Source organism: Hemiscyllium ocellatum, chromosome 25 (genome assembly GCF_020745735.1).
Source record: "Hemiscyllium ocellatum isolate sHemOce1 chromosome 25, sHemOce1.pat.X.cur, whole genome shotgun sequence".
In the NCBI taxonomy this organism is placed as follows: domain Eukaryota; kingdom Metazoa; phylum Chordata; class Chondrichthyes; order Orectolobiformes; family Hemiscylliidae; genus Hemiscyllium; species Hemiscyllium ocellatum.
In genome coordinates, this window is record NC_083425.1 from 20,079,938 (window position 1) to 20,368,295 (window position 288,358).

Here is a 288,358-nt window from a genome sequence, read left to right on the forward strand (position 1 = left end):
TGCTACATATTGTACATTACAAAAGTAACCACATTTCAATCTAGACTTAATTGGTTGTAAAATGCTTTGAAATGTTAGGTAGATATCAGAGTGCTCTATAAATGCAACACTTTTTCTTTGTCACATCCATTATCTTTCAGCAAGATCATCACGTGCAATGAAAATTGGAGTTTCACGACATGACTCTGTGACTCAATGACATGGACAGCTTTGGCAATTTTGACAACAAAGCAAATGTATCAGGTTCACTCCACAAAGACCAAAGCTACAGAACTGACAGAAATTAATGCATGGGACTCAATTATCTTCCTTAGCATGGCACTATTAATCCAAATATTAAATTGGAATAGAAGCAGGAAGAAAATTATAAGGGGGGAGAGGTTTATACTGATCAAAGATCTTTTCCCACCATTCAGGGTCTGTTTTTAATACCTGTGAGAAAACAGGGGGAATGAGTGTAGCTGCATTGGATTATTTAATATTAAATAAGCTGTTAATGAAGTTTAGAAACCAACTATCAATCTGATTTTGGAAAAAAAAAACTGAGAATTTGTCTTTGTTCTTTCCCTAAAGGATATCAGTGAATCAAATGGGCTTTTCCACAACAAACAGCAATGGGTTCTCAGCTACTATTAGACTTTTAGTTGGATTTGAACGCAGTTCCCCAGAATGTTACTCAGGTCTCTGGATTAATAGTCCTGCTATAACATCACCTCCGCTTTCCTCAAAAGCTTTGGAGAAAACGTCAATCATGATCTAGAGCTCAGTTTCTGAAGGATTGTGGTTAGGTTTGAAGGCAGTGCAATGCAGCTAATATTTTCCTGCCTACTTCTGTAAATTCTCATCAGGCCTCTGAGTAATTTGTTGGAAATGAGCCCCAGTATAATAGCCAGGAAGAAGATAATTGTCTTGGTACGATACCTCAGCATCTTAGTTTCTTCACAAGAGATGGGGACAACGGTGGTGAGGATCATAACTTGCTGGTAGGAGGATGGTGGCAAATTTCTGTGGTCAGCCAAACTAGGGAAGGATAACCCAAAATCAACGGAGGTTGACAGGTCTAAGAGGTATTAGAGTAAAAAATGAGGTCTGCAGATGCTGGAGATCACAGCTGCAAATGTGTTGCTGGTCAAAGCACAGCAGGCCAGGCAGCATCTCAGGAATAGAGCTAAGAGGTATTAGCCCTAAACTGACGCTCTCTTTATGCAAGTTCTCGATCTGAAATAGACTGTAGACAGACAATTGCAAACCGTAAACGGGTGAAGATGAGGTTGAGAAATGTTTGATGGAACTAGTTGCCAAACAAGTGAACTACATCTCCCAGAAGGCTGAGGGGGAGCTGCTGTAGAGCTCCACCGGCGGCGATATAACAAAGTAGCCACAAGAAGTTACAACTGAGACACCGACTACACGGAGAAACACAACGCTTCGGGTAAGCAGATCTGCTTCTGGGTGCAGTGTTTTGAGTTGATTTCTGCTACACAACAATATAAAACAGTGACTCTTAGATGGGAAGGGTTTATTTTGGCCTCTTTCAGGAACTTCGAAGCGCGCTCTCTCTCTCGTTATCGGGACGTGTGCTTCATTTGTTTCCGAGCGATCCGGTTACCTGGATCCTATCGCCCAGGGTAGTCCGAGGACACAAAGGTCGCTTGGGAAACCCAGTCAAGACTTTGAGGGGGGAGGTTCCAGTTTCCCCACTATCAAATCTAATCCTGTATTGTCAAATTGTTACATTCATCCTTCTGGGGCAGACAACATTGAGCTGGAACCGCCTGCAAATAACCCTTAATGTTTGGAGACTCGGCAGCGTTAACTGAGCAGTACAACTCTGTTTATTGTCGACTGGTGTGCTTTGTGCTAGTGCATGTGTGGAAACGAGTTTCAACAAGGAGTTGGTTTCTGTAGAGTAACAATATTAGTTTTCACGTGCGGCAGGGAACAATAAATGCTTGGATTTTAAATGCAGAATATTAATGGACAGAAGGCGACCGCTCGGCCTGTCACCGTGGTGATACAATTTGACCTTGTCGCCCAATAGTAGTTAAAGAAAGCAATGAATGTGTTTCCTTCAGAGAATTTATTCCCATTAGGGGGGTGGGTGGTCTTCAGGCTTCACACAGATATTGTGACTGTGTGGTTATCATAAAACTCTTGTTAAAATAGACTCTGGGATAAGTAAAATTTTTATATGGTTTCGCGCCCTAATTAGAAACATTGCATGGAAAACGCTCTCCGTGCAATTTACACTTCATTGTAACGTGAGGGAACCAGACACTCTATTGGAAAGTTTGCTGCGCTGCGTCAAGTTGAAGATACAGCAATTAAGGTATCTCAACAGGAAGGATGGTTTTTTAAAAATGGATTGCCCTCGAACAGCCGCATTCTTACCCACCTGAAAAAGCTGCCCTATTTAGCTTGTCTGTTTTTTAATTTGTTCTGAGCCTCTTACCTTTGAATACAGTTGAGTGAAAATCCAGAATAATTGGACGTTTTTTTAAAAAATAAACAAATGCTTGGCTGTCCGCTTTCATTGACATTTCCCCCAAATTCAGGTAGAAGCCATAAGTGCTTGATCTGCTCAGATATTTATTTACTCTTTAGCCAAATACTTAAACAGAAATGATATTTGGCCACAACTATAAGTTATGATGATTACAATTGCTATCAGAGAATAGAGACTTGGTTCACGTGGCCTGTTGAATATTAAAGCAAGTTTGGCACTTGTCATGTTTATCGTAGTGGGTGACATTTTAAAAATGCACACTGACATAAAAGTGTTTTCAATTCATTCATGAAGCGATTTCCATCTAGAAGAATCGTGCTCTGTCAAATCGGTCAGCTGACCAGTCCTAAACGTCATTGTAAATGTGGGTTGGCCAGTGAATGTGCTTGAACAGAACCAGCCAAAATAAAGAGAATTTGTCTTCTTTACAGTTTCACGTTGCATGACTGTACTTGTCTTGAACGCACATCACATTATACACTTTAATGAGTTCAGAGCATATATTGTTTTATCACACAAACCCATCCGGAAACCCATTACTGAATAGAGTAAGAAACACTTCTTTAAAAGTGTGAGTAATTTTTAACAAGTTTTGTGATTTAGATATAACTAATATTTTTATTTCTAATGGTTTTTGTAAAGCAAGTTGGTTGACTGTTTTAATATTGTTTAAAGCCGTGCTGCTGATCCCTGGTAAACCTTGAAATATGTGAGTTTGGCATGGATTTGGATAAATGAATGTCCACTTTGTCAGGTCAAATGTTCACTGTCCCACAGGAATCATTTGGATGCATGAATGAAGTTGTTTTATGACCCTGTGACAACACTAGCAGCCTGCGCATGCTGTGTGTTATAGAATGGAGTTTACTCCCTAATATAATTGAAGTGGACTTTTGACCAAAGACCCGAGTGGAGATTGTGTCAGGTCTCAGCTACATGCAATTTAATCAAAAAGGACACTTTAGCCAAAGCTTGGATCTGCTTTCTGGGGAGTAGGGGTGGGAAGAAGGAAGTGATGGAGTGGGGGTGGGGGGGGGGGGGGAGTGCAAAATTGTCAGTTCTGGCAAATGGGTTTGGTAATGAGGCCTCAGCAAAACATATTTGAGCACAGTTCTTGGCAGGTCTGATCATGCGTAACTGACAAGATGCTCACATAAAATCAATAACTTGCTTTATCACTTTCACAACACTTAAGCATTTGGGTCTATGTACATTATGAATGACAACTTCTTCTGTTTTCACTTAATAAAGAACCAATATGGAAACATAGAATCCCTACAGTGTAGTCTGACTGTGGCAGTCAAGGTACAGTTTGTGATGTTACAATGACAATGCTCAGAGGAAGGTACACATTGTTTGCAGTATTGAAAACAACACATTATGCTCATCAGTACATTGCATTTATGTATGCAGTTGGTTTCTACAATTATGATGACAATCACAGAGTATCTAACATTTTGTCTATCTGTATTGTTTTCTCCCTCAGCAAATTTCTCCATTTTGTTTTCACTCCAAAAGGTGCAAAGTTTGAGTAATCTAAGATAGTGATAATAGCTTCGTTATGGCCACTTTTGGAATATTGCGTGCATTTCTATCGGAAGGATGTTGTGAAACTTGAAATGGTTCAGAAAAGATTTACAAGGATGTTGCCAGGGTTGGAGGGTTAGGGCTTCAGGGAGAGACTGAATAGGCTGGGGCTGTTTTCCCTGGAACGTCGGAGGCTGATGGGTGACCTTATAGAAGTTTATAAAATCATGAGGGGCATGGATAGGGTTAATAGGCAAGGTCATTTCTCTGGGGTGGGGAGTCCAGAACAAAAAGGTATAGGTTTAGGGTGAGAGGGGAAAGATATTAAAGAGACGTAAGGGGCAACTTTTTAATGCAGAGGGTGGTACGTGTATGGAATGAGCTGCCAGAGGAAGTGGTGGAGGTTGGTATAATAACAGCATTTAAAAGGCATTTGGATGTGTATATGAATAGGAAGGGTTTAGAGAGATATGGGCCAATTGCTGGCAAATGGGGCTAGATTAGGTTAGGGTATCTCATTGGCATGGGCGAGTTGGACTGAAGGGTCTGTTTCCGTGCTGTACATCTCTAGGACTAAATATTCTGCGTGTGAGCCTTTTCTAAGTATCAATAGAGACACCTGACCACTTCCGCCACAGAGACCTTAAATCTGACATACATGCATTGTTTTTAGCAAATTTGTAATGATAACTGGTCCCAAATGACAATAGTGATTACACTTCAAAGATACTTAAGAGCCTTAAGTGCTTGCAAAAAATGCAAGACAAATGCATCTTTTTTTCCCCTCCAGCCTCGCTTATTTTTCAGAGAATACTGAGGGAAATGGTCGAGACTCCTCACTGCACCAACTGAGATTATCTAACTCAATGGGACCTGAGACTGAATTGAGAATCCTTTTTTATCGATATAAAAATTTGATAATAGACTCCGAATTTATGCACGACCCACCCATTAAGAAAATATTTTTTAATAACAAAAAACCCCACAGAACTTAAAATGAAATGTTAGAACTGCTTTGTAGTTTGTCAGCAATATTTTCTGCATGGATCCTATGATCCATTAGAGGAATCAAGTTGAAGGTTTTAATAATGCTTTGAATTTTGACTACTGCTCTGGTTTGGTAATATTGATTTACAACAATCATTTATTAAAATTAAAAAGTATGAACTTTTAATGGCCCTTTTCTGGATATCCAACAAATTTGTAAAAGGCATAACTGGTTAGTATTCACACAGGCAAAATGAGATCATAACTGTGTTCCTAGTTATGAACTTATTACTGTTCTCCTTTCAAAGCTAGGTCATTGCTTATTAGCTGTTGTTGTGACACCTTAGTTTGTGATCGATACAAACTTCAATCATTTGTATTTCAAGTAGTTGTAACATCCAAATTATTAACTTGTTAAATTGCTCATCTCATATGTTAAAATGGTGCAGTTTATGAATTGTATGCTATTGGTGCTTTCAACCTTTGAAACTATTTTTGAAACTTTGATGTCTGATCGCTTTCTGAAATTATAGAAGCAGGAAACAGTACCCACAGTTCAGTTGGGCTTTGGATTAACTCGTCTGAATGTGGCCTAATTTTTCGGGTCTTGGTTACGTGGAAATAGACGTGAATTCAATAAGACTGAATCAGCTCAATTATTCACAGTCCAATGGAGTTCTGTTCACAATCACTTGTTGTAGAGTAAAAACCACAATTGTAAATCTCTTTGAGAAGAAATGTTTGTCATTTTTATGCTCAACTGACTTGTGCACTGTTAGGTGTCATTCAAGCCAACACTTGCTGCGATAAAAAAATTGAAGTTTCGGTTTTGACATTTAACAAACATAATTCCCTTATGCAGCAGGCTGTTACATGTTTTCCTTCGATCCCACTTTTGAAGCGATTGTGAAGAGGTGCATGAGGAGAACCTGATATTTCTGGAACATAGGAGCGTGAATTTGGCCCCTTGAGCCCACCCCCACTATGTTAAATTAAGGTTAATTATTTACCTCAATTCTATTTTTCTGTGCTATTCCTTGTGATTGTTAGCATCTACTGTCTTGAACTTACTCAAGAACTGAGCTTCCACAGCCACAACTACTGCGATGCGAAATGAAGAAATTTATCCTCTTCTCAGTCCTAAACAGCTTTTTCCTTACTTTTGCGACTCCCTGGTTCTAGGCACCTTCCCACACGCCTCCATAAAACTTGGGGAAACATCTTTCCTCCATCTACCCAGTCATGCCCTTTTTAAGAACTTTGTATGTTTAAATGAAATCACCTCTCATTCTTCTAAACTCATGAGAACACACTCGTTTTAATCTTTCCTAATAGAAAAGTTTCACCATCCCAGGAATTAGTCTGATATACCTCCATGACACAAAGGCCAGTGCAGACGCATCAATGTTCTTTCCAACTGCAACAAGACTTCTTTATTGCAAGAGGATTGGATTATAGGAGAGAATGCCAACAAGCTGTTTGCCTTCCTAATTGCTCAGTACACCTGCATGATAGCTTTCAGTGCCTTATAAACAAGTAAATCCAAGTCCTTTTCAACATCAACTTTTCCTGTTCTCTTGCTGTTTTAAAAGAAAAATCTACAGCTCTGGTTCTCTTACCAAAATGGGTAACTTCACACTGAGTCACATTATACTGCATCTGCCACGTTCTTTTCCACTCTCACATCCTGTCTGAATCTCCTTGAAACTTCTTCACACCAACAATGCAATGAAGGTTGTGACCTAGTATCATCTGCAACTTTGGAAATATTATCTTTGGTTCCTATATTGAAATAATTGTGACAGATTGTGATGATTGGGGTGCAAGCTTTGATCTTTGATATCCTACAAGTCACAGGCTGCTGATTGGAGAACATCGAATCAGAGAGGGTGTCACAGCTATAGAAGTTACCATTGTCGAGGGGGGTCTGCCTACTGAGACAGTATGGGTGGGAATTAGGAACAGTAAGGGAGCAGTCATTGGGGGTTTACTACAGGTCCCCCAATAGCAGCAGGGAGATTGAAGAAAGCATAGGTCGGCAGATTTTGGAAAAGTGTGAATGTAGTAGGGGTTGTTGTAATGGGTGACTTTAACTTTCCCAATATTGATTGAAACCTCCTTCGAGCTGATGGTTTGGAAGGAGCTGTTTTTGTAAGGTGTGTTCAGGAGGGTTTCCTAACTCAGTACGTTGACAGGCTGATGAGGGGAGGAGGCCATTTTGGATTTAGTGCTCGGCAATGAGCCGGGACAGGTGTCAGATCTTGTGGTGGGAGAGCATTTTGGTGATAGTGACCACAACTGCCTCACATTCTACATAGCTATGGAGGAAGAGAGAAGCAGGCACAATGGGAGGATATTTAATTGGGGTAGAGGAAACTATGATGCTATCAGACGTGAGTTGGGAAGCATGGACTGGGAGAAGTTGTTCCATGGAAAGGGCATTATAGACATGTGGAGACTGTTTAAGGAATAGTTGTTGCGAGTGATGCATAACTGTGTTCCTCTGAGACAGGCAAGAAGGGGTAAGATAAAGGAATCTTGGATGATGAGAGCGGAGGAGCTTCTCGTCAAAAGAAAGAAGGCAGCTTACATAAGGTGGAGGAAGCAAGGGTCTTGCTCAGCTCTAGAGGATTACAGGTAGGCGAGGAAGGAGCCCAAAAATGATCTGTGGAGAGCCAGGAGGGGCACAAAAAAGGCTTGGCAGGAAGGATTACAGAGAATCCAAAGGCATTTTACACGTATGTGAGGAATAAGGGAATGATCAAAGAAAGAGTAGGGCTGATCAGGCATAGCATAGGGAACTTGTGTATAGAGTCTGAGGAAGTAGGGGAAGCCCTAAATGGGTTTTTTGCTCCTGTCTTTACTAAAGAAAAGGACCTCGTAGTGAATGAAACCATTGAGGAGCAGGTAAGCATGCTGGAACGGATAGAAATTGAGGAATCTGATGTGCTGAAAATATTTGACAAACATTAAGGTTGACAAGTCACCAGGGCCAGACCAGATTTTTCCCGCTGCTTTGGGAAGCGAGAAATGTGATTGTTTCGCTACTTGTGTAGATCTCTGCATCTTCGCTCTCCACCGGAGTTGTGCCTGAGAACTGGAGTCAGGCAAATGTAATTCCTCTCTTCAAAAAAGGAAATAGGGAAATCCCCCACAATTACAGACCAGTCAGTCTCACGTTTGTCGTTTGCAAAGTGTTAGAAAGGACTCTGAGAGATAGGATTTATGACCATCTGGAAGAGCATGGCTTGATTAAATGCAGTCAGCACGGCTTTGTGAGGGACAGGTCATGCCTCACAAACCTTATTGAGTTCTTTGAGGATGTTACTAGACAAGTGGATAAGGGTCAAGCAGTGGACGTGGTGTATATGGACTTCAGCAAGGCATTTGATAAGGTTCCCCATGGTAGACTCGTTCAGAAGGTCAGGAGAAATGGGATACAGGGAAATTTAGCTGGCTGGATACAAAATTGGCTGGTCGACAGAATACAGTGAGTGGTAGTGGAAGGAAAGTATTCTGCCTGGAAGTCAATGGTGAGTGGTGTTCCACATGGCTCTGTTCTTGGGCCTCTACTGTTTGTAATTTTTATTAATGACTTGGATGAGGAGATTGAAGGATGGGTTAGCAAGTTTGCAGAGGACACAAAGGTTGGAGGTGTCATTGACAGTATAGAGGACTGTTGTAGGCTGCAACATGACATTGACAGGATGCAGAGATGGGCTGAGAGGTGGCAGATGGAATTCAACCTGGATAAATGTGAAGTGATGCATTTTGGAATGTCAAACTTAGACAAGGTTCTTGGCAGTGTGGAGGAATAGAGGGATCTTGGTGTGCAGGTACATAGGTCCCTTTAAAATTGCCACCCAAGTGGACAGAGTTGTTAAGAAAGCCTATGGTGTTTTGGCTTTCATTAACAGGGACATTGAGTTTAAGAGCCGTGAGATTGTGTTGCAGCTCTATAAAACTTTGTTTAGACCGCACTTGGAATACTGTGTCTAGTTCTGGTTGCCGTATTATAGGAAAGATGTGGATGCTTTGGAGAGGGTTCAGAGGAGGTTTACCAGGATGCTGCCTGGAATGGAGGGCTTATCTTACAAAGAGAGGTTGACAGAGCTTGGACTTTTTTTATTGGGAAAAAGAAGGAAGAGAGGGGACCTAATTGAAGTGTACAAGATAATGAGAGGCATAGATCGAGTTGATAGCCAGAGACTTTTTCCCAGGGCAGAAATTGTTAACACAAGGGGTCATAGTTTTAAGCTGTTTGGCGGAAAGTACAGAGGGGATGTCAGAGACGGGTTCTTTGTGCAGAGAGTTGTGGGAGCATGGAATGCATTGCCAGCAGCAGTTGTGGTCATTGGGGATATTTAAGAGACTGCTAGACATGCATATGGTCACAGAAATTTGAGAGTTCATACATTAGGTTTACCTTACATGAGAATCAGTGGTTGGCACAACATCGTGGGTGAAGGGCCTGTTCTGTGCTGTACTGTTCTATGTTCTATGGTCTATCTAATTTCTTCCTACTCTGCTTCCTCTCTGTAAATTCCTCAGTCCATGCCAATATATTTTAGAGGTAGACAAGCAGGTGTTCTTCTAGCCCCCCTCCTTGTCTACCTTTGATTCCAGCATCTGCAGTTTTTTTTATCTTCAATATGACTTTGGAGAGCAAAACCTGTTATCCTTACCTGGCCTGGCCTACACATGACTCAAATGTGTTTGACATTTAACTGTGCTCTGAAATGGCCTCAAGCAACTCAGTTATATCAAAACTGCTACAAAGTCTCAAGAATTGAATGAAATTTGACAGGCCACCAGTCACTGCAAATGACGATGACAAATAGAGTCCTGTCAACACTGCAGTGTTTTCCTCACCAACATCTGGAGGTTTGTGCCAAAACTGGGAGAGCTGTCTCAAAAGCTGGTTGAACAACAGCTGCGCACATTCATACACTCAGAATCATACCCTGTAGATGATATCTCAGACACCATCACCACCACCTCTGGTTATCTTCTGTCCCACCACAGGACATACTCAGAAGAGATGGTGGCACAGCAGTGTACAGGCAGGAGGGAGTTCTCCTGAGAGTTCTCAACATTGGCTTTGGGCCCCATGATGTCTCATGCCACCTGGTCAAATTTGAGGAAAGACACCTCCTGCTGATTTCCATGCACTGCACCTCCTCAGCTGATGAATCAATATTCCTCCATGTTTGCCACGAGGAAGAAATACTGAGGGTGGCAAGGACTACCCAGTTTAATTGAAAGTAAGTTTACCACTTCGTACTTTTTGGTTAATGGAACAATGGTTTTTTTTGGATTTCATTCCATTTTCTTTTGCCGTTGTTTCTTGTAATAACCCTCTTTTTTTTTTCTAAACTCCAGCACATTGGCCCATTTTACTCAACATTTCTCAGGAGGCAACACTCTTGTCCTAGGAGTCCACCTTAGTTGTAAAATCCACAAAATGTAAAATGGATCAAAGGGTGAACATTTCATAATGGCTATACTTGATCAAGACAAAAAATATGGTGTGCAAGGCTTTCTGCTGTTGGTAACATCACACTTGATATTGCGAGGAATTCTTGTTAGAACAAAAAAAACTTCTGATTAACATTGTGCGCTGACAGCCCATCTACAGTCTCTGCAAGATCCTGTTTGAAACACATGAAATCGAATAAAGACTGGTTATAGCTCCAACACACAGTGTACAATTCAGAATGCTGTTCACGGTGTGAAGAACTGAAAACATTCCATTATACTGCAGCATTGAGAAAATATTATTATGCAGTGACTATGAGCCCTGTACTGGGGAAAATAGACAAGGTGAAGCTGCAGCATTGGGCCAAAGGGAAGACTGTTTTAAATTCTTTTAGCCTTTAGCTGTTTGCTATTTGCAGCAAGATGTGGGGCTAACCAGTCTCACTTCAGCAAAAAGAATTCTCACTTACTCACCATAATCTGGACGTGGCCATAGAGATGTACAGCATGGAAATAGACCCTGTGGTCCAACTCGTCCATGCCGACCGCATATCCCAACCTAATCTAGTCCCACTTGCTAGCACTTGGACCCTATCCTTCTAAATCCTTCCTATTTATATACCCAATCAGATGCCTTTTAACTGTTGCAATTCTACTAGCTTCCACCACTTCCTCTGGCAGCTTATTTCACACGCACCACCCTCAGCATGAAAAAGTTGCCCCTTAGGTCTCTTTTATATCTTTTCCTTTTCACCCTAAGCTTAAGCCCTCTAGTTCTGGACTCACTAGGGAAGAGACTTTGTCTATTTATCCTCTCGATGTACCTCATAATTTTCTAAACCTCTATAAGTTCACCCCTCAGCCTCTGACACTCCAGAAAAAACGACCCCAGCCTACTCAGCCTCTCCCTATAGCTCAAATCCTCCAACCCTGGCAACATCCTTGTAAATCTTTTCTGAACCTTTTCAAGTTTGACAACATCCTTCCGATAGGAAGAGACCAGAATTGCATGCAATATGCCAAAAGTGTCCTGTCCAGCTGCAACATGACCTCTCAACTCTTACACTCAATATTCTGACCAATAAATGACAAGAACGCTGTGTTGTGTTTTTTTGAAACTTATTTCCTAAGAATAAGTCTGTGTTCATCTGAGATTAAAGTCCTGTGTAAACAATCATTTGCTGGTCATTTTAAAACAAAACTCTGCTTTTATCTTGTGTCTGCACAATATGGTTTATTTCTGATTCAAATAACGTTCTTCATCTGAGTTTTATCATGCATTTATACTTTGTGTGCTCCACATTTTAAATTGTTCAAAAATAGCTTTTGATTTATTAGGTTTTTATTGCACTAGCATGTTTACTAATTGCAGCAGTAACGCTTTTTTAAAATTTAATTCCTGGAACGTGGGCCTTGCTGACTAGACCAGCGTTTATTGTCCTTTTGTAATTGCTGCTTAATCTGAGTGGTTTGCTGGAGCCACTTCAAAGGACAGTTGAGAGTTAGCCACATTGCTGTGGTTTTGTAATCACATGTAGGCCAGATTAGGGGTATGGATGTCAGGTTTTGTTCACCCCCACCCTCTCACCTTGGGTTGTGGGGTGGGGGTAGGGGTGGGGCGGCGCTGACTGCAGGGGGGAATGTGGCACATTGAGACATGACATGTTGTCGTCTGCTCAGGGCAAGTAGGGTTATGTGAATGTGTTATCTGAACATTGCTGATATGCATTGCAAATGAAAAAAGAGAGTCAAGTTTTAAAAATGCTGACATACTGTCGTTGTTAAGTCTGTGTTGTAAAGTTGTTCACAGAATAACTAACCTCAGCTACCATTGAATTTATATAAATTATAATGCTACCCCTTTTCCATCCATACAACTAAACATTACACTGAGTCAGTGCAATATATTTATTAAAGCTGCTATGTGCAATTATTTGGTAAATCTCACAGAGGCACCTCTTGACGGTTGAGAGAATGTGGTAGAAGGTACCGAGAGAATAGTGCTAAATCTTTTTTGTATGATTGCTTAACTCATCTCTGCATACTTCGACACGGTCCTGTCCAACCTCAGAGTCCCACAACCCCGCACCGCCCGTTTCTACCTCCTGCCCAAAATCCACAAACCTGACTGCCCCGGCCGACCCATTGTCTCAGCCTGCTCCTGCCCCACCGAACTCATCTCTGCATACCTCGATACGGTCCTGTCCCCCTTAGTCCAAGAACTCCCCACCTACATTCAGGACACCACCCACGCCCTCCACCTCCTCCATGATTTTCGCTTCCCCGGTCCCCAACGCCTTATCTTCACCATGGACATCCAGTTCCTGTACACCTCCACCCCCACTCTGGCCTATCACCCTCACCTTGACCTCCTTCCACCTATCGCATTTCCAACGCCCCTCCCCCAAGTCTCTCCTCCCTACCTTTTATCTTAGCCTGCTGGACACACTCTCCTCATTTCTGAAGAAGGGCTCATGCCCGAAACGTCGATTCTTCTGCTCCTTGGATGCTGCCTGACCTGCTGCGCTTTTCCAGCAACACATTTTCAGCTCTGATCTCCAGCATCTGCAGTCCTCACTTTCTCCCCTAATTACAAAGACAGCAAAGCTGCAACTTAAATTCAAGTTATCTTTGCAAATGCTAACTCCTCTTGTTTTGTTTAATATTGCCTTCTCAGGAAAGATTCCAAGCGTCATGTTGTAAAAAGCAGTGGATTTTTTAGGGATGTTGCTGTGATGGTCTCTCACTTCACTTGCATGGCATTTGTGTCATTAATGCTATTTCAGAGGGAGCTGCTCTGTGGGTTTCCAAGTGTCCTGTACTCCGAAATGAAGAGTTTCTTTCTGTCAATCTCGTAGCTAATGTCTATGACTAATAAATGACTTTGCAGACATTTCCTCTTAAATTTGGTTTTGAACAGGAATTATCTTGCCCAGGGTTTGGCCTGAAGAAGTCTCTGCATTCTTTACACATCAATCAAATCAAGAAGTGTGAGCAAAATGAAAGGTGGTGATCATGTTACTAAAAGTCGACGCATGGCAACATTCTAGTCTGTGAGTCAGAAGGATGTCAGTTAAAGACTGCTGTGGGAATCGGAGTGTGTGCCTTGGCTATTACTTCAATGTGGTATCTAAAAGTGTTGTAGTACTTTCAGTAATGTTCATGTGTCAACTGACTCTACAAGGCCAGATTGCCTGGTCAATCAACTCATTACTCCTTACAGGTAACTGTACTTCAATCACATTTGATCACATTTCAAGAATAGGAAATTGGTTATGTAGCTGGATTGCACTGCAGCAACTGACCATGGCTTCTTTGACAGCACCTCCCAACCTTGCAACCTCTGACACTGAAAAAGACCAGCGTAATGACTCATGGTGGGGGAGTTACGGATATTTTCAAGTCACACATTATTCTGGCTTGATACTGTATCCCTGTCCCTTTGTCATTGCTGGATCTTAATCTCAGAGCTCCCCATCTAATAGTGCTCTGTACGTCCTTAGGACTAACAGGGTTCAACAAAGTCCATTCACTACGACCTTCCTGAAAATAGTTTAGGATGTGCAGCCACTCTTCACTTTGATAGTGCTACTCACATTCTTTGGCCAATTTTAGAAAATTCTGCTAATAATTGAGATTATCAGGGAAATCGTAAAGTTAAGTGTAATTGGTGCACTATTTTCTAACATTAGGAAGGAAACATAAATCCAAGCGATTGTTTACCAGCTAACTTTCTGTACTTATAATTTGGGGAGTTTAAAACATGCCTTGAGCATAGTTAATGTATTTCTTGAACCTGCATTCCACCCTAAATCAGAAATCTCTCTCCGGCTGCATGCATAACCATAGGAAATGAGCTTCTACTGAAACAGGACATTTGGAGTTGTGCAGCAGTTGTACAAGAAAACAGGGGAGTGAAAGCACAGTGATGTGGCAGCAAATCCAGGTTGCACTCAATAAAGAAGTAGTTGTTAGTGAAAAAGGTAATTATTCCCCAGTTTTGTTATCCATCTTCCATGCAGGTAGTACATGACATCAGGGTACTGACACTTTATGATTTGAGCCTGTGATTTGTTTTTCCCCCTTCTTTTGTGGCAGATGGTTGTCGCTGACTGGGCCTTTTTTTAAATTGGATAGTGTTAAAGGACTTCGACCCAATGACACTGAAAGAATGCTAACACATTTCTAAGTCAGGATGTCACTTGGAAGGGGATTTGCATGTGGTGGTGCTCCCATGCATCTGCTGTCCTTGTCCCCCCTAGATGGTAGTGGTTGTGGATTTGGAAGGTATTGTCTAAGGACCTTTGGCGAATTTCTGCAATGCATTTTGTAGACAGTGCATATTGCTGCTGCTGGGCATTACTGTTGAACGGAGGGAATGCTTGTGGATGTGCTGCCAATATGTGTGGGCCTTTTTTTTCTTAAATGGCATCAAGCTGTTGATTTTCTCTGGAGTGGCAGTCATCCAGGCAATTGCAAGGAATTCTATCACATTTCTGACTTGGTTAGAATTTGGTTAGATTTGGTTAGGGGTTGTCAGGAGATGAGTCACTTGCCTCTGACCTGCTTTTGCAGCCACAGTATTTAGATGGCTAAAGAAAACAGAAAAAAGTGCTGGAGAAACTCAGCAGGTCTGGTAGCATTGGAGAAAGTGAGGACTGCAGATGCTGGAGACCAGAATTGAAAAGTGTGGTGCTGGAAAAGCGCAGCAGGCCAGGCAGCATCTGAGGAGCAGGAGAATCGACATTTTGGGCATAAGCCCTTCTTCAGGAAGGTAGCATCTGTGGAACAGTTAACGTTTCGAGTCAAGTATGTGACTTTTGTTCAGAATTGAAATGGATTAGAAAATCGTAGTATCAGGCCTGGAGACAGAAGTAAGGGAGAGATTGTGAGGATGCTCACAATCAAAGACAAAGGGGTTGCTAATTGTGGTGAAAGAGAGACCTAAGGCATGACAGCTGACGGTTGTCTAATTGGGAAAGCAGCTTTGTCAATTTTTCCATAAGCCCCCCCCCCCAACTGTTCTTTAGAATCATAGAATCCCTACAGTGCAGAAGAAGGCCATTTGGCCCATCAAGTCTGCATCTATCCTCTGAACAGCTTCCCACTCACAGCCCTACCCTGTCCCTCTGAGCAATCATTGCGATGGCAATGAGCTGATTCAGAAGAAAATCTTTACGGCATTTCACTTATCGGGGGTTGATTTTCTGTGATGCTGTGATGCAAAACGTGTGATAATTAATCAGCAGCATTGAGGGGAGAAATGAAACCAGCTGCTAATTGTGGTAATCTAAACTCCATTTGATCGACAGCAGCTGAGTTTTTAGTTTCATATCCATCATAGCTAATTCTGATTTATTTTGATAACACTCATATTTCCACACATTGTGTGAGAATCAACTGGGGAAATGTTGACTTACTGTTTCCCTTTATTCAAGGGGAGCTGAAGCTGATTGCCATCCCAATACTGTTGTACTATCTGAGATCTAGCAACTTGGCACTGGCCAGTAACAAACATTGAATTAATACGTTGGTGTATTTTATTGAAAGAGATGGGAATGGGCAAATATTTCCTCAGCCTTAAAGTTAATAAAATTGCCGAGAGTGTGATGCTGGAAAAGCACAGCAGATTAGGCAGCATCCGAAGAGCAGGAGAATCGACGTTTTGGGATGATGAAGGGCTTTTGTCCAAAATGTCGATTTTCCTGCTCCTCAGACCTGCTGTGCTTTTCCAGCACCACACTAAACTTGACTCTAATCTCCAGCTTTCACCACATCAATGGGATTAAGAGTTCACTGCATTTTTATGAGTATGTGTGTGTATCTGAATGGCAGATTTCCTTCTATAAAGGACATTTGGTTCTAGGTCCTCCTCTTTTTGTCATTTACACAAATGATTTGGATGTGAGCATAAGAGGTATAGTTAGTAAGTTTGCAGATGAAACCAAAATTGGAGGTGTAGTGGAAGGCGAAGAAGGTTATCTCAGAATACAACAGGATCTGGACCAGATGGGCCCACAGGCTGAGAAGTGGCAGGTGGAGTTTAATTCAGATAAATGCAGGTGCTGCATTTTGGGAAAGTAAATCTTAGCAGGATTTTACTCTTAATGGTAAGGCCCTGGGGAGTGTTGCTGAACAAAGGGACCTTGATGTGCAGGTTCACAGCTCCTTGAAAATGGAGTCGTAGGTAGATAGGATAGTGAAGAAAGTGTTTGGTATGCTTTCTTTTATTGGCGAGAGTATTAAGTATAGGAGTTGGGAGGTCATGTTGCGACTGTACAGGACATTGGTTAGGCCACTGTTGGAATATTGCGTGCAATTCTGGTCTCCTTCCTGAAACTTGAAAGGGTTCAGAAAAGATTTACAAGGATGTTGCCAGAGTTGGAGAATTTGAGCTATGGAGAGAGGGTGAACAGGCTAGGGCTGTTTTCCCTGGAATGTTGGAGGCTGAGAGCTGACCTTATAGAGGTTTACAAAATTATGAGGGGCATGGATAGGGTAAATAGACATAGTCTTTTCCCTGGGGTTGGGGAGCCCAGAACTAGAGGGCATAGGTTTAGGGTGAGAGGAGAAAGATATAAAAGAGACCTAAGGGGCAACTTTTTCACACAGAGGGTGGTACGTATATGGAATGAGCTGCTAGAGGAAGCGATGGAGGCTGGTACAATTACAACATTTAAAAGGCATCTGGATGGGTAGATGAATAGGAAGGGTTTGGAGGAATATGGGACAGGTGCTGGCAGGTGGGAGTAGATTGGGTTGGGATATCTGGTTGGCATGAACGGGTTTGACTGAAGGGTTTGTTCCGTCTCTATCACACTCTTGTTTTTATGACAATTAATGATATTTGGCAAGGACACCACTACAGGAAGTATATTTTCTTTTCCAGATTGAATATATGAATTTAAATTCCACTAGCTTTCATGGTGGAATTTGAACTCCTGTCTCTGGCCTTTGATTTGGGCTCTGGATTACTGGTCCAGTAATGCTGAAGCTTACCACCATCTCCCTGTGTGCCAAGGGAGGAAGGCTCTAGTTTTACTGCAAAACATTTCAGAATAATCATTGTACCACACACAGTGCAATTCACAAGAGCTATCTATTTTCACACTTTCCAGAATTGCTCACACCTCCTTATGCACCTCAGGCCCAGCCCAGTAGCCTGTATCTCAGTATTCTCCTCAACCACATTGTCTTTTCCCAGCGTGAGTATTGACGAAAAATATTCATTTAGCTATCTTAAGCTATTCATTATCTTTTTTTCTGGTCTTTAAATATATTGGCTTTCTGATTCAGTATGTGGATGTACCTACTAGAGAAGGTGCAAAACTTGACGTACTCTTGGGAAATAAGGCAGGGCAGGTGACTGAGGTGTCAGTGGAGGAACATTTTGGGGCCAGCGACCATAATTCTATTAGATTTAAAACAGTGATGGAAAAGGGTAGACCAGATCTAAAAATTGAAGTTCTTAATTGGAGAAAGGCCAATTTTGACGGTATTCGGCAAGAACATTCTAAAGCTGATTGGGGTAAAGGGATGGCTTGAAAATGGGAAGCCTTCAGAAATGAGATAACGAGAATCCAGAGAAAGTATATTCCCGTTAGGGCAAAAGGAAAGGCTTGGAGGTATAGGGAATGTTGGATGACTAAAGAAATTGAGGGTTTGGTTAAGAAAAAGAAGGAAACATATGTCAGGTATAGACAGGATAGATCAAGTGAATCCTTAGAAGAGTATAGAGGCAGTAGGAGTATACTTAAGAGGGAAATCAAGAGGGCAAAAAAGGGACATGAGATAGCTTTGGCAAATAGAATTATGGAGAATCCAAACAGTTTTTTTTCAAATATATTAAGGACAAAAGGGTAACTAGGGAGAGAATAGGGCCCCTCATAGATCAGCAAGACGGCCTTTGTATGGAGCCGCAGAAAATTGGAGAGATACTAAACGAGGATTTTGCATCAGTATTTACTGTGGAAAAGGACTTGGGAGGTATAAAATGTAGGGAAATAGGTGGTGACATCTTGAAAAATGTTCCATTTTACAGAGGAGGAAGTGCTGGATGTCTATTGGAATATTGCGTTTACTTCTGGTCTCCATCGTATTGGAAAGATGGTGTGAAACCTGAAAGGGTTCAGAAAAGATTTGCAAGGATGTTGCTAGGATTGGAGGATTTGAGTTATAGGGAGAGGCTGAACAGGCTGGGGCTGTTTTCCCTGGAGCGTCGGAGGCTGAGGGGTGACCTTATAGAGGTTTGCAAAATTATGAGGGTCATGGATAGGATAAATAGACAAAGTCTTTTCCCTGGGGTGCGAGAGTCCAGAACTAGAGGGCATAGGTTTAGGGTGAGAGGAGAAAGATATAAAAGAGAGCAAAAAAGGGCAACGTTTTCACACAGAGGGTGGTGCATGTATGGATTGACCTGCCAGAGGAAGTGGTGGAGGTTGGTACAATTGCAACACTTAAAAGGCATTTGGATGGGTATATGAATAGGAAGGGTTTGGAGGGATATGGCCGGGTGCTGGCAGGTGGGACTAGATTGGGTTGGGATAACTGATCAGCATGGACAGGTTGGACTGAGATGTTTCCGTCCTGTACATCTCTATGATTCTATCACCCTCCTTCTCGTTGAAGAAAGAAAATGTTAAGGCTTGCAGTCGGGCATCTCGGCTGGCTCATCCTGAAAGTAAAACTGCTATCCAAACCGACCTTGCCACTCTCTGTGAGGCATACCGCCTTGCAGAGGGGTTGCTGAGAGAACAAGTCAGAGGATACAACTTCTGTGTGAAAGGAAACACTTGCTTGTGGGTCCATAGGGTTGGCTTTTGCCCTTTGGAATAGGTTTTGGATGCACTGCCAGAACTTCCCAGTTGTATAAAAAGGCTTGTAACATATCACCTGTAGCTCAGCTGTATTTAGTACACTCCAAATATTAATGTTTATGCCTGGCCCATAACTCTGTGAAAGAAGTTAAGGAAGACCTCTGTTGTGACCTTGATGAAATCTCACTGTGATCCTAATTTCCGGCAACTTTAATGCCAGAGCTAGATGTGACTCTGATGCCTGGAGAGGAACTTTTTTTTGTGAGAAAAAGCAGGATGGTAAAAGCTGATGCAAATGGCATCCTCCTGCTGACAGTGTGCTCAGCCTAGCTTCATTCTAAAATCCTCCTCTTCCATCAGAAAGGCAAATATTGTAAAGACTGTATCTTTAATTTTTCTGCAGTTTTGCTTACAGTCTGAAATGGGAAAAGGACTATTTTAAAAACTCTGCATGTGAAATTAATTGCTACACTTTTTTAAAGCAAGTCACCAAAACTCATTGTAAGTAGTGTTTACACTGTTTCTTTTCGACCAGTCAGGGAGGCTAGTTGCCGATGGGTGGCACTGGGTGTGAGTACGCAATGAGATTTGGCTGGCAACTAGGAGCTGATTGGTTTGTGGATTTTCAACAGCTTTGGATGACAAAGACCGCCTGCTTGCCAACCATTATGTGATTGGCTCCTGGGTCGCGGAACTGCTTGTGGTTATGAATGATATTGCCAGAGGCATTTGGACCTCCAGAAGAAGAAGTGATGTCTTTTTCTCTCTGCAGTTTAAAAAAAAAACCTAAAGCCTAAAGAAAGCCACTTTATTTTTCCTCGCCAGTTGCTGTGGCTTTTAAAGAATGACTGGGACACTTTGCAATTTTTGTGGTTCTGTTCGCCGAGCTGGGAGTTTGTCTTGCAAACATTTTGTCCCCTTTCTAGGTGACATCTTCAGTGCTTGGGAGCCTCCTGTGAAGCGCTTCTGTGCTGATTCCTCCGGCATTTATACTGGTTTGAATCTGCCGCTTCTGGTTGTCAGTTGCTGTCCGTTGCAGTGGCCGGTATATAGGGTCTAGGTCGATGTGTCTGTTGATAGAATTCGTGGATGAGTGCCATGCTTCTAGGAATTCCCTGGCTGTTCTCTGTTTGGCCTGCCCTATAATAGTGGTGTTGTCCCAATCGAATTCATGTTGTTTGTCATCTGAGTGTATGGCTACTAGGGATAGCTGGTCGTGTCGTTTCGTGGCTAGTTGATGTTCGTGGATGCGGGTTGTTAGCTGTCTTCCTGTTTGTCCTATGTAGTGTTTTGTGCAGTCTGCACAATTTGCAATTAATGAACCAGTCACTTCTGCATACTAGTAAAGAAAGAATCTGAAGAAATAAATTGATGAACAGCAAGCCATGCGAGCAAAGCGATAATCTCAGCAAACCCTTCGGACCACTGAATAGCTTTCCTGTATTTCTTTCCCTCCACCCTAACAACCAAGGTTTCTTTTCATTGTGTCTGCCTGCCTATCTGTCTGTGCGTATAGGGAGTTTTAGAAAGGGCTAGATTTTTAACTTGTGGTGGTAAGTGTCCTCAGTTATAGTTGATTACATGGCTAGAATCTTTTTATTTATTTATAATAATTCTTGTTAAGTGGAGAAATCTGATCCATACTCATGGTTTGCCTGGGTCTAAACAGAGGAATATTGCTGGACTTTTGCAAACTTTGAAAAAAATCTTTTGTGACGACTCTGGGAATAGCTGGGCTTAATTTCCAATGAGTTGTGACAATATGAAACCACTTAGAGCCAATCTAGAAAAATAGCCAGCATCGGTACTTCCTGGAGTCTATCACTGCTCGCATCAAAGATCTAAGTGATATCTGTTTCACTAGTTCAATGTGGGCAACTGGTGAATGTTGGACACAATGCCTTTGTGCTAAGTGGAAGTAAAAGACCCAAAAGGATCAAAAATAAGAATAAAATGATCAATATTATCTTCATTGCTCAGTGCACTGAGTATAGAAGTTGGAACATCATGTTGCAGCTTTATAGGACATTGGTGAGGACACTTTTAGAATATTGTATTTATTTCTGGTTTCTCTGCTATAGATGTTGTTAAACCTGAAAGTGTTCAGTTAAGGTTTATGAGGATGTTGCCAGCGTTGCAGGGTTTGAACTATAGGGAGAGTCTGAATAGGCTGGGGCTGTTTTCCCTGGAGTGTCAGAGACTGAGGGGTGACCTTAGAAGTTTATAAAATCATGCAGGGGCATGGATAGGATAAACAGACAAGGTCTTTTTCCCAGGGTAGGGGAGTCCAAAGCGAGAGGGCAGAGGTTTAACGTGGGAGGGGGAAGATATAAATGTGACCAGAGGGCAACTTTCTCATGCAGAGGGTGGTATATGTATGGAATGAGCTGTCAGAGGAAGTGGTGGAGGCTGGTACAGTTACAACATTTAAGATCCATCACGATGTGTATATGAATAAGACAGGTTTAGAGGGACATGACCCAAATGCTGGCAAAAGGGACTCGATTCCTTTAGGAAATCTGGTTAATGCAGATGAGTTGGACTGAAGCAATTGTTTCTGTGCTGTGTAACCCTACGACTCTATTTCTGCTCTAAAGCAGCCCTAGTGAAGAGAGGAATTCCAAGTGCAGCAATTACCAATCTGGAAAACTCTCCCATTCAACGCAGATCCTGAACAGGGATATTAAGTAACTGCAGCTCTACTAGACTCCTTTGATCAGTGCAAGCAATGTTGTCAGATAGGTAAATTGGAGGATTTTTGCAAATTTTGATAAAATCCTTTGTGACTGGTTTAATGAAAATGCTGAACTGAGGGACTTCCTGGAACGTAAACAAGCAGCCTTTATGGCCTAATAGAACAATCTAAGGTGACGAGTCAAGAAGGCAACATTCCAAGAGCTGAAGTCTAACACCCAAAAGAAATCTGGAAGGTAAAGGTCACATGGTGGGAAGTAAAAGCACATGAGGGTGGCACAATAGCTCAGTAGTTTGCACACAGCACCAGGGACCCGGGTTCAATTCCAGCCTTGAATGACTTCACATTCCCCCTGCGTCTGCGTGGGTTCCCTTCAGGTGCTCCGTTTCCTCCCACAGGTCCAAAGATATGCAGGTTAGGTAGATTGACCATGGGAAATTGGCCATAATGTCCAGGAATGTGCAGGTTGAACTGATTAGCCATGGGAAGTGCAAGGTTCAGGGGATGGGAAGCTGGATCTGGGTACATGCTCCTTTGGCAAGTCAGTGCAGGTTTGATGGGCTGAATGCCCTCTTTCTGTGCCATGGGGATACTATGATTCTGAGATCTGACAATATGTTCACCAACATAAACAAACATATCTGAAGTGGTCAAGGATCAGGCAAAGGCCAAGTCAAATGGGCAAAAGGTAAAAGAATTCCATGCTGGCTTCGGGAAAGTAGCAAATGTAATTATCCGCAAAGAAAGGCAAAGAAATCATGTGGAATTATCAAGGAATTTTCTCCATAGCCATAGCATGGAATATTATGACATACATTCTGCCAAACTGTCTACTTCCTGCAACTGAGGAAATTTAGTGAAGCTTTGTTTTCTTCAGCATTCCTTGTATTTTGCTTCGGGGTGTGACAACACTATTTCCAAATTACTCAGAAGTGTGGCTGACTGATAATGAATGACAGAAAGCTATGAGGCACAGTGACAGAGGTGAAGCAGACATGTTGCTACGATATTGGGTAACAGCAGGAGTGCTCTTCCTGTGTTTATCAGACTGCGTCAGCTTGTTAACGTGGGCGTGCCGATGCAAGTTTTCTGAACAATTCTTGACTTTAAGATATTTGTGGTTTTGTGTGTGGCTTTAAAATGTTTACTGTTCATCATCGATTTTAAAAGTCTAGCCTGTAAAACTGGGCTAACAAGAGTTTAGAGAGACAGCAATGAAATGTGAAACAGAGCTGATCAAAAAAAGTGACAGAGTTGTTACATTTTCACATCAGTGGCTCAGTGGTACTGTAGTATCTAATCAGATCAGTTTGCAAACAAATCCAAGATAAGTAAGCTGAGAGTGATTTTTTAAATCTCCAAATATTGGCTGACTTTGACCAGCCAGTGGAAGATGAAGATATTCCTTCTCACTTGAGACCAAGAAAAGGTTGGGCGTTGATGATAATAAAATTTTCATCACGTTGTCTAATGTTTTTAAGGAAGTGATCATCTCCCATGTGTTTTTCTCTAGCTCAAGCTTCTTAGGTTTAATTCGTGGTGAGCTGTAATTATTTTTCTGCCAAGAAGATCCACCCACACAGGCTGTATGACAGTTCCTGTTTCTTGTTTCTCTGTGTCCTTTAGCCTGGTTTCAGTGTTTCTGCAGTTTTTTTATTTGTGCTATCATTTTTATATGCCTGGGATTGTTTGTCATTTGTCTGCTATTATCCACTCTGTCTTGCCTTATTGATGTGTGTCTAGCAATTAGTCTCTCAAAGAGCTCAATTAGTCACTACTCAAGCACAATTATGGCTGGGTGATAAATACTGGCCTTGTCATTCATGCTTGTATGTCATGAAAGAAATTTTAAAATGCACTTGTAAAGAAGGCTTTTCCAAGCTTTATGACATCTGAAACATGCATTTCCATAGCTGAATATTCCTGCCACAGGTCATTAGCATGTTGCTAGAACTTGTAGCTTAGAAGACACCTCTCCATGTCATGTGGAGTCAGGAGATCCTTGTGTCCTCATTACCTGCCATAACAGTCATAACATGGTGATAGAGGTTGACTGTGTTTTCCATGGCCATCCCATCCTGGAGTGGGACTTGAACCTGGCACTCTTGGCTCCAAGACTGAGACACTAGCCACTGCACCACGAGGCCTCTGCTTGATGTCAATCCTCTCGATTCTGAATAAGTTGGTCTGGGAAGTTCCCAATTCATAATGTGCTTGGAACTATTCAGGAAATGTGACCATGATTGTCACTGATTTAGCACTCTTAATAACCGATTTGGAAAATATACGTCATCTGGTGAAGTACTTTCAGATGTCACTCAGGCACATTGTCAAGTGTTTTCTGTGAGAGGCACATTATACTTTCTCAGTTCTTTCCTGTATTTTAACTACTTGGTGGTGTAGCATTAAAAATAAGAAAATTGTCAAACTTCACACTGAGAAGACCTCACCTTGATGAAATAATTTTGAGTAGTTAGTTTAGCCCCTAGTCTTACTCAATTGAAATGCAAATTCTCTTTAAGACACTGTTTATTAATTGCTACAACTAGTTCACAGTCTTGATGCAGTTTTTCCCCTGTGCATACTTAATACCAAAGGAAACCATAAATTTAAGACAGTTGCAGTGATAATCACATTGTCAGTCTGTCTGCATAGTGAAGTGGTAGCACTGTCCCTCCAAGAAAGAACAAAAACAGACAAAAGCTGTAACCTCAAACTTGATGTTTTGGCAAGTTTCAATAAAACTAAATAGGAAACACATTTTTCTTCTCAATTCTCTTGGGCTGTTCCTTTTCTCTAGATTTCTGTTCACTAATGGCTACTAGCCCCATTTCTTCACATTGGGAAGCTTTTCTTTTCACTCAAACACTTTGTACTTGTTCAGGTAATTAGCAAGGAGCGTGGTTATAGATTTCTTTGTTTCTCTTTATTCAGGATAAATTTATATGCAAACAGATGGTTGTACAATATCACATGCAATTATGGAACAGGGCTTGTGATCCAGAGGCAGCTAAAAATTGACAGACAAGTTCAAATTCAATAATGGCCAGCAGGGACGTAAAAGTCAATTCGCTAAGAAGTTGGACGTCAGCATTTAGCTAGATTGTTTTAAAGATCCCTAAATGACTTTTCTGGACAAAATGGAAAGGAAATAGTTGTCCTTACCCAATCCATTCTGTGTTTGATTCCTGATCCTTGGTATAGTAGTTCACTCTTAACTGCCTTATTCAATGATCTTGCAAACTATTAGTTCTGTTGCAGTGTGCCTTATATTTGCTGAAGGCAGTGGTTCTAAGGCTATATAAGAAATGTTGGCCTTACTGTAGATAACAGTGACTATCTTGTGGAATCCTGACTCCATGTCGGTCAGTGTCAATGACCTTTTCTCTGATGAAATCTCTGTTATAAGGTCATTGACCTGAAACTTTAACTGTGTGTCTCCACAGTTACTCCCTGAGGTCCTCAAGTTTTTCCAGCTGTTTTTTGTTTTATCTTAGATTTCTAGTATCCACTGTACTTTGCTTATGTTCAGAGTTGAACTTTTAAACTGGATGATTTTGCTGTGAATAATGGAAGTTTTCTGAAGCTAAGGTACAGCCAACCTTGTATTCGATGTGTTCAGAAATTGTTAAATTAAGATAACAAAGTAAATTATGGCAATCTTTGTCCTTCAGTTCTTTTAAACTTTGACATTATGTTTGATCTGAAATGTTCCAATTGCTGCAGTAAGTTAAATTCTCATTACTTTAAGATCCAGAATTCATTTCCTCAAGTAAGCCTTTTGGTGTAGGTCACATTACAGTGTTTGCAATTACACAGAATAGAAAAGTAATGTCGAGACATAGAGTCATAGAGATGTACAGCATGGAAACAGACACTTCGGTCCAATTTGTCCATGCTGACCATATATCCCAATCCAATCTAGTCCCACCTGCCCGTACCTGGTCCCTATCCTTTCCTATTCATATACCCATCCAGATGCCTTTAAAATGTTGCAATTGTACTAGCTTCCACCACTTCCTCTGGCATTCCATCACGTACCACCCTCTGAGTGAAAATGTTGCCCCTTAGATCTCTTTTATATCTTTCCCCTCTCACCCTAAACCTCTGCCCACTAGTTCTGGACTCCCCCACCCCAGGGAAAAGACTTTGTCTATTTATCCTATCCATGTCCCTCATGATTTTATAAACCTCTATAAGGTCTCCCCTCAACCTCCGATGCTCCGGGGAAACAGCCTGAGCCTATTCAACCTCTCCCTGTAGCTCAAATCCTCCAATCCTGGCAACATCCTTGTAAATTTTTTGTGAACCCTTTCAAGTTTCACAACATCTTTCCAATAGGAAGGAGACCAGAATTGCACGCAATATTCCAACAGTGGCCTAACCAATGTCTGTACAGCCACGATATGACCTCCTATGCTCAATACTCTGACCAATAAAGGAAAGCATACCAAACACTGCCTTCACTATCCTATATACCTGCGACTCCACTTTCAAGGAGCTATGAACCTGTACTCCAGGGTCTCTCTGTTTAGCAACACTCCCTAGGACCTCATCATTAAGTGTAAAACCTGTGCCCACACCTCCTCCCTCACCTTTATCCAAGGCCCGAAAGGAGCCTTCCACATCCATCAAAGTTTTACCTGCACATCCACTAATATCATTTATTGTATCCATTGCTCCCAATGTGGTCTCCTCTACATTGGGGAGACTGGGCGCCTCCTAGCAGAGCGCTTTAGGGAACATCTCCAAGACACCCGTACCAATCAACCACACCGCCCCGTGGCCCAACATTTCAACTCCCCCTCCCACTCTGCCGAGGACATGGAGGTCCTGGGCCTCCTTCACCGCCGCTCCCTCACCACCAGACGCCTGGAGGAAGAATGCCTCATCTTCTGCCTAGGAACACTTCAACCCCAGGGCATCAATGTGGACTTCAACAGTTTCCTCATTTCTCCTTCCCCCACCTCATCCTAGTTTCAAACTTCCAGTTCAGCACTGTCCCCATGACTTGTCCGGACTTGTCCTAATTGCCTATCTCCTTTTCCACCTATCCCTTCCACCCTCTCCTCCCTGACCTATCACCTTCATCTCCTCCCTCACTCACCCATTGTACTCTATGCTACTCTTTTCCCACCCCCACCCTACCCTAGCTTATCTCTCCACGCTTCAGGCTCACTGCCTTTATTCCTGATGAAGGGCTTTTGCCCGTAACGTTGATTTCGCTGCTCGTTGGATGCTGCCTGAACTGCTGATCCAGCACCACTGATCCAGAATTAAGTGTATAAGTCCTGCTAAGATTTGCTTTCCCAAAATGCAACACCTCATATTTATCTGAATTAAACTCCATCAGCCACTTCTGAGCTCATTGGCCCATCTGATCAAGATCCTGTTGTAATCTGAGGTAACCTCCTTCGCTGTCCACTACACCTCAATTTTGGTGTCATCACCAAACTTTCTAAATATACCTCTCATGCTCAATCCAAATCATTTATATAAATGATGAAAATAGTGGACCCTGCACTGATCCCTGTGGCACTCCACTGTCACAGGCCTCCTGTCTGAAAAACAACCCTCCACCACCACCCACTGTCTTCTCCCTTTCAGCCAGTTCTGTATTCAACTGGCTAGTTCTCCCTGTGTTCGGTGAGATCTAACCTTGCTCACCAGTCTCCCAAGGGGAACCTTGTCGAACGCCTTACTGAAGTCCATATATATCACATCTACCGCTCTTCCCCCCTCAATCCTCTATGTTACTTCTTCAAAAAAACTCAATCACGTTTGTGAGACTTGATTTCCCACGCATAAAGCCATATTGACTATCCCTAATCAGTCCTTGCCTTTCCAAATACATGTACATCCTGTCCCTCAGGATTCCCCCCAACAACTTGCCCACCACTGATGTCAAGCTGGAAGTTAAAATGACACTATTCTACCTTCAGAGCAGATGACAAGGTGGCCTTACCAACAGCGAGGGCCAACCTGACCCGGGCCATCACAGAGGCAAAGTGAGCACACGCACAGAGATTACACAGCCATTTTCAGGACAGGGGCAATATGTGGAGTGTGTGGAAAGGCATCCAGGACATCATCAATCACAGAACAGCATTGCCTACTTGAGTTGGTGATGCCTCTCTCCCAGATGAGCTGAACAACTTTTTATGCACTGTTTGAGGCAAGAAATAATGTGGCAGCAAGGAGGTACACTCCCCCTTCCAAGACCAAATGTTGTGTCTTACCACGACCAATGTGAGGAAAACCCGGTGCAGAGTCAACCCATGTAAGGGGTCTCTGCTGGGCCAGGTAACATCCTGAGCAGAATGCTCAGGGGATGTTCTGACATACTGCTGTATGTTCTCGCTTTCATCTCCAACATCTCACTGAGCTGTGCCATAGTCCCAACGTGCTTTAAGTCAGCTACTATCGCCTCCATGCTGAAGAAGTCTTCAATGTCCTGTCTCAACGACTACTGCCCTGTTGCTCTAACACGCGTCATCACAAAGTGTTTTGAGAGGCGCATGATGAGTCATATTAAGACCCTGCTGCCCCCCTCGCTGGACACCCTGCAGTTCATGTGTCGACCCAACCGCTCAACTGATGATGCCATTTTGCCACCCTTCATCTGGCCCTCACCAGATGAAAAAGAACAACTACAACAGATTACCATCCACAGGCTTCAGTTCTGCACTTAACACTGTCATTCCTCTGCACCTGTTTGGAAAGCTGGGTCTGCTGGGCCTAAATATCTCCCCTTGCAACTGAATCCTGGAGTTCCTGACTGGGAGAACTCAGTTTGTCCGGATTGGGAACAACATCTCCAACACCCCAGGGCTGTGTGCTCAGTTCACTGCTGTTCATCCTGCTGACACACAACTGTGCAACGATGCTAATGCTTTAGTTGGAGTGGGTCTCATCAGCATGAGTGACGAATCAGCACACAGAGTGGAGGGGCAGCGGCTAACGGACTGGTGCAGAGCCAACAACCTGATTCTGAATGTGGTAAAGACAAAAGAGATAAGCAACCACTCTCTGCTGGACATTGGCTCCCCCATGGAGATCGTGAAGAGCACCAAATTTCTTGGCGTTCACCTGGACCCTCAACACCAGCTCCATTGCAAGCAAGCCCAGCAGCGTGTTGAATTTTCTGCGTAGGCTGAGGAAAGCCCAACTTCCACTCCCCATCCTCACCACATTCTACATGGGGTTCATTGAGAATACCCTGAGCTGCTGTATCACTGCTTGGTTCGGGAACTGCACCATCTTGGATCGTAAGACCCTTCAACGGATATTGAGAAAGGCTTGTAAGAACATTGGGGCCTCTCTTTCCTTCATTACAGATATTTACACCATACGCTGCATCCGAAAGGTGAAGCACATTGTGGAAGACCGCACACACCCCTCACTCAAACTCTTCTCCCTCCTACCATCTGGCAGAAGGTACCAGAGCATTCAGTCTCTCACGGCCAGACTGTGCAATAGTTTCTTCCCCCAAGCCATCTGGCTCCTTAACACTGTATGATCAGAGTCTTTCACATCTGAAATTCTTTGCACAACTTTGAATTGCTGCTAGAAAAATATCCATTATTTATCATTCTTCTGTTACACTGTAACTTGTGTGTTTTGTACTTTGTAGGCTCTTTATGCCGTGTATGATTGTGTAGTTTGTGCTGTCCATGTAGCACCCTCTGTCCTGGGGGAATGCTGTCTCATTTTTACTGTAACAGTTGTATATGGTAGAAATGACAAATAAGAAGCTACTATGAAAAAGCTACTCAACATAGAATACCAGAATGTTCAGCATAGATACAGTGCATTGCCCTCTTGAAATAACTCTATCAGCACAACCTCCTTGTTCTTTTCTCCTTTCTGTGTTGATCGAACTTTGCATAAATGCATCTGTGCTATTTGCGTCACCCACTCCATTGTGGTTGCAAGTTCCACATTCTACTTGTGTTCTGGGTACATTAATTCCTCTGAATTTCCTGTTGGAATAATTGGTTACTCGCTTGTCTTTGTGGTCACTGGTTTTTGGATTCCCTAATATAGCTGAGAGTTGACGTCCATCAAGTCAATACTAAGATTCAACTGTTGCTGACTGCCCAGATACTTTTAAAACATAAGAACTAGATGCAGGGGGAGCTAATTCAGCTCTGCCATTTGGTACCATCATGGCTGATCTCATTGGCCTCAACTCCACTTTCCTCCTAGCCCACCATAACCCTTCAAACCATTTAAAAGTCTATCTCCTCCTTAAATTGACTCAATGTCCCAGCAGCCACTAAACTCTGGGATAGTGAATTTCATAGATTTGTGACATTTTGAGAGAAGTAACTTCTCCTCCTCTCTGTTTTAAATCTGCTCTTGTAACTGTGACCTCTGGTTCTAGCAATTTGTTTTCCCCAAATCTTGTATTCAGTTGGGCTGGAGAAATGAGAAGATCGATGTGGGAATAGTGGCGATGTGAGATTACATTTGAGGTTGTGTGCACAAAAATGGGGTGTTCGGACACATGATCACACAATCTTTGTGGTGGTGAAAGAGACCTGTTGAATCTGCAATGGCTCTCCTAATGCTTCACATAGAACATTACAACGCAGTACATTACAGGCCCTTTGCCCCTCGATGTTGTGCTGACCTGTGAAACTAATCTGAAGCCCATCTAATCTACACTATTCCATTCTTGTCCATATGCCTATCCAATGACTATTTAAATGCCCTTAAATTTGGCGAGTCTACTACTGTTGCAGGCTGTGCATTCCATGCCCCTACTACTCTCTGAGTGAAAAATTGCTCTATGGTTTCCTTGATATCCAGAAAAATTTATAAGGTGGAAGGAGTTACAGGTAAATTTATTTATAACCTGGATGGCGTATTTGGAGCCATTGATGACAGTGTAAAAATTTATCTATCTATTGTCTTATATAGGAATATGCTGGGAAGACCCTAGAAAAGTTTGGTTGATTGAAGATTGAACTGGGTTAGCAACAATTACTACTTCTTTCAGTTGAATCTGTTGTCTTCAGCGATGTTATATGCACAGTCCAGAAATTACTGTTTTTTGTGTTTATACTTTGTTGCCTGTTTTGAGGGTAGTCATTAACTATGGGTTAGATCAAGATCCAACGTAGTCTGAATTGTGCTCACGTTTCAAATGTGACCCCTGTTTAAAAACTCTGACTGAAATGGCAGCTATTTTCATTTTTCCCTTGTTTTAAAAACATTTTCATAGAATATAAAACAATGTACAGTAGATCCTGGATATCTGAAATTAAGACAGAATCCCGCTGGAAATTCTCAGCAGGTTGACACTACATATTGAGAGGAAAATTCATGCCAGCTCAGAGATCTCCGATGGATGAACCAAATCAGCCTTTCTACTTCTGTAATCACAACTCACTAAAATGAATACCTTCAAGGGGCCTCAAAATTGACCCCCATTGGTTTCTAATCAGACTTGTGAATAATTAAAACCAGATTCTGCCAATAATCAATTCAGGTATCAGTCTGTGTCTTTAAGAAAAAGACTTAAGCAATTTATTAACAATATAATAACTTTAGAGTAACATTAATCAACCGAGTCTAAAATCTAATTGATCGATGTTTTAAACCCAAATGCCTTTGTTTTCCACCTCATCTCACAGAAGACAGACAAACGCAGTAAAAGATGCATAAAAGCAAGTAACAAAACTGACCAGATTATTAAGTGGTTTTCTTGTTGGCTTGTTCCACAGGAGTAAATGATGGTTTCTCTGTTGATTTTTCTGACGATGCTGATCAGGGTCACTTTTGCAGTTCACTCCAATAAAGGCAGTAATAATTATAACTTAGTTTTCTCTTTTCTGATCTTCGAAGAACTGTTCATGAGAGGTTAGACAGGGAGCTCTCAAGTCTTCATGCTGTAATATCAGCAGTCAGATTCATTCTCACAGAAAATACAGTCTAAAACCCAATTCCAACTCTAACCTGTCTCTGACTGACTGACCATCTCCTCCATGAGGTCCCAGTTCCCATTCAAAATTTGCCATATGCTTGAGAATAAGGTCTTTTCCAGACTTGCTGGAACTAATCCAGGTACTGGCCTCATTAATAGCCAACTTTTGCTGTCTGTTTAAACGTTATGCTCTTCTGTGGTGATGAAGCACCTTTAGAAACCTTTGATCAAGAACCAGTGTGCAGTTTACTTCCAGGCCTAGCTTCGCGAATAAATAAAAACTTGTTTGTCTTTTTGATTGCCAGTAACAGCTTGTGTTAAAAGTCATCTTTATCTCACAGTTCCCAGTTCATAGCTCCGAACCAAAATTGATGAAAAGAATAAAACAAAACTCATCAAAAGCTTTGGCATCTGAAACCTGAACTTTATTTTTAATTTATTTCTTTTGCAGCATAGACCCTTTGGGTAACAAATATAACCCTTTTGTTTTAAGGCTAGGTTGCAGATCTATTAACTAAGGTGATTCCCTTGCATTCACACCTTCCAGCAATTCCCTAGGCCCTAAACCTAAGCACTTTTCGTTTTCTTGCGGTTACCCGCCAATGACGATGAGAGCATGCTACAGATCCTGAACAAGTCTGCACTCCCCACAAGTATGCCTAGGCTAGACCTGTTACAGCTGAAAGCAGGGTGGCAAAACTTGTTGGATCACTGTCTTGAGATCTGAGCTTGTAAGGTCTGGAAATGTTATTGTATTAAACCTGTTTAGTTTAGTTCCCTGTTGTTGAGTATCTCTACTCATGGTTTCGGCCAGCAGCTGTTGTGCAAGAAATACTGAGAAACGGGAGGACACCTGTGAGCAGATGACATGAGTGGGGGGGGAAGGTGTGGGGAAGCTCTGATATCACCAGTAAATAATAATGAATCATTGACTTTGTTCTGATACTAAATGACACAGGTAACACTCACTTTTCGCTTGTGAGCTATTAAGGACACAATATTTGTGTATTGCGCCACCATCCTTCCTGCCACTTGTAGAAATCATATGATTCACTGATAGTCATTCTGTAAGCCGAGGCATTGGGAGGGTCAGTTAGGACGGTTGGCTCAAGAATAGTGCAAAATGATGCTAACGACAGTTCCTGAAAGTGGAATAGTGGTGTCAACTGTTTGTATGACATTAATCCTGTAAGATATTAATCCTGTCAAAGAGACTAAAAGCAGGCTGTATTGTATGACACATTGTATATGAATTGGTGCAGGTCTATGCTTTTTTGAAAAAGAAAATTGACGACGTTAATGAAAATGCTTATCTTTCAGTGTCAACACAATTTATTGCATCAAAAGCATGGGGGTTTTGGATAAGAAATTGATTAAAATGAACCAACTAAAACTGTGACATGCTGTTTTATTGGAAAACGCACACAATTACCTGCAGACTAACTCCTTGGATTTTAAATGTCACCGTCTGAGTTGAACTGTGATGTTAGTGTTAAGCCAAGTATTTTATAGTGCCCAGAGGCTGAACATGTAAATGCCAGTTGCTAGTTTGATGTTTCAGCTTGCTTTCTACTGAAAGATTATTTATTAGGCAATCAATTGTGAATATTTGGCATGCTAATTGAACATGTTTGGCTCTTATAAGAAACTAATCAAATATTGTGTTTGTCCATGTGACAGACAGCAAGCTTTTAATGAGAAGTGAAACTCCTTCTTTTAAGTAAGGAAAGTCAGGCTTATTTAATTCTTTATCTTTTTAGCCTAATATATATTGAGAATGTACGTTTCCAGGAGAAAGTGAGGTCTGCAGATGCTGGAGTATCAGAGCTGAAAATGTGTTGCTGGAAAAGCACAGCAGGTCAGGCAGCATCCAAGGAACAGGAAATTCGATGTTTCGGGCATAAGCTCTTCATCAGGAATGAGGAAAGTGTGTCCAGCAGGCTAAGATATCTTAGCCTGCTGGACACACTTTCCTCATTCCTGATGAAGGGCTTATGCCCGAAACGTCGAATTTCCTGTTCCTTGGATGCTGCCTGACCTGCTGCGCTTTTCCAGCAATACATTTTCAGCTAATGTACGCTTCCGTGCAAGGAAACAATGTAAGAAAACTGTTTCTTTGCAAAAGTCATCTGCATGAAAGATGAGTGTTTCTGCCACAACAAAATGGTTCAGAATAGCACCCTTTACAAAACCTACTGAAGGAATATATATGTTGCAGTAACTATCTACCAACACAGATAATGATCACTGACTCATAACTGACATCTCATTGACAAAGTAAGCCTCCCTCCATTATTGCAACCTATGTTTAGAAAGTTATTTTAAGTATAGTGTTTTGTTCTGAAATTTTCCATTTGAACAGTTTGGACTTAACGGCAGTTTTTCTTTTGTCCTCTAATAGATTTGAAATCTAAATGAGAAAAGTTGGGTAAAATTATTTAGATTATTCCACTCTGGGGATGTATGTACATTGAGTTCTTCCACCCTCTTGCAGCTGCTGTTTTAATACAAACCAGCTGTTAAAACTGATGTAAAGGAGGCAGTTTAATTCTGTACAATTACTTATGGTGCTTGCAGCAAACTAAATGTGTTTAAAATAACTAATAGCATATTTTAGTCATTTGGTTCAATATTTGTTTTAATGTAGAGCAAGGTCTATAACATAATTTGGAGATTTGGGCTCTTAAAGCACAAACACATGGATTTGTAGTTTGAATTCTGTGAATGTGGCTTTACAAAAAGGTCCAAGTCATCTTTAATAGTTAAAAATAACATTTCCAGGAAATATGTGACTTAAGCAGACTGACTATGCAATCAACCTGCTGAAGTGTTTACTAAGTTGGCTTTTTATGACCTCTGAGAGAAAGAGGCCGAGTCAGAAACAGGTTCAGGTTAGAGGGAGAAAGGGCTCCATTCCAATTGAAGGCCTCTTTAGTTTCAACAGTCTCTGGGTCATCAGATTTGGAAAGAAGTCCCATGTTATTTTAACAGTCCATGGAATTTCTGTTGTGACCTGTTCAAAAATATTCCGGTGTGATTTGAGGTTGGTGATTTAAAACAGTCAACATGGGAAACACAAAGATCTAATATACTCTGGCTTAAATGTGTACAGAACGTGGGTAGCACAGTGGCACAGTGCCTCACAGCACCAGAGACCCGGGTTCAATTCCTGCCTCCGGCAACTGTCTGTGTGGAGTTTGAACATTCTCCCTGTGTCTGCGCGGGTTTCCTCCGGTTTCTTCCCACACTCCAAAAATGTGCAGGTTAGGTGAATTGGCCATGCTAAATTGCCATAGTGTTAGGTGAAGGGGTAAATGTAAGGGAATGGGTCTGGGTGGGTTACGCTTCGGCGGGTCGGTGTGGACTTGTTGGGCCGAAGGGCCTATTTCCACACTGTAAGTAATCTAATCTAAAACTTGATAATTTCATTGTTTCTCATTATGCACTGGTAAAAATTCCAGTTCAAGCTTCATGTTTGCTGTTATTTTTCTCTCTAAAAATGACTGTGTCAAGCAGACTTGGAATTCATCCACCACCCTGGCCGCTGTATCTCTGAACTTTTATTGATTCTTCCGTGATTTTGCAGAAGTGTGACTTCTTCAGTGTTAACAGAGTTCCAATTGAAGACTTGTGTACCAGACTAAGACAAAGGCATATAGCATTGAATGATGGAATTGCACGCTGAATTACAAATATTGGAAATATTTTGTTTTTTCTGAGCTTTTCTAAACTCCAATGTTAACTGTGGCTCAGTTGGTATCATCTTTGCCTTAAGACACACAACTCCCAGGTACAAACGCTACCCTGGGGCATGAGCACAAAACTGACGCTGCTGTTCTGCACTTGCTCTGATGTGTCATCCTGCAGCCCCATCTATCCCATAGAACCATTATGGAATCCTAACAGTGTGGAAGCAGACCGTTCAGCTTATGAGTCCACACCGACCATCCAAAGAACATCCAACCCTATCCTTGTAACCCTGCACTTCCCATGGCTAATCCACCTAGTCTGCACATCCCTGAACAATAAATGGGGCAATTTAGCAGAGCCATTCTACCTGCACATCTTTGGACTATGGAAGGAGACCCCCCCCACCAGACATGGGGAGAACGTGCAAACGCCACACAGACAGTCACCTGAGGCTGGAATGGAACCCAGGCCCCATGCCGCTGTGGGGCAACAGTGCTAACCACTGAGCCACCATCCTGCCCCTGTTCTGCCCTATCTGTTCAGCTGGATGTGGAAGACTCTATGGCAGGGTAGTGTAGGGGAGATACTTCACTATTCTGTCCAATATTTAGCCCTCAATTAATATCATAAATGCCGACTACCTGTTCATTGTGCTGTCCGTGGACTTTGCTCTGTTCAAATTGACTGCTGTGTTTTATGTTACTACAATGACGATAATTTTGTCAAGTGATTCATTGCATAAATCATATCAGAGATATTTGTTGGTTGTAACAAAAGGTGATGTCAATACAAATTTGTTGGCCTTTCCCTTTTTCAAATCATGGGCTTCAGAAAGCCCAGCACAGATTTTGTTTCTACTTTAGGTAAGTGTGCTGCAGTGTGACTGGCTTTGAAGCACATAAATCAATAAAACTGTATGAGTGGCATATTAAAGAGCAATATAATTCTGCCTGTTGCATCAACAAATTCACAGTTTCTGTCGTCATAAAGTCTGCTATCACTTGAATTTCTTGTTTTTTTACTTGGGAAGACTTAGAGTTTGGAGAGTTATTGAAATATTAACAGAAATGCTTGATTTATTTCAGCTGTGCACCAGGAGGTGCAGCAAGTCAGACAGTATTCCAGAAACTAAATAGGTGAAACTCTTTGTATTGTGAACCCTGGAGTTGACCGGCTCATTAATCATTCAGCCTAGACCTTAGAAAAACATTAGTGAGAGAGGCCTTAAGGTTGATCTCTGTGGAAAATGGAAATACAGCATTAGGGAGGCATGATGGTTCAGTGGTTAGCATTTCTGCCTCATAGCATGAGAGACCTGGGTTTGATTTCCCCCATCTCTCACCCCCAAAAATTGGGCTACTATCTATGTGGAGTTTACACATTCTCTCCATGTCCATGTGGGCTTCCTGTGGGTGCTCCAGTTTCCTCCCACAGTCCAAAGATGTGCAGGTTAGGTGGATTGGCCATGCTGCATTGCTCCATAGTGTCTGGGAATGTGTAGGTTAGGTGGGTTAGCCATGTGGAGTGCAAGGTTTTGGGAATGGGGTGAGGGGCTGAATCTGGATTGGGATGCTTTATGGAAGGTTGGTGCGGACTTGATGGGCCAAATGGCCTCTTTCTACCCTGTAGAGATTCTATGATTCAATATGCTCTTTGTTTTTATTTGGATTGGAATATAATTGTGGAGGAGGGAGGACTGACTGCATCATGGCTCTTGTAAGCTACTAGAGCAGCATTGCTGCATGAGGATGCCCTGATGTCAATGCACCAAACATGATGTAATGGAGAAAGAAGGGGGAAAAAGAACAAAGATAAAACTGAACAGAATTAGAAGTGATGATGAAAAGGCATGGATGAGCAAAAGGATAAATTTAATTCTTTCCAACATCTTCAGCCAAGCCATGCAAAAAGGTAAAAACAATTGAGTGTGCTTTCATTTCTGCATTAATATTTGCAAGTAAACAGGGATATGGAGGGGGTTCATTACTTCAAGTTTGAACAGGATGTCAGGCAGCTGTAAAATTCAATTCTTCTATTCTAATGGAGAAAATAATAACATCATTGTCATCCAGGCCGATTTTGAAAGTTTTACTTTTTGAATGTTTGATTTGAATACTCTGTCTCTTTGTCATCACTTCTGCACTTTGTGCTGCCCTGCGTCCTGTAAAACCACATAGAAACTAGGGTGAATGTGTTAATAAAAGGAGTGTCAGGTAGGTCATGAAAGCTTAATTATTAATGCCCTATCTGTCATGGCACGTCATTATCGTTTTAAATGTGTCTCATGTTGCAATCCATAGATTTGTTAGGTTATTTGGAGTGAACAAGTCATGCTGAATATTAAAACTGCAAAGCAAAACAAGTGTTGGATGAAACCAGTCGATCACATAGTGCCTGTGGAATGAGAAACCAATCTACTATTTTGCCTTATTAGCACTTTATTAAAAACATCCCATTTCAATTGAATTCACACTTGTTTCTAGCTGGAACAATGCAGTACATATAACACTTAGAAACTGTATCTCAGGAATTACAAAAAAGTAACTTTTGTTTCCTATTTCAGCAGGAAATCTTAGCTTACTGTGTCAGCACCCACTGCAGCTGTAAACTAACCAATGCAGAGGATGGATTTTAAAATCATAAACAGTCAGCCTGATGTATACTGAGAAGTATGTGCTGACTCATCACAACTCCCTGTTCAAGAAGCACGATGATGCATCCTAAAACAGCATATTGACAAACACAGGATTGGAAATAGACTATACTCTGACATACCCAGACATCAGAGGAAGGAAGACATTTACTGAAAACAAAGAATTTATTTAAACTGCAGTATTGTTTTAAGTCCAAGTGCTTCATAAGTTTATTGTATCCAAGAATGTAAAAATACAAAATTCCTGAGCCGCCATTTTTTTTTATTTGAGTAAACAAAAGCTTGCATTTATCCAGCACCTTTTAACATCACCACATATTCTAACGTGCCTCTACAGGAACATGATCAAACACTAATTGAAACTGAGGAACGGAAGCAGCTTTTTGGACTGATGTCAAAGATTAGCTTTTAAGTAGCATCTTGAATGAAGAAAGACTGGCAGAGAGGTTTACAAGAGAGAAATCCTGAGCTTAGGGCCTGGGCAACTGAAGGAATAATGCTACTACTAGTAGAGCAATGAAGTAAGAAAAACTACAATAGAATTGGTTAGCATTGATCTTCAAAAAGGTATCTTTGCATTTTAAAAATTAAATGTTATTCAAATGTTATTTAAAATATACAGTTAAAAATCACACAACAGCAGGTTATGGTCCAGCAGGTTTACTGTATTTGGAAGCAGGTAAACTAGTAAGGTGGGGGGTTGGGACACAGGGAGATAGTGAGGAAAGAGATCAACCTGAGATTGGTACAGTTGAGAACAAAAGTGAATCAAACAGTCAGGGACAAGGTAGGACTAATAAGTTAAACTGCATTTATTTCAATGCAAGGGACCTAACAGGAAAGGCAGATGACCTTAGGGCATAGTTAGGAACATGGGACTGGGATGTCATTAACAATTACAGAAACATGGCTCAGGGGTGGAGAGGACTGGCAGCTTAATGTTCCAAGATACAAATGCCACAGCAAGGATAGAAAGGGAGGCAAGAGAAGTGTTGGGAGGGAGGGGGTGGCATTTTTGATAAGGGATAGCATTACAGCTGTGCTGAGGGAGGATATTTCTGGAAATACATCCAGGGAAGTTATTTGGGTGGAACTGAGAAATAAGAAAGGGATGATCACCTTATTGGGATTATATAATAGACCTCCTAAAAGTCAGAGGGAAATTGAGAACAAATTTGTGAGGAGATTTCAGTTATCTGTAAGAATAATAGGGTGGTTATGATGGGGGATTTTAACTTTCCAAACATAGACTGAGACTGCCATAGTAGTTTAGGTGGAGAGGAATTTGTTAAGTGTGTACAAGACAATTTTCTGATTCAGTATGTGGATGTACCTACTAGAGAAGGTTCAAAACTTGACCTACTCTTGGGAAATAAGGCAGGGCAGGTGACTGAGTTATCAGTAGGAGAACACTTTGGGGCCAGCGACCATAATTCTATTAGATTTTAAATAGTTATGGAAAAGGATAGACCAGACCTAAAAGTTGAACTTCTAAATTGGAGAAGGGCCAATTTTGATGATATTAGGCAAGAACTTTCTAAAGCTAATTGGGGGCAGATGATCGCAGGTAAAGGGATGGCTTAAAAATGGGAAGCCTTAGAAATGAGATAACGAGAATCCAGAGAAAGTATATTCCTGTTAGGGCGAAAGGAAAGGCTTGTAGGTATAGGGAATGTTGGATGACTAAAGAACTTGAGGGCTTGGTTAAGAAAAAGAAGGAAGCATATGTCAGGTATAGACAGGATAGATCAAGTGAATCCTTAGAAGAGTATAAAGGCAGTGGGAGTATACTTAAGAGGGAAATCAGGAGGGCAAAACGGGGTCATGAGATAGCTTTGGCAAAAAGAATTAAGGAGAATCCAAAGAGTTTTTACAAATACATTAAGGACAAAAGAGTAAGAAGGGAGAGAATTGGGCCCTCAAAGATCAGCAAGGCGGCCTTTTTGTGGAGCTGCAGAAAATGGGAGATACTAAATGGGTATTTTGCTGTATTTACTGTGGAAAAGAATATGAAAGATATAGAATGTAGGGACATAGATGGTGAAAATGTCCATATTGCAAAGGAGGAAGTGCTGGATGTCTTGAAATGCATGAAGGTGGATAAATCCCGAGGACCAGATCAGGTGAATCCTAGAACTCTGTGGGAAGATAGAGAAATGATTGCTCGGCTTCTTACTAGATATTTTTATCATTGATAGGCGCAGGTGAGGTGTTGGAAGACTGGAAATTGGCTAATGTGATGTAAGGACAAGCGAGGGAACTTTAGATCAGTGAGCCTGAGCTCGGTAGTGGGCAAGTTGTTGGAGGGAATCCTGAGGGGCAAGATGTACATGTATTTGGAAAGGCAAGGACTGATTAGGGATCCACATGGGAGACTGGTGAGCAAGGGTGGATCTCATGGAATACAAGGAGAACTCGCCATTTGGATACAGAACTGGCTCAAAGCTAGAAGACTGAGGATGGTGGTGGACGGTTGTTTTTCAGACTGGAGGTCTGTGACTAGTGGAGTACAGCAAGGATCAGTGCTGGGGCCACTACTTTTCGTCATTATATAAATGATTTGGATCTGAGCATCAAAGGTATAGTTAGTAAGTTTGCAGCTGACACCAAAATTGGATGTTTAGTGGACAACGAAGAAGGTTACTTCAGATTACAACAGGATCTGGGCCAGATGGGCCAATGGGCTGAGAAGTGGCAGATGGAGTTTAATTCAGATAAATGCGAGGTACTGCATTTTGGGAAAGCAAATCCTAGCAGGACTTATATGCTTAATGTTAAGGTCCTGGGGAGTGTTGCTGAACAAAGAGACCTTGGAGCACAGGTTCATAGCTCATTGAAAGTGGAATTGCAGGTAGATAGGATAGTGAAGAAGGCGTTTGGATTGCTTTCCTTTATTGGTGAGAGTATTGAGTACAGGAGTTGGGAGGTCATGTTGCGGCTGTACAGGTAATTGGTTAGGTCACTGTTGGATTATTGCATGCAGTTCTGGTCTCCTTCCTATCAGAAAGATGTGGTGAAACTTGAAAGGGTTCAGAAAAGATTTACAAGGGTGTTGCCGGGGTTGGAGAATTTGAGCCATAGCGAGAGACTGAACAGGCTGGGGCTGTTTTCCTTGGAGTGTCGGAGGCTGAGGGGTGACCTTTATAGAGGTTTACAAAATTATGAGGGGCATGGATAGCGTAAATAGACAAAGTCTTTTCCCTGGGATAAGGGAGTCCAGAACTAGAGAGCAGAGGTTTAGGGTGAGAGGGGAAAGATATAAAAGAGACCTAAGGGGCAACTTTTGCATGCAGAGGATGGTACGTGTATGGAATGAGCTGCCAGAGGAAGTGGTGGAGGCTGGTACAATTGCAACATTTAAAAGTCATTTGGATGGGTATATGAATAGGAAAAGTTTGGAGGGATATGGGCCAGGTGCTGGCAGGTGGGACTAGATTGGGTTGGGATATCTGTTCGCATGGGCGGGTTGGATAGAAGGGTTTGTTTCCGTGCTGTAGTTCTCTATGATTTTATGACTAGCTTTCGGAGCACTGCTTCTTCATCAGGAACCCCAGTTTTTTTTAATATTTAAGGATTTACTGTAAAGGTTCTTCATGCCTTGAGCTGCAGCCCATTTTTAAGTGTGCAAAGTTCTCAAGCACTCATGCTGTACACTCTTGTATGGACAATAGATGCTATTTTTAAGATATCCACATGTTTATCTGTAGATCTGGTGCAGTTGATTCTAATTCACTGGTGCACTTGAATTCATCAAAGTTGTTTGGAAAATGATGCTGATGTTGAAATAATTGTTAGTCTGACATTTCTCATCTCCATAAGACATTCTATGAATTGATTTTATCCATAACACGTAAGTTATGTGAAAACCAATTAAAAACCAACCTTCCGGAACATTGTTAAAGCTTTGTTACGGAAGGACATAACTATATTCAGAAAAGTTTGTTTTAATATGGGGTTGCAATGAGCTAGTGGCATTATAGCTAGATTAGTAACCTGGAGAGCCAGGCGATGTTCTAGGTACTTGTGTTTGAATTCTGCCATGGCAGATGGTGGAATTTGAATTCAGTAAAAATCTGGAATAAAGTGTCTATTGATGACCATGAACTATTGTCAACTGTTGGGGGGAAAAACCCCAACTGATTCGCTAATGTCCTTTGGGGAAGGAAACTGCCATACATGTGACTCCAGACTCACAGGATATGATTGACTCTTAACTGGGGCATTCATGGCCATGATACAACATCCTGTGAATGAATATAAAACCAAAGTTTTGGTTATTAATTTTTCTATTGGTAATTCCAACATAACAAAATGTTGCACATAATCTTTCGACAGCTTAGTTCTTTGTTCTTCCTATACTCTTTGTCACAAGATGCAATTTTGGTGTCATGAACCCCAGGAAGCAATGGTGGAACTCGGACTGAGTGCTAACATTTGTGCTGTTCCTTTTGGAATCGTGGGTGTGGTTGAATGGGAAGATCTTTTAAAGCTGATTCCTGTTACGATTAAAGCCCTTGAAAAGGCAGCTCCCACCAGTCAACCCCTGGAGTTCTTAAATTGCTCTCATGCCTCCCCACCCTTTGTGTTCTTGAATGGCACCTTTTGTGCCCTTGTGTCATCAAACATCGAATAGTACAGCATAGGAGCAGGTCCTTCAGCCCACAATGTTGTGCCGAATCTGATGCCAAATTAAACTAATCCCTTCTGCCTACCCAGTTGGGAAGTCCTTGCTTCAAATGTGATAACTGCTAGCAAGTGACTTTTTTTTGAAGGTGGGAACAATAAAGCTGGTTTTGATTTTATCAAAATTGGTTTGCATTGTGGATGAAGTTTTATCTCTTAACATTACCTTCCCTATGGAAGACAAAGTTCTACTTTGTTGAATGAGCTTTAGCTGGGCTTTTAATAGTGTATTAAGTTTGCAAATTACTGCTGAACACCATCACCTTGGAAAAGAGTGTTTCAAATTTCCTACATGTCAAGTTCCTCCAATCTGATAAGTTATGCTTCTAAAGCAAATTTTACTTTTGTTTTGTTATTTCAAATCTGTCATTTGTTAATTTCATTTACATGTTCAACTCATTATTCTGTCATAAAAATAATGTTAAAATTCTAAATGTGGGGATTCAGGGGCTTCTATTTCCTGACAAGCTACCTATAAGAATACTTAAATGTGATTGGCTGCTCAAGTCTGCTTGCTAACATCACTGTTGCTACATCCCTGTTACGTTCCCTTAAATTGTTGGTTGAAATAAACTGACAACAAGGAAACCAAAGTTTCCTCTTAGAACTTGCAAATTTGTTGTGGACAGTTTTCTTCAAAGTCGGTGGCTTTGTCCCGACCACAAAAACCAGCCCAATCTTTTGGCTCTAACCTATTCCAAAGGATTTGAACGAACACATTTGTCAAGTACATCTACACGGAGCATTTTCAAGTTTTAGCTGTGTTTTTTTTATTTTGTACATCGCCATTTCTCTATTTCAGAAGGAATATTTTCAGTTAAATGAGAGGAAAGATCTGAAACTGAAGTAATGAAGATAGAGAAAAATGCTGGAAATGGGAGGGTTAACAAAAAATATAAGAAAACATTATGAAAATAGCAATGGAAGGCCAGTTAATACGAACAGAAGTGATACAAAGTGAAAATGCTGTTTTTCTTCTTTAAATGCAGTGAACAAACATCTGAATTAGGCCGTTCAGTCTCTGTAGTGTACTGTACGATTCAGTAAGATAATAGCTGATCTGATTGTCACTACAACTGCATGTTCTGACCAACTCAGCTATACAAGAATGCAGAAGGGTTTGGCAACTTCACATAAAATTAAAATTCAGCTGATTCCACATTTTTAAGCATTGATGCTAGACAGTTTTAATAAAAAGAAATACGTGAAGCTCATCATGGAAATCGTTCCCACAGAAGTATAATTAATGCAGAAATTAAATTGGTTAGTTATCTTTTGAAAGTGTTTGTATTTTTATTTGAATGATTCAGTCATTTTCTCCAATGAGAAGTCAGTGTGGACCAGGCATGTGGATAAATGGTAATAGGGCACTCCTAGGTTAGGGAAGGGGAAATCAGCATCAAGGCTACTATTCCTCAAATTATCAATTATTTGTTATGTTTTCTGCTTTACTATCAACACTACTTCATCTGATCCTGCATTCAAATCATTGGTATGTAGTGAAGACAAGGGGGTCTCAGTTCAGGATCTTGTAGGAACCCTTAACCACATCCAACCACTCAGAAAAGTTAAACTACTATTCTATTTGCTGATCAGTTTTTAAACCAATGAGTTATCCTTTCTCTGTTTCCATATTCCTTATCATCTTCTGTGTTATGCTTTGACTCAAAGATTTGCTGAAGTCCATGTACACAACATCCACTGCATTTCTTCCATCTGTTCAAACCGCCGCCTGCCTGAAGACGATACTCGATTGCAACCTTCCTTCCTGTTTACTCAGCGATTTTGTATATAGCTGTGAAAAATGTTCTCTTAAGTAGCCTGTAATTACCCATATCCCACATCAGGTAGAACAGTGGCTCAGTGGCTAGCACTGCAGCCTCAAAGCGCCAGGGACCCAGGTTCGATTCCTGCCTTGGGTGACTGTCTATGTGGAGTTTGCATATTCTCCCAATGTCTGTGTGGGTTTCCTCCGGGTGCTCCAGTTTCCTCCCACAGTCCAAAGATATGCGGGTCAGTGGATTGGCCATGCTAAATTACCTGTAGTGTTAGGTGCATTAATCAGAGGGAAGTTGGTTACTCTTAGGAGGGTCGGTGTGGACTTGTTGAGTCGAAGGGCCTGTTTCCACACTGTTGGGAATCTAATCTAAAGCTCTTTTTGAAATAAGTAACCTTTGGTCACTCTCCAGTTCTCAGGCATGCATGCACTCTCTCGAACCCTGAGAGAGAGCTTTTGTGGCATTTATTACTCTTTCATTTACTTCAGGATCATTATATATAACTTGTTGGGTTCTAGTGTTTTCTTCTTTTTCTTAATACTGTAAGGTTATAAAGTCATTGAGTTTTTACAAATAGAAAGAGGTCCTTCTGACCATCATGTCCATGTTGGTCATCAAACATTCGCCTGTTCTAAGTTTACGACACTTGGCTCATAGCCTTGTATGCTATGGTATTTCAAGTGTATATCTAAAAGGTGTTCAATGTCTCAGAAGTTCCTGCCTCTACCATCCTTTTAAGCAGTGTGTTCTGGATAGTCACAATCCTCTGCTTGAGTTTTACTCCCCCAAAATCTCCTCTTAAACCTCCTGTTCCTTACCTGTCATCGCTGGTTATTGATCCCTCTACAAAAGGGAAACAATTCTCCCTATCTGTGCTGTCAAGGCCCTTCAGAACTTTGTAACCTTCTTTGCTCTGAGGAAAGCTGTCCAAAGGCATCTAATCTCTCTTCTTAGTTGGATTGCTGCCGCCCACACAATATCCCAGTGAACCTCCTCTGCACCTTCTCTAATGCAATCGCATCCTTCTTACCATGAGGAGGTTTGCCACACAATGTTTCATTACTTTTGTAAAAATTCTTGCTGTGCTCCTATTTCACACAATGGTTTCGGTATATCTAGGTCACACATTGCACAGATGATCAAAGTATCTTTGATTTTGATCTAACTGTGTAAGTCCAGACCAAATCTCAGGAAAAGCTCCTTGCTAGCAGGATATTTTAATTTCTCACTGCCGTCATCCATGTAGTTTCTATTTTGAAACTAGCTGAGATTGCACAAACCTATTTTACGTCAAACTTTGGCTGCCAACAGAGACTCTAGACATGTGAAAAGACAGAGGGTTAATCCACTGGCATCAAGTGCTCAGGTACTTACTTGTATTTACTATGTGATAGGTTTCACTTTTAAAGGTGAGTTTGAAAATGGCCATGTGGAAACTATAAAATTAGTGGCTGTACTAGTTGCTAGCTGTTAAAAAGTCTGAAATTCATTCCTTTGTAGGGTGTCTCGATCAGACTGGTTTTCAGCTTGCCTGGAATTGTGGCTAATTATTTTATAATAAATTGCCTCAAGTTTGCTTGCAGTTGCACAAAGTGATTATTTTTGGCAGAATGGTCTTGTTCAGTCTGATTTTAAACCCCAGCTAGTATTAAGAAGGTTTACTAAGCAAATGCAAATCATTATAATTTATCCTCCTCATGATGTATGGGGAGAGTAGAGAGTTTCCCATTTTTAGTCACTGTGAAAGATAAAAGTTGCACTTTATACAGGCTGCAGTTTTATGGTTTGTTTCATATAAATATATTTTAAAGTCCAGCTTTTTCAATGATTTGGGGTCATCATTCTTACCAAAAACCAGTTCAAGGCGCACATTTTTCTCCAGTTCCTAGTTAGATATTGCACGTGTGAGAGATGTCAGAGTAGTAATCTGTTTTAGTGCATCACCTAGTGGTGTATATATTATTCACATTCTTTGTGTCTTTTATGGACAGGCAAAATGAATTGGGTTTAAAAGTTAAACTGTTGTCCAATTTTACACCTTAGAATTTCGCCATGTTCACTTTGCTGATCAGATATGTGTCCCATTTGAGTGCAGCAGTTTAGACATTTCCTGATTTTTTTTTTAAAAATGGGAATTATATATGTAAATAGCACAGTATGGGTGTAACTTTCATTGTATGGGTCTGTTCTCATGAGAGCATTGAAGTAAATCACTATTGTTGGTTTCAAAGAACCCTATAGATATTGTAATGAAATAAGAAAATACATTTTCCTAATTATGAGCCCAATTCAATTTACAAGTTCTGTATCATTTTGCAGCCTGTCTGGAAAATGCCACCATAGTGTGTCAGCAGGGTAAAGAGCAAATCCAATCCCTCACAGTGAATTTTAACCACACTGTGATAGGGAAATGGGGAAAATTAAATTGCCTTGGGTTATGTCTACAGGGCTATTGTGCTGCTTCTGGAATTGTTAACTTGGGATCAGCTGTTTAGGCAGACGTTTGGGCAGAGGCCAACTGAAGTGGAGACATCAGCTCACAACATCTGAACGGGTGTCTGAGAAAATGGACAAAAGCCAATTATTGAATCAACTAATCTGTTCAAGTTACCAAATGAATTCCTTTGTTTGATCACCAATAAACTGTTCTGTAGGTCTGATCTTTGTTTTTTTTTAGAATCCCAATGTATAATCTATGAATTGCGCAGCATTTAAATTTAGAGATGATTGGTACATTTACCAGACAATATGTAAGAACGTGAGAAAAGCTGCAAGACTTGTAGGTATCATTACACTCAAAAAGAGGTAGCAGATCAGCTAACAGCAGGAAGTTGCACAGTTGGTTACTTTTCCTGCTGTAACTTTAAGACAGTTGTTTTGGTTTCTGCTGCTCTGATATTTCACTCTATCAAATACTGAAAGCAATTAAATGTTTGGTCATTTCTAGCAATTTTTATGTTATTTGCTTCAATTGAGTGAGGCCATAATGTTGGTGTGTAAGTAATCTTCAAGCTAATTGTTTTGTGTTTTATATTTGCAACCTGTTGGTTAGTGAAAGAAGTTTAATGATTACTTTGTTACTTCCTCATTTACTTGACACTAAATATAATTTAAAATAGCATAGTATAGCTTTAAAATGTTTAATTTAAACAATAATTATAAATAACTATGACAATTGAAAATACAAATCATATCGAAAATTCCAGATTTATTTTTGGTTGCTAGAGTAGAGATTATTTTTGTAGGACTACACACACTCTGGGAAATGACTTGGAAGTATTTGAAAAAGAACGAGATACAGATTCAGTATGTTTGTTTGCCTGGAATCAAAATAGCAGCAGTCAAGGAAATTGGCTGTTTAGTGCTAATTGGTCATTATTGAGTGTAGTTTTCATACTTGACTGTAAAATTAGAATTGGAGAGTCAAAATGGCACAGCGTCTCTGCAGAAGGTTGTGACATGTGAACAAAGCAATCTGTATTCTTCTCCTTGGCCAGTCTCGGGGGTGGGGGGCGGTGTTACAGACTCATTGGTGACAACACAGTCTGAACCAGGATGTGCTGGGGAGAATCTTTCAATTCAACATTAAATCAGAAAATGAAGTGAGGAGGGGGATGAAAGATGGCATTAAGAGAGAGGGAGATTTTTGTAAATCTCCAATTTTTAAAATCTGAACAATTGAAAGTCTTCCTTTTTGTCGAAGTGAATTTTCAGTGGTAGAGAGATTGGCTGGTATTATCAGAGAATTATTAAATAATTTACTTTCATTTAAGCAAGTGGTGACTGTGGCTAATTTATTAAATATCTGTTGTGTGAGGATCCCAATTTCATGTTCCACATATTTCAATGCAGAATATTAATGAGAATATGGTATAATGCAATTTCAGGAGGAGTTGAAGAAATAATTTGGCATTCACCTGCTTCCCAGTTTTAATTCCACGTGCAGTCACCACAGTTGGCTGTAATGGACATTTTATGAATTGAATTTCTGATAACCTCACTTTATTTCTATTGCAAAATGTGACCGTTAGCTCTGTAAAACTGTTGAATGTCTCATTCTCAAGTAATATTACTTTGAGAAAATGAGTAAAATAGCTCTACATTCATGAAAGCTTCACAAATATTTTCACATTTTTCATGATCTCTTGTATTTACTGAGTATATGTTATATAAGGACAAGACATATATTCCGTCATTGATGTCGCATTGTGTTTTGTTTTCAGTGTGTCCAAAAAAGGTACAAAAGTATTCAATTAGTTATTGAACATGTTTATTTAAAAAATTTCATCAATATCCTGATGTGAATGTAGTGCTTTCATGCAATGTACATGCTACTAGGGGTCAGTTAGCTCTGTTGGCGGACAGCTGGTTTATGATGCAGAGTGATGTCAATAGCGTGGGTTCAATTCTGCACAGGCTGAGATCACCATGAAGAACTCTCCTCCTCAACCACTCCCCTCACTTAATGTGTGGTGATTCTCCAGTTAAACAACACGAGTTGTCTCTCTAATGAGAGAGCAACCCTGTGGTTTGGTCAGACCATGGTAACTTTACATGCTGCTGAGGCGCAATATTACCAATTATTTACTAAAATATTTTTGGCGTATCATAATGAGAGTAGAACAGTCAACAGTGAGCATGATGATTTTGACAGTTTGTAAATGCCATGTCACTTTCTTTAATTCAGGGTCCATTTTATTTCCCTTTTGAAGTATTGTGGGATTTTGTCCTTTTGAAATGGGTGACACAACGGTTAGCACTGCTGCTTCACTGCACCCGGGAGCAAGGTTCGATTGTAACATTGGGTGACTGTTCACGTGGAGTTTGCACATTCACCTGGTTGTCTGAGTGGGTTTCCTCCTGGTGCTTTGGTTTCTTTCCACAATCCAAAGATGTGCAGTTTAGGTGGATTGGCCATGCTAAATTGTCCCATAGTGTCCAGGGATGTGTAGAATGGGTGGATTCACCATGGTAAATGTGGGGATACAAGTTTAGCTGAGTGGGTCTGGTAGCGATGGTCTTTCGAGGATCAGTACAGGCACAATGGGCTGAATCGCCTCTACCTGCACTGAAGCGATTCTATGATTAAGCACACTGTATAAAAGTGAGTCGTAATTCAATTTATTTTTGTGCAGCAGAAGAGGTATAATCTGAATTGACTTTTTCAGGCTGCTGGTATGTAGTAAAAATGTTTGCTTTGATCTGCAGAAGTATATTAAGCCATCTTTTTAATCCTTTTTCTTCCATTAGGCGACAGAACAATTATGAAGTGGTTCACTGAAAGAGGTGACAGAAGGTGATTGATTAACTGTTAATATTGTCCAAACTGAGAACCCTTAGAGGTTCACTTGAACACCATGGCTTATAGTGTGGACTTACATATAGATGCTGCTGATGCTATCCCAGTGTTTAGGTGAGTAATTTTATTTTTGTGGAGAGTTACTTACTGCTTCTGTGAAAAATTGTATTTGCTGCTCCTCCCTTTTTTTAAATGCTCCATTCTAGATACTCCAACGATTTCAAGTAGGATTATCATTCCAGATCAGTGTCCAACTATAAATAATGGTATGGATCAAACTACACTCCTCAAAGAGATCATTATTAATCTCATAGGCCAGACATTATAGACAGAATGCTTTGTGGCCTGGATTTATTCAAGATGGCAGCATGTCACTGCAAGCAGATATTCTATGGAGAAAAGTGATGTAATATTGCAACGGTTGTTTTAACTCTGTAGTGAAGTTTTATGTATTTTTGGTAAGAACTAGGGTGAATGTTTCTCTTTAAGGTATCTGGTGAACTGAAGGTCTTTAATAAACATTCCCTGAAATGTTGCACATTTTGTTTCTTGCGTCTTTCCCCTTACCCCCATCACTGGGTTGGGCAATACATCCAGACTTAAGCTGTGAATGAAGTACTCTATTAAAGAATGAGAAATCTTGTCCATGTTTTATTTCCAACCTCAAATTCCTTCCTTGTACTAATATGTGTGCTCTCATTTTATTGATATTATTGTCGTCAGTTTTCACAGAATGAATGCAATTTGTCTTTTTCAATTCCTCCCTTTTTGATTTGGTATTTAGTTTTAGTAATGGTGCAATGACTTCTCAGCTTTTTGCAGGTCCTATTTGTCCCTAGCTAATGCTTGAATGAAAAGGGAAGTGAACCACCGAGGTAATTTTCAAAAAGATGTTGGGATATTTTGGCCAATCATGGATTTTGGCTTCATTTGGCTTAAAAGTGGATTATCTTAAGGAAGTCACCAAATGGACTGAGGAGTGGCAGATGGAGTTTAATTTAGATAAATGCGAGGTGCTGCATTTTGGAAAAGCAAATCAGGGCAGGACATATACACTTAATGGTAAGGTCCTGGGGAGTGTTGCTGAACAAAGGGACCTGGGAGTGCAGGTTCACAGTTCCTTGAAAGTAGAGTTGCAGGTTGATAGGATAGTGAAGAAGATGTTTGGTATGCTTTCCTTTATTGTTCAGAATATTGAATATAGTAGTTGGGATGTCATGTTGAGGCTGTATAGGATGTTGTCTAGGAATATTGCGTGCACTTCTGGTCTCCTTCTTATCGGACGGGTGTTGTGAAACTTGAAAGGGTTCAGAAAAGATTTACAAGGATGTTGCCAGGGTAGGAGGATTTGAGCTATAGGGAGAGGCTGAACAGGCTGGGGCTGTTTTCCCTGGAGCATCGGAGACTGAGGCATGACCTTATAGAGGTTTATAAAATTATGAGGGACATGGATAGGATAAATAGACAAGGTCTTTTTCCTGGGGTCGGGGAGTGCAGAACTAGAGGGCATAGGTTTAGGGTGAGAGGGGAAAGATATAAAGGAGACCTAAGGAGCAACCTTTTCACGCAGAGGTTGGTGCGTGTGTGGAATGGGTTGCAACAGGAAGTGGTGGAGTGTAGTACAATTACAACACTTAAAAGGCATCTGGATGAGTAGATGAATAGGAAGGGTTTAGAGGAATATGGGCCAAGTGCTGGCAAGTGGGACGAGATTGGGTTGGGATATCTGGTCGGCATGGACGAGTTGAACCGAAGGGTCTGTTTCCGTACTGTACTATGACTCAAGATTACTTCTGCAACTGTGTACTGAGAAAACAACTCTGATTTTTTTCATCTCTGCCTGAAGTACATAAGGATCCAGTCAGCCAATCCAGGACAATTGATGATAAGTGGTGAAATTACTTGTTGTGGTTCTGCTCGCCGAGCTGGAAGTTTTTGCTGCAAACGTCTGACTACTGCGACCCTTAGGACTCATAACAGCACACAAGCCAACATCCACGCTCAGACAACAACTCACTAGAACAAAGGACCCAATACCCAGCATGAGCCAAACTAACGTAGTTTACAAAATACCATGCAAGGACTGCACAAAACACTATATAGGACAAACAGGAAGACAGCTAACAATCCGCATCCATGAACATCAGCTAGCCACAAAATGACACGACCAGCTATCTCTAGTAGCCATACACTCAGACAACCAGCAACATGAATTTGACTGGGAAAACACCACTATCATAGGACAAGCCAGACAGAGAACAGCCAGAGAATTCCTAGAAGCATGGCATTCATCCCCAAACTCCATCAACAGACACATTGACCTGGACACCATATACAAACCACTACAGCTGAAACTGACACCCGGAAACGGCAAGAACATCCATCAACAGACACATCGACCTGGACCCCACATACAAATCACTGCAGCTGAAACTGACACCCGGAAGCGGCAAGAACAAACCAATATAAATACCGTAAGAAACATCAAAGCAGCGCTTCACACGAGGCTCCAACAGCACTGATGATGTTCCCTAGCCAGGGAACGAAACGTTTGCAGCAAAAACTTCCAGCTCGGCGAGCAGAACCACAACAACGGATACCCGAGCTACAAATCTTCAATCAGATTTTAAACACTTACGGGTGAAATTACAGATGTAATTAATGTGCACCAGCAGGGTGTAAATCAGATTTAAATCAGAGGCCATAACTCAATCAAGTCTAGCTAAGCACCAGAGGTGATAGTCTTCATCCTTTCTGTCGTAATGTTGCAAACTTCCTGTCTGCTGTTTTGGCTGAATTATCTCTACCTGACAGACTGACCTTTTGAAGGTAAGTCTTTATTTCAGAAGACTTCATGGACAGAAAAATTACTAGAGAAACAAGATTTTGGCACACCAGTGAAAAATGTGTTTATCTATCCTGCTGCCAGAAGCAGCTACATGTCAAAATTCCTTGGAACAACATCATTTTATTTCTGTATAATTAACCAATATTCCAACACCCCCCACTCCAAACCAAGAAAAAATCTATACGTGTTTGTGCAATATTTTCCTAAAAATAAGGTCTGCAAGGAACTGCATTTATAGGAGTTCGTTGATTCATATATTGTTGTCTTCTTTGGCCTAGCCAATATCCAATGTCTTATTTCTAGGGTGGGGGAGTCAAAAACTAGAGGCCATAGGTTCTAGCTGAGAGGAGAAAGGGACCCAGGAGGCAAATTTTTCATGCAAAGGGTGGTGTGTGTATGGTCTGAGCTGCCACAGGAAGTGGTAGAAGCTGTACCATTACAACGTTTATAAGGCATGAGTATAGAAAAGGTTTAGAAGGATTTGGGCCAAATGCCGGCAAATGGGACTAGATCACTTTAGGATATCTGATGAGCACGGACAAGTTGGACCGAACAGTCTGCTTCTGTGCTTATAACTCTATCGCTTCAACATCTCGCACTTAAAATTTATGAATATGTGTTGGCAAATTCATCCATTATGAGTATGTCTGGTTTACTCAATATTTATTTTATGAAACCACATGAGGCACAACAGAACCCCACAGCATAAATCATGCGTCAATAAATGCGTCTAGCATTCATCCAAGTCATAATATTCTAGATTACTTTGTAATTAGATCTCACTTCGATTTGAGTTGGCAATTGATTTTAGCTTCAGCCACAAGAAATCAGCTGCTTCTCGAGAAGAAATCATGAAACATTTTATTATTTTGAGAATGTAATAGGAGTGGTACTTCCAATGAAAAATTTCTGTGTTTTTAATTCCAGTGACGATGATCTTGCTTCTCCTGATTCTTGTTTTGACGAAGAGTTGGTCCACAATTCCTTTGCCAATCTCATCTCTGAGCAGAGTGCCCTGGAATCTGAGCCATCAGTAATGATTGAGATGGCAGGTCTGCCTGGTGCAGGGATAGGTAATAAAGTTTAGAGAATTTCACTGTTGTTCATGTGTTATAAGTCAATAATTTCCTCTTTCTTGTTCATGTTTACACCCTAATTATTATAATTGGAATTACATTTGATAGAATTAATTAATAATGCTTGTTGTCTTTCTATTTTTTTCTCCGTTAAGAACTTGAATTTACATAGCATCTTCAGTCACAGTGTAAAGTGTATGCATCAGAGAGGAATAATCATACCAAGTTAATTGCTGAGCCAAATAACAAGGATGAATTAGGGACATATTACTAAACTCCTGGTTAAGGATGTAGGATTTTAAGGAAGGTGTTAAAGGATGGGATGTAGGATGGAGAGGCAGACAGGGCTCCGCAAGTAATTCCAAAAACAAAAGCTCAAAAGGCTGATGTCGTGGTTGACCTGGGGGCAACAGAAGGACATACAAAATGGCAGAGTCTGAGGAACTATGAGGACTTGAAGAGCTGGAGGCTAGGGCGGCACAGTGGCTCAGTGGTTAGCACTGCTGCCTCACAGCACCACGGTCCCAGGTTCAATTCCAGCCTCTGGCAACTGTCTGTGTGGAATTTGTACATTCTCCCTGTGTCTGCATGGGTTTCCTATGGGTGCTCCGGTTTCCTCCCACAGTCACAAAGATGTGCAGGTCGGGTGAATTGATCATGGAAAATTGCCCGTAGTGTTAGGTGCATTAGTCAGAGGGAATATAGGCCTGAGTGTGTTACTTTTCGGCGGGTCGGTGTGGACTGGTTGGGCCGTTGGGCTGAAGGGCCTGTTTCCACACTGTAGGGGATCTAATCTAGAGCAGGGTTCAGAGTTAGGAAAAAGACCAGATTGTGAAGAGATTGAACCTGAGGATGAAAATGATACATCTGAGATATTTGGGGCTGAAAGAGAATGCAAGCCAGCTATGGCAAAAGTGAAGGGTGAGCCTGATAGATTGCCAGTCGAAGAGTTTTGAATGATTTTGAAGTAAACGGAGGAAAGAAACCCCAACCAGCAGAGTATTGAAATAGGTAAGGTTGGAACTAAGAATGGCTTTCAGCTGTAGATAGACTATGGAAATGTATATTCGGAGCAACTGGGTAAAGAAAGGGTAGGTCTCCACAAGGACAAAAGAGAGTGTGTGTGGGTGTATGTGTGCACGTGCACGCATAGCCAGAGAAGATGGGTGAAGTTCTTAATGAATACTTTGCTTTGGTATTTACTAAGGAGAACAATATGGATGATGGTAAGGTTAGGGACGGTTACTTTGATATTCTAGGGCATGTCAATATTTAAAAGGAGGTGGTGTTCAATGTGTTGACAAATATGAAGGTGAGTCAATCTTCAGGGTCTGATGGGATCTATTCCAGGATACAGAAAGAGACATGGGAGGAGATTGCCTGGGCCTTGACAGAGATCTTAGTATCCTCTTTAGCCACAGATAAGGTCCTGAAGACTGGAGAATAGCCAGTGTTGGTGCTTTATTCAAAAAGGGAAACAGAGATGCTCCTAAGATAATACGTCAGTGAGCCTTACATCAGTGGTCGGCGCATTATTTCAGAAGACTTTAGGGCCAGGATTTACTCAAATTTGAAAAATAAGGACTTATTAGGTATAGTTGGCATGGCTTTGTGCGGGAGAGGACTTGCCTCTCAAATTTAAATGAGTTTTTTTGAGGAATTAATGAAGATGATTGATGAGGGTTAGGCAATGGAGGGACTTTTCTAAAACATTTGACAAGGTCTCTCATGGTAGGCTTCTGCTCGAAACATCGACTCTCCAGCACTTCGGATGATTTCAATGAAATGTCGCTGCTCTGATCAATAAGTTTGCAGACAACATGAAAATTTGTGAAGTTGTGGCCAATGAGAAAAGTTATCAAGGGATACAGCAGGATATAAATATGTTGGAAAGTGAGGTGGTGAAATGACAGTTGGTGTTTAATCAGGGCAAGTGTGAGGTGATGCAATTTGGGAGGTGAATGCAAAAGGAAAGCATACTTTAAATGGAGAGCCCTTAGGAGTATTGATATACAGAGGGATCAAAGGGTGCAAGTCTATAGTTCCCTGAAAGTGGCAATACAAGTGAATAATATAGTATAGAAGGTATACAGCTTGTTTACCTTCATTGGTTGGGGCTTTGAGTATAAAAGTTGGCATGTCATGTGTAGATGTTCAGTCAGTTCATATTTGGAGTATTGAGTGCAGTCTGGTCACCACAGTATAGGAAGGTTGTGGAGGCTTTGGAGAGAATGGTTTAATAGGATATTGGTTGGATTGGAGTGTATTAGTAATAAGAAGAGATTGGACAAACTTGGATTATTTTCACTAGAGCTTTGGAGGCTGTGGGACAATCTGCTAGAAGTATATAAAAACGGGAGATGTAGTTAGGTTGATTAGTCCATCTTTTTTCCAAGGTGGAAATGTCAGATACTAAGGACATAGGTGAGAGGTGAAAAGTATAAAGGAGATTTGTGAGAAAAGTTTTCTTTTTTGGGTGATCGGTGCCCTGGAATGGAATGCTGGGGAGGTGGTAAAAGCAGTTACAATAGCAACATTTAAGAGGCATTTGGGCAGAAACTTGAATAGATGAGGAATAGAGGAATATGAACCATGTGCGGGCAGACAGGTTTTCGTTAGACTGACATCATGGTGGGCTGAAGGGCCATGACATGGGTGAAGGTGGGAAGTGAAAGTGAATGAAGGCAATATTTGTGATGGAGGGCATTATGGGGTTGAAAGTTACAAAATAAAATGAAATGAATTTTGGTTATGTTGGTTGTCACAAATGGTTGTATGTTCTGATTTTGTTCAGAAAATGTAGGTTATATCAGATCACCCCCTCGTGCACAATGCAAGTTCAATGATGACTGCTATGATCCTGCTACGTTGAAAGTGCTCTCCTTCATGCCCAGCAGAACTATAGGTGATTTAAAATTTCTTTTCATTATACTAGTTTATTTGCATGAATTGTATTTTGTATCACTTCACATAAATATCCTCAACTCTCTAAGTAGTACAGGAGGATAATAAAATATGAAGCAAAGTTTTACACAATATACAATAGTTTGACCAATGCATCACTGATGTAAATAAAACCAGACTACCATATTCTCTTATCAGGTTACTTTATTAGAAGTGTTTTTGTTTTCTACTTTTGTAGTAATGATACTTCATAAGCTTGATTTCTAGAACTAGGTTGTCATATTGGGCTTGGGGACTGCAAGTAGAGCCATTTTATACCTTCATACGTGAGGTCTGTTGCCTCTGCCCATATCCGCCATTTTCTGTTTCCTGGAGAAGTAGCTTGTGCAGGGTTGGCTTTCCCACCTCTGAGTAGAGATGATGTGGGAAGTTGAGAAATGGTACCAATATACAGGACGAAGTGGCTTTTCTGAGGATAATATATAGTTAAAACAGGGCTTGGAAGGCAATATTCACAAACCCACTGGGCACTTGCTCAGATTGAGTAATGAATTCGCTAAACTGAAAAGTCATGACCGAGAGAGAGAAAGGCAAGATATATATGCTACAGAATTTATTCATGCCCCCATTTTATGAACATGAGGCCAGTAGCAACATGGTAATGTCACTGGATTACCAATCTAGAAACTCAGGCTAATATTCTGGGACACCCTGGTGTGGCAGATGGAGAAATTCACATTCAGTAAAAATTTGGAATTATAAAGATAGTCTCTTTGGATCATATAATTGCTGTCAGTTTTCATAAAAACCCATCTGGTTCATCAATATCTTTCAGGGAAGGAAAACTGCCATCCTTAACTTGTCTGACCTACATGGAACACCAGACCCACCGTGATGTGCTTATCTCTTAACTGTCTTATGGGCAATTGGAGATGGTCAATAAAAGTTGACCTAGCCAGTGATGTCTACATCCCATGAATAAATTAAGAGTGTAACAACTCTGTTTCTGGAGGCATAGGGTTATGTTACTAGGAAATATTCAGGTGTCACGTGTTTGAATCCAGGGCTTGAATTAATTTAAGGGTCTCTGTGGTATTGTCCCTGCCCCTGGACCAGGAAGCCTGGGTTCTGTCTGTTAAAGAGTTGTAGAACAACATCTCTGTACAGGTTGATTAGAAAAAAATCCCAGAATTATTCTTTCCCTTCACAACAAGAGTATGTGAACCAGAAGTCATGAGAGAATTAATATACATGTGATTTTCAACACTAATGTTTCTATTTCTCAAAATCATTGAAATCACCAAGACAGTGCGAGCAACTAGATTTCCTGTCCCTTTTCAGGTCGTTCTCGAGGGGCAATTATCTCGGAGTACTACAATCGCACTTTAAGGTTACGGCGGCAAAGGGCTCGGCCTGCTCTGAAAGATATGTCTCGATCGATGAGACCAAGCATACGGGATGTAGCTGCATTGGATGAGAATTGTGAAGAAGAATTAGGCAAGTATAAGAACAGGAATTGTATTGAATTTATTGTCATGTATACCAAGGCACAGTGAAAAGCTTTGTCTTGCGAGCAATACAGGCAGATCACAGAGTTAAGTAGCATAGATAATAGGTAAAACAGCGGCAAAAACAAAAACACAGGTACAGGCAAATGTTAAGAGTTTCTGAATCCATTCAGTATTCTAACAACAGTAGGTTGTTTCGAAATGAAGTTAAATGGAGATTAGAGAAGAAATATTAACTTGAGTCATACAATATGTTAGTTCTATTATTCTGGTTTTTGATGTAAATTGTGCCTCAATGTGAAACCATAACTTGACAAACTTTAAGAACATGATCACCAGGAGTAGGCCACTCAACCCCTCGATCCTGTTCTGTCATTGAAACAGATGATAGCTACTCTGACCTTGGCCTCAACTTCACTATCCTATCTATTTTCCATAAAACTTGATTTGATTAGGTTATTTTAGATTACTTAGATTAGATTAGATTACTTACAGTGTGAAAAAGTCCACACCGACCCTCCAAAGAGCAACCCACCCAGATCCATTCTCCCACATTTACCCCTTCACCTTACGCTACGGGCAATTTAGCCTGGCCATTCATTCACCTGCACATTTTTGGACTGTGGGAGGAAACCGGAGCACCCAGAGGAAACCCACACAGACATGGGGAGAATGTGCAAGCTCCACACAGACAGTTGCCTGAGGCCATATAATTTGAAAATCTGTCTATGTGAGCCTTAAATGTATTCAGTGACGTATTCGCCAAAGCTCTTGAGGGTTAGAGAATCCCAAAGATTCATTAGTTTCTGGGAGTAGTAACTCTTCCTCATCTCTGCCCTAAAAAGGTAACCCTTGTTCTGAAGTTATACTCCCATGAAGATAATCACTGCTCATTATCATCGACACTGTCAACCCACTCTTGAATCTTGTTTAAAAGGCACACTTTTAATTCTGTTAAACAGAGTACAAGTCAGACCTGCTCAACCTTATCTAATAGGACAACACCTCCATTCCAGGAATTTGATCATTCTCTGAACTGCTTCCAATGTGAGTGTTATCTCTGCTTGAATGTGGAGACCTCAAAGTATGCAGGTGTGGGCTCATCAAAGCCCCATGCAGTTTTAGCATGACTTGTCTTGTTTGTACTCTAACTTCTTTACAATAAAAATCATCATTCAGTTTCCTTTTGATTACTTGCAGAACCTGCATTCTACTCTTTCTGATTCATGTGTGAGGACCCCAAATCCTTCTGGTTACCACAGCATTTTGTAGTTTCGTATTTTGCTTTTCATACAAACTGAGTAACCTCACAGTTGCCTGCGTTATACTTCATCTGTCATTTTTTTTTGCCATATATTTTTTGCATTCTTCTCAAAATTTCTTTTCCACCTATTGTATTGTCAGCAAATTTATACGTAATACTGTCAGTCTCTTCATCCCTGCGCTAAATATAGATTGCAAATAGTTGAGACGCAGCACTAATCCCCACAAGTTCAAGTTTGTCAAACTGATTATGACCCTTTTGTTACAACTTTTATAGCAATTGCTTAAGTTCCTTACTCACCTGATTACTGATCCTTTTGAAATATTTTTAGTATTTTCTACCATGAAGACAGGTAAAACGTTTGTTAGATGTTTCTTGTTTCCCTTTTTCCTCAGTCTTATTTTAGACATACTTATTGAAGCAATTGCTCCTTGTTTTTATAATATTTCATCCTCGTTTACACTTGTTTCTTGATAGCCACTCTATCATTCGCGCAACACAAATACAGACATGCCCATACAAACACACACACGTGCGCACAAGGCAAAGGGTTTGTGTATAACAATCTCTTATGTAACACTTTATTGAATGTCTTCTGGAAATCCAAATTAGGGACATTGATACCCCCTCCCCCAACCACCTTACCAAACCTTGACATTGTGCTCTCAAAATGTTGTAATAAAGTTATCAAATGCTATTTCACTTCCACAAACTTCATTGGTTTTGCTTGATTATGTTCTAATTTTCTGAAAGCCCTTCAACAACTTCTTAGTCATAGGATCTCTGCAGAATGGAAGCAGGCTATTTAGCCCATCAATTCCACACCGACCCTCCAAAGAGCATCCCACCCTCTTAACTCTATCGCTGTAACCCTGCATTTCCCATGGCTAATCCACCTAATCTGCACATCTTTGTGACTGTGGGAAGAAACCGGAGTCCCTGGAGGAAACCCACACAGACACAAGGAGAACGTACATATTCTACACAGTCTCCGAGACTGGAATCAAACCTGGGTCCCTGTGAGGCAGTAGTGCTAACACTGAGCCACTGTGCAACTACTTCTTACTTAATGGATTTCTGAAAATTCCCATTGGCAGATGTCTGGTCAACTGGCCGACAATTTCCTGCTTTTTGTTTTCCTCCTTTTGAATAGGCATTTAATTTTTGAATTTCAAACATTCGTGTTTCCAATTTCTTGAGATCTTTAAAGAATCTAAGGAATTTTGAAAATTACAACCAATGCATCCTGTTCCTCTGTAACTACTGCCTTCAAGACCCAGGAATATAGACTGTTAGCTCCAGGGGTCATGTTAGTCGTTAGTCTCATTAGTTTGCCTATTTTTCTGTCATGATGATATTTGTTTTAACTTCCTCCCATTCTGTACGTTTCTTCCCCACCTGATTACAGATCCTTTTGAAATGTTTTGAGTGTTTTCTACCATGAAAACAGATCAATTATCTGTTCAATGGTTTTTTTTGGTTCCACTAAGTTCCTCAGTCTTACTTTTTTATCTCAAACCGAGCAGTCTGAAGGAAAAGAAAGTGCCTCAATTTGCTATGATGTTCTCTTAAGAGCCACTCAGTGCAAAGTGTATGCAAGAAAAGGGAGTGGATGGAAAAGTAGACATTGTCAGGAAAATGTAGGTGCTCCGGGTAATTTCTTTGGATTAATTTCCCTTTAAACAATAACTTTCTGGGCTAATATTAGATCTGTTCATTGTGAAAGATTAAAGCAATCATATGATCTTTGAACTGTTACTCCGCTACACTTGCTGTCTGGTGGGGCTCCTTATTTAAGAAAAACATGAGGGAATTCCATTGCAGCTTTAACAAAGTAATCCTTTCAGGATGTAGGTTTGCTCGCTGAGCTGGAAGGTTCGTTTTCAGACATTTTGTCACCATATTAGTGAGCCTCCAGATGAAGCACTGTGGTATGGCCCGGTTTTTATATAAAATGTGGGCCATACTGCCAGTGCTTCATCCAGAGGCTCACTGATGATGTTACCTAGTATGATGACGAAACATCTGAAAATGAACCTTCCAGCTCAGCGAGCAAACCTACATCCAGAACCTCAACCTGAGCTATAAATCTTCTCAAAACTTGGTAATCCTTTCAATGTCACTTACGTCCATTTACCAAGCCAGATCCAAAGCTCTGACTTTGCCAAATATCTGGAAAAGTTGAAAAATTCTGCCTCATCCGCACTTACCTCCTGCTTTGGATTGAAATATTTTATTCAGGATTTGTACCTGTACACTATTTTTGTTTTTTTCCAAACCACAGAAATTTCCTACTGTGTACTGTTGCCGTTGGCAGCTGTGACAATTGAGTGAAGAAGTGTTCAGGGATTGTTTATGTTTCTTGTTCTCTTGGTGGAAAAAAATCAAAAGGAGTCAGAGAATTTGCAGATTTCCCCTGCCTTCCAAATGGTGAAAAACAAATCAAAATTTCTTGCTTCCAAATCATTAGTGTTCGGTCAAAGCTTTAGACAGGCACTACTTTTAATTTCTAATTGCATTTTGTTGAAAATTGAAAACATCTGAACTCAACTCTACAGTTAGGAATCAAATTCAGATCGGCTATGTTCTGAAGTTTCATGGCTACCTATTGCACTGGAGTAATCTTGTGAAGCAGAAACCTCATTTAAAATACATGTTGTCTCAAAAGGTTGTCACATGCTGTAAGGCACAGCCATTGTACTATCTGCTGAAGGCCTTTTCCTCCACAAGGTTTTGAACATGATTAAGGATTTAGAAACTCATGTTCAGTCATCATGTCTGAGAAAAGTTGTGCTCTTTTCCCTAGGGTGAGGGATCTCGAGACTAGGTAGGGGGTATATTTTTAAGGTGCGAGGAGAGAGATTTTAAAACGGACTTGAGAGACAAATTGTTAACACAGACGGTGGTTCACATGTGGAATGAACTTCATGAGCAAGTGATGGTTGCGGACGTAGTTACAATGTTTAAAAGACACTTAGATAATTACATGAATAGAAAAGATTTGGAAGGATGTGGGCCAGGAGCAGGCAGGTGGGAATGGCTCGGTTTGGGATTATCTTTAGCACGATCTGGTTTGACTGAAAGGTGTCTTTCCATGCTGTATGGCTCTATATCTTTTAAACATGGAAAATTACTTGGTTCATATGAGGTTCCTGACCTTCCTGGTTTGGATTTGTGTACTTTGGTTGCTGTTTTGTTACAAAAGGACGGAGGAATGGATATCTTATGTTTGCTTCTATATTTCAGAAAAGAAGAAGCTGTTGGCTGAATTGCAGCAATTGTCTGGGAGTGACTGCACCAGGATGTTACGGACCATGCCACTGAACCTTTCTGTGAAAAGGGAACTAAGGTCAGACATGCAATGTGGATAATTTGATGAGCAGTTGCAAACTTACATATTTTCCATGCTCCTCTTCTACTTGTGCTGCTACACAGGCTAATTGCAACTCTGTAGTGATTAGAGTGACAAAGGGGTTACCATCAGTGCTATCAAGTGGCACTCTTGTAGAGCTGTAACCTACTCACTGATGCTCTGTCAATGCCACCCAGCTCCTGACCTCATTGCAGCCTTCATCCAAATATAGACAAACAAGCTGAATTTGAGGTGAAGAGAAAGTGTCCTTGACATTAAGGCAGTATTTGACCGAGTTTGACATCAAGCAGAGCTGGTGAACCTGGACTGAGCAGGATTTGGTGGGGGTGGGGGGAGCATTCTCCATTCATTAATGTCATACCTAGCAACAAGGCAGCTGGTTGTGGTTGTTGAAAGTAATTCTTCTCCATCCTGGGAAATCCCTGCAGTGGTTCCTCAGGTTGGTGTCCTTGGCCCAGCCACATTTAGCTATTTCATCAATGTCTTTTCCTCCACTGTGCAGTCAGACATGATCAGGGCAGCAGGAGCAAGGGAGCAACTTCACTTGCAAGACAGTCTCCAAGGCACACCCCACACTGATTTGTGCTGCACATTGCTGTTTCCCCACTGTTGCTTTGTAAAAGTCTTAGAACCAAGAACATTATGGATGTAACTACACCCCATAGATTACGAGAGACGTCCAGTGATGTTTCTTATAGGCCGTGTCTTTGATAGTTTTTCTACGTGTTACATTTGTATGTTGGTACAAGTCACCCCCTTGTGCAATGTTATTACATTGTTTGGGATGTCATCGCATCATAGAGATGTACAGCATGGAAACAGACCCTTCGGTCCAACTTGTCCATGCTGACCAGATATCCCAATCCGATCTAGAACCACCTGCCGGCACCCGGCCCATATCCCTCCAAACCCTTCCTATTCATATACCCATCCAAATGCCTCTTAAATGTTGCAATTGTACCAGCCTACACCACTTCCTCTGGCAGCTCATTCCATTCCCGTACTGCTCTCTGTGTGAAAACATTGCCCCGTATATCTTTCCTCTCTCACCCTAAACCTATGCCCTCTAGTTCTGGACTCCCCGATCCTAGGGAAAAGACTTTGTCTATTTACCCTATCCATGCCCCTTATAATCCAATGAACACAGTCCACCGATTTCTCAGCTACAAACCTGAACAAGCAGACAAAACACATCCAGAAACCCGAGCCACTCTCCCCTACATCAAAGACCTCTCGGAAATGACTGCCACCTTGGCATCATTGTAGCCCACAAACCCACCAACACACTAAAACAGCAGCTGATGAACTTGAAAGACCCTATACAGACAACAAACAAAACTAATGTCATTTACAAAATACCGTGCAAGAACTGTTACAAATACTACATTGGACAAACAGGCAGAAAACTAGACACCAGGATACATGAACATCAACTAGCCACAAAACGACATGACCCTCTTTCACTAATATCTTTACATACAGATAAGGAAGGACATCACTTTGACTGGGACAACTCTTCCATCCTAGGACAAGCCAAACAGGGACACGCACGAGAATTCCGAGAAGCATGACATTCCAACCGGAACTCTATGAACAAACACATTGAGTTAGACCCCCATCTACCACCCCCTGAGAGAAAGAAAAAAACACAGGAAATGACATCACCACAGGAAATGACATAATCAACCCAAAGAAACCCAAACATATAAATAGAAACCAGGAATTATCAGCAGTGCTTCGCCTGGAGGCCTACTGAAGATGTTACGCAGTAGGGTGATGAAATGTTTGGAAATGAACCTTCCAGCTCAGTGAGTAAACCTACATCCAGAACCTCAAACTGAGCTACAAACCACCTCAAAACTCACTTGATCATTGATAGAAATGTGATTTGTTAAAATGAACCTAAATTTGAATCACATTTTTTTCTAAACAGTAATGAATATACAGAGCAACAATAGTGCCCAATCTCATTTCAAGCAATCTTGACACATCAGTATAAAACAAGGAATAAATTGCATCTACCCATTAGTCATTTTGTGTGACTTAAAAGAGAACTGTCCTGCATTCCATACATCTAAATAATTGATTAAATCTCTCTCTCCTACTGGGCTGTTCTTGTTTTGAGCTCATTTTCTCAAAATCAGACAGCATGGCCGAGACCAGATGGCTGTTACTGCATACTTAGGTCTGGGGATCTTTGAGTCCATTAACAAAAGGCCTAAATTCTTCCAAATGGTGAAGACAATGGATGAATTTCAGGAGCTTTAAATAAAATTACCAGCAAAGATTTGCTGTTTCTTCTGAGTACATTTCTGAGGAAATAGTTAAAAGCCAGTGTAAGGCTAGGTGCTGTGAAATCTAAGGGGATTTCCACCAATTTTATGTCAGATATTATGTTTATTACATCTGTGACCCAGTAAGAAAATGCTGTGTTCTGGTATCACGCCTTAAAGTCACAGAATCTTTGATTTTTGCAGAGTTGGCTGTGCAGAGGCAGAGCCAAAACAGTGTCTCTCAGTTTCATTTTGCCTAGTCTAGATTTTGTCAGCCAGTAAAAACATTCCTGAGATGCACTGAGGTTCGTTCTTGGTTAGAATATGGTTGACCAAAATACCAAGCTTCCTCTCAAAAGGAAATGGCCTCTTAGTTTTGAAAGTTTGCCCATCATCGCCTGTACACCTTAGGAAGATGGTACAAGAAAAATCAAGGAAGCAAACATTGTACGAAACAGTTGATATGTTTCGGTCAGATAAGATAGGATTTGAGTTTTTCTTTCTCTTCTGTTCTGTGCACTTGTTCTTTTATTAGCCATTCAATAAAAATGTGATTTTACATTGCGCACCCAAAAATGTAACTTCTCCAACGTTTATTTGTATGGACAAAACAGGCTAATTTTACAGAAGCTGCAAACACAAATCATGAGCTTAAATGTAAGAAAAATGAAAAGAATTAACATTAAAATTTAACAATGTGACTTGTGCACAAATCAGAGTTTACTTTACGAACTGCAGTACATCTTCTGATTTCACAAAAGAGACATCCTACTGGAAATCAAGTGTCTGCTTTGTGATAATTCCATAATGAACGTTACATAGTCACTGATGTGTTGTAACCCGTTCTAACAAAAACTCCTCTTGATTTAAAACACTGATCTACATTTTTTTTTGCCTGACCTGCTGAGTTTTCTTTCAGTTGTATTTGTTTCTGTTATTACATCACCACTGTTATCCTGAGCTTGTTAGGAAACTTACAAGTATTTAAATGATGTCTTTTGTACTGTAGTTTTCTCCGTTAGATAAGTCATGTGCTTCATGGGCAGTTTGAAAGCGCACATCGGCAAACTGTCCAGAAGTTCCCAGGTAAAAGATTGTCATGAGGAAATTTGAGGTGAGTTTAGAGAAGTTATAGTAGAGCTGTCACTCTTTCCAAAGCCCTCATGCTTTTAAAATACTCTTTTCTAACACACAACTGCAATGACTTGTCATCAATTTCCTGTAAATACTGTCTGCAATTGATTTGGCACGTCTTCTGTATTGATAGTCCCCTGTGTACCCCAAGTGACAGAAGCCATACTTGGACTTGCTCTTGTTGAGCAATGTGGCCATTTTGAAATTGCTATCTTTGTTTTACTGCCCTTCACCTATTCTATTCACAACACCCCCACCTCCCAAACCACTATCACTTCCTGTGAGATATCTGTACTGTTCCAATCTTGGCCAGTTGAGCATGCATGTTTTAACCACTCTACCATTGATGACCTTGTTTTCACCTGCTTGGGCCCTGAGCTTTGGAAAATGCCTTCCTCCTTTTCTTTTATTCCTTTAAGAGACATGTTTTTCACCATCTGATCTTTATAGCTTATTATCAAATTTGTTTCGATAGTGCTCCCTGATGCATTATAGAATCGCTACAGAGTGGAAATAGGCCATTCACCAAACAAGTCCACACCAATGCTCCGAAGACTAACCCACTTAGACCCATTCCCCCACCCTACATTTATCCCTGACTATTGCACCTAATCTACACACCCCTGAACATAATGGGCAATTTAGCATGGCCAATTCACCTAACCTGCACATCTTCCCTATGAAGCATGTTTGGATGCTTTACTATGATCAAGGGTCAACAAGTTTGCATTACTTGGCAATCTATCTGCTATGTGATTATCCATAATGTGTACTGTCAAGAGTCCTTTCTCCTCCGGAGATTCTGAACCGATTTAGAATAGACTTTCATTTATCAGATGAATTTTCACTGCAGTGCAATTCACCCAGTTATGTATTTTAGAAGAACAGCTCAGCAGTTCTTCTACCTCAGAACTGCATATTACATTAAGGGTTTTCTTTGGTAAGCAAATAGGCTTCACGTGGGCTTTTAAGAACTGAATTTTTAATACTTTTACAGAATGAAAAAATAAATCAATACCTTTTATGTCTCCATAGTAGCCTTAACTTTAACATGCTTTTAAAACTAGTTCAGCTAGTTAATGTTGAAGTTTAAATGATTTTGATCTGATCTATAATGTCTGTGGACCTACAATGAAAAAGTTGCAAATTATAATTTATAGAGATTCTTTCAGAAATCACACATTTCATGTGCAAGATCATAGTGGGTACTATATTCAGTACTATATAATTAGTGCTGACATGATGAAGAGCTTATGCCCGAAATGTTGACTTTCCTGCTCCTCGGATGCTGTGCTTTTCCAGCGCCACACATTTTGACTCTGGCAACATTGATGGTTCATCAGGAGTGTTTACACATGAGAGCACATTTCGGGAATGGAGTAAAGGTGGCATTGCTATGCAGCTAAGAGCAACTGGTGTGAATTCTGATGATAGAATTTCCCATTTTGTAGACAGAGAGAACAAATGTACAAAGTGTTAAATGGGGTGCCAGTGGAGAAGGCGGCTTTGTCCTGTGTAACGGTGAGCTTCTGATGATGTTGGAGCGACAAATAAATCGAGGATACTCAAAGGCTTGGTATGGTAATTGAAGATAGAAAGGCAGGTGGGTGGTAACAGCCAATAAATTGGCATAGGGCTAGGAAGGGCCACAGTGGAATGAGTAGAGAGAATTAGGTTGCATGGCTTCATGGGTTGGGTGGGGTGGGGCAGTGGTGGTGAGGGACTCATGAGGGCTGGTGCAGTGATTTTGGAGAGATAAGGTACATCTTTTGGATCTTGTTCTGGGACAACTTAAAGGAAAAACACCTTTTGGGATTGTGAAAAGACTTCGCTGCTCCTCGGATGCTGCCTGAACTGCTGTACTCTTCCAGCCCCACTTACCCAGAATCTGGTTTCCAGCATCTGCAGTCATTGTTTTTACCTTGTTTATTTGTAATGCATACACAAGCCTATTGGAACTGTTAAAGTTGTCAAAGATTTGTCCAAAACAAAAATGGAGCTAAATAAACAATCCTACATTTTTCAGTGTACCTGTTTGTGTCAAACTATGATACTGTAGGATTTGTGCTGCAAACTATCAATCTTGCAGTGGTGTGCCTATTGATGGACAATTCCAGCTGTGTGTTGAATTGAAGTGTTTATTGACATAAGGTATTCAGAACTTGAGTCTCATGTTTGTTTATATAAAAGATTAATTGTAGCAATTTCAATATATTTTGGGTTTTTGTAACAAAATAAACAATGTGCTTTTTCAGTAGTAACCGTATAATAGAATGATAGCTTAATTTCTTTTTGTCAGAATGTCTCTTAGATTAATGCCCATGGTAGATAATAATAGGTGAATTGCTATGGAAGACGAGGGACAAAGGGTTTTCAGCAGAGGATGGGAGATAGCATCGGAACAATATGAGGGACCTTGAGAGATGGGTACATTTAAATGGGGTATGAGGGTAGCATGCAAATTGGTTAATGGGGATATGCAGGCCAAAGGGATTGTGTACGGGGAATTAGGTTGGTATAAGTGTAGCATTGTTGGGTAAAGTTGTTTCCTTTACATTATCCTGCAGCTATTTTAAGCACATGACCTCCACTTTCCAAAAGTAAAATTGCAGAATACATCAGGTCCAAGTGTAACTTGAAAGTATCCCACATTTAAACATAGAAATCAAAATATATTGTTGAAACAGGAAGTTGCTTGTGGTGGACTGGTTTCTTGTAACTTGATTGAGCTTTCAGTGGTGGGAAGTAACCCAAAGAACTGTAGAAATTGATCGATTTAACTTCTTTAGAGGAGCTTTAACTCCTCTAATAATTCTGTGTTCTTACAGACGTATGACATCGAACTGTAAAGATCATAGCAGTGTCCCGCTTGATGAGAACTTATCATGTTGGAGTCAAACAAAGTACACTCTAATCATTGTAAGTATCTCAAGATTAATTTAACGAAAGAAACTAAAATTGAACAAACATTATTTACTCCTTTTAAATTATATATTCTTCTGAAATAATTTATCCGATGGGCAGTCATAGACTATTTCTATCCAATCTTTCTTGCTTCTCTTACGAAAGTTTAGATTTTGTATTCACTCCAAGTAATATTTGCATTTTTTTTCAAAGTTACAATGAAATTAGAATGTAGCACATTTGAAACTGCAGCTGTAGAAATATTACTTCCTCAAAGGTTTCCTAAATGTGGTTTCTAAAAAATATGCATGCAATATATTTCATTATTGCTGAGAGCTCTGCCAATATTATCTTCACAACTACCTTGTAAATCAAAGAAATGTCTTTACAGCAGTGAAATGGCTTGTTCTCCGTATACAGAGTGTTTAACCCCATTTCTCTGTTTTGTTATTAGGCTGTCAGGCAATGCTGGTATGGATTTCTTTCCCTTCTGCATGCGTTTCACTTAAGGCAGATTGCCCTGAAACAGATCAGCGGCCGCTTTGGAACAGGGGTGCTTTCATATTTCATCTTCCTCAAGATGCTGCTGATATTCAATGTTTTCCACCTTCTCATGAATGTGTTCTTCATTGTCATTCCCCAAGCTACTCATCCCCCTAAAATCCCAGAAAGACAATTCTTTGGACTGGAGCTGCTGACTGGCATTGTAAGTGAAATTTAAACAGCGATTCTTAGCTGTTTTTGAGGCCCTGCTGCAATGCCATAAAACTATGTCGGGGATCATTGTTTCCTCACATCCTCCCCAAGACACACACAACCCTATGAATCAGCTTTTTTCCCCCCCTGGGGAAAGCTTGCATATTCATTACTACATTGTAACATTTCCACTCCATAGACCTGGAACACACTGGGTATATAGAACATTTTCTCAGCTGAGCAGCAGTAAGCTGTACCTCCTCTGGGCATAATGGTTGGTATGGAGAGGGTGTGCCCCAGTCCAGAAGCTCTGTCTGGGGATCCCTGTGCCAATGAATCATGTCTGCTTAGAGTACAGGACATTTGTTCGGCCACCTTTGGAATATTGCATGCAGTTCTGGTCTCCTTCCTATCAGAAGGATGTTGTGAAACTTGAAAGGGTTCAGAAAAGATTTACAAGGATGTTGCCAGGGTTGGAGGGTTTGAGCTATGGGGGAGTTAGAATATGCTGGGGCTGTTTTCCCTGGAGCGTCGGAGGATGAAGGGTGACCTAATGAAGATTTATAAATCATGAGGGACATGCAAAGGATAAATAGGCAAAGTCTTTTCCCTGGGATGGGGGAGTCCAGAACTAGAGGGCATAGGTTTAGGGTGAGAGAGGAAGATAAAAAAAGAGACCTAAGGGGCAACTTTTTCATGCAGAGTGTGGTATGGAATGAGCTGCCAGCATGGATGAGTTGGACGGTATTGGTCTGTTTCCGTGCTGTCGCTGTATGACTCTGTGAATGCAAGAGTGAATGTTGTAACCACCTAAAGTGCTCTTCAAATGAAGGAAATATTTTTAACAGCAGATGTTGGGAGGGCCTGGGGTGTTGGTGCATTAATTTGATGTCAGTGGAGCAAGGCAAGTGTAACTCCACAATTGATATGTCTGGTGTGAAACTGATGGAGTGGAGAGGGGCTGGTTTTATTTGTTTGCCTGTGTTAAAATGGGATCACATTGGAAAATAATTTTACACATGTTGGTGAAAGATGAGCCAAGAACCTGTCTTCACATTTATTCTATGAATGCTTTATGATTTACCAGCCTTATAGAAACTTTTATAGAATCTTTTTAAAGGAGTTCACTATTTAACTGAAAGCTGATTAATTTTATTCTGGACTGCTGTGCATTTGTGAACCAGCTCATTCTTTGAAGTGAATGGGTTTGAAAAGTATATGTCTGTGAACAGTTATTTGGCATGTTTTGTGGCTCGATACCTGTTTGTGTCTGGTTCTCACACTTGTAGTTAGGCATCCTAGGCTTATTCTAGAATCCAGAAAATTCTAAATTCCAAAATCCAGAAATGTCTTGGCATTAAGCCACCTGGATTGGCGAGGATGCAATGCTGTATTTGTGCCGTAGTGAAGAACTTAGACGGGTCTAAAATTTTTGCCATATCCATTTGCTGATCAAGAGCTTCTCCACCAGTCATATTTAGTAAAAACACATATGTTTAATAATGTTTTAAGGTTTAGATAAATATGTTTAACAGAAAACAAACTCAGAACAAGTCCATGCTAGCTACAAGCTCATTTTATGCATGACTGAAGTAAATGGAAGCCATATTCTCCATTTTGTATTTAAATCCTCCTTATTAATAGCAGTTACTCAGCTTAACCACAGTGGCAGTTGACCTGGCAATGAAATGGTGGTATAAACAGAGACCTAAGTGACGTTATCTATCAACAGAAGTCAATCTCCAACAGCCTTATACTTATTCCCCATCCCACACAATACTGACTGAAAAAATAGTCCTCAGATGAAACCTGTCCATCTATCAGAAAAGCATATAGCCATGAGTATAAAACATTGAGCCCAAAGGATGTATTTAAAAAGTGTTATACATACAAAACTCCCTGCTTCCTTTGACATTGAGTGATTTTTGCATTGCTCTGGTGGAATGCTTTGTTACAGTAATATATTACAAAAATCTTTGGATTAATTACGGGTTTGCAAGGCGGAGGCATACCAAGGCTTTAGTTTCCAGAGGGCAATAGTCCATGTGGTTCTTACATAGCTGCTTCCAGTTAATTAGAAATTGGAGTTAACGTTTTGGATTCAGTGACCCAACTCCATTCTGAGGAAAGGTCACCAGACCCTGATTTCGGGTTAACTCTGATTTCTCTTCACAGGTGCTGCCAGACTGGCTGAGCTGATCATGGTGACAACTAGATACCTCTGATGATAGGGTATAAATTTGAGATAATAAACCTCCTTGAGAGCATTGCAGTTCTTTAGTTGGACTATCGTGTGAGGAGGAAGCAAACACAATGTTTAGATGATGGAGGGGAAAAAAAACAGAGATTAAGCTGACCCCCTCCCTCCATCCCTGCATTGTCCTTGCATGAGAACAAATTACCTTATTGACTTTTTAAAGGAATAAATGTGGTGCAGGTTAATATGAGATCAAATTTGAAGAATATTTTTTAAAATTTTGGTCACAATTTGTTTAATCAAGCTGCTAATGAGCTCAAGTTAGGAATTTAGAATGTTCAGCTGCCACATTCTGTTGAACATCACAGAAGTTCGCTGAAACAAAGTGGCTTTGATGAATCAAAGTGTAGGATGATGGATGTAGCAATCCGTCTTCATTGGTTTTCTACAGTAAGGGGCAAGCATCTGCTCTTTGCTAAACCCAATCTGAGTGAGCATGCTCGAAATGCTATGATCTTAACTGTTTAAACTGCTTTCTTTTCTCTTTAAGGGATATTTCACAGACACGGCTCTATACTATGGGTATTATACAAATAACACTTGGAGTATCTTGCATGGACAATACAATATGAGTGCTCCTAAGCTGCCATATAATATGCCAATAGCATATATTTACACGATTGGAGGTTCCTTCTTCATCACCTGCATAATCCTGGTCCATTGGTAAAATACCTTTCTTTGCTTATGTTACCAAATACAAAACTCTGCCCAGTCACTGCAGCGAAAGTAAACTTCTTATTTTTCTCATTTCACCGGAGAAGATGGTTGTGTTAATTTGGATTGCTTTCTAATGTATCTATGTTCACATGGTTGGATTCTTGAATTCGGACAAAAATAAAATTCTGTGTATATTGGTAATCTGAAATACAGCAGGAGGTGCAGAAAACCCTTAGTAGGTCAAGCCATATCCATGGAGGGGGTGGGGAGAGAGAGTTAGAGTGGTGTTCATGCATCATGCTGATGAGTTTTGTTGTGAACTGATTTTGATCTGTTGGGCTGTAAGTGGTGCAGTATGGTGCCACAGCAGTTAACACTGAGATCCAGGTTTGATTCTAACCTTCGGGTGACTGTCTGTCTGTATGGAGTTTATACATTCTTCCTCTGCAGGGGTTTCCTCCAGTTACTTCCCATAGTCCAAAGTTATGCAGGTTAGGTGGATTGGCTAAATAGCTCCATATTTTCCAAGGATGTGTAGGCTAGGTGGCTTAGCAATGATAAATGCAGACTTATGGGGAGAGGATAGTGGAGTGTGTTTGGGTGGGATGTTCTTCAGAAAGTCAATGCAGATTCAATTAGCTGAATAGCCTCTATCTGCACGTAGGGATTCTATTTCTTTTTGCATTACAACTATAGAATAGAAATCATCATTTTGCTTTTACCTCTGAATCTAATCATTAATTGGCACTGCTAACGCTGTGCTTTTTTTAAGAATACATGAGGCACTGGAAACTTAATGTGTCTTCCTGATCATTGAAGTCCTAGCCATTTTATATGGCAAACCTAACAGAAAAATGTAGTTCTGTTTCATCATTATATGTTGCTGGGTGAAAATTGAGAGAAATAATTGTTTTCATTCAACAGAGTGAGAGTATAGCCAAGGGAGGATCTAGAATAGTTCCCCTTACTAATAATTAGGTCAGTGACCATGACAGTAGAAGTGATTTAAACCAACGTTAACATTTTATCCCCCTGTGCCATTGTCAGTTCTGTGTAGCAGTTTCCCAAGTAGAAACTGTGTATGGGAAAGGAAGATAAAAATATTGAACTGCGCCCTAGCCCTGGCACTGGCACTGGCACTGAATCACACATCAGCAATTCCATTTTTAAGATGGCAGTAAAAATATTTAGACTTGATAATGTTAAGGGCAAAATAAGGAAATTTGAGAGTTGATATGAATCCGACATGGGTTCCAATAAATAGCTGTGAATTTTGAATGGGTTTTTGAATTTGTGTAGGTCAGTTTAAAGTTCACTGAGCAAGATAAAAATGAAGCCTATTTTACAAAGTGCAGAATGGGTTTCATAACTTGCAGAAGCCATAAATAACCTGAGGATTTTGACCTTCCAGCCTGTCCAAAGCCTTTGGAGAGAGTTACAGAGTAGGCAGCACCTACGGAAATCTGGTGACGAAAGTGTTCTGCTCTTGGGATTTTAAAATGACACAGAAACAGTCGGTTGAGTCAAATTATGAGAACATCAGCACCCGGTTAAAGGTAAGTTGCTAAATGTTGTGTTCTGTGATTAAACTGGATTCTCTCACAGCTATCAGTCTGGTAGTTTGGTACACTTGACTTTCAACCTAGCAATCACACATTTAAGCCTCGTATCTGTCTGTTTCTCTCGATTATATACCCTTACTATATGAAACAGGGAAGAGTTTCAACAGTCTTTGGTACAGACCACTTCCAATGAGTTGCAAAAATAGTGGAAGGTACTGGGGAAGGGTTAGCTCTCTGGTACTAGAGACCATCGTACAATAATGATATAAAACAGTTAACTCTGGTCCAAACTTCTTGGCAGATTTTCTTAACTGCAGTTGGGAAAATTAATGGAATCATCCATTTTAAATCTGCGTTGGGCAATACAATTAAAATAATCAGTTTGCCACCATGACTGGCACTCAGCACAGATTTAACTTATTTTTAAATTAATGTTCAGGATGATTTTTATTTTACTGTCAGGCATTGTAAGGATGTTGTGAAACTTGAAAAGGATCAGAAAAAAATTGCAAGCATGTTGCCAGGATTGAAGGATTTGAGCTATAGGGAGAGACTGAATAGGCTGGGGCTGTTTTCCCTGGAGCGTCGGAGGCTGAGGGGTAACCTTATAGAGGTTTATAAAATCAGGAAGGGCATGAATAGGATGACTAGTCAAGGTCTTTTCCCTGGGATGGGGGAGTTCAGAACTAGAGAGCAGAGGTTTAGGTTGAGGGAGGAAAAATATAATGGAGACCTGAGGGGCAACTTTTTCACACACAGGGCGGTACATGTATGGAATGAGCTGCCAGAGGAAGTGGTAGAGGCTGGTACAATTGCAACGTTTAAAAGGCATCTGGATGGGTATACGAATAGGAAGGGTTTGGAGTGATATGGGCAGGGTGCTGGCAGGTGGGACTAGATTGGATTGGGATATCTGGTCAGCACAGATAAGTTGGACCTAAGTGTCTGTTTCTGTGCTGTACATCTCTATGACTCTATTTGCTGTATTCCTTAATGAATCGCTATCCCATCAACATGTTACCCTCTATTTACTGCCTCCTCACAATATTCTACTGTTGGAAGTTGGAAACAACAAGGAAATCAAATAATATCACAATTTTATGTTAGAGGCTGCAAGGGTGTTTTGTTACAAGCCAGCACTTACCAGTGGTTTGGAGAGTTGGAGGAAATGGTGGAGGTGGATTAGGTTAACAACCCTGTAGGACAAGGTGAATCAGCGGTGATACTTTTTCTTGAATTGGCAAATAAGCAGCAAGAGATTCAGTGAAAGAATGACATCAACGTACAACTATATTCCTGCTAAAATGTTGCTGTTTTTCTCAATTAGGAGTCTCTTACTGAGCACAAATTCCGTGCAACTCACTCAAGTATTACTCAATGGATGGAAAATCTATCAGTTCATATACTGGGCTGGATTCTGTCCTTGGGGAGTGTTGTCGGATGTGGTGCTGGAATTCATTACTACTCAGAAAGCATACTCAAGGTGGGTCTCGGCTTCACGTGATGCGATTCTGTCAATCAGTGAATATTTATAAATGAATGTGGTGCTGGAAAAGCACAGCAGGTCAGGCAGCATCCGAGGAGCAGGAGAATTGATGTTTCTCTTGCTCCTCGATGAATGGCTTATGCCTGAATTGTCTATTCTCATGCTCCTCAGATGCTGCCTGACCTGCTGTGCTTTTCCAGCACCACACACTCAACTCTGTTCTCCAGCATCTGCAGTCCTCAGTTTCTCCTAGTATTTATAAATGTGCAATCATAATCATTTAAATGTTGAATTGGGGTAAGAATCATTAGAATCAGTACAGTGCAGAAAGAGGCCATTCAGCGCATTGAGTTTGTACTGACCCTCTGAAGAGCATCCCACCCACATGCACCCCTGTAACCCTGCATTCCTCTTGGCCAATCCACCTATCCAGAACATCTTTGGACAGAGGGAGGAAGCCAGAGCACCCAGACAAAACCCACACAGCGCGAATATGCAAACTCCACACAGAAAGTCACCCGAGGCTGAAGCCAAACCCTGGTCCCTGGTACTGTGAGGCAGCAGTGCTAACCAGAGCACCACCATGCTGCCCTAAGTTATCTGCTTTGTGGAAGTTTTAAAAATTCTGATTGATCTTTACAAACTACATAATCAGGCAACCAAGCTATGTGAAAATTATGACCCATACACTCAATTGTTTGTTCTCTGATGCTAAGGTCAAAACAGTTCTGTACTCCAGTCATTCAGACATTTGTGGGAAGTTCTTTTCCATTCTAAATTTCCTCTGAATGTTTGTACAGAGGCAAGGATTCTTTGTAGTAGCGTGTGAGCACAAATTTCATCTTATGTTGGAGACTGTCATTGAGCAATTTATTGTCCATTCCTTTAAAGTGAGCTGGCTGGAAGCCAGTATGTACTTAATGCAAGTGCTTCTAAATTGAAAGGGGAAAGAAATCAAGAGTTATGACTTGCATTTAAGAATGGATGGGATCACATTTGTAAAAATCAAACTGTGGATTTGTTTCATGATGTACGATAAGCATGATTTTTTCTGAAAACTTTCTTCCATCTATACTATCAATATTCTCCCCTAATCCAGTTCTGAAGTGATTGACAGTGTCTAATACATAAATGCATTCTGGTACCTCTCACAAATGATCTCATGAGGAGTGCAGTGGGATATTGAAGAATGGAATCACCATTGCCAAGTCAGTTCTGTTCTCCCTGTGTTTACCAGGATGAGTAATTGTATATTTGACCCTAAATCGAGTTTGTTATCTGAATCCTCTTGTCAGAGAGAGAGTGAAATGCATCATTTTTTTCTTACTGAAACGTGTCACCCATTGTCTAATCAGCTTTAAACAGACCATATCTAACTTGATGAAATGGAATAGTGATTTTCATTATCCATCTCACGCTTTGGTGAAGGAGAAGTCATCAACAAATCCTGGCTAAAGCCAGCGCACATTTTTCGTAGTGTATCATGAAATGAGATCATAATCATACCTTGAATTTTGGGCAATTATTGTAATCTACTTCAATTTATATAAGTGTTGCATTGCAATCATCTAAACCTATTTATAAATTTCCTATCTTGTAATCACCCTATGTTACACCGCTATTTTGCAGCTTAAATGTATTGTGACAGAATATGCCAATATCAATGGTGAAGTACAAACACATGAAATATAAGAACAGAGAACCCAGAACTTGTTTTTCAGAAATATTAATAACCTGGAACTAAAAAAGATTTAAAGTATTTATTCAAAAAGGGTCACTTTGTACTTGGACATCAATCCTACAAAAGAACTGAAAACAAATAAGAGAATAATTTTAAACAGACATTGCTGGAAAAGCTCCACAGGTCTGGCAGCATGTGTGGGGGGAAGTCAGAGTTAACATTTTGGGTCTAGTGACCTTCCTTTGATTTTTCCTCACAGATGCTGCCAGATCTGCTGAGCTTTTCCAGCAACTTCTGTTTTTGTTTCTGATTTACATCATCTGCAGTGCTTTTGGTTTTTATTAGAGAATAATTTTGATTGGATTTGGAGAAAATAAAATCAAAATACTCAATGAAGGGAGGAGCAGAAGTTGTCTGATGGTTCTGAAGGAGAAGAGGCAATAATCTGAAGAGCCACAAATATTCTACAGATTTGAAGAATCTCTCTTCTTCAATTTTCTTTTATGAATCTTGAGAAATCCGCTAGAGGTTGCACATTGATGAGCCTAAGTTGTACTTCTTGGTGGCAACTCAGACAAATGCTGTTCCCTTTGCCACACTCTTACCTTGCCATATTGCCTGCTCAGGGTGACCATTTACCAGAAGCCTTTGAACACATGAGCTCTAAACATCCTTAACCTTGTAAAGAGTATATAGTGCTGGAGGATAGAACAAAAAGAAAATAAAATAGTTAAATACAGGTATCTGGCAAAATGGATTATCAGGTTTACAGTATCATAGTAATAATACTTCACTTTATAATCGTGTTAAATTGCTTATTTCTGCTTTTTAACAGCTTATCAAGCAATTGTTTTGCATTCAAACTGAATAAACATATGTGGACATTCTTTGTCAATAGTTTTGATTCTTGAACACAGATGTTTTTCTCTTCAAGCACTTTGCCTACTTTCCGGAACCCAACATTTGAGTGAGATTATGCAGCTTTGTGTCAGATCAGGAGAAGTGTTGTAAGCAAACTAGAGTTTTTTTTTAAAAAGTAGGAAACTTAAATACATTCTGTTTTATATTACAAAGCTAAAATAATTTAAAATATGGATATGCTAAGTTGTGAGAATATAATTTGAATGCTAATATAGCATTCATTAAAATACAGTGCTTGAGATGGTGGTAACTTGAAAATAAATCTTTAATTCTTTAATGTGTTGATAAATTTAATCAGTTGCATCTCCTAGTTCTTCAATAATGTGGAACACAATCTTCACTAGGGATAATTTTGAAGGGATTTGTGTAATGTTTGTGATGGAACAGATTAACATAATTCTAAAAGATTCCCTCAGTTCATGGTTGAGGAAGACAAGGGGGAAAAGAGTCTAATTTTGTGACCTTGATTAATATTTTTCATATTGGTTTCATGATGCATGTAGATAAAAAAAGCAAGCTGCAGTGAGAGCTAATTGATTTAGAAAGAAATAATCTATTATTGACATTATATTTAATGTATTAAAAAGTTTTATTTTTACTACTTTTGACACTTTTATAAAATAGTGACTTCAATAAATGCATTGATGTACTTTTCTGCACAAGCAATGAGTCACGGTTTGTGGGTTGAATTTTATTACAAGCTTATCCGTAAATGACCATTCATGCAAGAGTCCTTGTTCATTCTTTGGATATGGCACAAAGGAAGGGTGGAAAATGTCATAATCTACAATAGCAAAGGTTGGAGCACTTCCAAGACCTGACAGTCTGAGATTGTGTTGTAATTTGCAGTGCATGCCAAACAGCATTTATTTCTACAAAGGAAGAACTTCCCAACTCACTCTGAACGTGAAAATTTCAAGTCATTGTGATGGATGAGTAGTTTTGACTTAAGGCAGGACTGATAGCTACCACCTGAGCCACAGCTAATTTGTTTGGTCTCTTAAGTTTAAATTAAAAGTAGAAAAAAGTATGTAATTTTATTGTCTGGGATGCTGATTGAGAGAATACTTCAATTTGATTGGCTGTTTACTCTACATCATGGCATCACTACAGCTGAACTTTTTTCATGCTTTCTCTTGTTAAATTGTCCACTTGCATTGTATGAACTTCAAAATGTGATAAGAATTCCTACTTTCTTCTTTCTAAGTGAAAGCAAACAGTGTCTGAAATCTGTGCCAATCTTACAAAGTTTATACAAATAAATTTAAGTCTGACCTTATGGAACCTTACTCTCTCACTCTCTGTCTCTCACTCTTTGTCTTTTGCTCTCTCCCCATGAAATTAATAACTTTACAAATTTTGCAGATCAGGTTTCCAAATGATCAGGTGGCAATATGTGTTGAAGTCATGGCGATAACTATTATGTGTGCTTTAGGTTTTGAACTTCACGTAAATTGCATTCATTAAGGTAAATACAATATTTTATTCCTTAGGATTATTCACAAGATATCCAGCAAGGAATTCCTGAGAAGCTAGTAGAGAGCAAACTGCTAACACTTCCTTTGATTGTGTCAGTCATTAACCTCGTGATGCCCTACGTTTATAATCTAATTGGGTTACTGGAAAAATATGACTTCCCACAGCAACAGATCTACGTTTCCATTACCAGGTATGAGCAATTTTCCTCAAGTCTTAAATAGAAAAACACTGCTTTTTCAAAGAACTTGCATCATGTTTTATTTTTGATAAGTATCCAAATTATTTATTCAAATAAGAGGGCAAAGTTTGGACGCTGGCTTAATTATATTGTTCAAAATAACAGCGGTGATCGGTAGCAAGAACTAAGAATATATAAGTGTCTAGGGGCCCTTTTGTGATGCAGTGGTAATGTCTGTAACCCTGAATTGGGAGGCCCAAGGTCAAGTCCCACCTGCTCTAGAATTGCATATTTGAACAGTTTGATTTGGAATATCGCTAAAATTTAAAAGAAATAACAGCAGCTTGAGCTATTGAGGCACAATAGTGATGTCACTGACTCTGAACTAGGCGGTTTGGATTCAAGTCCCACCTCTCCAGAAGTATGTCATAACAGCTCTGAACAGCTGATTAGAAAGTATCTAAGAATATATAATGATGTGTCTGAGTAGCTTGATTAAAAACATTTACAAAGAAGTTTTGTGGTGCAGAGATAGTTTCCCTGCCGATTGTGTTGCCATTATCGACATAATGACAGTAGCAGCAGAAGATCAAAAGATAATTCCAAATTTATATTTTGCCATTGCTGTCTGCTGTGAAATAGCATTGTGACGCTTGTAGTGTTGACAGTGCTGAAAAGATTGTCCAACATTCACAAGAGAAAGAAGGGTTAATGTTTAAAATCAAACCTTTTGAGGAAAGTGGTTCCAAAAGTAGAGCTTTCTGGTCCAATGAAAACACTGGGGTACCATTAGATATAGGAGCAGAATCAAGCCATTCGGCCCATTGAGTCTGCTGCACCATTCAATCATGGCTAATATGTTTCTCAACTCCATTCTACTTCCTTCTCTTTAATCCTCTTACTCATGAAAAACCTCCTTCTGTCTAAAATACACTCAATGACTTGGCCTCCACAACCTTCTGCGGAAATTCACCACCCTCTGTCTGAAGAAATCCCTCTTCATCTTAGCTCTAAAGGGCTGTCCCTTCACTCGGAGACTGCTCCCTCTGGTGTCTGCTATTAGTAGAAGCATCTTCTCTGTGTCCACTCTATCCAAGCCCCTCAGTATTCTGTAAGTTTGAATTAGAATCTCCCCCTTCCTCCCCTAACCCCCCCCCCCCCCACCACCCCCCCAAATCCTTCTAAACTCCACATTCTGACCTAGCATCCTCAACCGCTCCACATGTGACAAGGCCTTCATTCCTGTGATCATTCTTGTGAACCTTCTCTGGACCCCCTCCAATGACAGTACATCCTTTCTTGGATCCAGGGCCATACTGCTCGCAATATTCCAACTATGACTTAACTACAGTCTTATATAGCATCAGCAGTACATCACTGCTATTGTAACCTAGCCCTCTTAAAAAGAATGCTTACATTGCATTTGCCTTCTTAACTGCCAAATGAACCTGCATGTTAACCTCAAGAGAATCCTGAACTAGGACTGCCAAATCCTTTTACACTTCTGATTTCTGAAGCATCTCCCCATTTAGAAAATAGTCTATATCTCCATTTCTCCTACTAAAGTGCATAACTTTACACTTTTCCACATTGTATTCCATCTGCCACATCCTTGCCCACTCTCCTAATCTGTTCAAGTGCTTTTGCAGCCTCCCCACATCTTCACACTACCTGTCCCACCACCTACTTTGTTGCTCGGTTTGCAGAGGACACAAATATCCTCAGATTATTAATGTATGACATCAACAGTTGTGGTCCAAATATGGGCCCCCTGCGGAATTCCACTAGTCACCGGCTCCCATCCTACCAGTCAGCCAATTCTTTCTCCATACTAGTACCTTGATCCTAATACCATGAGTTCTTACCTTATTTATCATCCTCCTGTATAACACCTTGTCAAAGGTCTCCTAGAAATCCAAATAGATCGCACCCACTGGTTTTCCTTTGACTAACTTGTTTGTTATCTCCTCAAAGAATTCTAACACATTTTATAAATTTTGTAAATGCCCTCTAGTTCTGGACTCCCAACCCCAGGGAAAAGGCTTTGTCTATTTAACTTTACCATGTCCAACATGATTTTATAAACTTCTATGCGGTCACCCCTCAGCCTCCCACACACCAGGGAGAAATGCCCCAGCCTATTCAGTCTCTCCCTATAGATCAAACCCTCCAATCCTGGCAAAATCCTGATAAGTCTTTTCTGATGTTTTCCAGTTTAACAACATCCTTCCTATAGCAAGACAACCTTAGTTGAATGCAGTATTTCAAATGTGGCCTCAACTATGTCCTGTACAGCCACAACGTGACATCCCAACTCCTATTCTCAATGTACGGACCAGTGAAGGAAAGTATGCCAAATGTCTTCTTCACTACCCTGTCTACTAGTAACTCCACTTTCAATGAACTGTGCACCTGTACCACTAGGTCTCTTTGTTCTGTAATACCATTAAGTATATAAGTCCTGCCCTAATTTGCCTCTTCAAAATGCAATACCTCACATTTACCTAAATTAAACTCCATCGGCTACTCTTCTGCCCATTGGCTCATCTAATCAAAGTCCCGTTGTTCTTGAAGATAATTTCTTACTTACTTTCACACCACTTACTTTGATGTCATCTACAAATTTACTCACCATATTCATATTCAAATCATTTATGTGAATGACAAAAAAAGGTGAGCCCAGCACCGAACCTTGTGGCAGATTGCTGGTCACAGGCATCCAGTCTGAAAAGCAAATCTTTACCACCACCCTCTGTCTCCTACCCTCAAGCCAATTTTGTATCCAATTGACTACTTAACCATGGATCCCATGTAATCTAATCTTCTAATCAGACAACTATGTAGAACTTTGTCAAGTGCTTTGCTGAAGTCTATATGGACTACTGTTCTGCCTTCATCAATTTTCTTTGTCACCTCTTCAAAAAAACTCGATCATGGAATGAGCTGCCAGAGGAAGTGGTGAAGGCTTTGGATGGGTATATGAATAGGAAGGGTTTAGAGGGATATGGGCCAAATGCTGGCAATTGGGACTAGATTAATTTAGGATACTTGGTCAGCACGGACGAGTTGGACTGAAGGGTATTTTCGTGCTGTCCACCTCTATGACTCTATGAGATTAGTGAGACACGCTTTTCCACTCACAAGGCCATGTTGTCTATTCCTAATCAGTCCTTGCTTTTCCAAATAAATGTTAATTGTGTCCCATTGAATCCCCTCCAACAACTGACCTATCACTGATTGAAGGGTCACTGGTCTATAGTTCCCTGGATTTTCCTTAGTCATTCTTAAATCATGGCAACACATTAGCCAAACTCCAGTCTTTTGGATCTCCCCCTTGGCTATCAATGATAGAAATCTCTTAGCAAGGGGCCCCACAATTTCTTCCCTAGCTTCCCACAAAGTTCTGGGAAATACCTGATCATGTCCTGGGGATTTATCCACTTTTAAGACCATCAGCACCTCCTCTTTTGTAAAATGGAATATTTTCAAGACATAAATATTCATTTCCCCAAGTTCCCTAGCTTCCAAGTCCTTCTGCACAGTAAATACTGATGTGAGATAATCATTTAATATCTCTCCCATCTTTTGTGTTCCACACATAGACAGTCTTGTTGATCTTGAAGAAGCCTATTCCCTCCCTAGTTATGTTTTTGCACTTAATGTAATGAGAGAATCTCTTTGGATTCTCCTTAACTCTATTTGCCAAAGTGATTTAATGTCCTCTTTTTGCCTTCCTAATTTCCCACCCATGAGTAGTCATCCTACCATTATATTCCTCTAAGGTTTCATTTGACCCCAGCTGTCTGTACCCGACGTATGTTGTAAGTACATTGGCAAGATCAGATGGTAGTTGCGTATCGAATGATAACAATGAATTTTAAAATGGTACTAAGATTTTCTATGGCATTAGCTATGAAGGAATTTCCTCAAAAATTAAATTATTGTATGACATTTAAATTAGGAGGTACATTAAGCATTAACCTTGGATTCATAGAATCCCAACAATATGGAAAGATGCCATTCAGACAATGATCTAAGGCTGAAATTGAACCCAAGTCCCTGGTGTTGGGAGACAGCAGTGCTAACCACTGAGCCACTGTGCTGCCCATTACAGATGTAGAAGATTCTAGATTTCGAGGCTTATTCCAGAGACCTGAGCACACAATCTCGGCTGAAGCTCATGTGAAAAGCGATGTTATCTTGCTTGTAGGACATGATGATGTTCAGGCATGTTACAAAATGGGGGACCCTGACCGCACAATCACATGATGCTTGTTAAAGATGTCCAACAAAGAGTGGGGAAGTTCTTCTAGTATCCAATCAACTTTTAATCCTGAACTAATATTACCCAATCACTTAACACTTAATATTGCAGTGTGCAAATTGATCCTCAAAAAATTCAAATTCCACTCTTTTCCAAAACATTTAACTTTCTGCAACAATTATGAAATTATTTTAACGCAGTCCAAATTGGTAACAAAACGACCATGTGGAAATGATATGTAGAACAGCATGCATCAGTCGCTATTATTCAATGACTCAGAGCCAACTTCAGAATATGCAGTAAATCATTTAGTGTAAATTTTACAATGGATTGGTTTGTAAAACAGACAATTCATTTTGTTCGAGCTGGCAAATCCAGACTAGGTGCCCACTCCAGACTCTGGTTTTACCTTGTGTAGAAACAGTACAGAGAGGTGGTGACCTTGAGGTATTATCACTTGATTGTTCATCCAGAGATCCAGATAATGTTCTGGTGACCCAGATATGAATCCCACCACAGCAGTTGGTGGAATTTGAATTCAATTTTTAAAAATTTGAATTGAGTCTAATGATGACTGTGAATCCACTGTCGGAAAAATCTCATCTGGTTTACTAACGTCCTTTTAGGGAAGGAAACTGCCATCCTTACCTGGTCTGGATTACATGTGACTCCAGACCCACAGCAGTATGGATGACTCTTGACTACCCTCTGAGCAAATAGGGATAGGCAATCAATACTGGCCTAGCCCACAATATGTTGGTTTTTTTTCAAAGTAGAGTCTGCTGCATTTCAGCTGTGCCTGCTGGATGTATATATCTTCATGATGATGATGTGATATTGTTTTCACACAGAAATCTGCTTTTGAAGTTAGCCATTTTAGGACCACTTTGTTTCCACTGGATGGGAAGTAAGTTAAAAGAGACAGCAGAAATACCAGTAAGTAAAACTACCAGGAGTGCTATAAACCAAAATAATATGGAGGCATCTACAAAATCCATTTGAATGTTTTTGACAGAGGGCTGGATATTATGTTTTCCTATTGGGCAGGTATCTGGCAGGGGTGATGAGGTGGGAGGTGAAGTATGTCAGGGAATTGGTCAACCACTCTCCTACCCTACCCTGAGTTCACCCCTACAATTAATTTAATATAATTATTTGTCTGTGCATAGTGGAAGGCAGCCAATTACAATGCTTGCCCACTGTGCACAGACAAATAATTTTAAGGTCAGTTTTGCTTGTTAACAATTGACCTCAGTAATATGCTGCCTGTGCCCTAAGACAGTTGGTGTGGGCAGTTAGACAAAAGTAGGCAGATTGTTTGTTTATTAAAGGCCTAGAAGGGTAAAGTGTGCAGGGAGGATTCCTGTACTTGTTGGGTGTATAACATAACCCACACCCTCTTCCTTCCATACTAACTGGTTTTGAAGCAAGGCCCCACCATCACTAACAACCTTATCCCACTGACCTCTGGGATCCTTTCTTGTCTTAAAGGCCTAGACTAGCTGTCTTTGGCAGCCACGACACTTGTGTTCTTCTTCCTGCTGCCATGGCAATACCCATTACTTATCCTAGGTGCTGCCATGGCTACTGGAACTGCAAGACAATTGGGTTGGTTGGTACCTCCTGAAGTTGAGGCTTCCTCTTACTGAGCAAGTCCCATTGTTAATCTATTTTGGTTGTTGGTCCACAGTGGGTTACGGCCATGGGGGTGAACCACTTCCATTTATATAAGCTTCGATCCGTGAAGGGAGGGGATTGGGGTAGCAGTCTGCCAGCCAGTGTCATTATTGAACATTGTTATCCTTACTTCAACTTTAAGAGTACACAAGTGACTTGTATGATCACGTAGACATCAAAATGTCATATTCACTGGGACACATTGTATTTTTTTCATCACTATTCAGTCTTTATTTTTAGATTATTGAATAGCACCATGTTTAACTTGAGCCGGATGTTGAAATATGGACGTCTTTTTAATTGTCGATTATTTTTTAAACCATAATGTTTTCACCATTGTCATAAAGCAGCAGCTTCATTGAGGTGATGTTGACCTGGTTTGTCTAATTCCTTCCGATTCCATCTGAACATTTTAAATAATGTTGTGAGGTGAAACAAAAATGCTGTTGTTGGAATGTTTTAATCTTCAGGGGGCATTGGAACATAGGGTTTAGGAGTAGGAGTCACCCATTTGGTCCTACGAGCCTACTCTGCCAGTCAATATGATTAAGAGCTTTCTGGCTTTGGAGTCCACAGGAAAGTAATGCTTTATTAAGGCTCTATTTGAATCAAGACCCGGGTCCAGGTTCACTTTAACTATGCTTTTTAATATGAACTCCTAGACTACGTGACAAAATCTATTTTGTAGAGAATGGTTCAGTGATTAATTTTACGTCTTTTACGTAAACATATAAATTAGGATCAGGAATTCTGGATTCTGACTAGCCATCTGTAATATTAAACAATTGGTCTTGGAATGTCTTATTTGCCATTATTTAATATTTGAAGATAGTATGCATTCAGGACTTGGATCATGAATTTTGTGTTTGTGTTTTTGTGATGTCAAACATTTAACCATCGATCCCTTGTTTGTTTTTTTTTTGTCTCAGTGCTGGGAGACGTTCGTAGGGCAAGAAATATATCGTTTGCTGGCGGTAGATTTTATATTCATTATACTGGATACAGTTTTTGGAGAGTATGTCTGGAGGTGGGTATTAATTTCATGAGAAGATTTGTTTTATCTATTAATAATTACCTGTGCTGTTTTAACAATCTATGGACCATGGAGAAAGTGCGGACTGCAGATGCTGGAGATCAGAGTCAAGAGTGTGGTGCTGGAAATTTGTCAAGAGTGTGTGTCCAAAATGTTGATTCTCCTGCTCCTCGAATACTGCCTGACCTGCTGTGCTTTTCCAGCACCACACTCTCGAATCTATGGACCATGCCAACTTTTAACAAATTGTAATATCAAACGTACACCTAGAGGCACATAGAGATGGCCAAGGGTATTATGTTTACTGTTTTCATTTTCTATCTTTCACTGAGATGTACCTTTCCTTTGAAATAATTAAGTGCCACTAACAACTGAATCTTTAATTATCATTACCAGCTCTGGTTCCTTTTCGTCATGTTAGTAATTCACCCGTGCTTCATTACCTTGTGGAGTTTGTATTACCTCAAAGCAGAACCCTAATGTTGCACCCAGTTTAAACAAACATTGAAAATAGATAATTAAGTGTTATACAGTAAAATCTGAATTATTGTTTCCCTCTAAGCTACGTCCCTTAACAGCTGCAGTCCTGCTGCTCCTAAGAAAGTAGCCTGCCTAATCTATACAAAAGCAAAACACTGCAGTTGCTGGAAATTAGACATATAACAATTAGAAAGAATCATCAGTGTCTAGCAGTGTTTGTGGAGAGAGAAACAGTGTTAACGTTTCTGAACTGTTCCGGTGAAAGATTGCAGAACTGAAATGTTAATTTTGTTTCTCTCTCCGTGAATCTTTCTAGTTTCCAGCCTCTTCCTACCATGACCTTTAGCTACAAGAATGGTCTGAGTGAGCTGGTTTTACCTTCCTTCTCTTCAGTCCCAGGGAGTGAGAAGAGAGTTGCTCTGGACTTGGCTCTGTGCCTCATTCTGGTCAGAGCGATGAGCTCAGGACCTCACTGGAGTGAACATCAAACCTGATTTCCACTGTGCCACAATGTTTTGTACCCGTACTGCAAACAAAATGTTGCTTCTTTCAACAATTGATCATTTTAAAAAAGATACATTAATGGTTACAGGAATGTGATACAAACTTTTAGTGTGTTGAGCTGCTGGCCTTCTCTCTGACTAATGGAAAAACTTGTCAAAGCATCCTGAGCAATCCTGGAGACTGAGTTAAAGGGTTAATTATTGATTGCCATTCTGTCCTATCCTTGTTTGTTAATTGATCTTTTAACATAGAAGTGAAAGCAGTTCTATAAGTTGAGAGAGTCAGCTACTAAAGTATTGTAATCACTGTTTCTCCTTCCTTCACTCTCCAGGGTCATATGCATTAAACTGCTGAAAAGGAAGAGAAAACCTGAGTTTGACATTGCCAGAAATGTTTTGGATTTGATCTTTGGACAGACGCTCACTTGGTAATAATATGTTTGATCAGGCTATGTTTGATGTTGAACCATTAACAGCGCCACCTATTGAGAAACTTCACCAGTACCATCACAATAGTATCTTCCCCATTGCCCAGAATGTGTACTCTCATATGAGCACTGGATTGGACCTGAATGTGATGGTCCCTACATACAAATATCACTCACTGGCTGGGTTTGCGAAGTGACCACAGTTACTTTGGCAACATATTAATCAGCTGTCGATTCTATGCAGCCGTAACAATGGAGAATTTATGCTTACGAAGAGGAAAGATCGGAGGGAGAGCAAGAGAGCAACAAGAAGCAACAGACTCATGATGAGCTTCATTTAATTCATTACCTTCTACTTTGTAGGTTGGGCCTCGTGTTCGTACCACTCCTGCCTGCAATTCAAATGATCAAATTTATTGTTATCTTCTTTATTAAAAAGGTAATTTTCACATTTACGAAGTGACTGAAAACTACAAGATATAAGGGAAAGAGCTTAGTCCATTTTAGAAATTCATTTTATCTCCAAGTCTGTTAGTTGAGTTAGGATAAGATTTAATGTTTACCCTTCATAGACCGAATAGGCATCATCATTGGCAGCCTTTATACATATTTTGAGTATATGTACTCCTCAGCAAGCTGCTTGGGAACCAGAACTTGTCCAGCTAAACATCCAGTGAATCATTTAATGTGTGAAAAATGATCACTACAGTACGCCAGCTATCTATTAATAAAACTGTTGGGTCTTTTTCAGCTCAGCTTAATGAAGAACTGTCAGCCTCCACACAAACTCTGGCAGGCATCTCATATGATGACTATCTTTATTAGCCTGCTGTGTTTCCCATCATTCCTTGGAGCCACTGTTGTTTTTTCTTACACTGTGTGGTAGTAAGTATCTGCATAGTTAATTATGTGGCCAAATTCTTGTGTAACTGAGGATTCAGCAGACTATAGAGTGTTTGTTTTTGGTTCTTGCTGCTAGTCACCTCTATACATTCTGGAACAAATGTTTTAATGGAGTCAAGAAGTTTCTAATGCTGCCAACACTACGGTGTGTTTACTAGCATGTTAGCTGAAGTTTTGCTTCCAATTGTATGGATTGTCCAACAAGTCTTACAAAATGAACATTTTCCATGATGAATTACAGAACTGTAAATGTGTCAGGATGGGAGATGGTAGTGCTGAAAATGTGTTGCTGGAGAAGCGCAGCAGGTCAGGCAGTATCCAAGGAGCAGGAGAATCGATGTTTCGGGCATGAGCCCTTCTTCATTCCTGAAGAAGGGCTCATGCCCGAAACGTCGATTCTCCTGCTCCTTGGATGCTGCCTGACCTGCTGCGCTTTTCCAGCAACACATTTTCAGCTCTGATCTCCAGCATCAGCAGTCCTCGCTTTCTCCTGGGAGATGGTAGTGTCATGGTAATGTCACTGGACTAGTCATCCAGAGGCCCAGATTGATGAATGCAAATTCAGATCCAAAACCTGAAAAGGAATACTGGAAATAAAAAAAGCATTAACGAACATGAAGCTATCATTGTGGTACTGTTTCATTAATGTCCTTTATTGGGAAGGAAATCTTGCCTTGTCTGGCCTGTATGTGACTCTCAGATCCATGATAATTTGTTTGACTCTCAACTGCCCTCTGAAATGGCCCAACAAGCCGCTCAATTCAAAGGCAATCTGGGAATGGCAACAAATGGCTTTGCTGGTGACGGGCATGTTATATAATAATTTTAAACATCCATGTTCTGTTAATTTGAAGCTATGGGCTTCAGTACAGTAAGGCAGAGTATGGTGGCTGTGAAATTTTTGCTGTTATGGTACTTGCCTGTTATTTGACCTGTCTTTATTATATACAGATCCTAATTTAAAGGCTACTTATCGATGGGTTGAGGATATCAATGCAAAAGCGTCACTTGTCCAGCCATTTAGCTGCTCAATTAAACAATCAGGAATTACAGATAAGAGGAAGACCCTGTCATATTCCTTTACCAAGGAACACTGATACAATGTGAACCAAAAGTGATTCCAATTTCAATTAAGAATTATTGTTCAAGTGGATTTAACTGTAAATGTGTAGTCATAGAGTCATAGAGATGTACGGCATGGAAACAGACCCTTTGGTCCAACCCATCCATGCCAACTAGATAGCCCAACCCAATCTAGTCCCACCTCCCAGCACCCGGCCCATATCCATCCAAACCCTTCCTATTCATATACCCATCCAAATGCCTTTTAACTGTTGCAATTGTACCATTGCAATTCACCACTCCCTCTGGCAGCTCATTCCATACATGTACCATCCTTTGCGTGAAAAAGTTGCCCCTCAGGCAACACTTCCTAGGACCTTACCATTAAGTGTATAAGTCCTGCTAAGATTTGCTTTCCCAAAATGCAGACCTCACATTTATCTGAATTAAACTTCATCTGCCACTTCTCAGCCCATTGGCCCATCTGATCAAAAATCCTGTTGTAATCTGAGGTAATCTTCTTCGCTTTAACTCCCCCTCCCACTCCGCCAAGGACATGCAGGTTCTTGGCCTCCTCCATTGCCACCCGCACCAACCAACCCAACCGCCCTGTGGCTGAACACTTTAACACCCCCTCCCACTCCGTCAAGGACATGCAGGTCATTGGCCTCCTCCATCACCAGACCATGGCAACACGACGCCTGGAGGAAGAGCGCCTCATCTTCCGCCTAGGAATCCTCCAACCACAAGGGATGAATGCAGATTTCTCCAGCTTCCTCATTTCCCCTCCCCCCACCTTATCTCAGTCCCAACCTTCGGACTCAGCACCGCCTTCTTGACCTGCAATCTTCTTCCCGACCTCTCCGCCCCCAGCCCCTCTCCGGCCTATCACCCTCACCTTAACGTCCTTCCACCTATCACATTCCCAATACTCCTCCCCCAAGTCCCTCCTCCCTACCTTTTGTCTTAGCCTGTTTGGCACACCTTCCTCATTCCTGAAGAAGGGCTTATGCCAGAAACATCGATTCTCCTGCTCCTTGGATGCTGCCTGACTTGCTTGCTTTTCCACATTTTTCAGCTCTGATCTCCAGCATCTGCAGTCCTCACTTTCTCCTAACCTTCTTCCCTGTCCACTATACCTCCAATTTTGGTGTCATCTGCAAACTTACTAACTATACCTCTTATGCTCACATCCAGATCATTTATATAAATGACAAAAAGTGGGGGACCCAGCACCGATCCTTGTGGCACACCACTGGCCACAGGCCTCCAGTCTGAAAAACAACCCTCCACCATGTCATTATGCAATTTAGAATAAAATGTGGTGTATAGTGACTGAGCCAAATGCCATCTCCCACTTTTCATATTCTTTTGATTTTTACTGTCTTGAATTTTCACATGACTAAGTTTTATTGCCTGTTTTTGATTTTATTTTAAATTAGCATAAAGCCATCATCATCTTGTGGCCCCTTCCGATCACTGGCAGCTATGAGTGATTCTATAACAAACTGGGTCCAAAAACTGGATGAGAACGGTTCTAAATTTTTTAAGTATTCGTGGATCTTCGTGAGAAATCCTTTCATCTTTTTCTTGGCATCAGGATTCCTACTGTAAGCTTTCAATTATTTTAATAAATTCTCAATTCTAAAATGTTTCTCTGTATTCTACAATAAATATGGAAATTGCTGATAAAGCTGTAAAAATGTTGGAGAGAACTGATGAGTATTGATAAGCATCTATCTGTATTGGTTAAAGTATTAATATTGTCTTATCGAACATCAATGGTCAAATGAGAAGACAAATATCTTTAAATGCTGATGCTTTCATTAGTGTATCCTTGTTTTGTGCAACATATCCAAAGAGAATCATGAGGTAATATTTATTTTTGGTATTTATGGCCTCCTTAAGCTGTCTCTCAATGGCCGAGAACTGACTTTTTTGCATTTTACTGAGATTTTGAGAGCACCCAAACAAATACATTTCAACCAAATAAATAGCCTTTCCTACCCAACCTCTCAGAAAGTTGACAGTACATGAATCCTGAGGTACATGATTGAAGTGAGATTTTCAGTGTAGAAATCTTCTTGATACAGGGTGCTGAGGCCGTAGAGTTCCCTTGCAGGGTTCATGAATAACCATCTAACATTTGAGCAAAGATTGATAGCTTCATGAAGGAAATGAAAACAAGGATATGGGAACAGGATGGACAATGTGATTTGAGCTATGTGTTTGCATGCAAGATGAACACCAACTATAAATATTTGGACTGAATTGGGTGTGATAATGTCTGTGTATTTCGAAGGGTTGCAAAAGAAAAATGATATTTAGGGATGTTAGCAAATCAATGATACGTCCACAGGCAAAAAAAAATGTAAGGATACATTTGGATAAAATATATAAATACCTACATGTATCAGATCTATTATATTTTGGATGGCATACCTTCTGGAATTATCCTTCTAAAACTGGGGATAAATAATTTGAACAGTTCATGAGGCTTGCAACTTTTAAACCTGGAATCTGCTCAGAGCCAACGGCATGACAAAATTTGATTGAAACCAAAAGATGGTTGTGGTTTTTGAATGTTGCAAGTCAGAAAAACTAAAGGTGATATATTCAGTTTATTGTTATGTGCAGATTAAAGTACAGTATTGTGATTTTGTTTAAATTTCACATTCTAATTTACTCTTTCAGAATATTGATTTATTTTCATTGTCAAGTTGTGGATGGTCAAAGAAAAGTAATTAAGTTATTAAACGAACAAATTGCAAATGTAAGTACCTGAATTTGTGTTTGATTTACATTTGTTTGTGTTCCTTATCTTATAAATGTGAATAACCTACTTCTCATTAAAGTGGTTATTTACTTGAAATGAATATAGTGAACGCCAAAATGGTGGCAAAGACCCGAACATGCGCAAATGATGCTGGTGACATTACATCACCACGACAAAGCCTTTCTCACTGTGCACATACTTCGTTTACTTGTTGTTTTCCATGGTGGAGAGCCATGCTCAGGTGCAGTCCCCAGCAGTGGTTAGAGCATGGGTAGTGTGAGCTCTGGCAGTGAATGATCACTTGTTTGCCAGATTCATAATCGAAGAGTTTTTGGCCAGGCAGAGGGATGGACCAGCTTCAGAAATGCACTGCTGCTACTAAAGATCTCAGTTCCTGTTTCTCTCTTCCCTCACTGCCTGCTCAGAGGAGCTGCTGAGACTGGCAAAAGGTTGGGAGTGGCTGGTTCATGCTTGGAAGCATTATCATTCACCGGTTCTGCCCAGATTTGTTTCTGGTATCTGCTGTTCCGTCACTTTCCAGTGACGTGGCTCTGAAACCTTTCTCTTCCTGTGTAGTGACTATGTAACTTAGCAGTGCTGTTGATAACAAATGCAGCCTTATTTATTTGGCGTGGATGAAAGCTCAAATCCAAAATTAACTGTCAGTGAACATACAAGTCTTGTATTAAATTTCTGCACAAATCATTTAAATGAAATTATTGACATTGCTGTGTCAGTGAAAATGGGAGGAAAGAATTTGTTAAACCTTTGTACAGTGAATTATTAACATTCTATTCAGTTTCTTCACATTGAAAAGTTGAATTAAAAGGTGTAGAAATGTTACACAAAATGGAACATGAATAATTTAATGTTGTGGAAATATGGTTCTGCTTTCAGATGATTTGATAGTGCGTTTATCCCTTTAAGTCTATGTTGGTTTATTTAAGAGCACTAACTGTACAGTTCCACTCCCCCGATCTTTCCTTTTTGAGCCTTGCATGATTTTCTTTCCTGAGCATGTACACAATTCCCTGTTGAAGACTACAGTTGAATTATATTTCACTACCTTGTCGGCCAGTACTGTCCAGAGAATAACTCACAGTTTCAAAAACAAAGTTCCCTTCCCCTCCTCTTCATTCCACTCCTTCAACCAATTATCTGAAGTCTGTGTTGTCAGCTTACTGGCTACGTGCCAGCAGAAACAGTGATTTACTCCACCATAACGTTAAAATTTGAATACTTCTATTAAAGCTCTTACATCTCCAAGTTAAATTATATTTCCAAGTGAAGGCTTTTTAAAGAATTGATTTCCTTAATAAATTGGGTATGGTGGTCAGTGTTTATTGTAAATGCAAGCATCCAGTCCCTCCACCACCGACGCCATGAATCCAGTCCTTCCACCACTGACACTTAGTAGCAGTAGTGTGTACTATCTCCAAGATGCACTTCAGAAATTCACCGAAGATCCTCAGACAGCACGGCACGGTGGCACAGTGGTTAGCACTGCTGCCTCACAGCGCTTGAGACCCGGGTTCAATTCCTGACTCAGGCGACTGACTGTGTGGAGTTTGCACGTTCTCCCCGTGTCTGCATGGGTTTCCTCCGGGTGCTCCGGTTTCCTCCCACAGTCCAAAGATGTGCGGGTCAGGTGAACTGGCCATGCTAAATTGCCCGTAGTGTTAGGTAAGGGGTAAATGTAGGTGCGGGTCAGTGTGGACTTGTTGGGCCGAAGGGCCTGTTTCCACACTGTAAGTAATCTAATCTAAAAAAAAAGCACATTCCAAACCTACGACCACTTCCATCTAGAAAGACAAAGACAGCAAGTACATGGGGACACCGACATCTTCAAGATCCACTCCAAGCCACTGATCATCCTGACTTAGTAAAGGAATGACAATATCTTTCAGTCGCTGGGTCAAAATCCTGGAATTCCCTCAAGGGCATGATGGGGATCAACCCGCAGCAGGGAGATTGCAGCAGTTCAAGAAGGCGGCTGACCACCACCTTCTCAAGGATACCTGGGATAGAAAATAAATGCTGGCCAACCTGCGGTACCTACATGCCACAAAGTGAATAAATGAAAAAATACACTTCCAGCCTTTGCAATAAAAATCAAGGAACTTTGTCATTAGATAACAAAATAAGTCTCTGTTATCATATCCAACTTGGAGTTTTTTCAGTCCATGCTGATCTCAGCCAGAATTTATTAAGAGTAGTTTTGCACAGGTAACTGATATTTACTGGATCCTTATTTAATTTTTAACATACCATTTCAACACATAATGAACTGAGTTTTTTTGGTGCAGGAGGGAGAAGATAAGAAGTTTCTTATTGATAAACTCCAAGACTTCAACAGGAAGAAATTTAAGTTTCAAAAGAAGAGACTCACAGAAAGAGAAGATGAGGTAACAAAATTTGCTTTCTACATATGTTGCTCGGTCATGCTGTGTGCACACTGCCCTGGGCCCAGCAATTTATATTCTACATGATAACAGTGATTTGCATTTCAAAACTGACTGTGAAAGGCCTTGAAAAGTGCCAGAAAAATGCAAGTATTCAGAATAAATTAATTCAAGAGAAGGTGATGTGCAAGTTAGTTTATTTAGATTTATTTTCAACTCTGCAGTTGAGACAGCTACCATAACTAGCACAATGTTCATTCCAAAGCTGATACCACTAATGTTCCACCTATCCATTAGGGGAGGTTTTTATCCCAACAGAATTTGATTCTTTGTCTGAAAGAAAAAATTGAAAGGTCTGTTGGGTTGATAGGCTGCACCACCCAGTTCCCCTATACTGCTGAATTTCTTTTAAGAAATCTTTACTATTTAAAAGAAAATCATTTTGCACAATAACAGCTAGTAATTCTGATAGTTAATGAACAGTACTTGGTTTGCAAATTGCTGGTTTTTTAAGTGTATTGGTGTTCATTTCTGTATCTGTCTTTTGAATAGGTCTACTCAGACAATTACTAAAAGGAAAGAAGATACCAGTTTTCTTCTGGCTGTGTTGACAGAACTAACAAGACAAAATAGTGAAGCAGCTGATATGACTTGACTCTGTGAATTATTAAGGGATGCCTGGAATTGTATCTTTTTTTTATATGAGTCATTTGGCTGGCTACACTAAGTTGTAAAGATGCAGCATGTTAAACAAAACTGGAGTCACTGCAGCAGCAAAAAAATTGCAAAATGTGATATCCACTTCATAGCATCTTTCAATATGATATTGCAAACTGATTTCTCCTTTTTCACATTTTGCTTTGTTGGACTTTAATTCTCTGTAAGTTGTCTTCCAGGTTTGACTTGTGTCTTTTCTTGGATGCAAATAGCAGTCAGAGAAGAAATCTGCTGCAACTCCTTGGGAGTTTCCATGTTGAATCACTTTATGAATTGTATAGGTGTTTATTTCCTTGTTGACAGAAATACAGCTCTACCCGTATTTCCCTCCAAGAGCATTGATTGTGCTGTTGATGTCTGCTGTTGTGGAATTATGCAGCAGCAAGTACTTACACATCAATGTGTCACTGAAATATAAAGCAAAAGACTGTAACAATTATAGGTCAATTGTAAATGTTCTGCCTTTCTTATTTATAATGTGGATGGCAATTCACTTAACAGTAGCCTAAAATAACCTTCAGCTTTCAAAGTAACATGCAGCATTAAGAATTCATTTAAATTCCACAGGTATAATTTTTAATTATACCACAGGTATAATTTGTAATTAGAAATGCAGATATTATATGCTGACTTCAAAGTGACCAAGAACAAAAGACAGATTTTTTAAAAACATTTTCTTAGTTTACAGTAAAAGGAGCCAATTAGTTGCTCATGTTTTTGTTCCTTAAAATTCAGAACCTAGCTTTAACATGACTAAAACCCCACTTTGTAGTACGTGGAGACCAAGCTAACTAGAGAGGGACAATATCGTCACAGAAGTCTGTGAATTTTGTTACTTGAGCTGTTGAATGTCATATGAAAAGTCATCAGAAATTCTTTCTATTCACTGAAAGAAAGAAAATACTCTTTTCACAATGCTGCAACTCAGATATGTAATACCCCCAGTCTGGGAACTTCCAGATATTTAAACTTCTTTTATTTTCAAGTATTGATCCATTCAACTTTAGGTGAACTGTTGACTTTCTGAGCCAGAGAGTGAAAATGTTTGGTTTATTTATAAGGCATTATTACAACCAGATTCGGAAGCGTGACTTGATTCCATGTCCCACTCCTTTGCTGGTCACAGCCATTTTTTAAAAGTAGTGTGATTCTATTGCCAATTATACATATCAGGTTGTGGATAGCACAATATAGTCAAGTCAGCCAGGTTCTTAAGTAATAAATAGAGAACTAATTTATGACAAATAAAACCCACTTGAGTAAATACATGTAGCTACCCTGTTTGCAAACTAACATACATGCATACTTCCAAGTCTAGGAAAGAAAAAAAGAACACTGTAAAGTGTAATCTTAAAAGTACTTGGCCAAGTGATAGATAATGGCTGAAAATGTGTTGCTGGTTAAAGCACAGCAGGTTAGGCAGCAATCCAAGGAATAGGAAATTCGACGTTTCAGGCATAAGCCCTTCATCAGGAATTTCCTATTCCTTGGATGCTGCCTAACCTGCTGTGCTTTAACCAGCAACACATTTTCAGCTGTGATCTCCAGCATCTGCAGACCTCATTTTTTACCCCAAGTGACAGATAATGTCGTGAAAAAGAAGATGCACAGTTTATCACAGATGGTGGTCTGAGGCCAAAATCACTTTTGCCACAAGCTGTTGGTACTTGGATTTCTTCCTGTGTTGGTTTTAGCTGGAAGAATTCAATTGTTCATGGAAACAGCAGGGACAATTTCAGACCTCTCCTTTTGGGAACCCTGTGCTTGTGGTGGTGAACCTTTTAAATGGGTTTTCAACTGTCACACTTTTGAAAGGGTTTTGGAGAAAATATGGAGGGCCAAATTTATTACGCATGAAGCAAGTTATCTCAGATTGTCAACTCTAATCTCTAGCTTCATCACGAAATGGGTCAGATGACTGCTCTCATAAAACATTTTAGACTTGACATCTCTGAACAAGCAGCTTGTCCACTTTGCAAATACATCATTTGCACATCAGGTGACACAGTGGCTCAGTGGTTAGCATTGCTGCCTTGCAGCACCAGGGACCTGGGTTCGATTTCAGCCTCTGGTGACTGTCTGTGTGGCATTTGCACATTCCCTCTGTATCTGCATGGGTTTGTTCCAGTTTCTTCCCACAATCCAAAGATGTGCAAGTTAGGTGAATTGGCCAAGCTAAATTGCCTATAATGTTCAGGGATATGTAGGTTAGATGCATTAGTCAAGGTAAATGTAGAGTAATAGTAGGGGAATGGGTCTGGGTTACTCTTCAGAGGATCAGTGTGGACTTGTTGGACCAAAGAACCTGTTTCCACACTGTAGGGATTCAATGATCATTGTTGCTATTGCATCCAGTCTCCTTTGATTTGCAATGTGTTCCTTCTAAAACAGCCAAGACTCGAGTTTGTTTTTATTTATTCATGGGATGTGGGCATTGCTGGCTAGAGGTGGGCATTCTGTCCACCTCTAGTTGCCCAGAAGGCAGGTAAGAGCCAACTACGTTGCTGTGCGTCTGGAGTCATATGTAGGCCAGACCAGGTAAGGATAGCAGTTTCCTTCCCTAAAGGACATGAGTGAACAAGATAGCTTTTTCTGACAATCAACTTTGGATTCAGGGTCATCATTAGACTTTTAATCCTGGATTTTTAAATTGAATTGAAATTCCACATTTGCCTTAGCGGGATTCGAACCTGGGTTCCCAGAACATTACCCTAGGTCTCCGGATTAGCAGTCCAATGAAAATACCACAGGTCCATCACCTCCCCTGTATATCCAGTCATTGATATTCTAAATTAATAGTTCAAATATACCTTCATAACATTATTATGACCTGCTCTGTGTTGTAAATACTGTGCTGTAGCACATTTTCAGAAATTGGATTTTGTGTTACTTTTTGTTGTTTATGTGTACTTTGAGTGTAGCCCAAGGATCCTTCCTTGGCCTCCTACCCATTTCTCATCCACAGACTGCCTCTCAGTGATATCAACTGAAAACATACTCCACTTTCACAAAAATGCTGACAACACCCAGCTCTACCTCATTGTCACCTTCTTCAACCTTTCACTATCTCTCAGCTGTCAGACTGTCTATCAGACATATAGTACTACATAAACTGAACCTTTCTCCAGCTAAATATTGGGAAGACAGTAACCATTGTCTTCAGTTCTTGTCATAAACTTTGTTCCCTAGCCACTTACTTCATCCTCTCCTCAGTGACTATTGGTCCTTGAATCAGACTGTTTGTAACCTTGGTGACCTTTGACACTGAGACGATCCTCTTATCACATATTAGCGCCCCACTATGATTAATTACTTTCACTGTAAAATAGCCCAATTTCTGCTGTGCTACAGCCTATATGTGAGTTTTCCAAAACTCACATCCAATAATTGTTATTCCTATTCTGGACGAAAGTCTCATTCACTGATTTCCCCACCTCATTGACTTACTCTAACCTCCAGTTAAGTAATATCTCAATTTGAAAACCTCCACTTTGCATTCAGATCCCTGCATATTCTCATCGACCTATCTCTCTCATCTCCTCGAACCCCAACACGCTCAGGGTTCTCTGGAGCTCGCTAATTCTGAACTCCTGAGCATCCTTGATTTCAATTGTTACGCAATTGCTGGCCATGCATTTCATATTCAAAGCTTTAAACTCTTGAATTCCCTCCCTCTCCTCCTCCACCTCACTACCTGTGTTTCTTTTGACAAGACCTGGCGTAAAACCTTTCTGTTTGACCTGTTTATGGTCATCCATCATAACATCTCCTTATTTGGGTTTGATAACGTTACAAAAAGGAGACAAGAAGTTGAAACTTTTTGTTTTGCACTTGTCAGAAGTAAGATGTAAGATACAGCGTGCCCAAAATGGGAGATACCCATTGGGTCCCATTAAGTGGGAAGTGACATTGATTTGAAAAGCTAATTCTCACTTGTACTAGGGTCAGATAACTCCTTCTTATGAAACTTAGCATGGAATTATTCCGGATCATGTAATTAATAGTTTCAACAGAATGTAAAATTGTCTGTTTTCAATATGTTTTACTGTTTATTTATATAAAAGATGAAATAAAACAATTTTGCTGTAGCATTTGGTATTGAGTTACCGTAAGACAAGGAATAAGGCTTCACACTGACTAAGCAAACTATGACTTTATTTAATACTAACTGTGACATGTTCACTGTTGCCAAATACAATGGTGTTCTATTGAATTCAATTTGTACACATTTGTATGATGAAAATGGCCTGAATTATTAAAATGTACTGAAACTTGAAAAATGCATTGCGTTTTTGTATGAAATATTGGACGTGCTTAAAAATATTTTTCTTCCTCCATTGCCACTTCATCTTGCAACAATGATAATTTTTGCAATAATGACAGGAGCAGGATAGATTGTTTGTTTGTTTTCTAATGTACTCCGTGTAGAGCATGCTTTATAAGAGGTAACATAATGATGCGAGATGTATGCAGAATATTATGATAGGTATCACATAGATTATATTAACACAGGAAATTACAAAATTGGAACCAAGATATTTTCTTTCTTTCTTTCTGGGTTTAATGAAATGATGTTCAACAATCCATAACGGTGTCGGAAATCTGCTAATCTGCAGATTGTTATATTTTCCAGTAGAGAAAGAGGCCTTTCAGCCTATTATTAGTTTCAGGACTATTCACTCACCTCCCTCTTTTGCAGCTTCTCTCCCCCAGATATTTATCTTTTTTTTGTGAAAGGTATTATTTTGTCTGCTAACTCTACTGTTTCTATAAAGATATTCCATGTCCTATTTAATTGGGAATGATAAACTTATGCTCTCTAGTTATTACTATCTATTCAATAGCATTTCCTGTCGGAACCTCTGTTGGATCTTATCCATCTTCTACTGATAAGAGTCTGTTTTTCAAAGATCACACAGCAATTGAAAGTGCTCCTTCTTGAAAATTTGTTCTGTGTTCTCTCCATCTTACCAATGGCATATATTGATTTAGCCATTAGCTTTGTTTTGAATACCTGGTTTGTTAATCCAAGGATTCCATGTGTTTTGTTAAAAGCATTCATCATCCATTTAATCCTAAGTTTAAAGCAAAGAAGGCAGATGAGTTCCTGCAGCTCTCCTATTGTTTTTCATTTGTTCAAAGCTGGTGTGTGTGCATGTATTTTATATGTAGTAAATTTGCCTTGCATTTTATTGCAGTCATCTTATTAACTATAGGCTACAGCATGATTTATCTTTTAAATATGAAATGTATTATCATGTGCTTAAGGGGGTTTGTGATGAGACTGATATCCTGCAGTGAATTGATTTAATTTGGTTAATCTTGAGAACAGTATATTTTCTTTGAAAAACATTTTGTTTCAGTGTAGAGTCAGGTGTAGTTTCTGTAATGAAATTAGTGCAATGGAAGTCCTTGTTTACTGACTTCTACTTCATTACATACTGTTGTCCCAGTGTGACTCGCAAAATGTAACCATGGTGGCTCAGTGGTTAGCATTGTTACCTCACAGGGTTCAATTCCAGCCTCGGGCGACTGTCTGTGTTGAATTTTTACATTCTCCTCATGTCTGCATGGGTATCCTCCGTGTGCTCCGGTTTCCTCCCACAATCTAAAGATGTGCAGGTTAAGTGAATTGGCCATGGTAAATTGCCCATAGTGTTCAGGGATGTGCATTAGTCATGGGAAATGTAAAGTAATAGGGTAGGAGAATGGGTCTGGGTGGAATCCTCTTCTGAGAGTCGGTGTGAATTTGTTGGGCCAAAATGACCTGTTTCCACATTCTAGGAATTCTATGAACTCCTGTTGCTGTGTGTCTGAAGTCTGGTTATTCCAGAATAACTGGGAGTATCCCTTTAACTGTGGAAACCAGCGTGTTGACATTTCATTATTCCACTCTATACATTGTTTAAAATTATGCGGATACATAACAGAGAAGTTCACATTTATCACCAAGTTAAATCAAATTTACTTCTTAGAAATAGATCATTTGGAAGTAACTGAGTTTGAAGTTTATTGAATTAAAAACAGAAAATGTTGGAAATACTCAGCAGGTCAGACTAGAATCCAGTAGGGTAGAAACTGTTGTGAAATCGGCTGGTGTGTGTGTTCAGGCTTCTGTACCTTCTCCCCGATGGGAGAGGCTGTAGAAAAGCAATGCCAGGGTGGATTGGCTCTTTGACAATGCTGGTGGCCTTTCCTTGACAGCAGGCCTGATAGATGGTTTCTATGGATGGGAGGTTGGCCTTTGTGATTGTCTGGGCCGTGTTCACCGCTCTCTCTAACCATCTCCGATCTGGAATGGTACAGTTGCCATACCAGGTAGTGATACATCCAGACAGAATGTTTTCAATGGCATATCTATAAAAGTTGGCAAGGGTATTTGCCATCATGCCAAATTTCCTCAGCTGCTTGAGGAAGAAGAGATGTTATTGGGCCTTTGTAACCAGTGCATCCACATGAGTCCAAAAAAGCTTGGGTGGCACAGTGGTTAGCACTGCTGCCTCACAGCGCCAGAGACCCGGGTTCAATTCCCAACTCAGGCGACTGACTGTGTGGAGTTTACACATTCTCTCCCTGTCTGCGTGGGTTTCCTCCGGGTGCTCTGGTTTCTTCCCACAGTCCAAAGATGTGCAGGTCAGGTGAATTGGCCCTGCTAAATTGCCTATACTGTTAGGTAAAGGGTTAAATGTAGGGGAATAGGTGGGTTGCGCTTCGGCGGGTCAGTGTGGATTTGTTGGGCCGAAGGGCCTGTTTCCACACTGTAAGTAATCTAAAATCTAAAAAAAACTTGCTGTTGGTGAGCACTCCCAGGAGCTTGACACTCTCCACTCATTCCACCTCTCTGCTGTTAATGTGTAGGGGGGCATGTGTAACATCCTGCCAAAAGTCAATAATGATTTCATTGGTTTTTTTGGCATTGAGAGCTAGGTTGTTCTCAGTGTAACCATCTGAGATTCGACCGACTATGATGGTGTCATCAGCGAACTTGTAAATGGCATTAGTCTGGTATTTGGTGACGCAGTCATGGGTATACAGTAAGTACAGTAGGAAGTCTGAGTACGCACCCCTCAGGGGCTCCAGTGTTGAGTGTTAGTGAGGATGAAATATTGTCCAGTCTTCACCCCATTTACACTGACTCACACTTAAAATGAAAATAAAACATGCATCAGCTTTGTAACAAACAAGAGTTTGCAGTGTTAAGTTCTGAACTCTATGTAGATGAGTTGTGGATATAATTTGCTTAAAAATAAAACAAAGAACTGCAGATGCTGGAGATCTGGCCACTGTCCCTGCCTGTTTCCAGTAGGATGATGTTGGTCGTCTTTTCTATTTATTTATTCATTTATTTATTAAGCATTTTAGCAAATTATATCCACAACTCATTTACATATGTTCAAAGTTAAAATGAAAACGAAACATGCATCAACTTTGTAACAAGCAAGAATTTGCAGTGTTGAGTGAGAGTTAGTGTATATGGGGTGTTACAATGACCTCCTCAGGAGACAGACAACGGATATAACCGATAAGGTACTCTTCGTTGTCCAGTACTTCCTGGGAGCGGAGAAACTACACCATGTTCTTCGCAGCTTGCAACACATCAATGAGGATGAGCAACTCACCTTCCCTATGCCTCCACATCTCACCTTTAAACAGCTGCCAAACCTTAAACCGACGATTGTTCACAGCAAACTACCCAGCCTTCAGGACAACATCAACCACAACACCATACAACCCTGTCAGGGCAACCACTGCAAGACGTGTCAGACTGTCGACATGAATATTACCATTACAATTGGGGACACCATCCATCATGTACGCAGCAGGAATCATGATTCAGCAAACCTTGTCTATTTCATACAGTGCAGGCAAGTATGCCCGGAGGCATGGTGTATTGGTGAGCTCAAACAGACACTATGGCAACAGATGCCGCGCAAGAATCGTCAGACAGGGATGTTCTCTCCCAGTCGGGGAACACTTCAGTGGTCAAGGACATTTGTCCTTGAATCTTTGGGTGACAATCCACCCAGATGGAATTCGAGACACGCAATAACACAATGTGGCCAAACAGAGGCTGATAGCCAAGTTCGGTACCCATGAGGATGGCCTCAACTGGGACCTTGGGTTCATGTCACACAGGTGACCCGACTATACTATACATTCTCACACACACACTCATGCAGACCCACTCTCATACACATGCTCTGTCAGACACACACACACATACACCCTCGGAGAGGCGCACACATGCAAACACACACATATGCACATTCTCCAACACACACACACATAATCTCTCTCTCTCTCTCTCATACACATGCACATACACACACACAAAGTCTATGGGGTGAATTTGCATTTGCCGAATTGTAATTGCAGATACATTCCATTCTGTTCAAAAAGCACACAATCTGCAGGCAGTCAAGGCAAGTAGTCAATCCATGTATCCTTTTATAAATTCCTACTTTAGAAATAAAACCAGTCTGACTCAAGATTGGGATACAGACACACTCTAACCTCACACCTTTAATGCATTGTCTGAGCTGTCACCTTTTTCATAAAAAACTTGTTACCTTGAGAATGTTTTGAAAGACGTTCTTGGATATAACATTAATGAACTGAAACCTGCAACTCATTCTCCAAGATGAAAGCCTTAACAGCTACCTAGGTTAGTTCAATATATCGTTCAGGAGCATTTCTGAACTGACCGCCAGACTGCTGCGACCACTAGGACTCATAACAGCACACAAACCAACTGCGACTCTCAGACAACAACTCACCAGGACAAAGGACCCAATACCCAGCAGAAGCAAACCCAACGTAGTGTACAAAATCCCATGCAAGGACTGCACAAAACACTACATAGGACAAACAGGAAGACAGCTAACAACCCGCATCCATGAACACCAACTAGCCACGAAACGACACGACCAGCTATCCCTAGTAGCCATACACTCAGATGACAAACAACACGAGTTCAATTGGGGCAACACCACTATTATAGGGCAGGCAAAACAGAGAACAGCCAGGGAATTCCTAGAGGCATGGCACTCATCCACAAATTCTATCAACAGACACATCGAACTAGACCCTATATACCGACCACTGCAGCGGACAGCAACTGACAACCGGAAGCGGCAGATTCAAACCAGTATAAATGCCAGAGGAATCAGCACAGAAGCGCTTCATAGGAGGCTCCCAAGCACTGAAGATGTCACCTAGAAAGGGGACGAAACGTTTGCAACAAAAACTCCCAGCTCGGCGAACAGAACCACAACAACAAGCACCCGAGCTACAAATCTTCTCACAAACTTTGAATATCGTTATCAGTTACATATATGACACTGTGATCTTTTGCTATAAATTATATGTCTTATGATCCTGTTCCACAACTACCTGATTAAGGAGCAATGCTCTAAAAGCTAGTACTTCCAAATAAACCTGTTGGACTATAACCTAGTGTTGACTGAGTTTTAACAATGTCAGGATTTACATGCTGAGTTGGTGTATATGGGGTGTTAATTTGCAGTGCTGAGTGTGAGTTGGTGTATGTAGGGTGTTACAATGTGAGGATTTGCAGTGCTGAGTGTGAGTTGGTGTATGTGGGGTGTTACAACGTGAGGATTTACAGTGCTGAGTGTGAGATGGTGTATGTGGGGTGTTACAATGTGAGGATTTGCAGTGCTGAGTGTGAGTTGGTGTATGTCGGGTGTTACAATGTGAGGATTTGCAGTGCTGAGTGAGTTGGTGTATGTCGGGTGTTACATCGTGAAGATTTGCAGTGCTGAGTGTGAGTTGGTGTATGTCGGGTGTTACAACGTGAAGATTTGCAGTGCTGAGTGTGAGTTGGTGTATGTGGGGTGTTACAACGTGAAGATTTGCAGTGCTGAGTGTGAGTTGGTGTATGTGGGTGTTACAATGTGAGGATTTGCAGTGCTGAGTGTGAGTTGGTGTATGTGGGTGTTACAATGTGAGGATTTGCAGTGCTGAGTGTGAGTTGGTGTATGTGGGTGTTACAATGTGAGGATTTGCAGTGCTGAGTGTGAGTTGGTGTATGTGGGGTGTTACAATGTGAGGATTTGCAGTGTTGAGTGTGAGTTGGTGTATGTGGGGTGTTACAATGTGAGGATTTGCAGTGTTGAGTGTGAGTTGGTGTATGTGGGGTGTTACAATGTGAGGATTTGCAGTGCTGAGTGTGAGTTGGTGTATGTGGGGTGTTACAATGTGAGGATTTGCAGTGCTGAGTGTGAGTTGGTGTATGTGGGATGTTACAATGTGAGGATTTGCAGTACTGAGTGTGGGTTGGTGTATGTGGGATGTTACAATGTGAGGATTTGCAGTGCTGAGTGTGGGTTGGTGTATATGGGGTGTTACAATGTGAGGATTTGCAGTACTGAATGTGGGTTGGTGTATGTGGGATGTTACAATGTGAGGATTTGCAGTGCTGAGTGTGAGTTGGTGTATGTGGGGTGTTACAATGTGAGGATTTGCAGTACTGAGTGTGGGTTGGTGTATGTGGGATATTACAATGTGAGGATTTGCAGTGCTGAGTGTGGGTTGGTGTATGTGGGGTGTTACAATGTGAGGATTTGCAGTACTGAGTGTGGGTTGGTGTATGTGGGGTGTTACAATGTGAGGATTTGCAGTGCTGAGTGTGAGTTGGTGTATGTGGGGTGTTACAATGTGAGGATTTGCAGTGCTGAGTGTGAGTTGGTGTGTGTGGGGTGTTACAATGTGAGGGTTTGCAGTGCTGAGTGTGAGTTGGTGTATGTCGGGTGTTACAATGTGAGGATCTGCAGTGCTGAGTGTGAGTTGGTGTATGTGGGATGTTACAATGTGAGGATTTGCAGTGCTGAGTGTGAGTTGGTGTATGTGGGGTGTTACAATGTGAGGATTTGCAGTACTGAGTGTGGGTTGGTGTATGTGGGATATTACAATGTGAGGATTTGCAGTGCTGAGTGTGGGTTGGTGTATGTGGGGTGTTACAATGTGAGGATTTGCAGTACTGAGTGTGGGTTGGTGTATGTGGGGTGTTACAATGTGAGGATTTGCAGTGCTGAGTGTGAGTTGGTGTATGTGGGATGTTACAATGTGAGGATTTGCAGTGCTGAGTGTGGGTTGGTGTATGTGGGATGTTACAATGTGAGGATTTGCAGTGCTGAGTGTGAGTTGGTGTATGTGGGGTGTTACAATGTGAGGATCTGCAGTGCTGAGTGTGGGTTGGTGTATGTGGGGTGTTACAATGTGAGGATTTGCAGTGCTGAGTGTGGGTTGGTGTATGTGGGGTGTTACAATGTGAGGATTTGCAGTGCTGAGTGTGAGTTGGTGTATGTGGGTTGTTACAATGTGAGGATTTGCAGTGCTGAGTGTGAGTTGGTGTATGTGGGATGTTACAATGTGAGGATTTGCAGTGCTGAGTGTGAGTTGGTGTATGTGGGGTGTTACAATGTGAGGATTTGCAGTACTGAGTGTGGGTTGGTGTATGTGGGATGTTACAATGTGAGGATTTGCAGTGCTGAGTGTGAGTTGGTGTATGTGGGATGTTACAATGTGAGGGTTTGCAGTGCTGAGTGTGAGTTGGTGTATGTGGGATGTTACAACGTCAAGTGAGTTGGCGCATATGGTTTGACACAATGTGACGTGTGTCGTGTTGCAACATTCGGGCTGTCACGACGTGCAGTCACGTGAGACAGCGCGTGGCCGGATGTGATGCTGATCCCGGTTTCCGAGAGTTTTGACGCAGCTGCAATTGCGGAGTAGTCGCCATTTATCCGCTGTGCTGAGAGGAAGAGAGAGACTGAATGTACAGCTCTCAGAGCGAGGGAAATTCTCACTGAAACTGTTCAGGTATCAACATTCATCTTAAAAAAAAATCATAAATATTTCTCGTAATTTCTGAAGCAATGTTCCGCGATTGTTTCAGAAATTACGAGAAAATATTTATAAGATGTTTTTAAATTTCTAAGTCGCTGTTGAGTACTACTTGTACTTTGTTTTCACTCTTCACTTGGGTGATTTTGTTCATGTATTTATTTAAATTTCCTTTCTGTGGTGTTTGGGTGGAGTGGGGCGGGGGTGGCGGGTTTGCTGAGGTCCCCAGCCCCGGCCCATGTCTCTCTGGGCGCATGCGCAGTTGCATCAGCCAGGGTGTGCCGCAGATGCGCAGTTGCATCATATACTGAGGAGACTAACCACCATCCGGAAGCTGCTGCTCAGTTAGGCAGTGTGACTCAGGTTTAAATTGGGCTGTGGTAATTAGTAAAATGAGAATCCACTGTTAGAATATGCAGTAATGCCTCAATCCTTCTGGAATGTGCCTACGCAGAAGAAGTCTGGAGAGGAATGCAGTGGTGTTTGTCGAGGTTCATCCCGAGCAGTGCCGTGTCATGGGTGGGACTCTGTGGTTTACGATCTGTTCCCCGGGACATGCACCAAGACGAACATCAACTGTGCTTGGAGAATCATCAACTCAGTGAAGGATACTCTCTAGGCAGTCCAAAACCTGTTGATCTGCCAGCTGAAGGAATTGACCCCAACTGAGTGTTGTAGACTGGCACATTCCAAGGTCCAGGACTACGTGTTGACATGGTGCGGAAAGACTACCGTATAACATCTGCCTGCCTAAGTACAACGGGGGGGCCCACACAGCCATTTGGGCTCTGCTGACGCCTCAGCTAAATATGTAATTGTACAGACCTGTATATATGAATGATTATGCTGTCTCTGTATATCAAGAAATGGAATGTTTACGGATGTATGGCATGACCAATTGTACAAATCATCAAAATATCTTATGAATAAAGTATCTTTTTGAAATTTAAAAAAAGTAATGCTTCAATTCGGCTTGTGATCCTTTCTCCCCAGCCCCCCAAAAAGATCCATTTACTACGCAGTGGTTATAGTTTTTGCCACCATTTCAGTGGAGGTGGCTGGGGTGAAATACTTGCTCTTGATCAAACTCCATTGCATCTTTAGTTTTTAAAAAATACACCTTTGCTCCTTAGTTTCTTTCTGTCAACATTGTTATGGTTCCTGTGACTTCAGTCACAAAATGAGTAGTGTTTTAATAATTTGAAGTACAAGTGCAGCATTTCACACTAGCTTCACTTACCCTACTGAATCATCTTAGTGGGCAAATAGCACAACCATTTGTCATTTTTACTTTTTATTTGAAATCAGAAGTTGAAGGATTATGTTGGCCATTCTTGCCATCACTCACGTTGCAGTCTTAACCATAGATTCCAGAAGCTCCTTTCTGTGTTTGTTTCAAGTTTAACTGTACTAATTTTTTATCCAGCACTGCCTCACTCTGGGGTCCCTTTCTCAATCATGATTGTGTTCAGTAGGAAAAAGTTTGTTTCAGAATTGGTCTGTTCAAGCACTTTTTTTAAACACATGAACCAAAGTGTCTGTTTCCATGCTGTACATCTCTTTGCCTCTTATGTTGAAAAGATAGGACCTCTTGGCTCAGTTATGGGTGCTACCAGTATACCACAAGAACGCTAGAAAAGGTTTTAATAATTTATAAACTACTTTTGTGTGTTAAGATATTAAGCTTGTGTTTACAGTTTTAGTGCTCAAATCAGAGGCATGGAAAATGAGATGAATTTAAATCAGAAGTTGCAGGTGTTGTTGGTACGTAAGCTGAGCTGGGAAGTTTATTTGCAGGCGTTTTTGTCTCGTTTCTGGGTGACATCCATAGTGCTGTGGAGCCTGAAGTTCTTAAATGAATAAGAATGAAGTTAAAAGCATCTGATTACAAGGTGTGGGGGTGGAAAATAGGATTCTTTTCATCCATCTTTTTAATTGGAACTTAAGTGGGAGCAGATCGGTCTATTGAGAGATAGTGTTTTTTTGATTTACAGCATTTGTGCTGACAGAATTCAGTGAATTCAAATGGTTCCAGTTTGTCTAGTTTTTCATGTTGACCATCATTCTGTGCTTAAGAATACCGTTTGCTGTATTGCTACAACTGGCAACTCAACTGGGACAATACGGTTGTATAGCTACATCAAGCTATCTTTCATTTCAAGTAGTGTTGTTGAAATTTTAGGAATTCTGAAATTGGTTTTAACAATATCATCAGTGCAGCACGTATGAGAAGCTACGAACAGGAGAACTATACAGGCGGCACGGTGGATAGCACTGCTGCCTCACAGCACCAGGGTCCCAGGTTCGATTCCAGCCTCGGGCGACTGTCTATGTGGAGTTTGCACATTCTCCCTGTGTCTGCATGGGTTTCCTCCTAGTGCTCAGGTTTCTCCTACAGTCCAAGGATGTGCAGCTCAGGTGGATTGGCCATGCTAAATTGCCCATAGTGTTAGGTGCATTAGTCAGAGGGAAATGGGTCTGGCTGGGTTACTTCTCCGAGGATCGGTGTGGACTAGTTGGGCCAAATGACCTGTTTCCACAGTGTAGGAAATATTGTTCTCATTGAAGTTTGTAAAATAAATTGTTTTGAAATTCCAAACGAATCTCAATACCAAGAATTCTTTTGAATTGCTAGAACGCCTGCATCTGGGTCTCTTGGCAGTGACCTGGTGGGGATGGTCATGAGGTGGATGAATCTTATTTATGGGAACATGTCTTTATTTCTGGCTGCTCCTATGAGTAATTAATTCTCCAGGGAAAGACATAATTTTTCAGGTGACATTGAATCATGCAACTGCCTAGAAAACATAACATCATATTTTGAAGAAAATTTGTTTGTTTTCAAAACAATTTGAGCCTTTTTAAAGTAAACAATGGCTCAGAACTTCTGATGTGAAATGAATTTAACTAATCTTTGACTATCAGAGCTCCCTGCTTTGTACTTAATTTTTTTACAAGTTGGAGCAGGGAGTTGAAAAAGCACTTGCCTGTTTGATAGTCTCTCTTTTTGATTTAGAAGAGACTATTTAGAAATTAAAACTGCAAAAGTGTAGTCTGAGTTGAGTTATGCAACTTAAGACTGAAATACGCAGGAATTTCTCGAGAGTTAGAATGCTGCCACAAAGAGCTGTAGGGGCAGAGTCTTTCATTATATTTAATACTGGGACCCTTTATCAGTAGAGAATTGAGGGTTATGGGGAAAGGGCATGGATATTAGGGATGTTGGATCAGCCGTGATCCAGTTAAATGGTGGAGCTGGTTTGAGGGAGCCAAATGACCTACTCCTGTTCCTATTGTGAATATTCGTCTTGCGTAATCATTGCACTACTTGGGTCTATGCAAGTACTGTAATTGGGGTAAAACCTAAATCAAAGGTAAAGATATTTGGCCGCCTTTGTCTATTATGGCAGGGTATTCATTGGAGTATTCCAAACTAAATTTGATATATCCACCAAAAAAAATGCAGACTTCATTTGAAAATACTTTTTTTTCCCCCCCCCCCAAATGGATTGAAATTGTTTGAGCATCAACTGATAAGGTTATTGGTTAAATTATAATTAACCTATTTATTCAACTAGTTAGTACTTTTAAATTGCTTCACTTTTATCTTCACCTCTTAAGACCCTTCAACCCAACATTTTTTGCTGGTAACCATTCTTTGTTTTGGATTATTTCCCATTAATATTGAAATTAGTTTGCTTTAAAATAAGAACAATTTTTGGCATTGTATTTGGTGCTCCTGCACATGGAAACATACTAAGTTTGTGATTTCTTCTCTTTCTGCCTAGTGTTGAGTAAGCATCTCTGAATTTTCTTGAAATTTTCTTCAGTTCACTTGACTGGAAAAATGTACACTTGTGTGAAGCCAACTCCTTTGACTTTCGTTGATAAGACAAAATGGTAAGTATTCTGTTTTTCAGATTCAAACAAACTGACATATCTCATCAGTATGTAAAAGGAATTCTGTTGACTGGGCCATCTATAAAAGCACTTGTGTTGCAATCTTTGAGTGGATGATTCATGTCCATGCAGCTGAACAGAGGCACATATCTGGCATGATGACAGATTTGGTTGCTTGTTTTTCTTTTCCATTATCTAGCTGTTATGTTCGCACTCAAGCCCAGGAAATGTAGCTGTAGGTTTAGAATGATACAGCGCTGCAATAGAGCCGTCGCTCCAAGTTGTCTGTGCTGTCCAGATAAACTAACTGATCTAATCCCAGTTGCCTGCATTTGACCCGTATCACTCAGCACCACCTATTCATGGAACCACCCTGATCCTTTTTAACTGGTATAATTGTATCTGCACCCAGTACTTCCTCTGGCAGCTTATTCCATGCACCTACAACCCTTGCATGAAGAAGCTGCCCCTCAGGTTCCTTTTTAAATCTTGACCGCCTCACCAATGTCCTGTATTGCTGCAACATGACACCCCAACTCCTATGTTCAATGCACTGACAAATGGAGGAAAATGTGCCAAGTGCAGCCTCGCCATGTCTACCTGCAATTCTGCTTTAAGGGACAGTACACCTGCACTCCCAGGTCTTTGTTCGGCAGCACTCCCCAGACTTCTACAGTTAAGTGTATCAGTCCTGACCTGATTTGTGTTACCAAAATGCAATACCTCACATTTATCTAAATTAAACTCCATCTGCTGCTCCTTGACCCATTTGCCTGTTTGATCAAGGTCCCATTGTACTCTGAGACATAAAGATCTTCTTCACTAAGCCACCTACTTTGGTATCATCTGCAAATGTACTAACGATACCACTTCACTTCGCATTCAAATCACTTATAAAAATGGCAAGAAAAACATTGAAACCAGCACCACTCCTTGCAGCCTGATTACAACAGGATCTGGACCAGATGGGCCAATGGGCTGAGAAGTGGCAGATGTAGTTTAATTCAGATAAATGTGAGGTGCTGCATTTTGGGAAAGCAAATCTTAGCAGGACTTATGCACTTAATGTCTTAGGGAGCGTTGCTGAACAAAGAGTGCAGGTTCATAGCTCCTTTGAAAGTGGAGTTGCAGGTAGATAGGTTAGTGAAGAAGGCATTTGGTATGCTTTCCTTTATTGGTCAGAGTATTGAGTGCAGGAGTTGGGAGGTGATGTTGCGGCTGTACAGGACATTGGTTAGGCCACTGTTGGACTATTGCGTGCAATTCTGGTCTTCCTATCGGAAAGATGTTGTGAAACTTGAAAGGGTTTACAAGGATGTTGCCAGGGTTGGAGGATTTGAGCTATAGCGAGAGGCTGAACAGACTGGGGCTGTCCTCCCTGGAGTGTCGGAGGCTGAGGGGTGACCTTATAGAGGTTTACAAAATGATGAGGGGCATGGATAGGATAAATAGACAAAGTCTTTTCCCTGGGGGTAAGGGAGTCCAGAACTAGAGGGCATAGGTTTAGGGTGCGAGGAGAAAGATATAAAAGAGATCTAAGGCGTAATGTTTTCACACAGAGGGAGGTACACGTATGGAATGAGCTGCCAGAGGATGTAGTGGAGGCTGGTATGATTGCAACATTTAAGAGACATTTGGATGGGTGTATGAATAGGAGGGTTTGGAGGGCTATGTGCCGGGTACTGGCAGGTGGGACTAGCTTGAGTTGGGATATCTGTTCGGCATGGACAGGTTGGACCAAAGGGTCTGTTTCCAATCTGTACATCTGACTCTATGACTCTAAATACCTCAAGGGGCCTTGCAATCTCTTCCCTAGCTTCCTACCAAATTCTGAGATAAACCTCTTCGGGTCTAGGGATATAATTATATTTTAAGAATGCAGCACCTCTTTCTGTAATATGGACTTTTCCAAGAAATCACTTTTTCCCCAATTTCCATTGCTCCCATGTCTTCGTCCACAAGTCCTGAACTGCAATATTTGTTTGGTGTTTACCCATCTCCTGTGGTTCTACATAGTTGGTGACCTTGATCTTTAAGGTGTCCCTATTTTCTCTCCCCAATTACTCTTTTGCCCTTAATGTACTTGTAGAATCTCTTTAGATTCTACTTAACCCTATCTGTCAGAGCTTACTAATGCCTTTTTGCCCTCTTGATTTTTCTCGAGTACAGTCTTGCTGCTGTTGTACTCCTTGGGATTCACATGATCCCAGCTGTCAATATCTGATATGTGTCCTCCTTTTTCCTTGACAACCTTATTATTACAGGTGTGACCATCTTACATATTTGCTTTTCAATTTCCTGCTGACTAATCAGATTGTACTATCGGCCCCACAATAAAGTCATCCCTTTCTAATTTCTCAGTTCCATCCATAAGCTTCAGTGGATGAACCCTGAGGAATGTCCTCCCCAAGTACAGTTGTAACATTATCCCTCGCCAGAAATGGCACTCCCTCTCCTCCTGCCTCCCTTTCTATTCTTCTAATAGCATCTGCATCCCAGGAACATGAAGCTGCCAGTCCTGTCCCTCGCTGAGCCATACTACTGGTATAGATATGATATCCCAATCTCCAACAAGGCTGTTGTACATACTGATTTGATTTTGTTTGCTGTTTAGAATCTCAGTTACTTTGATTGCATTGGATCAGTTCCATGCCTTGAGTATAGAGTGTATAAACTCAAACATTTGAATCCGAACAGTGTTTATTAAAAGAGCAATTGCCTGTATGTAAATTTGTTTGACTTGGATGTTCTTTGTTAGGGTGAAAGACATTAAAAAGGATACAGAGCTGGGAGCAGATGAATGTCATGCAGACTTTTGCAGACTGAAACCAGGTAAAATACTTCCCTTTATAAAATTATGCATGTATTAAAATGGGGTTGACTTCTGTCTTTTTTCAAAAGCATTTTGTGATAAATAGCGTAGAAAACTGTTGCATTTGTAGATTAAAAATTCAAGCACTGGAAGATGAGCCAGTCATATAGGTACCTTGATGCAGTATGAAAGCTGAGCTAAGGTTTTCGTCACTATTTTCAGGGAGCTATATCACTTGTGTAATTTTAACTCTGAAGCGCTGGAATATTGTGAAGGAAAAAATTATAAGGGTATTTTAATAAACCATTTATCATGCATCCCTTCACCCTGTTAATGTCCCTGTGCAGTATATGTCTGAGTAATCAACAATGAGTCAGTTCAAATGGGAGTTTTTAATGGGAGTCCATCTAGCTGGTTTACTCAGTCATGTTTTGCTCTCTCCCATCCACCTAATGTACTTTATTATTCAAGCTTAGTGCAGCTTTCCATGCCATTTCCTCAATCATTTTAATGTTTGCTTGCTGTTAAATCTACTGGTCTCAACAGCCTAAATACAAAATGGCTGCTTTGTAGTTCATTGAGGAGTTTTTAATTCCCCTTTTTAAAAAGTCCATAAAGACTTCTCTCTATCTGGTCCTTTTACTCCTGTCCAAACAATTGTAATTATTCAGTGGCTGTCCTATCTAAATTTGGATAGCTTGATTCACTAAGCCAAATTTCTAAATTACTTATCTTCACCATATTCTGGGTAACTGCACTAGATAGGTATTGGATTTCATAAGGTGAGGACTGCAGATGCTGGAGGTCAGTTGAAAAGTGTGGTGTTGGAAAAGCACAACAGGTCAGGCAGCATCTGAGGAGCAGGAGAAACGATGAAAAGCTCTCACTTGAAATGTCGACTCTCCTGTTCCTTGGATGCTGCCTGACTGGCTGTGCTTTTCCAGCATCACACTTTTTGAATTGGATTTCATAAGTTCTAAACTTCTTGTTTTAGGTGGAAAATATTTACAACTGGTAGCAGACAAAGTGGCTCTTCACAGAGGAAAAACTGTGAAATTGCAAACGAACATTCCCCTTACAATTGGAGGCCTGGATGATACAATTTATTGGGGAAGGCTTGATTTGCTTAAATGTTGGCAGGATCTCTACCTGCCCCAAAGAATGGATATGGTGGTTCTGGGTGTGATTGAAAGTTATCCGTGCCTGGCACCAGGGCTTCAGCTTGTCATTCTCGCTGGAAATGATGGTTCAGTATTTGCCTATGAAGAAGAGATGTTGCACAAAATTGCTAATAATTTGGAAGAGCTCTTCCGTGAAGGTCCAGTGTTTCCTGGAACTAAAATCTATGAGTACGGCAGAGGTTTCAGACCAAAGGTAAGAGTACTGCTAAAAATGCATGTGGACTTTGTTCCCCTTGCCGTCAAGGGCAGAATCGCAAGGATACCAAAATTAAGGAGCAGTTTCCCCTGCATAAAGGGGATGCTTATTTATCAGCAATTGGACTTGTCACTGAGCACAAGATGCATAGCTTGCATAGCTTTTGCTTTGTTCCGCAATGTACGTGTTCCGCATTATGAAGTAATCATTTAAATTGTTGATATTAGGCTTTGGTTTTCTGGCACTGAAATGCAGCGTTATGAAAGAAACAGTAAATTTCAGTATCAGCCATAAGTTGCCTTTGAGCAAAGAACTTCGGAACAGTTGGACATTCTGGCTGGCTATCTTAATCAGTTTGTTCTCTTCTAATTTAAATTAGACTGCACTAAGTGCATTGAGATCTGATTTGGCACTTGCATATTTGATGTATTTATCAGCTGTGCTTAGCACAAAGCAGCATTAATTTGCTATGACTAGAATACAAGGAATGAAGTTTATTGCAAATGTTTTATAATGTGACTCTAAGCAAAAAAAAAACTAAATTCTTGATTTGAAATGGGGATTTTATTTTTGGAATGTTCCCAGTTGTGCCTACTTTGTGCTTTTAAATGCTCTTACACCCTGCTGTTTTTACACTTAAATACTACTGCTGTTCTTTTAGATTTTGTGATATTTATTTCACTTGAATATTTTAGTACTGTAGAATTCTATTTAACAGTACATTCTAGGACTTGTGTATTGATGCATATTTGTCAGTGATTGCTCCAAACTGCATCATGGTGCTAGTAAAAGTGCTGATCTATTTCAGAATAACGAAGAATATATGGCAGCCCTCAAAGAAGCTGGGTTGGAAAAGATCTCCCAAGATACGAGGAACTTCATTAGCAGAAATGCATCTGATATGAAGAAACTAATTGATGACTTGAATTTCTTGTAGTATTTTGGGTCTCAGTTGGTGAGTGGAACAGTGTTACTTCTCTCAGCCAGGTTTGTGCATACTGTTTGGCACCTCAGAACATTGGAACCAATGAATATCTTTGACACATTGCCCAGTTTATGCACAGTAGCACTTTGTTTTGAAGTTGGTGTGACTGTGTCCTTGAGCTTCTCAACATCGTAAGGATAACTTTTCATGGCTCAATGACAGATTAAGACTGTGTGATGCAACATCTCGTTTGAAAGACTGTATGCCTGTGACTGCAGCATTTTGTCAATGTTTTGTGACTTGAATGGGAGTGCTATTTGCAGGATCTCTTATTTTTACTTACAATGTAACTGAAAACAACTAATATTTTGTAATTGTTTACACCTTTTTAGTAATAAGGTGAATCTTAAATGAAGTTTTCTAGACTCAACATTAGACACCTTCTCTTCATGGATGCTATCTGACCTGCTGTGATCTCCTTGTTTTCAGTACAGATTCCGGAATCTGCAATAATTTGCTCCTGCAATCTCCATGCTAAAATTTTCCCTTCGGATATGTTGCGCTAAGGTTTGATATGATCTAAATTAGGCTAGAAGTAACATTCACTGTTTATGTAATGGCACTTTCCTTGGAGCCCTGATGTATCCTTGTATAATACAAGTTTTTTTCATTAATTTTATTCACTTTTTCCAAATGCTTCCATGAGAAATAGGAAATAAAATTAAAATGAATCTAATAGATGTTTTGCATTCAAGCGAAAGTTATTTCATGTGCAAACACCAGTTAAGATGCTGAGGGCTTGCTATTTCTGCTTTCTGTCATAAATAGTTTCCATATTAGATCAGTCCTCTTTGGAGTGAAACTGACACAATAAACAAGATCACCTAGCATGGAGTTCAGTGTTTTTCTTAAATGTGGAACATTGTACAACTTTTTTATTTTTCTAGCAACATTACTGTCAAACCATTAGTACATTCATCCTCAGGCAGGATGATACAAGGTCACCTGAACACAAGGGAATAGGAATGCATAACAAACAGGTAAGGAAGGAGCATGTGATTTGTCAAATGCTTCATTGTTGGTATGGCCAACAACTCGTGAATCTAATTCCTGCTATTGTTACCAGTGACTGAAAACTCATTGAATATCAATTGGACATGCTACACAAATGCAGTGGCTACAAGAACTGGTAAGAGGCTCCCCACAGCCTGTCTGTCATCCACTAGGTACTTGTCAGGAATGTGATAGAATATTCCATTTCCTGAATGTGTGCAACTTCAACAATCAAGAAGCTTGACACTATTCAGGACAAAGCAGCCTGTTTGATCAGCACTGCATCCATAAACAGTCATTCCTTCCGCCACTGATGTTCATTGGTGGATTTGTGCAACACCTGTTGTAGATCTTACAAACATCCTCAGGCAGCCACTTCTGAACCAGTGACCATTCCTGCTTAGAAGGACAAAAGCAGCTGATACAAATAGCAGCACTCCCGTGTAAGTTCTCTGCAATCCTATCTTGAAAATATGTTGCCATTCACCCACTCCCTATCTACCACATTCTGGAATCAAGAGATTTAATGGGAGATGGAGGAGCACTTCTTGAAATTCATTTCAGGAGTAACAGTATCACTGGCTGAGCAGTATTTATTGCCCAACCCTAGTTGCTCCAGGTGATGGTGTACTGCCTCTTTGAACCACCAGTCCCACTGTTATAGCTTGACCCACAATGCCACTTGAGGGAATTACACTGATAGCAAATGATTGAAGATGTTTTTGGTGGTGGGGTGTAGTTGGAGTTGGCCAAAGTGTTTAAGGATAATGCATTGGAAGTGGAGAATGGTGAGTGGTAAGTGAGGTTAGGGGAGGCCCTGTCTTGCGTTTCGTGGCGGCGGGGGGAGAGGATTGGGATTAGAGCTGTGGAATGGGGAATGGAGGTGTCCTGCACCCAGGCTGAACTGGAGCAGTTCACCAAATTTCACCCTGCCCTCAAATTCAATTGGTCCATCTAGGACACCTCTCTCCCTTTCATATCTCCATTTCTATCTTCGACAGTCTTCAGATGGGCATTTACTTTAAACCAACAGACTCAGCTATCTGGACTACATCTCCTCCCACCCAGTATCCTGCAAGAATTCATCCCGTTCTACCATTCCTCTGCCTTTGCTGCATCTGCTTGCATGAGGAGACATTACACTCCCAAGCATCTGAGATGTCTATGTATTTTAAACAATGTGCTTTTACCCCTCTGTCATGCAGACAGCCCTCCACATTTATTAATTAGGTTAATCTTAAATGTTGAGTCTTCTAGACTCAACATTATATACCTTCTCTGCATGGATGCTGTCTGACCTGCTGTGATCTCCATTTGTTTTCAGTACAGATTCCAGTATCTGCAATAAAGTATTCCTACAAGGTGAATCTTAAATCCCAAACAGTCCTTCTAGATGAAACAGAGGTTCACTTGCTTCTCCTCCAGTCTATGTTGTTGTATCCAGTGCTCCCAATGCGGTCTTCTCTACATCAGGAAGACCAAACACAAACTAAGGGAGTGTTTTGCCAAGCATCCCAGCTGGCCCTATAGGGGCTGACCTGACCTCCCAGTCACTGCCTGTTTTAATTTCCCTTCCGATTTCCTTTCTGGCATGACTATCCTTGGCCGCCCCCACTGTCACAACGAATTAAACTGCAAATTGAAGGAACAACGTATCTTCTACCTGAGCAGCCTACAGCCCGGAGGACACGACATTGAGTTCTCCAATTTCAGATAGCCTCCCTTCCCATCACCCAACTCCCTTCTCAGCTCATCTCTGCTCCCTTCATTCTTCTCATCAATCCTTCCTTCTCGCAAGCATCTGAATTCATTCCTCCCATCGATCAACCAGGTTGTACCCTCTACCTGTGTTCATGAATCCTCCCCCCCCCCCCCCCCCCCCCCCCTTTATGTGCAGCTTCCCTTACATCCACCCCCAGTCCCAATATGTCGACTTCTTCCACCCCCGATGCAGCCTGGCTTGCTGTGTTCTTCTGGCGTAATGCCTGTTGACTTTGGAGTCCAGCATCTGCAGGGTTTTTTTGTCTCCAACAGTCCAGTCACCAGCTAGTTGATCAGTTTGCCCACTGGCAATGTCAAGTTCTTGTTTTTCTCCATTGGTTTGATCTGTTCCTTTTTTAATAAACTTACTTCCTAGCTAGCTTGCTTATACCACTGATACCTTTATCATCCAGCCAACACATTTTACTTTGCAGTATACCATGATCAAGTGTACTTTTTTATTTAGCAGATAATTAGCCCATGTTATCAAATCTAGTTCAGTCTAAAGCCTAGTCTTAGTTACTGTTCCTCTTTAGTCCATTACCAAGATAAAATGCAAAAGCGAATGCACATTCCTTCAGGTGCAAACATTTAAGACAAGCAATCTTTTTAGGATTTAAAACCATAGGACATGGGAGGAGAAGTAGGCTGTTCATCCCATTGAATAAATTGACATCATAGCTCATTTGATATTCCTCAACTCTACTGCCTTTTCCCAAATCCTTAGTTTACATTTGCTGGCTTAAAGGTCTGGCTATCTCTGTCTTGAATAAGCAGCCTTCTACAGTAAAGAATTCTGCAGCTTTACTGCCTTCAAGTTTCTCCATCTGTACAACTTGTTCTGAGATTGTCATTCTAATTTGGAAATGTTATCACCATTCCTTCACTGTTGCTGGGTCAAAATTCTGGAATTCTCTCTGTCACGGTATTATGGGTAAACCCACAGCAGGTGGACTTCAGTGGTCCAAGAAAGCAGTTCACATCTCAAGGGTATCTAGGGCAGGCAATAAATCTGGCCAGCCAGCAATGCCCACTCATCCCGCAAATGATGTTTTTTTTTGAAAAAGTCCAATGCTCTTCCACAAAGGGCAACTACTCTCTGCATTTACCTTGTCAGGTTCTCTAAGAATCTCTTCTTTCAATAAAGCTGTGTAGAATTCTTCTATATTCCAATAAATAAAGACCCAATCTATCGACTTCTCTACACCTGGTATTCACCCAGTAAATCTTTTCTGAACTGCCTCCATTGTCAGAATGGGTCACCATTTGACTTTTTTACATTTTTGTTAATCCAGCAAATACAGGGTTACTACCTACAATTGTTTTAATAAACTGTTTTAAGATTACACCACATCGCTTCGTGATTGCATTCAGTGACTTCCTCAATAAAGAAATGTAGAACTTGTAATATCAAGCCAGGTTTCAAATTGGGGTCTGGCATGTCTACTGTAATCAGTAGTCATAACTGATCAGGTCTTTAATGGTTTCTTGCCTTGTACTGATTAAATCCTAACCACTTAATTATTTTCACAAGATTTTAATATCCAAAGTATTGCATATTTAACATTCAGACCTTGCAACTGAAATTAAGACTCCCCCCACCACTTTATTGGCCTAAATTCGCTCCTCAATTTATTTTCGCATTTTAGCTGAAGAATATTAAATTAATTACAAGGTACTACATCTATTAGCAGGTTAGAAACTTTAACCTAATGCAATTCTGGTATCTTATCTCTTATTAAATAATCTGTTTTGAGTTGCTAAGTCTGAGTACCACAGACCCATTGGAGCATCTTCTAAAGTACAAAGGTGGGTCTCTGGAGGGGAATGGATATCTTTGACATCTTGCAGATAAGATCAATAGGATTTACCTTCTTGTTTCCTGCTACTGCAATAAAGATGCAAGGGTTTTTAAGCCCCAAGATTTGTTTTCACGCTAAGTTGGATGATAAGCTGAATAAAACAAAATGTTACATGTGTTGGCACACTGAATTGAAGACAATGCTGGGATTTGTGATTACTGAAGGGTTAATGTTTCCGGTCAACGACCTTTTAAAACTGAGAAAAGACCAGTGGCTTTTTGAGCCAGTGAATTGTGGTTAGAGTGAGGAAGATTTAGAGAAAGGAAGCTTTTTGGTTAGTGTGATGAGCCTTAAATGGCAGGTTTTTCATGATCTCAAAACCAAGGGTAAGTGTAATACAAAGAACAAAAGTGAGGTACAACCGAACCAGGCAAAGGAAGGTGAGAGGTGTGATCAGGACCTAAATGAGTTAAAAGACTGAGCTCCAAGCAAGCTAAGAGATGGCACCTCTTCCTTTAGCTCCACTCTACAGCCTCTGGACTTAACAAGTTCAAACCATAAATTCTGCCAATTTTTGACTTTTATGTTTTCATTATCTTTTTATCCCTGTGAATTACAGTTATCAGAATGTTATCATTTGTACCTCAAGGCATGGCTTTTGCTCATTTATTATATCTATTCTCACTCTTTGGATTTTTATTGTGAAACCATGTGTCATTTAACCTTTTATCCCCTTCTTCCTTCCTTTTCAAGCCTTCCATTTTGTTGTACTGAAGCAAATACAGAGGGACTGGGGTTTAATTGTTAACCAATTTTTCCTCCACTATTGCCTGACCCAAGTATTTCCAGCATCTTGTTTTTCATTTCATGTAGTGGAATGTAATGTAATTTAAATAATGTAATGGGAAAAAAAACTGCCCTTTTTGCTATGCATTTGGTTGCTTCTGTCTACACTGGCCTAAAATGTTTCATTTCCACAGCTGTTTTGATACTAAAAAAAAGTCAAATGAAACCAGATCAACTATTCCCTCTTGACCTTGCTACTGGAAATGACAGCACAACTGACAGTTAATTGTCTAATTACTTTGCAGACATCTAGTGGTGACCCATAGACTATTTAAGTTTGAAGTCATATTCAGTATATCATAACACCTCTCCCAATCCCAGAGACAACAGACTTACAGGGTTAGTAACAGTGTTATGCAGTTTAAGTGGGAGTCAAGTCTTCAACATTGACCTATAATCCCATGAAGTTTCAAGGCATTAGGTGAAACTTGCATATTAATACTACTGACCATTCTCAGATGATTAATTTTGGTCATTGCTTGGTTAAGTGATAAGGGTAGATTATGTGTTGTGAGTACTACCCATGCTGGCAGTATGCTGAAGATGTAATCCCAGATTGAACCTGTGGAAACTGTTGTGTGTCAACCAGATCATTCCTACCAGTATACTGATTGTTCTATCATCCAATCATGGCATGCTAAAGCCCCACCTTCATTCTGAGGACATAGTACAGTAGTACCCCGACTAAACTAAGTAGAGTAAGATCATGACAATGTAGGGGGTGATGGACTCTCAGCACGAACAGCCAAGAATGGCTCGTATGTAATGAGGGGTATGTCTGGTTCCAAGTGATCAATTGTGTTAGGGGACTCTAGTCAGAGGTACAAATACATGTTTCTACGGCCAGCAGCAAAAAATCACAATGGTGTGTTGCCTCCCTGGTGTCAGAAGCAAGGATATCACAGAGAGGATGCAGAATGTTCTCAAAGAGGAGAGGGACCAGCAGTAGGTCATTGTACACATTGGAACTCATGACATAGGAAAGGAAAAGGATGGTAATCTGAAAGGGCAACCGTAACAAGGACAGAACGCCCCTGGTGTTCACCTTCCACCCTACCAACCTTCACATAAACCAAATCATCCGCCGACATTTCCACCACCTCCAAAAAGACCCCACCACCAGGGATATATTTCCCTCCTCACCCCTTTCCGCCTTCCGCAAAGACCGTTCCCTCTGTGACTACCTGGTCAGGTCCAGGCCCCCCCACAACCCACCCTCCCATCCTGGCACCTTCCCCTGCCACCGCAGGAACTGTAAAACCTGCACCTACACCTCCTCCCTCACCTCTATCCAAGGCCCTAAAGGAGCCTTCCACATCCATCAAAGTTTTATCTGCACATCCACTAATATTATTTATTGTATCCGTTGCTCCCGATGCGGTCACCCCTACATTGGGGAGACTGGGTGCCTCCTAGCAGAGTGCTTTAGGGAACATCTCCGGGACAACCGCACCAATCAACCACACCGCCCTGTGGCCCAACATTTCAACTCCCTGTCCCACTCTGCCGAGGACATGGAGGTCCTGGGCCTCCTTCACTGCTGCTCCCTCACCACCAGACGACTGGAGGAAGAACGCCTCATCTTCTGCCTCGGAACACTTCAACCCCAGAGCATTAATGTGGAATTCAACAGTTTCCTCATTTCCCCTTCCCCCACCTCACCCTAGTTCCAAACTTGCAGCTCAGCACTGTCCCCATGACTTGTCCTAATTGCCTATCTCCTTTTCCACCTATCCACTCCACCCTCTCCTCCCTGACCTATCACCTTCATCCCCTCCCCCACTCACCTATTATACCCTATGCTACTTTCTCCCTACCCCCACCCTCCTCTAGCTTATCTCTCCATGCTTCAGGCTCTCTGTCTTTATCCCTGATGAAGGGCTTTTGCCCGAAACGTTGATTTCGCTGCTCTTTGGATGCTGCCTGAACTGCTGTGGTCTTCTAGCACCACTAATCCAGAATCTGGTTTCCAGCATCTGCAGTCATTGTTTTTACCCCAATATAAAAAGTTAGGCAGGAATTTGAAAAGGAGATCCTCAAGGGTAGTAATATCTGGCATTTTGGTAAAGAATAGAGTTACACTAGTACTCAGGGTATTCCTGGAAATATATCCAGGAAGTTATTTGGGTGGAACTGAGAGATAAGAAAGGGATGATCACCTTATTGGGATTGATATTATAGACTACCCCAATAATCAGCAAAAAATTGAGAAACATTTGTCAGAAGGCCCCTCTTACCTGCAAGGATAATGGAGTGTGATTATAGTAGGGGATTTTAACTTTCCTAAAATAGACTGGGACTGCCATAGTATTATGGGTTTAAATGGAGAGGATTTTAATTGTGTACAATAAAATTTTCTGGATGTACCTACAAGAGAAGGTGCAAACCTTGACCTACTCTAGGGAAATAAGGCAGGACAAGTGACCGAGGTGTGAATGGGGAAGCACTTTGGAGTAAGCAACCATAATGGTATTAGTTATAAAAAGTGATGGAAAAGCATAGACCGGATCTAAAAGTTGAAATTCTGAACTGGAGAAAGACCAATTTTGACAGTATTAGACAAGAACTTTCAAAAATTGATTGGTGGCAGATGTTTGCAGGTAAAGGGACAGCTAAAAATGGGAAGTCTTAGAAAATGAGAAAACCAGAGACAGTGTGTTCCTGTTAGGGTGAAATGCAAAGCTGATCGGTGTAGGGAATGCTGAATGACTAGAAAAATTAGGCTTTGGTTAAGGAAAAGAAGGAAGCATATGTCAGGTTTGGACAGCAGGGATCGAGTGAATCCTTAGAAGAGTAAAAGGCTGTAGGAGTATACTGAGGAGAGAAATCGGGGCAAAGAGGTGACATGAGATAGCTTTGGCAAATTCAGCTAGTGAGAATCCAAAGATATTTTATTAAGGGCAAAGGGGAGTAGGACCCTGCAAGGCAACCCATGTGTGGAACCACAGGAGGATGGGGGAAGATACTAAACGAGTATTTTCCATCTACATTTACTGTGGACAATGACATGGAAGATATAGAATCTGGAGAAATATTTCGAAAAATGTCCAAATTACAGAGATGTTCCTTGATATCGTTAAACGTATGAAAGTGTATAAATCCCCAGGACCTGATCAGGTGTACTGTAGAACTCTGTGGAAAGCTTGAGAAGTGGTTGCTGTACCCTTTGCTGAGATATTTGTATCATCGCTAGTCACAGGTGAGATGCCAGAAGACTGGGGGTTGGCTAACGTGGTGCCACTATTTCAGAAAGGTGATAAGGAAAAGCAGGGGAATTACAGACCAGTGAGTTTGACATCAGGGGTGGACAAGTTGTTGGAGGGAATCCTGAGAGACAGGATGTCCATCTATTTGGGAAGGCAAAGACTGATTTGAGATAGTCAACATGGCTTTGTGTGTGGGAAATCATGTCTGACGAACCTGATTGAGGTTTTTGAAGAAGTAATAAAGAGGATTGATGAGGGCAGAGCAGTGGGTGTGATCTGTATGGACTTCAGTAAGGCATTTGACAAGGTTCCTCATAACAGATTGGTTAGCAAGGTTAGATCTCCTTGTGAGAACTAGCCATTTGGATTCGGAACTAGCTTGAAGGTAGATGACAGAGAGTGAGGATGGAGGGTTGCTTTTCTGATTGGAGGACTGTGACCAGTGGTGTGGCACAAGGATCAGTGCTGCGTCTGCTACTTTTTGTCATTTATATAAATGATTTGGATATGAACATGGAAGGTATAGTTAATAAGTTTGCAGATGACACCAAAATTGCAAGTGTAGTGGACAGCGAAGAAGGGGATCTTGATCAGATGGCCCAATGATCTGAGGAGTGGCAGATGGGGTTTAATTTAGATAAATGCGAGGTGTTGCATTTTGGAAAGGCAAATCATTATGCACTTAATGGTAAGGTCCTGGGAGTGTTGCTAGACTAGATAAGGCTTGGATATGTGGTTGGCATGGATGAGTTGGACCAAAGGGTCTGATTCCGTGCTGTACATCTCTATGACTATCTGAGGAGTAGGTTTGTCATCAGCAGCTAAGTTATGTCACCAAATCTATAATTATCAATCCTGGGGACAGGAAAGCATACTGAAAATTAGGTATAATCCTGATCGAATTAGAGCACAGGAATACTACATGCTTTAAAAAAAGCAGTAATATCTTCGGCAGTGCTAAGCTATTCCATGAACAGCAGTTGAAAACAAAATCTGTGGTCCTGCCACATACAGCTGCAAGTGATAAATATTTAAACAATTTAATTGGAGTAGGAAGCTAAAACTTCATTTCTGTTCTCAGTGATGGTACAGCCAAGTTGTCTCAGTAAGATATAAGGCTGAAACACTTAAAATCGTCTTTAGTTATAAGGGCCAAGTGGATGATCTATCGTGGCTTTCTCCTGTGATCCCCACATTACAGATACCAAACTTGACCCAGTTGGGTCATTGTGTGATTTCAACGAATGGCTGAAGGCAATGCATGCTGCAAAAGCTATAGGCCCTTACTGTATCCCAGCTGTAATATTGAAGAGAGAGTGATGCCATGAGTCACTCTGCACTGGTACAAATACAACAGGGGTATCTAACAGACATTGATTTTATTTTAGATTACATTTATTGACTGTTTACTAATACAGTGAAAAGTGGGGTTCACTATCACCACCCGCCATTGTGGACTGTTGTTGAGTAAAGCAGAATAAATAAAGTCCAGGTGATTTCCAAGTGTCACGGTTGAAGTATGTAGGATAAGCCATTCAGGATTGAGACTTCTTCACTAGCTAATGGTGAACCTGTGGAATTCTAGGCAATAGAAAGTTGGTGACGCTAATACTTCCACATTGGCCTTTCTCTATGAGGAGATGATGAGCATAGGGTATAGAGCTGGAGGGCACGGTGGCACAGTGGTTAGCACTGCTGCCTCACAGTGCCAGAGACCCAGGTTCAATTCCTGCCCCAGGCGACTGTCTGTGTGGAGTTTGCACGTTCTCCCTGTGTCTGCGTGGGTTTCCTCCAGGTGCTCTCGTTTCCTCCCACAGGCCAAAAATATGCAGGTTAGGTGAATTGGTCACGCTAAATTGCTCATAGTGTTAAGTGAAGGGGTAAATGTAGGGGAAATGGGTCTGGGTGGGTTGCTCTTCGGAGGGTTGGTGTGGACTTGTTTGGCCGAAGGGCCTGTTTCCACACTGTAAGTAATCTAATCAGCTGAGATTCATATTGAATGGCCTATTTTCTGTGGATCTATCAGTATTATCAATTATCAACAAAGTGATGGATTTTGCTTTTATAAAAGGCATTGTAGTCATAGTCCTGCAAGACTCTAGGCTGCTCTGAGGTGAATGATGGTGGTTTAACCTGAGGATCAGGTGAGGGGAGAGGTTGAGTAGGAGAGACCTTCACTGTAACCTCAACTAGTGTGGGAATTAACCCCAAGCTGTTGGCATCACACTGCATCGCCATCCAACCAACTACCTCACCCTCGGATTAACTATTTCAGAGTACTGCGAACCAAATTCTATTTGGGTTTTGCCAGGGACATTCATCTCCTGACCTCACTACAGCCTTGGCCCAAATGTTGCTTTTACAATTCTGGTCATGTGAGAGTGATTTTTTGAATTCAGGGCAGATTTTGACAAAGTGTAATTCAATGATCCCTAGCTAACCTACAGTCAAGATCATGGAGGATCTCCAAGCCTCACTTGTTGCCTTGGTGGCCTCCAGAATAATCTTCCAGTTCAGTGTCCGCACAGTGGAGCAGGATGAGACATGCTCGCATTTCTTCTTCCCGAATGTGCCTAGGGAGAGGTCTGTGCTGAACAGAAGGAAGAAAATAGCTCGGTAATGTCATCCTTAGTCTGACATAATGAGGATCAGCAAAGCCTTTTATACCAGTCTGTGTGATGTGAAGCCCACAGATAATGTGGCCTCCCAGTCATTCTTGTCCTCTATCACGGAGGTCTTAAATGACAGCACGTGGGAGAGACTGGACCAGTTGCGCTCTCTGGATGAACTGGCCAAAGCCCTCGAGTCCTTAGAAAAGACTAAAACTCCCAGAAGCAATGGCTTACGTGTCGAGTTGTTTTCGGGTCTGTGGGACTTGATTGGCCAGGGGCTGCTGGAGTTGTGTGACAATATGCTTCTATCAGATAGTGTGCGCAAATCCATGAGGAAAGGTATCATCATCCTCATCTCCAAGAGGAATGGGTGAGGGAGGAAATCAGAAATTGCCGAACAATCTCACTGTTGAATGTAAACTACAAAATCCTGTCTAAGATCATCTGGATCAGGTCTGCTCTGGGATCAGTGATTCACCCTTACCAAACCTGTGCTAAACCAGGGCAGAATGACTCTGAGAACCTCAGATTAGTGTTACAATCATTTATGTGCAGGACATGGGGGTGAATGTCTGCTTTATGAACCTGGGCCACGAGAAGGCCTTTAGCAGGATATCTTACACATACAGAGAGTCATACAGATGTACAACACAGAAACAGCCCCTTTGGTACAACTTGTCCATGCTGACCAGATATCTAGCACTTTTCCCACATCCCTCTAAACCCTTCCTATTCATATACTCATCCAGATGCCTTTCAAATGTTGTACTTGTCCCAGCCTCCACCACGTCCTCTGGAAGCTCTGCCTGAAAAGGTTGCTCCTTTGGTCCCTTTTTAAATCTTTCCCCTCTTGCCTAAACCTAGGCCCACTAGTTTGGACTCCCCACTCTGGGGAAAAGACATTGTCAATTGACTGTATCTATGCTCCTCATGATTTTGTAAACCTCTTTAACATCACCCCTCAACCCAGGGAAAACAGCCCCTGCCTATTCAGCTTTTCCCTGTAGCTCAAGCCCCTCCAACCCTGGCAACATCCTTGTAACTCTTGGCTGAACCCTTTCATGTTTCACAACATCCTTCTTGTAGGAGGGAGACCGGAATTCCAAAAGTGGCCAAACCAATGTCTTCTCCAACTGCAACATGATCTCCCAACTCCTGTACTCAATGTTCTGTCCAAAAAGGAAAGCATATCTTATTTGCCTGTGACTCCACTTGCAAGGAAACATGAACCTGCACTCCAAGGTCTCTTTTCACAGCGATACTCCTCAGGACTTTAACATTAACTGTATATGTTCTGCCCTGAATTGCCTTTCCAAAATGCAGCACCTCACATTTATCTAAATTAAATTCCACCTGCCAATCCTTGGCCCATCTGATCAAGATCCTGTTACATGCGGGAGGTAACCTTCTTCGCTGTCCAATACATGTGGGACAAGATTCCTAAAAAGGGCTATGGGGAGGGAATCTGCAATTGGATCCAACTGCTGTACAGTAACATTGTTAGTGTAGTCTCAATCAATGGATCAGCTTCCTGATCAGATCTGGAGTCAGACTGGGCTCCCCACTCCCTCCTGCCTTCTTTGTATGTTGTATAGAGCCTTTTGCTGAGTCCATTAGAAAGGATGCAAGTCTGAGAGGGGTGACTACTCCAGGCAGCGGGGGCTTGCGGGTCAAAGCCTTCCTCTACGTGGATGATGTCACTATTTTCTGCCTGGATCCACCATCACTGCGCTAACTCATCAGCATCTGTGGCCAGTTCAAACTGGTGTTCAGAACCAAGATAAATTGAGGCAGGAGCGAGGCCATGTTCTTTGGGAACTGGGCCAACCATCCTTTATTCCCTTCGCCATCAGGACCAATTACCTGAAGGTGCTAGGAATATGGTTTGGAGGGGCCAGGGCACGTGTGAAATGTTGGGAGGAGCACAAGGTAAAGCAGAAACCCGTCTTGGGAGTGTCGCTCCCTCTCCATTGCAGGTAAAGAAAATGCTGGTGGTCAGGTGTGAGATATGTTTTCTGTTTACCATGAAGGACTTCCTTTCTCAAACTCTTCCTTCCCTTGAGCTCTGGTGGATCACGCGTTAAATCACCACTAGTCACTTATCTCAAATGAGAGCAGCCCCTATGGTCTGGTAAGACTATGGTGATACAACAACTTTCTCTGTTGTACATGGCGCAGGTCTGACCCATTCCCAAAAACTGCCGTTGCAATCACTCGAGCCTTCTTTGAGGTAGAAGATGGACCGTGACTGCAGGGACTCCTTGTATAAAACTCTGAATAAGGGGGGATGACCATGCCCAGCTTCGCCCTCATCCTGATGGCCACCTTTGTGTGCAACCGCATCAAGCTGTGGGTACACCCTGGCACACAAATACTAAGTGTCATTACGTACTGAGGTTTTACTTGTCCCTGGTGCTGCGGAGGATGGGACTGGCCTTGTTGCTGCGGAACATTCCAAGCAGTTGGACCGTATCACATGACCTTTGTGGAGAAACTTGCAACAACAGGCACTTTTGACCACAAGTTCACCAGGAAGTGGTCAGTAGGTAGCATCCCTGAAAGAAAAGGAGGGTGGATTCTGTTGCATGGCTCCTTGAGCAGACTGTCAAAGTTATTTGGCAAAATGCCTCATTACCAGAACTTTACAACAAGCACCAAGACATTGCTTGGCTGGTGATGAAAATGGGCCTACTTGTGGGATAATGCTCAGTCTGTGCCACTGCACACTGCCCTTGAAGCAGCTGCAGGAACGTTGAGACTGTCACACATCTCCTTCTGGAATGTGCCTTTGCAAAGGAAGTCTGAGAGAGATGCAGTGGTTTTTTACTCGAGATTTGTAGCAGGCAGCTCTGTGACATGACTCTGTTCCACGGGCAGTTCCCCAGGATACAAACTGAGATAAATGTTGCCTGAGGATCATCAACTCAGAGAAATATAATTTTTGATCTGCCCGAAACTTGTTGGTTTTCCAGAGCAAGCAGTTGACTCTGATTGAATTTGCAGACTGGCACATTCCAAGTTCCAGGACTATGTGCTGAGGGACGCAGTAAAGCTTGGGGCAGCTGCTGCCAAAGTACAGTGGGGAAAGACGACTGTCTGAGGCCTTTCTGCTGAAGTTAAATGGGAGTCCATTCACTTAATGACATGTAAATATAGTCTGATTCAAGTAAGAGATGCCTTTGGTTATTTTGGATACAGTCAAATTCCAATGTTTGTTTATTTCCTTGATATGCTACTGTACAAAACCATCTGTGTTTGTAACTATGTATATATAAAGATATTTTTATGAATAAAGTGTATCAAGTCTTCGAGAATTACAGCACGAAAACAGACCCTTTGATCCAACTCGTCCATACCAATCAGATATTCTAACTTAATCTAGGCCCATTTGCCAGCATGTGGTCCATATCCGTTCAAATCCTTCCTATTCATATACCCATCCAGATGCCTTTTAAATACAGTAATTGTACCAGCCTCCACCACTTCCTTTGGCAGCTCAATCCATACACGCACCACAGTCTGTGTGAAAAGGTTGCCCCTTAGGTCCCTTTTATATTTTTCCCCTGTCACTTTAAACTTTGCCCTCTAGTTCTGGACTCCCCCACCCCAGTGAAAAGACTGTGGCTATGGATGTAAGTTTGCTCGCTGAGCTGGAAGGTTCATTTTCAGAAGATTCATAACCACGCTAGGTGACATCTTCAGTGAGCTTCTGGACGAAACGTCTGAAAATGAATCTTCCAGCTCAGCGAGCAAACCTACATCAAGAACCTCAACCTGAGCTACAAATCTTCTCAAAACCTGCTAAGACTTTGTCTATTTACCCTATCCATGGCCCTCGTGTTTTTCTAAACCTCTATAAAGTCACCCCTCAGCCTCCAAAACTCCAGGGAAAACAATCCCAGCCTATAGCTCAATCCTCCAACCCTGTCAACATCCTTGTAAATATTTTCTGAACCCTTTCAAGTTTCACAACATCCTTCCAATAGGAACTTTGAAATAAAAATGTTAACAAATGCTGCCAGACCCGCTGAGCTTCTCCAGCAATTTCTGTTTAAATTACTGCTTATTTACAGGGAGAACATGTCTAACAAATACAGTATTAGCAGTTTGAGAGGAACTTTTAACAAAAATCAGTGATAATATTTGATGTACAGGTAGTCTATATGGAATTTTATACCAATTTAAAGTCTAGCATGGCATATTGTCCTTTCCAGTGATTAAGTAAAAGTGATTGTTTTTTGTCACTTCATTTCTTTTTCCACTACTGGCTTTAAGTCAGTCTGTAATCATTCAGTCTATTCCTGTATGACCATTTTTAAACAATAGTAAATTAGCCGTGTGCTAGTCCCCTCATGAGAGAGGTTGGAAAATGACAGTGAACACACTGCCATTTCTTCTCTTGCTTCCTTTAACATAATGGGATACATTTTGCCCAGGCCTAGGATTTATCCACTTTCACAGATATCAATTCCCTTAATACCCTTTAACATTTTACAGTGTTGATTTTATCTATTACTTACAGTCATACAGCACAGAAACAGACCTTTCGATTCACTTATCCATGCCGACCATTCATCCCAAACTGACCCACTCCCAATAGTCAGCATTTGGCTCACCTCCCTCTAAATCCTTCTTATTCATATACCCATCCAGATATGTGTTAAACTTGTAATTGTACCAGGCTCCAGCACCACACTCTGCAGAAAAATTTACCTACAGGTCTTTTTAAAACCTTGCCTCTCTCACCTTAAATCTATGCCCTCTAAATTTGGACCCCCTCCCCAACCTGCAAAAAAGACATTGGCGATTCACCATGCCACTCATGATTTTATAAGCCTCTAGAAAATCACCCCTCAGTCTCCAACACTCCAGGGAATATTGCCCAGCCTATTCAGTCTCTCCCTATGACTCAAAAATGTCCAATGACTGCAACATCCTTATAAATCCTTTCTACACCCTCTCAATTTTAGTTACATCTTTCCTAAGGAAGCGCAACCAGAATTGCATGCAGTATTCTAAAAGTGACCTCACCAATGTCCTGTACAGCCACAACATGACATCCCAACTACTATACTCAACGGTCTGACCAATGAAAGCAAGCATACCAAGCGCCTTCTTCACTATCCTGCCTACCTGCGACTCCACTTTCAAGGAGCTATGCACCTGCACCTCTAGGTCTCTTTGGCAACACTCTGCAGGCCCCTACCATTACCTGTATAAGTCCTGTCCTGGTTATACAACACCTCACATTTGTCTAAATTAAACTCCATCTGCCGTTCCTGTTCCCATTGACCCATCTTATCAAGGTCCCGTTGTCCTCTGAGATGACTTTCTTCACTGTCCACTACACCATCTAGTTTGATGTCATCTGCAAACTTACAAACCATAACCTTCTCTGTTCACATCCAAAACATGTATGTAAATATAAATGAAGAAGGTGGAACCAGCACCTGGCACACTTTTGCTCACAAGCCGTCAGTCCGAAAAGCTACCTTCCACCACCCACTCTCTCTGTATCCTATCTTCTAGCCAATTTTGTATTCGGTTGGCCAACTTCCCCAGATCCCATGACCTTACTAAGCAGTCTATCATGTGCAACCTGACCTCACACCCCACCTCCCTGCTGCAATGTCTGAATTCTGAAATAATTTTCACATGCAAATTACCGAACTGCCCTAAATAGGTTTCACATTTCACTGAGTTACTATCTTGAATTTAAACCAATTGTACTGAATCCCACTTGCCAATATTTTTCATGCTCTCCCTAGAACAGCACAAGAACAGGCTCAAAGACAGAGATTGCTGGAAAAGCTCAGCAGGTCTGGCTGCATCTGTGGAGAGAAATCAGAGCTAATGTTTTGGGTTGGGTGACCCTTCCTCAGAACAGGGTATTGGGCCTATCATGTCTGTGCCGACTACTATACCATTTTCAACTAATCCCATCTACCTGCACATGGTCCCTATCCCTCTATTCCCTGCTGTTCATGTATCTGTCTCAATGCCTCTAAAACATTGCTATTGTATTTGCTTCTACTCCTTCCCTGTAAAAGTAAACTTACCTCTCACATCTCCTTGAAACTTTTCCATTCTTAAACCTATGGCCCCTAATATTTGACATGTCCATCCTGGGAAAAAATACTCTGATTATCCACCCTATCCACTCTACATATTTCTATCAGGTTGTCCCTCAGTCTCCAACATCCTAGCAAATACAATCCAAGTTTGTCGAACCTTTCCTTACAGCTTAAAACACCCCAATCCAGGCAACAGCCTGGTAAACGTCCCTCTACTCTTCCTTTTCACCCACCCACCCAGCATTTGTTAGTAACTTTCGGGTTGTTCTGTTTTCTGCTTAATTCTCTCTGTTAATCTCAGTGACACACGGGGAGTTCTGGCCATGAGTCCTTCCGTGTTCTTTAAGCGCTCAGAATTGCTCTGACCTCTGCTGATGTTCTCCTTGATTACCTCCAACCGATCTGGCACTGATTTACCGAGCGTAGTTTCTGGTTCACCTACATTTTAGTAAAACTAGCTCTTTCCTGATTGACAACTTCTATTCCTCCCGTTTTTCATCTTTGCCCTAAGTACCCTAATTCTAACTGAATTTTGATCACTTCCACCAAAGTGCCCCTCAACCGAAATCCCTTTTAACCAGGTCAGTTTCTCTCCCTAAAACTAAGCCTTGAATCCCCCACACCCCAACTCCATGCTGGGTTTAAGGAAGTTCTTCTGAATGAACTTGATTTTCATGTTAACCTTGTTGGAATTCAGAAAGTTGAAATATTCCATTCCGTCCCTGTTTGTTCTCAGGTCACTTGCCGACGCATCCCCTCTCCGACTTCCTCCAGGCTGCAGAAATGACAATGGCAACACAAAATCTCACAGTGAACAGACACTGTATTGGTATTTGCACAGTTCATCTGTTCCCCTGCCGTGTCAATCTGCTGTCAAGTGTGACTTTGTCGAACGCAAGTTAGCATCAATTTATTTCTAAGACGTTGTATTTTGTTCAAGTGAAATGATTTACTCGGAGTGAAGCGTAACATATTAATTTCAAGACGCGGTAATTCTGCAATCAGAGCCAGTTTCTATTTGTCTCTCCCCGCCCCCTTTTGTGGTTTTTGACTGGCGTCGTCAGAGGCGGGACGTTTTAGAGTTTCGTTTTCCTTGTCCTGACGGCTCTGCTTATGTTGTAATAAAAGAGAAAAGGTTTCGTTTGTACATATTATTCTTCAGCAGGACTATCACTGAGCAGGTTAATGATGATTCTGGTTATTAACTTAATTTTAAAACTTGGCTCTTCGTGATTGAAATGATTTGGAATTTTAGGGTCGTTTTCAAATTGTTTTTATTGCTCATTCTGTGTTCATGTCTCTGTTTTAGAGTCACAACAAAATCCCCAGTCTCGGCGAAGCGACAGTTACTTATCGGGGGATCTCTTGTTGGAATTATAATGGCAACTTTATGAAACGTTGTAGCGTTTGAGGATTTTTTTTTAATATGAATATGTGAAGTCGTTACCTCTTGTTAGCGTCAGCCGAATGAATGTGGAGTTAAATATTTTTCTTCTTTGGCAGTTGAAGCGAAGATTGACAAGCAGGAGGCTGGAGGAACACAGCGAGCCAGGCAGCATCAGGAGGTGGAGAAGTCAAGTTTTGGGGTATAACCCTTCTTCAGGACTGGGGGCATTGACCTCAAGAGAGCTCCTTGAAACAAAATGGCAGAGGTAAGGCACCATCATAAACAATAATTGCTATTCTTTAATGAATAAAACAGCAAAAACCCAAGCCCTGCAAGTTTCTAAGAACTGGGTGGATATTCAGTGATGTGATTTCCCACTAGAGATTATGTTTGAGGAAAGAGCTGCCTCGTTCCTCATCGTCTAACAGCCTGGCAATATTCTGGTGAATCGTGCAGTATGCCCCCCATGGTTCTGTATCCCGCAGATATGGTAAATAAAGTTGCCATAGTCTCAGAGGACCAAACAGCTGCTCTCTCATTAGAGAACAATGACTGAGTTTAACCTGAGGGTCATCACGCCTCACGCCAGGTAGAGAAGGTGGGACCTTTGTGCGAAACTTCATCTTCCTGCATCACAAACCAACCATCCAGCTCACTGAGTGAACTGACAGGCCTGGCACCCAACACCGAATGCAGTATGTGGTGAAATCAGGGATCTATACAACTCTGGCAAAATTCTCTTCTTCCTTTGTTTTACTGCTTTGCAATTGGTGATGAAAATGGAGGAATGTTGGATTTTCCTGCAATTCCAATATTATTTTTCTTGTGTAAATTACCAATGATTCCAATGTTAGTGAGACCTGGTAATGCCTTTTAAATATAGCAATAAACCCGGGAGAATGACACAAAATTGATGAGCCAGCTAGCAGTGAAATCCGAGAGAGCTTTCAAGAAGTGTAAAGCCTGTGGACTAAGATATTTTTGGTATTTCTCACATTGATTATGTTACATTTTTACTCCAGAGAAATGATTACCAACCAGAAGACATTGACTGTTTTTTCTTTCAATACCAAAGTCAGTGCGAAGAAGTAAGTATAATTCAATTCTTTGTCAATATAAATAACCATATTATTTATTCTATATTTTGAAACTTGATTGGACCATAAGCACATACTTGATTATTAACATTTTGTTTTCATTATAATGGAAATGCTACTAGATCACATTTCATCCTTCAAAAAGACAGTGGTGGGTCAACTGCATTACTTTGTGATGATGTTACATTATGGTAGAAATGATCTTTAAATTAGTGTTTTACAATTGCAGAAGCTTACCGTAGTTTATGAAAGGGTTTAAGTAGTTAACCACATAATGTGGGTCTGAAGCTGCCCTTTGTTTAGAGTTCTTAGAGTCCCACACTCTCTTTATAAAGGGATGTTGGGGAGTGAGTTTAACCTGAAGGTCACTACACCTCAGGTAAGGGGGCAATGTTGAGAAGACAAGACCTTTAAGGTAAGATCAATCTATACGGGAATTGAACCAGCACCGTTGACTTCTCTCTGCATTGCAAACCAGCCATCCAGCTTACTGGAACTCTTTAAAGAACCACTACAGACTCAGAGGCATATAGCCTCCTTCTCTAATGTACTATTCTGTGACTCCATAACTTCTGTTATGAGCATGTTAAATTTCTTTCAATTTACATGAACCCTTTTTTCCTCCTTCAAATATTCATCCATTTGAAGGTGACTATTGCATTTTAATTTGGCACACCTTTGACCAATGCATTTCAACTCGTAATCATTCATCTGTTTCAATATTTTCTAGAATTCGAAAGTTCAGTGATTGGAATTAATTAACCATGTACTTCCATGAATTTAAATGGTCTATCTGCTTAGTAAATTAAAAGTTGTTTGTTATTCTATATATTTCTTCATTTCTGTACTTTATAAGTCAATAATGATATTTATTTAGTGCATAAAAGGCAATTAATGTCTACAAGGCAAAAAGATTGCCTGCTGATTTTGGAAACTGAAAAAATAAATGTGATTAAAGTTTATAAAATTTGTTCCATACAATTTCCTGTTAAGCACATATATGGCAGATTTCCTTATTGGTACTATTTTAATGGTTAATTCATAAGCATCATAACTTGTTTTGACAGCAACAGTGCCGGTTTCTGCATAGAGATAGCTGTAAGTTATCAGCAGATGTCTGCCTTGTGTGGCATAAACAAAAGAGGTGCACAAACAGCGACTGCCCCCAAAAACATTTGAATCAAGAGGTATGGCATGGTCTTGTTACTATTTTAAACAATTTATTGACCATTTGAACCTATGTTTTGAAGATTATGATGATGAAAGTGTAATCAATTGCAGTTTAAAAATATCATCTAATGCACTAAGATTCTTTGGAAAAGGAAGTCTTCCATCTGATCTCGTCTATCTGCAACTCCACAGTGATATGGCTGATCTTTCACTCCTTCAGGGATATGTAGTTTAGGTGCATTGGTCAGGGAAAATGTTAAGTAATAGGGTCGGGAATGAGTCTGAGTGGGATACTCTTCAGCAGTTCAGTGTGGACTTGTTGGGCCAAATAACCTATTTCCACACTGTAGGGATTCTCTTTCTGGTCTCCTTCCTATTGGAAGTTAAAAATTACACAACACCAGGTTATATTCCAACAGATTTATTTGGAAGCACTGGCTTTCAAAGTGCTGCTCCTTCATACAACCACCTGATGAAGGAACAGTACTCCAAACGCCAGTGCTTCCAAATAAACCTGTTGGGCTATAACCTGGTGTTGTGAGATTTTTAATTTTGTACACCCCAGTCCAACACCGGCATCTCCAAATCATGACTCCTATTGGAAGCATATTGTGAAACTTGAAAGGGTTCAGGAAAGATTTGCAAGGATGTTTCCATGGTTGGAGGATTTGATCTATAAGGAGAAGTTGAATAGGCTGGGGTTGTTTTCTCTGCAGCATTGGCACCTGAGGGGTGACCTTATAGAGGTTTATAAAATCATGATGGGCATGGATAGGGTAAATAGACAAGTCTTTTCCCTGGGGTGGGGGAGTCCAGAACTAGAGGGCGTAGATTTAAAGTGAGAGGGGAAAGATATAAAAGACACCTAAGAGACAACCTTTTCAGCAGAGGGCGGTGCTGGTATGGAATGAGTTGCCAGAGGAAGTGGTGGAGGCTGGTACAATTGCAACATTTAAAAGGCATGTGGGTGGGTCTATGAATAGGAAAGGTTTGGAGGGATCTGGGCAAGATGTTGGCAAGTGGAACTAAATTGGGTTGGAATATATGGTCGGCGTGAACGTGTTGGATTGAGGGTCTGTTTCTGTGCTGTACATATCTATGACCCTATAACTATTTTATTCTCTGTCATAGCTCAGTAAGCTATTCAGTTTTACTGCTATAATGAATGGGCTTTTAATGCATAATTTTTAGTTTTATGAATTAAAGTCTAACTGTAGAAAATTAGATAAATTCATCGAACGCAGCTTGAATTCCATTACATTTAAATGATTGAGGCTTTGTTGCTTTAAGAGCTTAATCCCTGTAACAGGAGCATCTTAAAGCAGCATAATAATAAAATAAAGAACGGTGGATGCTGGTGATGTGAAACATAGCTGCAAATGTGTTGCTGGTCAAAGCACAGCAGGTTAGGCAGCATCTCAGGAATAGAGAATTCGACGTTTCGAGCATAGGCCCTTCATCAGGAATAAGAGAGAGAGAGCCAAGCAGGCTGAGATAAAAGGTAGGGAGGAGGGACTAGGGGGAGGGGCGATGGAGGTGGGATAGGTGGAAGGAGGTCAAGGTGAGGGTGATAGGCCGGAGTGGGGTGGGGGCGGAGAGGTCAGGAAGAGGATTGCAGGTTAGGAGGGCGATGCTGAGTTGAGGGAACCGACTGAGACAAGGTGGGGGGAGGGGAAATGAGGAAGCTGGAGAAATCTGAATTCATACCTTGTGGTTGGAGGGTTCCCAGGCGGAAGATGAGGCGCTCCTCCTCCAGCCGTCGTGTAGTTGTGTTCTGCCGGTGGAGGAGTCCAAGGACCTGCATGTCCTCGGTGGAGTGGGAGGGGGAGTTAAAGTGTTGAGCCACGGGGTGATTGGGTTGGTTGGTTCGGGCGGCCCAGAGGTGTTCTCTGAAGCGTTCCGCAAGTAAGCGGCCTGTCTCACCAATATAGAGGAGGCCACATCGGGTGCAGCGGATGCAATAGATGATGTGTGTGGAGGTACAGGTGAACTTGTGGCGGATATGGAAGGATCCCTTGGGGCCTTGGAGGGAAGTGAGTGTGGAGGTGTGGGCGCAAGTGGTCCCTCAACTCAGCACCGCCCTCCTAACCTGCAATCCTCTTCCTGACCTCTCCGCCCCCACCCCACTCCGGCCTATCACCCTCACCTTGACCTCCTTCCACCTATCCCACCTCCATCGCCCCTCCCCCTAGTCCCTCCTCCCTACCTTTTATCTCAGCCTGCTTGGCTCTCTCTCTCTTATTCCTGATGAAGGGCCTATGCTCGAAACGTCGAATTCTCTATTCCTGAGATGCTGCCTAACCTGCTGTGCTTTGACCAGCAACACATTTGCAGCTGTGATCTCTAGCATCTGCAGATCTCATTTTTTACTCGAAGATTTTTTACTCGATGTGAAACATAAACAGAAATTGCTGGAGAAACTCAGCACATCTGGCAGCATCTGGGGCAAGAAAGCAGAATTAATGTTTCAAGCCAAGTGTCTCTTCATCAGGGTCTGTGATCATAAAACAGCAGGTGGGCTTACTTCGCTGGAAATTGAAGATGGTGGTGGTTGGGGTCGGTGTGGGGGGGGGGGGAGGGGGAAGCACGCAGGGACTACACTGCTTGCAAAGAAGTGTGATACAAAGATTGGTTTGGGAATTGGAGCAAAATTACTTAATATGCATTCAAGTGAATCCTGAAAGGTTATAAAGTCCATTTATGTCAATTGTAAATGAGAACACCTCCACTCTGTCTGTAGGAATGACCCTCACCTCCCAGTTGCTCATACTTTCAATAAACCACATTGCTCTCATGGTAATATTTCTTTCCTGGGCCTGTTCCAGTATTCCGGTGAAGTACAATGCAAGCTCAAGGAACAACAGCTCATCTTCTGTTTAGGCACTTTACAGCCTCAAGCTCTCAATATTTAAAACGTCAAAAACTGACAGCATTATGTCTGTTTTCCATTTTTCTTACATTCTCTTCCCCCATCCCTCCCCAATAGGCTTGCTTGTTTGCATTTTGTTTACTTTGTTCTTAGTATAGAAGATCCATTCTCTCCTTCTTACACCCTAATTTACACCCATTTTGCGTTTCTTCTCTTTCTCTACCATTAGCAACCTCTTTGCCTATTGCGCTGGGCTTCTGCCTTTGTCAAAAGTATGAAAAGAAACATTTCCAAACACCTTCAGTTTCGAAAAGTCATACTGGTCTTGAAACATTAACTCAGTTTCTCTCTCTCCACAGAAACTGTCAGGCCACCTGAGTTTCCCCAACGTTCTGTGTTTGCTTAGGAAGGCTTTCTGGTTTCAATTTATCTGCGTGTTTGCTGGGAAAGCACTTTTATTGCAGTTTGGACCTTGTGTGGTTTTCAGTTCACTGATAAATTTATATGAAATAAATACCAGTTAACTGGAACTGCATTGTAATCAGAGTAAGTCACGGATGTTGTCATCGGCTGTCTGGAACGTTGCTGATACTTAATCACATTTGGAACTTATGACGAAACAAAAGTTGCAATATTTCCTATTTTTGAAATTAGTGGGAGAATCTACATTAAGACTCACAATGTCTTATTGGTGAAGAAAGTATCCTGTAGATTAGTTTGGAAGTATTAGAAATGTAATGAGAACAAGGAACAGGGCCTCCACAGTTAAGAGAGAGGAAATGAAAATTTTACCTGTAATAGCAGCTGAAGCTGAGGGAAATTCTCCAGAGGACTGTGCCACACCAACCTAGTCCCTGCACAAAAAGTAACTTGCAATTTCTTATAAGAGAATTCTTCAGGAGGTAAGAAGTAAATCTGAATGCGTACGTACTGTAAATAATTATAAACCACATTGTTAGGTCAGCCATATTTGCTTTGTTTAATTAGTTCTGTAATTTGTACAGTAGCTAGTTTTGTCGAAAAACATGAAATATTGTGCATAATTCTATTGATTGAAAAGAAAAGTTTGCATTCCTTTTTAAATGTTAGGGGCCTGTAACTATATCATATCATAACACTACTCCTTTACCAGTCAGTTGTTTATGAACACCCCTTGACTTCTCAATTGTCTTAAGCACCCACTAGTGATGGCTGAAATCCAAACTGTCGCACTGCAGGAATTCTCATCATGAATCTGTATCCCTCCATTCTATAACAACATATATTAATATCATAGTAAAGTGAAGCCATCTTATCTCTGATGATGTAACCAAATTTTTATTTTCTCCTTTTTCTCCCCAAGACCGCTTGAGAATATTCTCTAAGATTTTGGCAGGATCTGTGTGCAAATAATGTGTTAACATTGCAAAATCGAAAGAGATGAAGTATAATACTTTGGAGAACAGAGTATGACTAATTGTTACCATTCATTTACTGTTGGTGGCTCAAAAGCCATTAGCTCCATCCCTCACAGCACTATGGGTGTACCTATACCACATAGAGTCAATGAGTCATAGAGATGTACAGCATGGAAACCTCATTCCATACATACACCATGCTCTGCATGAAGAAATTGCCCCTTAGGTCTCCTTGATATCTTTCCCCTTCCACCCTAAATCTCTGCCATCTCGTTGCGAACACCCCCATCCCAGGGAAAATACTTTGTCTATTTATCCTATCCATGCCCCTCATAATTTTGTATACCTCTATGAGGTCACCCCTCAGCCTCCGACGCTCCAGGGAAAACAGCCCTAGTCTATTCAACCTCTCCCTATAGCTCAAATCCTCCAACCCCGGAAACATCCTTGTAAATATTTACTGAACCCTTTCAAGTTTCACAATATCCTTCCGATAGGAAGGAGACCAGAATTGCATGCAATATTCCAACAGTGACTTAAGCAATGTCCTGTACAGTTGCAACATCACCTCCCAACTCCTGTACTCAATACTCTGACCAATAAAGGCAAGCATGCCAAACGCCTTCTTCACTATCCTATCTACCTGCAACTCCACTTTGAAGGTGCTATGAACCTGCGCTCCAAGGTCTCTTTGTTCAGCAACATTCCCTCGGACCTGACCATTAAGTGTATAAGTCCTGCTAAGATTTGCTTTCCCAAAATGCAGCACCTCGCATTTATCTGAATTAAACTCCATCTGCCACTTCTCAGCCCAATGGCCCATCTGGTCCAGATCCTGTTGTTATCTGAGGTAACCCTCTTCGCTGTCCACTACACCTCCAATTTTGGTGTCATCTGCAAAATTACTAACTGTACCTCTTATGCTCGCATCCAAATCGTTTATGTAAATGACAAAAAGTAGAGGGCTCAGCACCGATCCTTGTGGCACTCCACTGGTCACAGGCCTCCAGTCTGAAAAACAACCGTCCACCACCACCCTCTGTCTTCTATCTTTGTGCCAGTTCTGTATCCAAATGGCTAGTTCTCCCTGTATTCCATGAGATCTAACGTTGCTAATCAGTCTCCCATGAGGAACCTTGTCGAACGCCTTACTAAAGTCATTATAGATCACATCTACCACTCTGACCTCATCAATCTTCTTTATTACTTCTTCAAAAAACTCAATCAAGTTTGTGAGACATGATTTCCCACGCACAAAGCCATGTTGACTATCCCAAATCAGTCCTTGCCTTTCCAAATACATGTACATTCAGTCCCTCAGGATTTCCTCCGACGACTTGCCCACCACCGAGGTCAGGCTCACTGGTCTATAGTTCGCTGGCTTGTCCTTACCACCCTTCTTAAACAGTGGCACCACGTTTGCCAACCTCCATTCTTCCGGCACCTCACCTGTGACTATCGATGATACAAATATCTCAGCAAGAGGCCCAGCAATCACTTCTCTACCTTCCCACAAAGTTCTCGGGTACACCTGATCAGGCCCTGGGGATTTCTCCACTTTTAACCATTTCAAGACATCCAGCACTTCCTCCTCTGTAATCTGGACATTTTGCAAGATGTCACCATCTATTTCCCTACAGTCTATATCTTCCATATCCTTTTCCACAGTAAACACTGATGGAAAATATTCATTTAGTATCTCCCCCATTTTCTGTGGCTCCACACAAAGGCCACCTTGCTGATCTTTGAGGGGCCCTATTCTCTCCCTAGTTACCCTTTTGTCCTGAATATATTTGTAAAAACTCTTTGGATTCTCCTTAATTCTATTTGCCAAAACTATCTCATGTCCCCTTTTTGCCCTCCTGATTTCCCTCTTAAGTATACTTCTACTTTCTTTATACTCTTCTAAGGATTCACTCAATCTATCCTGTCTATACCCGACATACGCTTCCTTCTTTTTCTTAACCAAACCCTCAATTTCTTTAGTCATCCAGCATTCCCTTTCACCCTGAGAGGAACATACTTTCTCTGGATTCTTGTTATCTCATTTCTGAAGGCTTCCCATTTTCTAGCCGTCCCTTTACCTGCGAACATCTGCCTCCAATCAGCTTTCGAAATTTCTTGCCTAATACCGTCAAAATTGGCCTTTCTCCAATTTAGAACTTCAACTTTTAGATCTGGTCTGTCCTTAGCCATCACGATTTTAAAACGAAAAGAATTATGGTCGCTGGCCCCAAAGCACTCCCCCACTGACACCTCAGTCACCTGCCCTGCCTCATTTCCCAAGAGTAGGCCAAGTTTTGCACCTTCTCTAGTAGGTACATACACATACTGAATCAGAAAATTGTCTTGTACACACTTAAGAAATTCCCCTCCATCTAAACCTTTAACACTATGGCAGTCCCACTCGATGTTTGGAAAGTTAAAAATCCCCTACCATAACCACCCTATTATTCTTACAGATAGCTGAAATTTCCTTACAAGTTTGTTTCTCAACTTCCCTTTGACTATTAGGGGGGGTCTATAATACAATCCCAATAAGGTGATCATCCCTTTCTTATTTCTTAATAACTTCCCTGGATGTATTTCCAGGAATATCCTCCCTTGGCACAGCTGTAATGCTATCCCTTATCAAAAATGCCACTCCCCCTCCTCTCTTGTCTCCCTTTCTATCCTTCCTATAGCATTTGTATCCTGGAACATTCAGCTGCCAGTCCTGCCCATCCCTGAGCCATGTTTCTGTAATTGCTATGATATCCCAGTCCCATGTTCCTAACCATGCCCTGAGTTCATTTGCCTTCCCTGTTAGGCCCCTTGCATTGAAATAAATGCAGTTTAATTTATTAGTCCTATCTTGTCCCTGCCTGCCCTGACTGTTTGACTCACTTCTGTTCTCAGCTGTACCTGTCTCAGATTGATCTCTTTCCTCACTTTCTCCCTGGGTCCCAACCCCACCTTACTAGTTTAAATCTTCCCAAGCTGTTCTAGCAAATTTCCCTGCTAGTATACTAGTTCCCTTCCAATTAGGTGCAATCCCTCCTTCTTGTACAGGTCACTTCTACCCCGAAAGAGATTCCAATGATCCAAAAATGTGAATCCTTCTCCCATACACCAGCTCCTGAGCCATGCAATCATCTGCTCTATCCTCCTTTCCCTGCCCCCACTAGCTCTTAGCACTGGGAGTAATTCAGATATTACTATTCTTGTGGACCTCCTTTTTAAATTTCTGCCTAACTCTGTAATCTCCCTTCAAAGTCTCAACCTTTTCCTTTCCAATGTCGTTGGTTCCAATGTGGACAATGACCTCCTGCTGGCCCCTCTCCCCCGTGAGAACACTCTGCACTCTCTCTGAGACATCCTTAATCCTGGCAGCAGGGCAACAACACACCATTCCGATTTTTTCTCTGCTGGCCACAAACGTCTGTTTGTCCCTCTGACTACAGAATCCCCTAACACAATTGATCTCTTGGAAGCCAACATACCCTTCGTTGCATTAGAGCCAGTCTCAATACCAGAAACTTGGATGTTCGCGCTACGTTCCCCTGAGAATCCATCACCCCCTACATTTTCCAAAACAGCATACCTGTTTGAAATGGGTGTATCCACAAAAGACTCCTGCCCTAGGTGCCAACCTCTCTCACCCTTCCTGGAGTTAACCCATCTATGTGATTGTATCTGAGACTTTTCCCCCTTCCTATAACTGCCATCCCTCACATACTGTTGCTGTTGCAAATTCCTCATCGCTTCTATCTGTCTCTGCAACCGATCCATTTGATCTGATAAGATTCGCATCCAACAGCATTTATGGCAGATATAATCCGCAGTAACCCTTAAATTGTCTTTAAACTCCCACATCTGACAAGAAGTACATCTCACTGCAAAGGCTATTTTTTGCTCCTTCACAATCTACAGACCCAGAAAATAACACCATCTTATTCCTCTACAAACACTGCCCCAGGTTAAATTAATAGCTATGGCTTATTTTAAGTTTAATCAAGAGACTTATCTCCAAAAACATATAATCAAGAAAGAATCCATTACACTCACTACTGCAGCCTTTATCTTGGACAGAATTAAAACAACAATTAACTTATCTGATTCTGTGCTGTGAACTTCGCCCAACAGTTCCTCCAAGATTAGTTGTGAATTTCACTGTTTGATAACTTTCCCAGATGCACTCCGATGTCCAGCGATACACGAATTCAAACAGCAAAGGCGGTAACTGTGCAGGTCCTCTCTCTCTCTCTCTCTCTCTCTCTCTTGCACTGTCCTCACCATGTGCTTCCTTTGTCTTCATAGATTTTAGAGGTAATCTTCCCAGAGGTAATTAGAGATAGAACATAGAACTGTGCAGCACAAAGTTTCTATTAATCATGAAATTAGTCATTATTAGTAATTTCATTTGTTTCTTGGAGAAGACTAATGTGAAATAATAAATCATTGTGCGTTTACAGACCCTGAGGAGGTATTTCTTATGTGATCAAGAGAATTCAAATGGTAACTGTAAGCGGGAAAACTGCCACATGTACCATGAGCAAGTCAGCTACATCAATGGATGTTACCGTTCTGCAAATGAAGGTATGGTTGTCTTCATATACTTTTATGTATAGTTTGTTAATTTGGTAAACTGGGACTACTTTGGCAGGAGGTAAGCTATCCAGCCATTCTCCAGTGTTTAGCCAGATATACAGTACTTTGAAACCAGAACAGAAAAAGTTCATTGAAAGCTCCATTTCTTGTATCCTGTTCTTCGGCAAGGCCTTCTCACCATCATGTAGTAGTATTCCCAATTCCTTCGTCTCCGCCGCATCTGCTCCCAGGAGGACCAGTTCCAACACCGTACAACCCAGATGGCCTCCTTCTTCAAGGACCGCAGATTCCCCCCAGACGTGATCGACGATGCCCTCCACCGCATCTCCTCCACTTCCCGCTCCTCCGCCCTTGAGCCCCGCTCCTCCAACCGCCACCAAGACAGATCCCCACTGGTTCTCACCTACCACCCCACCAACCTCCGTATACAGCGTATCATCCGCTGTCATTTCCGCCAACTCCAAACGGACCCCACCACCAGGGATATATTTCCCTCCCCTCCCCTATCAGCGTTCCGCAAAGACCATTCCCTTCATGACTCCCTCATCAGATCCACACCCCCCACCAACCCAACCTCCACTCCCGGCACCTTCCCCTGCAACCGCAGGAAATGCACAACTTGCGCCCACACCTCCTCCCTTACTTCTCTCCAAGGCCCCAAGGGATCCTTCCATATCCGCCACAAATTCACCTGCACCTCCACACACATCATCTATTGCATCCGCTGCACCCGATGTGGCCTCCTCTATATTGGGAACACGGGCCGCCTACTTGCAGAACGCTTCAGGGAACACCTCTGGGACGCCCGAACCAACCAACCCAACCACCCCGTGGCTCAACACTTTAACTCTCCCTCCCACTCCACCGAAGACATGCAGGTCCTTGGATTCCTCCATCGCCAGAACATAACAACACGATGGTTGGAGGAAGAGCGCCTCATCTTCCGCCTGGGAACCCTCCAGCCACAAGGGATGAACTCGGATTTCTCCAGTTTCCTCATTTCCCCTCCCCCCACCTTGTCTCAGTCGATTCCCTTGAACTCAGCACCGCCCTCCTAACCTGCAATCTTCTTCCTGACCTCTCCGCCCCCACCCCACTCCGGCCTATCATCCTCACCTTGACCTCCTTCCACCTATCACATCTCCATCGCCCCTCCCCCAAGTCCCTCCTCCCTACCTTTTATCTGAGCCTGCCTGGCACCCTCTCCTCATTCCTGATGAAGGGCTCTGGCCCGAAACGTCGAATTTCCTGTTCCTTGGATGCTGCCTAACCTGCTGTGCTTTAACCAGCAACACATTTTCAGCTTCTCACCATCATCTCTATCCTTGCTGAGTTACAATAATTAAAATTAACATAACATTTTTATCATTGAGTTAATTCCCTCCTTAGTCTCACTCCGGTCTGTTTCTGTAACCTTCTCCAACACCTTTGATTCTGATCTCTTGTTCATTGTTTCCTGCCTTTACACTGGTATTGGTGTGTGTTCTGTAAGCCAGCTAGGTCCATTTCTGGCAATGTTTCCCCTATATCCCTTCTCCGCTAAGACACTACTTAAAACCCATGTTTTGACCAGGTCTTTTTCTTGTACCACTTAATTTCTCCTTCCAATTTGATATTTGCACACTATTCTGTAAAACAGTTTGGAATGTTTTCTGTGTTCAAGGCTCCACATAATTGCGTGTTGTTATCATAAAATTCAAATACTATACTTTTGCACAAGAACTTTAGATACAACTAAACTTATTTTTTCTAAGTATTTCTGAATGAAAGCTAATATTTTGCTGATACACATGAGCACAATCACAGAATGTCCCATACCATGGCTTAAAAAATGCAAATGCATTGCACCTTTATGTGAATGTTTGCACTCTGGAACTGTGAATAATGATTGTCGAGATTCTGATGTTTTTTGATCACATGAATGACCAGGAATTACCTACCCATTTAGTCGATTCCATGCTGAGTTGAAACACTACCATTATCCACTCCAATGGCTCTCTTGATCACCACCTGCTTTAGCAGGTCACAGAGTGACACCGCCAAATGGTTATAGATTGCTCCACATATGTGAGAGTTTAATATTGGGCATCAGTGACAGAAAGTCAGGGGAAGCTTTTTCCCTTGAAGATAGGCAGGAGGGTGGTGTTTTAACATGAGCTAATCTTGGATTAAGAAATAATTTTTATGAATTTCAAATCCAACATGGAGGATTTTGTTTTCATTTCTTTTGTCCTGAATGGCCTGTGCATTAATGATTAAAACTTAATCAGTAACAATTATTAGATCAATATCTAATTTAAATGCATCTTATAAGTTGGTAGAAGTTACTCACCAGAAACTAATGGAACACTAAGAACTAATGCAGTCTGTTTTATTTCCCTAGTTCCAATGTTACCTGAAGAGAGACGGTAAGATGGTTCACTATTTATATATGTTGATTGTTTGAGTTCTGGATTTTCCATTTCTAATGTAAAGAAATAAATCTGCAATAATTTTAAACCTGAGACTTAAACCGTGATACAGTGTGATGATTAATATTTTAAGTGGGAATGCAAAATTGAGCTGTCGAGCTTACTAAACCTGATGTGTTTATTCAATTTTAGTTCAAAGCATATCATTATATCAGCAAAGTACCATGCCATTGAAGTAGGTTGCCTCTTCCTTACTGGTGATAAAGGCAGTCCTCTTTAAAACAGGATGCTGTTATTGCCTTTTCCACTTAGAGTCATAGAGTAATACAGCATGGAAACAGGCCCTTCAGCCCACACTGGTCCATGGTGCCTGCATTTGATCCATATCCCTCTACACGCTTCCCATTCATGTACCTTTCCAAATGTTTTTAAATGTTGCTATTGTACCTGCCTCAACCACTTTCTCTGGCAGCCCATTCCCCTATACGTAATACACTGTGTGAAGAAGTTGCCCCTCGGGCCCTCCTTAAATCTTTCCCCCTCACCTTAAATCTATGCCCTTTGGTCTTCAATTCCCTACCCTTGGGAATTCATCCTAACTATGCCCCTCATGATTTTATTCACTTCAATAAGGTCACATCTCAGTCTCCTATGTTCCAAGATATAAAGTCCTATCCTGGTCAACCTCTCCCTCTCACTCAGGTCTACTAGTCCTGGCAACATCCTTGTAAATCTTCTTTGTCGTTTTAACCATGTCTTTCCTATAACAGTGTGGCCAAAACTATACACAATACTCGAAGTGTGACCTCACCAACAACTTACACAGCTATAACGTAACATCCCAATTTCTTTACTCAATGCCTGACCAGTGAAAACCAACATGGCAATGCCTTCTTCACCACACTGTCTACCTGTGATGCTGCTTTCAATGAACTAGTGCTTGTAATCCTAGGTCCCTCTATTCCACAACACTCCTCAGGACATTACCATTTACTGTATAAGTCCTACTTGTCTGTATTGATTGCATTTGCCAATCCTCAGCCCCCTTTCCCATCTGATCAAGATCCCTCTGTAATATTTGATGACCTTCCTCACTATCAATGATCCCTCCTAATTTTGTATCCTCTCAAATTTACTCATTATGCCTTGTACATTCATTTCTAGATCATTTGTGTAAATATCAGATAACAAAGGTCCCAGCACTGGTCCCTGTGGCACACCACTATTCATAGGCCTTCAGTCCAAGAAACAACTTTCTACCATTACCCTCTGCTTCCTACCATCAAGCCAATTTTGAATCAAATTAGCTAGCTTTCCCGGGATCCCACACAATCTAACCTTCATGACTAGCCTTGTAAAAGGCATTATTAAAGTCCATATATACAACATGCCCCTCTTGGTTACCCCATCTACCCTCTTGGTTACCTCTTCAAAAAGTTCTTAAAAATTTGTCAGACATGAATTCCCATGCACAAATCCATGTTGACTATCCCTAATCAGGGATTTTTATCATCTTAATACATCTTTGACAATCTTCTATGTTTTGCTTGGGTTGCTCTTTCTGATTTGAAGCTGTAATAATTTATTTTAACAGGTTTGACTTCCTCAGCAATCACTCATTTTATTCTGAGAGTCTGAAGACAATAATGGAAATTTTTTGCAACCATGGAATTCTGATGAAATAAAATCTTATGTAGCTTATTATTGACTTCTTTACCCTAAATGACATTATAGCCTTGAGATTTCTTTCAGTTGTCTGTTTTATTTAAATAACATACCAAAGATAAAACAAGGGTAGTTTTATTTTGTTTTGAACCTGATTTGTCATGACAAATATCCTAGAAAAGTTCCAGCACAAAAGGAGGCCATTTGGTCCATGCTGTCTGTGCCAGCTCTCTGGAAGGGCATCTCACTGGGTCCAGTTCCTGATATTTTTCCCATGGCCCTGCAATTAATCTTTTCTCTTCAGACGATTGTTCAATTCACTTTTGAAAGCCATTGTTGAATTTGTCTCCATCAGGTTCTCATAGGTAATGCATTTCAGATACTATTGCATAAAAAGATTTTCCTAAAGTTGCTTCTTTTGCCAATTTCCTTAAATCAATATTCTCTATTCTTCTACCAACAGGAGCAGTTTCTCACCATTTATTCTGACTATACCCCTTTAACTTTCGAACACCACTATTAAATTTCACTTTAATCTTCTCCTGAACAAGGAAGCAACCCCAGCTTCTAAAATTTATCTCCAATCAATGTGGTCCATATTGCTTACTCATGCTGATGCTCACCATGAAAGGAGAAGCATGAGACAAAAAGTGATAATCCCCAAATGATTGCCATGTTTTCAGTGTATTCCTTTACAGAATTGTTCCACAAATTGAACTATTTCCTGTTGAATGATGCAGATTTCCTTGTTTTCTGTTTCACCAGAATTGAATGTAACACATTTATGGAAGAAAACTATTTTGGGACGCAGACATCTCTGAAAAGTGCAATGCAATTTATAATGATATCTGTGAAATTCATCCAGCATGCTGTAGGAACCAAGAAACTGTCCAGGGAAAGAGCAAAGAAATACATTAAAGAGGTTTTGGTTTTATTTATTTTTATGGTAATAAAGATTAGGATAAGCCTGTGTTAATTAGTACTAAGTGATATATATGAGATTAATCAGCACTGAAAAATTACTTTCACAATTACTTACTGTACTTCTTCCAAATGAATAGTTTAATTATCATAAAATTGTGCAAATAGATTTTATTCGGTTATTTTCATTGATCTTGGTGTTATAATTGTTAGACCGAATTTCCATTATAATAAGGTAAGTGTTAATATATTGCAGCTATCTATACATTTTATAAAATGTAATAAAGCTCTTGGGTGAAATTTGTATTTTTCACCTTAGAATTGAGCAGTTTTTTTTAACACAATTTCCATTAACATTCCCTTACTGAGGGAGTAAGGTACAGTTTTGTGATCCAGCCTCATCCTAGAGAGTTGATTGTCATTGTTGAAATTAATGAATTTTTTTTACAGATACTGCATACGGTTCTGTTTCTATGTCATATTAGCGAACCTTCTTTTGAACCACGAGACATATTTGAAGAATCAATGGAATCCTGGTCTCACAAGTTTCCTGATGTGTTTGAACAGTACAAAACACATCTTCCAACTCGACCACCTTACACAATTCTGCTTGAAATAGTGAGTAGAAGTGACATCAACCAGTAAAACTAATGTGTCTCAGTGCAATTACAGAGTAACTGGTCCCATTGTTTCATTGTTTTTTAAATTTTTAAATAAATGTTGCAAATGTTCTTCACATGTTTTTGTTTGCTTTGCTGGGATGTTAAGTGGGTGAGCATTTTCTTCACACTACTCTTCCACTGCATTGCAACAAATATTTGTTCATATCAGTAGATCAGCACCAGTAACTCAGAGCACCAGATGAAAATGTCTGGATACATAAGGAGCATTTTTTAACCCAAACGCTAAGCTTAATGTGATATATGAGGAATGAACAATGATTTACTGAATACAGTACATAAATTGAATTGGGCTGGTGAGCTTTTACATTTTATTCATGGTTCGTGATAAGTGTAATTGCTCAGAATTTGTGTAAACAACATCCTGTGATACTAATTTTTTAATACGTAAATTAAGCAACAATTTCAGGCAATGGTCGGCTTCTCTATGCTTAGAATCTTTATCTTTCACAAGTATTGTCAATACTAATTAACTCTAGCATGGTAAATATTAAAAACACGTCTAGTAACAAGCTTTTATTTCAAAATGACAGATGCAAACTTGTTTTCATCCTGACTCCATTTTTCCACATCTTACTTCAAAACTGTCTTTGGTATAATGCGATGTGCAAGCACATAAATCATATGTCCTTTGTTTTAGTTAATAGTTAAACAGCAATAACAGTTAAAGTGTACCTTGACACATTAAACCCTAAGCTGAAAATGTGTTGCTGGAAAAGCACAGCAGGTCAGGCAGTATCCAAGGAGCAGGAGATTCGACGTTTCGGGCATAAGCCCTTCTTCAGGGCTTAAACCCTAAAGCATCCCGGGAATGAACAACATGAAATAATTTATTTAAATAACAAAAACACCAAAAATGAAAGTACTTTACCATAAAAAAGCTCAGCTGGCATACTTCCAGGAATGCATTTCCTTCCAGTCCATCAAAATGTCACAAGCATTCATCCTTTAGCCCCTACTCTTCCTCATCACTGCGACACACCCAGAGATAGTGTTATACATAGACGCAACCATGACCCCATCCCCCATCACCAAACCGTCATCTCACAGACCATACAGAACCTCATCACCTCAGGAGATCTCCCACCCACAGCTTCCAATCTCATAGTCCAGGAACCCTGCACGCCCGATTCTACCTCCTTCCCAAGATGCACAAGCCTGACCACCCCGGCTGACCCATTGTCTCAGCATGTTCCTGCTCCATCAAACTCATTTCCACCTACCTTGACACTGTCCTATCTCCCCTAGTCCAGGAACTCCCCACATACGTTCGAGACACCACCCACGCCCTCCACCTCCTCCAAGATTTCCGTTTCCCTGGCCCCCAACGCCTCATCTTCACCTTGGATATCCAATCCCTCTACACCTCCCTCCGTCATGACCAGGGCCTCCAAGCTCTCCATTTCTTCCTCTCCTGACGTCCCCAACAGTCCCCTCCCACCGACACTCTCATTCGTTTGGCTGAGCTGGTCATCACCCTCAACAATTTCTCCTTCAAATCCTCCCACTTCCTCCAGACCAAAGGAGTAGCCATGGGCCCCAGTTATGCCCATCTCTTTGTTGGCTACATAGAACAGTCCATCTTCCATAGTTATACCGGCACCACTCCCCACCTCTTCCTTCGCTACATTGATGACTGCATTGGTGCCACCTTGCGCTCCCACGAGGAGGTTGAGCAATTCATCAACTTCACCAACACATTCCACCCCGACCTTAAATTTAGCTGGACCATCTCTGACACCTCCCTCCCTTTCCTGGACCTCTCCATCTGCATTAATGATGACCGACTGGACACTGACATTTTTTACAAACCCATGACTCCCACAGCTACCTGGATTACACCTCTTCCCACCCTATCACCTGCAAAAATGCCATCCCATATTCCCAATTCCTCCGCCTTCGCCGTTTCTGCTCCCAGGAAGACCAGTTCCACCACAGAACACACCAGATGGCCCCTTCTTTAGAGATCACAATTTCCCTTCCCACGTGGTTAAAGATGCCCTTCAACGCATCTCGTCCACATCCCACCCCTCCGCCCTCAATCCACATCCCTCCAACCATAACAAGGACAGAACCCCCCTGGTGCTCACTTTCCACCCTATCAACCTTCGCATAAACCACATCATCGGACGACATTTCCGTCACCTCCAAACGGACCCCACCAGCAGGGATATATTTCCTCCCTACCCATTTCCTCTTTCTGCAAAGACTGTTCCCTCCGTGACTATCTGGTCAGGTCCACGCCCCCCAGCAACCCACCCTCCCTTCCTGGCACCCGTCCCTGCCACCGCAGGAATTGCAAAACCTGCTCCCACACCTCCTCCCTCACCTCCATCCAAAGGAGCCTTCCACATCCATCAAAGTTTTACCTGCACATCCACCAACATCATTTATTGTATCCATTGCTCCTGATGCGGCCTCCTCTACATTGGGGAGACTGGATGCCTCCTAGCAGAGTGCTTTAGGGAACATCTCCAGGACACCCGCACTAATCAACCCCATCACCCAGCGGTGCAACATTTCAACTCCCCCTCCCACTCTGCCAAGGACATGCAGATCCTGGGCCTCCTCCACCGCCGCTCCCTCACCACCTGACGCCTGGAGGAAAAACACCTCATCTTCTGCCTCGGAAAACTTCAACCCCATGGCATCAACGTGGATTTCACCAGTTTCCTCATTTCCCCTTCCCCCACCTCACCCCTGCTGCAACCTTCCAGCTCAGCACTGCCCTCATGACCTGTCTTACCTGCCTATCTTTCTTTTCACCTATCCACTCCACCCTCCTCTCTGACCTTCACCTTCATCCCCACCCCCATTCACCCATTGTGTTCCTTGCTACCTTCCCCCACCCTCCTCTCTGACCTATCACCTACATCCCCATCCCCATTCACCTATTGTACTCTATGCTACCTTCTCCCCACCCCCCTCTCATTTATCTCCCCACTCTGCAGGCACCCTGCCTCTATTCCTGATAAAGGGCTTTTGCCCGAAATGTCGATTTTCCTGCTTCTCGGATGCTGCCTGACCTGCTGTGCTTTTCCAGCACCACTCTAATCTATCACGTAAATGCTGGTGCCATTCAACTGGACAGCCCATGACCTTTTTCAATCTCAAAAGCTTCTCAGTGTCCTTGGATTTCCATCAAAACATAAATTAGTCACAGCTTCTGTTACTTCATCCTTGGAAAGACCAAAGTGTTTGATTTTTGCAAATGCCGTAAGTTCTGTTTCTTTTTTCATTGACTCCAGCCCCATCTCTCTTACTATTTAAATTTTTCTGAGACTGTGTGCAAAAATTTAGCATTTTGCTTCATCCAGAGTACAGCATTAAACTTCACGCCATCAAGACTACCAATTTCTAACTCTTATCCACATTTTTGTCATCTCCTTTCTGCTTTCATCCTCCATATCTGCTTTCAATCCTTGACTTGTCAAAATGTCCGACATGTCCAAATCTTAATTGCGAATCTTCTTTCCCACTTTAAGTTCCATTCATGCATTACTCATGTCCTTACTCTGGATTCCCAATTCCTCCAGCACATTACTTTTAAAAATTCTTAACCTTGGCTTCAAGTTCAATGAGAACTTGACTTCCTGCATTTCTGTCTATTGTGCCCTTATTGCCTCCCACAGTCTCCGGTCCCCATTGGTCTTCTGCGCATTTCCTTTCCATTCACCCCACTACTGGTGGCAAAGTCATCAGCTGCCTCACCTTTATTACCTTGAAGGCACCAACTAAACCTTCTTTATTTCTCCCTTCTGCTTTAAAAACATTTTTTACACTCCAGGATTTTGACCAACCTTTCAGTCGCATCCTTCCTTATCTCTCCCACCAAGGCTTAGCATGATTTTCACTTGTGAAGGGCATTGGGAATGTTTTAATGGCAAAACCTGTATTGATATGCATGTTACTGTTTCTGTGACAAACAAATGATATATTTCCAAAATTACCTGTTGTTAAAAAAGATATCTAAGTGATTAGTTTAACTTGTTTATGCTCTATTCTGCTTACAACCATGTTGAGTATTGATACTTCTATATGGCACTGTAACATCATTCAATGGCCTTTTAACTCTAAAAGGTAAATTCATTTCCAAACCTGACTAATTAGGTAGATGTTTGCACAGCTTAAATTTGATGTTTTCAATCCAATTCCTACAATGCAAAATGTCGGCAGAGTAAAACGTTGTTAGAGAGGTTTTAAGGTTGATCTCTAGAAAATGGAAATACAACATTAGCGTGGCACAGTAGCTCAGTGGTTAGCACTACTGCCTTACAGCGCCAGGGACCTGCATTTGATTCCAACCTTGGGCAACTGTCTGTGTGGAGTTTGCACATTCTCCCAGTGTCTGTGTTGATTTCCTCTGGGTGCCCTGGTTTCCTCCCATAGTCCAAAGATGTGCAAGTTAGGTGGATTGGCCATGCTCAATTGCCCATTGTGTCCTGGGATATGCAAGCTAGATGGATTAGCCATGGGAACTGCAAGGTTACAGGGATAGTGTAGGCGGTTGTATCTGGATGGAAGGATCTTCAGAGGGTCGTGTGGACTCGATGGGACAAATGACCTGCTTCCACACTAGGGATTCTACGATCAACATTAATGTGAAGTGAGATGGAGTGCTCTTCTTTGATGAGATGCAGGCAGATCAGTGGTGCAGAGTACTGAAAACTTACTTTGCAATCTATTTAATAATGTGTGGCGCTGGATAACTGCACAACTGTAGTGCAAACGTCCCACATTTTTAAGGGCACAGAAATCATTAAAGCAAACATTACCACTCACCAATGTTTATGCTGAACACAGAAATGTTAGCCTGGAACTTAATTTGCAGTATTAGTCTTTGAGTGCTCTCTGCTGCATTACTGGAGGTTCCAATGTATTTCAAATAAACTTGCAAAGCCCTCAATGAAAATAGTGGATAATGTTTAACCACTGCATTGGGAAAAGATATTTCAAATTTTCTTTTCTTTCTCAGGTGGTTGACATGGCACAAACAAACAGCGTTGAATCGATTTTAAATTCTCTGTTAAAACTAAATGCACAAATGATTGTGGAACAAAATTCCCAAGAAGGCAGGAGATGTGGGAATGTCTTTAGTTACGTATCAACAGTTGTCAGCTACTGTTTCTACCACAACTTGGCTACAAACCAAAAAACAGACAATTATTTTGGTGTCTCAATTTCATGCTTTGGAAGGCATCAGAGAGAACTTATGATAGACATATTGTGTTACCGCACGTGGAATGAAGATATTAGCCTCGCAGTATGTATGGCTTCAGAGACAACGAATGCACATCACCAACAAGCTATTCAATTCCACCCTACCGTGGTTTCTAATGCTTACCAAATGATGAGTAATTCTAGAGCCCAGAGGAGAATGCATAGAGTAAATGGCAAACGACAACTACTCGCTCCCATACCACCTTGTAGAAAATGCCTGGACATGTTTCCAGCCATAGAAAATAATCTACAACAACAAAACAATGGCACTGTATATTGGCCATATGGGAATTGTGCTGAGGTGGAATCTTTAAGCAGGCTTCTGAATGCCCATGGGTATATTTGCAAAAGAACACCTGCTCCTCCAACAGAAAGACTGACCTTGGAATTTCTTAAACGTAAAAGAAGAGGAAGAATTATACATAACTTAAAACTATTTAATTTTAATTTTGGAAATAATATTTTATTTTACACACCTGATGACCTACAAAATGCAGTTTAATGAAGTTTGTCTTTTTGTGTAAATGTTTTTCTGTAGAGTGTGTCTCACAAACTGTAATGTTACAGTAATAATATGTTCAGATGCCTTGAGTGTTCAATACTATAATATTGAGATACAGAAACCAAATAGAAATTCATGTTTGAAGTTTAAAATACCATTTACATATATATTGGACTTTGGAATTGTGGAATTGGGGGTCTTTGGATATGTTAAAGGTGGGGGGAACTAAATTGTCATTAGGTAAGGGAATCAACGATTATCAGGGGTGGATGTGAATGTGAAATTCAAAACACAAACAGATCGCCATCATTTTATTTAACAGCAGAGCAAACTAGAGGGACTGAATGGCGTCTAATGACTACTGCTCCTAATTCACATGTTTGAATGTAAGTTAAACCTGGATGGATTTCTGTGTTACAACAATTATCAGCATTGCATTTAGTTACATTTATTTGAAAGTTGTGTTCATGGTCAATAAATTGTTAACTTTAAAAATTTGTATAATTTTGTAAATAAATGCAAAATACATATTCAACATTAATTACCTGAATTTTGTTAATTTATTGCTTTAATGATGAGAGAGAACCTATTGTTAATTATCTGGGTTATCCTTGCCCTTTTCGCATTGAATTATTTAATTTCAGCACTATGTGACTTTTAGGGAATGGTATTTTTTTAAAAGTTGCATTGTGAGTGACAGCCACATTCAATCAATTATGCCCGTAGTAAAACTGGAATTAATGGATATCAGGCCAAAAACTATCTGCTGGTTGGAAACATATCTAGCACACAGGAAGGTGGCTATGGTTGTTGGAGGTCAGTTATCTCAGCTTCAGGATATCTCTGCAGGAGTTTGTCAGTCTCATGTCCTCAGTCCAATCGTCTTTAAAGCTTCATCAATGACCTTACCTCCATCATAAGGTCAGAAGTGGAGATGTTCAGTGATATTGCATCATGTTCAGCACCATTTGCATCTCAAATACTGAAGCAGGTCTTGTCCAAATGCAAGATCCGGACAATATCCAGGCTTGGGCTGACAGTTGGAAAGTAACATTCACACCACAGAGATGCCAGGCAGTGACACAAGAGACAATCTAACCTTCACCCCCTTGACATTTAATGATATTACCATCACTGAATCCCCCACTGTTAACATCCTAGGGATTACCATTGACCAAATATCCATCTGGACTCACCACATAAATGTAGAGGCTAGGGATACTGTGGCAATAATTCATCTCATGACTCCCCAAAGCCTGTCCATCATCTATAAGGCACGAGTCAGCAGTATGATGGAGTACTCCCTACTTGTCTGGATAGGTGCAACAGCATTCAAGAAGCTTGACACCCTGGATAAAAGACAGCCTCCACTACTGATGCTCAGTAGCACTTGTGTTTATTATCTACAATATTCAGTGATTCACCAAAGATCCTTTGACAGCACCTTCCAAACCCATGACCACTTTGATCTAGTAGGACTGGGGCAGTTGACACAGGGGCAACACCATTACCTTCAAGTTCCTCTCCAAGGTACTCAACATCCTGACTTTGAAATATATTGCCATTCCTTCACTGATGCTGGGTCAAAATCCTAGAATTTCCTTTTTAACAGCATTATGCATCTACGGACAGCACATGAACTGCAGCAGAAGGTAGCTCACCATAACGTTCTCATGGCGAGTGATGGGCAATAAATGCTGGCCAGTCAACAACACCTATGTCGCATGATTTTAGAAAAAGCTTTGATACTTAAAAAATTTATATTCCTCCTCTTTAAATACTTTCAGTGATTTCCCTCTACAACTCTCCGGAGAACTCCAGACATTCAGTACTTCATGACAAAAGAAAATCCTTGGCATCTCAATTTTAAATAAGTGTCCCCTTGTTTGAGAATCCTTCACTAATGGAAACACCTTTTGGATATCTAAGTTGTCAAGCCCCCTCAGACTCTGATAGGTTTCAATAAGGTCCCCCCCCCCATTCTTTAGAAACTTGTTTCGCTGTGCTAGCTTCCTTCTCCTTTTGCTGTTGCTACTCCGCCTCCCAGTCAAGTCACTGAGCCTTGGCAGAACTGGTGCTATGCCAAATGGTCAGCAGCTTTTTACTCAGTCTGTGTTGTGACAGCCTCTGACCTTTAGGATGTCTTGGAATCTATTCTAATAACTTGCCCTATGGCTGCTCTTTGAATGACGGCCAATGAAGAACTGGGAGAAGAGAACCTGCTGAGGATGGTAGTATTTGGGCATCTGCGTGTAATGACCTGTGCCTCAAAGCAAGGTTTGATGCTTGTCCAGTCAGTGACACCCATGTCCCATAAATGAATATAAACCAAATCATTGCTTCTCATGGAAGGTGCAGGGGTGAGTTGATGTATGAATATCATTTGTGGCCCAAAATGGAGACAATCAGCTTTTAACAAGAGTTTCAATTTCTCATTATCATGGGAGTTTAGTTTGCGGTTCTTTTTGCATGAAGAGTTTTAAAGAATGATCTTTGCTTCAGCAATATCTATCGTGATAAGGTCACGTCCCCAAACACATGAAGTTCTCAGTTGATGAATTTTACTTTCCAGGCAATTACCCTTCGAAAGGCTTTTCAGGGAGTGGTAGACAGTTTTAAGGTGGTCGGCACATGCATGCAACAATCACTACTTTGCAAAGTTATTTCAACATTTCTTTGTAAATTCATGTTGACCTTGTCTGTTTTCAAGTCAGGTGACATTAGTGGCTATCATAAAGTACTGAAACTCATTTTAGCTGTACACTCTTGAACCAAAGTGATGTGATTTAAGGATTGACAAGTTTATTTTTAGGATGTTGTTTTGAATGCAAGATCCACCACATCATTCTCTGATTTGATAGAACAAAAACAGAGAAGCAAAGGAAAATACCTTATACAATTCTAAAGGGTGTGTAAGGGTTTATTCACATTTGTTTTGAAGACAGCAGAATGGGTTGAGAAAGTATTATTATAGTATTAAAGGTCCTAGACTTTTTGAATAGATGGATTATATAAAAAAGGAAGTTATGATGAGCCTTTTTAAAACACCAGTTCAGCCTTGAATAGAGCATTGTGTCTAGTTCCAGAACCACTCTTTAGGAACAAAGTGAAGACTTTGGAGAGTCATACAGTCATAGTCAGAGACACAGAGGGCTCCAGCACAGAAAAAGGCTCCTTGTCAATCACATCTGTACTGGTCAAAAACAACCATCTCATCCCATTTTGCAGCAATTGGTCTATTGCCTTGTATGCCTTGGTAATCCAGATTCCCATTACTCTCTGGATGAATTTTTTTCTACATAACTCCTCTAAATCATCTGCCCCTTCCTTTAAATCTATGCCCTTGGCCATTAATCCCTCTATTAAGAGGAGCAGTTTCCTCCTGTCTACCCTATCTATGCCCCCTGTAATCTCAATCTCATCTGCTCAAAGGAAAACAACCACAGCGTCCAATCTCTCTTCATAACTGAAACTCTCCGGCCCAGGTAACATCTGGTAAATCTCCTCCGCACCCTCTCCAAGGCTATCACATTCTTCCTAAAATGTGGATTCCAGAACTGCACACGATTCTCTAACAATCAGTATTTTATACACTTCCAGCATAACCTATCTGCTCTCAAACTCTATGCCTTGACTAATAAAGGCAAATATACAGCATGTATTCTTAACTGCTTTATTCATCTCACCTAATACTTTAAGGGACTGGTGAACATGCACACCAATGTCCCTCTGATCCTCAGTGCTTCCTGGAGTCCTACCCCTCATCGCGTATTCCCATGTTAGGCCTGCCCAAGTGCATCATTTCATATTTAGCTAGATTGCATTTCATTTGCCACTGATCAGCCCATCTATATCTTTAATCTTATACTATCCTCCTCAACATTTACTACTCCCCCAATTTTTGTATCATCTGTGAAATTGCTGACCAACCCGCTTAAATTCAAGTCTAAATCATTTATATAGCCCTGTAGGACCACGCTGGATACTAGCCTCCAGCCAAGAAAACGCCACACAACCATCACTCTCTGCTTCCTGTCACTCAGCCAATTATGAATCCAATTTGCCAAATTTCCTTGGATCCCATGGACTCTAACCTTTGCATCAGTATCCTATGTGGGACCTTACCAAAAACTTTAATGAAGTCCAAGTCAACTACATCAAAGACTTTGCTCTCATCTACAAACCTGGTCACCTCTTGTAAAAAATTAATCAAGTCAGACACAACCTCCCTTAACAAAACCAGGCTGCCTGTTGTTAATTAATCCCTGCCTCTCCAAATGCAGATTTGTTGTCCCATAGTTCCAATAGTTTCCTCGCCGTTGACATTAGACTGAAAGCATGCAGGAAAGACTCATCAGAATGGTTCCAGGAGTCAGGGACTTTGGTCACATGATAAACTGGAGAAGCTGGCAAGAAGATTTGTCAGACAAGAGGTTCAATACAATAGATAGAGAGTAATTATTCCTACTGAAGATGGGTTTGGGAACCCGACAGCATAGATTGACAAAGGTATTGATGGTAATAAGAAATGTTTATGCAGCAAGCGATTCAGATATGGAATCTGCCTGACAGTATGATGGAGGTAGATTCAATCGGGATTTTCAAAAGAGTGTTGATGAGTATCTTAAGAAACAAGGTTTGGGGAAAACATGGGACCAGCCGAGAGGCTATTCCAGTGAGCCAGTATGGACATGAAGGGCCAAATGGTCTGTGCTACATTTGTGTTATGAACTTGGCTGGACTTTGCCCTTTGTATTGGTTTAGGAACATGGGTTTACCTGTGGAGCCAGTATTTTTTGGTCATCTGCAAGAAGGTGGTGATGAGCTGGATTGAAGCCTACCCTACAGCACAGATTAACCCTCTTTGTGAGACAGGCCATCGATTAACGTCTGTCTGATAACCGGATGTACCATGATGTACCTCTGGCTGCTGGTGTGCAGGTGATGGCAATGGCACCATCAGTGAACTTGCCAAATTTTAGCCACTGGAAGTGGGGAAAACTCTGTGTTTAAAAAAAATCTGAACTTGGACCATTGGTGGTCAGTACATTTCAGGGTCACATCATGTGTGACTTTTAAAAAACTAAACCATCATCAATAGTTTTCTTCACGTCCATTGTCTAAACAAAATGACATTAGTTCCTGCCGCAAGACTCTGAAATTCTAGTGGTTAGCAACGTTTTCTGAAAAGGCTGTTGATAAACCCATTGGGATAGTAAGTGGTTGCCTCAAAACCATCGTTCCTCTGTCTGGTCTAAGGTTGAAGCCACTGGGTCTGAAACTCTCTCATATCGATGAGTCAACACTGTGACTTGTCACAACCTGTCATCGGTGTTCCGTGAACTGTGATTGTGTGCATCTTTTATTTGCCCCCACCCAGTTTAATTTATCAAAACTATTCTCCGTCATTGAGAAAAAAATGTTTCCAAACATTTCAATTCCATTGGGCGCCTTCACAGATCCGCTTTATCCATCAAATACGACTTCCGAGTATAAGCAGGAAGTTCACTAAGTTTCGATTTCTCTTATTTTGCGTTGGATCACTATGCGCTTGATCAGACTGCTAGCTGCCTCTACTGAGATTAGGACAATACTGACACTGTTACCGAATCAGGTAAGGATTCTCTACCTCCAGTCTGACTGGTCCCATTGAGCGCAGTTTAACCTTGTGTCAACTTTTCAGTCGAGTCCCTGCATAGAATCCTGCAGAATCGATTCTGAAATACTGGACTATTAGGCCATTGATTATATCTAAGTGGAAATAATTAGTGATTCTGGGCATAAATGGTTACACGGATAAGGAAGTTTTGTTTTTAAATGCTAACATAAGCAATTATGTTTTAAAATATATACAGAGAATGCTGGAGGCCCTCAATGGATCTGGAGAGAAACACGATTAACATTTGGAGTGTGGTATGATTCTTCAGAACTGATTTGATTTATTGTAGTCACATGTACCTAAGTACAAGTGAAAACCTTTGTTTTGCAACCAGTAAAGGCAGATCACAGCAAATAACAGCATACAGATCATAGGGTGCTTAGACAGAACGAGGCACAGGAAATGCACAAAAGCAAGTTCAACATTAGCTAGACCGACATTATTTGAAGTTAGAAAGGTCTATTCAGCAATCTAATAACAGCAGGCTGCTCTTGAACCTGCTGATGCATGTGAAGCTGCTGATGCATGTGTTTAAGCTTCTGATATTTGGCCTGATGGCTTGTAGGAGAGCATTATCGGGTGGGAGGGGTCTTTGATAATGTTGGCAGCCTTTCCGTGGCAACAAGAACTGTGTATGGAGTCTGTGGATGGGAGGTTGGCTTCTGTGATGGTCTGCGCTGTGCACACAACTTTCTGTCGTTCCTTACTGTCCTGGGCAGAGCAGTTGCTATAACAGGCCATTATGCACCAGGACAGTTTGCTTTCAGTGGTGCATCTGTAAAAGTTGGTGATGGTCCTTATGGACATTGTTATCTTTTGTCTGTCTAACTGTTCTTCTCTCTCTTTGGGCTCTATTTCCACCTATCATTAACTCCATACCCCCTCTCCATATCCTATTGTCTGCATATAAACTGACACTTCCTTCGCTACCATCAATTCTGAGGAAGAGCCACTTGACCCAAAACGTTAGCTTTGATTTCTCTCCACAGATGCCAATTCACCTTGTATCTCCTCACTGTACAAGGCTCCAAACCTTCATTGGAAGGTAGCATTTCATTTATGTTCTTTCTTACCTGTCTACTGAATTCGCTGCTCACAATGTGGTCTCCTTTATATTGGTGAGAGCAATGCAGACTGACAGACAGTTTTGTGGATCACCCCTGCTCTGTCTGTAGGAATGATCCTGACCCCCCCCCCCAGTTGCTTGTCATTTCATCAAATCACGTTACTCTCGTGCTAACATTTCTAGCCCTGTCCTGCTATTGAGCTCCAGTAAAACGTACGTAAACTTGAAATCACTTTACAGCATCAGGATCTCAACTTTGGATTGCACTGTGTCTGTTCTCCATTTTTCGTACATTTCACCCATCTCGTCCGTAGACCTACATAGAACATAGAAAAATACAGCGCAGTACAGGCCCTTTGGCCCTCGATGTTGCGCCGATCCAAGCCCACCTAACCTACAATAGCCCACTTTCCTCCATATGCCTGTGTTTGGGTCTTGTTTGTTTTGCACGTAGTAAAAAGGACAAATTTTTCCCTTTCGCATCTTAATTTACACCCTTTTACATGTTTTTTTCTGTTCCAAGTCAGTTATTGAAAAGTTTAGAATTGATCCCAAGATAAATATAAATTTCTGGATAAATATAAATTTCTAATCTATAATAAGTCAATATCTGATGAATAGCTAAAGACTGTCTGCAGATGTCTCAGTGGAAAAGATAGTATTCAGCTGGAAGTTTAGTTCAAAAGATCTGATTGTGTTTTATTTTGCTTTTTGATGTAAACTCTAAGTAATTACCTAAGGCAGTAGTTATTTGGAAATCTTTGCTTTACTTGAGTAAGACTAAGATGCTTTAACTTGTGGAAATGTGTACCTTCACTCTTTCAGTAAATTTCTGGGTTCTTGAATTTCTCTTCCTATTGTACTGCTCTAGTTAATAATTTACATGCTATTAAATTTCACAGACATTCCCAGTAATACATGGTTATTGGGGTCAGATGAAAATCTGGAACTCCCTGCTTGAAAGGACGTGGAAATAGATTGGAGGAATGGTGCAAGAGTTTGGGGCAACTTAAATAGAGACTTGGATAAAAATTCATGGAAGATGAATAAATTGCAGGGCTATGGAGAAAGAGTTGGGAAATGGGACTAATTTGGTAGCTGTTTCAAAGAGCAAGTGCAGCCATAATGATCTCTGTGGCCTGCTGCACTGTATGAGTTTGTGTTTCTTTTTAATATCTTTAATCGAAAAAGTTAACACAAATTATCTATAAAAATTGATTTTTATACAGAGAATTAATTGACAAGGCCTTGCACCTGCACATTCTCAATACCCTGTTTCCTACCTGAGAACTGTTCTCATAGCAGAAGATAGAACTAAAACTGAAAAATTGATGTGTTGCCTTGACTTCTCTTGGCTTAAAACTCTCAGCAATGTTACTTGAAGAGCTGTATGTTTAAGCTGAAATCACAAGAGCCTGTGCAACTTGGATGACATGGTTTGCACTGCTTATATCAATTTATTCAATCTTTGATGGAGTTCCATGACTTTCTGTGTCATTTTCTTCAGGATTTGATTGTCAAGACCTGACTTCTGTAAGAAAGCTCATTTTCCTTATCAACTAAAGTGTGGTTTTATATACATAATGCCTGATGAACCTTGGGCTGAAGCATAATGCAAATATATCCTGTTGTGTTATTTTAGATTTTATGAAACAGAAGAAAAATCACTCAATCAAACTGTATTGATTACGTCATAATCATTGACTAATAATGCAGGTAAGTTCTTCCTCTTTTGTACACAATTCAAAAGGATCCCCTAATACTTGCGTGATGCTCATCGCTAAGAACCAGAATCCAGTTATGAATGTTTAGTTACGGTAGAGTTTAGGAGGCTGTCCTGCTATTGCTGTAAGGTGATCAAGTGATTCAGGAGCTAGGCTCTTGAACATTGTACTGAAAAGATAAAGATTTTTATGAATGGATCACCTCTCTGAATTGTAAGCAAAAGCTCTCAAAATATTGGAACAAAAATAAGCTGTGCGGCTCCTCAAGCCATTCCGTCATTCAATAGGATCATGGTTAATCCAACACCCCATACATCCATTTTCCTGCCCATTCTCCATAACCCTTGATTCCCTTACTGATCGAGAATTTATCTGTCTCAGCTTTAAATATATTCAAGTACTTGGTAGCTCGCTGTAGCAAGGAATTCCAAAGACTCATAACTTTCTGAGAGAAAAGAATTTGCTCCTCATCTCAATCTTAAGTTGGTGCCCTTTAATTTTGAGATTCTGGTTTCAGACTCTCCCACAATGGGAAATGTCTTCTCAGCATTTGCCCTATCAAGCCCCTAAAGAATTCTGAATGTTTCAGAGAATGTTTCATCCTTCTAACTTTCAATGAATAGAGTCCCAACCTGTTTAGTCTTTGCTAATAAAAAAAAGGTCCATCCATACTGGGATTCTCCCAGAGAACCATCTCTGAACTGCCTCCAGTGAAATAATATTTTTTTCTTAAATAAGGACACCAAACCTACTCACAGTATTCCAGATTTGGTCTCACTAGCATCTTGTACAGTTGTAGTAAGACTTCCCTCTTCTTATACTCCAACCCCGCCTTGAAATAAGGGCCAACGCTCCAATAGTCTTCCTGATTAACACTATTTGTGTAGATCCAAAAATATTTTGAGTATTCCCAGCATCTATAATTCTGCAATTTTGCTTAGGAATTGACTTTGGAGGCTTATCATCCTTTATTGCAGAGATGTTTGGTTAGCTCTGTTGGCTGATTCAGATCACACAGTACTACCAACAGGATTGGTTCAATTCCCATACAGGCTGTGTCAAAAAGATCAGTACACTTAACACAGCTTCCTTTTATTGCATGCATGCAAGGAGACTCAGAGGGCCCTTGCCTGGAGAGTCACACTGTAGGGAGTCTAATCGAACCTAACAGTCTGAAAAGGGTGATTGCAATGACACTTTTATACATAAATCAGCATCCCTCTCATTGACCAATTACATACCAGTTTCAAACCTTAGCAACATGGCAGACCACTTGTATCTTAATTTCAAGTCTTAGCAACATAGCAGCTCATGAACATGTCATCTGCCTTAAGCACTTGCAACACAGGTCGAGTGTGGTTTAGAACTTACTGTTGTTGTCGCTTAGCTGGAACTACGTATGTTTTGTATGAATTTGTGTATGTGCTTAGTTGTATACTTTTCTGTCCCTGCTCCGAGTATGCTTAGCTGACCCACTTTTCTGGTCTTACTCCATTTTGCCATGAAGGATTCTCCTTCTCAACCTGTCCCCCTGCTTCAAAGGCAGTGACACTCGCATGAAAAAACCATCAGTTGTCTGTCTCCATTCAGAGGTCTGATAGGACTGTGGTGTCTTTATTACAGAAAGAAAATACTTGCATTGATTTACCTTTATATCCATAAGAACATAAAGTCAATGAACAGTCTTTGAAATGATTTCAATCGTTTTGTCAGAAAACTAGCAGCTAATTTACACAGAGCAAAGATTACACAATCAGATGAATGGCTCATGAATTTATGTTAATTGATGGATAGATAGAGACCAGGTCATCAGCAGATATCCTTTTTTCAAAAAATATCATCTAATCTTTTACATCTATCATCGAGGAAAGAACTGTTGTTAACATTTCATCTGGAATGGTACCTCCAGTGAGAAAATAAATGTCAGCCTCCATTAACACTGGAGCGAGAATTAAGTCCACAATCTTCTGATGCCAAAACAAATCTGCTATCTTTATATGATTAGATTATTTACAGTGTAGAAACAGGCTCGTTAGCCCAACAAGTCCACACTGACCCGCCGAAGCGCGACCCACCCAGACCCATTCCCCTACACCTAACACTACAGGCAATTTAGCATGGCCAATTCACCTAACCTGCACATTTTTGGACTGTGGGAGGAAACTGGAGCACCTGGAGGAAACCCATGCAGACATGGGGAGAATGTGCAAACTCCACACAGTCAGTCGCCTGGGACAGGAATTGAACCCGGGCCTCTGGCACTGTGAGGCAGCAGTGCTAACACTGTGCCACCGTGCCACCCACATTAAATTAAGCCTGATACCAGAAGACACTTGTGGTATCTGTGCTAAATTTATTTTTCATCAGCTTAGATATTCAACCTAGTTCATAGACGGGTGTGGGACAGCAAGCCAGGGGCAGTAATGGGACTGAAAGGGAGAGGAGCTTCAGCTAATATCAATGACCGGGGAGATCAGCAGGTCACTATCAAAGACATGATTCAGATATTAGTGACCAGCTTCAGCCATGAGTGCTGAATGGATGATCCATCTTAGCTTTCTACAGAGACCCTCAGCATCAGAGATGTCAGTCTTCAGACAATTCAATTCATTCAATATGACGTCAAGAAATGATTGAAGGTACTGGATACAGCAAGGGCTATTTTCCTGAATAATGTTTATTTTTATTTCCATTCATGGGATTGGGCATAACTGGTTGGCCCAGCATTTATTAGAATCCCTAAAAAAAATGCCTTCTGGTTGTTAATCAGCAAAAGACACTCAAGCCATTTCCCCTTTGGGTTTGAAGGCTTTGTCATCACTGAATTTCCAACAATCAACATCCTGTTGAATACCATGGATAAGAAACTTAACTTCACCAAATATCCAAGTACTGTGGGTGGTTACAAGAGCATGTCAGAAGCTTGGAATTTTCCTTTGAGCAACACTATTCTAACTGCTTGACATATGTCCACCATCTTGAAGGCACAAGTCATGCGTGTGACAGAATATTGGAAGAGTGCAGCTCCAACAAGATTCAAAAAGAATCTGGATACCATCCTGGACAAAGCTACCTGCCTGATTGGCACACAGCCACCACTTTCAGTATTCACTCTTTCCATCAGTATTCAGTGGTAGCAGTGTGTATCATGGTGCACTGCACTGGCCCATTAAGCTTTGTTCAGCAGCACTTTTCAAACATTTGACCCCTACCACCTGTGAGTAGTTTTGGTCTCCTTATTTAAGAAAAAGCTAACAGATGCATTAGACCTTTGTGACCTGCAGGTACTCCTCACAGCCACACAGCATCCCTTGAAACCCATCATTGCTCCTTAATTGTTGTTGGGTCAAAATCCTGGAACTCCTTTCCTAAAAGCATCGTGGGTGTACCTAAACAATTTAGATAACAGCATTTCACAAAGACATTGCATTTTCTTAAAGGCAATTAAGGATGAACAACAATTGCTGGCTTTATCAGTGATGTTATAAAAATGACATTTTGTCTTATTAATGTTATTGTAATGCAATTTTCAAGACTGATCTATTCGTTTAATGTACATTATTTACCTAGTTATTGTTCCCATTCACCAAGGTTCTCTAAGCTGAACTTTTCAAACTTCTCCTGGTAAGGCAGTTCTGTTGCATTTTGAATTTTACTTGTTGCCCGTCTCAGTCTGAGGTGCACTCAATAAGTATCTCTTTTATTCTGTGCTGATGAGAACGGTGCCTGTGGCAGATGAAATCTAATATGAGCGAAATAAAAATGTTATAGTATAAGGAACTGTAGCATGAATTGCATTGAAAAAGTTATTAGTAATTGGTCGCTCTGGAAGGTACTGAAAATATAAGTTTTTCTCTAACATTGTGTAACCAATAAAGTAAATCAATTCTTAAGAAAAACAAATTGGCACATTTATTGCAAAAATGTGCAGTGCCAGTTGACTGAGATTTAGCATTCGAAAGGGATAAATATTTTGCAAGAAGGAGGTTTGTGTGACATGGAATTTATTTGCAGTAGCAAGAAATATACTTGTAATTGACAGGAAAATAGGAATATAAATAGTCAGGTTTAAATTCTTGAATGTAGCTGGCTATTCTTTGCTTATTCCGATTGTCAATAATTCTGTTTTTAATGCAGGACTACAGGCCGGAAAACATTGACTGCTTCTATTTTCAGTATACTCACTGTGCCAAGGTAAGTCTGATTTTAGTTGTTGCCATGTGATTTATCTTGGTACATGAAAGTTTGTAGTTTATACACAAAAGTTGCAAGTATAAAGTACTTTAAATATAGTAAAACACACCAAACTCCCTGCATATGGGTGATATCAAACAAAATTTATATGAGACACATAAGGCAATATTAGGACAGATGACCATGATTAATTCAGAGAGGCAGGTTTTAAAGAGGAGAATAGTTCATAGAGGAAATTGCAAAGTTCAGCAGTGACACAACTGGAGGCACGGCTGCTGAGGTTGGAGAAATTAGAATTGGGCATGTGTGAGATGACAGAATCGAATGAGCTTTGAGTTATTTGGGAGGGTGTTAAAATTGGAGGAGTTGACAGGGCGGTGAAGCCATTGAGGAATGTGAAAGTGAGGAGGGGAATTTTAAATTGAAGTACTGCTGGTACAGGACCCAAAGTTTGTCTCTGAACACAGGACTTTGGGTAAATGAGACAGTATATGGGTTATAGTTTTGTGTAAGCTCAAATTTATGTCTTATGCAATGTAGGAGACTGACTGAGTAAATAATAGAAAAGCTGAGTCGAAACATATTGACAGCATGGATGCGGATTTCAGCACCAAATGGAGATAGGCAACATGCTAAGTGTGGCAGTAAGCAGTCTTGCTGCAAAAGCAGATATGGGGGGAGAGGGGTGGGGGGAAGATCACCTTTGTGTCAGATTGAAACCATGATTGTGAATGGGCTGCTTCAACATTAGATTGTGGCTGCGGGGGGGAGTTCATGGTTAGGGATCTCAGTGGGATGTGGACCAAAAACAGTTGGTTTCATTCTCCCTTATATTTCACAGTAGGAAATTCGTGTTCACCCAGCACTGGACAACCTAATTTTGGTATTTAGAGATGATGTTGCTGAGGGGCCTGTTGGACATGGGAATTCGAAGGATAAGGATTGAACTTTGAGGAACTTTAGAGATGATGATATGAGAAGGAAAGGAAATCCAATATAGATGATCCCCTGACCAGTACTGGAGAAATAGAACCAGGCGATACTAGACACCAGTCACTGGATGACAAAGAGGCTTTGGAGGAGACTGATGTGGTCACTGCATCAAAAACTATAGGTCTAGTCCCGTTGGCTTCCAGACCTCAGCATACATTTGTCAAGCTGAATAGAAAACAAATTTCATAAGAGTATAGTTTTTTTTAACATGTTTCTTTAACATGCTCCACATGTTTATTTTCTGGGTGCAACACAGTACACAATTGAATGGATGAACTTTAAGTCTACAAGAGAAACCACCCAAATTTTCTGCTGTGAATATTTCTTGGAAATTCATATCAACATATAGTTTATATATCTCATATTCCACAGGTACAATGTAATTTTCAACATCGACAGAGCTGCAAGGATTCATCAGAGATTTGTCTGAACTGGTTTCGTCACAGGAAATGCAGAAACAGAGTGTGTCCCAGGAAGCATTTAAACCATGAGGTCATTAAAAAAAACATTTGATCTTTCTCCTTCTTGTTGGATTTCCCCCACCTTTCAGGAGTGGAAGTTATTGTTAATTCTCTTGCATCCTTAGCCTCTAAACACTTGCTTCAACCTTGTCACTGTCTGGTCTAATTCAGAGGAACAATGGTATTTGAAAGGAAAATTAGCACAGCACAGAACAGCACAGAAACAGACCCTTCGGTCTAACTCATCCATGCCGACCAGACATCGTAACCTAATCTAGTCCCATTTACCAGCACATGGCCCATATCCCTCAAAACCCTTCCTGTTCATATACCCATCCAGATGCCTTTGAAGTGCTGTAATTCTGCCAGCCTCCACCACTTCCTCTGGCAGCTCATTCCATTCACGCATCACCGTCTGCATGAAATAGTTGCCCCTTAGGTCCCTTTTAAATTTTTCACCTCTCATCCTAAACCTATGCCCTCTAATTCTGGACTCCCCCATCTCAGGGAAAAGACCTTGTCTATTTATTCTATCCATGCCGCTCATGATTTTATAAACCTCTATAAGGTCACCCCACAGTCTCCGATGCTCCAGGGAAAACAGCCCCAGCCCCTCCCTATAGCTCAAATCCTCCAACCCTGGCAACGTCCTTGACAATCTTTTCTGAAACCTTTCAAGTTTCACAACATCCTTCCATTAGGATGGAGACCAGAATTGCACGCAATATTCCAAAAATGGCCGAACCAATGTCCTGTACAATTGCAGGACAATTGTCCTGATCTCCCAACTCATATATTCGATGGTCTGACCAATAAAGGAAAGCATATCAAACACCTTCTTCACTATCCTGTTTACCTGCAAATCTACTTTCAAGGAGCTATGAACCTGTACTCCAAGGTTACTTTGTTCAGCAACACTCTCCAGGACCTTTCCATGAAGTGTATAAGTCCTGCTCTGATTTGCCTTTCTAAAATGCAACACCTCACATTTATCTAAATTAAACTCCATCTGCCACTCCTCAGCCCATTGGCCCATCTGATCAAGATCCCATTGTAGTCTGAGATAGTTATCAACCAGAAAGATTAGAAAATTGACACACCTGAAAGCTTTAACCCAGCATCAGGGAACAGAAATTTGGCCTCTCACTGAATTAGGTTCCCTCACCCTTCAAGAGGGTCAGGACATTTCACTCCGCAGACGGTGATTCCTCTGGCAGGTCTAAAGGCATGTTGTCTCTCTGGGAGGATTTTCACAGTCACTAGAAGTGGCACGGTGGCTCAGTGGTTAGCACTGCTGCCTCACAGTGCCTGGGTTCAATTCCTGCCTGTCTGTGTGGAGGCTGCACATTCTCCCCGTGTTTGTGTGCGTTTCCTCCAGGTGCTCCGGTTTCCTCCCACAATCTAAAGATGTGCAGGTCAGGTGAATTGGCCATGCTAAATTGCCCACAGTGTTAGGTGTGCTAGTCAGGGGTAAATATAGGGTAAGGGAGTGGGTTTCTCTTCGGAGAACTTGTTGGGCCGAAGGGCCTGTTTCCACACTGTAGAGAATCTAATTTAAACAATTCAGGAGAATGACTGTCAGTATGTTACTTGCTATGGACAACAGTGAATCAGTGAGATTTCCAAGTGCCAATAGTTTCCATGGCATGATTGATCACCAATCGTGAAAACAGTTAACAGTTGTTCCGTTACTGAAATTAGGGGCCAGTTCTTGTTCCTTCAAAATCCATACGATGAGTATATGGAGTCTTTTGGTAAACTAACATTGAAGGTCTCAGCTGGAAAACCATTTGTCCCACGAGTTTTGTTATTTTTGATTTGTTTCTCTGCCTATAGCAATTTTTTCATTGTCAATGTCTCTGTAAAACTATTAAGAAATGTGTCTTATGTTCTGTTTCAGATTTCACATCATGTTAAATGTATTGATTTCACTACCCCTTATCCCCTGAACACCAGAAACTGCAGCCAGTTGATGAGATTATTTTAATGAGAAAACATGAAAATCATGAAGAGTCACTTGTAGTTCCTCATCAGGGGTGATCAAGGCAGTTATCTTACCTGTAGAATGTGGAATTTGTTTACAGTGCAACTTCGATCATCCATTTTCAGATCATCTGCAATTAAACTTCTTTTAATAAATTTTGAGACACTTAACCATGCCCATAAAACAGTAATATTTTCTATTCATGAACTGATCTTTCAAATTGGATATGTGACTGTCAGATCTATGAACCTCTTTTAACTGAGCATCAATGCTGCTTCGGAGCTGACACTGCATACCTGGTCTACCATGTTTTGATTAAAATGGTTATACATATATTAAAGATCTAATGAGGTGCACTAGATATATTTTAAGAGTGGCTCAGAAACACTTATACATGTGTTTTTTGCATAAGTAACAAGTCTACTCAGAATAAATGTCCATTTCCTTTTACATTGTTCTGGTGTATAGAAGAATTCATTTAATCACTTTCAACTGGAGGAAGTAGTTCTCAATTATAATTCATCAAGGGCGGCACGGTGGCACAGTGGGCGGCACGGTGGCACAGTGGTTAGCACTGCTCTCTCACAGCGCCTGAGACCCGGGTTCAATTCCGGACTCAGGCGACTGACTGTGTGGAGTTTGCACGTTCTCCCCGTGTGTGCGTGGGTTTCCTCCGGGTGCTCCGGTTTCCTCCCACAGTCCAAAGATGTGCGGGTCAGGTGAATTGGCCATGCTAAATTGCCCGTAGTGTTAGGTAAGGGGTAAATGTAGGGGTATGGGTGCGTTGCACTTCGGCAGGTCGGTGTGGACTTGTTGGGCCGAAGGGCCTGTTTCCACACTGTATGTAATCTAATCTAATGAACACACAAGAAGTAAAACTTGGATTGCATTAATGCATTATTTATTTTTAAATAAACTGAATAGAAAAGGGTAAATGGGGCAGGATTTCATTTCCATCTGTGCTTGTATATTCTCTTTCGCTGCTTACATTGTTCGAGATGACAAACACAAACTAGATTGTCTCCTAGAGGCCAGTTGCAGGAAATAAGAAAGGCGCTCATTTTTATCAATTCTTATGTTTGCAGTTGAAATGGATGTTTGGTTTTGTAAATGATTGTAAACTCTGTAATGTTAGAGCTGCTAATTTTGTTTCTAGGTAATGGTGGCATACTTTCTGTGCCCAGCAGAGAAAAATACAAATCACTGTTTACAACTAACTTGCCCCATGTATCATGAGAAAGCCCGGCAGTTCATTGAACACGGTATAATTCCACCAAACTCAGGTATGTTTGTAGATGCACAATCCTTAATTTTAGACCAGATTCCCTGAATGGTGCTAACATATCTCACACAGAGTAATTCTAGCTCTGAACTAGGTTACCTGTTTCATAATCATATATAATGCAAGAACATAATGAATTGAAATCAGAGACTAAACTACCAATGAGACAACATTTAAAAACAAAATAAATATATTGTATTTGGTAATTTCATATAGAATATAAATAATTAATAAGCACAGGAGAACAACATTCCTCTATTTGTTTTAAATGAGATATCAAGCAGATTAATTTAAATGAATTGATGTATAATGAACACTTATAATGATTTTTTTTCTGGTCAGTTTTTAGTCAATCTTTTATTTGAAAATCCTATGCAATGCTCAGAAATTGCTTAACGTGCAATTGCAATTTGTTTTTTTTCCCTAGTTCCGACTCTGTCTCAAGTCAGAAGGTAGGACACCTTTAGTATTTGATGTTATGTGTGTTGTGTTCACTTGTTGACCACACTGACAGAATTTTGATATAATGAGACTATGAAGTCTTTATTTCCCATCAGTGAGCACCTAAAATTTGAATGCTTGATGCTGGCTAAGTTCTAAGTAGTTTTCTGTCAGGAACTAAAGTGACTGATGTTGGTGCAAAACCTGTATTTCTTTGGAAGAGTATGATTTCTGACAAAAAGTGGAGTTGATCATATCATCCCTGAACTATCAGATTCTCAAAATAGTCTATAAAAATCCAATTGATCTCATAACCCTAATGGGAAGAATGTACTGTAACTTGCCCCCTATCATTCCAATAATCGACATTAATGAATAATGGAACAATTTTATCTCTGGGATGATTATTCACCTGACTTTGATCACCATCTAAAATAAAAGAAACTGCAATATCAGGACACTGAATATAGGAGCAGATCGACATTTTAAAAAATTTCATAATGGGTGAAAGGATTATGGGAAGAGGGCAGGAAAGTGGCGTTGAGGCTGAGATGAGAGTATCCATAATCATATTGAGTTGTGGAGCAGGACTGGGGTTTGTATTATCTACTTCTGCTCAGAATTCTGCAGAAATATCATGGCTGGTAAACATAGGCAAAGAGGAACAAATTCTGTAGATAAAGAATCCGAAGCACAAGGGTGGAATGAGATGACTGTCTCACAGTTCTTTCACATTGTGGTGATCATTGTTGTCGACTGCAGTTATTCTCAATTCTTCAAAGCTACACTTAAATGAATCCCTTAAGATGTAAAAGAGATGGGAATTCTCTCGGAGTGAGTTCTGTCAAGGCGTGCTTTGGGGATGAATGGGATTGAATTTTTATCATATGTTTAAAAATCTTTAATTATGTGATATCTGTAATTAATTTGGTTTATTCTGTTTTATCTTCTTTTGTGAAGCATATATTTTAATGTTGAAACTGAATCTGCAGCGTTGTGTATTTGTGTTTCAGTGAATTACCATCTCATTGAAATCAGGAAATGATTTCAGAGTTCGATCTGGATTATCCAGAAGTATCATCACCTGCGATCATAACAATACTTAGTCCTGACACTGTCTTCACTAGAAAGATGATACTTTGAGATAGAAAATAGAATTTAAGGATATCAGTGACATCTTTCACTATTTATCAGCTGATTAGTGTAGGAAGAGTGTTCTTTCCAATCCTAAAATGCCATTTCTCCAAATCAAAAGTATAATTTTCTCCAGGCACACTGGAGAAACTAATAGGAGAAGTCTTCAGGAAGCACAGAGAGCTGCAGGAATCCAGGCAAATTTTCACAAAGCTTTAGGTCCCACAGGTACAAAGTAAATGAGGGGTGTGAGAGCATTATGGTTTTGTCACTGGATTAGCAATCCGGAGGCCTGGACTAATGTCCTGGAAACATGAGTTCCCACCATGGCAACTGGGAAATTTATGTTAAATATAAAAATTCAAAACATAATATAAAACCTATAGAACAGCTTCCTTTAATCGGCTTCATGTGACTTCAGACACACAATAAAATGGCTCATTCTTAACTGTTTTCTGTTGTAATGAAGGAACAGGAAATAAATGTAGGTCTTACCAGCCAAACATGAACTTTAGAAGAGCATTGATGTATTCAGGAATACTGCTGTTACTGTACATATAGCTCAATTATCGATAGCGACTGGGTTTGAGGTCATGTTTTGAATACTTGCTGTGAAAAATTGCATGAAAGTCTACATCTCGCCCACCTTCCTTCATTTACATAGAGTCATAGAGGTGTACAGCATGGATACAGACCCTTCAGTCCAACCCGTCCATGCCGACCAGATATCCCAACTCAAACTAGTCCCACCTGCCAGCGCCCGGCCCATATCCCTCCAAACCCTTGCTATTCATACACCCATCCAAATTCCTCTTAAATGTTGCAATTGTACCAGCTTCCACCACATCCTCTGGCAGCTCATTCCATACACGTACCTCCCTCTGCATGAAAATGTTCGCCCTTAGCTCTCTTTTATCTCTTTCCCCTCTCACCTTAAACCTATGCCCTCTAGTTCTGGACTCCCCGACCCCAGGGAAAAGAGTTTGTCTATTTATCCTATCCATGCCCCTCATAATTTTGTAAACTTCGATAAGGTCACCCCTCAGCCTCCGACGCTCCAGGGAAAACAGCCCTAGCCTGTTCAATCTCTCCCTGTAGCTCAGATCCTCCAACCCCGGAAACATCCTTGTAAATCTTTTCTGAACCCTTTCAAGTTTCACAAATCTTTCCAATAGGAAGGAGATGAGAATTGCATGCAATATTCCATCAGTGGCCTAACCAATGTCCTGTACAGCCGCAACATGACCTCCAGAGTCCTGTACTCAATACTCTGACCAATAAAGGAAAGCATACCAAACACCCTATTCACTATCCTGCCTACCTGCGACTCCAGTTTCAAGGAGCTATGAACCTGTACTCCAAGGTCTCTTTGTTCAGCAACACTCCCTCGGACCTTACCATTAAGTGTATAAGTCCTGCTTTCCCAAAATGCAGCACCTCGCATTTATCTGAATTAAACTCCATCTGCCACTTCTCAGCCCATTGGCCCATCTGATCCAGATCCTGTTGTAATCTGAGGTAACCCTCTTTGCTGCCCACTACACCTCCAATTTTGGTGTCATCTGCAAACTTACTAATTGTACCTCTTATGCTCGCACCCAAATCATTTATGTAAATGACAAAAGGGTCCAGCACCAATCCTTGTGGCACTCCACTGGTCACAAGCCTCCAGTCTGATAAACAACCCTCCACCACCACCCTGTCTTCTACCTTTGTGCCAGTTCTGCATCCAAATGGCTAGTTCTCCCTGTATTCCATGAGATCTAACCTTGCTAATCAGCCTTCCAGCAATCACTTCTCTAGCTTCCCACAGAGTTCTCAGGTACACCTGATCAGGTCCTGGGGATTTATCCATCTTTAACCATTTCAAGACATCCAGCACTTCCTCCTCTGTAATCTGGACATTTTGCAAAATGTCACCATCTATTTCCCTACAGTCTATATCTTCCATACCCTTATCCACAGTAAATATTGATGCAAACTTTCATTTAGTATCTCCCCCATTTTCTGTGGCTCCACACAAAGGCCACTTTGCTGATCTTTGAGGGGCCTCATTCTCTCCCTAGTTACCCTTTTGTCCTCAATATATTTGTAAAACCCTTATGGATTCTCCTTAGTTCTATTTGCCAAAGTTATCTCATGTCCCCGTTTTGCCCTCCTGATTTCCCTCTTAAGTATCCTCCTACTTTCTTTATACTCTTCTAAGGATTCACTCAATCTATCCTGTCTGTACCTGACATGTGCTTCCTTATTTTTCTTAACCAAACCCTCAATTTCTTTAGTCATCCAGCATTCCCTATACCTACCAGACTTCTCTTTCACCCTGACAGGAATATACTTTCTCTGGATTCTCGTTATCTCATTTCTGAAAGCTTCCCATTTTCCAGCCGTCCCTTTACCTGCGAACATCTGCCTCCAATCAGCTTTTGAAAGTTCTTGCCTAACACCATCAAAATTGGCCTTTCTCCAATTTAGAACTTCAACTTTTAGATCTGGTCTATCCTTTTCCATCACTATTTTAAAACAGATAGAATTATGGTCGCTGGCCCCAAAGTGTTCCCCCACTGACACCTCAGTCACCTGCCCTGCCTTATTTCCCAAGAGTAGGTCAGGTTTTGCACCTTCTCTAGTAGGTACATACACATACTGAATCAGAAAATTGTCTTGTACAGACTTAAGAAATTCCTCTCCATCTAAACCTTGAACACTATGGCAGTCCCAGTCGATGTTTGGAAAGTTAAAATCCCCTACCATAACCACCCTATTATTCTTACAGATAGCTGAGATCACCTTACAAGTTTGTTTCTCAATTTCCCTCTGACTATTGGGGGGGTCTATAATACAATCCCAATAAGGTGATCATCCCTTCCTTATTTCTCAGTTCCACCCAAATAACTTCCCTGGATGTATTCCCAGGAATATCCTCCCTTAGCACAGCTGTAATGCTATCCCTTATCAAAAATGCCACTCTCCCTCCTCTCTTGCCTCCCTTTCTATCCTTCCTGTAGCATTTGTATTCTGGAACATTAAGCTGCCAGTCCTGCCCATCCCTGAGCCATGTTTCTGTAATTGCTATGATATCTCAGTCCCATGTTCCAAACCATGCCCTGAGTTCATCTGCCTTCCCTGTTAGGCCCCTTGCATTGAAATAAATGCAGTTTAATTTATTAGTCCTACCTTGTCTCCGCCTGCCCTGTCCGTTTGACTCACTTCTGTTCTCAGCTGTATCCGTTTCGGATCGATCTCTTTCCTCACTATCTCCCTGGGTTCCCCCCTCACTCAACCTTAGTAGTTTAAATCCTCCCAAGCAGTTCGAGCAAATTTCCCTGCCAGTATATTAGTTCCCTTCCAATTTAGGTGCAATCCCTCCTTCTTGTACAGGTCACTTCTACCCCAAAAGAGATTCCAATGATCAAAAAATGTGAATCCTTCTCCCATACACCAACTCCTGAGCCATGCATTCACCTGCTCTATCCTCCTATTCCTGCACTCACTAGCTATCCTCCTATTCCTGCACTCACTAGCTATCCTCCTATTCCTGCACTCACTAGCTCTTAGCACTGGGAATAATCCAGATATTACTACCCTTGAGGACCTCCTTTTTAAATTTCTGCCTAACTCTCTGTAATCTTCCTTCAGATTCTCAAACTTTTCCCTTCCAATGTCGTTGGTTCCAATGTGGACAATGACCTCCTGCTGGTGCCTCTCAACACACCATTCTGCTTTTTCTCTCCTGGCCACAGAAACGTCTGTCTGTACATCTGACTACAGAATTCCCTAACACAATTAATCTCTTGGAAGCCGACATACCCCTCATTGCATTAGAGCCAGTCTCAATACCAGAAACTTGGCTGTTTGTGCTACGTTCCCCTGAGAATCCATTTTCCAAAACAGCATACCTGTTTGAATTGGGTATATCCACAAAAGAATCCTGCTCTAGCTGCCTACCTCTCTTACCCTTCCTGGAGTTAACCCATCTATGTGACTGTATCTGAGACTTTCCCCCCTTTCTATAACTGCCATCCATCACACACTGTTGCTGTTGCAAATTCCTCATCGCTTCTATCTGTCTCTCCAACCAATCCACTCGATCCAATAAGATTCGCATCCAACAGCATTTATGGCAGATATAATCTGCAGTAACCCTTAAACTTTCTTTAAACTCCCATATCTGACAAGAAGTACATCTCACTGCAAAGGCCATTTTTGCTCCTTCACAATCTACAGACCCAGAAAATAACACCATCTTATTCCTCTACAAACACTACCCCAGGTTAAATTAATAGCTACGGCTTATATTTTAAGTTTAATCAAAAGACTTATCTCCAAAAACATATAATCAAGAAAGAATCCACTGTACCCACTACTGTAGCCTTTCTCTAGGACAGACTTTAAACAACAATTAATTTATCTGATTCTGTGCTGTGAACTTCGCCCAACAGTTCCTCCAAGATTAGTTGTGAATTTCACTGTTTGTAAATTTTCCCAGATGCACTCCGATGTCCAGCGATACACAAATTCAAACAGCAAAGGCGGTAATTGTGCAGGTTCTCTCTCTCTCTCCTGCACTGTCCTCACCATGTGCTTCCTTTGTCTGCTCTTCTTCCTTTTAAACTGCTGTTGTTTTGACTTTTATTTTCCCAAAACAATGCAACAGCATACAAAACAGTAATTGCTGCTCCTAGAATTCGACGAAATCACCTCCAACACCTAAAATACCTCAAAAAAAGGAGCAGCTCTTACAGCCAGAAATTTTTCCCGTCCTCTATCTTCATGTCATGGGACAAACTCTGAATAGGTCATGATAGGGGGATGGATTCACACAAACATTTTCAGGATGGTTTTGCGATGATGTTGACTTTATTTTAGCATTTTTAGTCAACCCAAAATGGACAAAATACAGTCAGAAGTAAAACAAATAGGAAGAGCATCGCAATATATTTTTAGAAAGTAGCCATTTTTGTGCAATAAGTGACTTGTTTTAACTTTTTATCTGTGCTAGAAAGAAAATGGTGCACCTTGTAAACCTTGAAAACCCTCAGGTGCAAAACATTGTCAAAAGTGGAAATCAGCTTTTGAACAAGGTTCGTTCATTCATTGCAAATTCAGTGCGGGAGGGAAAGCTTACTCAAGATAGAGGAAGATCCTACTACAAAGAGGTACTGCTTTAACTTGTTCATAAAACTCATCAGCTCAGAAATTGGATGATCCTACTTTCCTTCTGACTAATAAACATCCTGCTGAATTGATTATTGGCTTTTATTAATTTAGAAAGACTTTAATTGAGTTTTTTTTGGCACTCAGTGAATGCCAGGGCAGGGATCCATTGTGTCAGATTCCCCACTCCAAATGAACCATGATATGCACCACACTGTCTTCCACATCCACTGTATTACACTCCCATCTGGCCAAGAAGAATAATAACATCATCACAAACCTGCTGCTTGCTACTTCTCCATCTTCAACTCCTTCAATGGCTTCATCCCTTATTATCTGAAAGCTCCCCTAAAAGGGCGGCACAGTGGCTCAGTGGCTAGCACTGGTGCCTCACAGCGCCACGGACCTGGGTTTGGTTCCAGTCTCAGACAACTGTCTGTATGGGGTTTGGACATTCTCCCTGTGTCTGCCCCAGGGTTTCCTGTGGGTTCACCGGTTTCCTCCCACAGTCCAAAGATGTGCAGGTTAAGTGAATTGGCCATGCTAAAATTGTCCATAGTGTTCAGGGATGTGTAAGTTAGGTGCATTAGTCAAGGGAAATATAGAGTAATAGGATAGGGGAATGGGTTTGGATGGGATACTCTACAGAGGGTCGGTGTGGACCTTTTCAGCCAAATGGCCTGTTTCCGTACTGTAGGAATTCTATGATTCTTTTCCTTCGTAGGGAATCGGAGGAATGTGAGATAGATTTAATGACCAACACTATCTTTAAGGAGCAATAACATAGAACATTATTTGGAAACATAACTAAAGGTTTGAATGTAAAGAAACTCTGCCTAATCTGTCTGAAAGTGAAGATGCAATGAAGAATTTACAGAAGTGCTTCTGCTCAGATTCTTCGAGGTGAGGGGGGGGATGTTAATGTAGAAGAACACAGTTACAAGGAGGGCAACAGCATCCGTCATTTCTGAGTCTACCATAAGTTGCCAATTTCTCTTTGCTGTTACGGGTTACCTTCTTGCTGCAGAAGGTAAGAATTATCTGTCTCTTCCACATTCGGTGCTTGAAATCCCATGTCAGCAGGCAGCCCATACTAGGATCGTTAGAGGTACACACACACACACACACACACACACACACACACACTAATCAGTTGGATGTTTGTGTGAGGAAAGCAGAGTATTTACATCTTAAGACTGAGTGAGAAAAAGTAGATTCAGGTAAAGACTGTGGATGTGAAAGATCATATGACCCATTGGACACAATATGCTATTATAATATTGTGTGAGGACAATTTACACTCTTGGCTAAAATACTTAGTACATTATTAGAAGACTTGACTCATAACTATTACCTAACCTGGAGAAATCTCTTTCCAGGCAGTGAGTTGATCTGAGTGAATGTTAGAATTGGCACAGATTTCACTGGCCATCTCCTGCCACTGCACCTTCTCGATTCTGCCTGATGTCATGGCGAATCATTTACCCAGCTTTGCCACTTAACTCTCTTAATCCTCCTGTCGACTTCACAAACACTATTTAGTAATGTATTTTCAGTTGTGTATCCAGAACAGCTTTCATTGTAATGATCCCTTAAAAATCTTCAGGGCTTATAATCTACGAATGAATCGCTATTACCCAACTCCAAATGGTGGGATCTAATTACTACACTTTTCCAACATGAATAATGGCAACTTGGGCATGATATCAGAGTGGGGATGAGTGCAAGAGAAAGAAAAATTACTGGAATTACTCACTAATGATGAACAAAGTAATGTTCAATGTGTTTTTTTTCTCAAAATTCTTAAATGAGGTCAGACTTATTTCCCATCCCTAGCTTTCTTGAAAAGTTCAATATTTATTTTCTCCTTAATCCACTGAAGTCCTTGCAGTGTTCCTATGGTTCTAGAGGATTTCCAGCATATTCATCCATTGACAGTGAAGAACATTATTGCTTTTGTCTTTCTTGGTGATAAGTTTCTAAAGGGAGAGAGGTGCTATTGAAATATATTTGCTGAGTTGCTGCAATCCACTGTTATTGCTGAGCAATGATTAGGCAAACTGCCCTTCACCGTATAGTGATTTGTTTTGTGTTGCTCCAGCTGAACTCAGACAGGGGTGCGGTGAGTGTTCAGTCACACTTCTGACCTGCACATTTAAATATTGGGAAGGTTCCAAGGGCACAAGGTGATCCACAGTGTCCTCGTCAATGTTGAAATATCTCGATCATTGATGATTCTCAAAACATTGCGAATATGAAGCATAATGGTTGTGGTGATCCCTGATTCACCAACACATGTCCACTATATACAAGGCACAAATCAGGAAGGTGATGGGATATTCCACACTTGCCTGGATGAATACAACCCTAAAATTCCCAAAAGCATTTGACACTATCCGGAGAAAAATAATTCACTGAATTGACTCAAGTCATCACCTTAAACATACATTCTGTTCAGCAATGACATACATTAGCAACAATGTGTACCATCTACAAGATCACCTCAGCATCTTACCAAGGCTCCTAGAACAGCAACTCCCAATCCTATTATCTTGACGAACATGGACAACACACGCCTGCTAGTATCTCTACTTGCAAGTTCCTCTTCATGTTTTGTAACATTCCAACTTGGAAATATATCGCCATTCCTTCAGTGTCCCTGGGACAAAATCCCGAAACTCTCTCCCTAACAGCATTATCCTGGTACTTACATCACAAAGATTTCAGTGATGCAAGAAGGCAGCCCTCCACCACCTTCTCAAAAGCATTTAGGGATTGAAGATAAATGCTGGTTTTGCCAGTGACATCAACATGCCAGGAACAGATTATAAAAACTCATGGAATTGCAGCTCATCCTCCTTGTATGGTAAATCAAGGATGTGTTTCCAATTCACACTCATGAGTGGAGGGCAGGATATCTTATAAAGGATGAGCTCTCTAGCATTCTACCATTTCCTCTTGGTCTGTCATCTAATTTCTGCTTTCTTTCCAATGACAAGATGCCCCCTTCATATTACTCACATTTTTAAAGAAAAATGTAGACATCTCTCACTCAAGAACTTCTCATTGAATGTCTATTTTTGAATACACTTGTGTATTTTGATGATGAAAATGTTTCTTCCTTTTACAGATTTTGCACACAATATTATTTTATGGGAACATTAGTGATCCTGTCATTGAACCCAACTCATTTTTTAAAAAAGAAGAATTTGAGCTATTATCCAACAAGTATCCAGATGTCTTTCGGAATTACAACACCCACCTTCCAAGACGTCCTCCTTTCACAGTGCTACTTGATGCAGTAAGTTCAATCACTTCATCCTGAGAAGTGTAATGTTTTACAGGACATAAAAGTAGGCCTCTTAGTTAATTAAGTCCAAACTATTAGTCTAATCCCTGCTCAGTTCTCACTTCTTTTAATATTCCCATGCAAGCAAACAATAGAACAGATTCTCAGTAGTGGGGTTATTGCTGGAAGGGCACAAGAATTTTCTTGCAGCATCCAACATTATAGTTTAGAGCAAAACAAAACAGTTTTACTTGGGTTAACTTTGTTAAAAATTAATATTTTAATGACCTTGATATTGAACCATAGTTGAATCTGGGTGAGCAAAGACAAGCAAGTTGTTTATGAGACACAATGTATCATCTGTGCTTAAAGCTTCCACAGGGAATAGAGCTCACAACATTAAAGACTCCTCAGTTGAGGCGCATAGTCTCTAATCCAGCCAAGCAAGATATAGTGTTTTGAGGAAAAGATCTATATTATTGTCATCTAGAAGATGACTGACTACCACGAGTATCACAGCCTATAACTGCCCCTCCTCCCAGCCCTCGAAGAGTCAGAATAAGTACCTCTCCAGGGTTTTCCAAATTATCTGGAGGCAGACACATTTTGTAGTAACAATTCTGAGCAAATCTTTCCATTTTAGCCACCTTTTCCTCAGTGAGTATTCGGTCAAACTTCTGAACTGAGCATATAAATGTTGGAGATGACATTAGTGATGAACATCAGTTCCTACTTCCCAGCTACCCGCAGGGTCTATGACAATAGAATTCATACTTCCTTCCCACTGAATATGCTGACTATGTAACAAGTACGCAGAGGACCTCACTCAGTACTAATACTTTCTGATTAATGTGAAAATGACCCATAACCAGAGACAAAGAAATATCACTTCAATTCCTCCAAGGTTCCTACCAATATATATGACAACTCCCTCAGAATCTGCTATCAGTTGGAGATTTAGAAGGGCAAGATTGGTGGGACAGTCATCTAAAATGGTAGGAACATTCTTGACTAAGAAAATGTTCTGGGATTAACATATTAAAGAACAGAAACCAGCAAACCCATTCTAAAAGATGAAAGAACTAATCTAGGTTTGTTCAGTATATCATTTCAGCTGCATGAGACTGTAATCTTTTGCGATAAATTCTGCGTCTTATGGTCCTGCTTCACAATCACCTGATTAGATTAGATTAGACTTACAGTGTGGAAACAGGCCCTTCGGCCCAACAAGTCCACACCGACCCGCCGAAGCGCAACCCACCCATACCCCCACATTTACCCCTTACCTAACACTATGGGCAATTTAGCATGGCCAATTCACCTGACCCGCACATCTTTGTGACTGTGGGAGGAAACCGGAGCACCCGGAGGAAACCCACGCAGACACGGGGAGAACGTGCAAACTCCACACAGTCAGTCGCCTGAGTCGGGAATTAAACCCGGGTCTACAGGCGCTGTGAGGCAGCAGTGCTAACCACTGTGCCACCGTGCCGCCCACACGATGAAGGAGTGGCGCTCTAAAAGCTAGTGCTTCCACACTAACCTGTTGGACTACAACCTGATGTTGTGTGATTTTTAACTAGGAAAATTGTTAAATTTGCTTGCAGTGAGATACTTTTGTCACTGATGGGATATCAGAAATGGTCCAGAGGGAGATGGGAGAATGTCTTGTCAAAGGAGTTCCAAAATCACTTCCAAAGTGATCATCTTGTTAGTTCTAAAGGAAAACTCTGTGAGAGTATTGTACCTCTGAATGTTCTTGTCTATTACCCAGTAAAACTTGGAAATGACGGATCTTGCTCCAATTTGAGTTGTGTACCTAAATTAGGAACTCCAGTTCAGACCCATACCTTCACTTTCATCTTTTGCTGTTTCTTTACCCAGGAATTTCTGAGCAGTGTTAAAGGATTGATGACACATCTCGTTCTGAGATTCTGAAGGGAAATACTAACACAGCTGACTTGTTTTTTAACATGGAGTCTTTTAACTTCTACAGACTTATATTCTGTAGCTTGCTTTAGCTGATATTCAGGACTTCTTTCCTTTGATTGATCTGAAGAAAGGCGGCACGGTGGCACAGTGGTTAGCACTGCTGCCTCACAGCGCCTGAGACCCGGGTTCATTTCCCGACTCAGGCGACAGACTGTGTGGAGTTTGTACGTTCTCCCCGTGTCAGCGTGGGTTTCCTCCGGGTGCTCCGGTTTCCTCCCACAGTCCAAAGATGTGCAGGTTAGGTGAATTGGCCATGCTAAATTGCCCGTAGTGTTAGGTAAGGGGTAAATGTAGGGGTATGGGTGGGTTGCGCTTCGGCGGGTCGGTGTGGACTTGTTGGGCCGAAGGGCTTGTTTCCACACTGTAAGTAATCTAAAAAAAAAAGTGAGGACTGCAGATGCTGGAGATCAGAGTTGGGAATGTGGGGCTGGAAAAGCACAGCAGGTCAGGCAGCATCCGAGGAGCAGGAGAATCAACGTTTTGGGCTAATGAAGGGCTTATGCCCAAAACGTCAGTTCTCCTGCTCCTTGCTTCTGCCTGACCTGCTGTACTTCTCCAGCACCACACTCCCAACTCTGACTGCTCTGGAGATGGCTAACCTGTACTGTGGCTCTGACAAGCTGTTATTTTTCATAAATAACCTGCTTTACTCACTGACTTTTTGGATAGTTCTGATTTCTAAAAAAAATGGTTTAAGTCTCTGTCTCCCTGTGTCATAGAACACAAGCTCAATTTTCTCCCCCCTTTCTTCTACACTTGTTCCTAAGGCACTGAATTATCACCGATAGAACTTTTCCCCCCAATGCTCATTTAAACAAAACTTCAGACACTCCAGCATAATTCACAGAAAGCAATACTGAAAAGTAAAACCTTACCTTCATGGTATAGCAAAGCAAAGCAAACTTAAAACTATACATGGTTCTGTCCATTTTAGAACCCAAGTTTGCACTATAGTAATAATAATGTACTATGAACCTTTGTCACACTGAACGTACCAGTCAGGATCTGAACAAAAAGCCGGGCTATTATCATGCATGGAAGCTCCTTGTTAGTTTGTGTGTGTTCAATCGTAGCACTGCCATCTTAGAAGCGGCTTATGGATTCAACTTGTACCCCAGCATTTGAACAAATAATCCAGGCTTGCACTTCAATTCCTATATTGACAGAAGTGTAGTGTTTCAGAGTAGACAATAAACCATCTGTGTGAAATTCAAGTAGATGTAAAAGATTTCATGCTGCTATTTATTGAACATAAGATGCTATTCTCCAGATATCATGATTAACCTACATGAAACTGATGAACTGTTTACTCTTGATTGAGATTTAGTGTATTAAAAGCATTGTCTGAGGAGCAGGAGAATTGACGTTTCGGGCAAAAGACCTTCATTAGGATTCCTGATGAAGGGCTTATGCCCGAAATGCCGATTCTCCTGCTCCTCGGATACTGCCTGACCTGCTGTGCTTTTTCAGCACCACGCTCTCGACTCTGATCTCCAATATCTGCTGTCCTCACTTGCTCCTCCGTGTTGAAAGTATCTTCAATGTTTTCCTGCAGATCACTTCGAAAATATCCATTGACCATGACCAAGCCTTGGGTTGAAAAGTTCTACCGAAATAGTACCAGTTCTGGGGAAGGGTCACTGGACCTGAAACATTAACTCTGATTTCTCTCCACAGATGCTGCCAGACCTGCTGAGCTTTTTCAGCAACTTCTGTTTTTGTTTCTACTTAAATAGAAGCTGTTTCTTTCCGATTAGCATCGATTTGTTTTTGCAGGTTATTGAAATCTTGGGAACAAGAAATCGTAACGAAGTTTTTAAGTGCCTGTTGCATCTGATTGAAGAAATGGCTCTGGAACTTTCTGATGACAGAAGTAACAAATGTGGAAACATCTTTGTGTCAACTGTCATCAGCTACTGCTATTTTGTGAATCATCACATCACAAATGAGAAAACAGACAATTATTTTGGTGCTTCAGTGTCATGTAGAGGAAGACAACAGAAAGAAATTATGATCGATATATTGTGCTGTGTAACATGGCACCGGGATGTTAGCCTGGCAGTATGTATTGGTAACTGGTATAAAAACCAATGTCTTTTGTTCCCTGAAACCATGTACTCCACAGCTTACAGTGTAACCTTCAGTGAAGAAATCCCTCCTGAAACAGGCACTACATTAAACAATCAACACGGGCACACTGGGGTTGGATCAGGAGATGTCCAGAATACTGATGCTCTGGAAAATAACTCAATTCTTAAGCGACGTGCACACTTAAAACTCATAGCACCTTGTGAGAGATGCCTCAAAATGTTCCCGAATATAGTTTACCATCCAAGGCCAGAATACCATAAGCATCCATATTGGGAATATGGGAACTGTGCTGAGTGTGAATCCTTAAGTCAACTTCTGTATGCAAACCCGCAAATTGTCGTGAGGCTTGGGTATTTTGTCCAGAGAACAATCATGTACTCTCCAGTTGAACAAGTTCATCTGCCAAATGATCTGATTTTTAGAAAACACCGAAGACTTGCAGAAAATCTCAGATCCCTAGGGTTTGATGTGGGTGAGCATTTATCATTTTATGATCCATCTGGCACTGACAGTACTGCACTAGAAGTATTTCAATCTTGATAGCATATTTTCAAGAAGTTATGTTTCTGTAGTTCAGTGAATTTCTGTATCATAGATTGTAGAAGAGAAATTGACCTTTTAACTTTTAAATATAGTGGGCAACAAAATTGAGTGCTGAGGTATTCCTTGCACTCATCATTGCTAGAATGCAAATGGTAGAATGTGTTGAATAATGCATCATTTGCATTGCATCCAAATATATCCAAATAGTAGCAAAAAGAATAAGGACCAGAAAGAGTGATCACAATATTGTAGAATTTCACAGTATGTTTGTGGAGATGTGGTTGCAGTGCAACACTGCCTTGAAAGTTTTCATCCTCGTGTGCAAATCATTTAACAGCTCACTCTTCGTTATCTCTGTCGTCTATGCCAATCCTGTAATCCACTTAGAAAATTAGTTTCATATCAGTACATTTGTCCATTCACTATGCCATTGGCAGCAGTGCCTTTTGAGATCTAAATGCTCGATTCCGGATTCTCTTGTGAAACTGTCTTTCCACCTTTATCTCCTCTTTTAAGACCAATCTCAAAGTCCAGCTCTGACCAGACCTCAGTCACCTCATAATTCTTTGCCTAAGAATCAGTTTGGTCTGATGAAGCACCTTTCAATGATTTAGGGTGTATCAGGTACTGTCAGACCAGAAGTGATAGCTCTTAAATGTAAGCAATGAAATAACTTTTGTGTGTTCATGAAGAGAAATTAGGTGTTGCTCTGAATCCAAGAAAAAATGCTAAGCTGTTACCACCACAGAATAACCCTTTTTGCAGAACTCACCCTCACTCCATCTGATTACCAGCTTTGTTGGGGTTTCTTTGGCAAAATGCCTTTGTGTTGCCTGATATTGTGCTAGCCTGAACTCAGCAGCTTGCCTCTGGGCACCCATTTGAGGTGGGCATTTTGCTGGCTCCATTTTCACAAGACTTAGAATCATAGAGTTGGACAGCACAGGGAGAGATCCTTCAGTCCAACTCATCCATGCCAAACAGATATTCTAAACTGATCTAATTGGCCTATATTCCTGTTCATATACCCATCCAGATGCCTTTAAAATATTGTAATTGTGCCAACCTCCACCATGTCCTCTGCCAGCTCATTCCATACACGCACCACTTTCTGTGTGAAAAAGTTGCCCCTTATGTCCCTTTACATTTTCCCCTCTCACCTTAAGACTATGATCTCAAATTCTGGACTCCTGCTTCCCAGGGAAAAGACCTTGTCTATTTATCTTATCCATGCCCCTTATCCATGTATAAATATCTACAAGGTGACCCCTCAGCCTCTGATGCTCCAGGGAAAACAGCCCCAGTCTATTTAGCCTCTCCATATAGTCAAACCCTCCAACCCTGGCAACATCCTTGTAAATCTTTTCTGAACCTTTCCAAGTTTCACAACATTCTTCCGATTGGAAGGAGACCAGAATTGCATGCAATATTTCACAAGTGGCCTAATCATGACCTCCCACCATTACAATGGCCAATCACCCATCTCTTCCCCAACTGCTCAATGATCCACTCTTGAAATTGTCCATTCAGCCATCAGGGAGTTCAAACTCCTTCTCATGACAAAAAAAAAGTGAATCTCGGAAGTAAATAAAGAAAATAGACTGATGAAATGCCAGTAATTGCCAGGAACTATAGCAGATAATACATTAAAAATATTGCCACTAATCACTTTAAAATGACTATAACCTGTCTCCATTTCATGTGTGTCAGCCTGCAACTGGAGAATTGTGAGCAGTTTTCTTTCCCTTGCCTAAGGTGACTATAATTACTTCATTTCAGAGTTCAGTGGAGGTGTACCAGACGAATTCCTGTGATGCCAGGACTAACATTTGAGGAGAGATTCAGGACACTAGGCATGTGTTCTCTAGAGTTTAGAAGAATTAGAGGAGATCACAAAGAAATTTACAAGATAATTAGAAGGATGAACAAGGTATATACATGAAGCTTGTTTATCTTGGCTGGTTTGGGAGGTGCGAGCAGGAAGGTTCTGGAACCAGGGCATACAGTATCAGAGGCAAGCCATTTAGGAATGAGGTTAGGAGAAGCATTTTTAATGCAGAGGCTATTGAACATTGGGATATTTTTAACTTGTGATTCTCATCCATTCTCAAGGGAAGGGGATGTAGGTGCAAGGATCGTACCAGAATAGAAATCAAACCCACATTGCTGGTATTATTCTAAACCATGCCCCAGCCAACTTAGCTAATAAACCCCCCACCATCCAATATATCTGTCAATAATTTTTACTTTAATTCCTCTCATTAATTAACCTGGAAATATGACTTTGAGTTCTATATAATGTGAACCTCACTAAGTGCCAATAGGAAATGACATAGTCATTTGTATGCAAAAATGATATTATGTTCACACTAAATGTACACACATTTTGAAATAAAAACACTTGAAATGGAATTCCCTTTGCATGCAATTTATTTACATTGAGTTTGATGAACTCGTGTCTCACTAACTTGACGGAGTTTTTTTGAAGAGGTAACCAAGAGGATTGATGAAGCCAGAGTGGTGGATGTGATCTGTATGGATTTCAGTGAGGCATTTGACAAGGTTCCCTGTCCTCTATCATGGAGGTCTTAGACGACAGAATATGGGAGAGGATGGACCAGCGCTATCTCTGGACGAGCTGACCAAGGCCCTCGAGTCCTTCGAAAAGAATAAAACTCCCAGGAGCGACAGCTTACCGGTCGAGCTCTATTCTACTCTATGGGACTTGATTGGCCAGGACCTGCTGGAGGTGTATGTTAGTATGCTTCGGGCAGGTACCATGAGTGAATCCATGAGGAAAGGCATCATCACCCTTATCTACCAGCGGAAGGGGGGGAGAGAGAGGAACTCAGAAATTGGAGACCAATCTCACTGTTGAATGTGGACTACAAAATTCTGTCAAAGATTATCGCCAACCAGGTCAGGTCTGCTCTGGGGTCAGTGATTCACCCTGACCAAACCTGTGCTGTACTGGGCAGGAAGAACTCTGAGAGTCTCGCACTCCTCAGGGATACGATCGCCTATGTGCAGGACAGAGGGTTGGACACCTGCCTGATCAGCCTAGACCAGGAGAAAGCCTTTGACAGGATATCACACAGGTATATGAGAGATGTTCTCTCCAAAATGGGCTTTGATTGGATTGGATCAGACTGCACCACACCAACATTGTCAGTGCAGTCTCAATCAATGAGAGGGAATCAGATAGCTTCCCAGTCAGATCTAGAGTCAGGCAGGACTGCCCTCTCTCTCCGGCCTTGATTGTGTGAATTGGGCATGTATGCACATGAATCTGTGCACGGACAGCGGATCTGAGCAGAAAACAGCGACGTCATCCATGTACAGGGGGGCCTTAACCTGCAGGCCCCCGCTGCCAGGAATAGTCACTCCTCTCAGGCTCGCACCCTTCCTGATGGACTCAGCAAATGGCTCTATGCAGCACACAAACAAGGCAGGAGAGAGATAAATGTGTAAAATCTTTTTTTATTTCAAAAATATACTTTATTCATAAAATATTTTGATGATCTGTACAATTGGTCGTGCCTACATACATAAACATTCCATTTCTTTGCAAACAGAGACAATAATTAATCATATATACCGGTCTGTACGATTACTATCCACATATTTTGCTGGGGGTGGGGAGGGGGCGCGGTGGTAAGCGTTGGACCTTTTTTTGAATAGAGCCATTTGCTAAGTCCATCAGGAAGGGTGCGAGCCTGAGAGGAGTGACTATTCCTGGCAGCGGGGGCCTGTAGGTTAAGGCCCCCCGTATGTGGATGATGTTGCTGTTTTCTGCTCAGATCCGCTGTCCGTGCACAGATTCATGTACATATGTGACCAGTTCAAACGGGCCTCGGGGGCCAAGGTAAACCGGGGCAAGAGCGAGGCCATGCTCTTCGGGAACTGGGCTGACCAATCCTCGATTCCCTTCACCGTCAGGACCGACCACCTGAAGGTGCTGGGTATTTGGTTTGGGGGGGCTGGGGCGTGCGCCAAGTCTTGGAAGGAGTGTAAAAAATGAGGTCTGCAGATGCTGGAGATCACAGCTGCAAATGTGTTGCTGGTCAAAGCACAGCAGGTTAGGCAGCATCTCAGGAATAGAGAATTCAACGTTTCGAGCATAAGTCCTGATGAAGGGCTTATGCTCGAAACGTTGAATTCTCTATTCCTGAGATGCTGCCTAACCTGCTGTGCTTTGACCAGCAACACATTTGCAGCTTGGAAGGAGTGTATCAGCAAAGTGAGGCAGAAACTGGGCAGATGAAAGCTACGGTCGGTCTCCATCATGGGAAAACACCTGGTCATCAGGTGTGAGGCACTGTTATTGCTGTTATACGTGGCACAGGTCTGGCCTATTCCCAGAACCTGTGCCACTGCAGTCACCCAGACCATCTTCCAATTTATATGGAGATCAAAGATGGACCGGGTCCGAAGGGACTTAATGTATAAAGATCTGAGCAACGGGGGAAAAAACATACCCAATGCCACCCTCACCCTGATGGCCACCTTTGTGTGTGGCTGCATCAAGCTGTGCATGGATCCCCAGTACGCAAACACCAAGTGTCACTACGTACTGAGGTTCTACCTGTCCTCGGTGTTGCGAAGGATGGGCCTGGCCTCGCTACCGCGGAACGCTCCGAGTAGTTGGACCGTTCCGTAACACCTGTCCTTCGTGGAGAAGTTTATGAAGAAAAACACCTTTGACCACAATTCCATCAGGAAGTGGCCAGCACGTAGTGTCCTTGAGACCCTTCAGGAAAAGGAGAGGGCGGATTCTATCGAGCGGTTCCCTGAGCAGACTGCCAAAGTCATTTGGCAGAATTCCTTATGCCAGAACTTTCCAACAAGCACCAAGACATGGCTTGGCTGGTGGTGAGAAGGGGTCTGCCTGTGAGATCATTTATGCATGCCCAGACTCTCAGCTGCACCGCACGCTGCCCTCGAAACGGCTGTGGGGAGTTGAGACTGTCACACACCTCCTTCTGGAATGTGCCTACGCAGAAGTCTGGAGAGGAATGCAGTGGTGTTTGTCGAGGTTTGTCCCGAGCAGCGCCGTTCCACAAGACTCCGTGCTCTACGGCCTATTCCCCGGGACGCACACCGAGATGAACATCAACTGTGCCTGAAGGATCATCAACTTGGTGAAGGATGCTCTCTGGGCGGTCTGACACCTGTTGATCTTCCAGCTGAAGGAGTTGACCCCAACTGAGTGTTGCAGACTGGCACATTCCAAGATCCAGGACTACGTGTTGAGGGACACACTGAAGTCTGGGGCAGCTGCCGCCAAGGCGCTGTGGGGAAAGACCGCCATGTAACATCTGCCTGCCTAAGAAGGACAGGGGGCCCACCCTGTCAGCAGAAGAGTTGGATAGTAAATGTACAGGCTTGTATATAGAAAAAATAAATGCTGATGTCTGTATGCAAAGCAATGTAATGTGTGCACAAGAATGGCATGACCAATTGAAAAGAGATCCAAATAATTTTATGAATAAAGTTCAGTTTTAAAATTAAAAAAAACATTTTACACATGGAATACAGGGAGAACTAGCCATTTGGATGCAGAACTGGCTCAAAGGTAGAAGACAAAGGGTGATGGTGGTGGAGGGTTTCTTTTCAGACTGGAGGCCTGTGACCAGTGGTGTGCTGGGTCCACTGCTTTTTGTCATTTATATAAATTCATTGGATGTGAACATAGGAGGTAGTTAATAAGTTTGCAGATAACATCAGATTGGTGATGCAGTTGAAAATGAAGATTACCTTAGAGTAGAAAAGTACCTTGATCAGTTGAGCCAATGAGTAGGGAGTCACCAATGGAGTTTAATTTAGATTAATGTGAGGTGCTGCATTTTGATAAGACAAATCAGGGCAGGACTTAATACATTTAATGGGAATGTCCTGGTTACATTCAAATGAAGAGACCTTGGTGTGCAGGATCATAGTTCCTTGAAAGCAGAGTTGCAGGTAGACAGGATAGTGATAAAGGTGTTTGGTAGGCTTGCCTTTATTGATAAGTGCCTTGAGTACAGGACTTTGGAGATCATGTTGCTGCTCTACAAGACTTTTGGAATACTGCATTCAATTGCAGTCTTACTGTGAGAGGTAGGATGTTGTGAAACTTGAAAAGGTTTACTAAGATGTTATGTTTACAGGATTTGAGCTATAGGAAGAGACAGAATAGGCTGGGGTTGTTTTCCCTGGAGCGTTGGAGGCTGAGGGGTGACTATATAAGGTTATAAAATCATGAGGGGCAGGCATAGGGTAACTAGTCAAGCTCATTTTCCCAGAATAGGAGAGTACGAAGATAGAGACATAGGTTTAAGGTGAGGGAGGAAAGATTTAAAAGGGACCGAAGGGGCAACCTTTTCAAGCAGAGGGTGGCACGTGTATGGAATGAGCTGCCATAGAAAGTGGTGGAGGCTGGTACAATTACAGCATTTAAAAGGCATCTGGATGGGTACACAAATAGGAATGGTTCAGAGGGATATGGGCCAAATGCTGTCAAATGAGTCAAGAAATCTAATTGGCATGGACAAGTTGGACCGAAAGGTCTGTTTCCATGCTGTATATCTCTAGGATTGTACAGCAAGAGTCAAAAATCACATACCACCACATTTAGTCCAACAGGTTTATTTTTCAAATACAGGTGAAAGTGAGGACTGCAGAGGCTGGAGATCAGAGTCAAAAGTGTGGTACTGCAGAATCACAGCAGGTCAGGCAGCATCCCAGGAGCAGGAGAATCGACGTTTCGGGGAAAAGCCCTTCATCAGGAATGACCTATTGGACTATAACATGGTATTGTATGATGTTTGACTTTGTCCACCCCAGTCCAACACTAGCACCTCCACATCTATAGCTAAAAGAATATTAAGTTTTGGAAGATGGTTTCTGATGGGTCTTGAACATTTTTTTTTACAAATATCCATCGTTTCCACCAGTCAGTGTAATCAATATCTTTGAACATTTTATGGTTCTGATCATTTGAGAAACCAGATTCTTGTTGTAACCAAACACTCAATACTGAGGGGGAAAAAAAATTATCTTGAAACTTCTCATCCAACAAATACTTCTACAAACTGGAAATGTTTTAATTGTTGTAAAATGCAAATAGTGTGGGTTAAACTCTTTGCTGAATGGAAGTGAATTGAATAATGCCAGAGAAACATCAGAATATAAAGCTGAAATGATTTAATTTCACAAAGTTTCACAAATCAGTGTGAAAGAAAAACATAGATCTTAAAGCTGTGTTACATCCTGAAATCTGAACAAATTGTTTTATACCAGATATTGTTCTATGCATTTTTAAAAGAGCCGACATTCAAAAGTTATACATTTCACTTAAAAGATAAAAATAGATGTTTTGTATGCCACATCACAATCCCAGGCTAGAAGTGTATTGACAGTTTTAAAAACAAAATTAAATCTGTGCTCAACAAAATTATGAGGGGCATGGATAGGGTAAATAGGCAAAGTCTTTTCCTTGGGGTCGGGGAGTCCAAAACTAGAGGGCATAGGTTTTGGGTGAGGGGAAAGCTATAAAGTAGACCTATGGGGCAACGCTTTCACATGGAGTGTGGTACCTGTATGGAATGAGCTGCCAGAGGATGTGGTGGAGGCTGGTACAATTGCAACATTTAAGAGGCATTTGGATGGGCATGTGAATAGGAGGAGTTTGGAGGGATATGGACCAGGTGCTGGCAGGTGGGACTAGATTGGGTTGGGATATCTGGTTGGTATGGACGGGCTGGACTGAAGGGTCTGTTTCCATACTTTACATCTCTATGACTAATTACTAAACTGCCTGCCTGCCGGATGTGCAGTGCATATCTGGGCAGACATCCTTTGATACATTTGGCAATAGAGAAGCAAACAACTTGTGCTGCCAAACAGGGGACCCAGACTCCTCTTTAAAGTCCCTCACTAATTTTCTATCCAATACACTGTATCTTACAGATGAAAATGTAAAACTCCACAGCTATATATCAGCTTTATTACTCATAAACCTGTTAATGACAAACTAATTGGTATTAATTTGCTTTCAGTATTGGAATCTCTCTAGCAATCGCTATTCATTTGGATCATAAAATTGCAAATGCTGTCCAACATTAAATTCTAATAATTTGAGATTGTTTTCAAGTCGTTTGTAATTAGTCAGCTTCGTGGAATTAATTAAAATGAATGTGTCTAAGAATTCTAATTTCTCAACAATTTGCCGGTTAGCATATAGAAGCTGGCTTAGAGATTCACACTTAGCACTGATGTCAAATTCAAATTTTGGATTATTATTGATATATATATCAAAGCATAACTTATAAGGTGAACTTTCAAGTGAGTTGCATACCTGAACCCCAGATGGGAGATCATATTGACCACTATGTATTGTATCTACAACTTCAATTTGAAGTTCAGGTGGAAACCTTAATGATATTTTATTAAACTTTTGGGAGATACATACTGCCAAGCTAATGTACAGGTGCCATGTTTGACAGCACAATATATCAAACATAATTTCTTTCTGTTGTCTTCCTCTAACTGACACTACAGCACCAAAATAATTGTCTGTTTTTTCTCTGGTAGTAACATCCCAAAGATAGCAGCAGCAGATAACTTCTGATATAAAGATGTTTCCCAATTTGTTGCAATTGTTGCCAGTAAATTCCACAAGCATGTCACGATTTAGATCTTTTAGACATTTCAAAACTTCATTAAAGTCAGTTCCTATGATTTCAACAACCTGAAAAACAAATGTATACCAATCATTAAAGAAATTTATAGTATCATTCATGTCATTAGGACAATCTAAAGCCCTTCAAGATCAACAGATTACTTCTGAAATACAGTCACCTGTAGACAAACACAATAGGTTGTACAGAGCAAAGTCCCACTGGCAGGAATATGTTATGATCCCAGTTATGATAATACTGGACAAGTCTTTTACCAGTGTGAAATCTGGTTTGATGGACCATGAATTTTATGTTTTCTTGATTGTGTGAATATGACTGACCACCACAATAACCAAAGCTGCTAATACAATTTTAACAAAAGAACATCAAAAGCTCTTTCCACACAAAACGAGAAACAAACAAACTAATTTAACACAATATAAAGATTGATTTGAAATGGTCTTATTACAAATATCAACAGTAGATTCAATCCTTTCAACATCAACAACAGCCTCGCGGACAAACAAAACTCAGTTAGGGTCACTCTGTTTTTACTTTTAAAGTTCCTTGTTCTGTTTGCAAGGCTGTAATTGGAATCTTTTCAGCAATCTTTTGCATTTACTTGATGCTAATTCTTTAACGGTTTCGTGAAGAGATATCAGCTAAAGAATGAGCATCAAGTAAATGCAAACGATTGCTGAAAAGAAACCAATAAGTAACAGTTCACTTATTTGACACATTCCTTAAGCTTGTATAAATCATCATCTGCCTTGTAGGATGTCATCCTCTCTGACACATTAATGATAATTGCAGAAACAGAAGAGACTAGCTTCGAATAATTCAGGGATTATTTTCTTCGGCCCAGACCTGTTCTGGAAACTTTTAAAGTGAAGGCTAAAGTGACATTCTAATTGGTCCCCTATGGTTAATTCTGTTCTGCAGGGATGACTACGATTAACTTGTAATGTCTATTAGGAAGCTAAGTGGTCTGAGATTCACCCTCTTCCTAATACATGAGATGGATGCCTGGCCCTGCACGCAGCACTATTGTAATTAAAAGGTATTGATGAGCTCCAAAGGGCAGTACTGAAGTTCTGAACTGTATTCTAAGTGAATCTGATCTATGCCAAAATGATGTGGTGGGGCTGCATCAATCTTTGCTGCTCCCAATCGCTGCAGATGAAGTGTGCGGTTGGTGGTTGCCCATGAGCAGGTACTGAGATATTGTGAATTGCTGGCCTAGATTCCCACAGAAGATAGAGGCAGCTACCAGACTCTTGCATTTATGCAGGAAATAGCACCATCTATTTTCTCCCTGCTGCCTGGGAAAATACCAACCTGCACAGAACGGAGGTTGAGATTCGGCAGTAATGAGATATTAGTGTATGCAAATGCAGAATATTCTTCTCAACTGCAAGAATCTGTTTGTTCCATTCTCACCTGTGTCATTCAAAACTGGCGACAATTCCACCCAAGTTTCCTAATATTAGTGATGTATGCCATAGACCTTCACATAAGCAAGGTACAGAAATGTAGGAATTTTAACCACTCCTCCCAGCCACAATTAGCCGGAGATGTAGGAGGGGGCAATGGTTAAGTTACTGCAGCCCAACATTATTTCTGGTTTCTGAGTTCTGACAAAGTCATATCTCTACCAGCCTTGAAACATTAACTCAGTTTCTCTCTCTGCAGATGCAGTCAGACCTGCTGAATTTCTCCAGTATTGTTTGTGTTCTTTTCCTCTTTCTGGTTTGTCTGCAAAGGGTTGGTCAGTGACTGAGTAACACTGTAGGGGTGAGGTAGCTTCAAGCTGATGTTATAATAAGGCTGCATTCCTCAGATTGTAGTAGTCATTTAAATTTAACAACTGGCTACTGGATTTTGCCCAAGTTGATAGCACAACCTATGGGACAGGCTACGCACCCATCCCTCCCAACACCATCTTGGCCATTTAAATAGTTCAGGACAAGAAGTACTGATGATCTAGCATCAGATTGTAGCCCCAGTTCCCATAGACCTTCCAGACCATAGGGCTGCTTTCTCATTAGGGAGAAAGGACTGGTAGTGGTTTAACCTCAGGGTTCTCAAACCTCAGGTGAGGGGAGTGGCTGGGAAGGAGAATCCTTCGTGGCAACTCAGATAGTGCAGGAATTGAACCCATGCTTGTTAGCATCACTCTTCATCATTAACCGCCCAACCAGACAACTGAGCTAACTGACCCCCTAACCAAGTAAAACTAGGACTTGTTCTCTGTACTATATCATTGGCTGCTGAAATAAAATTCTGGTGCATTTCCAGTTGTAAACCCACCAAATAAGGCAGGTCCGGCCTGCTGTAAGGTTGCATACAAGGGATAGGAAAGGCAAGATTTGTGAACCGTGGATAACAGGAGAAATTGTGTGACTAGCCAAGAGGAAAAGGGAAGCATGCATAAGGTCCAGGCAGCTAAGAACAGAATGGGTCTTGGAGGAATATTGGAGAGTAGGACCATTCTTAAACGAGGAATCAAGCAGGCTAAAAGGGGTCATGAAATAGCTTTGGCAAGCAGAATTAGGGAACATTCCAAGGCCTTTTATTCTTATATAAGAAGCAAGAGGGTAACCAGAGAAAGGGTTGGTCCACTAAAGGATAAAGAAGGAAGGCTGTGTGTCGAACCTCAGAAAATGGGTGAGATTCTCAGTGCTTACTTTATTTCAGTGTTCACTCAGGAACTGGAGGTGATGAATGTTGAGATTAGAGATATAAGTTTGTTTACTCTGGATCACATTGACATAAGGAGGGAAGATGTGTTGGGTTGGCTAAAGGATATTAAGGTGGACAAATCTCCAGGACCGGATAGAGTCTATCCCAGATTGCTGAGGGAGGCGACAGAGGAAATACCTGGGACCCTGACAGATATCTTTGTAGCATCCTTAAACACAGGTGAGGTGCCCGATGACCGGAGGGTTGCTCATGTTGTCCCCCTGTATAAGGGTAGTATGGATATTCTGGGTAACTACAGACCAGTGAGCCTGACACCAGTGGTGGGAAAGTTGCTGGAGAAGGTACTTTGGGATAAAATCTATTTATATTTGGAAAAGAATGGGCAACATGGTTTTGTGCAAGGTAGATCATGCCCTACCAACTTAATAGAGGTGCTAATTATGAAGAAAGGTTGAGTAGGTTAGGATCGTTTTCATTAGAAAAAAGGAGATTGAGGGGAGACGTGATTGAGGTGTATAGACAGGGTAGATAGAGATAAGGGTATAGACAGGGTAGATAGAGATAAGCTTTTTCCCAGGGTGAGGTATTAAATAATGAGAGGTCACTCATTCAAGGTGAGAGGTGAAAAGTTTGAGGGAACATACATGACAAGTACTTTACACTGAGGGTGGTAGGTGCCTACAACGCATTGGCAGCAGAAATAGTAGAGGCAGGTACGGTAGATTCATTTAAGGTGTGTCTGGACAGATGCATGCGTAGTTGAGGAGCAGAGGGATACAGATGCTCAGGAATTGGGCGATAGGTTTAGACATTGGATTTGGATTGGCTTAGGCTCGGAGGGTGGAAGGGCCTGTTCATGGGCTGTAAAGTTTCTTTATAAGAATATTCAGGGTGTGAGGTATGCAAGGATTAAATAAGTACCTCCAACTTAAATCGACTAGAGCTAGCTTCTATTCTCTAACTGCTTTCTTGAATGGAGTACTTGAACTTACTGCACCAAGTAGCACTGCGTAAGGAGGACGTTTTGGGAGATGGGAGTCGTATTTCTGAAAGGCATCTGGATATGTTTCAGACAATAATTGAAATTCATGATGTTCCATCATTTCTTCAGGATTAATTATGGGAATATTAATGCGCCCACAAAATATAATTGCATGCACTGCCTGCAAAATATAAAAATAGACATTTTAATATACACTATTTAGGCGTTAAGAATGATATACAGTGCTTATGACACAAAGGTATTAAATCAAATTGAATTGAAGTGCAGTAAAAGCAGAAAGTATGAGAAATCTGCAGCTGATATCAATATCTGAACAAAGTAGACAAGTTAGGTTATTTGAATACGGTCTTTAAATCAGATGTAAGTGAAATCGAGGGCATTAGGGGACAGGTGCAACTTGGATGGAATATGAAGAACACAGTACTGCTGACTGGAGGGTGAAGAGATGCTCACTGTGGCTAAAGAGTCTGGGGATTCAGCTTTTGTCATGTTCATGTTTTAAGAAAAGGGAGGTGTGCCTTAATTGATAGTTTGAGAAACATTATGGTGTGAAAGAGAGAGGGGCTCTGGTGTAATGGGTCCCTAGCCCTATCTGCTGGCTCAACTACTGCCAACGCAATCAGGCAGCTGGTTGCAGAAAGCCAACCTGTCCACCAATACAAAATGTTTGAGAAGAAGCAAGTTCACAATCTACATTTTATGTATCTTTCATGAACAAGTGAAAACAATACCTCTTTAAAGTAGGTTCTTCCTTTTATTCGAGTCAGCTTTCCCTTTCGCACAGAGTTTGCAATGAATGATCGGGTAATCTTCAAAAACTGATTTCCACTTTTTACAAAGTTTTGTACCTCCGCTACTTCATGGCGTACCAAGTCCACCTCTTCTTTTCGAGCTCCAGAAGTAAATTAAACAGATCATTTAAAAGATTAATCAGAACAAACTCATTTTGTCAAACATTATTGCCTACCTTTTTCCTTCATTTTACTGTCAGTATGTGGTTATTGTTGGGAAACTGAAGCCAACAGAATTACACATTACAGCTAATTGCGGTGAAAAATCTATTCTCTTTAGACACTACCAGTTCGCAGTACGATTCTCTCACACCTGCCTGACTACATGTAAAATGAAACTAGGGAGATAAAACCTAGCACTCCAGTCAATTTACCCCAATTACCACCTCAAACCTGACCTGGAAACACGGTCATGACATACATAGGTACAGCATCGTTCCTGAGGAGTGAATCCTTCTCCTCCTGCGTTATGAAGAGTGAGGAAGGAATTGAAACAAGTTAGATTGGATGCAATGAAAGTGAGGTAATACAAATGATGTTTGTTTATGTTCTGTAGATGATAGTGTCACAAGGGTTAGTGGCAGAAGAGGTATTTTGTTTCCATTCCTCTGCTTGGTAACAGCTCAGAAAGCTGTCCTGCCTTTAGCCTATAATGAGTGGTTTTGCCAACTGCTCCCTGCTCTAAAATATATCACATCTTGGTTTTTCACTATAGACCTGTGAAAATATAATATCACTCAAAACCTGCCTTAATTCAATAATCCCTTTAAAGCTGAGATTTTGGTGTAGGTCGAACAGGTAAAAATTTAATTTTCCTGGACAGCATTTTCAGACCTGTTAGAGATTTAATGAACCTTTTAACAAAATATACATTTATTGAAACATATTTTACTCTTTTTACAAAAAGAAATTATAAAAATACAAAAACAATAGAAATAATACATTATTTTATTACAGTAATGTTAACAATAAACTACCTACTGCTCTGAGGGATACAATTGTCTTACATTTACTTAGCTCAAGTTAAAATAAAATAAAATTAAAATGAAATAAAATTACATTACATTATTTGCTGTACTTCCATTGAAGCTCCCATCTGCAGAACAACAGTTATTATTTACTAAGCCTCCCCCTTCCCCGGCCCACCCAGACCCATATACAGCGCTCATGACTATATAGAGGCCTTAATCAGTATCGCTGATAGGTCCGTGTTTATGTAATTTAGGAAGGACTGCCACATCTTATAAAATGACTCTGTTCCATGGTGCACCATACTTGTCAGATAATCTTGAGGGACGTATTCCATCACAAGTCTGCACCACCCCGCAAGATCTGGAGATTTTTCTGATATCCAGTTCATTAGAATGTTCTTCCTTGCACACAGTATGTAAATTAACCTCTTCCCATGCTCACCCAGACAGAGCAGATTCGGCAGTCCCAAAAGAAGAGATACAGGATCCGCCTTAACTTCAATACCCAGGATCTTATCCAACTCATTCACTATGGCACCCCAGTATCGACGAATCTTGTAGCAGGCCCAACAGCAATGTGTAAGGGGGCCTGTGCTGATTTTACATATGGGACATCTTGGAGAACTTCCTTTCTTAAACCTTGCTAACCTCCCTGGTGTCATATGGGCCCTGTGAATGATTTTCAACTGCATTACTTGTGCTTTATTGCATATTGAGATTTTCGTTACATTCTCCCACATATCCTCCTATGTTTCCGACGAAATTTCTTCCTCTAGCTCCTGATTCCAGATCCCATGGAGTCTCTTGTGCGGGTTGGAGTAGAAGGTAAAATCCCTTCCATTAGGGTGGAGACACCTCCACTAACCACAAATCCTTACACAAGTCCACTAGTTGTCTTGATTGCAGAAGTGTACCTGACAGACCCCTTGGCATCCGGTCTACCCCAGGGTTAATGAAATGATTAAAGTCTCCTCCTATAATCATACAGCGTGCCTCAGCTATTAATTTAGAAACAGCATCAACTAAAAATTTGAGAGCATGCACTGGGGGACAGTAAACATTCAGGATGCTCTTCTCTATGTACCAGAGCCTGGAGAATAATGAACCATCCATGCTCACCCTTGATTTGATCTGTCACCTGAAATGAGAGATTCCTTCATACTAGTATGGCCACTCCTCTGCTTTTGGAGTTAAAGGAGGAGATATATACCCTATCCTGCTCTAACATCAGATATTCCCCATCAGTTAAATGTCTTTTGCAGCAGAATCAACTCTTTCCTTCTTAAGGTTTGAGAGCACTTTTTTTCTTTTTAAATGGGGGAATGCTTCCCCTTTATATTCCAGGTGCACCATCTGGACAGATCGCTAGCCATGACCACCCACTGCAGCCTGCAGTCCCCAGAGAGGAAGTAGCCCAATCAATGTGTGGTGAGTGGAAAAAAACACAGACTTAAATGAAATCTAAAAGCTAGCCCTAAAAAACACTACTAAAACTCAAAAATTAACCATTACTCCTAATTTAAACAAATAAATACAAACCAAAAATCACGAGAGATCTTCCTCCTCGCCCATAGGGGGCATTCACTTCCCAACCTTACAACCAGACTGACACCTTCCAGTTAAGATCACGCCCCAAACACAGGCAATGGAGAAAAACATTTTATTTACACTCCTGCAAGTCAACAATGGACGCCCTCCTCCCCCTCCACACACCGAAGTAACCACCCCTCACCAGAAAAAGAGAACGGTGAGGTAACAGATAATTACCAAATGGATATAAACAAATAATAGATAAGGATAATATAAATGGATATAAACAAACCAAATTTTACACCAAAGCAATACCAAGTCTATAAAACCAGAAACCATGAGGGAAAAAAAAACTATGCCATTGTTTTCAAACATTTTTTCCTCTTTCCCCCTCGGACCAAGTCAATTATTTCAGAGAGTTCACAAATTTGTTTGCTTTTTCCGCCGAGTCAAAGTTAGAGACGGATCCCCCATAATTAAAACGCAGTGCTGCCGTGTACCTTAGAGAATACAAGACATCCGAGGGGCAGATACCTTGGAAGGCCAGGTCCAAGCCCTGCTCGAACAGGATGACGACCTCGAAAATGGAGGTTGGAGAAAATATTTACGTAAAGTGGGTCTTCCAGAGTGTGAGAGTGGTGAGAATCTGGTCAAGTTCATGGAAAAGTGGCTCCCGGAGTTGCTAGCATCAGGTGAGTGTGGCGTGGGCCCACCGGATCACAACACCCCCACCCAGTCCTCGTGACTCCAGCACTATAAAGAAAAGCAGTTAATAATAGAAACATCCAGAGAATTGGGAGGAGATCCGCAGGCTCTGGTATATAAAGGCTGGATAATAAAATTTCTTCAAGACTTTTCTGGGGCTATAATCAAGAAGAGGAAGTCTTTTGATAAGAAAAAGTTAATCGACTTAAATATTCAATATCCTAAGGTACCCGGCAGCACTAGGGGATTTGTCTATACTTTTGACTCGGTGGATAAAGCAAAAGTTCTCCATCGCAGTCTCCAATGTCGCGGTCCTTTGCTCAACTGCTTCCAAGCGTGGTTCCAATAACTGAACCTCCTGCTCAGGCTTTTTCGGAATGGGAGAAATTGGCTCCAGCACTGTCAATTTTTTCACGGAGTTCTGCAAACTGAGTAGATGCTGCTGCTCCACCGAGCTCAAAGGAGTTGAAGCAGCAGCTGTGGGAGTGTGTGCCTGCTGTGATTCCTTCCCTCCATTTCCCTTACTTGTCTTCATTTTGACTTCAGAGCTTTCAGGTTCAATTTTAAAAGATTCTTGGTCTTCTACCTGCTTTGTGTAAATGACTTTTCTTAGAGGTGGCTAATTAGGTGGGTGGGGCAGACATCCACCTTGACTGAGGTATGGCACAGAATCCAACACAGCAGACTTTTCAATCCGCCATCCCTCAATAAGCCTCTATTGAACTTTATCAACCAACCGTCAGCCTAAATTTGGTTTACATTTTGAAATAAAATCAATTCGTGATTTATCTTTTGATTTTATGATCTTGTCACTTGATTTGAGACACTCTAGAACTGGCACACTGGGTATAGTCAATGCTGAGATTAGATTAGATTACTTACAGTGTGGAAACAGGCCCTTCCGCCCAACAAGTCCACACCGACCCTCCGAAGCGCAACCCACCCATTCCCCTACATTTACCCCTTACCTAACACTACGGGCAATTTAGCATGGCCAATTCACCTAACCAATAGGTTTTCAGACTAAGTTACTTACAGAATATAGAAAGCAGACAGGAAAGCTGAAGTTGATGTCAACTGGGAATTAATAGTAGGAAAATCATGGTTCCTCCATACGCACTGAACCAACTGATCACGGCCCAATCCATGGAAAGAAAAACCCATCTCATTCAAGATAAATAATAATGTCTTGTTTTACAATTTATGTATTATTCTCTATCTGGTGGCTGACGTCACCCATTAGGAGGAGAATTAAAACGCTGTTGGGTTTTTTTTGCATCTCAGTATTACATAAAACCACAGCATTAGCCAACTATACCAATGTACAAATTACTGCCTGTTAGTGTGACATGTTAATCTGAGAATAAAAGGTTTAGCTTTACTGAACGAAAAATACAAGCTCTATGAGAACAAACGTTTTAAGACTTAATATCTGCAATTCCTTGCCTAAGTAAAAATATAACATTTCCTATTCCCACCAAGACTCCTGCCTTGATCATCAATACAATTCAACACATTTTAACCTATCAATGTGGTACCATTACAAATTGCAATTTACTTGCTGATCATTGTAACTATTTTACTAGCCAACGTAACTACATATGTTCATTTTGCAGACGACCAATTACCTGATATCTCTCCGATATGTCGGTCTCCCATTCTGCATTGCTCAATTCAAAGGACAGCCAGTCGATGACCAGACTGAAGAGTGTGGGTAGTTACTGGACTTTACTGAAGGGGGAGCTTCTGTTTAACTGGAATTGGGAACTTGTTGTTCCACAACCCCGGAAGAAAGAAGCAGCACATCTAATCCCAGGACCTGGAAACCAGCTGATCATCTGACGCAACGATGAAGAAACGAAACTTTATTCTTGACCGACTTCCTGTTTACAGATCGGAACAGGTGTCCAATTGGTCAATGCAGAGTTATGATAGAAAGGGGATAGGCCGATTTTAGAAAGAGCCGCAGAACTTGTCTGGTATTGGAGATCTGTTGGACACTTTGGGGTAGATGCAGACACGAAAACATACACGAACGATCCGCAGAACGTTGGCGACCGATTGCAATGCATCACTGCGTGTTACAAAGTTAAAAATCACACAACACCAGGTTATAGTCCAACACGTTTATTTGGAAGCACCTGCACTATAACCTGGTGTTGTGTGATTTTTAACTTTGCAATCGTTCGTGTATGTTTTCGTGTCTGTATCTACCCCAAAGTGTCCAACAGATTTCCAATACCAGGCAAGTTCTGCGGCTCTTTCTAAAATCGACTTTTGTACGCCCCAGTCCAACACCGGCAGCTCCACATCATGACTGCGTGTTACAGACAGCAATGGTGCAGAGTTGATTCCTGACTGAGGAAGGGTGAATTTGGCTGAGACTATCTTTCAGAACCAGAATCCCCCCCTTGTCTTACTGTAGGCATAAACTAAGTTGCCATTTTGAAGACCTAAAGTTCGATTTGTGTCTGTGAATGGAAAGATAAAGACTTTTCAGTTTTGTTTCAGCACGTGGATGGTTGAGTATCGCTTAAAAATGTGATGTGGAAGCTTTACGTTTGGCATTTATGGGGCCAACGTTCTGCGGATTGTTCGTGTGTTTGTGTGTTGTGTCTGCATCAACCACAAAGTGTCCAACAGATCTCCAATACTGGGCAATTAGCCTTGAAAAGAGCAATGACATTAATACGGTGTGAGAGGACATTTGTTGGCAAATGGATGTTTAACTAGGAGAAAGTGAGGACTGCAGATGCTGGAGTACCAGAGTTGAAAAATGTAGTGCTGGAAAAACCCAGCAGGCCAGGCAGCATCTGAGGAGCAGGAGAGAAGACTTACGCCCGAAACGCCTGGCCTGCTCTGTTTTTACAGCACCACATTTTTCAACAAATGGACGTTTAAGCAAATTATTGATGATGGGTCAGATGTTAAAGGAACAACAAGGTGGCACCTTACTGACCCCATTTGGCAGACACAATAACACTGGACCAGTCTCAAGTTCAGATTAATAGGATTTTCCAGTGGTTTTAGAAAACTTACTGAGTTACACTTGATGTTGCTGAAGAAGTCCTGAAGAAGGGTTACACCAGAAACGTTGACTTCTCCATCTCCTGATGCTGCCTGGCTTGCTGGGTCCTCCCAGCCCCCTGCTTGTCTACCTTGGATTCTACCATCTGCACTGAAAATGTGTTGCTGGTTAAAGCACAGCAGGTCAGGCAGCATCCAAGGAACAGGAAATTCGACGTTTCAGGCCAGAGCCCTTCATCAGGAATAAGTTTGTTTTGGTCTCCGATGTTGCTCATAACTGTCCAATACCAACAACAGTGGGAGTCAGCAGCACCCAGTTGGATAAAGAAATAGATTTGGCAAACTATTTGCTTGTGCCTGGTTTCGCACAAGGCATATTTATGGCCTCTCTCGCCAAGAGTGCCCACTTAAATTTATGTTAATTTACGCATGTGATTGAGCTCTGGCCAGGTCAGCATTTATTGCCTAAAGAGCTGATTGGGTTGTTAAGCTATCTCACAGGGTAGTTTAAAGTCAACTACATTGCTGTGGGTCAAAATTAGAGTGGTGCTGGAAAAGCACAGCAGGTCAGGCAGCATCCAAGGAGCAGGAAAATCAACATTTCAGGCAAAAGCCCTTCACCAGGAATGAGGTCGTCTGATGCCACATATAGGTCAGACTGGTGAAGATGTCAGGCTTCATTCCCTAATAGACATGAATTAATCAGATGGGTTTCAGCAAAATTCTGGTGTTGCACAGTCACTATCACTAATTCAGAATTTGTTTTAATTCCAGATCTGTTGAATTGAATTTAAAACCTCGAACTGTCATTCATGGGATTTGAACTCATATCCTTGAGTTATAGCCTAAACATTTAAAAAACCCATATGATTCTAATAAATGGAATCGATGGATCAGATATCACTTTTTAAAACTTCTACTGGAGCAGTCAAACAAAAACCAACATCGAATGAACATTAATAGACACAAAAGGCGGTTGACATGCAAAGGTGAAGTTCAATTTGAATGGTCAACACTCAAAGAAACAGACAGAAAAAAAAGGCAAGCATTCCCCCCCCTCAACAAATTTGACGTCATATACGGTATGAAACTTAGCTACTCTGTCCCAACATGCCTCGCTGTATTTCTCAGGTGAAGATTCAATTCCATTACTTAAGAAGGAATTTGGCCCAAAGTAATTTCAATAGCAGTCTTACCACACCCAGATTCCAGGGCCTTCAAAATATAATGCTACTGTATTCTCAAAGTGCAGGTATGTTTTTAGTCTGAGTCTGACTTCATTGGATATTGAATATAAACAACTTGTGAAATATAACTTCCTACATTTTTTTGAGTAGAGTTAATTGACTTTAATTTTGAATCCTTGTGATAATTCATTCATGCTCTTTGTTTCGGTGTGAGTGATTTGCAGAATAGGTTGTCTTATATGTTCCTGTGAATTTCAGCCTTGCCACGCCCCCCCCTTCCCCCCTTCCTGCTGAGCCCCTTTCATACTGGTTCCAGAGTTTATATAATATAATCCCAATGTATATGCCACAATTATGGACATGACAATTCAATATTCGGTGGCAGTTCCTTAAGAGCAAATACAGTTAGGGTAGTAGCAGAAAATTTAACAGAGTGTTTGACTTGTGATGGACCCCCAACTGAGGTACAATTTGATCAGAGTTATAACTTCATGTCTAAGGTTTTCCAAGAAAATAATAGCAGTTTCAAAATAAAACAATTAAACTCAACTTTGTATCATCCAAAAACACAGGGAGTATTGCCATCAGACTCTTAAAACAATGAGTAAGACACTGGCAAGAATATGCACAGAAATGGGACAAAGTATTAGCTTTTCTATTATTTGCTACCAGTTATGCCTCTAACAGACTTAGCCCTTTTGAATTGGCCAGTGGTCATAACATTAGAGGTCCATTAAAATCAATTAGAGAGAAGTTCCTTATTGAGGAGGGTGAATACTCAATGTTGGATTATGTATCCATATTTCTGGAAAAACAGGAGCGTGTAGGGGTAGCACAGGAATTTTTAAAATTCTCACAGGTGAAGGTGAAAGAATGAGCAGATGAATAGTTAACAACGACAATGCTACAAGTAGGAGATAAATATTGACACCCTTATAAGGTGAACATTGAAAAGCAAATTTCAGAGGTCCATTTGAAGTAGTTATATGAATTAGTAAAGTGACTTATCTGATAAATACTCCTGATCATAGGAAAAAGTATGGGTTATATCACATAAACATGTTGAATAGGTATTATTGTGGGGAAGAAGATAAGAAAGAGCTAGTGTGTTAATTGATAACAGTACTGGAAGATAACACAAGGAGATAATGAGAGTGAGGTGGAAGGAGACATGAACACTTCTCAGAGTTAACCTTCAACTGATCAACTAGCCAACACACACAAATACTGGGACAGTTAGACACTGTGTTCTCATAATTAAAAATCACACATCACCAGATTATAGTCCAACAGGTTTATTTGGAAGTACTAGGTATAGGAGTGCTGCTTCTTCATCAGGTAGTTAGTGGGGCAGGATCATAAGACACAGAATTTGTAGCAAAAGATCATAGTGTCATGCCACTGATATGGTATCTTGAACAAACCTAGATTGCTGATAAGTCTTTTATCTTTTAGAATGGGTTGCAGATTTCAATTCATTAATATGTAACTCCCAAATTTTCTTTCAAGTCACATTCCCAAGATAACTTAAGGTTTTATTAAAAAAATCACATCTTAGCTCAGACAATGCAGTAAAAGGTGTGAGGTTAGAGTCTGTCTGTCTTCCAATCTTGAGTCAGACTGGTTTTATTTCCAAAGTAGGAATTTATAAAATGTCACATGGATTGACTGCCTGCATTGACTGCCTGCAGATTGTGCACATTTTGAGCAAAATATCTACAGGCCCCCAAACAGTAGTCTGGATGTCGGGTGTAAGTTGAATAAGGAGCTGAAATTGGCCTGTCACAAAGATATTACTACAGTTGTTATGGGGGATTTCAACATGCAGGTTGACTGGGAGAATCAAGATGGTACTGGACCCCAAGAAAGGGAGTTTGTGGAGTGCCTCTGAGATGGATTCTTAGAACAACTGGTGCTGGAGCCTACCAGGGAGAAGGCAATTCTGGATCTGGTGTTGTGCAATGAACCTGATTTGATCAGGGACCTCGAAGTGAAGGAGCCATTAGGAGGTAGTGACCATAATACAATAAGCTTTAATATGCAGTTTGAAAGGGAGAGGGTAGAATCAGAAGTGACAATATTTCAGTTGAATAAGGGGAATTATGGAGCTATGAGGGAGGAGCTGGCCAAAGTTCAATGATGCAACAGCCAAGCAGGGATGGCAGTGGAACAACAATGGCAGGTATTTCTGGGTATAATACAGAAGATGCAGGATCAGTTCATTCCAAAAAGGAAGAAAGATCCTAAGAGGAGGCAGGGGTGGCCGAGGTTGACGAGGGAAGTTAAGAAACATATAAAGTTAAAAGAGAAAAAGTATAACATAGCAAAGTGGGAAAACGGAGGACTGGGAAGCTTTTGAAGAACAACAAAGGATTACTAAGAAGGAAAAACACAGAGAAAAAATGAGGTACAAAGGTAAGCTGGCCAAAAATATAAAGGAGGATAGTAAAAGATTTTTTAGGAATGTGAAAGGTAAAACAACGGTTAAGACTAAAATTGGGCCCTTGAAGACAGTAACGGGTGAATATATTACGTGGAACAAAGAAATGGCAGAAGAGCTGAACTGGTACTTCAGATCTGTGTTCACTAGGGAAGACACAAGCAATCTCCCAGAGGTAATAGTGGCTGAAGGACCTGAACTGAAGGGAATTTATATTTGCCAGGAAATGGTGTTGGAGAGACTGTTAGGTCTGAAGGCTGATAAGTCCCCGGGGCCTGATGGTCTACATCCCAGGGTACTGAAGGGGGTGGCTCTAGAAATCAAGGATGCATTGGTGATCATTTTTCAATGTTCTATAGATTCAAGATCAGTACCTGCAGATTGGAGGGTGGCTAATGTTGTCCCACTTTTTAAGAAAGGAGGGAGAGAGAAAGCAGGGAATTATAGACCAGTTAGTCTGACCTCGGTGGTGGGAAAGATGCTGGAGTCAATTATAAAGGATGAAATTATGACACATCTGGATAGCAGTAACAGGATAGGTCAGAGTCAGCAAGGATTTATGAAGGGGAAATCATGCTTGACTCATCTTCTGGAATTTTTTTAGGATGGACAAGGGAGATCTATTGGATGGAGTGTACCTGGACTTTCAGAAAACCTCAAAGTCCCACATAGGAGATTAGTGAGCAAAATTAGGGTGCATGGTATTGGGGGAAAAATACTGACTTGGATTGAAAATTGCTTGTCTGACAGGAAACAAGTACCCCAGTGGGGTACCGCAGGGATCAGTGCTGGGACCGCAGATTTTTACAATATACATTAATGATATAGATGATGGTATTAAAAGTAATATTAGCAAATTTGCTGATGATACAAAGCTGGTTTGCAGGGTGAAAGGTGAGGAGGATGTTAGGAGATTACAGGGTGACCTGGACAGGCGAGGTGATTGGACAGATGCATGGCAGATGCAGTTTAATGTGGATAAATGTGTGGTTATCCAATTTGGAGGCAAGAACAGGAAGGCAGATTACTACCTAAATGAAGTCAAGTTAGGTAAAGGGGCAGTACAATGAAATCTAGGTGTTCTTGTACATCAGTCAGGTACAGCAGGCAGTGAAGAAAGCTATTAGCATGCTGTCCTTCATAACAAGAGGAATTGAATATAGGAGCAAAGAGGTTCTTCTGCAGCTGTACAGGGCCCTGGTGAGACCACATCTGGAATATTGTGTGCAGTTTTGGTCTCCAAATTTGTGGAAAGACATTCTGGCTATTGAGGGAGTGCAGTGTAGGTTCACGAGGTCAATTCCCAGAATGGCAGGACTCTGTTATGTTGAAAGATTGGAGCGACTGAGCTTGTATACCCTTGAGTTTAGAAGGCTGAGAGGGGATCTGATTGAGCCGTATAAGATTATTAAAGGATTGGACACTCTGGAGGCAGGAAGCTTGCTTCCGCTGATGGGTGAGTCCCGAACCAAAGGACACAGTTTAAAAATAAGGGGTAGGCCATTTAGAACAGAGTTGAGGAGAAACTTCTTCACCCAGCGGATGTGTGGAATGCTCTGCCCCAGAAGGCTGTGGAGGACCAGTCTCTGGATACTTTCAAGAAAGAGTTGGATAGAGCTCTTAAGGATAGTGAAAGCAAGGGTTGTGGAGATAAGGCAGGAACAGGATACTGATTGAGGATGATCAGCCATGAACATAATAAATGGTGGTGCTAGCTCAAAGGGCAGAATGGCCTACTACGGCACTTATTGTCTGAAATAGAATGCATCTACAAATAAGGCTTGGTGTAAAGAGAGGTTTAGGGAAGACGAGATGGCAATGAACTCAGAGGAGAGGGATCTTGAGTTGAGACAGTGCTTGATTTCTCAGAGGATGAGAAAGTATTTGGTGCAGAGGGAGATGGAGAAAAGCAGTGAAGATATCTTTTTGAGAAAATTATTTTTTTTTAGATTAGATTACTTACAGTGTGGAAACAGGCCCTTCGGCCCAACAAGTCCACACCGACCTGCCGAAGCGCAACCCACCCATACCCCTACATTTACCCCTTACCTAACACTACGGGCAATTTAGCATGGCCAATTCACCTGACCCGCACATCTTTGGACTGTGGGAGGAAACCCACGCAGACACGGGGAGAACGTGCAAACTCCACACAGTCAGTCGCCTGAGTTGGGAATTGATAATGCACTTACATTGACAGCCACCATATTCATATTCAAATCTGAAAGCTCTTTCACATTTGAGTCGGAAAGCTGCCTCATAATGATCTGGTGTTGTCTCATAGATTACATGTTAAACTGAAATCTTATCCTCAGATGGTGTAAAAGATCCCCTACATTATCTTGAAGAGGAGTAGTGAGGTTATCCAAGGTAAACATGACAATATTTCGTCCTCAATCAAAAACAATTGGCATGTTTATTAAGGACCAAGACTTGGGGGTCAAAATTTAGAAATGGGATAAAACTTGGAACTGAAGAGGATGATGATTAACTTCAAGAGGACACAAAGCTCAGATGGGTTGGTTGAATGGGTGGATGGAGAGACATTATGAAGGGATCCACTTAGTAGGAAGAACAAGGAGACACAATATGAAATACAAAATGTATTTTATTAGTGGAGAACAGAGAGTTCTAAAATCATGTCGTATTCTAAAAAGCCATTTAGTGAAGGATGCTACTGGAGCCAATCTTTACTCTAGGTTTCAACATAGGCGCTGTAATATAGCGATGTACACACTTTTCACTTTTCTTCTGTAAAGATTGCATGTGACAATAAATTGCTATTCGATTGTTTTGCATCTGCATATAATTAAATAGAATTACTATACCATTATTAAGTAAATTTGCACAATGGCTGAATGGTTAGCACTGCTGACTCACAGCACCAAGGAGCTGGGTTTGATTGGTAACTGGCTGTGTGTACATTCTCCCCATGTCTGTATGAGTTTCCCCCAGGTGTTCCGGTTTCCTTCCACAGTCCAAAGATGTGCATGTTAAGTGGATTGGCCATGATACACCATCCAGGGTAGAAGGGGTGTGAGTAGGCTAAGTGGATTAGCCATGGTAAATATGGTGTTACGGGGTAGAGTCAGGGGCTGGGACAGGGTCAGATGCCCTTCAGAGGTTTGATGCAGGCTTAATGGGCTGAATGGCCTCTTCCCATACCACAAGGATTCTATAATCATTGCTGGTGGCAGGACATGTTGAGAAAATGATGACAAAGGCATACAGGATGCTGATTTTTAAAATCAAAGACATCGGGCAGAATTCACTGTCTTCCCCAGTGGCAAATTTAAAGGAACATTTAATCAAACAGAAGGTGGCTTTGGGATCCAATGATTTTCATCCCTCAGTCCTATAGTGGGGAAGGTTTGTACTTGGTCTTCCCATTGCCATCAATTAAAGTGTTCGAGAGGCAGTTAATGATCACTTAGTGCTGATATTAACCCAGTTGTGAGTTGGGCCTCACTATGCAGGATGCACAATCCATGCAGTGTTACAGTAGCACTCCCAGCATCAAGGGGGTATCCCTCAGTCAAAGATCAAGCAACCTGGCTTCATGAAGGAGAGGGGATGGGAGGCTGCTGGGAGATGATTCCCCTACCCCCAACCCATTGTACTCCTCCTGCCTTCACTCACTTCAACTCAGGACCAAGCAAACCTTCCCTTAAAGAGACTCCAGGGAGCTCCCAACAACAGGTCTCCATTGCCCCAGACCCCCATCCCTTCAACTCATGTTCATTGTGTACAATGGTAATGAAGTGATGAATCTTTGTTACTGGTTTGGTGTCGACTGGACTAATGTGTCCATGCAAATCACATTCAAGATGGATTTGTGAACTTTACGAGAGGGTGCACGGAGATTAGTGAGAGTGATTACATTGATAAGGGGCTTCAATTATTTTGATAAATTAGAGAAAGCAAGGTTGTCCTCCGCAGAGAAGCTGGAGAGGAAATTTAAGAAGTGTTCAAATTCATATGGGGTCTGGACAGAGCTGATCAACTGAAACTCTTTCATTTAGAAGAAGGTTGTAAACCAAAGGGAACCAACTTCAGGTGAATGTCAAATTCAATCACAAGCAAAATTGATTTTATGCAGTGACTCAGGATTTGAAAGGCATTGTCTCAGTATTGCTGGGGGCAGATTTATTTGAGTCATTTTCTGCTTTGCTTTGGATAAATATTGAAAAAGAAAAAAACAATTGCAGAGCTAAGGGAAAGACCAGAGAACAGAACATCTGAGCCTCTGTTATAGAGAGACAGCATGGATATTGCAAGCTGAACTAAATACATTGTAGACAAACAGGAGGCTGGAAAGACACAGCAAGTCAGGCAGCATCAGGAGGTGGAGAAGCTTCTCTCCACCTTCACTATCTCCGCAACCTCATTCCAGCTACCACCCTTATTCATCCCTCCCAGCAACCAACCAGGCCCCAACATAGAACTCTCCAGCTTCACTGTCTCCTCCACCTCATTCTCCAACAGACCTCCACAAATTTGTCCTCACCCTCAATATCCATTTAGAGTCACAGAGTCATAGAGATGTACAGCATGGAAACAGACCCTTCGGTCCAACTGGTCCATGCTGACCAGATATCCCAACCCAATTTGGTCCCGCCTGCCAGCACCTGGCCCATAGCCCTCCAAACCCTTCCTATTCATATACCCATCCAAATGCCTCTTAAATGTTGCAATTGTACTAGCCTCCACCACACCCTCTGGCAACTCATTCCATACACGTATCACCCTCTGTGTGAAAAAGTTGCCCTGTAGGTCTCTTTTATATTTTTCCCCTCTCACCCCAAACCTATGCCCTCTAGTTCTGGACTCCCCGACTCCAGGGAAATGACTTTGTCTATTTATCCTATCCATGTCCCTCAATTTTGTAAACCTCTATAAGATCACCCCTTAGCCTCCGACAGTCCAGGGAAAACAGCCCAGCCTGTTCAGCCTCTCCCTATAGCTCAAATCGTCCAACCCTGGCAACATCCTTGTAAATCTTTTCTGAACCCTTTCAAGTTTCACAACATCTTTCCAATAGGAAGGAGGGCAGAATTACATGCAATATTCCAACAGTGACCTAACCAATGTCCTGTACAGCCACAACATGACCTCCCAACTCCTGTACTCAGTACCCTGACCAATAAAGGAAAGCATACCAAACGCCTTCTTCACTATCCTATCTACCTGTGACTCCACTTTCAAGGAGCTATGAACCTGCACTCCAAGGTCTATTTGTTCTGCAACACTCGCTAGGACCTTACCATTAAGTGTATAAGTCCCGCTAAGATTTGCTTTCCCAAAATGCAGCAGCTTGCATTTATCTGAATTAAACTCCAGCTGCCACTTCTCAGCCCATTGGCCCATCTGGTCAAGATCCTGCTGTAATCTGAGGTAACCCTCTTTGCTGTCCACTTCACCTCTAATTGTGGTGTCATCTGCAAACTTACTAACTGTGCCTCTTATGCTTGCATCCAAAATCATTTATGCATATGGTATAGACAGGATAGATTGAGTGAATCCTTAGAAGAGTATAAAGGAAGTAGGAGTATACTGGAGGGAAATCAGGAGGGCAAAAAGGGGACATGAGATAGCTTCTGGAATCCCCGCAGCATGAGAACAGGCCATTTAGCTCAAGTCCACAGCAACTCTCCGAAGAGCATTCTACCAAGACCCCTCCCCCCTCCCCTATCCCTGTATTTCCCACTGTGTAGTTTAGCATGGCCAATCTACCTGACCTGCACATCTTGGACTATGGGAGGAAACCAGAGCACCTGGAGGAAAACCAGACAGACATGAGGAGAATATGCAAACTCCACATAGACAGTCGCCCAAGGCTAGAATCAAACTCAGATGCCCTGGTACCGTGAGGCAGCAGTGCTAACCATGCCAGCTTCTCATTGTAATTTTTGTTCTTATGATATAATTATAAGATGAGCAACTTTAATGTAAAAATGTATTTTACTTAAAAAGAAGAAACAAGCTCTCTCCAGACATAGATGCTCTCTAGTACACCGTGTGACAGTCTAGGCTGGGAATTCTTTGCAAGTTTGTCATGATAAAGGTAAATAAGGACCAACTATTTTCAATCTCCATCATCTGATTTTAATGACAGACACCTTTCATTATGTAAAACATTTTTAAAAAGCGACAGGCACTAACCTATAATGGCTGCGTCAACCACCTGACCACAGATTGAGGAAGGTTCAGGAAATCAGTGTAGAATAAACAAAATGGCCGATACTGAATTTGCCATCTTACTGATATTGGAACCAGTCACTGAGTCAGGTGTCATGGGACTGGCATCTCCTGTTCCAACATGCATATAAAGGGTACATATTGGACATGAAAGGTCGGTGACATCAAACGGGCAAGAAAACGACAAAGGTAGGCGCGTGAATACACAAATAACATAAATGTATTTCAATAACTTTGAGTAAAGAAAGAAATCTGGATAGGTAGCAAGGTTTTCTCTCCAGATTTCTCTGTTGTCGAGGAGACATCAAATATTAAACAACTGTGGTCGGAGGTTAAAACCTAACTCTTGAGTGCATATTTGATGTCATGTTGTATTAGTTTTCTCAGAGTCAGCAAGGAATAAAATTTCTCTTTCTTTTACTCAAGCTAATATCTGTTCTGATGAAGGGTCAGTGGCCTCAAGTATTAACTCTGCTTTCTCTCCACAGATGCTGCCAGACCTGCTTAGTTTCTCCTGCAATTTCTGTTTTTGGTTAAAAATGATCAGGTTCCAGACAAACCCTTTAACCTTTAAATATAACTTCATTGACTATAAGCACGTTGTTTTCCATGAACTACCGACATATTGGTTATCCTTTGCTTGTAGTTAACTGTCTTTCACAAGTCTCTCCTAATTAACAAAAGTATAGGAATTAGAAACAGTTGTTGTATTAATCTTCTGGAATGTTTCAGCAGTCTCTAAGATGGATGATATATTTGGTGGATTAACGTGAAAAGGATAGCCGGTGTATTTTTGTGAGGTCGACTAGCAATCTGTAACTGTGATATTGTAAAATAACATTATAACAGTGAATATTTGAAAAGTAATCCAAATCTAAATTAAGTTTGCAGTTTGAAAATTTAACCAATGCAGTTTTTTGAGATTTAAACTTGTGTTTGCACAGTTTTTCTGCTTTGCATTGTTCTTAATAAAGGAGTATAGCTCTAATTCTAAGAGGAAGATGATTTCGGTGTATATTTGTCTCAGATTCAGTGGGACATTGTTTACATACATTTTTAATTCCCATCCTGTTGTTTTGCATCTTAGTTTCTAGTGGCCAGAATGAGCCATGGAATTCTAGATAAATGGGGTAGAGTATCATCTGGCAGATCAATATAAAATATTTTAAATGGGAGTATACCATCCCCACTTTATTTGCCAATGTTCAGGATATATGGTAAAATTGAAGACTAGCATGTTATAATATTAGGCAAATTATTCCTATCAGCATCAGTGGGATATTTGAGTCTGAAATGACCAATTTCTGTACTAAAATAAACTTAATACCAGTTGATTGAATTACAAGAATGAACCAATTTGGAAAAAGTGACATGATTAATTTTCAAATTTCTGCAGAAGTTTCACCTGGTCAATGAAAACAGCACCATCACAATGCAGGAGGAGTTCCCCTGTCCTTCCCTACCCTCCAGGTGTAATTTATAACAAGCGCTGACCTTAAAAAGAGCCCCAGTAATAAGTGAGTGGAAGCTCCAGTTCAGTGATAACCCATCACCATCGTGGCTTGGAGAAAGTCAGGTGTTTTCAACCTTTAAAAGTGCAAATACTGTGTTTGATGTACTGCAGAGGGATAACAATTAAACAGAGGAAATGCAAATTTGAAAACTGGTAATATGTAACCTAGAATCTCAGTCCATTGAATTAAATTCATTGTAAAAAGCCATAGTAATACTCCACAGCTGTATACAAGCAGTATACTTATTAGTAGGTTGATCAGGAACATGACATACTGTGTATTCTAATATGCTTTCAATTTAGGAATCTTTCCAGGCAGATCTCTTCATAATTGATTATCTTCAAAATGGAACTACACCCCTGAATCTAAACTCTAACAGTTGGAGGTTTCGTCGAAGTCGTCTATTTTTTGCATTTATTAATTCATCATGTCCAATTTGAAATGGGTTACGACGCAGCCTTGTGACAATTTGCTCATGCGACTTCAGAAGCTGGCTGAGTGATTCACACTCTGCACAGTTTCCATATTCCCAATGAGCAGGTTCATGAGCTTGTGGAAATGGATAAAACTGAATGTTTGGGAACATGTCAAAGCACCTTTCACAAGGTGCTCTGGGAATTAAGGATCCAAATTGCCTGAGATCTCTGACAATTTGAAGAAACCTTGGCACTTGCTGATCCCTGAATCCAGCCAGAAGATTTTCAACACGTTGGCTTGCCTGAGTGCTTTGTCTATTAGTGCATATGTTAAATGCCATCGAGTGGACACGAGGAGGAAATCTAAAGGCATCTTGATTGTACTGATTTGCGACACATACTGCCCAGCTAATGTCACGGTGCCATGTATAGCAGCACAATGTATCGATCATTATTTCTCTCTGTCTAGCTCCTCTACATGACACTGAAGCACCAAAGTAATTGAGTGTTTTACCTCCCATATGCTCATCAGAAAAATAGCACAAGTTAATAACTGTTGATACAAAAATATTCCGGCATAGTGTGTTACCATTAGGAATTTCCATATGATTTATCTCCAACAACAGACATCGCAAAACATTATCTTCATGTCTTGTTCCGACAATTTCAACAATCTGTAAAACAAATGTGTACAATACAAAAAAAAAGAAATAACTTAACAACTTACATTTCTTTAACTCCTTTAAAACTTAAAGCATTTGACAAATTAGTTTTCACATTCATTTGTAGCTAAACAGCCAATTAGGGACGATCATTACCACAGAGCAAAATCCTACAAAGCCAGGTATATTAGAAAATAGATTCTGGATGAGTGGTGCTGGAAGAGCACAGCAGTTCAGGCAGCATCGGAGGAGCAGTAAAATTGATGTATCGGGCAAAAGCCCTTCATCAGGAATAAAGGCAGTGAGCCTGAAGCGTGGAGAGATAAGCTAGAGGAGGGAGGGGGTGGGGAGAAAGTAGCATAGAGTACAATAGGTGAGTGGGGGAGGGGATGAAGGTGATAGGCCAGGGAGGAGGGTGGAGTGGATAGGTGGAAAAGAAGATAGGCAGATAGGACAAGTTGCCCGAAACGTCGATTTTACTGCTTCTGGGATGCTGCCTGAACTGCTGTGCTCTTCCAGCACCACTAATCCAGAATCTGGTTTCCAGCATCTGCAGTCATTGTTTTTATTAGAAAATAGGGTGAGTGGAAGGTTGATCACTCACAAGAAGAAAGAGAGTCAGGGATTGTGATAAGCTTTTTAGGGCAACCATCATGAACAGATCTAATTCAGGTTTGACTACAGCAGATTGGTGATGTGACTGGGGATTCCCCACCTGCAGAGGCAGGATGTAATTACAATATTTAAATGCAATTGTCAAATCATGGCAACCACTTAATTTTAGCAGCATTGGACCAAGTTTCCCAGGGCTCAGGAAACCTGTCAGTTAATGCAGGGATCAGCAAATGAGTGTTTCTCCAGCAATGGTTTGAGGACCAGAAAGAGCAGGAATGTGTCCCTTTAACTTACCAAGCATATCTCTGCCATTCTTCAGATCCCATTGGGAATAGTCTACCTTAACCACATTCTTTCCTTCAGTTATAAGCATAAATTCCCTCTCAATCTTACCGCCAATCTACCCCAGCAATCTCTACATTCCTGCTCCCATTTTTAAAATCCTTTCTCTCAATACTCCAAATCAATAGTCCTTCAAATGACAAATGTAGGATATCGTGAACAACTTTCCTACAATGTAAAGCTACTAGGCAGTGGTTTAGCTCAGTTGGCTGAATATTTGGTCTGTAAAGCAGTGTGATGCTAATAGCATTAGTTCAATTCCTATCACCAGCTGAAGTTATCATGAACAACTCTCCTTCTCAACCTCTTCCTTTACCTGAGGTATAGTGGCCCTCTTTATTCAACAACACTCCCCACGGCCCTACCATTAACTGTATAAGTCCTGCCCTGATTTGCCTGACCAAAACACACCACACCACATTTATCAAAATTAATCTCCATCTGCCACTTCTCAGCCCATTGGCCCAGCTGATCAAGGTTCCATTGTACTCTGCAACTGTCCACTATCCCACCAATTTTGGTGTCATCTGCAAACTTACCGCATCAAGTAGCACTGTGAAAGGGGGACGTTTTGGAACGTGGGTGCGGCACATCTCAAAGACATCTGGATACCTTGCAGATAATTGACGGTTACTTTCCTGCAATATTTCTTCTGGATCAATCTTAGGAAGATTAATCTGGCCATAAAATAATATTATGTGCAATATCTGTGAAATAAAAACCAAAACATTTCAAAAGTAGCTTTTCTGTCACAAAGATGTAAACATAGAATGTCACAATTGTTACATACGGAAGGAGGTGATTCTGCCCATCATGACTGTCCTGGATCTCCAAGTGAACATCATGAATTAAAGCCATTCCACTGCTTTCTCCCTTTAATTCTGTACATTGGCCTGGATTTTAAAATGGCCAAATAGTAATTTCTGCAACATAGATGAGAGCTACTCATCAGGTTGAAAAGTTGAACCATTTCTATTTTAATACCAGGAGGATGAGAAGCAAGTTCATGGAAACAGAAACATTTGTACTGAAGAAAAATGCAATAAGCATGGAATAATGGGGCCCAGGTTAAACCAGTATATCTCTAGATAGATTAAGCTACTAGGGGAAACTTCCCACAGAATGAACAGGCCTGGCAAAGCAGATGGAGCAGCACTAAAATGATTGAAGAAAGATGTTGCCTTAATAGAACTATATGTTCTGTCAGCAGATCAGGATAGCATGGAGGTGCAGATGCACAACATCATTCAACAGTTTCTTCTGCATGTGTGGGGCTGTGTTTCACATCAATGCATCAGGCTCAGGCTCTGCAGCCCTGCCATTTCCAGTCAAGAATGAGGCTGAAGAATGAATGAAATAACCAGACAGGGCCCTGTAAGCCTGCTCATCCTCCAACATTCCGAGTTGTCCAATGCAAAAGAATGGATGAGTCTAAAATCTCTGGAAGTGTGTTCAGCCAAGAGTGGTGAATTGATAATCCAATTTCTCAACCCACGATTCCACCATCATAGAAATCAATGTCCAGCAATTACTTCACTCCATGTCATATGAAGAAGGTGTGACATTGAAAAGGCTAGAGGGCTCTGAAGACATCTTGACTGTGACCTTTACCATGTATGCACCAGAGTTTTCCCACCTAAACTTTTTCATTATTTCTCCATTTAGTAATATTATAACAGATCAGGTGTCGTCATTTATCTCATCGTTGTGTATGGGATCTTGCTGTGCATATATTTGATTGCCATAATTGTCCATCATATAGCCGTCCCACACTTTGAAAGCTCTTATTCTTTTAAATGCGAGGTCTTTTTTTCTTTACATGACTCTAGAACTGACACAACAATATCATTTAAAATTGTTTAATGTATCTCATCTCCATGACACTGGACTCCTCTGGCTATAAATTCTGTGGACCGTGATCTTATTTTCCACAACCACCTGATGAAGGAGCAGCGCTTTGAAAGCTATTGCTTCCAAATAACCTGTTGGACAATAACCTGGTGTTGTGTGATTTTTAACAATATAGAAGATTGTCTCCTTGTGACCTAGCCACAACAATCCAGATCAATCTCACTTGTTAATGAAAGCCTTTTCAACCACCTCACAAACAAGATGAAAAAGTATGAAGAAAGTTTTTAAAAGGTATTATCTGGAATCATCTACCTCTATAAGAATCCAGCTAGTGTCCTGTTCAAACTATTGATTTAACTTGATCACTCTGATCTTACTCTGTGTTTATAATCTTATTAATTCCCTTACCATTGTGATAGCCTCTTTAAAATTCCTAATTTCGTAGATCCTAATATGACACAAATACAGACAGAAAAGGAAGATACTCACTGATGAATCATTTAACCTTTTTTTCCTTCTCTGATTTTCCTTAGTAACCTCCTATGGGTCACACTGTGACCATCTCTCTCTCACTGATTCTTTTATTCCCATTGTACGCTCACCCCCTCCCATTGGTCTCACCATGACTCACTCTCACTGATGCTCATTTCATTTCCTACTGTTCTCTCATCCCTTCCCACTGGTCTCACAGTGACTCTCTCAATCTCTCCACCACTCCTTTTATTCCCCTTGTTGTCTCACCTGTCCTGCTGGCCTAGCAGTGAATGGCCAGGTATAGATCACGTGGAAGATAAGGAAGATGATGTTGGAGGGAGAAGCAATGTTATCCTTGCCTGAAGACCCTGGGAAACCAGCTCTTGTAATGCTGCATTTATAAAAAAGACAACTGACAGTTTGTTATATTGGGTGTTTTATATGGTGTAAACGTACATGGGAAATCCTCCTGTCTATTAAAGCCACAAAGCTGGGTGGATGGTGGTAGACACTCCAATGGTATGTCAATCAAAAAAACTTTCGAAATGTAAATGGCAGTTATCAGTTAAACAATATGTTTGTTAGAGGGGACATTATCAAATACTTTCCACATTTGATGATTATTTAATCTATAAATTTAAAAAGAATACCTCTTTGAAATAGTCTCTTGCCCTTTCTTGTTGAATCTTGTTCTCTCGTACAGCAGTTGCAAGGAAACTCCGAACCTTGTCCAAAAACTGATGTCCACTCTTGATAAAGATTTGAATACTCGGATTTTCATATCGTATAACCTCCGGCATTCTCCTTTCAGATCTGGAAGTTAAATAGTTTACTGAAGATGGAATATTCCTATTTTATACCAATTGAAAGGACTATATTTTCTACCCATTTTGTTGCCTCTTTTTGTTCAGTGTACATGTACAAAGAATGGGCTGATAAATTCAACCACTGTAGTACTGTTGCAAACAAGTTTCACCAAATCTATCCACCTTAAAATCTGCCATTCCGTAAAATCATCCACTCAGAATTTGCCCCACCATATGGATGTGGCCAAGGTCTTTAATCAATTATTACGATTACTGCCCAACATTCGATCTCTGAAAACACTATTTCTCGCTACACCATGGGCAATCCAGCATTATCCCCGAGGTAACCCTTTGCAATTATGATATCTGCATCTCTATAATGACCTTGCCTCACCCTGATGCTTAAAATGAAAGAATAGATTGTTGAAATCCACAGTGATGAATTACAAAAGAGGTTTGTTCTCACCAAATAGTTGGCCACTTCACAAGAGAATGTTGCTGTGGATTCTCATGATCAATTTGGACAGGCAGCATCTCAACGTTGTACAAATAAAGTCATGGTTTTCTCTTAATATCAGCCTACTCCATTGGACCTGTGAAACAAAGGACCTGACCAACTCTCCAGATCAGCATGATGCCGAGAAATATATGTGCTGCTAAAAGCCTTCCATAAAAATTTCCTTAATTCCATTACCAAGGACGATTTTCAATAATGGACACTCAAATATAGTTTACCACTTTATCCTGCACTTTAATGTAAATTAGAAAGCTGCAATAATGTTTAATGTGCAGCATTGGTAAAAGAAATTGTAATAGAGACAATAATAGAACTTAGGATCAATGAATATCCAAGCTTGATGGTTCCCATTCTTGAGACTAAGGTGCAAAAGTAATGCGGCATTAGGAAGGAGCATTCATTTGAATCTTCAAAGTTCTCCTGACTTCAGAATTGTTCAATTAACTGCAAAACTGCTAATGTTATTCCTTTATGAATAAAGCTCCAAGCAAGAGAAACCTGCCTTTGGTCGAAAGTTAGGAGACAAAGAGGAGGATGCGTGCTCAGATTGGAAGGTGGGACACTTGGCGTCTCTCAGGAATCTGATCTAGGGACTTCAGGTTTTCACAATTTTTTTTAAGATTACTTACAGTGTGGAAACAGGCCCTTTGGCCCAACAAGTCCACACCGACCTGCTGAAGCGCACCCACCCATACCCTTACATTTACCCCTTACCTAACACTACAGGCAATTTAGCATGGCCAATTCACCTGACCCGCACATCTTTGGACTGTGGGAGGAAACCGGAGCACCCGGAGGAAACCTACGCAGACATGGGGAGAACGTGCAAACTCCACACAGTCAGTCAGTCACCTGAGTCGGGAACTGAACCCGGGTCTCAGGCGCTGTGAGGCAGCAGTGCTAACCACTGTACCACCGTGCCTTGTAGGTGATAGTAAGTAGTACATATGAAAGGCATAAGCTATCAAGGGAGAGAAAGAGAGCAATGGATGAGTATGGGCAAATAAAATTTAAAATGGACAAGTGTGAGAACGTTCACTGTTGTCCTATGAAATAAAAATCTAACCTCTCCCTAAACAGTGAAAAAATAAAACCTGCAGAGAAACACGGATATAGAAATCCAAGGCCCATTTGCCCATCCCTCCTGTGCTCACTGAGCCAATATTGTCTGCCAACAGCAGAGCTTTCATATAAAAATTCACATGCATCTGTAATATTTCTTAATAACATCCCTAACTCTAACCTCTTCCAGTCCTTTGAAACCTTATGACCTTTGTGCTTCTTCAGTTGTGGTACTTTGGCATTCTGGATTTTCATCGTTTCACAATAAAATGGATGTGCCTTCAGCTGCCTAGCCACTGATTCTGGAGTTAAACTTTTCTGTCTTTATATCTTTTATACCTTCTCCCTCTCTAAATCTACTCTTTTGAACATGTTTTTGTTTCATATTTCTCCTTATATAGTTACAGTGTCAAAACTTGATGATGCACCTAAGGTGCCTTGGGATATTTTATTATATTTAAGGGACAATGTGAGTGCAAGATGCTGTTGTCTACGCATGTGTTATATGTGTGAAATCTAAATGGAAAATGCTGGAAATAGTGAGCTGGACAGCCTTCGTGGAGAGAGAAAGAGTTAACATTTAAGAACAAAGATCTCTTTTCAGAAGTTCTGAACATTCTGAGTAAGGGGAAATGTTGGTATTCAAAGGGACTTTGCTGTCCCCAATCTTAAATCACAGATAGTTAGCATGCAGATACAGCAACCAGTTAAGAAACAAATGGATGTGTTAAACCATTTTACAGAGAGTTCTGAGGCAAAAGAACATGTAGAGATTGTAAAGGATCTTAGGGAGACCACACCTGGAGTACTATGGCCTGTTTTAGTCAGCTTATCCACAGAACGACATCACCAGCCTCTGCACTTGTCCTTACTTTTCACCAAACAAGTGTCTGCACTCAAAGGGTCTCCTATTTCCACCAGCTCCTGCAGGATGTCACAGCCAAACATCTCCTCCCTTTTCATGTCAGCATTACACAGGGACTGCTTCGTCTGTTACACCCTGGTCCATCTCACCATCACTCGCAACACCTCCTCGCTCACCTATGACACTTCTGCATAAAATTGCAGGAGTAAGACTTGCTCTTTTATCTTCTCACTGTCAGAATTTCCAAACACACCTTCTGGGTGATGCGATGATGTACCTGTACTCCATTCTATCTGTACTCTTCAACAGGGTCTTTGCCCCGTGAATTCTGTACCTTACTCAGGTCTGGCATACCTGTCCTTATACTGTGTCTAATCGGGTTTTGCTGGAGACCCGATGGGACCAGAAGTTTGGGGTGTAAGGCTGCATCCATTTGCCCACTACTTTGGAAACAGTATCAGTTTATTCAGCATGTGCCAAACATCTAGATAATTGCCAGATTGATTGGACAAAACAGCATTACTATAACGCTGCTCCTTGGGGGATAAAAATCTTCAATGTCCCCACAAGACACCAAAATCATAAAGAGTCAGTGTACATTGGTAGATTTTCCTTTTGCTAGAACGAAAGTATGTCGATTCTCCACATCAGCTCCAAGGTAACATTAAAGGCACATTCACTCCACAGTGGCCACATTTCAACAGTTAAAGCAAGGGCCAGCTATTGGTTCCTGGGGGATTTTGCTGTCTTGTTCCCAGTCTCAAAGGTGTAATGCTGGGATATGCCTGTCCCCATTTTCAGTGTCCCCTCGGGAAAAGGTTGCCCAGCAGTGGCCATCGGGTGGGCACCTGAGGTAGGTTCCGCCCCGAGTGGGTATCCTGGTTCTTAACAACCCTATCAGGGCTGGCATACAGCATTTGGGATCATGAGGTCACTGGGTATTATCGGTTTTACCTGTAACTTGCATCGTGGTTCAGTCCAGTTGTGGCCATCCCAATAGAAAACCACCGCTCACCTCATTTGTGACTGGAAATTCCTGGACTGTTTCCAACTTTGAAATCCACTATAACTACTTGGTTCTAGTCCCGTAATTTAAATCCAAGATTAGGTTCCTTAAACGGTCCGGACCAGTCATTGCTCATTTACAAAGCTATAGGTCGTGAAAAGACTGCAGCCGCCTTAAAAGGTCTTGTCTACTCAATGGTAACAAAAAACTTCTGATGTACAAATAATGACCAAATCCAAAGACACAGATATTAGCCATAAAATATTAATTTTATTATATGATTTGTCAGAACCTAATGTTGAACTGAAACTTCAGTTGTCATTGAAGGAGGGGAATTAATATAAAATAAAGCAATGACTGGCACATCATAATCACCAGTCTTAAATACAGCAGTCTTAAAATTAAGCAGAAACAAACTAGTCTGAAACAAAAGGTTATAATGTTGTCTTCCGCAGTATTAAACTGATTTGAAATTGAAGGTTGCCTTTCATGTAGGGATAAAAAGATTAGTTAGAAACTGACAGTAGGGCAGTCATTGCCTGTAAGAAGAACAGGAGTTAATATTTCATAATCTCTGAAGGATCCTTAACCCTTAAAAGAAATCATGTTAAATTTGTAAAATGCAAATCAAATCCAAAACAGTCCCAGATCTCAAACTCCAGGCAACAAAACACAACATTCAATCACCAACAAGCAAATACGCAACCAAACTGAATCTGAAAGGGTTAAACTCTCTGCAAGCTGCAGGGAACAATCCAGCTCTGATTCTTTTTTCTTCACATACACACATTCCATTATGGTGGTTTACCCTTATAAATGTTGGCTGTGGCACATTGCTGCTTAACCAACTGTCTGAGAATCTAAATACCTCTCAGCTGTTCCATTTGCAATTCTAACAATATTTTCAAGGCAAGTTTTTCATACCTCTGCATTCTCACAACCCAGGGGAAATACAATGGTGTCTTTAATGGTTGCCAAATGTGCCCTGTATGCCAAATTCTTTAAAGTCTGGACATCCTGAAGCAAGCAACTGTAATTACAGCAGATTTGTACTAGCCAATTAAAACTAATGTTGGCCACTCGAATAGATTGGGGCGTCTTGAAACATGACGTGGACATCAGGGTGGGTCCAGGGCTTATTAAATGGGGTTTCACCTGTCATAACGCTGGGGCAAGCAGATTCTTTATTACTAATTTTGTAAATCTTAAGATGCTTTCATCAGACTTTTCTGTCCGGACTCTAGGACCCTGTTGAGTACTCACACTAGTATCTTGTGGCCGAGTAGCAAGAGTTGTATCAGCCTTTCTGACAGCATTTTTGTTCCTGACCAGCTCTCCTTACTTTTCACATGACAAAGGCAGTGATCACCCTCCACATTTCATCAAAGAACAAACAGAAACAAAAAGCAGCAAAGCCAAGTCGAACAGATATGACAGAAATAAACTTGATGTAAATCTTCCACTAATCAACAGCCTGACAATGAACAATAAGACTAATGAGTGGCCAACCATCGAAAGTTTGACTACCAGTCACCGGTGACTTTTCCTTTTGCTTTTGCTTTTGCTTTTAAAAGTGCCAAAATCTTCCATAGACTGTCAGATTTCTCTGGAAACTTCTCACACATATCATATTACCCATCTTAAACAAACTTCCTTTTATATATAGTCCTGACTCAAGACATTTACTACTTAAGAGCCGGTCAGCACACAACAATCTACTGACTTACACAGACCCTTGTCGACTTTCCTTAACCCTCGATAATCCTGTTATAACATATCGCGATACCTCCTTATCTCACAGATCAACTTAAGTATCAATTTAAACAATGCCAATCTGACAGAATCTTATTGCTATCTTTTCTCTCATAGGACCCTGTCCGATCCTATTTATCTCTTTTTCTTATAGGACTCCACCAAATCCTAAATATCTCTGTATCTTTGTGTCTCTTATCTTACTGAGACCGATCCTTTACGGGTTGGACTGAGATGATTGACAGTGAGGGGTCAGGTCAACCACTACTTGAATGAGATGAAACCCAGATGGATATGAACAACTCACGTCTTGGTGACCGATTCCCCAACACTCAATAGTGGAGGGCTGAAGGCTCTTACACCGCTGTTCACAACCCGCCCATGCCGTATCTGAGTCACGGCACCATATGTAAATCTGGGCTCCCAAGCGGGGCCTCTCGGTTCCGCGATCGGTCAAATAAACACTAGCAGCTCAGTCTCTTTTAGCAAGTTTTAACAATTTATTATGACGCCAGGCATAGGTTATCTACCAACGCAGGGGTTAAAAACCTCTGTGTACTATGGAAAAGCTGTGCAATGTCTTAAAACACCGACAACATTTATATGTCTCTTAACAAACGAAACAGCCTTAATTGCAAAATTGATCTAATAAAATGAAATGATATGACAAATAGACATAAAATTAAGCCAATGATATTTCCTGGAAACTGACTTGTTTTGCACTTCTTTATCTCTGGGACACTTGGTTTCCAAGGTCAAGTTACGATACTTTAATAATGTCATATCTTACTTAGTTAATTCATACTTTGAACAGGGCATTGTTTGCTAATATCTTTCAATTAGTTCATGAATGCAGTTTTCAGCAGAGTTAGATGCCATTGCTCCTGGAAGCCATTTTGTTATGTTATTTTATGTTACTTGCATTAAGAAGCCATTTTATAGTTAGTAAAAGCATGCATTAAATAGTTGCTCCTGACAACAGCCTAAAACCAGATTTTAGATCCTCACAGGTCTGCCATTGTTCTCGTCTTCTTTAGTGAACTTTATTCCAGTGAGGATGTTATTGATGTGGAGGTGAGTTTCTTCCAGTTGTGATAAAGGTATCATCAACAGATTGGATCCAGAGTTTGGGTTGGATGGTAGAGAGCGCTGTCCATTCCAAATGTCGCATTAGTGCGTCTGCTATCAGTCCTGATATCAGGGATCCCACTGGTGTACAGTTGATTGATTGTATACTTGTCTGTTGAATGTAAAGTGAGTTGTGCGGCATAGTTCCAGTAATTTTATCATGCTGTTCTTGTTGTTGCTGCTATCCAAAGATGGATAGTGCAATGGTGCTCTCCTGGCTATGGAGTCTAGCACTAGAATCATAGAGTCATAGAGATGTACTGCATGGAAACAGACCTGTTGGTCCAAATTGCCTATGCCAACTAGATATCCTAACCTAACCTAGTCCATTTGCCAGCACTTGACCCATATCCCTCTAAACCCTTCATATTCTTATACTCATCCAGATGCCTTTTAAATGCTATAATTGTACCAGCCACCACCACTTCCTCTAGTAGTTCATTCCACACACCCACCATTCGCTGCGTGAAGAAGTTGCCTCTTAGATTCCTTTTAAATTTTTACCCTCTCACCCTAAACCTATCCCCTCTAGTTCTGGCCTCCTGCACTCCAGGGAAAAGTGTTTGTCTATTTAACTATCCAAACCCCTCATGATTTTATAAACCTCTATAATGTCACCCCTCAGCTTCTGACACTCCAGGGAATTCAGCCCCGGCCTATTCAGCCTCTCCCTATAACTCAAACTCTCCAACCCTTGCAATATCCTTTTAAATCATTTCTGAACCCTTTCAAGTCTCACAACATCCTTCCGATAGGAGGAAGACCAGAATTGCACGCAATATTCCAAAAGTGGCCTTGCCAATGTTCTGTCCAGCCAAAACATGACCTCCAGACTCCTATACTAGATTAGATTAGATTAGACTTACAGTGTGGAAACAGGCCCTTCGGCCCAACAAGTCCACACCGACCCGCCGAAGCGAAACCCACCCATACCCCTACATTACCCCTTACCTAACACTACGGGCAATTTAGCATGGCCAATTCACCTGACCCGCACATCTTTGGACTGTGGGAGGAAACCGGAGCACCCGGAGGAAACCCACGCAGACACGGGGAGAACGTGCAAACTCCACACAGTCAGTCGCCTGAGTCAGGAATTGAACCCGGGTCTTCAGGCGCTGTGAGGCAGCAGTGCTAACCACTGTGCCACCGTGCCGCCCAAAGATGCTCTGACCAATAAAGGAAAGCATATCAAATACCTTCTTCTTAGTTTGGTGTCATCTATAAACTTACTAATTATACCTCCTATGTCCACATCCAAATCATTTATGTAAATACAAAAAGCAGTGGACCCAGCACTGATCCTTGTGGCACACTATTGGTCACAGGCCTTCAGTATGAAAAGCAACCCTCCACCACCACCCTCTGTCTTCTACCTTTGACCCAGTTCTGTATCCAAATGACTAGTTCTTCCTGTATTCCATGAGATCTAACCTTGCTAACTAGTCTATCACGAGGAGCTTTGTCGAACACCTTTTTGAAAACAATTTGGATCAAGTCTACCACTCTGCCCTCATCAATCCTCTTTGTTACTTTTTCAAAAAACTCAATCAAGTTAGTGAGACACGCACAAAGCCATGTTGACTATTCCTAATCAGTCCTTGCTTTTCCAAATACATGTAAATCCTGACCCTCAGGATTCCCTCCAACAACTTGCTCACCACCAATGTCAGATTCACCATTCTGTAGTTCCCTGGCATTTCCTTACCACCTTCCTTAAACAATGGCACCACATTAGCCAACCTTCAGTCTTCTGGCACCTCACCTGTGACTATCAGTGATCCAAATATCTCAGCAAGTGGCCCAGCAATCACTTCCTTAGCTTCCCACAGAGTTCTCGGGTACACCTGATCAGGTCCTGGGGATTTATCCACCTTTACGGATTTCAAGATATCTAGGACCTCCTCCTCCTCTGTAATATTGACATTTTTCAAGATGTCACCAACTACATCCCTACATTCCATATCTTCCATATCCTTTTCCACACTAAACACTGATGTAAAATTCTCATTTAGTATCTCCCCCAACTCCTGCAGTTCCTTAGTTACCCTTTTGTCCTTAATGTATTTATAAAATCCATTTGAAATCTCCTTACTTGCTAAAGCTATCTCACAACCCCTTTTTGCCCCCTTGATTTCCTCTTAATTATACTCCTAATGCCTTTATACTCTTCTCAGGATCCTCTCAATCTCTGCTGTCTATACCTGACATATGCTTCCTTCTTTTTCTTAACCAAAATCTCATTTTCTTGAGTCATCCATCATTCGCTACACCTACCAACCTTGCTTTTCACCCTGACAGGAATGCACTGTTTCTGGATTCTCGTTATCTCATTTTTGAAGGCTTCCCATTTTCCAGCCATCCCTTTACCTTTGAGCATCTGCTCCCAATCAGCGTTTGAAATTTCATGCATAATACCATCAATATTGGCCTTCCTCCAATTTAGGACTTCAACGTAAAGATCAAGTCAATGCTTTTCCATCACTATTTTAAAACTAACAGAATTATGGTCGCTGGCCCCAAAGTTCTTCCCCATTGACATCTCAGTCACCTGCCCTGCTTTATTTCCCAAGAGTAGGTCAAGTTTTGCAGCATCTGTCATAGGTACAAAAACGTACTGAATCAGAAAATATTCTTGTACACACTGAATAAATTCCTCCCCAGCTAAACCTTTAACACTATGGCAGTCCCAGTTTATGTTTGGAAAGTGAAAAGCCCTGACCATAACCACCCTATTATTATTACAGATAACTGAGATCTCCCTACAAATTTGGTTCTTAATTTCCCGCTAACTAGTCCTTTCTTATTTCACAGTTCCACCCAAATAACTTCCCTGGACGTATTCCCAGGAATATCCTCCTTAAGGACAATCCAAATGCAATCCTTAACAAAAATGCCAATCTCTCTCCTCTCTTACCCTCTTTTCTATACTTCCAACATTTGTATCCTGGAACATTAAGCTGCTATTCTTGTCCATCCCTGAACCACGTTTCTATAATTGCTATGATATCCCAGTCCCATCTTCCTAACCATGCCCTGAGTTCATCTGCCTTCCCTGTTAGGCCTTTGGCATTGAAATAAATGCAGTTCAATTTATCAGTCCTATCTCATTCTCTGCTTTGTTCCTGCCTGTCCTGACTGTTTGACTTGCTCCTTTTTCCAACTGTATCAGTCTCAGATTGATCTCCTTCCTGACTATCTCTCTAGGACCCAAACCACAAGTCTAACACCCCCACCCCACCCCCACCCCCACCTTACTAGTTGAAATCTTCCCAAGCAGCTCTGGCAAATCTCCCTGCCAGTCTATTAGTCTCCTTCCAATTCAGGTGCAATCTGTCCTTCTTGTACAGATCACTTCTACCCCAGAAGACAGTCCAATGATCCAAAAGTGTCAACCCTCCTCCCCTGCAGCAGCTCCTCAGCCATGCATTCATCTGCTCTATCCTCCTATTCCTTCAAGGTGGTACAGTCAAGAGAATAAAGGGTCAACTGGTTAAGATTGAGATCAGAAGAAATGTCCTCATTCAGAGAATTGTGAATCTTTGGATTTACCAAGGGATGAGGTATTATCAAATCTTTGTTGTTCTTAAAGAAGGGAATTAAGGGATATGGAAGCAAAGTGGATAAACGTAACTAAGATTGGAGATGCTATGTTTTAATTGAAATATGGAACAGAATTGAGGGACTGAATAACATCCACCATTCAGATGATGCATTCATTATGTGGAAATCTATCACGGAGTTACACTTGCAGTTCTGGATTTGGAGAGGGATTCAGAATTTTTGTAGAGAGAAGTACCAGAGGCAATGTAGACAAGAGATGTGTGGCTGATCCCTCGTGTATAAAGGCTATTTATTTGGAATCGACATGAGAGAATTAACAAAATTGATTTAAATTCTCCATGAAAGCTACAGATAGAAATTGTTATTCGAGCATTCAGTCAATTTGGAATAACATTAACCTTGCTGGCAGGGAGATAAAAGAGTTGGCTCTCCGTATTGAATTCCATGCCTGATTATGCAGCAATGTCAGCATCTCTCAGAGCACTCTAGTATCAACTCTTACCCCCAGTTAGACAGAAACAACTTGGACTGTGTTGGGTGAGTAAACCAGACAATTAGCTGATGCAGCTGAAAATGAGAAAAGGGAACTTATTAAAGACTTCCTCCTTGCTAAAGTTACTTAAAAGTCATTTCTGATTGGTCAGAGTAGAGTTCTAGAATAGAAGGGAAAGTTCAACTTGATAACAGCTGACTGAATTAAAGAAAAATGTTAGAAAGCATTTTCTAAACTGACCAGAGAAATGAACATTTTCAGTACAACGTTCTACATGAAATCAAGCAAAGATACTCCATTTCCAATGAATTCAACAGCATAGAAAGAATTCAATTTATACAAAACTATGCAACTTATATTGTTTTGTCAAGAAAGAATGTAAAATTGAAATGTTATTGTTTGCTGCATCAATTTTTCACTGCTGCTGTATTTTTTTACATTTACACAATCATCGTCCTGAGATGATGCCTGGCCCATACAATATGAGGATGGAATCCACCAGATATATTAATTATTAACCATGGCCAAATCCATAAAACTGTCAATCAACTAATAAATGATGTGTAACATCACCATATTCAACAACTCCCTGTACCACAGATAGCTGGAAAACACAGGCTTTCATCAACCAGTAAAATAGAACCACAACTCGAACTTGTAATGGTTTCTGTATCTGGGTAAAATCCCGAAAATAACCTATCACATCAAACAATGGAGTTACTTTGCCAGTTAGCTGCCTGAATCCAACAGAATGATATATTGACCTGTACATTTGAAAATGATAAAATCTCTAATTCTATTCAATTATGAAAATGAATCCAATTCATACTGCACCTCAGCAGCACAAGACAGGTGCAAGTATTTCACTCCCTCACACAGTTAAAAATCACACAACACCAGGTATAGTCCAACAGGTTGTTTGGAAGCACTAGCTTTTGGAGCGCCATCAGGTGGTTGTGGACTCCAAACAGCCTGTTGGACTATAACCAGTTGTTGTGTGATTTTTAACTTTGCAAAAGTGAGGGCCGCAAATGCTGGAAACCAGAGTTTAGATCAGAGTGGTCCTGAAAAAATACAACAGGTCAGGCAGCATCCAAGGAGCAGGAAAATCGATGTTTCGGGCAAAAGCCCTTCATCAGGAATAGGGGCAGGAAGCCTCCAAGGTGGAGAGATAAATGGGGGGGGGCGGAGGGGTTGCTGAGGAGAAGGCAGCAAAGAGTACAATAGGTGAATGGGGTGGGGATGGAGGTGATAGGTCAGAGGGGAGGGTGGAGTGGATAGGTGGGAAGGGAGATTGACAGGTAGGACAGGTCATGAGGACAGTGCTGAGTTGGAAGGTTGGAACTGAGGTAAGGTGAGGGGAGGGGAAATGAGGAAACTAGTGAAGTCCACATTAATGCCCTCGTTTATTGTATCTGTTGCTCCCGATGCGGTCTCCTCGATATTGGGGAGACTGGACACCTCCACACAGAGTGTTTCAGGGAACATCTCCAGGACACCCGCACCAATCAACCCCACCGCTCTGCGGCTCAACATTTCAACTCCCCCTCCCACTCTGCCGAGGACATGGAGGTCCTGGGCCTCCTTCACCGCCGCTCCCTCACCACCCGACGCCTGGAGGAAGAACGCTTCATCTCTTCCGCCTCGGAACACTTCAACCCCAGGGCATCAATGTGGATTTCACCAGTTTCCTCATTTCCCCTGCCCCCACCTTACCTCAGTTCCAACCTTCCAGCTCAGCACCGCCCTCATGACGTGTCCTATCGGCCAATCTCCCTTCCCATCTATCCACTCCACCCTCCTCTCTGACCTATCACCTCCATCCCCAGCCCATTCACCTATTGTACTCTTTGCTACCTTCTCCCCAGCCTCCCCCCATTTATCTCTCCACCCTGGAGGCTTCCTGCCTCTGTTCCTGATGAAGGGCTTTTGCCCGAAACGTTGATTTCCTGTTCCTCGGATGCTGCCTGACCAGCTGTGCTTTTCCAGCACCACTCTGATCTGAACTCTGGTTTTTAACTTTGTAAACCCCAGTCCAACACTGGCATCTCCCAATCATGACTCCTTCACACAACTTCCTTCACATTGACCAGCAATAAAATTCAACACAAAATTATGTTGAATTTTTCCTAACATTTTCCTGATTATTTTTACAATTTGCCTTCTTTTCGATGTTACTAAACAGCTCTCTCGTTCTATTGACTTCAGTTCAGAGGCTCAGCATCAGTCCAGTACTTTAGTGTGGACACTGCTGGATTCTGAATGAAGGGCAGTGTGTCAGATACCAGGGTGTAGAGCACTGTCAGACTGTGCTGAATGGGGCTGCAGGGAATGGGCTGGTTACACTGGAGATAGCGAACCCTCACCTGAAACTGCATCAATGTCCATGTCCCAAAAGGTGCAGAGGTAACTTGAAATGAGCAATGATCCTAAGCACAAAAATGAGAAAACGAAAGTTATTATTGAGTAAAAAATGAGGTCTGCAGATGCTGGAGATCACAGCTGCAAATGTGTTGCTGGTCAAAGCACAGCAGGTCAGGCAGCATCTCAGGAATAGAGAATTCGACGTTTCGAGCATAAGCCCTTCATCAGGCATAAGAGAGAGTAGCCAAGCAGGCTAAGAGAGACTCACTGAAATCCTTGTAGAGGGAGGAAGAGAGCTTCTTCAAGGAAGGCATCCTTGTAAGAGGATTCGCAGTAGGTTAAAATCTTCGAGTAAAAAATGAGGTCTGCAGATGCTGGAGATCACAGCTGCAAATGTGTTGCTGGTCAAAGCACAGCAGGCCAGGCAGCATCTCAGGAATAGAGAATTCGACGTTACGAGCAACTTCATTCTTACTTACCTGATGCACTTGATTGGTCAAAGCAAGGTTTTAGAAAGACGGAAAAACCTTCACTTAATATAACCCAAACGTTGACCTAAAAAAAAACTACTGAATATTTTTCTACCCTCAACATCGGAGAATATGTTTGATGCATTTAAACGCAGTACATGCAGACACAAGACAGAAACTTTACAGCAAACAGATAGTCAACCAAGCGACTGACATCAGTCAGCTTGCTGGGAAAGGTCAGATCTGCCTTCGATGGGGATTGAGTGGGTGGCGACAATGTCAGAGTCTGCAGAAGTGTAGCTCATGGCCTGAAAGGGTAATTGTGTCAGAAACACTCCTACATTTAAGCACCATTTCGATATTCACCTGCATTGCCATAGCCTTCAAGACTATGAGCCAGGAACTTGAAAGTAAGATTAGTGTAGGGTTAGGTTCAGAGATTTTATTGAGTTAATGGGTCTCTAAGTCTACATTGAAATTCCGACTGCACTCTCATACCGTCTCCGCAAGCTAGAAGCCCACCCTCACACTGTGGTCCTAGACCATTATCACCAGTATATGGCCTGGAGGAAAGGAAATCTTGCTCCCACTTCATGACCAGGAACCTGGTGGATGGAGTGGTGGAATGGGGTGGTGGGGGGAGCACAGTCCTTTCTCAATCCAATTACCACAGGAGACCCACGCCCCCAGACACAGCCAGCCTGGACACACATCACAGCGTGGGTCAGTGCTGTGTCCTGGGTGAAAGGAGTCCCCAGCAGTGTAGAGGGAAGGTCAATGGTCTTCTGTGGTCTGCAAGGGTAAATGCCACCATCTTCTCTCTGCTACCTCACACCGAAAGAACCACCGCTCACTCAGTCTGTTACTGCGCATGCATCTCACCCCCTTGTATGAGCTAAGGACCTCAACAAGAGGCAGGAACCTGTTGATTCTCTCAAACGTAAGAGTCATGACAGCTTCCAGGGTATTGCCACAGACCTGCACAACGTGGCCTACTCTCACTTGTAGATTGATGGATTGGAAGCCTTTTCTGTGGACCAAGCCTGCTGGGTGGTGATAGAGCTTTCTCAAAGCAATCGGGGTGCAGCCAATCACACTCTGTTCCCTGGGGAAACCCAGCGATGATGGAGGGTCCCACTGCCTGAGCTGTTGGACCTTCCTCATCCCAGGGGAAAAGATATGAACAGCTGGACAGAGGAGAAAATAACATCAGTACATCCCGGGTACATTTATGGATTGAGGAATGGGAGGAGCCACAAGAGGGGCCCAGATTGAAATGATCACTGACATTGAAACCTCAGGGCAGTTGTAACAGTCAGTAAATCTGTGCTCAGGGCCTACTCCACCAACAACCCAGGCAATGATGTTCTGGGACATCCTTAATTAGTGCCGATGCCATCTTGATAATAGTTGAAGACAATGGTATTAAGTAAGGTGCCGAGGTACATGGAACGAACATGGTAAATGTAGTTGAGAAAGGGAAACTTTCAGATACTGAGAGATTTTAAAGAAACACAGATACAGAAATTTTACCAGAAATCAGTGAAGTGTCAATTTTGGCAAGATTCATCGAGAGTTTCCCTCTGTGAGCACTAGTTAATTTTCTCACACTATTCTCTGAAACCAGCCTCATTAATGAAGCACCACCCCTTTTGGTATTTTCTAACTCCCCTCAGACAGCGGTACTAATCACTGCGGGGACCTCCTGAGTCCCTGATATCAGATCCATCTTTAAAGGCCAGGCATGCCCACAGCTCCCCTGCATGGTTCCTGTCAATTGCTCCAGACACAGACATTGACACCTTGCTATTACTGATAGGCACCTGGATGTCCTGATGGATGGAGCATGTATACAGCCACTGCCCATGAAGAATGCTCTGCGACATCTTGGTGTCCAAAATGGAGGGCCAGAGGAGCAAGTGATAAGTCAGAGTTGCCAGGGAACTGCTCTAACTTTCATGTCAGGAATTGTTGCTGTCTGGTTTTTACCCAATGGGTGGCAGAATGAGAACCTGCAGAACAAGGAGGCAAATAGGCCTCTCACTGCTTACGAATGCGAATCTTACTGTTCAATTCTTGTCGGAAAATGGGATTTCCTGCTCTCCATGTTCAGAATCTGCTTATTGCTGATGTTATGTGATTCACCCAATGATCTCATCATTGCCCATGTTGTTCAGTGACTGGACAGATACTGCTCATTACTCTAATTGAAATACAGAATAGGATTGAGGGACTGAATGGCCCACATCATTTATATCTTGTTTTTATGCTGTGCAAATCCATGACATGGAGTGACAATAGCAGCTGTGGATTGGAGAGGGAATAGACGATGCTGGCGAGGGAAACACTGGAGGTAATGTAGAGAACAGGCACTGGCTGATCCCGAGTGTGAAAAGGTGATTTATGTGGAAACAAGAGAATGCAACTTTGTTTTAACTGGCTTCACATCAAAGTGCAGAAAACAGTTTGAGTTTAGTATGAGAGCCTTCAGTGAGGTTGTAATAAACATGACCAGGTGTGCAGGGAGACTGAGGAGTGGGTTTGGTGTCAGACTGTACTGAAGGGAGGGTCTGGAGTGAGGGTTTCTCTTGCCTCATGGTGCAATAATGTTAGCAGAACTCAGAGTGTCCCAATATCAACCCTGACCCCAATCAGAGGGAAACAGCCTGTGCTGAACTTGGACAGATAAACCAGATGGTTATCATCATAACCAAAAAGAGGAAACAAATTGAGAGCATCACCTGAGGAGAGACAGTGATAGTGAGCAGAATCACATTGGGGTCTGAGCAATGTGGGCTATGGCGAGATGTATGGCACAGTCAGACAACAAGGGCACTGAGACCCATCTCAATGTCAGGTGCACCATACAGAGGGTGGCATGTTTCATGCTGGGTGGCAGAGAGTTGCCAGTTGGCACTGAATATTTCTTGTCAAATGCCTTGTAAACAGCCCAATGTGCCTCATTAATATTTAGCCTCCCAGCTCACCAACCTCACCCAACAAACTAGACAGTGGGAAAACGCGATAAGGAAACCAGAGCAAGGCCTTGTGCAGACCCAGCTCTCCACTTGCTTCAAACAACCTCCATCTGGGACACAGGAGCACCAACATTTCAGGGCACACTCCATGGTCACCAGCCATACAAACCCGCATCAGTGCTGATTGACACCTGACATGTGGCAGCCTCTGAGAGCCATCACAGCTGGTCTCGGATTCTAAAACTGTCAGAAAATGGCCATCTGCATCTAACCATTATATACTGCTACATTATATCTTTGTTACATTACATACTCCCCAATTCCCCTCAGGCAGTGGTACTGGTCACTACTGGGGCCTCCTGGGTCCCTGATATCGGCTCCATCTTTAAAGGCCAACCATATTCCTGGGAAACACTGGCCCACACAGCTCCCCTGCAGAGTTCCAGGATGTTTCTGTATTCCAATGCTGCCCCTGAGGCTGCACCAACAATGAACATTGTAATGCTGTGGCAATGACACTGTGCATCCAGGCACCTTCAGCCAACTTCTGGACTGAAACAGGCTGCATCAATGGGTTCACTGCCGTAGCTCACACTGAATCTGCCCCGACATGGGCGCTCACTGCATTCCTTTTTGTCTCACTGAGCCCTCTCGCACTTTGTCACCTCAGTGTGAGATACCAGGGTCATGTTGCTGCTGTCTTGCTGTGTTGTTCAGCACAGACACAAAGGATAGACGCTTTTCCTAGTAGTGAGGAGGCCTCAGTCAGGTTAAGGGTGATAGCCTTCACTGGGGGGTTGCTAGCACAGTAAGTGAAGGGCAGTCTCTGATACCAGCCCAAGCCCTGATCAGAGTGGGGCAGATTCAGGACCCATGAAGAGCCAAATGACAGGAAGCCATCCACCGATCCTGCCTCTTTCTGTCAAATTGTGGGTGCTTTCTCTCACACAATGAGGAGGGATGGGAATTACAGGAGATGAAAGTGGGTGGCACAACTATCAGTATTTGCCATGTGGGAGGTGTCCTCGGTGAGTGACTAGCAGAACAGAGGACATGCGGGTTAATGGTGTCAGGATTTAGAGTGGTTGAGAGTGAATGGGGAAGATACTGCTGCTGATGGGAGAGTGATAGAGCATGACCCTTGGTGGGAGGTGGATACAGTCACAGAGATAGACTGAATGTGAGGCATTGGAGAGAAGATGGGAGATCATACCCTGGTGGAATAGAGAAGGTCATTGTCCTCCGCCCTACAGTGGCGGGCATTGCACCAGATGAATGACATTGATTTAATGTACATGGCAACCTCGGCCCAGGCTGGCATGGCCTGGTGATGTGACCAACACGACTGGTTCCAGGGGAGAAGGAAGTCCTGCCTCCTCACCTGCCAATCTGGTAGGGCATCCAGGTGTCTGCCCACAAAGCAGGGCACACGTTGCCCCCTGACTCCCACATTCGGGGCAAATGTCAGGAGCTGTGCTGGGCAGCTCCGCACTGATAGTGTTTGTCCAGGTGCAGAAACCACTTCAAACACTGATGCAGGTACAAGGGATGCCAGCGAATTCTGGAATATCTACTGAGGGGTGAGATATTGGGGGAAGAACTTTTGGTAAAGTTGGGGCATAGGATAGACTTGGCAAACACCATATGGCAGGATGGGTGATTCATGAGGCGAGTTTGGTCAGATAGAGCGAGAGAACATACCCTGCCTCATTCTGATCAAGTCTTGGAAAAACCTGACAAAACTTAAACTCAGTCAGAAAATTTAATATTCAGCCAAACGTTTCAAACCTTAGTCAAATGGTGCTTTCAACTGGTTACATGAGTATCAATTTCAACTAACTTACAGCTGGATCTCATTTTCAAAGAATCTCTACAGTCTGGAAGTATGCCATTCAGCCCATCAACTCTACACTCACCCACCAGAAAGCATCCCACCCAAACCCACCCCATCCATGCAACACTACATATCACATGGCTCATCCGCCTAGCCTACACACCCTTGTACGCTACATGACAATTTAGCATGGCTAATCCGCCTAACCTCACATCTTTGAATTGTGGGAGGAAACTGGAACATCCGGAGGAAACCCACGCAGACACGGGGTGAAAGTATAAATGGCACACAGATAATCACCCAGGGATGGAATCAAACCCAGCACTGTGATGCAGCAGTGCCAACCACTGAGCCACGGCTAGTTTGTGTGCTGGCCTTGATGCCATTAGGAACTGGGTCCAAATTCAATTCAGAGAAAGAAGATTTCATGTCCCACTGAAACCCAGTCCCTACAGGTAAAACCGCGGCATCACATTTTAAACTTTACCTCTTCATCATTTAAGACCTTCTAATAACTTTGATATGAATGAACCTTTAGCTGGCAATCCAAAAGGTAACTGAGCTTTGATCAACATGTTTTGATCTGTCTATAAATAGTGGAGAAAATAATTGTCCAGGCGTTGACACAGTGACACAGCCCTCTCTGGTGCGCTCAATGCTTTTTGTACTCGGTTTGAGCAGAATGCCAATGGTGCTGTGTCACCTGCCCTGACAGCCTTGCACCCACCTGTGCCCACTGTCTCTGCTGCAGACATCAGATCTGAGAGGTGACCTAAAGAGAGTGACAGGCCCGAACGGTTTCTCCGGATGAGCACTCAGATCCTGTGCGGACCAATAGGTGAAGGTATTCATTGACATCTTCAACCTCACCCTCTTGCAACCAAAGTCCCCACCGCTTTAAGAAGACCACCATTGTCCCAGTACCTCAGAAAGCGCATGCAACTTACCTTAATTGCAACTGCCCAATGACTCTGACCTCCAGACCCAGGAAGTGCTTTGGGAGGTTGGTCACAACTCATATCGTCCCCAGTCTCCCAGCCTGCCTCAATCCCCTGCAATTACCTACTGATGTAGCAGGTCCACAGCAGACACCACTTCCCTAACTAGGAGAAAGTGAGGACTGCAGATGCTGGAGATCAGAATTGAAGGGTGTGGTGCTGGAAAAACACAGCTTGTCGGGCAGCATCCAAGGAGCAGGAGAGTTGGCAGTTCAGGCATAAGCCCTTTGTCAGGAATGAGCCTGATGAGAGGCTTATGCCCGAAATGTCAACTCTCCTGCTCATAGAATGCTGCCTGACTGACTGTGTTTTTCCATCACCACACTCTTTGATGCTATTTCCCTAATCCTGCACTCATCCCTGGAGCATCAGGACAATGAAGACACCTATAGCAGACCCTTGCTTATTCACCACAACTCTGCCTTCAACACCATTATGCCCTCTAGACAGATCTCAAAATTCCAAAACTTAGGCCTCGTCCCCGCCCTCTGCAACTGGATCCTCAGCTTCCTTGCCCACAGACCACAATCGGTGAAGACAGCCAACTGCACCTCCTCCACGGTAACACTCAACACTGGAGCCTCCCAAGGATTCGTTCTCAGCCCCCTACTGTATTCCTTGTACACCCATGACTGGGTTGCCAAATTCCAAACGAACATCATTTACGAGTTTGCTGATGGCACACCTTGGTAGGACGGGTATCAAACAATGATGAGTCAGAATACAGAAAGGAGATAGGGTGCTTGCAGCCATGGTGCAAGGTTAAGGATTTCTCTCTCAATGTTGGTAAAACTAAAGAACTGATCATCACCTTCAGGAAGAAAGGAAAGAACACACTCCTACCTACACTAACAGAGCAAAGATTGGGAGGGTTGACAGTGTCAAGTCCTGAGGAGTGATGATGACCGACAACCAGTCCTGGCCTTCCCATGTCAATGCGATGGTCAAGAAGGCACAACAATGCCTCTTATTCCTCAGGTGGCTTCCATAATTCAGCATATCCAGAGGGACCCTCACCAACCTCTACGAATGCACCATTGAAAGCATGCTGTCTGAGCACGTAATGCCCTGATATGGCAATTGCTCTGCCCTGTTGTGTAAGGACCTACAGAGGGTTGTGTGCACAGTAATCCATCATGGACTCCATTTACACGGCTCATTGCCATGGAAAAGCTGCCAACATCATCAAAGACTCGTCCCACCCCGGTAATAGTCTCCGTCAACCCCTTCCATCAGGAAATAGATACTGAAGCTTGAACACACACGCACACCACCAGATAGAGTCAGAGAGATGTACAGCACTGAAACTGACCCTTTGGTCCAACCACTCCATGCTAACCAGACATCCTAGATAAATCTCATCCCATTTGCCAGCATTTGGCCCATATTCCTCTAAATCCTTCCTATTCATGAACCCACCCAGATGTCTTTTAAATGTTGTAATTGTACCGGCTCCTCCACTTCCTCTAGCAACCTATTCCATACACACACCACCCTCTGCATGAAAAAGTTGCCCCTTAGATCCCATTTAAGTCTTTTTCCTCTCACTTAAAACCTATGCTCTCTAGTTGTTGACTCCCCCATCCTGGGAAAAAGACTTTGTCTATTTACCCTATCTATACCCCTCATGGTTTTAAAAACTGTCTATAAAATCACCCCTCAGTGTCCAATGCTGCAGGGAAAATAGCACCAGCCTCAAACCTCCAACCCTGGCAACATCCTTGCAAACTTTTTCTGAACCCTTTCAAATTTCACAACATGTTCCTAGAGGTGGGAAACTGGAATCACACACAGTATTCCAAATGTAGCCGAACCAATGCCCTGTACAACCGCAATATGACCTCCCAACTCCTATGCTTAATGTACTGACTAATAAAGGCAAGCTTACCAAATGCCTGCTTCACTACCTGATCTACGTGTGACTCCACCTTCAAGGAACTGTGAATTCCAAGGTCTCTTTGTTCAGCGACATTCCGGAGGACCTTACCAGTGTATAAGTCGTGCCCTGATTTGCCTTTCCAAAATGCAACACCTTTCAAGAACAGCTTCTTCCCTTCTGTTAATAGACTGATGAATGGACTCTCAAACTTGAAAGAATACTGATGTTGTTAATGTTGATCTTGCCTAGCCCCTTTCCTGTGCAGTGTAACCTGTATGCCTCTGTCCAAGTTCTAGCAATGCCCTCACTGCTGTTATATTATATGCATCTGTTAATTAATGGAGTTATACCAGTGATATGTGTAACCATGTGCCTGACCTGTTACCTTCAGTGCTCTGTGGCCTTGCAGTTTAACATCTCTCTGTTCTTTTATGTCCCTCACTAACCAGCCATTTATTGTGCACTCTTGTGCTTTGTTTGCTTTGCTCACATGTACTTTGTCACATATCTATGAATTATTGTCCATTTGCCACATTCCTGCCCACTTGACCAGTTCACTGATCCCTTCCTGCAGTGTGTAGCTTTCTTACAATCAACCATGTGACTACTTTTTCGATCACTTACAATGAGAATACTTACTCCGCAAAGATTTTCATCAAACCAATTGATATACATCAGAAAATGTAATGGGTCCAGTACTCAGTCCAGGCCCAAACAGAGTAAGCCCAATTCTGAGCCATTTTATTGAAGCTAATGAGGCTTCTTGAAGAGGTCATTGTCAAGTCTCCCCAGGAGCAGCGAGGTATGTGACCTTATCCAGTATTACATTGCACAACTGAACTTGTAATGATATTTTGGGAATGGAGCTCTGTAGTAAGGCACCACAATAACTCCCCTGAAGTAAAAGACTCGGAGAAAGTGAGGACTGCAGATGCTGGAGATCAGAGTGGAAGAGTGTGGTACTGGAAAAACACAACTTGTCAGGAAGCATCTGAGGAGCAGGAGAATTGACACTTCGGGCATAAGCCCTTCATTAGGATGAGACTTGTGGCTCAAGTGGGCTGAGAAATAAATGGCAAAGGGTTGGGGATGGGGCAAAGTAGCTGGGCAAGCGATAGGTAGATGAAGGTGGGTGAAGGTGATAGATCAGAGCTGAGGGTGGAGCAGATAGGTGGGAAGGGAGGTGGACAAGTATGGGCCCCAGTTATGCCTGCCTCTTTGTTGGCTACGTAGAACAGTCCATCTTCCATAGTTACACCGGCACCTCTTCCTCCGCTACATTGATGGCTGCATTGGCACCACCTCATGATCCCACGAGGAGGTTGAGCAATTCATCAACTTCACCAACACATTCCACCCCGACCTTAAATTTACCTGGACCATCTCTGACACCTCCCTCCCCTTCCTGGACCTTTCCATCTCCATTAATGACGACTGACTTGACACCGACATTTTTTACAAACCGACTGACTCCCACAGCTACCTGGATTACACGTCTTCCCACCCTACCTCCTGCAAACATGCCATCCCATCTTCCCAATTCATCTGCCTCTGCCGTATCTGCTCCCAGGAGGACCAGTTCCACCACAGAACACACCAGGTGGCCTCCTTCTTTAGAGATCACAATTTCCCTTCCCACGTGGTTAAAGATGCCCTCCAACGCATCTCGTCCCCATCACGCACCACCGCCCTCCGACCCCACCCCTCCAACCGTAACAAGGACAGAACGCCCCTGGTGCTCACCTTCCACCCTACCAACCTTCGCATAAACCAAATCATCCGCCGACATTTCTGCCACCTCCAAAAAGACCCCACCACCATCAGGGATATATTTCCCTCCCCACCCCTTTCTGCCTTCCGCAAAAACTGTTCCCTCCGTGACTACCTGGTCAGGTCCACGCCCCAACTACTACCCCCCCTCCCATCCTGGCACCTTCCCCTGCCACCGCAGGAATTGCAAAACCTGTGCCCACATCTCTGGACAAGTAGGACCATTCAAGGGGGCGGTGTCAAGTTGGGAGGTTGGGACTAGATAATGTTGGGGGGAGGGGAAATGGGGAAACTAGTGAAATCACATTGGCCCTGTGTGCTTCAAGTGTCCCAAGACAGAAGGTGAGGCATTCTTCCTCCAGATGTTGGGTGGCTAGGGTTTGTTGATGGAGGAGGTTATTGCATCTGTTGCATCCAAAGAATGCTTCATTTTCCAACCTGGGACCCTGCAACCACATGGGATCACTGTGGAATTCACCAGTTTCCTCATTTCCCATCGCCCCACATTATCCCAGTCCCAACTACCCAATTTGATACCGCCCTCTTGAAAGATCCTATCTGTCCATTTTGCTTCCCACCTATCTGCTCCACCCTCCTCTTCGACTGATCACCTTCATCCCACCTTCATCTGTCTATCATATTCCCAGCTACCTTCTTCCCTGCTCCACACCCCTTTCATTTATCTCTCAGCCCCCTTGGCCCACAAGCCTCATTCCTGATGAAGGGCTTATGCTTGAAATGTTGACTCTTCTGCTCCTCGGATGCTGCCTGACTGGTTTTTCCAGCACCACATTCTTTACTCTGAAATAAAAGACTATCTTCTACATTACAGGCTACGCCCTGGTACATTTACAGTGCGATGTGTGAATGCAGAAACTGCAAATTGTTGTAGTCCAGTTCTTGCTCTGGAATGTTATGCAGTGCCTTGTTCTTATTGAAGCTGAGCTGCATGCTGGCTCAGTGGTTAACACCGCTGCCTCATAGCACCAGGGATCTGGGTTCGATTCCAACCTCAGGCAACTGTCTGTGTGGAGGTTGCACGTTCTCCCTGTATCTGCATGGGTTTCCACTGGTTTCCTCCAACAGTCCAAAGACGTGCAGGTTAGGTGAATTGGCCGTGTTCAGGAATGTGCAGGTTAGGTGAATTGGCCGTGTTCGGGAATATGCAGGTTAGGTGAATTGGCTGTGTTCAGAAATGTGCAGGTTAGATGAATTGGCTGTGTTCAGAAATGTGTAGGTTAGGTGAATTGGCTGTGTTCAGAAATGTGTAGGTTAGGTGCATTAGTCAGGGGTAAATTTGGGATATAGGGTGGGGAAGTGGCTCTGGGTGGTTGCTCTTCAGAGGGTTGTTATAGAGTGGAAGGGCCTGTTTCCATACTGTAGGGATTCTGTGGTATAACAAGAAAGCACTGAGTGTGTAAAATGATTGCTTGAGCCTTAATTTTCTCTGATAATGAATGGCCTGCTGATGAAATTGAGACTGAAGTCAGATCGGTGACTTTACTGAAGGTTTGGAGGCAATTAGTGTAATTGCCCTGAGGAGCACTTCCAATTCCAAGTGTCTTACTAAGTCCCAGAAACAAAAAACAAAATATCCTCCACCCATTTTATGGTGTCAGCCATTTTATGTAGTTATTGTTTCATTTAATTGTGATCCAAAATGGTCCACCTATAACTTTATTTCAGTGTGAGTGACTTACAGGCACGACCTGTGATGTATGAGTATCCCCCATGTTCCCTCTGTGTTGCTGTTCCAGTGAGCATGGTGACCTTTCAGCCTCTCCCTATTTCGGGTCACTGCCTGTGTCAATGTGAGTCCAAAAGGAGCCTATCTCACAGTGTCAGATGAGTGTGTGTTCTTCTGCACAAAATAACCTGGCAGACTACTGCCACTCTGGGCGGCAAGGTGGCACAGTGGTTAGCACTGCTGCCTCACAGCGCCTGAGACCTGGGTTCAATTCCCGACTTAGGCAACTGACTGTGTGGAGTTTGCACGTTCTCCCCGTGTCTGCGTGGGTTTCGTCCAGGTGCTCCGGTTTCCTCCCACAGTCACAAAGATGTGGGTGTCAGGTGAATTGGCCATGCTTAACTGCCCGTAGTGTTAGGTAAGGGGTAATTGTAGGGGTATAGGTGGGTTGTGCTTCGGCGGGTCGGTGTGGACTTGTTGGGCCGAATGGCCTGTTTCCACACTGTAAGTAATCTAATCTAATCATGTTGGTACTGTGTCGAAGCAGCAAGAAACGACTCATTCCATCTGATCTCAGAATGTTCTTATACGTTACACTTCCAGAGTAGTTAGAAGAAGATGGACATGGTAAAGCACCAAAATTAACAGCCTTCAGCTTGTTTATGCATTTGCACGATATACAATGAGAAGCAATAATGTTTGGATGCACCCTATTTCAACATCAAGCTTCCACAGTGAACAAATGGCTAGGTCCCTATTTACGGAATTGCCAATGTGATGAATGTGTAAGTGCAGCAATCTCAATATGCACATGGATCAGTGAAGGCAGGCTTGTGGGAAACAGTAGGAGAGAGGGCCCGGCTGATTTCTCAATGAGGTGGATGAGGAATGGAGCTCAGTTGACTGTACAGTTTCAGAGATGAATTTGAGCACAGCATGTAGCCCATAAAGATGGGGAGGGAAATCTTTCATTGCAGCTGTGGATGCCAAAATAAAGTGTATTATCTATGTTCCAGAAATATGCTCACCCAATGCATACATTAACAAAATGTGACAGATAAAACTTTAAAAACTGAAGGAAGGATGGTTTACGGAGATATTGTGGGTCAGTGTGAGTGAGCAAGGTGAGTAGCCATGATCAGACTGAATGATGAAACAGGCTCAGAGGAGATCATGTCTGACTCCTGTTTTTTTTATTTTTTGTGCTGTTACATCCTTAAAGACCATGAAAACCAACAAAAGGCCTGTTGGAACAAACAGCAGCTTTCTGTCGTGTCAATTCTAGGTCATACTTTTCCTTTCTGATCAACCTCCTTCCAAAATGATCTGAAGTTCTTTCCTCCACCAGACTGAGATTACCATTTCAAAGTGACGTCATTGGTTTTAATGTTAGATATCTAGTATTTAGGGATGTGGAATCCAGGAGAATAAATTTTGTGGAGATGCAGTGATAATTTGGAATGAATTTTCCCAGACACCAGCTAACTCTCAATTTTGACAAGATTCATGGAGGGTTTCTCTCATCAGGAATAAGGAAAGTGTGTCCAGCAGGCTTTTATCTTAGCCTGCAGGACACACTTTCCTCATTCCTGATGAAGGGCTTATGCCCGAAACGTCGAATTTCCTGTTCCTTGGATGCTGCCTGACCTGCTGCACTTTTCCACCAACACAAAATCAGCTCTGATCTCCAGCATCTGCAGACCTCACTTTTACCTCTCTGACCCCCAGTTTATATTCTCAGGCAATTCTCTGAAACCTGCCTCATTAATAAAGCACCACACTCTTTGGTATACTCCACCTCCCCTCAGGCAGTGGTTCTGGTCGCTGCTGGGAACTCATCGGCTGGGACCTCTGATATCGGCTCCATCTTTAAAGACCAGCTTTGCTCCTGGGAAACACCGGGAGCCCACAGATCCCCTGCACTATTCCTGTCAATTGCTCCAGGCACGGAGAGTGACACTATGCTATTACCGACAGGGACTTGGATGTCCTGGTGGATGAGGCGTGTATACAGTCACTGCCCATGGAGCATGCTCTGAAACATTGGAGCTTAGTCTCCAAGATGGAGGGCCAGAGGAGCAAGTGGTGAACTGAAATTCCCAGGGAACAGCTCTGACTTTTATGCTGGGAATTGTCACTGTCTGGTTTCTCTCCAATGGGTGGCAGAATGTGAACCTGCAGAACAATGAGGCAAATATTGATACTAACGTACTTAGTGGTAAGATACTGTAGAGTGTTGCCAAACAAAGAGACCGTGGGGTGCAGGTTCATAGGGCCTTGAAAGTGGAGTCGCAGATAGAATGCTTTTGGCACATTTGCGGTGAAGAATGCTTTGGGCACACCTGGAGGACATTGGTGAAAAGAAATACAGATTGTGTGACCACTTCGCAGACCACTTTACATTCTGCAAAAAAGACACTGAGCTTTCATTTGCTGGCCACTTCAACTCACAACCTGTCTCAGGCTTGCTGCAATGCTCCAGCTTAGTGTAAGCTGGAAGAATCGCATGTTCCACTTGGGAACTCGATATCGAGTTCAACAGTTTTCAGGCTTGAGCTCTCCCATGGTCTTACCCCAACCTCCACCCATCAGGCCTTGTTATCACATGACCTTCAATTACACACAACCCATTGTTAGCCACTGACACTCCCCACTAACAACTATTCCCACTCCCAGCCAGAGTGTGTTCCATACCTTTGTCTGAAAAGCCATTCTTCTCTCTTTAGGTTCTATCTCCACCTACTGTTTAGTCCTTACTTCCTCCTCCATCTTCTTTTTGCATACAAACCAATATTTACCCAGCTATCATCAATTCTGAGGAAGTGTCATTGGCCCAAAACATTAACTCGGATTTCTCTCCACAGATGCTGCCCGACCTGCTGAGCTTTTGCAACAATTTCTGTTTTTGATTTTGATACTTTTCATGAATTTGTTTACAAGAAGATTTAAGGGCACCTGCAATGGTTCTGTAGAGATGGTTTTGGTGCAGAAAGCATAGTGAGGATCTTGGTGCTTACTATTACAGTATTCAAATGTGTAACTTGCTTAACAACTTCCATCCGTTCTACATACCAAATTAAATATGGAAATCATGAGATTTCCTCCAAACGTTTGCTCTAATGTACCTACCAGTGAACTGAGTATTGAAATATATGTCTCACAATAAAGTTGTTTTACACCTGTGACATATACCCAGTCAATTAGCAGAAAAACTTAGGCCTTGTTCATTTTTATTGTTGCTCAAGATGACATATATTTCTGCATAACTGCAGTTGCATTGAAAGCTAATTTTTACAAGTGAGAAATCTCTCTACTTTCCAATTTGAGTTGCTGATGAGAGCAATTTGACTAATGTGTGCTTTCTGTCTCATTTCCCAGATACCCTGTAGAGGGTGCTGCATTTCTGATTTGGCACTGCTGGTGTTAGACTGCGGTGGACAAAGTTAAAAATCACACAACACCAGGTTACAGTCTGTAAAGGTTTATTTGGAAGCACTAGCTTTCGGAGGGCTGCCTCTTCACAACCAGCTGATGAAGGAGCCGCGCTCCGAACGCTAGTGCTTCCAAATAAACCTATTGGACTATAACTGGCACTCTCTGAAGACACAATAAGTTCCCCTGTTAAATTCTAAAAAATTCTATTGAGCCAATGATCAAGTGAAATGACTCAGTAACCATTGTTTATTTCCCATGGAGTCAAAGTTTGTGCAGGTATTATCTCCTCTACTTACAGACAGATGGAAACGTGCTGATCAAAACTCAGTTACTATTTGGACTGTGCCGTAAAAGGTTCATAGGTATCAAAATTGTTAATGCAATTTTTAAAAATGATGATGAGGTCAAGTTTGAAGTGCAATACCACAGTAGTATCTTTAGAGATTAAGTTTTAGTGGGACATTAAACCTGTTCTCCCTGAAACTGAATTTGGGCACACTTTCTCCAGTTCCTAACTGGGTCAAGGCAATTTAGTCAGAATTGAGGCTTGTGACCAATTGAAAACACCATTTGACTAAGGTTTGGGACATTTGACTGAAGCTTCCCTTTTTTGGCTGAGTCTGAGCTTTGTCAGGCTTTGTTTTGAGAGTTAGTAACAACGAGGTAGAGTGTATTCTCTCACTCTATTTCAGCAAGCTCACCTCATGAATTACCCATCGTGCCAAGGTGTTTGCCAATCTGACCTATGCCCCACCTTACCACAACCTCTTGCTGCTCAGTAGAACCGGCAGAATTCACTGGCCTCCCTTGAAGTGATTTCTGCACCTGGACAAGTACTGTCAGTGCGGACCTGCCCTGCACAGCTCCTGACATTTGCACTAGATGTGACAACAGGTGCCCTGCTTGTGGGCAGACACCTGGATGTTTTGCTAGACTGGTGGGTGAATGTGCCCCACCCTGATCAGGGCCTGGACTGACATCAGAGGCTGCCCTTCACTGATTGTGCTAGACACCCCCCAGTGAAGGCTATCCCCTCTAATGTGACTGAGGCCTACTCACCATTAGGAAAAGCGTCCATCCTTTGTGTCTTGCTGAACAGCACAGCAAGACAGCAGCAACATGACCCTGGTATCTCATGCTGAGGTGACAAAGTGCGAGAGGGCTCAGTGAGACAAAGCAGGAATGCAGTGAGCACCCACGTTGGGACAGATTCAGTGTGAGCTACGGCAGTGAGCCCATTGATGCAGCCTGTTTCAGTCCAGAAGCTGGCTTAAGGTGCCTGGGTGCACAATGTCATTGCCGCAGCATTACAATGTTCATTGTTGGTGAAGCCTCAGGGGCAGTATTGGAATACAGAAACAGCCTGGAACTCTGCAGGGGAACTGTGTGTGCCAGGGTTTCCCAAGAGCATGGCTGGCCTTTAAAGATGGAACCAATATCAGGGACCCAGGAGGCCCCAGCAGTGACCAGTATCACTGCCTGAGGGGAATTGGGGAGTATGTAATGTAAAAGATATAATGTAGCAGTATATAATGGTTAGATTGTGTTCTGATGCAGATGGCCATTTTTTTAGATTAGATTACTTACAGTGTGGAAACAGGCCCTTCGGCCTTACAAGTCCACGCCGACCCGCCACCCACCCAATCCCCTACATTTACCCCTTTACCTAACACTAGGGGCAATTTAGCATGGCCAATCCACCTGGGAGGACTGTGGGAGGAAACCGGAGCACCCGGAGGAAACCCACGCAGACACGGGGAGAATGTGCAAACTCCACACATTCAGTCGCCTGAGGCGGGAATTGAACCCGGGCCTCTAGCGCTGTGAGGCAGCAGTGCTAACCACTGTGCCACCTTGCCACCCACTTTTCTGACACTTTTAGAATCAGAGACGACCGTGATGGCCTTGAGAGGCTGGCACATGCCCAGTGCCAATCAGCACTGATGCGGGCTTTGTGTGGCTGGTGCCCATGGAGTGTGCCCTGAAATGTTGGTGCTCCCGTTTCCCGGATGGAAGCAGTTTGAAGCAAGTGGAGAGCTGGGTCTGCACAAGGCCTTGCTCTGGTTTCCTTATCGCGTTTTCCCACTGTCGAGTTTGTTGGGTGAGGTTGGTGAGCTGGGATGCTAAATATTAATGAGGCACATTGGGCTGTTTACAAGGCATTTGACAAGAAATATTCAGTGCCAACTGGCAACCTGCGGCCAGCCAGTGAGAAACATGCCACCCTCTGGTGAGAAACATAAAAGATGGCGTATGGTGCTCCTGACATTGAGATGAGTCTCAGAGCCCTTTTGCATGATTGTGCCACACATCTCGCCATAACTCACATTGTTCAGATCGCAATGTGATTCTGCTCACTATTACTGTCTCTTCTCAGATGATACACTCAATTTATTTCCTCTTTTTGTTTATGATGATAACCATCTGATTTATCTGCTCAAGCTCAGCACAGGCTGTTTCCCTCTGATTGGGGTCGGGGTTGATATTGGGACACTCTGAGTTCTGCTAACATTATTGCACCATGAGGCAAGAGAAACCCTCACTCCAGCCAGACAGACCCTCCCTTCAGTACAGTCTGACATCGAACCCACTCCTCAGTCTCCCTGCACCACCCGGTCACATTTATTACAACCTCATTGAAAGCTTTCATACTAAACTCAAATTGTTCTCTTCACTGAGATGTGAAGGCTGGTATATAACTAAATCAGCTGATCGTGTTTCCACATAAATCACCTTTTCACACTTGGGATCAGCCAAGTGCCTGTTCTCTACATTACCTCCAGAGTTTCCCTCGCCATGATCAACTATTCCCTCTCCAGATCCACAGCTGCTATTGTCACTCCATGTCATGGAATTCCACAGCAAAAAAACATGATGTAAATACAGCAGGCCATTCAGTCCCTCAATCATGTTCTGTATTTCAATTAGAGTAAGGGGCAGTGTCTGCCCAGTCACTGAACAACATGGGTAATTTTGACAACATTGGGAGAATCACGTAACATCAGCGATAAGCAGATTCTGAGCATGGAGAGCAGGAAGTCCCATTTACCAACAAGTATTGAACAATGAGATTCACATTTGTGAGTAGCGAGAGGCCTATTTGCCTCATTGTTCTGCAGGTTCCCATTCTGCCACCCATCAGATAGAAAAGGGTAGACCGTATCTAAAAGTTGAAGTTCTAAATTGGAGGAATTTTGACGGTATTAGGCAAGAACCTTCAAAAGCTGATTGGGGGCAGATGTTCACAGGTAGTGGGGCAGCTGGACAATTTGAGGCCTTCAGAAATTAGATAAAGAGAGTGCAGAGACAGTGTATTCCTGTTAGGGTGAAAGGAAAGGCTGGTAGGTATAGGGAATGCTGGAAGACTAAAGAAATTGAGGGTTTGTTAAGCAAAAGAAGGAAGCATATGTCACGTACAGACAGGATAGATCACAGCTTTCACAGCTTTATGAGGATTACAGGCTTGCTAGAAAGGGGCTCAGAATTGGACTGAGGAGAGCCATGAGGGGGCATGAAAAAGTCTTGGCAAGAAGGATTAAGGAGAACCCAAAGGCATTTTACTCATACATGAGGAATAAGAGAATGATCAGGGAGAAGGAAGTGCCAATCAGGGATAGCTTAGGGAAATTGTGCTTGGAGTCTGAGCATATCGGGGAAGCCCTAAATGAGTTTTTTGCTTCGGTTTTCATCAAGGAAAGGGAACTTGTTGTAAATGAAAACTTAGAGGAGCTGGGATACAGTCTTGACCAGATCAGGATGGATGAAGTTGATGTGCTAGAAAGTTTGGAAAACATTAAGATTGATAAGTCCCCAGGGACAGATCAGATTTATCCTAGGCTGCTCCGGGAAGCGAGAAAGGAGTTTGCTAAGCCGCTGGCGAGGATATTTACCTCCTCACTCTCCACAGGAGTCATACCGGAGGATTGGAAGGAGGCAAATGTTGTTTCTCTTTTCAAGAAGAGGGGAAATCCTTGACAATTACAGACCAGTCAGTCTTATGTCTGTGGTCAGCAAAGTTTTGGAAAAAATTCTGAGGGATAGAATTTATGACTATTTGGCAAAGCATAGTGTGATTAAAGGCAGTCAGCATGGCTTTGTGAGGGGCAGGTCATGCCTCACAAATCTTATTGAGTTCTTTGAGGAGGTGTCAAGACAGGTTGACGACGTTCGAGCAGTGGGTGTGGTGTATTTGGACTTCAGCAAGGCATTTGATAAGGTTTCCCATGATAGGCTCATTCATAAAGTCAGGATGTATGGAATACAGGGAGATTTGGCTATCTGGATTCAGAATTGGCTGGCTGACAGAAGGCAGAGAATGGTTGTAAATGGAAAGTGTTGTGCCTGGAGGTTAGTGTTGAGTGGGGTCTGGCAGGGCTCTGTTCTTGGGCCTCTGGTCTTTGTAATTTTTATAAATGATTTGGATGAGGAGGTTGAGGGGTGGGTTAGTAAATTTGAAAGATGACACAAAGGTTGGAGGTATCATTGATAGTATAGAGGGCTACTGCAGGCTGCAGCGTGACATAGAAAGACTGAGAAATGTCAGATAGAGTTCAACCTGGGTAAATGCAAAGTGATGTATTTTGGAAGGTCAAACTTGAATGCTGAATATAGGATGTAAGACAGGATTCTTGGCAGTGTGGAGGAACAGAGGGATGTGGGTGTTCAAGTACATAGATCCCTCAAAGTTGCCACCCAAGTGGATAGGGTTGTTAAGAAAGCATGTGGTGTTTTCGCTTTCATTAACAGGGGCTTCATATTTCAGAGCCGTGAGATTTTGCTGCAGCTCTACAAGACCCTGGTGAGACTACACTTGGAATATTGTGTCCAGTTCTGGTTGCCCTGCTATAGGAAAGATACAGAGGCTTTGGAGAGACTGCAAAGAAGGTTTACCAGGATGCTGCCTGGACTGGAGGGCTTGCCTTATGAAGAAAGGTTGAATAAGCTCAGACTTTTCTCTCTGGAGAGAAGGAGGAAGAGAGGAGACCTGATCGAGGTGTTCAAAATGATGAGAGGAATAGATAGAGTCAATAGCCAGAGACTTTTCCCCAGGGCAGGATTGACTGGTACGAGAGTCACAGTTTGAAGATATTATGAGGAAGGTATAAAGGAGATGTCAGAGGTAGGTTCTTTACACAGGGAGTTGTGAATGTATGGAATGCGTTGCCAGCTGTGGTGGTGGAAGCAGAGCCATTGGGGACATTAATGCAACTGCTGAACATGCACATGGATAGCAGTGAGTTGAGGGGTGTGTAGGTTAAGTTACTATATTTTACATTAGGATTAAACCTCGGCACATCGTAAGCCAAATGGCCTGTTCTGTGCCGCACATTTCTGTGTTCTATGTTCTATGTTCTAAACGGATCCTTAGAAGAGTATAAAGGCATTGGGAGTATGTTTAAGAGAGAAATGAGGAGGGTACAAAGGTGACGTGAGATAGCTTTGACAAATAGAATTAAGGAGAATCCAAAGGGTTTTTACAAATACATTAAGGACAAAAGGGTAACTAGGGAGAAAATAGAGCTCCTCAAAAATCAGCAAGGTGCCCTTTGTGTGGAGCTGCAGGAGATGGGGGAGATACTAAATGAGTATTTTGCATCAGTATTCACTGTGGAGAAGAACAGGAAAGATATAGAATGTAGGGAAATAGATGGTGATGCCTTGAAAAATGTCCATATTACAATTGAGGAAGTGCTGGAAGTCTTGAAATGCATAAAAGTGGATAAATCCCCAGGACCTGATCAGGTGTACCTTAGAACCCTGTGGGAGGCTAGGGAAATGATTGCTGGGCCTCTTACTGAGATATTTGTATCATTGGTAGTCACAGGTGAGGTGCCGAAAGACTGGAGGTTGCTAATGTGGTGCCACTGTTTAAGAAGGGTGGTAAGGACAAGCCAGGGAACTATCAACCAGTGAGCCTGATGTTGGTGGTGGTCAAGTTGTTGGAGGGAATCCTGAAGGACTGGATGTACATGTATTTGGAAAGGCAAGGACTGATTAGGGATAGTCAACATGGCTTTGTGCGTGGAAAATCATGTCTCACAAACTTGATTGAGTTTTTTGAAGTAACAAAGAAGATTGATGAGGGCAGAGCGGTAAATGTGATCTATATGGACTTCAGTAAGGCATTCCACAAGGTTCCCCATGTGAGAGTGGTTAGCAAGGTTAGTCTCATGGCATACAGGGAGAACTAGCCATTTGGATACAGAACTGGCTCAAAGGTAGAAGACAAAGGGTGGTGTGGAGGGTTGTTTTTCAGACTGGTGGCCTGTGACCAGTGGAGTGCCACAAGGATTGGTGTTGGTTCCACTACTTTTCATCATTTATATAACTGATTTGGATGTGAGTATAAGAGGTATAGTTAGTAAATTTGGAGATGAGACCAAAATTGGAGGTGGAGTGGACAACAAAGAAGGTTACCTCAGATATAAACGGGATCTTGATCAGATGGGCCAATGGACTGAGAAAAGGCAGATGGAGTGTTATTAGGTAAATGTGAGGTGCTGCATTTTGGGACAAATAATCTTAGCAGGACTTATACACTTAATGGTAAGATCCTCGGGAGTGGTGCTGAACAAAGAGACCTTGGAGTGCAGGTTCATAGCTCCTTGAAAGTGGACTCACAGGCAGATAGGATAATGAGGAAGGCATTTGGTACGCTTTCCCTTATTGGTCAGAGTATTGAGTACAGGAGTTGGGAGGTCATGTTATGGCTGTATAGGACATTGGTTAGACCACTTTTGGAATATTGCGTGCAATTCTGGTCTCCTTCCTATCGAAAGGATATTGCGAAACCTGAAAGGGTTCAGAAAAGATTTACAAGGACATTGTAAATCCCTGTAACTGTTGGAGAATTGAGCTATAGCGAGAAACTGAACAGGCTGGGGCTGTTTTCCCTGGAGTGTCTAAGGCTGAGGTTTACAAAATTATGGGGGACATGGATAGGATAAAGAGACATAGTCTTCTCTTGGGGTGGGGGAGTCCAGAACTAGAGAGCAGCGGGGAAAGATATAAGAGAGACCTAAGGGGCAACGTTTTCAAGCAGAGGGTGGCACATGTATTGAATTAGCTGCCAGAGGAAGTGGTGGAAGCGAGTACAATTGCAACATTTAAAAGGCATATGGATGGGTATATGAATAGCAAGGGTTTGGAGGGATATGGGCTGGGTGCTGGCAGGTGGGACTAGATCGGGTTGGGATATCTGGTTGGCATGGATGGGTTGGATGTAAGGGTCTGTTTCTGTGCTGTACATCTCTATGACTCTGTGACTCTAAACCAGACAGTGACAAATCCCGACTATTGTTCAGGACTTGCTGCATGTGGTCACAGGCATGCTCTGATATCTGAGGGGTTATGACTGAGGGACAACATGTTTCACACATCTGTCAATTTCCCAATTCAGAAATTGTTATCAGGGATAGGTCATTGGTGAAGCAGCTGAAGATGGTTGGGGCTTATGACATTACTCTGGAGAACCCCTGCAGTGTGGTTATGAAGCCGAGATGGTTGAACTACCCCAACTTCCACCACCTTCCTTTTTGTGAGGCATGACTCGCAATGAGTGGAGAGCTTCCCTCTGATTCCATTTAATTCAGTTTTGACGGGGGTCTTTGACGCTGCATTCAGTCAACTGCTGCCTTGATGACAGGGATAGTCACTCTCCCTTTGCCTCTGGAAGTCAGCCTTTTCTTCCATATTTGGAGCAAAGCTTTAATGAGGATTGCAGATAAGTGCTGCTCTGGTTTGTTTCCACCAGAGGCAATGAGACATTGCAACATGGTGGCCGGTCATGAACAAAATCCATAACTTTGTAAAACAAAGGATACCTTTTATTATTCTGTTGATGCATTATGGTGCAGTATCACAGTGAGGGTATTGGCACTCAGACTGCTCCGAGGTTCCCACATGTATTGTAGCAATCTGTGCCATCTGGTGAGGATGCCCAGAGGTGAAGGAAGAAGGTCAGTAACCTTCTCCAGTCTGCCAGAGTAAGGCCCATCATCTTCTCTCCAAGACTGTACACTCACTCTATCCCTGTTACTGTACCCACCTCCCACCAAGGCTCCTGCTCTATAAACTCACTATTGCCTGCAACGTCTTCCTCCCTCCCTCTCAGCCGTGCTAACTCCCAACCTCACCAACCCTGCATGCCCTCTGCTCTGCCTACTCATTCTCTCAGCAAACCTCACCATCTGCATCAACAGTACTAGCAGTGCCACCAAAATTGATGTCCCATACTACCCATCCCCCTCTCATTCACTGAGGGAAACAGCCCACAATCAGGCAGAAAGAGTCAAAATGGGCAATGTCCAGCCAGTCATTTGGCTCCTCACCTCTCATCAAGGTAGGATTCTGAATCAGGACATGGACTGCCCTTCACTCCTTCTGCATTGAATCATTGGTTGACGGCCATGCCCCTTGACTTGATTGGCCACCCCTGGATTTGTGATTGTGCTAAATGGCCTGGCAGCAGCAGCATGGCCCTGGTGCCCATTGCTGAGGGGGTAAAGCACCAAAAGACAAGACAATGTAAAGCAGGGATGCTGTGAGTGTACAGGTAGGTTCAGGGTGAGGATGTGTTATGACAGTAACCGAAGAGCCTGTAGTTAGAGCCTGTCCCAGTTTCTGAGCAGGGTGAAGTCCCTGATCACACAGTGTCCTTGCTGCAGTATTACAATGATAGTCGCTGGTGCAGCCCAAAGTGCAGCATTGAAGGACAGAAGGTCCTCTAAGTGGGTCCATGATGAGCTGTGAGGGTTCATCGAGGGGGTGGGGGGTGGGTGGGTGGCACATGTCGATGCCAATGGAAGTGGGCCGTGTGTGGCTGGTGCTTGTGTCCCTCCACAAATGACACCAACACCTTTATTTCTGGCATTTAAGTTTTTTCACAGAATTGTACAAACTGAATCATTTTATTTTTGTCATCAATGATGAGTTTGTTTCCTCTATTTTGTTTATGATGATAACCATCTGATTTATCTGTCCAAGCTCAGCACAGGCTGTTTCCCTCTGATTGGGGTCAGGGTTGATATTGGGACACTGAGTTCTGCTAACATTACTGCACCATGAGGCAAGAGAAACCCTCACTCCAGCCGGACAGACCCTCCCTTCAGTACAGTCTGACATCGAACCCACTCCTCAGTCTCCCTGCATACCCAGTCACATTTATTACAACCTCATTGAAGGCTTTCATTCTAAACTCAAATTGTTCTCTTCACTGAGATGTGAACGCTGGTATATAACTAAATCAGCTGATCGTGTTTGCACATAAATCACCTTTTCACACTTGGGATCAGCCAGTGCCTGTTCTCTACATTACCTCCAGAGTTTCCCTTGCCATGATCGTCTATTCCCTCTCCAGATCCCCACCTGCTATTGTCACTCCATGTCATGGATTTCCACATTATAAAAACATGATATAAATGCTGCAGGCCATTCAGTCCCCCAATCATGTTCTGTATTTCAATTAGAGTAAGGGGCAGTGTCTGCCCAGTCACTGAACAACATGGGTAATTTTGACAACATTGGGAGAATCACATAACATCAGCGATAAGCCGATTCTGAACATGGAGAGCAAGAAGTCCCATTTACCAACAAGTATTGGAAATGAGATTCTCATTTGTGAGTAGCGAGAGGCCTATTTGCCTCATTGTTCTGCAGGTTCCCATTCCGCCACCCATCAGATAGAAAAGGGTAGACCGTATCTAAAAGTTGAAGTTCTAAATTGGAGGAAGGCCAATTTTGACGGTATTAGGCAAGAATCTTCAAAAGCTGATTGGGGGCAGATGTTCACAGGTAATTGGGCAGCTGAACAATTTGAGGCCTTCAGAAATTAGATAAAGAGAGTGCAGAGACAGTGTATTCCTGTTAGGGTGAAAGGAAAGGCTGGTAGGTATAGGGAATGCTGGATGACTAAAGAAATTGAGGGTTTGTTAAGAAAAAGAAGGAAGCATATGTCAGGTATAGACAGGATAGATCACAGCTTTCACAGCTTTATGAGGATTACAGACTTGCTAGAAAGGAGCTCAGAAATGGACTGAAGAGAGCCATGAGAAGGCATGAAAAAGGCTTGGCAAGAAGGATTAAGGAGAACCCAAAGGCATTTTACTCATACGTGAGGAATAAGAGAATGATCAGGGATAGCATAGGGAAATTGTGCTTGGAGTCTGAGCATATAGGGGATGCACTAAATGAGTTTTTTTCTTCGGTTTTCACCAAGGAAAGGGAACTTGATGTAAATGAAAACTGAGAGGAGCTGGGATACAGTCTTGACCAGATCAGGATGGATGAGGTTGATGTGCTAGAAATTTTGGAAAACGTTAAGATTGATAAGTCTCCAGGTCCAGATCAGATTTATTCTAGGCTGCACCAGGAAGAGAGAATAGTGGTTCCAAAGCCGCTGGCGAAGATATTTGCTTCCTCACTCTCCACGGGAGGATTGGAAGGAGGCAAATGTTGTTTCTCTTTTCAAGAAGTGTAGTAGAGAAATCACTGGCAATTACAGACCAGTCAGTCTTTTGTCTGTGGTCAGCAAAGTTTTGGAAAGAATTCTGAGGGATAGAATTTATGAATATTTGGCAAAGCATAGTGTGATTAAAGGCAGTCAGCATGGCTTTGTGAGGGGCAGGTCATGCCTCACAAATCTTATTGAGTTCTTTGAGGAGGTGTCAAGACAGGTTGATGGCGTTCGAGCAGTGGATGTGGTGTATATGGACTTCAGCAAGGCATTTGATAAGGTTTCCCATGATAGGCTCATTCATAAAGTCAGGAAGTATGGGATACAGGGAGATTTGGCTATTTGGATTCAGAATTGGCTGGCTGACAGAAGGCAGAGAATGGTTGTAGATGGAAAGTGTTGTGCCTGGAGGTTAGTGTTGAGTGGGGTCCTGCAGGGACATGTTTTTGGGCCTCTGCTCTTTGTAGTTTTTATAAATGACTTGGATGAGGAGGTCGAGGGGTGGGTTAGTAAATTTGCAGATGACACAAAGGTTGGAGGTGTCATCGATAGTATAGAGGGCTACTGTAGGCTGCAGTGTGACATAGACAGGATGCAGAGCTGGGCTGAGAAATGGCAGATGGAGTTCAACCTGGATAAATGCGAACTGATGTATTTTTGAAGGTTGAACTCGAATGCTGAATATAGGATTAAAGACAGGATTCTTGGCAGTGTGGAGGAATAGGGAGATCTGGGTGTGCAAGTACATATATCCCTCAAAGTTGCCACGCAAGTGGATTGGGTTGTTAAGAAAGTACATGGTGTCTTTTACGCAGAAAGTTGTGAATGCATGGTATGCGTTGCCAGCTGTAGTGGTGGAAGCAGAGTCATTGGGGACATTTACACGACTGCTGAACATGCACATGAATAGCAGTGAGTTGAGGGGTGGTAAGTTAAGTTACTATATTTTACATTAGGATTAAACCTCGGCACAACATCGTGGGCCAAATGGCCTGTTCTGTGCTGTACATTTCTGTGTTCTATGTTCTATGTTCTAAATGGATTCTTTGAAGAGTATAAAGGCACTGGGAGTATACTTAAGCGAGAAATCAGGATGGTAAAAAGGGGACATGAGACAGCTTTGGCAAATAGAATTAAGGCGAATCCAAAGGGTTTTTACAAATACATAAAGGACAAAAGGGTAACGAGGGAGAAAATATGGCCCCTCAAAGATCAGCAAGGCAGCCTTTGTGTGGAGCTGCAGGAGATGGGGGAGATACTGAATGCATCAGTATTTACTGTGGAGAAGGACATGGAAGATATAGAATGTCGGGAAATAGGTGGTGACGCCTTGAAAAATGTCCATATTACATAGAGGAAGTGCTGGAAGTCTTGAACTGCACAAAAGTGGATAAATCCCCAAGACCTGATCAGGTGTACCCTAGAATTTTGTGGGAAGCTAGGGGAGTGTTTGCTGGGTTCTTACTGAGATATTTGTATAATCGACAATCACAGGTGAGGTGCTGGAAGGCTGGAGGTTGGATAACGCGGTGCCACTGTTTAAGAAGGGTGGTATGGACAAGCGAGGGAACTATCAACCAGTGAGCCTGACGTTGGTGGTGGGCAAGTTGTTGGAGGGGATCCTGAGGGACAGGATGTACATGTATTTGGAAAGGCAAGGACTGATTAGGGATAGTCAACATGGCTTTGTGCGTGGAAAATCATGTCTCACAAACCTGATTGAGTTTTTTTTAAGAAGTCACAAAGAGGATTGATGAGGGCAGAGCAGTGCACGTGATATATATGGACCTCAGTCAGGTATTTAGCAAGGTTCCCCATGGCAGACCGATTAGCAAGATTAGATCTCATGGAATACAGGGAGAACTTGCCATTTGAATACAGAACTGGCTCAAAATTGGAAGACAGAGGATGGTGGTGGAGGGTTGTTTGTCAGACTGGTGGCCTGTGACCAGTGGAGTGCCACAAGAATCAGTGCTGGGTCCACTATTTTTCATCATTTATATAAATGATGTGGATGTGAGCATAAGAGGTATAATCAGTAAGTTTGCAGATGACACCAAAATTGGAGGTATAGTGGACAACAAAGAGGTTTATCTCAGATTACAGCGGGATCTTGATCAGATGGGCCAATGGATTGAGAAATGGCAGATGGAGATTAATTTAGATAAATGTGACGTGCTGTATGTTGGGAGAGCTAATGTTAGCAGGACCTATACATTTAATGGTAAGATCCTAGGGAGTGTTGCTGAACAAAGAGACCTTGGAGTGCAGGTTCATTACTCCTTGAAAGTGGAGTCGCAGGTAGATAGGATAGTGAAGAAGGCGTTTGGTATGCTTTCCTTTATTGATCAGAGTATTGAGTACAGGAGTTGGGAGGTAATGTTGCGGCTGTACAGGACATTGGTTAGGTCACTGTTGGAATATTGCATGCAATTCTGGTCTCCTTCCTATCAGAAAGATGTTGTGAAACTTGAAAGGGTTCAGAAAAGATTTACAAGGATGTTGCCAGAGTTGGAGGATTTGAGCTGTTGGGAGAGGTTGAATAGGCTGGGGCTGTTTTCCCTGGAGCGTCGGAGGCTGAGGGGTGACCTTACAGAGGTATACAAAATTATGAGGGGCATGGATAGGATAAATAGACAGTCTTTTCCCTGGAGTGTCCGGAACTAGATGGCAGAGATTTAGGGTGGAAGGGGAAAGATATAAAAGAGACCTAAGGGGCAACTTTTTCATGCAGAGGGTCATGCATGTATGGAATGAGGTGCCAGGGGAGGTGGTGGAGGCTAGTACAATTGCAACATTTAAAAGGCATCTGAACGGGTATATGAACAGCAAGGGTCTGGCGGGATATGGGCCGGGTGCTAGCAGGTGGGACTAGATTGGGTTGGGATATCTGGTTGGCATAGATGGGTTGGATCGAAGGGTCTGTTTCTGTGCTGTACATCTCTATGACTCTGTGACTCTAAACCAGACAGTGACAAATCCCGACCGTTGTTCAGGACTTGCTGCATGTGGTCACAGGCATGCTCTGATATCTGAGGGGTTATGACTGAGGGACAACATGTTTCACACATCTGTCAATTTCCCAATTCAGAAATTGTTATCAGGGATAGGTCATTAGTGAAGCAGCTGAAGATGGTTGGGGCTTGTGACATTACCCTGGAGAACCCCTGCAGTGTGGTTATGAAGCCGAGATGGTTGAACTACCCCAACTTCCACCACCTTCCTTTTTGTGAGGTATGACTCGCAATGAGTGGAGAGCTTCCCTCTGATTCCATTTAATTCAGTTTTGACGGGGGTCTTTGACGCTGCATTCAGTCAACTGCTGCCTTGATGACAGGGATAGTCACTCTCCCTTTGCCTCTGGAAGTCAGCCTTTTCTTCCATATTTGGAGCAAAGCTTTAATGAGGATTGCAGATAAGTGCTGCTCTGGTTTGTTTCCACCAGAGGCAATGAGACATTGCAACATGGTGGCCGGTCATGAACAAAATCCATAACTTTGTAAAACAAAGGATACCTTTTATTATTCTGTTGATGCATTATGGTGCAGTATCACAGTGAGGGTATTGGCACTCAGACTGCTCCGAGGTTCCCACATGTATTGTAGCAATCTGTGCCATCTGGTGAGGATGCCCAGAGGTGAAGGAAGAAGGTCAGTAACCTTCTCCAGTCTGCCAGAGTAAGGCCCATCATCTTCTCTCCAAGACTGTACACTCACTCTATCCCTGTTACTGTACCCACCTCCCACCAAGGCTCCTGCTCTATAAACTCACTATTGCCTGCAACGTCTTCCTCCCTCCCTCTCAGCCGTGCTAACTCCCAACCTCACCAACCCTGCATGCCCTCTGCTCTGCCTACTCATTCTCTCAGCAAACCTCACCATCTGCATCAACAGTACCAGCAGTGCCACCAAAATTGATGTCCCATACTACCCATCCCCCTCTCATTCACTGAGGGAAACAGCCCACAATCAGGCAGAAAGAGTCAAAATGGGCAATGTCCCGCCAGTCATTTGGCTCCTAGCCTCTCATCAAGGTAGGATTCTGAATCAGGACATGGACTGCCCTTCACTCCTTCTGCGTTGAATCATTGGGTGAAGGCCATGCCCCTTGACTTGATTGGACCCCCCTGGATTTGTGATTGTGCTAAATGGCCTGGCAGCAGCAGCATGGCCCTGGTGCCCATTGTTGAGGGGGTAAAGCACCAAAAGACAAGACAATGTAAAGCAGGGATGCTGTGAGTGTACAGGTAGGTTCAGGGTGAGGATGTGTTATGACAGTAACCGAAGAGCCCATAGTTAGAGCCTGTCCCAGTTTCTGAGCAGGGTGAAGTCCCTGAGCACACAGTGTCCTTGCTGCAGTATTACAATGATAGTTGTTGGTGCAGCCCAAAGTACAGCATTGAAGGACAGAAGGTCCTGTAAGTGGGTCCATGATGAGATGTGAGGGTTAATCGAGGGGAGCACATGTCGATGCCAATGTCGGTGGAAGTGGGCTGTGTGTGGCTGGTGCTTATGTCCCTCTACAAACACTTCTATTTCTGGTATTTAAGTTTTTTCACAGAATTGTACAAACTGAATCATTTTATTTTTGTCATCAGTGATGAGTTTGTTTCCTCATTTTTTGTTTATGATGATAACCATCTGGTTTATCTGCCCAAGTTCAGCACAGGCTGTTTCCCTCAGATTGGGGTTGGGGTTGATATTGGGACACTCTGAGTTCTGCTAACATTAGTGCACCATGAGGCAAGAGAAACCCTCACTCCAGCCGGACAGACCCTCCCTTCAGTACAGTCTGAGATCGAATCTACTCCTCAGTGTCCCTGCACACCTGTTCACATGTATTACAACCTCATTGAAGGCTTTCATTCTAAACTAAAATTGTTTCCTTCACTGAGACATGAAACTAGTTATAACCGTATCGACCTGTCGTGTTTCCACATAAATCCCCTTTTCACACGTGGTATCAGCCAAGTGTCTGTTCTCTACATTACCTCGACATGATCGTCAATTCCCTCTCCAAATCCGCAGCTGCCATTGTCACTCCATGTCATGGATTTCCATAGGATGAAAACATGATATAAATACTGTGGGCCCCTCAGTCTGTCAATCCAGTTTTGTACTTCGGTGAGAGTAAGGTGCAGTATCTGCACATTCACTGAACAACATGGGCAATGCTGAGAAACGGGAGAATCGCATGACATCAGCAATAAGCAGGTTCTGATCATGGAGAGCAGAAAGTCCCATTTTCCAACAAGAATTAAACAATGAGATGAGATTCTCGTTTGTGAGCAGTGAGACATTTATTTGCTTCATTGTTCTGCTGGATCCCATTCTGCCAAACATTGAATAGAAAGCAGACAGTGACAATTCCGGACATGAAAGTCAGAGCAGTTCCCTGGAAACGCCGGCTCACCACTTGCTCCTCTGGCCCTCCATCTTGCACATCATGCTCCAATGTCTCAGAGCATGCTCCATGGGCAGTGACTGTGTACACACCCCATCTACCAGGACCTCCAGGTTCCTATCGGTAATAGCAGGGCGTCAATCTCCATGTCATTCCATGCTCAGAGTCCCACATTGTGATTCAGGATGGCACTGCTCCCACCCCTGAGGAGTAATCCTCCTCTGGTGGCAAGTGGGTGATCTCCCTCTCTGCTCATGGAGTGACCTAATAGCTAATAGCATACTGGCCTTCATAACAAGAAGGATTGAGTAGATAAGCAAAGAGGCTCTTCTGCAGCTGTACAGGGCCCTGGTGAGATCACACCTGGAGTATTGTGCGCAGTTCTGGTCTCCAAATTTGAGGAAAGACATTCTGGTTATTGAGGGAGTACAGTGTAGGTTCACGAGGTCAATTCCTGGAATGGCGGGACTACCTTACGCTGAAAGACTGGAGCGACTGGCCTTGTATACCCTTGAGTTTAGAAGACTGAGAGGGGATCTGATTGAGACAAGATTATTAAAGGTTTGGACACTCTGGCAGCAGGAAACATGTTTCTGCTGATGGGTGAGTGCCGAACTAGAGGACAGAGCTTAAAAATAGGGGTAGACCATTTAGGACAGAGATGAGGAGAAACTTCTTCACCCAGAGAGTGGTGGCTGTGTGGAATGCTCTGCCCCAGAGGGCAGTAGAGGCCCAGTCTCTGGATTCATTTAAGTAAGAGTTGGATAGAGCTCTCAAGGATAGTGGAATCAAGGGTTATGGAGATAAGGCAGGAACAGGATACTGATTAAGAATGATCAACCATGATCATATTGAATGGTGGTGCAGGCTCGAAGGGCAGAATGGCCTACACCTGCATCTATTGTCTATTGTCTATTGGCCTGCTGTGGGTACAAGATGTGGATTTGGACACTGAACCTGGGCAATAGCTTGCTGAGTTTACAAAACATTAAGTGATCCAATTTGACAGGTGATAAACTAAAGGGAGATGTTCTTGCCTGATTATTGGATCCAGGAAGCTGATATAATTCAGTTGATCTTCACTGGATTTGGTTAACTAAATATTTCCACAAGTTCTATTAGTTTCAGTATTGATACCATAAAATGTTAATTGAAGTCTATTAGAATTTTGACTGTTTACGTCGGGCTGTGGTAATTAGTAAAATGAGGATCCACTGTTACAATATACAACAATGCCTCATGACTAGGCTTGAGATGCCCTCTCCCCAGACCCCAAAAAGACCCATTTGTGACAAATGGTAGTTGATACCTGTTGTTTACGTGGTTTTTGCATCCCTTTCAGTAGCCAGTGGAGATGAGTGGGATGCAATACTTTGTCTTGATCAAATTCCATTTTTAGTAAAAAGCCAGCTGTTGCTCCCTGGTCAGTGTCTTTCCTTTAACCTCTACGACGTCAGTTGTGTAGTGAATGTAGTGTCCTGTTACACAGGTATTTCTTTTCATATATTTTAATTTTAACTACAAGCCCAGCATTGCACACGAACTTTACTTATCCACTAAATTGTGTTGTTTGGCAAATAACACCAACCATTTCTCATTGATTTTTGGGTATCAGAAATGGAAAGGGCCACGTTGACTATTCCTGCCATCACTTTCATTGCAGTTTTATACATAAATTCCAAGGTCTGCTTTCTGTTTGCTTCAAGTTTCACTGCACTAATTTTTTTGTCCATCGATATCCCCCCCGAGGTATGTTTGCTCAACCTGACCCCTGATTGTGCTCAGTAAGAAAGGGTTTATCGTTTCTAACTGTTTTGTTCAGGTGTTTTTTTAACATATTTCGAATGCATACGATGTGAACCTGGACCTCCTGGCTCAGGCGTGTTATCACTGAGCCAGAGAAAGAGTTTTAATCTCATTATGTAATCTTCCGTGTGTTAGGATTTTAAGCTTGTGTTTGCAGTCATGGGGCTCAAGTCAGAGGTATGGCAAATGAGATGAATGTAACTCGGAAGCTGTTTGAGTTCTTCGATACTGAAGTATTCCAATTTATTAAAGAAGAGGGCATGACTTGAATAAGAATGAGGCTGAAACCATCTGATTACAAGACATGGAGATGAAAGATAGGAATTTTTCAGCTATCTTTTTAATCGGAACTTCAGTGTGAGCAGTTAAGCCTATTGGGAGGTGATACTTTTTTTTAGTTTACAGCATTAGTGTTGACACAAATGAGAACTCATTGAATCGAAATTTTTGTTTCAATTTGCTTTGTTTATCATGGTGGCCATCATTCTGTGCTTAAGGATATTGGGTGCTGTATAGCCCCAGTTAAGTTCCCATTTGTAGCAGTGTATGACTCTAACGACATAAAGATTTTTTTTTACTTCAACTGTTGTTGAAACTTTAGGAATTCTGAAATCGATTTTAACAATATCATGGTAACATCACCTGTGAAAAACTAGGGAGAAGTTCTGAAACAGAGAACTATATTAATTTATATTAATCTGCAATGAATAAAATGTAAATTCAAGTGGAAGTTTAGAATTTAAAGGAGTCCCAATACCAAAAGGATTCTTTTGAGGATTACTAAGAGACCTGCTTCTGGATCTCTTTGCCACTGACTTGTGGTGAAGATGGTCATGCGGTGGATGAAGTTTGTTTCCTGGAACACTTGACTTTTTATTTCCAGCCTTTCCTATGAATAATTCATTCTTCTCCCACAGAAGAGAATAATTGATCTTTCAGAGGTGACCTTGAATCAGACAACTGTCAAGATTCTTTTGAAGAAAAATTGGTTTGCTTTCAAAACATCTATTTTATTTTACTTTGAAAGTAAACAATGGTTCAAACATCTGATGTAAGATGAATATGACATGGACTTTGGATATTAGAGCTCCCTGTTTTGTAAGGAAGTACTTTGATTTTTTACAAGTGAGCAGGCCAGAGTAGGGAGCTGGAAGGGCACTTTCCTGTTTTTGATTGTATATTCTAAATGGAAAATAGAAACTATTTTGAAACTAAAACTGCAAGAGTGTGGTCTGAGTGTAGCCATGCCAATTTAAGTCTGAAATATGGAGGAATTTCTTGACGGTTGGAACTTTGCCACAAAAAGCTGTAGGGAAGTGTCTTTGTGTATAGTTAAGACTGAGATCCTTGATCATTTGGGGAATTGAGTTACGGGGAAAGGGCACTGGGGATGAGGAATGTCGGGCGGAGATGGGTACTACAGATGCGGATCAGCCATGATCCATTTGAAGGGGCCAAATGACCTCTTTCTGTTCCTTTTGTGGCCTTCAATTAACTTCTGTATTGTCCTGCATAATCATTGCACTAATCGGGTGTGTGCAATTACAAAACTTAGGGTAAAACCTAAATCAAAGGTGAACTTTGGCCCTATTGGCCTGTTATGGTGGGGTGTTCATTGGAGTCTTGCAAACGAACTTTGATAAATCCAGGCTAAAATATGTAGAAATTGTTTAAAAAGATTGTTTCTCCAAATGGACTGAAATTGTTTTGTCCATCGACTGATTAGATTATTCATTAAATTATAATTTATCAATTAGTTTAGTACATTCTCTTTAAATTGCTTCACTTTTTAAAATCTTAATTGCTTTTCAGACTCATCAACCATTCTATTAACCATTCTTTACTTTGGATTGTTTCCCCATAATTTTTAAATTAATCTCTTTAAAGATAGGGAAAATGTGAATTTTTGGCATTGTTTTTATAAGACCAGAAGACCATAAGACATAGGAGTGGAAGTAAGGCCATTCAGCCCATTGAGTCCACTCCACCATTCAATCATGGCTGATTGGCATTTCAACTCCACTTACCAGCGTTCTCTCCGTAGCCCTTAATTCCTCGAGACACCAAGAATCTATCAATCTCGGCTTTGAAGACATTTAGCGTCCCGGCCTCCACTGCACTCCGTGGCAATGAATTCCACAGGCCTACCACTCTCTGGCTGAAGAAATGTCTCCGCATTTCTGTTCTAAATTGACCCCCTCTAATTCTAAGGCTGTGTCCACGGGTCCTAGTCTCCTCACCTAACGGAAACAATTTCCTAGCGTCCACCTTTTCCAAGCCATGTATTATCTTGTACGTCTCCATTAAGTCTCCCCTCAATCTTCTAAACTCCAACGAATACAATCCCAGTATCCTCAGCCGTTCCTCATATGTTAGACCTGCCATTCCAGGGATCATCCGCGTGAATCTCCGCTGGACACGTTCCAGTACCAGTATGTCCTTCCTGAGGTGTGGGGACCAAAACTGGACACAGTACTCCAAATGGGGCCTAACCAGAGCTTTATAGAGTCTCAGTAGCACATCTCTGCTTTTATATTCCAACCCTCTTGAGATAAGAGACAACATTGCACTCGCTTTCTTAATCACGGACTCAACCTGCATGTTTACCTTTAGAGAATCCTCGACTAGCACTCCCAGATCCCTTTGTGCTTTGGCTTTACTAATTTTCTCACCATTTAGAAAGTAGTCTATGCTTTTATTCTTTTTGCCAAAGTGCAAGACCTCGCACTTGCTCACGTTAAATTCCATCAGCCATTTCCTGGACCACTCTCCCAACCTGTCTAGATCCTTCTGTAGCCTCCCCACTTCCTCAGTACTACCTGCCTGTCCACCTAACTTCGTATCATCGGCAAACTTCGCTAGAATGCCCCCAGTCCCCTCATCCAAATCATTAATATATAATGCAAATAGCTGTGGCCCCAACACCGAACCCTGCGGGACACCGCTCGTCACCGGCTGCCATTCTGAAAAAGAACCTTTTATTCCAACTCTCTGCCTTCTGTTAGACAGCCAATCCTCAATCCATCCCAGCAGTTCACTTCGAACACCATGGGCCCTCACCTTGCTCAGCAGCCTCCCGTGTGGCACCTTATCAAAGGCCTTTTGAAAGTCTAGATAGACCACATCCACTGGGTTTCCCTGGTCTAACCTACTTGTCACCTCTTCAAAAAATTCCAACAGGTTTGTCAGGCATGACCTCCCCTTACTAAATCCATGTTGACTAGTTCTAATCAGACTCTGCTCTTCCAAGAATTTAGAAACCTCATTCTTAATTATGGATTTTGGTGCTCTTTCACATGGAAACATACCAAACTTATGATTTCTCTTCCCCTGTTTCTGCCTATGGTTAAGTAAACATCTCTGATTTCTCTTGCAATTTTCTTCAGTTCATCTGATTGGAAAAATGCACTCTGCTGTGAAGCAAACTGTTTCAACTTTCTCTGAAAAACAAAATAGTAAGTGTTCTGTTTTACAAATTCAAATGAAATGACATGTTGCATCATATGCAAAAGGATATTTTGACCAGTGGGCTTTCTGTAAAAGTGTTTTGTTGTGACCTTTCAGTGAGTGGATGATTCATGTTCAGGCAGCTGAACCCAGGCATGTGTCGGGCAAAGTGACAGGTTTGGTGTGCTTGTTTTTTTCTTTTCAGTTGTCTACTGTTATGTTGGCACTCAAGTCCAGGAAATGTAGCTGTAGTCATACAACATGAAAATCGACCCTTTGGTCCAATTTGTCCAGGCTGACTAAATATACTAACTGATCTGTTCTATTTGCCAGCATTTGGCATGTATCTCTCAGAATCCTTTCTATTCATGTAGTCTTCAATCTCTTTTTAAGTGTCTGTAATGTTACCTGCCTCCCATCACTTCCCTTCTAAATCTTTTTCCTCACCTTAAACCTGTGCCCTCTAGTTTTGGATTCCCCTATCCTGGGAAAAAGGCCTTGGCTACTCACCCAATGGCCCTCATAATTTTATCAACCTCAATACGGTCACCCCCCATCTTCCACTCCAGGGAAAAGTGCTCCAGCCTATCCAGTCTCTCCTTATTGCTTAAACCCTCCAATCCTGGCAACATTCTTGTAATTCCTTTCTGTGCCCTTTCCATTTTCACAACATCTTTCCTCTAATGGGAAGATCAGAATTAAACACAGTATTCCGAAAGTGGCCTCAATGTCATCTCTTCAAAATAAACTCATCAAATTAGTGAGATTTGACTTTCCCATACACACACACATCTTGACTATCCCTAATCAGTCCTTGCCTTTCTGAATACATGTAAATCCTGCCCCTCAATCTCCTCAAACAACTTGCTCACCACTGACGTCTGGCTCATGGCTCTATATTTCCCTGGCTTTTCCTTTATCACCTTTCTTAAATAATGCTCTAGCAATACCCACCGTCCAGTCTTTTGGCACCTCCCCTATGGCTGTCAATGTACAAATATCTCAACAAGGAGCCCTACAATCACTTCCCTAGCTTCCCACAAAATGCTGGGAAACACCTGATCAGGTCCTGGGGATGTATCTACCTTTATGTAATTTAGAGACTCCAGCACCACCTGTAATATGGACTCACGTCACTATTCCCCAGTTTCCCTAACTTTCATGCCATTCTCAGTAAATGCTGAGGTGCAATATTTGTTCCATATCTCACCCACCTGATGTGATTCCACATATGGATGGCCATGTAGATCTTTAAAGCATCTCTGCACTTGAATTGGGACTAATATACTGATGGGAAGATTTGCTGGAGCTGTTCAGGAGGATTGAGACTAGTAAGGGGTGGGACAAAAGGAGATAGGATTCAGTCTGAGCCTGTGCAGTTGGGAAAAATTGCAAGTTTAACAGTCAGGGCAGGCAAGAACAAAACGGAGAACAAGTTAAGACTGATAAACTGCATTTATTTCAAAGCAAGAGGCCTAACAGAGAAGGCAGACAAACGCATGGCATGGTTGGGATCATGGGACAGGGATATCATAGTGATTACAGAGACATGGTTCAGGGAGGGACGGGAGTTCCAGGGTATAGGTCTAAGGGTAAAGGACAGAAAGGGTGCAAGAGATGAAGGGGAGTAACATTCTTGATTAAGGATAACATTATGGCTGTACTTAGGGTATTCCTGGGAGTATGTCCAGGGAAGTTACGTTTGTAGAACTGCAAAATGATCACCTTATTGGGATTGTATTATAGACCCCCCAATCAGGAAATTGAGAAACAATTTGTAAGGTGATCTCAGTTGTCTGTAAGAATAATAGGGTGGTAATGGTAGGGGATTTTAACTTTCCAAACATAAACAGGGACTGCAATATTTAAGGGCTTGGACTTGACTTTGTTAAAAGCTTTGGAGGTGCCAGTATTGGACTAGGATGTACAAAGTTAAAAATCACACGACACCAGGTTATAGTCCAACAGGTTTATTTGGAAGCACTAGCTTCATCAGGTGGTTGTTAAATGTGTGCAAGAAAATTTTCTGATTCAGTGTGTGAATGCACCTGCCAGAGAAGGAGGAAATCTTGATCTACTCTTGGACAATAAGGCAGGGCAGGTGATGGAGGTGTCAGTGGGCACAAGGATCGGTGGTGGGTCCACCACCTTTCATCATTATGATAAATGTTTTGGATGTGAACATAGAGGGTATAGTCAGTAAGTTTGCAGATAACACCAAAATTGGAGGTGTAGTGGACGGTGAAGATCTTCCTCAGAGTAGAACGGTAGCTTGATCAGATGGGCCAAGGAGTGGCAGATGGAGTTTAATTTAGATAAATGCAAGGTGGCTGCATTTTGGGAAAGCAAATCATGGCAGCAGTTACATACTTAATCATTAGATACTGAGGCGTGTTGCTGAACAAAGAGACCTTAGGTTCATAATTTTTTGAAAGTGGAATCGTAGGTAAATAGAATAGTGAAGAAGGCATTTGGTATGTTTGTCTTTATTGGTCAGTGCATTGAATATAGGATCTGAGAGGTTTTGTTGTGGCTGTACAGGGCATTGGTTAAGCCACTTTTGGATGCTGTGTGCTGTTCTGTTCTCCCTGCTGTAAAAGGATGTTGTGAAACTTGAAAGGATTCAGAAAAGATTGACAAGAATGTTGCCAGGGTTGGCGGGTTTGAACTGTAGGGAGAGGCTAAATTGGCTGGGGCTGTTTTCCTTGGAGCATTCAAGGCCGAGAGGTGACCTTATAGAGGTTTATAAAATCATTAAGGGCATGGATAGGCTAAATAGACAAGGTCTTTTCCCTAGGGTGAGGAATCTAAAACTAGAGAGCATAATTTTAAAGTGAGAGGGGAAAGATTTAAAAGGGACATAAGGAGCAACCTTTTCACAGAGAGGGCTGAGTGTGTATGGAACAGCTGCCAGAGGAAATAATGGAGGTTAGTATAATTATAATATTTAAAAGACATCTGGATGGGTATGTGAATAGGAAAGGTTCAAAGCTGCCTGAACTGCTGTGCTCTTCCAGCACCACTAATCCAGAATCTGGTTTCCAGCATCTGCAGTCAAGGTTCAAAGGGATATGAGCCAAATGCTGGTGAATGGGACTAGGTTAATTTAGGATATTTGAAGTTGATGAACTGTCCAACCTCATACTCCAAGTCCATTCACAGCCTCCAATCTCATCGTCTGAGCCACTTGCTCCAAACCAAAGGGGCAGCCATGGGCACCAGAATGTGCCCTAGCTCTGCCTGCCTCTTCATCGGGTACGTGGAACAGTCCATCTTCTGCAGCTACACCAACACCACCCCCACCTGTTCTTTCGCTACATCGATGACTGTTTTGGTGCTTCCTCATGCTCCCACAAGGAGATTGGACACTTCAGCAGCTTCACAACACCTTATACCCTGACCTCAAATTCACCTAGACCATCTTGACACCTCCCTCCCCTTCCTGGACCTCCCCATCGCCATTTTCTTTTTAAATTAGATTCCCTCCAGTGTGGAAACAGGCCCTTCAGCTCAACAAGTCTACACTAACCCTCGAAGAGTAACCCACCCAGACCCATTTCCCTCTGACTAATGCATCTAACACTATGGGCAATTTATTTCTGGCGACCGACTAAACATGGACATTTACTACAAACCCACTGACTCCGACAGCTGCCTGGCTTACACCTCGTCCCACCCTGCCGCCTGTAAAAACAACATCCTTTATTCCCATTCTTCCACCTCTGCAGCATCTGTTCCCAGGAGGACCAATTCCATCATAGAACATTTCAGATGGCCTCCTTCTTCAAAGATCACAATTTCCCCTCCCATGTGGTTGACGATGCCCTCTAGCGCATCTCTTCCACTTGCTGCACCTCTGTCCTGAACTCCCCCCCCCCCAATGCAACAAGGACAGAATCCCCTTGGTCCCCCTCACCTTTCAACCCACCAACCTTCAGATACATCGCATTATCATCCCCCACTTCTACCACCTACAAATAGACCTCATCATTAGGGATATATTTTCCTCCCCACCCCTTTCTGTATTTCGGAGAGACCATTTCCTCTGCGACTCCCCTGTCACATCCACACCCCCACCTCCCTACCCACCAGCCCACCCCACTGCACTCCCGGCAGCTTCCCCTGTCACTGAAGGAAGTGCAAAACCTGCACCCACACCTCCATGCTCACCTCTGTCCAAGGCCTCCACATTTAACAAAATTTTATCTTTACTTTCACACACATCATCCACTGCACCCAATCTGGTCTCCTCTATGTCGGGGACATTGAATGCCAATTTGAGTACCATTTCAGAAAACATCCCTGGGACATCCACACCAACCAACCCCACCGCCTCGTCGCTGAACGCTTCAACTCCCACTCCCACTCCACAAAGGACTTGCAGGTCCTGGGCCTCCTCCATCGCCAAACCGTAACCACCTGATGCCTAGAGGAAGAACACCTCATCTTCCAACTTGGGACCCTGCAACCACATGGGATCAATGTGGATTTCACCAGTTTCCTCATTTCCCCTTACCCCACCTTATCCCAATCCCAAGCTGCCAACCCAGCACAGCCCTCTTGACCTATCTTCCTTTCTACCGATCTACTCAACCCTCCTCTCCAACCTATCACCTTTTCCCCCATTTCCATCCACCTATCACATTCCCAACCACCTTCCCCCCAGCTTCATTTGTCTTCCATTTATCTCGCAGCATCCCCAGCCCACAAGCCTCATTCCTGATGAAGGGCTTATGCCCAAAACATCGACTCTCCTGCTGTTTGGATGTTGCCTGACCTGCTGTGCTTTTCCAGCACCACACCCTCGACACTGGATAATAGTGATAGTTGGTCATGTTTTTCGATGGCTAGTTGGTGCTCATGTATTTTGGTGGCTAGTTTCCTGGCTACCTGTCCAATGTAATGTTTGTTGCAGTCCTTGCAGGGTGTTTTGTATATGACATTTGTTCTGCTGATTGTTGGTACAGGATTATTTAAATTCATCAGGAGCTTTTTCAGTGTGGTGGTAGGTTTGTGGGCTACCATGATGCCCAGGGGCCAGAATAGTCTGGTCATCATCTCTGAGATGTCTTTAATGTATGGCAGGGCAGCTAGAGTCTCTGGGCTTGTGTTTCTTGTTTAGGTTTGTTGTGCAGGAATTGGTGGTCTGCGCTTATTTGGTACTTGTTGTTCCTCAATACATTGTATACATGTTTTCCCTCGACTTCTCATAGTTCCTGGGTGCTGCAGTTTGTTGTGGCTCATTTAAATAATGTCTTGATGTAGCTCCTTTTGCGGATGTTGGGATGATTGCACCTGTAATTGAGTATCTGGTCAGTGTGTGTGGCTTTCTTATAGATGCTGGTGTGCAGCTCTCCATTGACATTTTGTTCCAATGTGACGTCTAGAAAGAGCAGTCTGTTGTTGTTCTCTTTCGCTTTGGTGAAGTTTATACCAGTAAGGATGTTGTTTACGTATTAGTGGGTTTTTTCTAATTTGTTGCGTTTCGTGATGACAAAGGGGTCATCCACATAGTGGCCCCAAAGCTTGGGCTGAATCATGGGAAGGGCTGTTCGTTATAACCTCTGCATAACTGCTTCTGCTAAGAGTCCTGATATTGGTGATCCCATTGGTTTGTTTGTAGATCTTGTTGTTGAAGGTGAAGTGGGTCGTGAGGCATAGGAAGTTTGAGGATGCTATCCTTGCTGATGGAGTTGGTGCTGTCAGGTGTTTGTGCCCTTAGTTCATCTAGCAGTGAGGTCAGTGTTTCTTTGGCTCGGGTGATGTTTATTGATGTGAGTAGGTATTAGTAATATTGTTTGTATTATTGATACTCAACTACAGGAGCAATCATCCCAATACCAACAAATGGAGCTGCATCAGGACATTATTTAAATGTGCCACAACACACTACAGAACCAAGGAACTACAAGAAGCTGAGGAAAAACACCTATACAGTGTATTCAGGAACAATGGGTTTCTGATAAGCGCAGTCGCCCGATTCCTGCACAACTGACCGAAACAAGAAGACACAGCATACCCAGAGATTCTAGCCACCCTGCCATACATTAAAGACATCTCAGAGATGATGACCAGACTACTCTGGCCCCTAGGCATCATGGTAGCCCACAAACCTATCACCACACTGAAACAACTCCTGATTAATTTAAAGGACCCAGTACCAACAATCAGCAGAACAAACATCAAATACAAAATATCCTGCAAGGATTGCAGCAAACATTACATTGGACAGATGGGCAGGAAACTAGCCACCAGGATACATGAGCACCAACTAGCCACCATAAGACATGACCAACTATCACTGGTATCCATGAAAAGGGATGCCAGTTTGACTGGGTGTATACATCCATCCTGGGACAGGCTAACTAAAGACATGCATGGAAATTCCTAGAGGAGTGGCATTCAAACCAGAACTCCATGAACAAACAAATCGATTTGGACCCCATTTACCAACCTCTGAGAAAAAGAACAGGAAGTGATATCACCCACTGCAACAGGCCAAGAAACACAAATAGCAAGCGGGACAGAACACCAATGCTTCAATGGAAGCTCACTGAGGATGTTACCTAGCATGGTAACGAACTGCCTGGCAACTAATCCATGAGTTCAGTGAGCAAACTTACAACCTGAGTTACAAATCTCATCTAAAATTGTAAAATGGTCTGTTACCCATCTCCTCCACAACTGCTCAATGATCCACTCTTGAAATTGTCTGTTCAGTCATCAGGGAGTTCAAACTCCTTTTTTAAGACAAAAAATATAACGAAACCAAGAAGTAAATAAAGAAAATAAAGTGTGAATAATAAATAATGATTAGTTTGCCTGTAAATACTTGCCTTGCCACCAATTACAAGTTACTACATTAAAAATATTGCAACCATGCTGTAAAATCACTATAACACCTTCTCTATTTCATGAGTGTGAGACCGCAACTGGAGTATTGTGCACAGTTTTGTTTCCCTTGTGTCATGCATCAGGCCAGAATCCCTCAAAACAATTTGAGATGGTAGCCTAGACATGAACATTTTCTTGTTTTAAAGGTAAATGTGAAGTGGTTGTTTCAGGTGTGATGCAACTGGTCAAACCACTGGGCTTTAAGCAAAACTGAATTTATTTAAACACTACAGTTGAAACAGGAACCAAAAGAAAGTGGAATTTAGAATAAGTAAACTATTGGAAAACTTAACCGGCCTAATACAGTAACTATTCCTAATTAACGGTTCCATAACAGAGACATCCCATAAACACACCTCTTGGCAAAAAGGTAAATTCAAACACAGGTTATTACACATAGGAGGGAACGCCATCCAAAGAGATTTCATGGAAAGTCGGTCAGGAATTCTTTACGGAAGCTCCTGAACTCCAACATCTTGTGACTGCAACAGCTAAAACAAACTAGAAAAAACCTGGCTATTCCCTACAATAGTTAAATCAGACTTTGGTATCTTGACTTTTACAACCTCTCTTCAAAAAAAAGGACAAAATAACCTTTTTAAAGTGACAGCATCATCACAGGATGACTATACAGTCGTCCTCTTCCCCTCTCCGTACCCACGGGGGATGTGTTCCAAGATCTACTGCAGAAGCCCAAAACCGCATTCATTTAACGTACCTTCCTGGCAGCCCATGGTCCCTGGTTCTGGAATGTTCTTGTAATATGTTTGGGCCAGCGTAAACCGTGGGTAACTGAAACTGCAGAAAACGATTCCGCAAATACAGTGGTCGCCCTGTACTTGTTACAAAGGGAGTTCAGTGGAGGTGTACCAGATGAATTCCTGTCATACAGAACTGACTTTCGAGGAGAGATTCAGGACACCAGGCCTGTACTCTCTAGAGTTTAGAAGAGTTAGAGAAGATTGCAAAGAAATTTATATGATAATTAGAAGGCTGAACAAGGTATAAGCAGGAAGCATGCTTATCTTGGCTGGTTGGGGGTGTGAGAGCAGGAAGGTTCTGGAACCAGGGATGCAGTATCAGGGACAAGCCAATTAGGAGTGAGGTTAGGAGAAGCATTGATTGATGCAGAGGCTATTGAGTATTGGGATGTTTCTACCTTGTGATTACCTTCCACTCTCAAGGAAAGGGGAAGAAAGATCGTACCTGAATAGAAATCAAACCCAGATTGTCAGCATTATTCTAAACCATACCCTCGCCAACTTAGCTAACTCCAAATACTTTAAATGTGAACAATCTTTGATATATCTGTTTACCAGTAAGATTTACTTAAATTCCTCTCATTAATTTACCTGGAAATGTCAATTAGATGTATATAATTATGTGAACATCACTGTGTATTTAATGCCAATTGGAAATGACACACTAATTTGAATGCAAATTTATGTTTTGTTCTCACTGAATGTATGGATCTTTTAAAATAAAAACATTTGAAATGTAATTCCCTTTGTGTACTATTTATTTACATGTTGTTTGATGATTGAGTAGTGTATTACACTTAGGCTGATTGGTTCCTGATGGGAGTTGTACATTTGAGAAACCAGATTTTTGTTGAAATCAAAAACTCAAAACAGTGCTAGCATAAAAACTTCCAGAATCTTCTCTTGCTCAGCAAACACTCCTGCAAACTGGAAATGTTTTGATAATTGTAAAATGCTAATAGTGTCGGTTAAACTCTTTGCTGAATGGAAATGAATTGAAGAATGCCAGAGACACATCAGAATATAAAGCTGATATGATTTAATACCAGGGAGAAAGTGAGGACTGCAGATGCTGGAGATCAGAGCTGAAAATGCGTTGCTGGAAAAGTGCAGCAGGTCAGGCAGCATCCAAGGAGCAGGAGAATCGATGTTTCGGGCATGAGTCCTTCCTCAGGAATAGGAAAGTGTGCCAAGCAGGCTAAGATAAAAGGTAGGGAGGAGGGACTTGGGAGAAGGGCGTTGGAAATGTGATAGGTGGAAGGAGGTTAAGGTGAGGGTGATAAGGTGAGGGTGATAGGCCGGAGTGGAGGTGAGGGCGGAGAGGTCAGGAAGAAGATTGCAGGTTAGGAAGGTGATGCTGAGTTCGAGGGTTGGGACTGAGACAAGATGGGGCGAGGGGAAATGAGGAAATTGGTGAAATCTGAGTTCATCCCTTGTGGTTGGAGGGTTCCCAGGCGGAAGATGAGGCGCTCTTCCTCCAGTCATCGTGTTGCTATGGTCTGGCGATGGAGGACTCCAAGGACCTGCATGTCCTTGGTGGAGTGGGAGGGGGAGTGGAAGTGTTGAGCCACGGGGTGGTTGGGTTGGTTGGTCCGGGTGTCCCAGAGGTGTTCTCTGAAACATTCCACAAGTAGGTGGCCTGTCTCCTCAATATAAATTTAATACCACAAAGTTTCTGAGATCAGAGTGAAACAGAAAGCTGTAATAGATCTTAAAGCTGTGTGTTATATCTTGAATTCTTCTGCAAAGTGTTGTATTCCAATTGTTGTTCTGTTATTTTTAAAGGAGACAGCGTACATAATTCAAACATTTTCCTTGAAAAGTAAAAACAAACCTTACGCATACATTGTATACCAGATCACAATCTTAGGTTAGAAATTTATTGACAGTTTTAGAAACATATTTAATTTGTGCTCATCAATGTAAACAAACTGTTAAAATTTAATTTTAGGTCAAATACCAAATTGCCTGCCTGTAGAATGTGCAGACACATTTTGATGTAATGGCCTGTAGAGAAACAAACGAAGTCAGTGTCCTCTCGAAGCTACTTCCTGCCATATGATACAATATGAAAATTAGTGGAACTGTGGACAGTGAGGAAGGGTGTCAAAAGATGCAGCAGGATATAGATAATTTGGAAAGTTGGGAGGAGAATTTAACAGATGGAGTTTGATCCAGACAAGGGTGAGCTGAAGCGTTTTTGGAGATCAAATGTAAGGGCCAAGCTTACAGTAAATGGCAGAACCTTATGAATAGTGACATACTGTACAGAGTGATCTTGGATAGAACTGCATAGGTTCCTGAAAATAGCATCACAGCTGGGTAAGGTGGCATGTAGACAGGCAGGTGGCCAGAAGAACACAGCAAACCAGGCAGCATCAGGCAGTGGAGAAGTCGACATTTTGGGTGCAACCCTTCTTCAGGACTGGGGGTGGGTTTAGAGGGAGCTGCAGATAAAGAGGTGGGAGCAAGGTGGTGAAGTGGGGAACAGGTGAAGACAGGTAGAGTGTACAACCTGATTGGTCAATGGGAGGAATGGAGGATGTGGCATGCTAGCCCTTGTCAGTGATTGCTGGCCTAGCTGGTGATGCCCTCATTCCATGGATGAATAAATAAAAAGAATAAATACCAAAAGGAAGCACAAACTGGAGAATTGTGAATGTGCTCCCCAATACATTGTGTATTACAGCTAAAGGTGTAAAACTCCACAGCCATGTACATGTAGCAGGATTACTCATCAACACATTGGTATCATGTGTCATTAATACTGGAATCTCTCCAGTTACTGTAATATCTATTAATTTTGATCATAAAATTCCAACTGACATCCCATATTAAATCCTAATAATATGATTTTTTTTCAAGTCTTCCATGGTTGAAATTAATCACAAAAGATATCCATTGTTTCAATTGAAGGAATCAAGTATTTGATGTTCTCAGTAATCTGCTGGTTAACATATAGAAACTGGCTTACCAACTTTGAAGTATGGATTAACATTGATATGTATCATATTACAGCACATCTCATAAGGCCCAAGAGAATTGTATGCCTGAACCCTTTATGGGTGATCACTCTGACTGCCTGGTGCTTTATCGACAGGAGGAGGCTTTGACTTAACAGATCTGCCTTGAACTTCAGGAGGAAACCAAAGTCTAATTCATTAAACTCTTTGCTGATACATATTCCCAGGTTAATGTATTGGTGCCATGTTTGACAGTGCAATATATCAATCATAATTTCTTTCTGCTGCTTTCCTTTACCTGACACTAAAGCACCACCTTTTGTGGGCACCACCTCTCCCTCTTTGTGGGCATTTAAATGGACATTGGATAGGCATATGGAGGAAAGTGGGCTAGTGTAGGTTAGGTGGGCTTGGATCAGTGCAACATCAAGGGCCGAAGGGCCTGTACTGCGCTGTATTTTTCTATGTTCTATGTTCTAAAATAACTGCCTGTTGCCTTTTCACTGGCAGTAACATCCAAAATACAACAATAACTGGTAACTTCTGATATGAAGATATTTTAACATTTGTTGTTCTTGGAGGCAGTGAATTCCACAATATTTGATGCTGTAGGTTCATTAGATATTTCTAAACCTCATTAACGTATGCCATATAGTTCTTTTGAAGTTGAGGGCAAGCATTTCTTACATCATGCCTCTATTTGAAAAGCTTGACTCATTTGATTTGCTGGCTCCAGTATGTGGACAGAAGGCAAGCAACATTGTGGCAAATTAAAAACAATGAGTAATTTGCTGACAGCCTGTGGAGCCTCAGCTTTTCCGTCATTAGTAGCCCCATCATGGTTCTCATATTTAGACAAAGGACAATAGGAGGATCCATTATGAGGTAATTTGTAGAGATACACCTGGGTGTTCTACAGTAGCCAAACATGATCTGGAGCTGGGAGCAACAGACCATTAAAACAACATCCATGTTGACCAGAAAAACAAGCATGGGTGGAAACAAATTCAATGCATGTTGTAGAATCACTTGAACCTAGTCAAAGCAGTTCCCAAACTGGATGGATCAATTAGACCTTGTATAGATTATAAACAGATGAATACTCTCATGAAAATAGAATTGTACCCAATTCTATGACTGATAAGTTGTATGGATATCAATTCTTGAAATGATACTTGCCAGTGCCATTAAAGTGAAGGGTGAAAGTAATCTCTGCTTTTGTTACAACAAATGGGTTAGACCAATGTCAGGTGACACGATTTGGGTTAAAGAATATTCAGTCAGAATCCAGAGGCTTATGAATCAAGTCATAGCTGGAGTTTGCAACACTATAGTCTTTTAGTTGGTGTTGCAGTTTATAATAATACTTGGGGAGAGTAGGTATGACAAGTAAAAGACAGTGAATCTGCACAATTACTGCTTTTGCTGTTTGACTTCATGCATCTCTGGATGTTGGAGTGTGCCTGGGAAAAATTAACAAACAGCGAAATTACCAGTTGACCATGGAGGAACCTGTGTGGGAGAGCTCACAGCACAGGAACAGATAAGTGCATAGTTTTTAACATGTAACCTTGCTGTAAGTCTACAGTAGTGAATAGAATGGATTTTTTCTTGATTATGTTGTATTGAGATTTGTCTCTTGTTTAAATTTTAAACATATAAACCATAACTACTAAGTTAGCCTGGAACATAGATTTTTAGATTTTCTGGGTCTGAGACTGCAAAGGAATAAAAATAGCCTTTTGTAGAGTGATATGCTCTTCCTGTCGGATGTGGGAGTTTAGGGAGAGTTTCCATGTTACTGATGATTATGTCTGCAGGAAGTGTCTTTGATTGGGGATCCAATCAGATCGCATGGATCGGTTGGAGTGGCAGTTAGAGGCAGTGAGGAATTCACAAAAGCTAGTGGTGGGTGGCAGTTATAGGAAGGGAGAAAAGCTGCAGATACAGTCAGGTAGATGGGTTAACTCCTGGAAAGGTAGGTGGGGTAGGCAGGTAGTGAAGGAGCCTTCTGTGGCTTTCCCCATTTCAAACAAGTATGCTGTTTTGGAAAATATGGGGGATGATGGATTTTCAGGGGAATGTAGCACGAACAGCCAAGTTTCTAGTATTGAGACAGGCTCTTCCAAGCAATCAATAGTGTTAGGAAACACTCTAGTCCAAGGCACAGGCAGACGTTTTGTGGCTAGCAGCGAGAAATCAGAATGGTGTGTTGCCTCCCTGGTGCCAGGATCAAGATTGTCTCAAAGAGGGTGCAGAATTCTCTCAAGAGGGAGAGGGCCCAGCAGGA

The 288,358-nt window shown here is 41.7% G+C and overlaps 6 protein-coding genes across 12 annotated transcripts; 4 read left to right on the plus strand and 2 right to left on the minus strand.

Annotated features, from left to right (window-relative positions):
• The first annotated feature begins 1,361 nt into the window (after positions 1-1,361).
• Positions 1,362-100,749, plus strand: LOC132828008 (transmembrane channel-like protein 6). Of its 4 annotated transcripts, none has more exons than XM_060844871.1 (22): positions 1,364-1,432; positions 38,194-38,299; positions 49,995-50,157; positions 53,819-53,964; positions 56,762-56,872; positions 58,213-58,368; positions 62,890-62,992; positions 69,252-69,342; positions 69,782-70,033; positions 72,771-72,943; positions 74,349-74,493; positions 75,827-75,982; positions 80,081-80,256; positions 85,360-85,444; positions 87,115-87,212; positions 88,534-88,629; positions 88,993-89,068; positions 89,381-89,514; positions 92,037-92,204; positions 93,289-93,367; positions 95,677-95,775; positions 96,325-100,749. In XM_060844871.1, exons 3-22 carry the CDS (start codon positions 50,102-50,104, stop codon positions 96,343-96,345), a joined length of 2,421 nt encoding a protein of 806 aa, XP_060700854.1. In that variant the 5' UTR covers positions 1,364-1,432; positions 38,194-38,299; positions 49,995-50,101; the 3' UTR covers positions 96,346-100,749. The 4 variants fall into 4 exon arrangements, with proteins under 4 accessions (XP_060700855.1, XP_060700854.1, XP_060700857.1 ...); XM_060844874.1 differs by lacking the exon at positions 1,364-1,432 and adding an exon at positions 22,952-22,993; XM_060844872.1 differs by lacking the exon at positions 38,194-38,299 and having other exon boundaries at positions 1,362-1,432.
• A 7,469-nt stretch (positions 100,750-108,218) lies between these two features.
• LOC132827781 (uncharacterized) lies at positions 108,219-118,259 on the plus strand. Its single transcript, XM_060844486.1, has 5 exons — positions 108,219-108,333; positions 112,146-112,257; positions 115,016-115,089; positions 116,064-116,443; positions 117,255-118,259. Exons 2-5 carry the CDS (start codon positions 112,205-112,207, stop codon positions 117,381-117,383), a joined length of 636 nt encoding a protein of 211 aa, XP_060700469.1. The 5' UTR covers positions 108,219-108,333; positions 112,146-112,204; the 3' UTR covers positions 117,384-118,259.
• Positions 118,260-135,832: 17,573 nt separating this feature from the next.
• LOC132828010 (uncharacterized) lies at positions 135,833-159,098 on the plus strand. Its single transcript, XM_060844880.1, has 9 exons — positions 135,833-135,906; positions 136,229-136,377; positions 137,135-137,200; positions 138,277-138,396; positions 147,100-147,223; positions 149,619-149,643; positions 152,077-152,233; positions 152,683-152,850; positions 157,888-159,098. The coding sequence occupies exons 2-9, from the start codon at positions 136,369-136,371 to the stop codon at positions 158,632-158,634; spliced, it is 1,416 nt and encodes a 471-aa protein (XP_060700863.1). The 5' UTR covers positions 135,833-135,906; positions 136,229-136,368; the 3' UTR covers positions 158,635-159,098.
• Positions 159,099-164,141: 5,043 nt separating this feature from the next.
• Positions 164,142-193,018, plus strand: LOC132828009 (uncharacterized). Of its 4 annotated transcripts, XM_060844877.1 has the most exons (10): positions 164,142-164,248; positions 164,490-164,547; positions 167,002-167,075; positions 171,221-171,277; positions 172,643-172,762; positions 175,872-175,998; positions 176,425-176,449; positions 182,575-182,731; positions 185,860-186,030; positions 189,787-193,018. In XM_060844877.1, exons 3-10 carry the CDS (start codon positions 167,070-167,072, stop codon positions 190,639-190,641), a joined length of 1,518 nt encoding a protein of 505 aa, XP_060700860.1. In that variant the 5' UTR covers positions 164,142-164,248; positions 164,490-164,547; positions 167,002-167,069; the 3' UTR covers positions 190,642-193,018. The 4 variants fall into 4 exon arrangements, with proteins under 4 accessions (XP_060700860.1, XP_060700859.1, XP_060700862.1 ...); XM_060844876.1 differs by lacking the exon at positions 164,490-164,547; XM_060844879.1 differs by lacking the exons at positions 164,490-164,547; positions 189,787-193,018 and adding an exon at positions 188,015-188,051.
• A 5,688-nt stretch (positions 193,019-198,706) lies between these two features.
• LOC132827959 (uncharacterized) lies at positions 198,707-208,821 on the minus strand. Its single transcript, XM_060844809.1, has 4 exons — positions 208,636-208,821; positions 203,742-203,902; positions 203,000-203,170; positions 198,707-199,375 (listed from the first exon to the last, which is right to left on the minus strand). The coding sequence occupies exons 1-4, from the start codon at positions 208,664-208,666 to the stop codon at positions 198,707-198,709; spliced, it is 1,032 nt and encodes a 343-aa protein (XP_060700792.1). The 5' UTR covers positions 208,667-208,821.
• A 12,784-nt stretch (positions 208,822-221,605) lies between these two features.
• LOC132827861 (uncharacterized) lies at positions 221,606-231,731 on the minus strand. The gene is made up of 4 exons (XM_060844614.1): positions 231,717-231,731; positions 226,384-226,546; positions 223,948-224,115; positions 221,606-222,463 (listed from the first exon to the last, which is right to left on the minus strand). Exons 2-4 carry the CDS (start codon positions 226,531-226,533, stop codon positions 221,714-221,716), a joined length of 1,068 nt encoding a protein of 355 aa, XP_060700597.1. The 5' UTR covers positions 226,534-226,546; positions 231,717-231,731; the 3' UTR covers positions 221,606-221,713.
• Positions 231,732-288,358: the final 56,627 nt, after the last annotated feature.

Coding starts and splice junctions, on each gene's coding strand:
- LOC132828008 (XM_060844872.1), top strand. CDS start 50,102: ATGGCTTATAGTGTGGACTTACATATAGATGCTGCTGATGCTATCCCA. Junction 56,873..58,212: donor CATGCCCAGCAGAACTATAG/GTGATTTAAAAT, acceptor GTCCCTTTTCAG/GTCGTTCTCGAGGGGCAATT. Junction 89,069..89,380: donor TTATCTTCTTTATTAAAAAG/GTAATTTTCACA, acceptor GGTCTTTTTCAG/CTCAGCTTAATGAAGAACTG.
- LOC132827781 (XM_060844486.1), top strand. CDS start 112,205: ATGTACACTTGTGTGAAGCCAACTCCTTTGACTTTCGTTGATAAGACA. Junction 112,258..115,015: donor TTCGTTGATAAGACAAAATG/GTAAGTATTCTG, acceptor GTTCTTTGTTAG/GGTGAAAGACATTAAAAAGG. Junction 115,090..116,063: donor CTTTTGCAGACTGAAACCAG/GTAAAATACTTC, acceptor TTCTTGTTTTAG/GTGGAAAATATTTACAACTG.
- LOC132828010 (XM_060844880.1), top strand. Junction 138,397..147,099: donor AAAAACATTTGAATCAAGAG/GTATGGCATGGT, acceptor GTGCGTTTACAG/ACCCTGAGGAGGTATTTCTT. Junction 152,851..157,887: donor ACACAATTCTGCTTGAAATA/GTGAGTAGAAGT, acceptor TTTCTTTCTCAG/GTGGTTGACATGGCACAAAC.
- LOC132828009 (XM_060844877.1), top strand. Junction 172,763..175,871: donor GGAAGCATTTAAACCATGAG/GTCATTAAAAAA, acceptor TTTTGTTTCTAG/GTAATGGTGGCATACTTTCT. Junction 186,031..189,786: donor TCACAGTGCTACTTGATGCA/GTAAGTTCAATC, acceptor TTGTTTTTGCAG/GTTATTGAAATCTTGGGAAC.
- LOC132827959 (XM_060844809.1), bottom strand. CDS start 208,666: ATGGGAGACCGACATATCGGAGAGATATCAG. Junction 203,171..203,741: donor GAAGAACCTACTTTAAAGAG/GTATTGTTTTCA, acceptor TATATTTTGCAG/GCAGTGCATGCAATTATATT. Junction 199,376..202,999: donor ACGCAGTGCTACTTGGTGCA/GTAAGTTCAAGT, acceptor TTTGTTTTTCAG/GTTGTTGAAATCATAGGAAC.
- LOC132827861 (XM_060844614.1), bottom strand. CDS start 226,533: ATGCCGGAGGTTATACGATATGAAAATCCGAGTATTCAAATCTTTATC. Junction 224,116..226,383: donor CAAGAGACTATTTCAAAGAG/GTATTCTTTTTA, acceptor TTTATTTCACAG/ATATTGCACATAATATTATT. Junction 222,464..223,947: donor TCACAGTGCTACTTGATGCG/GTAAGTTTGCAG, acceptor TTTGTTTTACAG/ATTGTTGAAATTGTCGGAAC.